Below are 288358 nucleotides of genomic sequence, written 5' to 3'. Positions count from 1 at the left end.
AAGTTGAAGAAGAAAAGTATAGTTATGACCAAGCATAGTGAAGAATGAGCAAGCCAGTGGAAGTTGAGTGAGACAGAATAGTAGAGAGTGAGGTACATAGTGTTGACTGAGTAGAAGAACTTTGTGATGATCGAGTGTCAACCAAATAACAATTTGTGAAAGAATCAAGTTTAGGCCAACATAGTTGAATTTTTGGATTAGTCAAAATGTGTGGATGATAAGGATTGATGAGTTGGCATATTTAATGCACAAATAGAGTTTTTTTATATGATCAAAGGCAAGGATTTAAAGTGAAGTTTCTAGAAGTATCAAGAACAGAGTAGAAGGACAAAATGATGGATAGATTCATTAAATCTAACCAAACCCTAAGATCTATAGTGATGTTTAAGAAGAAAAGATCAACGTTACCTATTTAAGGAGGTAAAAGAGATGTTTTCTAAGTTTGGTTCATTGTTGATTGGCAATTTTGTGGAGAACCTATGAAGAAAAGAGTAGCAGAGGAAAAATGAGAAGATTGGTGAAGGGTGATTGCTTGAAGGGTTTCCAAGAAGATTATAGATGGAAATGTTAATGAAGTCAAGTCAATGAACCATCAAATGAGTTAGATGGAGATCTAAATTTACAAAGTGATTTGTATCTTTACAAATCAAACCTATTATTACTTTCTAACCATTGTGGTAGTGAAAATCCTTTAATCAATGTTGACCTAAAAGTTATTTTGTAAATCTTTTAATCAAGGTGACATTCTAATGGAATCATCCAAATTCCTTTAATAGGTTCATACCTAACAATGTGTTTTGTAACCTTTAATAGCATTGGCTCTTAACTGAGATCACTTCAGAGGAGTAAAAAGTGGTAGCATGTTAGTTGGTGGTTTTTCCCAAATTGGATTTCCACGTTAATTCTTGGTGTCATATATGCATGAATGTTATATGTGTGATACATTCTTTTTACTATTGTTTTATTTACTCTTAATCGACATATATAGAACAAAGATTTGCATAATGAACACAATGTTAAGGTGTTGATAAATTACTATATGGACTGAGTGGTTTTATGATTTTGTTTAAGTTGTTTGAAGTTATTGAAAGTTGAATGGTACATCTTGACCTGAGGATAACAGTCACCCTCCCTCAACTCTTTTAAATATTCTAACACTGGGTTTCAATCACATTCTTATTCTTTGGCCTAGGTACCAATGTCCATGTTTTTTTCTTTTTTGTTTTATCAATTTCCTCATTTATTACTCTAATACAATCTTCATTCTCCAATGCATCTTTAACTGTTCTTGGTTCAAACTCACATAGTAAACATGTACCATTATTCAACTTGTTTCTTTTCATGACTCCTGAATGTTTGTCTCCAATGATTTGATAAGGTGTGTGGTGTCTTCTCACATATGTTGATAAAACATGTTTAAATATTTCTTCTCCTTGTTCTAGTTTACTTAGTCCAACTTTCTCATTTTCTCTAGGTATTTTTTGTTGTAACTTAGCTTCCTCTATCTGATGTTCAGTCTCCTATGTCTATGACTCAACCTCTATAGCTTGATGCTCAATAGCTTGCTGATGCTTGACAAAGATTCTCCACTATAACTTGACAATGTCTATCTGCTAAAGCTCGACAACCTCTTTCTCTTGTTTAGGTAAAGTATTTGGTTCTATTTCATAGATGTATACAAAATTTTGTAATCTTCAAGCTCCTTATTGCATTCTTCTTCATTCTTTTCTACAAATTCATCAACTCTAACATTTGCACTTTCTATAGTTTTGTTAATGTTAGTATTCAAACACTTATATGCCTTAATTTTAGTGGAATATCCTAAGAATATACCTTCACCACTCTTTGCATCAAATTTTCTATTCCTTGAATCTTTCAATATATAACACTTGCTTCCAAATATTTTTAAATGTTTGACATTAGGTGCATAGCCATAATACAGTTCAAAGGGGTTTTTATTTGTACCTTTCTTGACTTGAACTCAGTTAAGTGTATAAACAAAAATATTGATGGCTTCTCTCCAATACTTTTGTGAAATATTCTTTTCCATCATCAATGTTCTTGCATCATCCATAATTGATCTATTTCTTCCTTTAGCTATCCCATTTTATGGTGGAGTCCTTGGTGCTAACATTTTTCTTTTGATACCTTTGTCATTGCAAAATGTATTGAATCCACCTCCTCTATTTGATCTCAAGCATTTTATACCTTTATATATTTCCTTTTCAATAGAGAAAGCAAAACAAAGAGGGAGAAAAACCAAAGGGGGAGTAAGTGAACAGAGCAATAAAAGACCAAAATATCAGCTCGCATAGAAAGAGAGACAAAGTATCAGTTTATGCAAATCTATTCAGTAGGAGAAATATTTTGTTACAAACTATAGAATAGAACTGAACAATCAACTCAGGGGGAGTTCTAAAATTTTAAGGTTTGACTAATAAGTCATGTGTTGCAAAATTTTGTATAGAAGCCAAATAGATATCTATGTTATGCTCGTAAGGATAAGATCATTAATGCATGAACAAGTGTTTTTGACACTCATGTTGAAGGGGGAGATTCTTAATCTCATATTAGTTTTGATGAGTGAGTGTCTATACACTTAAGTTATTTACTTAGTTCATGCCGAACAAGTAACATATGCAAAGTACAATATATAAGTTAGAGCATGCCGAGTAAATAGTGAGTGCCAAGTCACTCATGTGCTAAGTCATTCAAGTGTTGAGCAAATAGTATGTGGCAAATGATTTAGGTGCCGAGCAAGCAGTGCATGTCGAGTCATTCAGATGCTGAGTGATAGCATTGAAGTTATAGTTAGTGCCAAGCATTAAGGACTTTAGATGTCAAGTAATAGAGTTTTGACATAGTTATTTGTATTGACACAAACTACTATGTAAACCATTTTAAAGTTGACTTAAGGATTGATTTATGCTCTTTTGTTGATAAGGATGAATCTTAAGTGTGACTCCCTATGTATTACATGCATTCGATCAGTAAAAGCGAAGGTTTAAGCGGCAATATGGGTGAATCACAACCATTGATTCATACCTAATCCTAAGTCACCTAGGTCTTCTTAAGGAAGAAAAATCCTAAAATATTAAAAGTGTAGAGAAGGAGAGTTTGCATGCGTAAACAAGACATTCATGGTGAATAAGGTATTATGATTTGAGTTCCATTATAGAATCAATTAAAGGAGAATAGAGGAAACGAAATAGTGGATAGCAAAGAGACATCTGATAAAAAAGGATCAAGTACACATCAGTATAGAGGTGATCTGACATCAAACAACAAAGTGCTAATCATAGGATTACTGTTGAGACATTCTAACAGGTGAATCTAGTTAATTCTCTAAACAAAATAGTCCTAATAGGTTGTATTGAAATCCTCTAACAAGGTGCTTACTTAATTATGAGTTAAAGTCCTTTAATTAGACACACTTCTAACAGGGTGTTGAAATCCTTTAACATGGTAAGACCTAATAGTCTTTGTAAGCTTTTAATAGGGCAGACCTTTCATAGGGTAGATCATGTTTCATGATCAAACATCATAACTTTCATTGGATAAACTTTATTACTATAGTAGTGAAGATTTGTGGGTGTCATCCCCACCGCAATTTTACCTTCTCATTAGAGGGTTTCTAAGTAATCATATCTTGTGTCATACATGTGTGAATGCTTACTTGTTTACATACTTTAGATGTATATGCTTTATATGGTATTTTAGTTTACTTGTTGAATTGTGAGATGGATGTATGGTGAATGTTTTTATGGGTAAAATTTTATAGGGTTTACCTTTCCAATTGTAATTCCAATAAAATGACACTTGCTATATCCATGCTCATGCATAAAATTGTCAAATTTTAGATACCATTGTCAAGGTGCTTGCTTCAAGCTATACAATTTTTTTAGAATCTGTACACTAAGTTCTCCTTAACTTTAACCTCAAATCCCTATAACTGTGCCATATATATCTCTTCATCCAAATCACCATGAAGAAAGGTTGTTTTAACATCAAGGTGCTCCAAATGCAAATCTTCAGTAGCCATAATACTTAAAATAATATGAATAGAAGTCATTTAAATAATAGGAGAGAACATCTCATCAAAATCAATGCCCTTTTTCTATTCAAATCGTTTTACAACTAACCTAGCTTTATATCTTTTCTTACCTCCATCTTCTTCTTTCAACCTATAAACCCATTTATTTAGTAAAGAACTTTTACTTGCAAGAAAATTACATAAATCCCAAGTCTTATTTTTTAGCGTGGAGTCCATTTCTTCTATCATCACAGACTTCCATTGAGTCTTAGTATCCATCTACACAACTTCATTATAACATTTAGGTTCACCGGCACCAGTTAGTAAAATAGAGTACAAAGGGGAAGAAAATATTTATAGAGGTTTACTTAGCCTTGTTCACCATCCAACATCCACTTAACATGAGGGACTTATAGAATATGTTCCTTTTGAGTATCATCCAACACTATATTATCATTTTCTTTCTTCTCATGTTGTTGCAACATATCTTTGTAAAATTCTTTCTCATTGAATATGACATCCCTACTTTCTACAATTTTACGATTTTCAAAATCCCAAAGCTTATAACGAAATTAATCAATGCCATATCCAATAGATATAAATTTCTTTGACTTAGCTTTCAACTTGGTTGTATTTTCAAAATCTATATGTGCAAAAGCTTCTGATATAGGAGCATTTAGTAGTGTAAGGGCAATCTTGTATCACCCAAAAAAATTCTTAGTGTTAGTTTCTATTTAATGTGTTTGTATTTTTGGATACCCATTTGGGCCAAATAGAGATTCCAACTCTCATAGTTCAACTATTGGTTTTCTAGGTTAGTATTTTTGAGCACTTCAGGATATGTGCTAGTGTAGAAATTAGGTTATCTTTTAATTGAGCCATAAAAAGAATTAGTAATTTAAAATATCCCATAAAAAGAATTAGGTCAAAAGACTTTATGGTTTGAAAGTTATTGCAGTTTTAATTTGCCTAGAGACCTACTAAGAATGCTTCAAAGTCAAAGTTGAAGCACTAAACGATTGTGTACAAGGCCAAAAAATGGGAGAAAATAAAAAATGGTCCATAGAGCTATAGAGCATTTGAATAACTTTCCAAAAATATAAATGGTTCGTCAATCAGAGTCTCGGATAAAATGTTATGGCTCTCGAGAATTGGACTACCATTTCTAGATTCTTCTAATTTTGCACCGACTTTTCACGTGTCTTCTAGAACCTTCTACTTTGGTAGTAGATACCAAATGGAATATTCTAAAATGTATTCATAACCCTAAACATAATTTAGGTTACTTAAGGTTATTTCTTACATTGTAAAGGCAATTTTGGTGGAGTTTGGGAGAACGTACTATGAGAAGGGTTTTTCTCCAGAATTTAATAATGTTGTAAGCTCATAGGGCATGTAGTTGAGTCTATTTTCAGTGTACAAAATGTAATAGCATATCATATTTAATAATAAAATTCTCTATTTCCTATTGTGTTCATTTTGGTCTTGGGTTGTGCCCTCATTAGCTTCACAACCAAAGGTTTTGAGAAATGAATAACTCACCCAAAGGAGTATAGCGACCTCTATTAATAAAATATACAACAATATTGACACCCTCCACCAACATGTTTAAGGGAATCCCAACATGCAACCTCATGCTCTTGGCAAACTCCATTATTGTCATGTTTATGCATTCAACCACTCCATTTTCCCATGAAGTCCTTGGAATAGTTTTATGTCTCTGAATACCATTAGTGGAGCAATAATCTTTAAATTCATAACTGCAATACTCACCACCATTATCAAATCTAAGGCATTTTAGCCTTTTAATAGTATTATTTTCAACCAAGCATTTCCATTTCTTAAAAGTTTGAAATACATCAGATTTTTGTCTAAGGAAATAAACCCATACTTTTCTAGTTGCATCATCAATAAATGTGACATAATAATAAGAGCTACCAAGGGAAGATACTTGAGCTGGTCCCCATACATCTTTATGCACAAGCTCTAATTTATCATTTATTTTTTCCTTCCCACTCTTCACAAAACTCATTCTCTTCTATTTATCATACTCACAACTTTTATAGAAATTAATATTGACACATTTAAGACTTGGTAAAAATTTCTTTGAATGAAGTAATTTCATACCTTACTCACTCATGTGCCCAAGTCTATAATTTCATAGCACTATATCAAAATCTACATCAACTATTTGTTCTCCCTGCTCAACTATAGAAAATGTTCCTGAACATTCATTTTTCTCTAGAACAATTAAAGTAGGAGTTGTATGACTTATACAAAGATATAAGGTGCCTACTTTCACACCTATTGCTACTACAAGGGAATATTTTGAAACCTTCCAATTTTTTTCATTAAAAGTAACTACGCAACCCTCATCACCCAATTGCCTTGCTGAAATTAAATTCCTACTTAGCCTTGGAACACATCTTACCTCTTGCAATAGCCAATGATTCTCATTCTCCAACTTAATCTTAATTTTTTTCTTTTCAACAATCTGACAAGGTTCATTATCCCCCAAATAAACAAGCCCAAAATCCCCTTAGTCATAATCAATAAAATAACCTATATGGGGTGTAGCATGAAATGAAGCCCCATAATCTAAAACCTAAGAATCGTCAACACTTTCTAAAGAAAGAATCAAAGCATGCTCTTTGGATTTTCTACTTACCACATTTTCCTCCTTGTTCCCTTCTAGTTTATCTCCTTCATTGTTCTTTCGAGTCCAACAATCTTTCTTCTTATGTCCTAGTTTCTCAAACCCCACCAAGAAATTATGGAGTATGTACAATACTTATGTTGGTAGTGGGCCAACATCCCTCATAGGGTTTACAACATGGCTTAACCACCTCTTATGGTTCTATAAGACTATTGGTTGTATCAGGCATTGATAGTTTGATCTTTTGGTGCAATGACAACCTTGGCCTTTCTAACAATTGGTATCAGAGCTTGGCTATAGGTCTAAATCCTGCAAGCCACATTGAGTGACACTAGGAGGGGGATTGTTGGCAATGGACAAATGTCCCTCATAGGGTTTTCAATATGGCTTAGTCACCTCCTATGGTTCTATAAGACTATTGGTTGTATTAGGCATTGATAGGTCGATCTTTTGGTGCAACAACCCTGGCTAACAACTTCCTTGATCAATCACCACAAACTAACACCACACCTTAAGAGACCTAGACCCAAACTCACAAGACCAACTCACCTCATCAAAAACAAAGATGTTCACAATGTTAGGATTAAGGAGTCAAAAATAACAATTATATTAAAATATACAAATATTGGAATAATAAATCACATAGCAGAGAATACAAGACATAAAGATTTAATGTGGTTCACCTAATCCCTAGGCTACGTCCACCAAAATAATGAGTCCAAAATTCATATTATTCAATGATTACAACCTGATTAGAATCCATAATCTCTTACACCTCAATACTACCACAAGAAGCTGCAATCTCATCATACATTATGAAATCCCTAACCCTAAGCCATTTTATACACGCTTTTTGTCACTTACAAAATTAGGGCTAGAATAAGTTGTCTGATAGAAAAAATGGTAGCCAATGCCTTTTAAAATAATAAATTTGGTTGAGTATGCAGGGGTCCTATTGGAAACTACAATTGGAACAATTTTTATAATATCATTGATGTCAAACCTACTAGAGAGACATATACTAACAATGTATAGTACCATATCAATTGATTGATGAAGAGGATTTAAAAAGTGAGATAACTAGATGAACTAGTGAAGTTGTTGAGTGAAGAGGAGAAAGTATGTTGGAATTAAAATGGGCACTTGATCAGTTAGTCTTTAACAAGATGTTTTATTGTTTTATGAGTGTATGAATTATGGAAGTGTTGAGTTAAGCACAAGAAAGTCATAGTGAAATGTAGTTGGCCAATGAAGGAGTTGAAACATAAGATTAAGAAAGATAAGAGCTAGCTAAGTAAACAATATTAGCCAAGTGATATTTATGGCCGAGCAAATTGAAGAAGGGAAATATAGTAGCAACCAAGCATAGTAAAGACCAAGTGAGCTAGTGTAAGCCAAGTAGAAGAACATAATGATAACCGAGTGTTAATAAAATAATAGTTTTGGAATGAATCAAGTTTAAGGATAACATAGTTGAATTTTTAGATTAGTGAAAATGCTAGGATGAAAAGGATTGATGAGTTGTCATATTTATTGGATGAATTGAGTTTGGTATGTGATCAAAGACAAGGATTTGAGGAGAAGTTTCTAAAAGAATCAAGAAAGGAGTAGTAGGACAAAATAATGGATAAATTCCAATGAATATAACATAACCCTAAGATCTTTAGTGATGTTTAAGTGGAAAATGATCAAAGCTACCTATTTAAGGAGGCATAAGAGATGTTTTATAAGGTTAGTTTGTTATTGATTGACAATTTTATGGAGAACCTGTGAAGAACAAAGTAGCGGGGGAAAAGTGAGAAGATTGGTGAAGGGTGATTGCTTGAAGGGTTACCAAGTAGATAAGAGAAGGACATGTTAATGAAGTCCAGTCAATGAACTAGCAAGTGAACTAGGTGGAGATCTAAATTTGCAAAGTGATTTGTATCTTAAAAGATCAAACCTATTGTTACTTTCTAACCATTGTGGAAGTGAAAATTCTTTAATCAAGGTTGACCTAACAATAATTTTCTAAATCCTTTAACCAAGGTGACATTCTAATAGAATGATCCAAAGACCTCTTACTAGACCACTCCTAACAGGGTAATTAAATCCTTTAATAGGGTTGGTTCTTAATTGAGCTCACTTCAAAAGAGTGAAAAGTGGTAGCATGTTACTTGGTGGTTTTTTTCCAAATTGGGTTTCCACATTAAATTCTGGTGTTAAACATATGTAAATGTTATGTGTGATACATTCTATTTACTATTGTTTTATTTATTGTTAGTTGACATATACTAAAAAAAGAGTTAAGTAATGAACATAATGTTGATTTATTGATGAGTTTCTATATGGATCAAGTGGTTTAATGAGTTTGTTTGAGTTGTTTTAATTTAGATAAAGTAAATTGGTACACCTAGAACTAAGGATAACTGATTCACCCCCAACTCAATTATTCTAAATATTCTAACAATTGGTATCAGAGCATTTGGTGCTTGTAAAGAAAGTGTGAATGACTTAAGTTAAAGATCAAAATGTACAAGAGAGAGGTACCTAAGTTGAACAAGGAGAACTTTCCAGCTTGACAACTACAAATGAAATTGCATCTATATGGAGTTGGAGATTTTGCATCGTACTACCTAGAAAATAAATACATTGAAGTTATTAGACCCATGAGTGTTGAACAAATGAAGGAGAAGAAGAAGCATACTTAAATGATGATAGATTTGGAATCTTCCCCGAGTTATGCTGAATTTGATGATGTAAAGGAATGCACTACTATAAATAAAATGTGGGATAAGTTGGCTCAAATCCATGGAGGAGACAAAAATGTGTTAAGGGATAAAGCATTAAATATTGAGATAAAAGTTTGATGACATGAGAATGAAAGAAGGTGAAACTGTTGGACAATATTGTGGCTAAATCAAGGAGGTTGTGAAAGCTATTAGATGATATGGAGGAATCATATATGTGTTAGAACATATAGTCCACCAATATAACTGAGAAGGGGGGGGGGGGGATCAATTATCCAACTAATGTCACAATTATCAACCTTATTAAACTTCAACCGTATGAGAAATATAATTAGAAACTACAACAAGAAACTCATATAAAATAACACCAGATATGTTAACTAGGGAAACCCTTGATCAGAGGGAAAACTATGGTGAGGATGGTACTCACAAGATGATGTACTAATATAAATATTCCTTCTTAGGAGTCTATAAATATATTTAGTACATATGAGTCTTAGTTAGGAGACTTTGAATCCTTGTTAGGAGATTTCAACTATATTAGGAGTTGTGCCAACCCTGTTAGGAGTTGTGGAAGATAGTTGGACCCACTACCCAAATAATTTCAAGGATAAGACCAATGAACCCACTGTCCAAATGATCTCTGTATTATTCCTTGCAGAATAATAGAATTGAACTATACTGCTCCTTCCTCTTTCTTTGTCTTGTCTACCAAACTTCTCCTTCTGAGCTTGTAACTAGATCACCAAGCTCACATCCAATAATCCCTTGGATCACTTACTCACATTCTCCAAATACTCTGCTCCTTTTCTCACTTCGCACTTCATACAATGATCACTCCATACCATGCCATATTACAAAAAAGAAAAACATATTTCCTTTATACCATATCTTCAAAATAATTCCTTGAGTTAGCCTTGAGGCTTTCCCAATTAATTATAATAAGATAATTAATTAATTACAATTACAATAGCACTATCATCTCATATTCTATATAAAACTACACACATGCAATACTAGGGTTTGTGCACTTGCTGACGTCACCAAAAGATTGTCCTCTATTACTAACTAATTGCACATCTTCTCATTACATCTCAGATGTAAGATTACAAACAAACATCAAGAACTAATTTCCTAATACTCTATCTTTGAACTACTCTCTATAAATCAGGTACAACTTCCATACGACTTTGACTTAGAATTTGTGCACTTGACTACGTCATTAGGTCATAGTGTAGAACATGTCTACGATTGCACATCACCAGACAATCAAATCATTATCTATATGGCTAAGATCTCTATCTGCTACTTAGCTAGTCTCTACAAAAACCATACTATGTTGACATCAATGAAAAATACAATCATGAATGCAACATGTCAATACTCTCTAATACTTGGGATACTCCCCCAAAGTAGTATCATCATCATTCATGCTAACAATCTCCCTTTGGCATTGATTGCAACATAGATGAAAAACATCTAAGTTCCAAGTGTACCAAAAAGTACTCTATTGTTGCTACTGTTCTCATCTTCTCAAATCCTCTTCATCAATCAAATCTTCTGGAACATTGCACTATTCTTCTTCTTCTTCAGGATCAACAAAAGTTGTTCACTTCACACTAAATAACTCACAACATATTAGGTGTATATCTCTTAGAGATATTCCTATTTCTTTACATGAAACTTTCTAAATCTCCCTAATGAGATATTTCTCCCCCATTTAGGTACAACTTCTCCTTGATTACTTAGGAGATCTTTTTCATGCATATTCTCTCCCCCATTGACATCAATGTCAAAGGCCTCAATATTACAAATACCAATTGCTAATACACTATTCCAAGTCTTCAATCAACTTGAGTGTCCAAATACACTATTCAAGACCAAATACCAAGAGTCCTTAATGACTCAGCTCATCATAGACACACCCCCATATGGGAAGCATCAACATTCAGTCCAGTCTAACAATAGTGCTTTGTACCATTGGACTGATGCACTTACTACATCATCTACTCAAAATTAGGTAGGGGCATAACCCCAAGCATACCTCTCAAGTACTCAAATGTATCTTTAGGTAAAGGGTTTGTAAAGATATTTGCAATCTGATCTTTAGTACTTACATATTCTAATTTGATCTCTTTTTTTGTTGCTTTCTCTCTTAGTACATAATACTTAATAGATATATGCTTAGTTTTATAATGCAATACTAGATTCTTAGACATACTCAATGTACCTGTGTTATCACAGTAAATGATAACAGGTTCTTCAAACTCAATTATGATATCCTTCAACATTTGCTTCATCCACATAACTTGATTACAATTATTTGCTACTGCAACATACTCTACCTCAGGTGTACTCTATGAAATACAATCTTGCTTCTTGCTTAGCCAAGAAACCAATCTTCCTCCAACAAAAAATGCTCCACCACTGGTGCTCTTTCTATCATCCATACTACCTACCCAATCCACATCAGTATATGCACATAGAGTGAAATCAATCGATCTATCATACAAAATACCATACTTAGATGTTCCTTTCAAATATTTGAATATCCTCTTTACTACTACATAATGATACTCCTTAGGATCAACTTGAAATCTAGCTACAATCCCAACTGCATTTGCTATATTTGGTCTGGGGCGATTCAAATACTGCAAACCTACAATCATGGATTTGTAGTTCTTCTGCTCAATTGTAGGTGTCTCATACTTGTTAGATAACTTGTGACTAGTTATCATAGGTGTACCAATAGGCTTATAACTTTCTAATCCAAACCTTTTCAATAAATCTTTCAAATACTTAGCTTGTGAAATGAAAATACCATCACTATTCAACACAATCTGCAATCCTAGGAAAAACTTCATTTCTTCCATCATGCTCATTTTAAAATCATTCTTCATTTCTTCAGCAAACTTATCACTTGCCTCATCATTACTTCCAAATATGATGTCAACAACAAATATTACTATTATCAACAAACCATTTTCAATTTCTTTTAAATAAAAGTTACTATCTATCGTACCTTTAGCAAATCCAAGCTTTGCCAAATAGTTGTCCAACCTTGCATACTGGGTTCTAGGTGCTTGCTTCAGACCATATAGAGATTTATTTAGTCTACATACCATATCCTTTTATTGTTTCAGACAGAATCCTTTAGGCTACTCAATATATACCTCTTCTTCAAGTTCTCCATTCAAGAAGGCTGATATAACATCCATCTAATAAACCTTAAACTTATTATTTGTTGCATAAGCTAGAAACATTCTCACTACTTCCATTCTAGCTACAGGTGCATATGTTTCCTCATATTCTATTCCTTCTTGCTATGAATATCCCTTGCATACAAGTATATCCTTGCTTCTCACAACTTCACCTTGCTCATTCATCTTGTTTTTGAATACCCATTTGTTTCCTATCACATTCTTATCTTTAGGTCTACGAACTAACTTCTATGTTTAATTCTTCACAATCTGATCTAATTCTTCCTTCATTGCCTGAATCCAATTATCATCTTCACATGCTTCATCTGTGCTCTAAGGTTCAACTTGAGAAATCAAACATATCTCTTCATTAACTCTATTTCTTGTCATCACACCTTTGTCTTTGCTTCCAATTATCTACTCTAGAGGGTGATTCTTTGTTAGATTCCTGCTAGAGTTAGGAGTTTCCATCTCAACTCTTACCTCATTTCTTGGTTCATAATTCTATTCCCCTTTTTTCTCAATAGTTAACACATCATTCTACAAATCATTGTTAGTCTCAAAGAAAACTTCTGCATTTTGTATAACAATTCCATAATTATCTTCTTCATCATCTAAATTATAAATCTACCATCTTTTCCTTAGTTCCAAACTTTTCATCAATCCTATCATTTGCGCATTCAACTATTGTCTTAGTTCTATAGTTGAAAAATGTGTATGCCTTTCTTTTCAATGAATAGCCAAGAAACATACCTTCATCACTTCTTGGATCAAACTTACCGATGTCATCATCTCTCTTAATGTAACATTTTCTTCTAAATATTCTGAAATACTTAACTGATGGTAAATGACCAAACCATAGTTCACAAGGTGTCTTGCTCATACCTTTTTTGATCTGTACTATATTCAGAGTGTACACTATTGTATTGATTGCTTCTCTCCAAAATATTTTAGAAACATGATTATCATACAACATCGCTCTTGCTCCCTCTGCTACTTATTTATTTCTTCTTTCAACAATCACATTTTGTTCAGGTGTTCTAGGTGAGGATAGCTATCTTTTGATTCCATTTTCTTCACAAAATATGTTAAACTCTCTAGAGATGAATTCTACTCCTCTGTCTAATCTTAAACATTTTATCTTAACACTAGATTCATTCTCAACTCTATTCTTAAATAACTTAAACTTCTCAAAAGCTTCAGATTTCTCTTTAAGAAATGATACCCACATCATTCTAGTGAAATCATCAACAAAAAACATAAAATACCTTTCACCATAGAATCTCATCTAATCTCATCTTTCTCAATATCTTTGAATGCCTTGGGCTGAAAAGACTCTTCATTCATTTCAATGTGATCAAACAAAAACAATTCATAATCAACTTCAATCTTTTCATGTGTATGTTGATCTTTCATACCCTCCTGAATAACATCATTTGATGAAATATCAATAACAGTCCCAAATATAAAAGAATCAAACTCTGCATTTGAAACATCCTCTGATAGGTTTTCATTTGATCTTCCACGTTGCAAACCCTTGTTCATTATGAGGTACATCTAGGCTAATCATTGAGTCAGATGATTGAGAGACATATTCATCCTTAAACTCAACATGTAGATGGTAGGCTCCAACTACACTACAGGAAGTACTTTCACTCACTGGAGGGATTTGAAGATCTTTATCATTGAAAACTATTAGACTTTGATAAATAGAAGGCACTGCTTTAATTGCTTTGAGAATGAGCCTTTTTTGTTTAGGCTTTACCTCTAGACAATTCTATTTTTCACAGAGATAAACTCCTTCTTGTGCAAAGTATTTACACTTCATTCCACTTAGAATCATATCATCATCTAAACTAATAGCCTCCCTTTTTGCATCTTGCAATGTTTGCACTTTTAAACAAAGAAGCAAGAATTTAATTTTTGTTTGCATGGTAGCAATGAAAACAAACAACTGATTATTTTCAGTTGGTTGGCTGGTTAGGGGTATCTTACCAATAGTTCTATTAAATCTATCAATAAAATCTCTCATGACTTCCCCTTCTTTGATCTTGATTTGAAAGAAATTAAATAATATCTTAGCAACATCAACCACATGCATAAACCTTTGTAGAAATTTTACCTCAAGATCATTCCAGCAAGTGATGCAACTATCAGGTAAATTTTGGAACCAATCTGTTGCACTTCCAATGAGGCTTCCAACAAATAATCTAACAAATACATTCTCCTCCTGTACACCAAGATTCCCGCAGGCAACTGCAGTTGCTTTAATGTGATCATCAAGGTCTTGATTTGCATCACCAAAAAACTTTGGGAGATATTCTAATGAATTCTTAGGTAAGGCTGAGTATTGAGATAAAGAAAATGGCCCAATCTGAGCCCCCCATGGTTGGGATGCAACCAAAGCCATAACACCAAAATTCTTTCAGCACAATCAATTAGAGTCGCCAACCTCCATCCTCAGGGAGGTAACCTTCAGATTTCCAAGAAAAAAAAAGCACTGGAACTTGCTTTCTTTTCCCAGTAAAGTCGCCAAAAAACTGTTAGTAAATAGTTTTTTCCTTTAGATAGAAATGCAAACAATGACTCAATAGGTTTCAAAAGAAGAACAAAACAAACTAACAAATGGATAGATTATCATTCTATTGATAATCTTCCTCTGAATTGAGAGGTATAGCTCCCTCATAAAAGATATACAATGAATGCAATAAATTGATTATGTCTTTAACTTGAAGACACAAAGGGTTTTCTAACATTCATCCATAAATATGGAACAAATGCGATTATCAAATTAATAAGCTAATTATGAGAGAAAAACCAGCAAACAACCATAGGACTATTCACCAAGTCTTTCACAATACTAGAAGAGAATAGAGAGAATCAAACATATCATTTTTGCAAAAGATAGCAACATAGGACTGTATTTGAAACATGATAGAAAAGACCACGAGATCTTTCTCCATCTGAAAATAAATATTCAGACCTTAAGATCTGACATACAAACATTCCTTTCCATTATTAACACATAACAAAATAACAGTAGTATTATTTCATCCCTTCTATTATCATCAAATACAAAGAACAAAAGAAATCAACTCTCTACATTTCCCTCTACAAAATAGAAAATATTCTTCTCCCTGTAGCAGCAGCTGTAGAACTCCAACCCTTGGAAAAAGAACCCTGTTACGATAGAACTTCCCCTTTTTAAAGACTTCAACCTCCCCTTGCTAACTGCCCTAACTTCCTTTTATTTTGAAACTACTCCCCAAAGATTTCTTCCCGTGCAATTTTCACAAATGCCTTAGGTTACAATAATAATTAATTCTTTAAAAGAATTAATTATTTTAAATTCTTCCACATTTATCTTACCCCCTTCAGCTTACCAATTCACTTGTTTAATCTTGTCCTTTGTATTTTCTCATTTTCACCCTCACATCATAAAAATAATTAACTCTTTTTTTAGAATTGACTATGTGAGAGATTGACGTTGGTTTAATTTAAATAAATTATTTAATTGTTTTGCATTTAATCTTGATAATATTTAATTCTTAAAAGAATTAAATAATATCCAGTGCAAAATAATTTTTAAATAATAATTTCTTTTTAAAACTTACCTTGTTTTTGCTTCTCACATAGTTGAATGAAGAGGGGAAATACTTAGGGTTTCAAAACCCTAGGTAACACATACAAACAATTTCTATCTCTTCTAGGCTTAAACTTTCCCTTATATTTTTTTTCTCTCTTTTAGGACATTTATGTGCATAATGATTGAATTCATCACAACTCCAAAATTTAAAGATTTCCTTACCATCTTTTTCTCTTCTCACCAAAAGGGCTATACCTTCCTCAATCTTCTTGTCTTCCTAAAATTTGTTGCTACCAACAAAATCTCCACGTGTGCTTGCACTCCTTGTCAAATTAGGTCAAATGTTAAGGGCATTGAAAGCTGTTTCCATTCTTGCTAGATCTCTAGATTATCTCAGATCTACTTTTGTAGCTTCTAATCTTCCAAGCAATGTTTCCTTGGTAAAATCCTTAATGTAGGGTATCAATAGTTGAATCATTTGAGCTACTTGCTTGAATGGTGGTATCAATTTTTTAAAGATCTTTCATACTACCTCATCTTCTTCCTTGGTTCCACAATGAGACCAAATTCCTACAACAATTTTTGATATTCTACCAATATAGCTTCTTATAGATTCATCTTCCATCATTTTAGCATCTTGAAAAGCACATATCCAATTCTGTAATCTAATTCTCTTTGCATGTGTATCACCTTCAAAAGTAGATTCTAATGCTTTCCAAATTTTATGAGATGTTTGAAGTGACTTTACCTGATTATATTCATTCTTTGAAAAATTTGATAGTAATGCCTCTCTTTCTCTCATGTTACACATGAATAGATCTCTCTCTACTTGAAGAATGTAGTGAAGTAGAGAGAGATCTATTCATGTGTGACATGAGAGAAAGAGAGGCATTACTATCAGCTTTTCTAGAGAATGAATACAATCAGGTAAAGTGACTAGAATCTAAAAAGGATTAGAATCTACTTTGGAAAGCAGCCGAGGCAACAAAGATTACAAAGGAAAAGATATGAAATCATGTTACATTGTTGAAGAAGATGGTTCTAATATTGATACTGATGAAAATGATGAAGAAAATATTTATGTTGCAATGAAAGATGAGTCTAATGAAGATGAGAAAACTACATGATTTCACATGTTAATGAGAATGACAAATGGATAATTTATAGTGGTTGTTCACATGATATGACTGGTGATACAAGTAATTTTGAAAAGTTAGAAGATTATAAAGGAAGTAGTGTTAAGTTTGGAAATGATAGACCATGTTATGTGAAAGGTAAATGATCAATTATACTAAATGACAATATCAAATGTGAAAATGCATATTGGGTTCATGGTTTAAAATATAACTTGTTGAATGTGCCACAGTTAATCAGTTTAGGCTACTGAGTTGAATTTCAAAACAAAAGGCAAAGATTTATGATGCTACTAGTTAACTAATTGGAAGTTGTGATCAAACAAGAAGTAAATTGTTCTAACTAGACCTATCTAAAGATACTTGTCTATTTTCACAATTTGAAGAAATTTGGTTATGAAATAAGAGGCTCTGTCACATGAATTTAATAATTTGGTTAGCATTAGCAATATGAAAAGAGTAAGAGGGCTTCCAATATTGAGAAAACCTGATAAGGTGATGTGCAAACAATGTCAAATGGAAAAAATGATAAAGTCTAGTTTCAAGAGAAAGACTTATTAGTCTAATGATATTTTGGAGTTAGTTCATACTAATATATGTGGTCCTATTCGACTATATAGTTACTATGGTGAAAAATATTTCATTCTATTTGTTGATGACTTATTTGGAATGATGATTGTGATGTTTCTTAAAGAAAAATCTAATACATTTCAAATTTTTAAGTGGTACTTGGCTAGAGTTGAAAAATAAATAAGAAAGTGTCGAAAGTGCTTAAGATTAGATAGAGGAGGTGAATTCTTATTAGGTGAGCTAAACATATTATGCAATAACAAAGGAATCAAGAGCCAAATGAGTGCACCTAGAACTCCACTATGGAATGGAATAGTTGAAAGAAGGAATATAATAATTATGAACTATGCAAGGACACTGATGATAGAGAAGAATGTTTCAAAAAAGCACTAGAGAGAAACTATAAGTGTTGTAGTCTATACACTAAACTGAGTTCAAGTGAAGTAAGGTACAAACAAAATATATTTTAAACTTTGGTATGACTATGAACCTAATGTGAATTATTTAAGAGTTTTTGGAAGCAAGTATTACATATTGAAAGATGAAAGAAAAGGAAAACTTGATGCAAAAAGTGATTAAGGTATATTCCTAGGATATTTCACTAAAAGAAAGACATACAAGTCTTTGAATTCTAACACTAACAAAATTGTGGAATGTGCAATTGTTAGAGTTGATGAATTTGGAGAAAAGAATAAGGAGGAATGAAAGAAAGAACCTAAAGACTACAAAAACTTCATCTACATATGTGAAGGAGAACCTAGTACTTTACCTAAAACATAGAAAGAGGTTGCTGAGCATCAATAGTCAGGCACTGTCAAGTTTCAACAGAAAAGATTTTTCGAGCATCAACATGATGTCAAGCGTCAGGCTATAGGAGCTAAGTCACAAATAGAAGAAGCCAAATATCAGAGAAAGGAAACTAAACATCAAACACATAATGTTGAGTTGAAACTAGAGATAAATGATAAAGAAGAATACACTTGATAAGTAGGAGATAATTTCCACAAGTCAAATTGTAATATTGCTATCAGGATTTAATTGTGTGATTTTGAGTCAAACTCATTTACCCATGAGTTTGAATCAAAATCAAACAAATCCTAATATCAATATCACAAGAATACACCTAACTAAATTATTGGAATCAAAGACTTAGGAGTCATGACAAGAAGTTGTAGAAATACTCTATCATCGCTTATTACAACTATCTATTTCTTAGGAGCATATGTTTGATATTTTTATTTTCTCTTGATCTATCTTCTTTGATAGGTGTTAGCATTCTTCTTAAATTCTAACATTGTCTTTTTCCTAATGTTTAGTACTAGTGCTATCAGGTTGTACATTCATGATTTGCTATCTCTTTCTATATTTCATTCTTTAGAATTAGATATCTATATCTATCGCTGCCTACTTGGCTTCTGTTTTCTTTGACGTAATGTATTCCTAGATCGATCACACATTAGTCAAAGAGGGGCAAATGTAATCACCTAAAAATGGTCATCTAGACTATTAGCCCCCTTCTCAGCATTTTGACTAAATTAATTAATCATTACCTAGACCAAATTGCTAATAATCAATTAATTTGATTATAACCTATAGTTTGATTATGCTATCCTAAGTTCATTATTTGGTTAAAAGAACATGTCCCCTTTTCAATTAAATAAAAGACCCCATTCTTCTAACCCACTTAAAGTGCACACATAAAGTCCTTTTCTAATTTTCAAATTAAAAGAAAAAGGCTTTGTGACTTTTGTCTTATATGAAAAGTCAACTTATATTATATTAGTTGACTTGTGTGTGCACATGGATCACTCCTCTTTTTGAATTCCACCATTGATCATCCACCATCTTCATCTTGATCTCTACTATCCATACGACTTCAAAAGGGAGAGAGCTTTCCCCCTCAAAGGATCCACACTCTTATGTATTGTTATGCTATAGGTTTACTATTTGAATTCTTGAGGGCTCTTGGTGTAGAACTTCTATTCCTTGTCTACATTCTCTCATCCATGACATTGTTAGCATATGGAATTCTAGCATAGTTGTATGTTAATCTAGTTTCTTTACAATAGCTTAGCTCACATAGTAATTAGTCAGATTTGTAACACTTGCATATTGTTTAGAATAGTTGCATCTTGCATTCTACTTTTAGCTTAGCTTCATCTTGCATTGCATCATTGAGAAACTCCTTGTGGAAATTTGCACTCTTGCATCTTGTCTTTGGAACCTCCCACTGCATGGTTTACTAGCAAGAAGAGTATTCTTAAGGCTCATCTGAGAGCTCTTGTACTTGTAACACTCTCTTTTGCACTTTGTGGATAGGGAGCTCCAAGCTGGCATCCAAGCATTTTGAATTCAATGGAATCCCTCTGATAGAAGGGCTTAGAGAGGGACACTTTCTCAGTGTACATTTTTGGCACTCACTGTGGGGTAGAAGATCAAGTTTTGTCCTCTGCTCTATTGTTTTCATTTCCATTTTTCACTTACTATCTACACTTTTTTTTTGTAGTCACAGTTTTAAGCGACATTTTTCTAGTTTTGTATGACAGTTTTCATAACTATTGGGTGATACTTTTTTGGAAATAGTGTCACATGACTATACTATACTCTATCACCCTAGTATAGAAAATTCTATCATCTGGCTTAGGAAGAAATATCACAGAGGAAGGTTCTGTCACAAACTCATATTGAGAAGTATCATACAATAATCTTCTAGCGGAAACTATCACTAGACTTGAATTTCTTTACCATTTAAGGTGATTTTGTCAGTTTTTTAGTGGCTACTTGCTATTTACTAGTTCTTATAGGTTCTCAAATATTTTACAAAGGTTCTTATTTATAGATTAAGTATGTTTTTGAAGCTAACTTGTGGGTCTAATGGTTGTGATTGTAGGGTTTTGTCTTGAAGCATTAACATTACCTAAATTTCCTAAAAGAATTCATGTCAAAGCTTCAAATGCACAAGGGCTATTAACACTTGTTTGCAAGGTTGTCCAATGCATTAAAACCTAATTTTCTTTCTTTTTAAATTTTGTGTGGCATCTACTAGTTGTTCATTTGTTTAGGCACATTAAACTTGCAATTGGGATTCCTTGGTGATAGGAGAGTATGCTCTTCAACCTTGTGGTGAATCAAAAATCTTGACCTGCCTTTGGATTTTGAAAGCAAGAAGATAATTGGAGCTTCTTGGCATGTTTGGGGGAAGCAATCAAGGTAGGAGAGTATGCTCTTCACCCTTGAGGTAAATCAAAAATCTTGACCCTTGAGAGCGGATCCATTTTGTGGTAGTTAGGATCCTTTAGATGACCTGCTCTTGGACAACCTAAGAGGAATGACCCAAGTGGGGACAAGCTAATACCTAGCTCTTCCAAGTCACTATAAACTCAAGGCTATCAAGGACTCAAAACTCTGCCATGTCAATAACAAGAAAGGGACTCAAAACTTAGCGGGTATCCTTTTAAACTCTATCAGACATCTATGTTCAATCTAAACCTCATACTCATCAAATACCCTTCTCATGAAATTCACAACCCTACCAAGATATATCAAGCATTTACATGATTCTTTGAATCAAAAGCAAAACACATCAAGACATACAACCTGAAATGAGATGCAACTAGATTTATGTTCTTTGCCCATAAATCACAAAAGATTGTAAAAATAGAGACATTAGACAAGAATCAAAATCCAACTAAGTAACTTTCTACTCTTTGTATTCATTCCTTTGAAATAAGTACATTAAAGATGTATGAAAAGTCTCATAAAACACACAATAGAACATAAATATACACTAAAACTCCATTAATAGTGTTTATACAAAGACAAATGCTGAGTAGAATGGTGGAAACAAAGCCAAAGCTCTGCTCAATAGTTTGGAACCAACAACATCCAACCCTAGAGAAAGAAAAGAGAGGAGAATAAGTAGTAGAATAAGAATCCCCAGATCTGATTTGATGATGCCATTTGTCCACTTGAAATTTTTTCATCTATTGAAACCAAGCCTCGCTCTTCTCTCTACTATTGAAATCCACATCAGATCTCATCATTGTGCATAACCAACTCTGAAAATATCTCTAAGAATGACAAGAATACCATTCCTGATAAAATATATGATTTGCTACCAAAAATCTACTAAAAGTTCCACCAAACTAATTTGGAGGCAAAATAACATTGACAAAAGGATCCTTTCCAATTTTGGTGAATAATCACTTCACCGTTTGGCCACAAACTAAATTTGAACTACCCATACCAAAATGCAGTTGAAAATGAAGCACCTCAGACAAATCTACAAATATCTTCTACACTAATACCTATGCAAAAATTAATGGAAAATATGGAAAATAGACTCCAAGAAATTTCTAATGAATTATAATAATCCTACCTTCGATGAACAATCAAATAGGTAACCATCCATTTGAAAACTAGGCAAAGTAGGAGATTGAATGTGCAGACATTTCTTCAAAAATCTAATCTTATTATAAAGTCTAAACTTTATAATATGAATCATGTTTTATTTAAAACATTTGATGTTCACAATTGAGGAAAAATAATTTAAAAACTTGAATTTTGGAAATCTTTAATTTTTCTCCTTTTTGGATTTGGGTCAAACCTAGTCAACTAATGGATGACATGTGTCAACACCTGATTGGGTGCTCCAATCATCAATACTATCACATCAAAATCTAGTAGGCACCTTTAAATGGCTTACTACATCAGTTTCACATGGCACTTTTTGATTGGTCCTCAACATTCAGTCAGCACTCCACCTGAGCATCCCTACCATGTGATAGCATCTTGCTACATCTCATCTCTATGGCTTGGGCCTACAAATCCATGAGATTTTTCCATGTGTTAGTTGATGAAGTCACTACTTTTTCCCTCAACCACAATGTGTCATCACCTAATTCATTAACACTACCATGTCACTGGCCACCTAGATGCCACCTAAGTGCCATATCATTGGCTCCTTGCCGAACACTTGGGCTCATAGTTCCATATGTCATGATCGTGCTTTCTCTCAACTTTGACAACTTCCTTTGGTGGGCACACAAGATCACGCCACGTGGTTTCTTTGTCTCTGTCACTACTGTGGATCTCCCCGCTACAAGGTGACACCATGCTTCTTCTCAAGTTTGGCACCTTTGGCTCATGATGAAACATGATTCTAACACCTATCAACTCCATCGCATGAGCTACCTCAAACTATGTGCCACTTGGCATGTTGTGATTGGCCATTGAGTTATCTACATCATTTCCTATCATGCATTACATTTTCCAAAATTATGTTTATTTTGTAAAGCTAGTTGGGTCCTACACAAGTGTGCATCTCTCTGTCCTTAAGCCAAGCGCTCAAGATGGGCACATTTCTTTATAAAAAACAAGCTAATAGAACCAAACATAATGAATGCAGGATAAACATCCTTATCCATTCCAGAGAGAAAAACTTATGAAATCCATCTATGATGGGTAACATGGCTTAGTTTGATTCGGATAAATCTATCCCATATCCACATTTCATCTCATGGAGGGAAGTTTCAAATCATAGTTGCAAGGGGTTTGTTGTTCATAATCTTTTCCATTGTTGGCCACTGACACAAGACATGATACATCCTTCATTTTAGGCTTGGAAATGGTTTCAAACAAATTGCAATGGTTGAAACAAAATTTTACTTTCCTATGCATTGTGAATAAGATGGAAGAAACTTTAGTCATAGATGTTCCTTCCATTGTGGCCCTTCCTTGTTACCTTTGAGCATTTAGAATGAAATATGCATCATATTTCATTCAATTAGTGTTTGGCAACAATTTCAAGCCTCTGATAGATACAGTTTAAAAATTTGATGCAGTCCCCCAAACATGAATTTATTATCACCTCAAACATTGAGTGAAATCAAAGTTCAATCTTAGCACCATCCTCACAACTTTATTTTCTACCAGATATCCCTATTCATTTTTATATGGTGCATCTACATACTCCATTGATCTAAGAGATCAATGAAACACATTCCTAAACCACACATCAATCTTTGCGAAATGAAACTGAAAACTATACCAACATGCCCTTGTGACATTCCATTCTAAACCTCTTGCTTTCTTGCATGAACTGATGCATATATCAGATTGAGGGGCAACAATTTTAGGCTAAAAATTGAAGAACCCACATTAAAAATGTTTATACATATCTCCTCTTATTTGACTTGGATGTTCATTTCAATTCATCCTTCTAACTACAACTTCCCATACTAGTGGAAAATATAGATTTTGAACATTTCCTCTTAAAGCATCCTTACAATCCATTGAGAGTAGGTCATTCATATGCAATTCACGTCATTGGTTTGATTCATCATAGAAATTTCGTGTAATCTACATATAAATTCTGATAGAATTCAATAATGGGGGCTTTTAGCTTTGGTGTTATTTGCTCCTCCAAATGACTAGGTGCTACCTATGCCATTGTGGCATTTTTCACTTTTAAAATCTTAAACAATTGAAGGCACTAGTTACGCCATCATGGCAAAGATCACATGCATTAACATTTGATAGTGGAACAATGATTTTTTGGAAGATATTATTAAAGTTTGCCTTCCTCAAATATGAGTCTTGGGATCTTATTTTGAAAATACTAGTAACTGTTGAACACATTTTTTATTGAATGCATGAGAAAACTAGAGCTTCTTGCATTTTCCAAATCAACTCTAAGTACTCTATCAAAGGAAATCAATAAGGTTTTTGCATGTATTTTATAATCATCTCTTCTCACTTCTTTGACATGGAAAGACTTTTTGATGCATATCACTACTTTATATATTCTTTGGTAAGAGTTATGTATCGAAGGATAATAGTCACATAGAGAAAGGTTGATCAAAAACACACAAGTGAGTGGATGTAAAGCTAAAAGAGAAAGATTGCACATGTGATGTTGTTGTTGATAAGTGAATTTGAGAAAAAGGCTTAAGTGTTGATGAGAAGAGTGGATTCATTTCTTGAAGGGTATCCAAGAAGATCAAGATCAGAGATGACAATGAAATACTTATCAGTGAACTAGCATAAGGACTGAACAAAGCTATGAATCAGAAAAAGTGAGTTGTAAACACAAAAATCAAAACCTGTTGTTTTCTTTCTTATCATTGTAAATAGTTTTTATTGAAATACTTTCAAGAGAGGTTGACCTAACATTCATTTCAAGACTTAACATTCTGTGTAAATCCTTTAACTAGGCGACATTCTAAATGGAATGATCAAAGTTCTCTTACAAGGCCACTCCTAATAGGGCATTCAAATCCTCTAACAAGATCACATTTAACAGTGTGTATTGTAACCTTTAATAGGGTTGGCTCTTAAAAGAGTTCACATCAAAATAGTGCAAAAGAGTGACATGTTGCTGGTGGTTTTTCCCAAATTGGGTTTCCACACAAAATTCTAGTGTCAAACTGTGATGAATGTCTTATGAATGTTTTACATGTGATGATGTTTTCATTATGCAATGCAAGTTAATTTTATGATATTTTTACAGTAGAGATTAAGAAATAACAGGATATGTAGGATACACAAAATAGTGATGTGTTTCATATTTAATTATTCAAGTGGTACATATAGACCTTGAGTAACTAATTCACCCCCACATATTTATGTTGTTTAACTTTCAAAAAAAAAATCAGCAAACTTAGTAGCATTATAGATTTATTTCTCTTGGGTTCCCTAATGAGGTGTTACACCTGGTGTCAAAGTCTAGTTTCAACATTAGGAGCTCTGTGAGTGCCCACTAGATGACATATTGTCAAGTTATAACAAGACTTAAACAAGAATGCTTATTAATTTCAAAATTGAACAACTTGAACAAAAAACTTGCATATGCAAACTTATAAAAGGAAAAACATGAAATTTAATCCTTTAACAATCTTTTCAAACATATATTCATGTGATTATGTTGTATGATGTCACATCTTTGTTTGATTTTAGTATATTTTTGTACTTGCTTGGATTTTGTAGGAAGATGTTTATCGAAATTAGATCAATTGTAAGGGGTCGTAGCTTAGGATGTGGTAGAGGTTATGGGATATATAGACATATTAGACCTCCTTTGACTAATAAAGAGATTCTTGTTTAGGAATAAAGGAAAACATGTTGATTTGGTGGAAACTAGCACTAGGTAGTTACTACATACTATCTTAGAGCATAAGTACTTGAACAAGAGAGAGTTGATCTAGAGGGATCACATCATCTTGGGAAGGATGAGAGACTTACATCAAGGATCCTTAGGAGGGGTTATCTAGAGGATGACAAGGGTTTATCAAGGCTACTCAGCTGAAGGACCTATTAAGGGTCAAGCTTACTCTTTTTAAAGGAGATGGAATAGGATATGATGTTGAAAACTAGTTGACCACACTAGACAAGTGTTTTCTATGCAATACTCTAACACTAATTTCAAATCAAGGTGTGACATCACTCACTTAGATATTTCTATGACAAACTAATGGGAGATAGAGGATAAGAAACTAGAATTGGACATGAAGAATGTCATGTAGGATTTGTTTCTTGAAAACCTCTGTGAGTGTTTCCTATTGAACTAGTTGAATTAGAAGAGAGCATATGAGTTTCACAACCTAAGATAGTATACCATAACTATAATAGAGTATGAGCACAAATTCTTTGATTTCACACCTTATGTGGGGATTGGTGACAATTCACCATTAATGGTTCAATACTTCATATGTGGCTTGAACAACCGTATTATTGGGGGTGTAAAGATATTTCATCCTACATTCCTCAAAAATGTGGTTTGTCAGGATAAAATTCTAGAGGATAATGTTGCTAAGGGACATGGTAGTATTGTGGAAGTTCCTTCTAGTGGAGACATAGCTCTGGGGTCCAAAGGTACACACAACTAGGCAATAGATAGTGGTAGAAAGCCTTCTTTCTCCAGTGGAAGTATCAGTAGTAGAGGAGATCATTCCCTCCATCTTAGAGTGGTGGTAGTGGTTCCAAATCTAAGAAATTTTGTAACATTTAGTGCAGTAAGTACAATTAGTACAAATAGCTTGTGTAGAGTACCCACTCATTTTCTAGGAGGGGCAGCCATCAATAGTCCAGTGCACCTCATTTTAGGAGAGGTTCATGTAGAGGTACAGGTTGTTTCTCTCATGGAAATTTTTGGCACATTGTAGCCAACTTCACATAGTCTGCTTCTAAGTATTCTAGATAGAGTTCTACAACATCTAAGCCTACAATGGGTGATGTTGGTAGATCACATAAAGTCTTTGTAGTGGTAGAGCACTATCATGCTAAGTACTAGGTTATTGTGATTGATACTTCAAGTGCTATTAGAGGAACATCTCTTTCTATTTGATTTGATTCCAATGCCAAATACTTATTTGTATATCATTTTATAGTAGAGAAATGTGAGATAGTGGTGGTAAAAATATAGGACATAGGTTGGCAAGTGGAACTAGCTTTAGGAGCTAAGGTATTCACATATTCTCTAGTACACCAATGTGAGTTTAACCTAGGGAAATTCACCACTACATTTGACCTTTGCATTATTCCCCATAGATCATATGATATTGTTGTGGGCATCGATTGACTAGGCCTTCATGGAGCTTCCATTGATAGTTGAAGAAGATCATTAAGTGTAAGGATGATGAGGCTAAAGAATTTAATATTGTAAGCATTCAAAGGTCTATATCCCTCTATAAAATTTCCACGATACAACTTGAGAAAAAAATCTAAAAGGATTATTAGGTGTTTTCCAAAACTATGAGTGAACTTCAAGAAGAATAACCTAAGGATAAGGCCCTAGATTATTGTACACTTCAGAATTTTATTGATTTTTTTCCTATCAAGATTCTAGGTATGTCACCAAAGAGGTACATAGACTTTAAAATTGATCTCATTCTATAGTGGAGTCCATTTCAAGAGCTCCTTATTAGATGACCACTCAAGAGTTGAGTTAATTGCGACTACAACTGGAGTAACTTTTATCTAAAGGTTGCACTAGACCAAGTGTTTCTCCTCGGGGAGAAATTTTTCTCTTTATGAAGAATTAGGATGGATTGTTACAATTTTTTATTGATTAAAAGAAGTTGAACAAGGTAATGGTTAAAAATTGATATCCCTTGTAAACTATCTATTACTTATTTGATTAGATCAATGAATCTAAATTGTTCTCTAAGATTGATCTTAAGTTAGGATACCATCATCTATGCATTCATGATGTAGATATTCATAAGATAACTTTATGCACTCAATAGAGTAATTACGAGTTTACAATGGTTCCTTTTTGATTGATGAATTATCCATCAGTCTTCATGTGCTTGATGAATATAGTATTATATTCTTACCTTGACCAATTGGTACTTGTTATCTATGATAACATTATGATATATTCTAGATCCCTAGAGGAACATGAGGAACATATGTGGTTAGTCATGTAGTACCTTAGAGATAATTAGTTGTATGCCAAAGTGGAAAAGTATGAATTCTTTCAATCAAAGGTGAAATATTTGGGTCATGTGATTTTAGGAGAGGGTATCTCAATAGATGCTTCAAAGATCCAGGCTATGGTGGAGTGGTCAACACCCACTAGTGTGTCTAAGATTCATAATTTCATGGGTTTGGTTGGAAACTACAATAGGTTTGTTCATAACTTCTGTAGAGTTGCATTTCCTATCACTTCTCTTCAGCAAAAAATGAAGAAGTATATTTGGACAGAGAAGTATGAAGTGGTATTCCAGAAACTCAAGGAGCTTCTAACTAGTTCACCTATTTAGAAATATATTTAACCCATTAGATGATTTCATGGTGTATATTGATGCTTCCCTAGAAAGGATCAGAGCAGTCCTTATGTAGGAAGGATGTGTGATTGTGTATGAGTCTCACAAGATCAAGGATCATAAGGCAAACTATCCCACACATAATCTTGAGTTAGAAGTAGTTGTTCATGCCTTAGTGATATGGGACATTTCCTAATGTTGCATCATTTTGAGATTTCTAGTGATCACTTCAACATATAGTATATCTTTACTCAACCTAATCAAGATGCTAGGAAGAGGTGAAGGATGAATTTCCTATGTGAGTATGAATTTGAGGTGAATTATATTTAGGGAAAGGATAACATAGTAGCTAATGCTTTGAGTCATAAGGGACATGATATATCAACATTGAATCTTAGTGTGGATTTTAGGAATCATATACTCCAAACATTTCCTATAGATACTTGGTATCAAGAAGTCAGTGTAGAGATTGCTTCAGGTAGACCTTTGGAGGGTATGTTTAAAGGATTTTTTTAAAGAAACATAGGGTGGATTTATGTACCACCATTGAATGACCTTCATATATTAGTCTTATCTAAGGCTCATCATGCACCTTAACACATCTAGGTGTCAAGAAGATACATGCAGACTTGCAATGGTAGTATTATTGGTCTGATATGAAGTGCAACATTTCATATTCTGTGGCTAGGTGTCTTGAGTATCGAAGAGTTAAGGTAGAATGCCAGTACCCAATAGGGATTTTACATCCTAATTGCATTCCTTCATGGAAATTTAATATTATTTATAAGGACTTCATTATGGAACTACCCATGAATCCCCGTAGACATAATGCTATGATGGTCACCATTGAATGGTTGGCCAAGGTGGCACACTTCTCACAGATGAAGTCATCCTACATTACCGCTTCAATATTCAAGTCTTTATGCAATACATTGTGATATTACATGGTATTCCATGAAATATCATTTTGGATAGTGATCATTTATTCACATCCACATTTTTTACTTCCTTAGCATGATCTTGGAGCATAGTTGAACTCCAGCTCAACATATCACCCTAAGATTGATGATCAGATACACAGATTTAATCAAGTTTTGGAGGATATGTTGAGGATCTATATATGGACCAAAAGATTCATTGGGAGGACTATCTATACCTGGTTGAGTTTTCTTATAATAATGGCTATCATATTTCAATTAGGATGACACATTTTTTGGCATTATATGGTTGTCCTTGTCATACACCTATGAGTTAAGAAAGATTTTAGGACTACATCATGTTGGGTCCTGAGGTGTTTCGAGATATGGAGCAAAAGGTTGTATGAATTTGAGAGCATGTAGCTAAATCACATGATAGATAGAAGAAGTATGCATATTCTCATAGGAATGATAAGAAGTTTGAATTTGGTGAGAAGGTTTTCTTAAGAATGTGTTCAAGGAAGATTTTGATCCATTATGGAAAGGGTTCAAATCTATCACCTCAGTTTGTGGGTTTGTTTGAAATTCTTGAGAGGATAGGTCTAGTTGCATATTTTCTTGCATTGAGACCTAGCTTAACTCAAGTTTACGATGCTTTCCATATTTATGTTCTTAGATGATATTTTACTAATGTGATGCATATTCTTGATTGGAATGCATTATAGGTAGAGGATGGGCAACTAGCTTTGGAGCCCATTCCCATTCTTTAGTAGTGAGATTAGACCCTCAGGGGTCAAATCATAGAGTAGGTAAGGATCTAATGGGACCTTATAAATGAATCATTAATGAATTGGGAGGATGTATCTAGATGAAGGGATTTATATGCTTACTTTTTTATAAGCTTCCAAGAGTAATCCTATCTCTAGGAGGAGGATGTAGTACCTACCCTTAGTTTGCTTTCAATTATATTGCCAAACTCTTTTAGGTCAATTTTCATGCATATGTTATTTGATTCAATGATACTTGGTTGCTTAGTTAGTTGACACTATTTCATGATGGATTCATATATATTATAAGCTACTTTGTAATTGAGACATTACATGTGTTTAGTGTGGGTCATGGTTATTTACTTCGATGAGGATATTTTATATGTTTTCACATATTGATTGTAGTTATGTTCATGTAGATTGTTATATGGATTTCTAGTTACTTACCTCATACGTTCATGTGTATGGTTTACATTTTTGTTCTACCTTTTTTATTGACATGTCCGATGTGGTTAAGGGACACAATCATTTTTATTGGTGAGTTAGGATCTACATGATGCACCACTCCCCACCATTTCCTATTAAGTTTAGGTCATAGGTACTAGGCATTAACTTCTCTAAATTAATAGGATAAGCATGCCCTATCACATTATCATAATGGTAAAAGAGGGGAGATAGTTCTCAAGTCCAAATCCCAAACCTAGGCCTGTTTTGTATTGATACAAAGGAAAAGTATATGATTTTTCCACCCATTTAAATTCGTCAAGATGACATGAATTTAAAAGCTTAACCCTTTAGTGTGATTCTTAAAATTTATTTATAGTCAAGATTCTTGCTAGAGTATGTTGTGTATTTATTCGATCAAGAGAATTAATCAAATAAATTGGATAATGAGAATTTAGAAAAGAGAATATAAGAATTTTATGATATTTAATTAATTGAAAAAGTTAATTAAATAAGAGTACTTAAATTAAAATATTTAATTAAAAGTCTAAACTTAAGAATTGGAAAATTGATTTAAAATATCAAAGATTACAATTTTTTTAATCATAATTATTTAATTAATAAATAATAAATTTAAAGTTGTGTTTAAATCACGAACTTTAATATTTATAAATAATTAAAATAATAATTATGTTTTCAAAAAGTATCATGCTAAATTAAATAAAGTGGGAAAAATAAATAAAACAACATTCTAATTTAAAAGTGATTTAAATGTACATGAGAAGATTAAAAAAGTAAAAATAATTATTAATTAATAAAGTAAACGAATTTTGGGAAATTAGATAATAGAGACCCTAAGTAGGGATAGAGCTCTTTATTAGAGAATATTAGTTCATTTCTCCACACACAAGTTTTGGGAGGAGCAATTTTGAAATTGATTGAAAGGGATTTATTGACAACTTAGGGAGAATTTGGAATTGAAAGCACACACATATTGATCAGATTATTTAACATTGGATCAAGGTAGGGTTTGTGAAATCATTATGGAACCTATTCTAGATATCTATCTATTTTGTGCCTACCATGATTGGATCTAGTGTTGAAGTCTATGGAATCAAACTCTCGAATAAATGGATTCATGTTAAGAAAATGGAATTGAAAGACTTGTTTATACTAAAACTTCCATGATTTAAATATTAGATCTATATTATTGGAAACCCTATTGAAAAACTAGAACATAACTACACTAGAAATTAGGAAAAGAAAAATATCTACCAACTAGGGTTTGAGAGAAAATGAAAGAAAAATTCAATAGTAAAACTTACATTGGAATTTATCAAAGAAACATTTTCATGCAATTGTTTCAAATCAAAATCTTTGTTAAAATCTTGTTGGAAATCCATAAGAAAAACTATTGTTAAATTTGTATTTGGCTGGAAAAGATTTCCCTATTCGGGTGTTGATTCTAAAAATTAGTTAAAAAATAATAATATAAATATAGTAATTAAGATATATGTTTCTAATAGGTAAAAGGTCATTAGGCCCAAGAAACCATCTCAATTGGGCTCCAAAGATCAGAGATGGATAGGTATCCTAGGTGCAGCTCTTACATAAATGTCTCGAAGTAATTTCACCAATTTTAGCATCTATCTTTTATTTGTAAAATTATAAATTTGCTCTTGATAGTTCCTTGTGAATATAACTTGAAAATTAAACTTGGCTACAATCAAGTTGTTAGGATGAAAAAAAGTTTTCTTCAAAAACAAAACTCATCTTCTTTTAACATTTTATTCAAAATCAAATAGTATATAAGGAAAAGTTTTGAATAGCCAAAAATATGTCACTTATTAACATTGAACTTCATGATATCAGCTAAATTTAACATATTTATTTTGATAGAAAAAATTCTAAATCAATTTTTCTTAAAGAACAAATGTCTATCTTATACTTATCATATTAACTTATCTTATAAGAATATCTTTCTCCATCTGCTCCTTTGTCAGTGAGATTATCTAGTTCTTTATTACCTTCCCAATAAATATGTTTTATGATTATTTCTTCAAATTGGTCAACAATGGTTAGGGAACATTCAAGTTTAGAATTAAGGATCCAGTTTGGAATCTCTCTCTCTTTCTTATTGTATTTAGAATAATTTATGAGTCTCCTCTAATAACTAATTTGTTAATAGATATCTCTCTACTTAGAGTTAAGCCTTCTATCAAGGCCTCTAATTCGGCTAAGTTATTAGGCATTACTTTTAAAGGTTTGACATGTTTAGTTAGAGATGATCTGTTATCAAAATAAAATGTACATCCTAAGTCTGTAGGTCCTTGATTACCTCTAGAGGCCCCATCAAAATTTAACTTTGACCATCCCGTAGGAGGAGGTTCCCATTTGCATCTCTTCCTAGTAATCTTGTTGGATTTTGCGTATGTCATTGGTGGATTAATTAGTTTAAACCAATTTTTATGCATATCTACATTCGAGTCCGAAAAGGAACCTTCCTCCTAATATGAGTTTCTGAGATTATTGTTAGATACCTCAACAATACAAGCCTCCAATTTATTTTTAAAAAGATGTTATATCCATCTTTTCATTACAAAAAAAATTTATATTCCTTTCTTTTCATAATTCCTATAGGAGTATGGAAGGGGATATTTTCCATAAATTACTATAAACCTTAGAAAAAACATATTTTGGCCAAAAAAATTTAAAAATTAATAGGTTATCAAGGAATGTGGTTTGCAAATTTAATTTCGTACATAACCAATACCAACAGTTCTTAACAAAGGGACAAACATAAAGCAAGTGTTTAGATGTTTCAAATTATTTTTTTGTAAAGTGGGCATCTAGATGGTCCTTCAAAATCCATCTTGGTAAATCTATATGATGTTAGAATTCTCTTTTCAAGAGAAGACCAAAGGAAGATACCTTCTTTTGGAAGACATTTCATATCCTAAAATAGATTTAGAGGGATGTCAATCTTATCTCGTTGTTGAGAATTTATTATCTTTTCATACCCTAGTTTGACTTTATAATTCCTATCCTTCTGTTGGCTTCTGAATTAATAATTTTTGAATAACCTAGTGATAAGAACACATACAACTAGGGTCAGCTAATTCCCATGTTCAATGCACCTATTCAAACACTAGGGACAACTATAAGGCTACACTGTCCTTCTTCTTCAGGCTCTGCAAGACCTAGGGAGGTGGACCTCAGATTCTTTATATGGTACTAGTGTCAAAGCATATAATTGAATCTATATAACAGATGAAAACCCTTGAATCTTCTATGCTTATGCAAACAATCATGGACATGAAATAGCTAAAGACATAACCCATGAATTTGATAAACTAATTGAGGGAACTTCTTTTCAACTCTTAAACATAAATGGGAAAAGATATTTGATTAATGATGTTTAATCTCAGCATAACCCAGGTATCCAACAACAAGAACATGTAATCTATAAGTTGATCAATCCCTTATCCATTGGGCATAAACTAAGTCAAAAAATACACATGGATACCCAAAATATATGCGTATACTCAGATATCTGATCGATCTATCTACCTTGTAAATAGATATCAATCTTCAAATGAAATTTGTACTTATCAGATTCTCCTATGATCCCTACAATTCTGTTAATGCATATTAGGAAAATTACTCCAGTCCTTGATCCAATAGCAAGATACACAGTGGCATACAACTTCTAAAAACAAGTTGCAACTAGATAATATGCGCTTTGTACATAGTCAATAGAAAAATACAAACCCAACAAAGGAGACAAATTTCAAAATGAACCTTTTAGTGAAGCTCTATATTCATTTCCTTAAAATCAATACATCAAGTGTATGCAAAAATCAAAGGATACACAACATATGATTGTATAACTAATTCTTAGAAGAAACTACACTACTATTCATAACGGAGGAATATGCTAAGAATGGTGGAATGACAGTTATGGAAGAAATTTCAATCAAACTAGAACCAATAGAGTGGTCACACAACAGTGAAAAATGTCCAAGACTAGAACCTTATTGGTATCACAGTAGCATCAAATGGAACTAGAATTGGAACCATTACAATGAGAAGAGAAAAGGAATATATAGACAAGAAGAGGCTTATATTAGAATCTGATACTCCCAAGTGTCCTTCTGAAAACTCTTCCTTTTGCTGCTATAGAAACCAATCTACTTTCTCCTCTACCGACAATCAAAACTCATCAATTTTGTTTGAAAAATATGATATATCTTCTTAACATAATGAGGAAACCCCCCTTTGAAGGAATTTCAAATATGTAATAAGATGTGCAGAAATCCCAATCTAATTTGGTTTGTCTTCATCTACCCTTGGCATGAAAATCTTCAACTAATTTTGCCAACATAACCTTATCACTTGTATCTGCTTTTAAAACATTCAATTCATCCTTTATGGTCACCAGTAAATTTGATCTGATCAAAATCTGATTGTATCCCATCTAAAACAACAAATCTACATTATCACTGAGAATGCCCCGAAATTATAAATCTACCTATAGCTTCTTCCATTGAAGACCTGTGTAAAATCTAATTGCAGAAACAAAAAGTTTAGGTTCTCCCAATTCTTGTGGTATATTATACTCTATGTTTCTGATAGGAATGATGCCTCTGAAGTTTATTTGATAAACTAGGCCTTGGGCCATGAACTAAGCAATTAAATTTATTTTTATTTTTTTTAACTATATGGTTAAACTATATAATATCTCAAATTTAATTCAAATATTTCAACTTTCTAAGAGTATGCATTCAATTTGGAAGACAAATAAATGAATATTCCATTTATTTTATTTTTATCCTTTTCCCCTACCACCTGTCAATTTTCCATTGGCCAAATCAACCAGGCGGGCCCCACATTTCCTTATGCATCATTTGAATTTGAACTCACGATCATACGATATTACAATTTTACGATAAAGCATATTATCTTACCTCCATAAACTTCCTTTCATGATCTCATGATTCTCCTTTGATTTTCATAGCATCTTACCCCTTAATATTTCTCTTTATGATCTTACGATGACTCCATAGTGTTTTCATAACATCTTAATATCTTAGCATCTTAACTATTTAAACATCCTCTCCTAACACTACGAACAGTCAATCTTACGTCTTGGTCATAGCATCTTAGGCTTTCAAATTCCTTCACTCGATCTCATGAAAATCAGTTTCTTCATAGCATCGTAAGCTTTCAAATTGCATCTCCTGACCACACAGTTCATCGTGACATCGTAGCCATCAATGTTTCTCCTTTTGATTATATGTTTTTTCATGAGATTGTATCTCTATCTTCTTCATGTCCTAACCTCACAAAATGCCTTTGGACGTGCCACATCACCATCAACTCTCAGTCTAGGTCATAAATTTATTGACTATGCTGCCCACTTGGCCACGGTGAGCCCCTCTACATATGCTTGCGCTTCAAAACACACATTTTCCTTAATACATTAACCATAGTGTGTGCTAGTGCATTTAAAAATGTAAAATCTCCCCAACCTTCTTAGTGTGGGATTAAACATGTGCATTCTCCCTGCTACCAGACATTCAAATAGAAAACATGGTGCACATGAACCTTTGGCGGCCCTTCAACCTTCTCTTTCACCTCCTCTAGACTGACATACTCAACAATCAATTATCATCCTCCAGTTGAAAACGACTGTGTCTCCACCAATTCTTAAAATGCAAGGCATTGGGCCACCCTCGTGGAGCTCTACACTTCATCCTTAATGTGGGTGCTCATGCATTTCCTTCTTGCATGGATGAGGGTATCCTGCTCTTGTCGTGGATGTGGATGTGGGTATCCTATCTTTTAACATGGATTGCTCCCTTCTCTTGTCGTGGATGCTCCTTCTGTGGATCCCAAGCATCTATTGTTGTGGATGGTTCCTTCCATCATGCCATGGAGCTCTTCCCACTGTGGACATTGCTCCAGCTCTGAAATTATTTTAACATGGGTGGAACTCTTCTCGCTCTTTGTCGTGGACTTTCTTCACCTCCTTCTTGTAGATCTCATCATGTCATTGATGATCAAAATGTTATGGAGTGCCAAAGGGTCAAAGGAATCTCCGCATTTTCTTTCTTCTTTAGCTTCTTTCTTGACCATTATCTTCTATTTTTTATCAACCGAGGATGTAGGCAAAGCTCCATCTAAAAATGGCCATAAGAAAGATTGTGCCATAGCTGTAAATGTACTGGCTTGAGCATTGTTCCTCATACCACTTCATCCTCCAAGCTCTTATTGTAGACCACATCCTTAAGTTCCTTCAAGTATCTATTGTTGGTATTATTTTGGGCATCACTATATGATCTAGGATATTATGGAGTGCCAAAGTCGGCAACCCTTTCATCCTTATACGTCTCCACAAGGCAACAATCAAACACTTTATATAACTTTACAAATGTCACTTAAAACTTATCCATCTTTGAAATAATTTGGATGCCATTCCCTTTGAACCTTAGATCTAATGATGATAGCATCGAGGGGAGAAATCATGCATGGATGATTTCTTGCTAAAAAATATATCTTCACACAACAATAGCTATCATTATAGATGATGGGAAACTAGAATGGTGTGAGCCTTACATTACACTCTCATCGCTATAATCACATTCGATCCTCAAAATGCCATATAAACTTGGTGAGATTAGTCGAGGCCTAGAATGGGTCCAGCTAAAAAAAAATTCAAACTGAAACAATTGATAACCCAAACTAATCAAATGAACATTTGACACTGACTGGAATAAAATTTGAGCATTGAATCACCATTTAAAACTTGTTTACCCTACTTTCACAAACTGTGATTTGTCTGATAAGAGGACCTATAGGTTGGCTTTAAAAATTGACTGAAATAGATAACTATGTTTTGAAAACTGACATAATGATTCTTTATTCTACATCCCTTCACCCTGTCAAATCTCATTTCATGAAAACTTCAAGGTCAAAATATATTGACCATCAAAGTTGCCTTCTAAAAACTTCCTGTAAACATGTCAGAAAAACATAAAATGTGTTTGGTTTTGGCTTTGGAAATAGATCAAGCAGACATTTGAGGGCACAAAAACTGGGCACTAGTTCACTGCATGAGGAGAATATAATTATGTGATTAGGGATCATGAAGAATAACAGGGCCCATTTGGAGAGTGTTTGAAGTTAGGTACTCAGAATTACAAAACTGGAAACATCAATAGAAATGTGGTTTTTGCAAATAGAATGGACCTAGGAAGGTGTGCAAATGGATTGGTCAAGACATGAAAACTGGCACACTTAAAGAAATTTCAAAGTAGAAAATAGTGGTACAAACCATTCGGTCTCATCTATCACAGATTTAGTGTCATGACATCCCAAACATGGAAACTGATCAATCTGAATTTCTTAACACTAGCAAAACTTCACAAGTTGCATTCGGAATTGCATTTGAAAACTAATAAAATGGATTCGTCATAGTCTCAAATTTGAAACGTATCATCTATCTAAACTCTAGAATGAAATGAAAAAGGAATTTTCTTAGTATGGTCAACTGGATCAAAGTTATAATCTGTCAAATAGGGCCTCCTAGAATTCTAAGAAATATGCATTAGTATGACAACAGTAAATGACCAACTTTAGGGAATTCAAAACCTATCCAAAACATATCAAAATGACTCAAAAATTGAAACATAGGTTCTTTGATATTCTTACTAAGCACTCTCAAAGTGTTGAGCTATTAAACATAACTAGGTGTAATATTTTCAAATGCAAACTAGGTTGTTTGTCGCTATTTGACACTTAAGCAAAAATGTGGGATTGAACACTCCTCAAAACAAAACTTCACAAAATGACTCAGAATAGAAATTTATCATCATAGGATGCATGGACATGCTGAGTGGAAGGTGTTAGAAACATAAAACACCTCATAATCCTCAAAACAATAGTCAGGTACACATGCAAGAAAAGCACTTATATGGCTCAAAAAGACTAAATTTTTTTTGAATGGTACCCAAAACAAGAATGCAATTTTGAGTCCGATCACCTTTGAGGCTACCCAAATTAATTTATCTTTCTTATCTTTATGACTTGTCTATCTTCTTTTTTAAAATTGATTAAAATTTTACATTTCCTATGATGAAAGTGGAGTTTCATCTAGGTTTTTCCATTACCATCCTTCATACTGATTATCATTGATTATAATTTTATTTTCACTCATATTCTTACCCCACAGAGACGAAAATATATTTCTAATGTTTATAGAACTAGATTTACGCTAGGAGAAGGAAGCTCATGCCATGAATCTTCCCAAAATAAATCATCGTGCTCTAAATCGATATCCCAAGTTCAGTTATTAGCTATTAATGGGCAACAGTTAAACATAAAGTTCTAAATTCTTGAGCCTTTCAGAGGATTATTAATTCTCAACAAAGGCAAAGGATTATTAGTGTTTAAATATTTATAGTATAAAATTTTGGCCCATTTACTATTATGCCCTTTAAACATTCTCCAAGTAATTTCTTCCCCTAGCACCTCATTTTGCCAACTCAATTTTTTTATGCATAGGCCTCTAAATTCTTTAGGTCTGTAATGAACCCTTTTTGGGGGTCCATCATTTATGTACAACTTTCCTTTTATTTATATTCTTTTTGCCATATTTTTTCGATAATGCCTTTTGTAGATGCTAAATTTCAACACTCACACCATTGAAACTAAGAAAGAAAGCTACTCCATTTTCCATGGGCTGCTGTAATGACCTGTTTAGGGAAAATTTCTTATTCGCTTCTCCTTTCTTATTGATAATCTTTCTTGGTGCTAATGGTAGATTTTCAAATTTATTCTTCAATGGCAATTGCTGATAATGTGTATTCTGAACCTGCCGGTTAAAACGATTTTGGGACTTATATGTCTGTATGCATGTTAATAAATCAAATCTATGACCAGACTGTCATGGTGATGGCTATTTGCAGATTTGAGGAATTATGATCTATATATTTCGCTTACAGGAATCAAAGTGGAATGGATATAACTAAAATCAATACTAAAAATGGTTGCCAAGTCTAATTATAATTTGATCACTGGTCTAAAGTCCCAATCTAAAGAGACAAAATAATTTGTATATTTCGATGATCTAATCTCTTGAATCAGTTCATAAATATACTCATACCAATAGCCAAGACATAGGTTGACATGTCTATTCGTTAATGAAAGACATGACTCTATATTTAGGAAATCTCTAAAGTCCCAAACCTTAATCGGGTGCATTAATAAACAAATTCCAATATGATCTCCAATTTGTATAAGGCAGTTGATAATTTGCCCAATCTAATACATGATCCATATTATAGCAAGAGTATAATGCTTGATACAAGAGAAATATAATCGGATCGCTCAGATTTTCATACTTAGTTTGCTAATGATAATATCAGTTCGATACAAGGAGTACCTTGGCAATATAAATTTAATGTCTATCCATATATGTCCGGCTATCTATCCCATATATACTTGGATGATAGAATGGACGAGACTTTATACATGAAATGGTTATTTGAATATAATTATGTTTAGTATATATTTTAATCCTTCTATACAATTATTCTTACATTTAATATTTTAAATGTTCGTATTTAATATTTGTTGTACTTTGGAAAACACACTTTGATGGTATATATTATAATATATATCATAATTATATTATAATTCACATTATAATAAATAAGTGGTAATATTAGTTTAACTTATTAAAATTTATATCTTTCATTATAAATGATTTTAATTTGGATAATAATACTCTATAAGGTATTATTATTATTTATTTAACTTCATCAATATAATTATTATAATTACATAATATTAGACTATTTACTTTTATATTTGTATATTTATATTGTACTATCATTTTATATTAATGGTTGTACCATATTTATTAATAGATATAATATTATATTGATTAATTAATCAATTCATTACCTTTAGTTATCAATAGTATTTATATTCAAATGTGATAATAGTTAGATATATCCTCATCTCATTGATTTATAATGTAATTATAACATATTATATATTATATTAATAATAATATTAGTAATATCATTATTCTTAATACTATTACGTAGTATATTTTCTTTATATATTATTTATAATAATATTTAATTCTCAATCATAATATAATATTATCCTTGAATATGTCCATTCATAATATAACCCATGTAGGTACATTATAAAATTATTATTAGTATTCGATATCATTTATAATGAAAGTATTTATTTGTTATTTAATTTATTTAACTCATTAATATTATAATTATAATATAATATTTTACATTACAATAATGCTATAATCTTATATATTATTTTATTTTCATATTATCAAATATATCACTATTACATAATAGATTATATTATTATTATTATTAATTATTATCATTGTATAATATGTTATTTGAATATTCATATATCCTTTTAATTTGGGCTCATGACAAGGTCTAAATATTTTTTCTCATTTTATCAAAGCTTATTTTTTCTTATCTATGGTACCTTGCTAGAAGAATTTTTTAAGTTTAGAGTCTAATTTCCTTATTACACCTTTGAGTAGGAGAAGACATGACATATGATATGTGAGTATCGCTAAAAGTATCACTTTGATCATAGTCATTCTACAAGCTTTAGATAACCATTTCCCTTTCCAACTTCCCATTTTATATCATATCTCAAGCTTTGTTTTCTCTTATGTCTATTTCAAGTTGAATACCAAGGCATTTGCATGGAAAGATTCATTTTTTGAATTAACAATTATTCTACAAATTTCTCTCTCCACTTCATCTTTGGTATTAATTAAAAAAAAAATTATTTGTAGACATTTACTTTTTGACATTATGCTTCCATATAATTATTCCTCTAATTTTCCTTCAATTTGAGCCTTTATTATAGTTCTACCAAAAGCTTCTGCCATAATAAAGAGAAAAGATGGTATAGGATCCCCTTGTCTTATTTCTCTAGATATGTTTAAAAAACCTTCAGAGGTACCATTAATGAGAAGGGATATTTTTGATGTCAAGATGTATTTATATATTAAGAGTATTCATTGTTGAGAGAATCCAAAAGCTTTGATTGTTTTACATTAAAATCTACAATCCACTTTATCATAGGCTTTTTGGATATCTAACTTCATTAGCATACAAGATTCTTTATTAATTTGTACAGAATAAATTTTATTGGATTATGACAATACCATCGAGAATTGACTTATTAGGAACAAAACATGTATGTTCCTCTAAAATGAGCTTTGGTAGTAATTTTTTGAGTCTATTGGCTAGTGCTTTTGAGAGTATTTTGTAGATTGTATTACATAAGGCTATGGACCTAAAATCTCTTGGTTTCGTGTGTTAGTTTTTCTTAGGAACCAAAGCTAAGAATGTATTGTTAATCTCAGTTAGAAGGGATCCAAAGTTCCCAATTGTCTTTAAAGGTCGACTCCCTGAATATCCCAACATTTTTGAAAGAAAAAGGCTTGAAAGTCATCAGGGCCCAAAGATTTGTCAAGATTGAATTGGAAAAGGTCATCTTTAATTTCTTTAGTAAATTTATTATTTAAGTTTTTATTATCTTCTAAATTTATTATTGTTGGAATATATTCTAACATATTATTCTGGACAATTCAATTTGATGATTCAAAATTATCAAAGATATATGTATAATAATTCACAAAGGTTTCTGCTATCTCATTTGGGTTTTCAATTACCCTTTCTAAATTATCCTTCATATTATTATTCTATTAATATTTCTCCTATTAATAGAAAATATATTAAAAAAATTTGTATTTCTATCACCTTTTAATAACCATGTTTCTCTTGATTATTTTTCTAGAATATTTTTCCTTTTGCTAGAATATTTTCCTCTTTAGTTAGAAGCTCTTTTCCTTTGATAAATTTTTCATTATCCATTCCTACCGTAATGATTTATTTGTTTAAGTTTTTCAATTATTCTTCCTTCTCTATTTTTTCTTTAAATGTCATATTAAAATATTCTTTATTCAATTATTTTATTTTTTCATTTAATGATTTCAATTTGGCTATGAAAAAAAATATCCTTGATCCTTCAAGTTTCTCTTCATTCTACCATTGATATATATTACTAAGATTTTTTATCAAGAAGCCACATTTTTTCACACTTAAATGGATTTCTTGATGATTTTTGTGATTCGCCTATTTCTAGTCTAATTGGATAATGATCAGATCATGCATTAGGGAGAATGGTTGTATTGGAAGGATGATTAAAAGACATTTAATTTCCTTTAAATATAAATTTCTTCAATATTTATGCACAATATTTAAAGTTAGCTCATCTATTATTCCATGTGAAGACTATGTTAGATGTTGGATTGTCAATAAGGTTATGATCCTTTCAGAACCATGCTTTGAAATCTAACATAACCTAGTTAATGGTCGAGAATCCACCTTATTTTTCTCCTAAATCTAGAGTTCCATTAAAATCTCCCCCAAATTAAATATTCTCTTGTGGATTTAACTCTAAATAATTTCATATCACATTCCAAATTTCTTTCTTATTTGTTGTTGGTGTTGGTTCATACACATTAATAAGTAGGAATTGAATTTCTCTTTTGAAGCTTTTTACTCTCCCTCCCATCTAATTATTATTAGATACATATGGAGTGAAATACACTCTTCTTGGGTCACATATAATACTAATCCCACTTGAGGCCCCTACCGAATCAACTAGTTCTATTTTCCAAGAACCTAGTTTTCTACTAAATTTTCCTCCTCCTTTGTTAAGTTTCAATTCTTGTATTAATACTATATCATATTCAAATAATGTTGAATTGTGCTTGAATAAGCACTTTTTGTTAAGGGCATTTAGGCCCCTAACATTCCATTTTGTTAGATTCATGGCTCCATGAGAAGGAACTTTCCCTTCTCTACATTCAGAAGATCGTTAATATTTTTCTGGTTACCAACCAGGCCTGTAGCTTCTCTAAGTTTGGCTAAAGGATTTTTTTCCTCTTTTTTTGCTTTGTTTTCCACATTTTGGATGTTTAAAGTCCTAAAAATTTGCTATGATACCAAGCTTGTCTATATTTTTACCAGTGTTCTACACACTTGTAGCAATAGACTCATCTTCCTCTTTATCTGAATAATCTTTTTCTAATTCTTTCATAATTTTGTTACCAATTCCTCTATCTTCCTTTTCTGCATCTCTGTCGACTATTTTCTTAATTTGATTATGTACTCCATTTATTCAATCTATTATTTTTTGAAATTCTTCTAATTCTTGGATCCCGAACTCCTCCCAATTTTGGATTTTTTCTACTTTGTCCCTATCTAGATTATCCAAGCTCGATTTATCTCATATTTATTCTTGATTTATCTATTCACATTCCCTTAGAAATATCTCCACCTCCATAGGAATATATCTACAACCACCTTCTCTTTTCTCTGGGGAAGATGGATTAGATTTCATTTCCTTTTCTTTTGTATTATTATACTCTTTTATCATTACTATATTTGATTGTTTATCTTTCCCCATTCCTACTGATGTGCATAAGAATATGTTTTTATCTAATATTGATTCAATGTTTCCCTTGGTATCTGTTAAATTGGATTTTTCTATGTTGTCCTCTAAATCCTCATCTTCAAATTCTTCCTTTGTTATTTTCATGATTCTTTCAATTAGTTTTATTGGTCCCTAATGATACTCTAATCTGTTGCTCCATGTTTACTTGAGATTGATCTCTTATATGGTTCTCATTCCTTTTCAGTGATCATAGTCAAAACTTCATTTAAATTAGAACTTCTTTCATAATATTCAAATTTAACCATATTAGAATACTTGGGCAAATCTAATATGATTATATCGTGGGTGTGCCCTTCATATTTTGAGTAGTTAATATTGTAGATTGATCTGTTTGTTATGATTTTAATTGGCTTGAATTCATGCAAGTTTGGTTCCATATTAATTAGAAGCTTAATATCATTTTATTTTTATAATCAACTTTAATATATATTAGGTCTCTTATAGCCAAACTAATACATTTTAATATTTTGATATGTATAGGTATGTTGGTAATGTTTCTATTTCTGCCCAAATAGGTATACATAGATTTTTAGCATTGTATTAGCTAAAGTTTGGGGTTCATTTGATATACCTAACATAGTATCCTTTGTAAAAACAAACAAAGCTAGAAAGAAGTTAATCTCTAATTTTTTTTCTTTACCATGAATATATACTAATCAATTGGATAAGGAAGATATACTTAACTATTGGATACAAAAGTCTTTCAATGATTTTGAAAATTTTGGATTCTTTATTTCTAGATCACACTAGTAAGAAAAAATCCCTAGCTCTTGTTTGACATTAAAACCATCTACTCTCACTATCCTTATCACTAATAATGATAATATTCTCACAATTTTTGTTGTTGGCCAGAGTAGGCATTGAGTGGTCATTGACTCATGCTATTATTCTCTGAGCTTCGAGGTATCCTTCCAGCATACCATCATTTGGGGGATTTATCCTCATTGTATTTATTACTCTATTGTATGGTTGTGTTGGATAAGGTTTTTGACTGTCATTCAATGATTTAGAATTTTGTCTCTAAGGCAGAATGCAAACATTATCTATTTTTCTCCTCTTCAAGGTTGAAGGGAATGTCTTGTTTCTCTTGAAAGGGTCAACTATCTAAATTTTTTATGAGGTTTCCATAATCCATTTTTTACATGTAATTGCTTATTGAATTACCATTGAGTCATTCGGGGTCTTGCGGTGTAATCCCTTATTGGCCTCAACCTCAATCATCTTTCTTTCCAACTCAATATTAACAAAACCTTTCTACTGTGATGGAGCAAGCTCAAAAGGCTCCATTTTCCTTGTCTGCTGCAATCTATAGGGTGTGATCATCTCAACCTTCTTAGACATGGGTGTACGGTTGAATGTCTTCACCAAATTGTGGATAATAATCCACAAAATGGACCATTGAGCAATTATAGTCTTAGTTGTGCCAAATAAAGATGGTTTCCATTGGTGAGTGAATTCTATAGGTGAGATTTAGGAATAGTTTTATTTCATATTAGTTACTAACTTGCACTCACCATAATTACTTAGATTTTGATGTGAAATACTTGGAACTTAGATTTCATTCAAATCATTGACTACCTTTAATTGCAAACATAGGAGATTTATTCCACCATTTCCTTGGTGGTTTTGAGTGTCAAGTTGTTATTTATTTAAAAAGTGCTCCTTACTCATTAACCAAGTCAAGACAAAATTTACTATGATTGATCATAAAAATCTGAACATTATTGAACATGTGATGTTCTTGACCACTTGATTGGACTGAATTTAGTTTTGTCTTGAAACGTAATAACCATTCTTCCAAATTTTCTTTTTCTTGAGTGGTTACCCTGCTGTTGTATAATCTTGAACCAATACTTTAATTGTTTATTTGTGAATGTTTAGACATATACTATACCAAATTAGTGAGATGTCATCAAGATAAAGATGCATTTATCTGATAACTTAATTTTGGGCATATTGTATCCTATTGTATTAAGTTTAAGTTGATGAATAGTAAATGTCTATGACTATAATTTTGGTTAATGCTTAAATGTTGCATATGGTTTTACTTTGGAATAATGTTGTTCAAAATGGATGAAAATTCCTAGTGATTAGGAAATTGAAAGTATGCTTCCATCTGATAAATCAGGAAAGAATGATATGAATCCTTCTCATTATTGTCCAAGACTTTTATGAGAAGCTTGAGATTTATGTTGGGATAATACATAGGAATTTGTCATACAACTCAAATATTTCACATGCTATGAATGTAGTATTATGATAACTCTTATAGAATGCATATTTTATTGAAATAACTTATGGAAATGCCTATGTGTAGATAGTGCATTTTGAGAAACTGTGAATGTGTTCATTTTCTTTTTCTGTTGCATGAGTGCATTATGTTACCTTTTGGAATGAATGGAGATTTTATGAATATGTTATAAATAATGTATTGCACAATTCCATTACTTCTCTTGGTTTTACCGAGTTAGTCTTCCTCGTTGTCGGGCTAGGTATCTTTCATTTTAAGAAAGATTTCGGGGAAGCTTAACAACTTCATGGTAGGGTGGTAAAGCACTCCTACAATATTCTTGCCCTTGTGATCTTAGATAGGTTATGGAGCTCATTTCAACTTGGTCGTCGTGGTTAGACTACCTGGTATTTGGTATCTGGTATTGGTACTCTGGTAACAAAATTTTGGTTTCTTTAAACTTGAGCATATATGTAGATGTATCATTTTAGATAAGGTTAATGATAGTTTATGTAAATCAACTAATGTTGACTGGTCAATATTCAAAGGACTTTGACTTCTGTTGAAATTTTTGCATTTTATGGAGATTGTTGATGTGGCATTGGTTTTGCAGGGGTAGTCCTTACAATTCATAATTGTGATTTAAAGCCAAATCAAAATGTCATTTTCTATGGAAGTTAGGTGAGAAGCAAAGAAAATGTGGAGAGGATTGGAATCGAGTCATCGGTCTTATGTGTTTAGGGTTAGAACTTCAAAAGGATTAGATGTCTTCAGAGCATGTTCCATTTCGTAATAATGTGATTTATCACTTATTAAATCATCATTTTGTATTTATGATCTCTAGCAAGTGGGTTTTTTAATTAAAGTATGGCCACTGGAAGAGATCATTCAGTGTCTTATTCACAAAATCATGTAAAATCTCCAAACAATTCTCTTCTAGAAATTGTAATCGCCTATAGCAAGTCATAATCCACCTTCACAGATATTTGTTGTTTCTTTCTGCTGATAAAAATTGTTAGTCTCAAAGGTTTTGATCTATGATTGAGGAAATGGAGAAGAGAAAATTCCAATAAACATTTTTTGTTTGCAGAAAGATACCTTTCTTTTAGATAAGTTGTATCAATTTCCTATTGAATATTACACTAGAACGGAAAGTGGATCAACGATCAATAATTAATAATCGGCAATGGAAGTTGACTGTGTAATATACACCTTTTATTGCATATCTTATTTTAACAAAATATTTAATTCTCTTTTTATTGTATATCCCTATTTGTTTCTTATGTTTAATGTAGACACTCACTAATTTTCCTTGGTTTGTTGTGATTTTAATGTATGAACTATTTTTGGATTTGATTGTGTTGTGATTTTTCCAATATTTTATTTTGGAAAAATTACTATCTGTATTTTAGGGCGCTACTTATAATCAAGCCTTCCTTTAAATATTTGATTATCTAATTCTAAAGTTTCACTTCCAACACTAATTTTTCTCCAATCTTCTCAACTTTGCCTTTCACTACTGCACATAATGGGGCTTGCTCTCGAATTTGCTCCTCTCTTTGAATTCGTTATGTATCTACGAAGAACTACATTGCTTAGTTTGTCATTCCTATTATAAAAATAGTAATTAAAACATTACTATTTTGGTCTCTTTCAAATAAATTTTATTAAATTAAAAAAACATAATAATAAATTCCCCAAACCCTCCTATAGTGACCTTTGGAGTTGTCGTAGCAGCCTACACTGCCATGGGCAATCCTTGATTATCATGGCAACCAAAGTTGTTGTTTATACTCAGGCCTGCCGCAACGATATATTCTCCTACATGGGTTAATAAAATAAAATTAATCTAGCAATTGCACACTTTTGTACTTGCAATGAGCTTGATAGGTGCTCAATAATATAATTATTTTGTAAGATATAATCTTATATGAATTAGATTATTAATAATTTTCAATTTAAATAAAATAATATTTACTAAAATATTTTAAATAGATTAATAAATATTATTTATTTAAATTCAATTTATCAAATATGAAAGAAAAAATTATTTTAAAAAACCCCATCAAAAAATCTTTTATGAAAAATTAATAAGAGAAATAAATAATAATATGAAAAAACATGTAAGAGCCTACAACACAATGGTAACTTGTGAGCCTCTCATCGGGGAGGTCTTGGGTTTGAAACTACTCAAGCTTAACGAAGGATAATAATTAATCTTCACAAATAATAATAAATAAAGGATAAATAATCAAGGCTTCAACCAATTACCTATCAAATATATATATATATGAAAAAATAACGATGTCTCTAACAAATATTATATTTGACTAAATAAATTATAGAAACTAAAATATATATATAAACTAATATAAAAAATTAATTTAAATAATTTAAAAACTAAGACCTAAATCAATTTAAAAAATGAAAAGTTAAATAAATACAAATCACAACATGAACTAATGTGGAGATTACAAATAATTATTTTTTTAAATAAATAGGAAAAGAAAAATAATAGCTAAAAGTGAAAATTTAAAATATAATCTTATGTGAACAAATTAGATTATTAATAATTTTCAATTTAAATAATATAATATTTACTAAAATATTTTAAATAGATTAATAAATATTATTTGTTTAAATTCAATTTATCAAATATGAAAAAAATAATCATTTAAAAAATTCTATCAAAAAATCTATTATGAAAAATTAATAAGAGAAATATTAAAAAGAAGTCACGTCTCTAACAAATATTCTATTGACTAAATAAGTTATAAAAACTTTTTTTAAAAATTGAAATAAAAGAGGAGTGAAAATTTATTCAAGCTAAAAGAGAACCAAGAAAAAACAGAAAAAGGGCATCAGACAGCCCTATCAAGATCAACCAAGTGATCAAGTTGATGAGACAAGCCCATCAGAAGTTGAGTCTTATCAAAAATGTTCCAATTACACATATGGTTAGAAGCCCACTTCGCCAAACAATCAGCAACACTATTCCATTCCCTAGGAATATGAATGAAAGTAACAGACTCTAAAGAAGTACACAAATTATGAATCTGGTCTGCAATTAAAGCTAACTTCCAACTAACAACTTTAGAATGTTGCTGATTCAAAAGATGTATCACCACTTGTGAGTTAGATTCACAGATAAGCCTTCTCCAACCAAGGTCACAAGCATTCTTCACAACATACAAAATAGCTATGGCCTCCTTCAGGTTGTTAGTGTGATGACCTTTATAAATAGAAAACACAAATTGGACATCCCCCTTACTATCTCTACCAACACCACCAATGTCAGCAGGGCCTAGATTTCCCTTGGAAGACCCATCCATGTTGATTTTAAGTATACCCTGCAGAGGGGCACTTCACTTCTCCACCCTATTTATCTTTCGCAAGGGATGTCTACACATCTTTCTTAGTAGTTTTCCATGTGAGGGGGGAGTATTCAAACAATTATTGAAAATATCCTCCCCTGGTTCCATGGCCTCAGAAGTGTCAGATTTTGCAGAAACAATTTCCCCCAAAGAATGGAAAATTTTCCACTATAAGTTAAGAATCTCTAAAAACTCATCCTTAAAGATACGACAGTTCCTTTCCAACCAATTATGCCAAATAATAAAGGAGGGTCCAAGAGTCTAGGCAACTTGAAGAAATGAAGTCTTGATAGGAGCCTTACCCCAGTGAGCAAAGAATTTTGCCACTGAGGAAACATGCCAATAGGATTGGTTCCACACATTCCACCAAGAGTGCCAAATATGTCTAGTGAAAGAGCATTGCAAAAAGAGATGAGAGATATTTTCTTCACTAATCCGGCATAGAACACACATTGAGGGTCCTTGGAAGCCATGCTTGCATAAATTATCCCACATAAGACATTGGCTATGGACCACCAACTACATTAAACAATTACATTTGGGCCAAGAAAACTTGTACCAAACTTGCTTCCACCAAGGCATCTGAATGTCCCCCAACGTTTGTCGAAGAAGCTCGACATATCCTGCAGACACTAAAAAATTTCCAAACAAATCTTCGCTATCCCAAGCAAGAACATCAGTACCCACCAAAGTAGTACACTCACAAGACTGCAAAATCTGAAACAACTCTGTCCTATCCTCCTCAGATCCTCCTGGAGGCCATTTAGAAGGGTGTTTCCAACATAAGGAAGGAGCCAAACCTCTAACACACCCTATCTTATAAAAAGCAACTATGTCCCAACTAGCAGCACTAAAATTTTGATAGAGGGCATGTAGCTGAGGATGAGTGGTAAGAATAGGAGGGTGCCCATCCCAAGAGTCAAGCCAAAATAAAGCTTTTGAACCTGAATGACAAATCCAAAAATGATCATCTTTAACCAACTGAGCTCCAAACTTTAGCATATTCCAAATCATGGATCCTCTCCCTTCCAGAGGAAAGCAGTGAACCTCAACCACATCAATATCTGAAAAATACTTATGGATGAGAATACGAGCCCAAAGTTGATGTTGGTTAGTACACCAATGCCAATAAAGTTTTGCAGCGAGAACCTGTCCATTTAAAATAGCTAATCGTAAGCTAAGGCCACCCTGCTTTTAAGGTCTACACACTGTTTCCCATTTAACCAGACTCCATTTAGAAGTTGAAAGGTTCCCACTCCAAAGGAATTGACGAGATAGAGCATCAAATTCCTGAAGAAAATACATAGGAGCAAAAATGAACAAAACACCTGTAAATTTGAAGGGCTTGAATAACCGATTTTAATAGAGTCAAGCAAGTAGTAGTTGATAGCCATCGATGAGTCCAATGATTAACCTTTTGTCGTAGTTTATCAAGAAAAACTTGCTAGGAAGATCTAGGATGTCTACCAATAGTAAGAGGAATACCCAAATAAACAAAGGGAAGAGACCCAATCTAAAACCTCAAAATAGCAGTAATACGCCTCTGAATAGCCTGGAAAGTATTGAAGAAAAAAATGGAGGATTTGTTCTCATTAACTTTCTGTCCTGAAGCTGCAAGATACACATCCAAAGCATGCCTAAAAGAAGTAGCTTCCTAGACGAGCCTGTCCCATAAATAAAGTATCATCCACAAACTGAAGATGCAAAATAGGAGGCAAGCCAGCACCCCATTTCCATCCATGAATCAAACCTTGGTGAGCATGAAGCTTAAGAAAGCGGCCCAAACCCTTAGCTAGAATGATAAAGAGATAAGGTGAAATAGGATCCCCTTGGGGAAGTCCTCTAGCAGCACCAAAGGGCTCTAAAGGGACACCATTCACCAGAACAAGAAAAGAAGTTGAAGTAACATAACTCATAATCCAGTTCACCCACTGTTGGCAGAAACCAAAAGCTAAGAGGATCTTTTGGAGAAAACTTCATTTGGCTCTCTCATAAGCCTTAGTCGTATGCAACTTAATAAACATAGCTCACTTTTTTTATGTATGCATAGAATGAATAACTTCAAAATCAATAACAATTCCATCAAGAATTTGCTTGCCAGCCACAAAACCACCTTGTTCCTCTGAAATCACAACTGGAAGGCATATCTTGAGTCTGTCAGCAATCAATTTGGTGATAATTTTGTACAAAACATTACAAAGAGCAATGGGATAAAAGGAGTCAAGATTGTCAACACCTTCTTTCTTAGGGATAAGAGTCAGTAAAGTACAGTTCAATGCATGAAGCATTTTCTTATTCCAAGGGATTCCTTAACCATCTCCAAGAGATCCATATTAATAATTTCCCAAAATTCCTGAAAGAATTCCACAAGGAAGCCATCTAGGCCTGGAGCTTTACCTTTATTCATCCCAAACACAACCTCTTCAAGTTCAGATATCAAAATTGGACGAAGAAGAGAATCATTCATAGCATTAGTGATAAGAGAAGGAATGCATGAAAGAATTAAGTTCTCCTCCTCAGCTACAGGCTGAGAATCCTCAATAAAAAGGTTAGAATAAAATTGAAGGGCTTCTTTGGTCATAGCAGATTGAGAAGAAATCTTAAATCCTTTAGTAGTAACAAGAGAAGAAATATACCCTTTATTATGACGAGCCTGAACCAAATGATGGAAAAAAGTAGTATTTCTATCCCCTTCCTGCAGCCAATCAATGCGAGCCTTTTGTTTCTAGTAAATCTCTTCCCGAAGTTCCCATTCTTCCACATCCCGCATAGCCTGGGATTCAGCCCTGCCAAGAGCCTCTGTAAGCCCAGAGCCCCTGATTTGGCGAGTAATCACTACAAGATGATCTAGAGCATTCCTCTTTCTAGATTGAAGGTTCCCAAAGCAAGAAGTATTCCATCTCTTAAGATGATATTTGACATATTTCAGTTTCTGCTCAAAGAAAAACATAGTCGTGCCATAAGTTGGGCCACCCTCTCTCCACCACTTAGCCACCAAATCATAAAGGGATGAGTCTCGGAGCCACATAAGTTAGAATCTAAAAGAAGGGTTCTTAGGGAGTGCAACAAGAGAAGAAGAGAACTTAATCGGCCAATGATCAGAACCTCTCCAATCAAGAATTTTAGAATTTGTAATTAGGCCACCGCCAACCCAATAACATGAAACAAGAAATATATCAAACGTTCTGCGATATCTTCCTAACCACTCTGTCTATTGTTCCAAGCGAAAACCGCATTTTAAAGCTTAATATCAATAACATAAAGAACATCTACCTAGGCTTGAAAAAGATCGAAAGCACGGCTAAGCCTAGGCCAACCTCCTCTTTTCTCCTCAAGACTTAAAATACAATTAAAATCGCCTCATAAAATCCAAGGAAAATAAGGAGCACAAGAACACACATACCTAATGTGATCCCAGAGATGAATCTTCCCACGAATGTCAATAGGGGCATAAACATTTGTTACAAGAATAGTCTCACCAGACTCCAAGACAATAGCCACCATAGAGATTGAGTAAAGACTAGAAATCCACCAAAGAGGAGAAATCTTTCGAGGGTCCCAAAACAGAGCCAACCCTCCAGAATTCCCTTGTGAACCAATACTTGACAATGACCAATTACCAAATGAGTGGAGCATGCTGATGCATAACCTGAACAGAAACCTTAGTCTCTTGAACACAAAAGACATCCAGAGAATGAATTGCAATCAAATCATGAATAGCTTTTTGAAGATAGGTGCTATTCAAACCCCTATATTCCAAACTAATAATAAATAAAAAATTTAAAAAATTTAAAAACTAAAATCTAATTCAACTTGAAAAATCAAAAGTTAAATAGATAGAAATCACAACATGCTCTAATTGGAGATCACAAGTAATTAATTTTTTTAAATAAATAGAAAAAGAGAAAACAATAGTTAAAATTGGAGATAACAACTAATAAATATCAAAACAAGAGTTAAAAGTGGAGTAAGATAAAAACTGGCGGTAAACAATTAAGGGGAAGGATTTACAATTTTCCAGTCAAACTGGACAACTTTTTCGGCCAACTAACAACTTTTCCGTCAAAATTTCAATTTCTAATAACAAAGTTCCCACAAATAGCCTATCAACTAAATTATTTAAATTCTTTTTAGTTTTTTAAAATTTGTTTAATGTTATTAAAAAATTAATTAATTTTTTTAAATTTTAGCCTATCCTTGTTCTACTTTTATATTTTATTATATTACACGCCTCATGCTTTTCATGGAACATAAATAAATAATCCATTATTTCCTACAATTTATCCTTATAAAAAAAAACTATATTATTTCACGAGTTCATTGGTCTTGAGGCATGTCTTGATTTTTTATAAACCACTACAAAAAAGTAACAATTTGTGGATTTTACTAATCTTGGGGCATTACCTCTTTTTTATACCTTACTGCAAAAAGCAAAACATTGAAATATTACCAAGATTAATTATTGGCAATAGCAAAGGAGTGAAGCCTCATTGAGTAAGAGATATAAAAGATCTATCCATAAGGATATGAATTTAACTAAAACAATAAAGAACATTCCCAAGGTTTATCTTAAAGACTTAAGTGACATAAAATTAAAAATTACAACACTAGTTTAGTGGGTTGTTTGTGATTGGATATCTCTCCAATAACATTTCTTGAGCAATTATGATTGCATGTGAGTGTCCTCAATTGTAGTTGTTGTAAACAAAATTGTGTCCTTAATACGTCAAGATTATTACATCATTCGTTGTAGTTCTTGGTAAATAATTATTATTAATTGTGGATTGTTTGTTTGAATTATAAAAATATATCATATGTTAAGGAGTTATTACAATAGGCAAAACGATTCTCCTATAATGGAGGAGATGGAATGTAAATGTCCCCATCTTTTTAGCCTCTCAGTGGAGTTCTTAGCCTTTACATTCTCTGAAGGCTAAGTGGAGAAATAAAGAGAAATTGATTAAATTAATTTTTTATAAAGTCATTAAATAAATTAAAATTAAAATGTGACTTTATATTTAATTAATTTAATTAAAAATGACTAAAATAAATAAATTAAAAGAATCTTCTAGGAGGAATTAAATATTATTTCTTCTAGAAGGAGATCCATCTATTGGAGGAAAAGAATAAATAAGGAGGGTAGCCTCATTGTTGAGCATGGAATGTGTTGTCATCTACTCTTCTACATAACTTGTAGAGCCAAAGGTTTCTGTAGTTGCTACGTTAATCGTTGGGAACAAACAATCCCATTGATTTGCATAACTGACGTGGTGAAATATCTTCTAAAGGGTTGCGACTTTAAGAGAAGACAAATCGGTCTTTTCGTTGTGCCAAATTTGTGACCTAAGACCAGATTTGTAGAGTAAGGAATAAGTTGGATATTGCTACAGTATTGCTACTGCGATATCGCTGCTACAATAACTTTGTTGCATTACCATTGCTACAATGTCGTCACTACAATGATTTGCTACAGGAAAATTCATATTTTTGGACCAATTCTAGGTTTTTATCTATACTACATTTTGCATTGTTGGAGAGTAGATATTTAGGGCATTGATACGGTTTGTAAAATTTGTTGTAATCGGATTTGTATCAAAGTTTTATATCATAATTTGTTGCCCTAATTTCTCATTGATGTAGATGCATATTTTCCTATTTGTAATCAGTGTTATACAAAAACAATTACATCTTCATTGTTAGATGTTTGGTGTGTTCCTTGCAAGCATAATTATTTAAGTTTCGCATTTAGAAAGCAATGAGAATTTAGATATGCAATATATCTCTTGCTTGCAAAGTGTTTGATGAAATGTCAAACAAGTGAATTAGAGAAGACTGTGTGTTTGACAAAGTTATAACCAGTTGAAGTTATTAGATGGAACTCCCATAAATATGTAAGATATTATTGAATGAAATAAGAGAATAGAAGCACACCATTATTTGTGTGAATAGAGGTATTTAGATAGAGGTATTCAGACTTCCATTTGTCACTGCCCAAATTTTCAAATATATACTTGTATGAAACATAAAAATCCATTTGCTTCCCCTTAGGGGCCTTGAAGGGAAAACGTTAAAAATATATAGAGAAATAAATTGGTTAACGTATAAAAAATCTCTCCTCTTTATTAGCACAAAGCACATGCAACAATGAACATTCGATGACGTATCATCCGAGTGAGCAATATAAGGTAGAAATATTTGATATAATTGCAACTTTATGCAAATGGCAGCTTGCAACGTATTCTCAAATAATCAACCAAAGTAAAAGTTGGGAAAGGTTGTTGAAAATGGTCTTGTGAGGCTTAGTCAATGATTTGGCGGCAAAGGCCAATCACCAAGGTTTGCTATATTCACCAAAATCATTGCAGTGGTTTTCAGAGCAGGTACTTTTATTATGCTTCTAGGGTCATAATTGTTGATTTCCCATAGATTTGCGATTAGTATCTAGTTTCATCCAGTGACATACGTATGGGATATATTAGATCATCTAGGATACCAACCATAAATGTTTTAATGACCATTGACTTTTAAATGCTGTTGTTCCTTTCACTAAATTACCAAAAAAATATTTTTGCCAATGTACATAAGCCCATGGAAACTCAACAATCAAATATTTGTAGAGCTCGCAACTTTTTGCCAACCTTATATAACTAAGCTTATTTTGGATTTTGACGGCTTTAAGAAACCATGAATAACATTATAGTTAAAGATGTCAATTTGGTCTTACATCTTTAGTTACAGTGTAACCAGCTATGGAGATCCACGGTTTAATAGACCAGTAAGCAAGTCCACAGGATATTTAGTCGCACTCTCTTGGGATATCCTTATGTACAGAGCATGACTAAGCTGTATGACAATTACATTTCAATTTCTCTTAATCATCTTTGAAATTCTCTCAAAACACCCTCATTGGCCTAACAGAGCCGCAAGACTAGAAGAGTTGCTTGTTCTTATTGGTTGGCCCACACTACATGCACAGTTTGATCACAAATCATGCCTGATTGCCTCGTCCAACTTGTTCCCCAGGGTTAGTTTTCAATGTGTGTCCTCTGAAATTGCAAGGTCTGGCTTGGAGCACCAACACGTTGAAAGCCACACCAAGTGTAGAGCTTTACATCTTGAGCAACTAGAAGCTTTAAAGAAGAAAAGTAAATCTATGGCATTGAGTAAGAATTTGACTTGGAGGGTACTTGTGCTTGAAGATGAAATTCTCTTCATAAGTGAAGAAAAATTTAATTGTTAATCTCTATTTCTCTCAACATTAAATAAAGTTGTACAACATATTTTAGTTACAACTGAAACATGATTCGCTTGAAATACTCGAATATGGATCTTTCAAAATTTCAAGTCCCCAGATCAATATCCAAGGAGAGCTCTTCAATATCTCCGCATAACATTATATAAATGAATTTAGTGAAAAACCATGACCTAGAGCTACACTGCAAATTAAAACCTCATGTTATCTTTGAACAGGCTTGACATAAATTAGTGAAAGCTAGAATGACCATTAACAAAGACACAAATGTTCAGCCTGAAGCTGCCAGATTGAGTTATGATTTTGTTCATTCAACTCTAATGCCCGTGCAAACACAGAAGACAATAGCACCTCTGAACTAAACAGAAATGTCTATCCTGTAGTTACCATGTCACCTGTAGTACGATCCAAGGAGGAAAAGTGTGGTTGCAGAACATAAGGTTATAAATAGTTCCTGCAAATTTGTTCATACAAAATTAAATTTCTTCCAAAGTAGCCATTTACATATAACAAGTAACGTATCTACGAACATGTACATAAATTGCTTAAAGTCGAAACAAAATTCAAAAATCTTACCTGGCTTTTAATAAGAACTTGTGGAATGTAAAAATTGAGATATTCAATTACATTGAGGATACCTGTGTAAGCCTAAACAAAGAAAAGAAGCATGAGAAGTCCATTATTCATACAAGATACTATTTATGCAAAGAGAATTGCCCAGAAGAACAAAATACTGAAAGGAAGCTAGTTAAATAAATTATTGAATATTGAGAGTTGTTTATGATAGTCATGCACATGCTTGGTAGAAAGAATAGAATGAAAATTTATGATATCCACATAATATTGGTGAACAACTTCCAGAAGCATGATCATGACAAATACAAGAAAATCCAAATAATATGTATTATTCCAACTATGATGAAATCTAAAAAAGAACAATTACTACTTTTCCTCAAGGCAACAAGAGGGAGAACTCATATCAAGAATCTGGTTCTAATTTAAGAGGAAGAGGACAACATTGAGGCCACGATTTCTCATAAGGTAGAGGCAGATTTAATCCAAAAGGGCAGCTAGTATGGAGTTACTGTGGCAGGAACTTCGGTCATATCAAGAAAAATTGCAAATCAAAGAAACCAAATGAAGAAAGAAAACTGAACTATGCACAAGAAGACACAAGGAATTAAAAAGGTGGTCCAAATCAAGGTAAAGATGAAGATTGCCACACTCTATCTTTCTAACAGTGAAAGTGGAAACACAAGTAATGATGTATGGTCTCTAGATACAAATTGTTCCAATCATATGACAGATTGTTAAGAAGCATTTTTCAAAGACTGATGAAAATTGAGTGGAAAAGTTTCTCAAGTATGTAGGGAAGGTAGGTTGCATGGGGACACGTACCAACACCCCTGATACGCGTACTCAAGTATCGGATACATCAACCCCAAGTACCGGGTACTCAGTGTAGAGAATCATAGCTAAGGACCTTGATTATGATTTCTGATTTTTTTTTGGTTTTTGTTTGCGCATCAGCTTCTTGTTTATCAAGCTTTATCCAATACGTATTCAGTTTGAAACTTTGATTCAATACTGATTAACAGTAAACTTTATCACTGTTCAAATCAGAAGTTTATTATTTGCAGTATGTCATTGTTATACAATTTATGATCTTCTTGTTCATGTTTAAAGTCTGCCCTCTCTATTACGCATCTAAACATTTTATCATATATTATTATTACAAACATATAGCAGATCTAAAACTGAAAACAATACATTACATTTGCAAACTTTGTCACTGCTCTTGTTTGGAAAAATCATTGTCATGGCTCATAATTTCATAGTTTCTATAAATATTAAATTATAATTTACAAAAAAGTTTAACATGCCTAAGTATCCCCATTCCCTGTTTTTAAAAAATACTCGTACCTGTACCCGTACCAGAACCCCCTAAGCTACCTTAGTACCCCTGTCCCCATGCAACCTTGGGTAAATACAATGTAGATACGAGACAAGGGAAAACAAAAATTGTTTATGAATACCACTGACCACAATTATAACATAATTCTTACAAGATTCAAGAATTGGCAGATTAACGGATTTCCAGATGATTGATTTATTAACAAAGGAACAAATGTGTTCCTTATAAAGAATTACAAGGACGTAGACTGAAGACGAAATTAGAAACAAAATTGAAGACAAAAGAGATAGGATAGGAAACATTCCTATCTAGACTGAGAGACGGACTACAGACAAGTAGTTGACCATTATAGAAAGTATTTAACTAAGGAGATAATATCTTAATAAAGATACTAAAGATATTATCTTAATACCCTCCCTTAATGGTCAACGTACGGATGTCAGAACATTCTATGATAACTGAGAGCCGTTAGACAACAACAACAACGATATTGGACCTCCAAAAAGGGGCAGATATTGCTATTGCAGGTGGTTGTAAAAACACAGAGCCATCTAAAAAAGGGTAACAAAAAACGCAAACCTTTTTTCTATTCCGCAATTTTGCAGACGAATCCGGCCTAGAAGTCGGTCGACTCCAGTCACAAATCTGGTGGCCAAAGAAAAATTCGTGATTGGCAGAAATCGTGAAGAGCCGAATGAAGTAGTTTAAAAAACGGGAGCAGTATTACGTGTTTGGAAGTCACTTTTTTTTTTTTAAGGGTAGATTGGTCGAAATCTCAAACAAAAAAAACCCTCAGACAAAAAACCTCAGATAGAAACCCTAGCCGTGATTGGGTGTACGAACAAAAACCCTAACCGGGTTGTTTGTGAAAAACCAAAAGTAATTTTGAAAAAAAAACTTAACAAATAATTTCAATAGAAATTATTAAATTTTTTTCCGAAAAAATTTGAAGTATTTGCTCTGATACCATGTTACAAGATTCAAGAATTGGCAGATTAATGGAGGATGATTGATTTATTAACAAAGGAACAAATGTGTTCCTTATAAAGAATTACAAGGACGTTGTTTCTTTTTAGAAACAACATAGACTGAAGACAAAATTAGAAACAAAACTGAAGACATGATAAGAAACATTCCTATCTAGACTGAAAGATGGACTATAGACAAGTAGTTGACCATTATAGAAGGTATTTAACTAAGGAGATAATATCTTAATAAAGATATTAAAGATATTATCTTAATAATAATTTGGTGAGTGTCAACTTGCTTGTTGAGAAAAATCTTAAACTGAAAACAATACATTACATTTGAAAACTTAGTCACTGCTCTTGTTTTGAAAAACCATTGTCATGGCTCATAATTTCATATTTTCTATAAATATTAAATTATAATTTAAAAAAAAGTTTAACATGCCTAAGTATCCCTGTCCCCTGTTTTGAAAAATACTCATACCTGTACCCATACTGGAACCCACTAAGGTACCCTAGTACCCGTCCCCATGCAACCTTGGGTAAATACAATGTAGACACTACACAAGGGAAAACAGAAATTGTTTATGAATACCGCTGACCGCAATTATAGCATAATTTGGTGAGTGTCAAATTGCTTGTTGAGAAAAATCTTAAACATTTAAAGATAAAGTTTGTAGTTTATACCATCTACGATATGAGAGAAGGAAACATGATTGCTATTGAAGAGATGACGAAGAACAGGATACTCTTGTTGAGAAACAAAGCCAAATGTTTGTTGTACTGCTATTAAGAATGCAAGTTGGTTAAGGCACCAAAGACATGGACATATATTCAGGGAATGTATATGATAGATCAAAGAAATTGACACATTACTATCAAAAAATTTAAAAAAGAGAAATGGAACCGTCCAAGGGTTGTGAACTTGGCAACCACACAAGTAGCTTACAGGCATGAGGAAAGCAAATTAACCATTGATACTTATTCAGATTTATGTGCTGCGAAGTCCATGGCAAACATAGATATGAATTACCACATGTGCACATGCATACACACATGTGACTGCACGCATGCACACACACAAAGAGCATTAAATATGTTTCAGGCTCTGATAGAAAATAAAAGTGGGAGACAACATTAAGTGTTTAAAAATTAATAAAATGGGTGAATTTTATTTTGGAGAGTTCAATGAATTGGAATCAAGCGAAAGTTAACAGAGGCAGCAAAATCAAAGGCAAAAAGGAAAAACATAATACAAATAAAATCAGCAAGAAGCATGCTAGAAAACGAGTATGAACAAAATATTAAGTGCTGAAGCAATTGAAACTGTTGTTTATACCATGAAGAGGAGCCCAACTATTACTTTAATAAATACAAAACTATGATGTAGAAGAAATCCCACAACAGCACACTAGAAAGAATTTGGCTGGTTATCTTATTTTCCCATAGGTTATGACAAGAGATAAAATTTGGATGCAAAGATTCAAGCATGTATATTTACCGTTTACAATGTGAAAGACAATACCGACAAGCCTTCTTCCCCGAAAGGAAGGATGAGCATTATTTTAAGTGTTGCAATATTTGATGGGGGAATATGTGCAAATCATTAAAGGAATGAAAAAGATTTAGAAGTCAAATTATAACTTGGGATCAAGAAAGAGCCAAAGGTTCAAGAACTACATCAAGTTCAAGCAATCTTTATTTTAAGAGTAAAAGGTACATAAACTTGTCCTCCAAATCTAATGATAGATCATTGCTTTTGAGATAATATTAGCAAGAAGTCAAGTTGGAGAAGGCAAGCAGGATGAAGTTGATGAACTGGTTAATTGCTGTAATGTCTCTTCCTTAGGCAGTTTAGATTATAGCAATTAACAATTCCTAAGTTTGAGTCAGAAATATCCTTACAAATATCGAAATATCGTGTCTTTGTAATTCTATATAAGGAATCTTATCTCCTTTTAATACAACTACAACAACATTGATTTACCATAACATAAGGGGGGAAGTTTTACTTTCAGTTCATACAGTCCCATTGGCTAACCATGCAATCTTCGAGAATGCAATGGGTAAGCTTTTTGTTATTGGTTGACACATGAAGACGAGCCTTGCAATCAATGGACAATCATTCCATCAAAATTTTAAATGGAACAGTGATTACAACCTCTGAATTATTGTAAACGAATGCATGAGTAACTGAATTGAAGAATTCTATCATTAAATGCTAAAGGTTTGTGTGAGTTTATAATAAATTGATGGCATCCACAAATAAATAACATATGAATTCAATCAGAATTGCTTACCAATGATGAAACAGCAACACACCCAAAGACAAGTGCAAGACTACGCAATAAACGCTTTCCTGTCCGAATGCTTTGGCTTTCATCTTCTGCATCCTCCTGAAACTCAGATTTGCATGTATATATAGATATATGAAATATTTTGAATGAAATTCACTGATAACAACATGCCAGAAAGCATACATGCTAACACACAGGCGATTTAAATTAACAAGGAAAAGCACATAAGCACGATGCCCATCTTGTTTGTCATTCAGTACATGAAAAAAGGAACCAAAAAAATGCAAATTCAAGAAGATCTCTGTCTGTATAACTTAAATGAGCCATAATTATGAATACAATAAAGAAATATTTTTGCATCAACCCAAATAAGCAGATGGTAGAAAAATTCCTTTGTAAAAAGAAAGATACATAAAATGTCATCTCTACAACCAAGATATACATACAGTGGATGATGGAATTGACGGTTGCTCGAAAGATTTTAATTTCTCGAACATCCTAAAGATGTATCCAAATGTTAAAAGCTGTAATGGCTTGTACTCTGCTGAACGAGCATAGATTATCCAACCTGTCTGTAGATAACAAAAAATACTACATATTAGCGTCTATAATTGAAAAAAAATTGTTTAAGTTTGGTTGCACAACACCTGCATAGTATTAATTATTGAGATGTATGGCTTTATTATCCTATTTATGAAGATCAACCAGTAATCAAAGTTAAAGATGCTAAACATCATACCTTCACTATAATACCACCTTCTAAATGAGTAAATTGAAATTATTAAGTTCAGAAGGGAAAAGGACTGGCAGAATCAAAAATCAAATTAAAGGAGGTGATATAACCTACATTCCATAGCATTTCGAGGATGACAATGGGGATGGGCAATGGCAAGGTATACTCTTCCACAACGTTTCCTAGAGGACCATTTTTAGGCTAAGTTACCATATTCGCTGCCGAAGGGGCAAAATCGAAATTCAATTCACATTAAATCGAAGTCGGTCCTAGTTTGATCCAAATTCACCAAATGTCTACTAAATTTCCTGTGGATTCTTCATTTCGCACCCTGGACGAATGTTAGTGAATTTCGAGCGAATTTGGGAGTCAACAAAAGAGCTCAGATGGAATGACAACAAATTTCAAGCAAATCTGGGTATACGAACAAAAAAAGGTTCGACTTTTTTATGGTTTGGAAAGGTGTTTGTTACTTTATTATAGTCGTTTTTATCTCATATTCGCACCCAACCCTAAAACGACGCCCTCAACCATATTCACACTTCTTATTACGGCAGTTTGCTTTTGTGTTTCAACTTTCTGCTTGCGGTTTGTTTTTTCATTTGTTTTTGTGCGGTTGACTCACCTTCAACTGTGTGTGTTTGTTCTTGAACCAAAGGTCCAAAATGTTGACTCCAAAGGCAGCGATTGCAGAGGTAACGGTTTGTATTTGATAGCTTCAATGGTTACTCCTGAGGTTGAGGTAGTGGTTTGTATTTGATAGCTTCATAGCAGATAACAAAGGCAGCAATTTCTACTCCAACTCTAGAAATTAAAAAAGAGGTAGGGAAATATCAAAAATTGCATGCAACTTGTTAGATTTGAGTTGTTCTAATTTCTTCCAAATTGTTCTTAGTTTTTAAATTTTCATTATGAACTTACTGATATATGCTAAGAATCCATTACAGTTTAGTTTGCATACATAAGTGAGCTTTTTTCATATTTAATTTTTTGTTTTATTTATTGTGTAATTTTAAATTTTTTTGTAGATTCTATCATGGCCGCAAGTGATTCTGTTGGCAATAATCCCCACTTCAAAATCGACAGATGTTCCCCACTTTGGAAACATGTGCAAGTGATTCGACCAATGCCGGGTGGAGGAGGTTGTGTGGATTTGTAGCCATTGCAAGGAGGAATTTAGTAGCTCTTACAATAGAGTAAAAGCACATTTGCGCTTTATTCCTCAAAAAGGCATCAAATTTTGCACCGGTAAGCCAAGAGTAAACGGAATGCTACCTAAAACATTTCTTCCGAATCACATCGTAAACAAATATATTCAAGAACAAAAGCAATTAGAGAAAGTTGCTGGGAGGGCAAATTCTTCACATCCATTGGAAAGTGGTAGGCCTCTAAAGAAAGGAAAAACATCATCTATGTCTTCAACTACCTCTCATAGTGAACCACCTGTAGAGGGCCATCCATTCTTGCATCCTCCTCAACAACAGATTGTAAATAAAAGAGTAGTGAGACCCTTGGAATCATCATTCCAAAATGAAGCTAGAGACATTGCTAATCAAGCCATAAGCAGATGCGTTTATGCAAATGGATTGTCATTTAATATTGTTCGCTCACTGTATTGGCAATACATGGTGAGGGCAATTAATGTGGCTCCAAACGGGTTCAAGGGCCCTGGGTATGAGAAGGTACACACCACTTTATTGGATGATGAGGTGGCCCGTGTAGAGAATGCCATGTTGCCCATCACAGGTGCATGGGTCGAAACAAGCATGACAATAGCATCAAATGGATGGAATGATGCAAAGAACCGTCCTTTGGTGAATGTTCTTGTGGTGTCTACAAGAGGTGCAATGTTTGTGAAGGAGAGGTAAAGGATGGTCCTTTCATTGCAAACATTCTCATCCAAGCTATTGAGTAAGTTGGCCCTCAAAATGTTGTTCAAGTAATAACTGACAATGCGAAGAATTGTAGGACTGCTGACTTATTGATTGAGTAGTACGAACACATTTTTTGGACACCTTGTGCAGTGTACTCACTCAACCTAATGCTGAAAAAAATTGGCACTAAGGTTGAGTGGATAAAAAAAATGTATAAAAAGGCACAAGAGATCCAAATGTTTGTCACGAACCACCATATGACGCAAGCCATATTCAGACAATTCTCTAAATTGGAGCTCTTGAAAGTAAGTTGAATTGTTTAAAATTTAAACATGTTTAAGGAAACCAAGCCACTTTAGTAAACTTTCTATGTTTTCAAATTTTTAATATATTACTGTTTTCATTTTAAAATAGGTTGTTGAGACCCGCTTTGCCTCCAACACCATTGTTTTGAGGCACCTTATCAAGGTTAAAGACGCATTAAGTAGAATGGTAACTAGTGCTAATTAGAGTGTATGGAGGCAACCTAATAGTGATAAAGCAACTGCCATAAGGGGATTGATACTAAATGAATCTTGGTGGGATCGTGTTGAGTACCTTCTCAAGATCACCGAGCCTATACTGAGCATGATCCAATACACTAACATGGATAGGCCTTGCTTGGGTGAGGTATATGATGGCATTGACTCCATGATTGAGGACATTAGAAATATCATAAATGAGAAAGAGCAAGATCCTAACGAAAAGTTCTTTAAGGAGCTACAGTTAATCATGATAGAGAGATGGAACAAAATGACTACCCCTTTGCATCTACTTGTCTTTGCATTGAGCCCCAAGTTCTATAGCCAATCAGTCCTCAAGGGGAGTACCACTAGAGTTCCCCCATACAGAGATCCTGAAGTTGCTCAAGGGTACTGTTGGTTCCCAAAACCATAGATTGGAATCCTACGAGCCTTGCCTACTCGATGCTGGGATATCCAACCGGTTAAGGCCAACTTGACAAGATTGATCAATGTGATCCAAATCCCTTGCGCTTCTGGCTCTGCAAAACCGAGGCGAGTGTAACTAATCCTAGACGAAACACTTAGATCCAAGACGCTTAAAACAGATCAATTAGAACGCAAATGCGGTGAAAGCTTTCAAAATGGCAAGAACTATAGAAAACTTTAAGATTGCAAATTACGAATTAAAACAAAAGTAAATAATTGTATGAATGTTTTTTAAATAGAAGTGATTATTATAGATGATTGCAACAAATGAATATATTAATTCTTCAAAGGAAAGAAATGAGACATTTGCCAGCATATGGATTATGAATCAAGAGTAAAAGACCAGTGCTTAATTAAATGAGCAATAGAGTCAATATTATTAGTTGAAACGTACAACTTTATAGAGTTCAATATATTAAACTATAAACAATAAAAATTCGGATGCAACAGATCAATTACATAAACGCAATTTTAAATTAGTCTAAAATGCACTTTAACTCCTGCAGAGACAAATTAGACATAAATACGGAAACAATAAAATATTTTACAATATTTACGTTTATCAAATTTAAAATGTAATAATGATCCAGTCCACTTATCCGAATATTAAAATATTTACAGAAAATAATAAAAAACACTTATAAAGGACACAACTTAATAAAAAATTAAAACTCTAATGCAAATAAATTAAATAAAAACTTCTTACTGATCCGGAAATAAAATCGTACTGGAGACACTCCTTACGGATGATTCATCCAATACAATTCGACTCCAGACTCGCACAAGAATTCAATCGAAAATCCACCATCCACAGGCTTAGTTCAAAAATTTATTTGTTCGACAATAAAAAGAATATAATACATCATAAAGCATGGGCTAGGCAAAAATTAAAAATATGAATAATAAATCTCTATATATCCTCTCCCTTTTACATCTTATATTTATAAATATCCAAAGGATATCAGTTGCTTTTCTAACCATCACAACTTTTCATAGGCAACTAATCAATGCTTAATATATTTCTTAATATAACCGGTGCTATAATTGGCGGTTATATCATTGCTTCATTTAAACAATGTTAAATTGATTTGTAAAATAATTCATTTTCTAGCCAACTATTATATTTCTCCGATCATGTGATTCTGCTCGTTTCCTGTGAGCGCCTTCAAAAAAGGCAATCGCATTCTCTTTCCACCCGCATAGAATCGCATCAACAGTCAGAACTAACAATGTCCATAAGCGTGAGCCCCTTCAAACATTGAAGTGATTTAAATCTGCATAATGGTAGCCCATGCGGAATCCTCCCAACACGTACGTCAATAACTCCTGCAAAAAAAATCAAATCGCATGTTAGAACCCGCATGGAACAAAAGATAGTCTGTATTATTTAAATCTTTGCCTTAACCCAAACGTGGCACTTGTATGTATGATGTGGTCAATATCTGCTTCATGTGAGGACATCCTTGAATTCCTATGCTCCACATCACACAAGCACCTACTGCGCCAAAAAGACAGAGTTAGACAGATGTAAATTATCAAAACGTGACAAAGATATATAAAGATATTCCTCATTTGATATTACAGATAAAGGGGACTGTTGCCATGACCAATTGACCCAAGCTTTCCTGCAACAAGCACACATGGAGATGAGCTCAAGCGTTTTGATATTTGAACTTTCCTTACTTTCTACCCCATTTGTTGCTTCATCCAATCACAAAGGACTACATATTTCCTTTGATCTTCTCTATCCTTCAGTTCATCTTTGTCACCCAGGTCTAAATCTTCTTTACCGATATCAACAAATTTCTTTTCCTTGTAACTCCAGATTTATTACGGTTCTTCCTTCTTCTGCAACCGTCCACAATAACTCTCGAAAGGTTTCCGGATGCAGGGATTGCGTCACTCCTGGACAAGGTTATTCCGAGTGTAAACTTATGAAGCTGTGACTCTCCATACATCTCAAACATGGCCTTCAGTACAGAATCTATTTTAACGTGAATGATGAGTTCCACTTTCAATCTGACATGGATGATCGCTATGTATAACTTGTCATCTTCATATTTATTGAATACGCGATCATCCATGTATCATTGGCATGCAATCTACTTCATTCCAAGTTACAAGAGTAACATCAGTTGACATAGGGACAAAGTATTGGGTATTGTTCAGTTGGAATTTCATAAGTTTCCTTTAAAACTTTATATCCGTGATGGTATCATTCAAAGACACTTCTTTCTTATTGTTGTGCGATGAACTGACACTTGTAGCACAATGTTTGCCAAAAAATGCTCCTTGGATCTCACTGAAAGAAATCCACTTTGCACTATCATTAGAGGCATGAAAGAATTTCAAAGTTGCAAGCAACTGAGATTTTCTCCTTCAATTTATGCTCTCGTATTTGTATCAAATTCTTGTGCTCCTATTGGCAAATTATGGAACAATGGATGTTGTGGATCCAAAATATTTAATCTATTTTTAAATTAAAGGCCATAACTGCTGCTAAAACTGGAAATTGATAGATTCTACTTCAAGATAGATACAGTTCAATTTCCTGACAACTCGGAAGATTCAGAATTTTAACTAAGACCCTACAGCCTCTTCTCCATTTGATGCAGTAGTCAGCATCCATCTCTAGATGCATAGAACTGAGGAGCAAGCTCTAGAAGCCAAGGCACATCTATTCGTGTAATATTGCGAATATAGTTCCTATTAGTGCAAAACGCAATTGCATCCAATCCTCTTCACAAGAGATTATAGGCAATCCCATCTGTTGCACATATCCTTTAAATTGCCTGTAGATATTCATGGCATGACTGAAAGGATGACCATTCACAAAGCTTGACCAGCACCACTTCTGAATATTTTTGTTGAGAGTACTAACTTCAAATGCCCCAACATCTGATCATACTCTCCACAACAATGGTGGCATTAATCTTTCTCTACTCCATGTGTTCATCTGTCTACAACAGGTTCACCACTTATAGTAGATTTTCATTTCTTTCATTTTCCTGCCTGATACCTGAATATCGTCTGTTACACACGTCCCAGATTGGAGTATTTTTCATTCTACTATTAAGTTTGGTATTTTCAGTTCTGAAGGCATCAAGAATGCAATAGAACAACCTCCAATTATAAAACATGCTGTATGCCCAACATGATGAAGATAGGATGGCACATCTTTTGGGCAATCCTCCTAAATAATCCAATCAATAGTTGGGAAGTCCAAGCCTCTTGAAGCAATATCAGTTGCAAAAATATTGTTCCATTTGTAGAGTACCAATAATCCTTGACTCTTTCAACCTGTATTGATTATGTCTAAGTCACCGAGAACATTGAAGTTGTGATAGGATTACAATTCAATGATGCTGAGAACCCCATACCAAAATGCGGTCTGCCTTGTCAGATATCCGCACCTAGAATTATGACTAGTTAAAGAGAGGAGTCTCATAGTGAACAAATATTTGTGGTGTGCATAACATATGTGCAATTAACATATAGAGCTATGATCTAAATCCTTAGCATGAAATGGTTGCAAAAAATTAAGCTCCATCAGTGGCTCTTGTTGGGGATGTACGCTCCTTGTGAGCATAGCGAGATCTCAGTTATCTCTCGAAGAGTAGACCGTGTACCCATGCTTAGCATGATGCACATGAAATTGTGTGAGCCCCCGACCCCAAAAAAAAAAAGTAAACATCACTTCTTTCCTCGATCAAATATCCGATTCTGATCTTGCAACAATTTGGATCTCATGAATATGATAACAAATCGCCCATTAGTAAAATCTGATCCGTTAGTACATATAAATCGATTATCATACGACACATGCATCTCCTGTTCAAGATTAGAATTTGCATTTACCTTATCAATAAGATCACTTGAGAGAAAATAAATTTCAATATTATTCAATCCAAACATCTGATCTCTTACTTCATTGATTTGGTTAGTATACACAAAAGAAAAATCTTCAAAAGATGGATGATGAAAACTTGAAAGCAATTCTTTAAGCATATTATTAACAAATGTTATCATAGAGTCTTCAGGGATACTTACCTCAGTATGCCATTCATATTTCATACCTGTATCAAATGCATTATTCTTATGAGCAATACGTACTGTTTGTGCTTCATCGATGCAGTCCTTAGTATCAGACTCTTATTTAGCCTTTGACAAATCTTCGGGTACATTGTAATCCATGTTGAATAGAACCCCCTTATGTTTTTGATATTCTAAATGCAAATATTGATTGTAAAATGGATTGGAAAATGGCTCTTCCTCTGAATACATTGCTCCACATAAGCTATGATTTTTATTATTTTTAGAATCATCCTTAGGCATTTCATCATTGTGCTGATATATTTGATCTAAAAACTCTTCTTCAAACACTGGACTCAAGAAGGCATCCTCTGGAATATCCTCAAAAGAAACTTCATCTGAAACTTCTTCATGCTGTCCTACTTCACTTTCACAAAATATTATGTCCGGATTCTCCATTATTTCATTGCGTAAGAGATCTGAAGTGATTTTGTAATCCTTCCTAGATGCATCTTCTTTTTCATGTATGCTCACATTGTCTTCAAAATCTAAAAATGTAAAAGGGCTATATTCTTCATTCATTTCTGCTAGTTCATCATGTAAAGGATCATAACATTTTTTGAAATTGTATCTAAACACATTTCTCTCTATACTTGGACTACAATACTCATTTTCAACAAACATGTCATTCTCCTCAGAAGTGTAAGTGTGTGATTCTTCTGATTCATTGGTTTCCTCATTACAAAAGTCATATGGATTTGTCAAAATGAATAACTTTTCTTGTTCATTGAATGTTTCATATGACATATCTATTATCTCATTAATCTGATTTTCTTTGTATACAAGAAGAAAAATTTGACCACCCTTTTCAACATACTTTTGATATTCCACATCTAACAAGTTTGAAATCTCATCCACAATAAGAGAGTCTTCTTCATTATTTCCATTTTCTTTACAATCTAATTCCTTACCAGTCTCATCATGATCGGATTTTTCTTGGATTTCTTCTACAATAGGATCTAAAACATCATTATGTTCTTGCATTTCTTTAGTACATTTTGCTTCATCTTCAATACCTTGATCCCATATCTGAAGAAGAAGTTTCACATCAGGCTCCTTCGGCGAAATTTGCAACTTGACAATTTTGTTTAGAAACTCCTTGTAAGGAGGTTTGACGCTTGATGGAATCTCATGATAATTGTTCATCACCCTCAAAAACAAATGTGCTAAAGTCTCGCCTTCATATCTTTCCAAATTGTAAAAGGCGTCAAGTAGAGACATGTCAGGATCCTCCTCCATGTTGCAGCTCTGATCGTTATACTGCTCATAGCACATCTCTTCTTCGTGGCTTGCATCATCAAATTCATATAGGAACCATCCTTCAAATTGTTTCCAAGAGGAGATACACTGTGTGGGTAATGATTCATATGCCTGTCTTGCATTGTACTTCAAAGTCTTGGCAAACAATTTCATTACTTGATCTTCTGCACAAATCTCATAGACTTCTATAAATGTATAGAATGCATCCAAATGTCGAATTGCCGATTCATCCCATTCTCCATGAAATTTTGGTACCAATTGTGAAAACTTTGGAGATAACCTGCTAATTTCATAATCAAAATTGTTGAAATCCAATGGCCTGATGCCATATGGAACAAAAGGCTTTCTCTGAAACGATCGATGCATTTGAAAGACCATCTACAATTTCCTTCTGAGTTTGCTCCCTTAGCAGAGTCACTAATGATCCGGGCACTCCTTTTGTTAAAGTACCAATCACAATACAATAGAGTCGCCACCTCCAAATGGAGGACATGAATAAGCTTCAAGAATTTGAGTTCTTCCTTCTAGCAGAGTGTATCTCACCTGTGTCAAGGATTTAAAGAAGACACACAATGCTCTACAAGTTACAATCTCCACAAAGCAAATAGATTCATAAAATGATTACGAGATCAAAATCTTCATAGAAATTAAAATGCACAATATTAAATGTAAAAACTTATTAATCCAAAATTTCAAATATATCAAATTATTTTAACAAATTAAATAAAATCTAACTCTTACTAATCTGCAATCAGAAACTCTTAGGGTTTATTCTGCAACTTCCCCAATAGAGTCGCCAATCTATTGATTCCCAAAATTGCAAATTGGAAATCCAAGAGCCTACCACTTCTCCAATAGGACTTCTCAATCAATTCTGGCCAACGAACAGGAATACCTCTAGATTCCCCTGCACTTCAGGCTCCGCTACACCCAGGCGGGTAAGTCTTCACCTCAAACGCTGACTGTCTGGTTCAAGGCTTTTCTATAGCGAATTTAAGCTTTGGAGTTCTTCGGTTGGCAAGGTCCTCAAACTCGATCAAAATGAAATTGAATATTGGATAATGGTTGAATGTACTGTTAAATTGAATAATAATTAATTTGATGCTTGCAAGAAGGAAATTATAGATTTTCTGACTTTAATAATAAAAAGACCAGTGCCTTTGTTCATCCGGGCGATAGAGTCAACTTCAGAGAATTTTTACATACAACTTCATAATGTTCAATGCACTTATACTACCAATAATTTTAATAATCCAAATGCGACAGATCAATTATAATCAAGGTTGCATGGGTACTCGTACCCACACCCCTGGTACTCGTACCCACGTACCCAAGTACCGGGTACACGTATCCCACGTACCGGGTACTTGGTGGAGAGCATCATAGCTAAGGACCTTGATTAAGATTCTGATTTTTTTTTTGGTTTTTGGTTTTTGTATTAGCTTGTTGTTTATCAAACTTAATTCAATACCAAATCAGTTTGAAACTTTGATACTCATTAACAATAAACTTTATCACTGTTCAAGTTAAAAGTTTATCATTTGCAATATGTCATTGTCATATGGTTTAGGATCTTCTTGTTCATGTTTAAAGTCTGCCTTCTTTGTTATGCATCTAAGCATTTATCATGTATTATTATTTCAAACATATAGCAAATCTGAAACTGAAAACAGTACATTACATTTGCAAACTTTATCACTGTTCTTGTTTTGAAAAACCATTGTCATGACTCATAAAATCAGATTTTTTATAAATATAAAAGTGTAATTTTTAAGTAAGTTTGACATACCCAAGTACCTCCGTCCCCAATTATGAAAAATACTTTAAACATTTAGCAATAGCATATATATATATATATATATATATATATATATATATATATATATATTTGACTTATGGCTTATATTTTCAAATTTCTTGTTTTGAATGCTCAATGTCATGACTCATGACAGATATTTTGATTTTTATATTTTCTATAAAATATTAATTATATAGAAAAAAATTAGGCTTACACACGTACCCCCGTCCCCTATTTTGAAAAATATGCGTACCCGTACCCGCTCCCGTACCCGTTCCCGTTCCCGTACCCACGTACCCATGCAACCTTGATTATAATGCAATCTTAAATTAGTCTAGATTGAATTTTAACTCCTCTAGCTGAGAGACAAACTGGACAAAGGTACGGAAACAATTTACTATTTCACAACAGCAATGATGATCAAATCTAAAATGTTAATTGACCATGTCCACTTATCCAATATCAAAATCATATACAGAATACTAAAATATAATTACGAAGGATGATTCGCCTGCAGTTTAAATCTCCATGCCATTAAAGATAAACAAAAGACATTTTATTTTATTTAAAAATAAAATAATAGACTTTATATTACAAAATCATAATAAACCCCTTATTCCTCCATACAATAATAAAATAAAAATATTTTTTTCCTAAGTGAATAAAATGTGTTCCGATGATGCATTGTTTTATTTTCATATGAATATCTCCCTATTTATATTTTAATGAGATAGGGATGTGACTTTTCAAAGTGAAAAGTCATACTATTAAAATAAATGATTGCACCCTTTTAATAATAATTATTTTTAATCCTTTGGTTAACAAAAACCTTTGGGGAACAATTATTATTAATTCATTGGCGATCACTTTGTAAAATTTAACTCCTGCGATGAGACTCATTTCTTTATAAATTTAACTCCGATAGATATAAGCATTCTGAGCACTTGCGGTTAGCATTCTTGGACGCACACCTATGCCTCATCATTTGCCCCTAACCATGTCGGAATTGCACTGGGCATAGATAGGATAAATTTGCGATCATTGACCCTTTTACATATTCATTCTAGGCATAGCCTTGGTGAATAACTCATTCACCAGTATTGAGTGTGGGAGCTTGAATTGGTGCCGCAATAGAGACTGCAGCTCCTTTTAACTTACGGCTCCTCCAGATTGTTAAAGCCCTCTCCATCGTTTGAATATTATTTTAGCTATCGTCGATGTTCTAGCCCATGCATTTAATCTTCATATCCCTCAACATATTACTTGAATTCTGACGTCTCCTGTAACTTTGTAATTCAAAGAGATATAACTCGAGGATAACATATTTCTGAATATTTGTTGCGGAAGACCTTGACACCTGTAGACATCGGGCTGCTAAGGAATGTGTATGTCTCCATATTATAGACGATATCAAACAATACATATTTAGTTCTTAAATGTTTATATTCTCTGTTGATTTTAAGCCTGACGTGAGTGCTATTTGTCACCATACATCCAGGACTTATCAATGGAAAACTGGAAAAATCGTTTTTCATAGTTCCTTCCAATACTCGCGGCAACAATATAATATATCTGGTATTTCAGGGAATTTCGGATGAGTTTCTCCATTCTTATCAAGGCTCTTCACTTTGTTCCCAAATCTCCTATCTGCATAACTGTCTGCAGTGATTAGAATACGATGGAACTCCTTGAACGCACTTATCAGGATACATATTTGTTTCTCATGTTGCAATTAAATCTGTGGTTTGGCAAGCTTATTACTTTCTGAGTATTACTGGAAATATCATCTGCTGAACATCTATATTTTCATTCTTTTCTCTGTACATAATGACAGACTTCACAGTGGTATGGGCTTATTTTGGTTCTAGCAATATGAATATAAACTCTCAGACCATTCTACAAATCTGTGCATACAAGTTTGATTTTGAACCTGTACATGTTCAACACAAACATCCATGTTATGAGAACTGCTATTTTATTTCCAGTCTCATTGGCTGTCGTCAATAACACTCTCAACCTGTAGGCAGAATTAATTTGTATTTTTGAGCAGATCGTGTACAATGTTAATATCTCAATGATTTACTTTTAAATAAGAGATAGCCATGTACTAATTGCTTCTATTGAATACTTATACTGAAGATTAGCTGCATCTATTTTTTATAGCTATCCATATTGTTTGAAGATCAGTGGCATCATCTGCTCTTCATTAATATGCCAAAACAACATTCTTTTATCTCTGCAGTACAACTTGTTAACGGCTTTGAGCTTGTTTAGAGCTCCAACTCCTTTTGACTGAGATATTTGACCACTTATAGGAATGGCTTCCACATTTGCCCACTCCTTGCAATAAAAATTGGAGACTTTAAATTTAGGCGCTATCAGGTACAAGGCAGCCCTTTGAAGACTCTTTCCTGAGCACCTACGACCTGTAGTGAGGTCTGAATTTATAAGTTTTGCAAGCACCTATGATTGTGGTCTTGACGCACTTGAAGACAAAAACAATGCTGATGCTCATAAATGGTGGTACTTCCATGGCCAAAAATACCAACACTTGCAATCCATTGGCATCAAAATTTTATCACAGGTTAGTTTTTTAATCTTAAGATTCTAATTACTAGTTTCTTGTTGGTAAATATTCAAAACTCTAATTTCTAGTTTATTATTGGAAAATTTGCAAATCTTGATAGGTTGCTAATTCATCATCATCTAAGAGGAATTGGAGCACATACTCCTTCATCCACTCGATAAAACGCAACCGACTAAACTCCAAGAAAGAAGATAACTTGGTGTTTGTGCATTCAAACTTGAGGCTCACAACTCACAAAGAGAATATCTACAAAAAGGGGGAGGCAAAACAATGGAATGTCGAACCAGAGGCCGTGGAGTTGGAAGTCTACTTTGATGCACTTGCAATTGAAGATGGTGATCCTGAGATACATAGTACTGATGGAGCTCATCTTGAGGCTACGGCTGAGACTACGGTTGAGACTGCTGACACTAGTGGCACTAATTGTGCTTCTAATCAGCAACTGCCTAATGACGATGACTCTAATGATTTTTGATGATACATTGATATTTGTCATTTGATCACATATGAGTCTATGACTGATTACTGATTACTGATTCAGTGATTAGTAATTTTGACACTGTTGTTTTAAAGACTAAAGTTTAAAACTGAAACATTCATATGGTATTATGGTGGTATATTTTGACATTTTGTCATGCCATTCGAACAAATCATTAATATATGTGGTGGTTGAATTTGCTAAATTGTTTTCGATTAGCATAGTGGTGTATGAACTGGTATGTTGCAGCACACGCACACACACACACACACATATATATTTTTAAATCTTGTACAGACGAACCCAAAACAAACCCGAACCCAGCCCAAAAATCTTTTGATCAAATTTTGAACCCGAATGTCGAACCCGCATCTGAACCAAAATCCGAACCGGCAACTTAGTTTTAGGGGACAGCAGGGGGTGGCAGAATAAAAAAAATTATATATATATATATATATGAATTGTTCAAAATATATTAATATATTATACGGCCAGCCAAGGCTGACTATGAGATGAAATTCAGGCAGGGCCTTGGGCACCATCTAGAGATCCACATGCTCCTCATTAGGTTCCATAAAGACTCTGTCCTTTGCAATCTATCTCCACACTCGCTATAACCCATAAGAGGCTTTGTGTTGCATTAATGGTCTTCTTATCCTTCAAATCAAGCTTAGGCTTATGTAAAGTTGGAAAATGTCTCTTGATATAACCTAAATTCTTATAGTTAAAATTAGAAATACGTCAAGCAAAGCTCCTCTACTGCAATTTGTTGCTTTTTTTCTAAAGTAGATGACTTCAAACATATGTGAGGTAGTTGCATCTTATTAATGTCAGTCTAACACAAAAATTCTAGCATAAATATTACAATTTCCATCTGTTACATTTTCATCCACCAAAACTATTCCCCAAACTTCTAAATAATTGGCAATACCCGAATTCTATTTACAAATTGTAGAGTTTGATGGCTAACCCAAACCCAAGATCTTGTTACTCCCATCATCAACAAATCAAAGTTTGCAATTCAGTTCTATATGAATAATCTAGCCCCTTCCACAATCCAAGGTCCCCATTGAAGACCTTGTCCCTCAATTTCGCTTTCAAAACACAAACATGAAAATACCTACAAGCAAAGTCCTAATCTTGATTTGGCCCCACAACTCATCTTCATCCAACTCTACTGCTACTCCCTAGCTAAACAAAGCTTCGAGAATTTCCCAAGTAGGGCTCATGAAGCCAAAGCCATTAACAATGCCTCGAACCTAAAATTAGTATATATTGATTTCCTCAAACATCTCCTTATTGCCATTATGATGCTTGTTGTTTCATTGACCAATAAAAAATGTAATATCCCTAAAGGTGCCTCTAGGGTTCCACCTTTCCATATCAACCTCTACCTAATCACCAAATTCCCCAAATTAAGGGTGGTTTTTCTTCTTCCCTCCACTCTTCCTTCCACATGTTAGAAAGTGAGCATCTATGCTTAGGAGGGCCAATATCCTCAAAACGGCTCAAATGGCTCCATTCTTAATGATGCCAAAGCCAATCATGCCTACTTTCAAACTTGTCAAGGGTCCTAACCTACCATTGATCACCACTTGTCCTATTCTTACTATGCCCACCTTTATTCTAATGAATATCCTAGCACCTCCAATGTATATCCTTGCCATTTGAATTTCAAATTTCATGCCATTGTCCACCTACTCTCCCATACTCTCTTTTGCTTACTATCACTTTCTACCAATATCCCATATGCCACCATCTTCCCCCCTATACAATTTTTATTTATTTATAATATATATATTTATATAAGTGATTTTCACTAATTGAATAAAAAATATATAAAATTATATAATAGATAATTTAATGTGAATTTATCAATTATAAAATGATGAATTATTTACTTTATGTCAACTTATTTTCCTTTTTCTTTTTTATATTATGTATTGATGGCCAAATCCAAGCATTCCAAACCCAAGGTGAAAATGCATTATATTGGCAAACACGAATTCTCAGCCCATATTGAAAAATATGAAATCTGCAATATCTATCTGAGCAAGAACACCTTAATGCAGCCAGCTAAAGATCATCTTGTTAACAATGAGCACCCAAAAATAGATAGCGGGCATATACACGAATCCATTTGGATCAAACAAGATAATCATGTTCCGAGGAGAAGTCCATGTCCTTGAATATACACATCAAATGAATATGCAAGACTATCATAACATGACATAATTTTGCAGGTAGGATATTAACTATTGTGTATAATCAATAATTTATGTAAATATGAGTGGTTTTCTGAAGCAATTAAATACAAATCATCTATACTCTTGATATATGAAATTCAATTCAAAGAACATTTTATCTCAATGTAATCTATGTAATTACTTCTATGGCACATTGATACACTTTTTAATCATTCATAAATAGAGTCAATAATTTATGTAGATATGAGTGGTTTTATAAAACAATTAAGAACAAATCATCTATAGTCTCCATCTATGGAAATTCAAACCAAAGAACATTTTTTCTCTTTTTGACCTATGTAATAACTTCTATTGTAAATTGTTTATTTTTATTCTTGATGCAAATTAATTTTATCTAGATGCAACACCTACGTGCCTTTGGCTAGCATGTTAGTAAAAACTCCATTTATGCCATATTGTCATGTGAATCTATAAAACCCCATACTCTTCCAACGATCTATACCCTACAAATCAGAAAACAGAAAATGCATTTCTAACTATGAGGCAATTCTTCCTGGTGTGCTCTATATAAGGAATAATGTGAATTTGACCATAAAGAACCACCTATAGTATCTCTCTAAAAGTTCCATTTAACCCACAATGTGATCATGTTGGCCACCATGATACTCAATCGGTATATTAAAGCCAACATTAAGGGTCTGTGTTGTCCTCTGGAGCCCTACTATGGCTTCTTGGCCTTGCTGCTGATGGTTTCTCAGATCTCTATCATGGATATTAAATCGCATCTAATCATGACTCCAAAATTCAATCAGCCTTTTGTAGTCAATTACTTCATATATTAACCATCATATTTGGTTCCCCTGGTCCTGTAATCCTTTACCTAGCCGCCCAACACAGATTCCGAATAAACCTATGATCGTGTCCCACAATAATCTGTTTGGGGGCACACCCGCACTACAGCTCAAGCATTGGCCTTCAGTCACTTAATTATTTGCAGTTTACGGCAAACTTGCCCTCTTGATAATGCAAACTAGAATTGTAAATGATGGTAAATGCAAACATGCTGCATTTTAGTTTTCGTCACCATATGCAACTCAACATTCTGAGCTTAACAAATTGATATGACTTCATACATAGAATATTTATACTAATATATGTGCTAACAGAGAGATATAATTTCTGTCACTAGAGAAATTAAAATGAGCACAGCCATTTCAATAACCCATCATATACTTCATATTAGAAAGAAAGCATCCCAGACCATCTCTGGCCTAATAAAACATTTGATAAAATAAATAAATTTACAATTGTGTTTCCCAAAAAATCACATGCAACAACTGATGGATAGCATACAATGTTAGTGGACTAAGAAGTATGGGATAAAACTCCCAGCTTACACAGAATAAAGATACTGCGAGGTTAATCAGTATGTCCTTTTTCTCAGAGCGTGCATACCTGCATATCAAGCCAAGAAAGAAGATCCATAAGAAAACTAACTGATGATGCTCAGTTAAATTAAATATTTCATTAGTGCATAGCCTACTCCTGTACTGACATCGCAGACATTTGAACTGATACCATAGGCAATGGCATACTAAACTTCCAGTAGCCATAATATTTAAGCACATCTGAAAAAATGGACATAGTCTATGCAATGGAGAAATAAGAAAGCTTACAATATATTTCCTACCTAGTGAACACATTAGACATTCATTGGTTTCCAAATCCTTTTACATTAACAGCTATGTTTTGAAGCTATAATTAGAAAATGGAAAATCAAGCTAGTACCCTAGTTGATTCTAATTCTTGATAATTTCTCCTCAGAGTTCAAGAACTTCAAAGAAACAAGCCGAATTATTTCAATCTCCATTTCAAAGAAATATGATAGCTTGAAAAATCATGTTTTGTGGTACACAAACCCACTCCACAATCATTTAGTTCTTATTCCAATCTTATAAAACTATATTTGCATTTCTTCCATGTTTTATGCAAATGCAGAATGATTTTCACTCTTTTTTAACCCTTGAGAATTGAGAAAAGCTTAGAAAGGATGACCTTGGGCCCCAAGGTACAATTGGTTGCTTGTCAGCATATCTTATATCCTTTGAAACCTGTAGAAATCAAAACTATATAAATCTATGCTCTTCAAAAAATATTATGCAAGCAAACCAAACTTGAACATGTTTTCAAAATTTTAAATAGTTCCAAGATTAACATTCGGTGTCGGCAAAAACTTATTCATGTTTTATCAAGATAATGCATATTTTAAAGGTAATTGGTTCAAAAACTCACATGCTTATATCATTACATGTCATGTACCAGCAATAGATAAGAGTAGGATAGATAAATGATAGCTTAAATATTAAAAGAAATTTTATTCTCAACAAATAAGAGTAGGATAGATAAATGATAGCTTAAATATTAAAAGAAATTTTCTCTTAATGTGTATAACATGTTGATTTTATATGATATATTGAGGTGGTATAAATTATTCAAACGTGAATTACACAAGAAGAAATGACTTCAATCATTTCCTACTTAAGTCACTAGAAAAAAATCTCTATACCAAAAATCAACCACCTAGACCTATCAAAAAGGATAAAACTGGTATCAAACAGCATCAAAAGAAAATAAACCCACTTATACCAGTCTTCCTGAACATATCCAGCATTAAAAACATCCTGCACATACCAAAGATTTAGAAGAACTGCAGCCAGCATGCAATTAAAATTTGGATCTGCCAGATCAGTTCCTAAAGTAGTCATGCAGAAACAAATAGCTGACATAAACTTTTAGAATCTTTCCTATACTAAGTGCTACTGCAAGAGTGTCTAAGACATGATGGTGGGTCCTTTTGAATCTTAGGTGTACATGATTTCACCAGGAAGGGCACTCTTAAAATACACCTATAGCGTTGGTTCCTCTGGAGTCATCACAGCTGCCTCATTATCAGTTCTGATCACCTCTATTGAATACTGTTTCCTGGCTGGAACTCCTTATGAAAAGCAAGAAAGGGTTGCTCATTCAGAAATTGAAGTCCTTCACAAGTAAAATAGCAAAATCATATTTTTAATACATTTATGATGTTTCAGAACTTAGTAGTCCGAGATCAAAAAGATCACGAAAGTTGTATTGTGTGTATTCATATATATATAAATGTTAGATGGGATGATGGTTGCAATATGTATGGGCATCAGATAAATTAACACCAAAAATATATCAGCTACAGGAAATATCCATACAAATACATCGAAACCCCTGAGCTTTATGAAGAAAATTCATAAATGACATTATAGAGTCATCAACATCATTTTATTCTTTTTACAAGTTACCGATTCGGATGCGGATTCTGGAAGCGGATACGGGATGAGGGTAATTTTTTTTGGATACAAATGCAAGAAAAAATGTGTGTGTGTGTGTGTGTGTGTGTGTGTGTAATATGCAAACAAATGCAAGAAATATACAAAAACAAATCATTTGATAGTATGACTATGATACTTAACCCTATATCAAAATTCAAGATATTTCTAAATTCATATGATATATCAATATATGCTTGTCAAACATTACAGTTTAGTCTTAGACAATAAGTTCAAATAGGTCATGTTCAAGATTCCAACAAAACAAAAACTTAGTTAATGATTGAAGATTCAATCAACTAATATGCATCAAAGTCTGAATCATAGGGATTCACAAGAAAATCCACATTCTCATCATCATCTCCAACTGCTGAAAGATCATTTGAACCAAACATAGTTCCACTTATGCTAGATGCACCATGTGCCAAGCTATCATCATTGTTAGTAAACAGATTTGTCTTTCAAAAATAATGAAATAAATTGACTCTTAAATGCCTAGAAAGAAGAACAAACAAAACTATCAATTGGATGAGTTATCATAGGCTGATAACTCTCCTCTGAATTGAGAGGTACAGCTCCCTCGTTGAAAGGTTTACAATGAATTGAATAATAGGATGTATCTTTAACCTAAAGATACTAAGGATTTCTGACATTCATTCATAGACATGAAATGAATGCAATTGCTAGATTTATAGATTAGAATATATGAGAGAAAGATCAGAAAATAGCCACATGACCATTTATTCAATCCTTCTTTACATTGTAGAGAAAATGAAAGAAAATGTTTTTTTTCTACAAACTATAAGTGACCACAGGACTGCATCCAAAACACGAAAGATGTGACACACGATTAGTATCAATCCAAGAAAGATATATTCAGACCACAAGATCTGATAAATATAAACTTCTCTTCGTTTTATGCACAAAACAAAATAAACCACACGATTTCCCTGTCCTTGTGATTAAAATCAACTTTTGCAGAAAAATAAATAATCTTCCCCTATTTCCTTGTTACAAACAGAACATATATTCCTCTCATGGCAGCCTCACAACATGCAAAAAAAGAACCCTTTTCTTGAGAAAAGATTTTCAATAAATAATCCTCCATGGCCTCCTTTTGGTTCCTGACATAACTGATTCTTAAAAGCAACTGACTCTTGATTAATAATATTATTGGGTCCTTGATTTCTTTTTGTAATCACCTCCCTCCTTAAATTAATTTGTGACAAGCAGATGGACACGGTATTTGATTCATTTTCACTTCTTTAATATTAAACATATTTGTCTCCTTTACCTTCAAACATATCATCTGAATAAATAATAAGACCAAGACCGATTCCAAAGTGACATATACCCTCTCTTAGACAGGTGTCACTTGTTGGTATAAGAGTCAGGTTACTAGGGTTCGTGGTTATGTAGCTTCTTCAGAGACATTTCGTTGAACACTTCTCTATCTTCTAAGTTGCCAAGTGTACCATGGAATTTGAAAATTTCTTGTTTCAACATAAGTTCTCCATTGTATACCAATGAATCAACTCCAAAATGTTGACATATGTCTCTCAGTTTGCAATCTTCATTTCCCCTATTAAAACCTGTACCACCATGATTAACCACATGCACTTCGTGTGATGCTTTTATATCTCAAAGCCCCTTTTTAACCCGATATTGTGAAGAAGTCACTGCTACAATTTTATAAACAATGGTAGTTTCCTCTTTGCACCTGCACATGTTCGAATAGATTATCTCTACCTCCCAATCATTAGCATATTTTGGGAAAATTTGAATGACTAAGCTTCATCATATTGGCAAAGGTCATGCTTTTTGGAGTCCCGTGATCTAATGATATCCGTCATTTCTTCAAACACCTTGTTAGACAATTGGTGCTCCTCCATGCAGATTTGAAACTTAGATACTCAATGTAACCTAGCCATCCGATGAGGATATTTGGTGCATTGCTACTTGGTATTTGGTCAAACAGTTTGCGTGCATTGTCTGTGCTCCTCTTGATTCGCGAATCACTTCTTCAAACATCATATGGCTTTCATAGTGATTTGAAACCATGACACTGCAAGCTCTTACCCGAGCACATGATCATCAGTTATCATTGTCAATGGGCAGCATCCTATCAAACATTTCACTACTATTCCCACACTCTATACATTAGCTCACAAACTCAAATGATTCTTTCTTTGGGGATTTCATATGCCGACCATGTGTTTGGTGTTCAACTCATGGTGTCACTGAGAATTACTTTAATCTATAAAGGGGAAAAAATTAGATGCTTGATAAAATGTATATCTACACCACTCCTCCAAATCACATGGCGTCTTTCTATTTTCTGTATTGACATTTTGTCGGGTATTTGACCAACAATCTCATGCTTTTTTGTGACCTATCTTGTCCTTGGAGACCTGAACCGAAGATATAATGGTTATTGGTATCAAGTTTGAATTTGTATCATGATGATCTTGATTCATGTATCCTCTTGTTTGTGGCTTTACCCTGATGTGCATTTACTTTTTATTAACACTTGGGCTTGTATTGTGAATGTTGAGCTACTAACACCATTCTCTAAAAATGATTTCTCCTCCAAAGAGATATCACGCCTTCCATTCACACAAAGTTATCATAACCCTTTGAAAAACTACTATATTTCTCGATTGTCAAGGTTACTTAAATATATAGACCCACTAGTTCTCAAGCATCCAGGCTTATGCACTTTTACATGCTATTAAATTCCACCGAGAGCAATGTAGATGAAGTAAGATGTTTGCAAACTTGAACTCCTAAGCCTATACACCTCAACATCAGACATGCAACTAAGAAGACTAGCATTTGATCCTTCGAAATTAAAATCTGGACCACCGAGTTTGTATTTTGAACCTTGGGATTTTGAGAATTTTTTTAAAAAACTATGCATCTGAACCTATATTTTGGATCACTGAATTCAAATTGCAGAACTATGCCAAAACTAGAACTCTGAACATGAGCCTTACATATTTGAACTACATTTCAAGCTTTGAACATTGAATCATAAAATTGAACCTCCGATTCTGAACTTTGAATATGTTACATCCCAATTTTTGACCTAATTTAAAATATAGCTGTTGAGGTTCACATGGAGTTAGTTGGCAGTTTAATTTGTTATGATCCTATGAAAATGGTAAGATAGTTAGTCGTTATAATTTCAAGTGAAGATAACATGCTAGTTGATCATTAATCACAAATTCATGGAATTGAGAAGATGGTTAACCGTTGTGATTATTTATAACTAAATAATTTATTATGATAAATCAATTGTGGAGGAATTTCCTTGTAGGAAGCATGTCTAAGGGGTGGAAGCATTGTCAAAAAAGAATTGGGCAAGAGCATCGCCATCTGGGCAAATGGGTTGAGGACCTAGTGACTTGAAATAGGATACATCTATAGGACCCGCATGAGCTATTAAGGAAACAATATAATAAAAACATAAAATAATCTAAATTAAAATATAATTCATACCTTTAGAGATTTATTATTAAATTTTCTTATTTTATCATTATAATAAACACTTAAATACGAACATAAATATAAAAATGAAATGGCACCAATAAATTATAATAATATAATCTAATGATGTCACTTCATCAATATAATTATGTGAACGTATATAAGAGCATATCATAATAATAAAATAAAGTTTAAACTCTTTAATTCCTCCTTACTTCTTTTCCCTCTTTAATTCTCTCATTTCCAAATTTGAATTTATGATGTAGTCAAATAGTCTTTCTTGATAACAGATATAAGTCGAGAAGTCTCGGCTAGTCTTTAAGAGAGCTGTGTATTGACCAAGCAACGACATTCTCTCCTTGATTGATACATTTTCCTTTTTGCCGTGATAATCATACTAAGCTGTGATACACATTTTCCAGCCGAGCCATTACAATCCATTTTGCACAGTCAGTATTACACTGATCTTTCCTTATTCCGCCATCGCTGAATACTTAAGCCAAGAGTCCAAGCTAGCAGGTGAAAAGAATTTCCCTACAAGAGTTCTGGCCAAGGACGGAAGGAGCCACATCCTGACAGACTTCAGGCCAATCTCTGGTCAGGGTTTTATGCATTGCAATTCATATAATTCCTTTCTTACATGAATATAAGACTGATAGCTGCCGGCTTTTACAATGCCAGAAATATGTATAGTAAAACATATGTATTCGAATTTCCTTCTTTTCTGAAGCATAAGTCTGACTACAACTGAACATTATTGCTAGGACTGTGAATGATACTTTTCATGCATTTGAATATCATACTCATCCTTTTTCAAGTAGCAGACCGAATGCAGCCAAACATATTTGGTTTGACACAAATACCTAGCTGATGGTCTCTTACATTTCGCTGAGCCATTGAGATCTTTTAGTTCTATCTTTGTAAAATCAAAGCATCATTATGAAATCGATTTGAAGCTGTAGTGAGTATTTTTTTTAATCAATATCAATAAACATGCTATTATATTTTCCGAAACAAAGAATAGATCGCTCTTAGAATCTTTAACACCTAGGATTCACCAGGCAATGAAGCCATGAAATGGTGAAGAGGTGTAAATAAAAACAGAATGATCATTATCTTTCAGGCACCTAGGATTCACTGACAAAGAAGCCATGAAATGGTGAAGAGGTGGAGTTCACCTGCAAAGAACCAAGAATGAAATCAAATATGATTATCTAAGTAATGATCAATTAATAGCTCATGCATGATCCTGTTAATGGTATCTTCCTGTTGTCAAGTTGAATGGTATGGTTAGATACCAAGATGCTCAGTAGATGACAGTTGTTCCAAGTCCAATTCCGGGTAGGGAGGGCCTTTCTTGTTGGATATTGTGTGGGGAAATAAAGTTTGATCCGAGGTTGGGTGGTTAAGCCCCTGGCAATATTTCATCTCTCCCCAAGTTGTCGGATGTACAACAAACAAAGATAAGCCATACATTCAATTGTTTGTCGGAAATAGGTATTATCACTTTTATGATGTATATGCAAGAAGGTAAGATTAATTGAGTTATTTCATCGTTACAGATATTTTACACCTAGATGCGAGAGATAGATTGATGGATTGTTTTTCATTTATATGAATATCGAATATGAGCATATTTTCTAATCTTGAGTTATTGCCACAGTTAAGAAATCGGAAGGAAAGGAATGATACAATGGTATCTGAAGCCCTAATTGATTCAATGGTAACTAGAACCCTCAATGATACAGTGGTATTGGAAGCTCTAATTGAATCAGTGGTATTGGAAGCCCTAATTGAATCAGTGGTATCGAAAGCCCTAAGTGATACAATGGTATCAAAAGTCCTAAATGATCCAATGGTAATTGATGCCCTAATTGATACAGTGGTTTGTGATGCCCTAATTTTATATAGTGGTTTTTAATAGTAATCGTCATTTGATTTTGATATAGCAGTATTGGATGGTAGTCATTATATGATTTTGTTATAGTGGTATTTGTAGACTAATCTGGGTGATTGTAGAAGCCTTCTTACATTGATGGTGTTTTAAGTTCTTAGTTAAGAAAATTTTCTCTAACTAATTTTAACGGCAAATCTCATTCACATGAACATGACTGATATAACTGTCTTCCTATGAAATTGAAGTAATAATTGTATTCTATGAGCATATTAGTTGTTAATTTAGACCCGAGAAACCGGGATGTTACATAACCAATCATTAACGCTTTTGAACTTTAACTTTGAAACTTGAAACAAAATCTGAACCTAGTTTTGATTTTTGAGCCACCGATCCTCTGAATTTGCATTTCAAAACCTGGCAAGGTGGACCTCTGAACTTGAAGCTTGAACTTTGATTCTACAAACTCGGACTTGAACTCTAAATCAATGAACTCAATTTTGAACTTTGAACTTTAACCTCTGAACTTGAAGTTCAAGTTCGGGTTCGACATTTCTTCATAACATTGTCTTCTTCACAAGTCATAGTCTACAAAACTATCATTAGCAATAAAAACCAATCAAAACACTAGGATGATTTAGAGATTCTTCCCATGGGGCAAATTTTCAAAGTTAAAAAAGCGTGTGCTAAAAGTATGCTTACAATCATCACCATCTCCAATTGTAGTAAGATCATGAAGTGCTGCATCCAAATCTGCACACTCAGGGGCTACATCCCAAAGCTTTGTTGCCCCTTCCTTGTAATGATCATTCTTACGTAACAAAAGACGCAAGTTGGTGTGGACAAAGACCAAGCCCTCAGCTTTCTTGGAGCCCAACCGGATGCACTTCACTAAATGGATAAAGGAATATTACTCCAATTCCTTTCAGCAGCAAAAGAACTAGCAACCTAGATAGTTGTCACAAAACATACAAATGAAAAGCAAATTAATTTTAAAGAATGTGTGAAACACTAAATCTACAATGCAAGTGTAAACATAAAAGTTTTTTTATAAAAAATTAAAAACTTACTTGTGATAGGACCTTGATTGCAAGAGGTTGAAGATGCTTGAAAGGTTGACCATACATGTACCACCATATGATAGCTGTCATTCCATTTTAGTCCTTTAGTGCAAATGGAGAATGCTTTAACCCCGAAGCAAACAGCCCAAATTCTACCCTTTCTTTTTCATGCATTTCTTCTAGTGGGAAGGGTCTTGTAAGAGCTTTGTAGCACCCCTCAGCAACCTCCTCATTCGCAAACGGTGCAACTCTACCCGACATACCAAGTACCTCCTCACTATAGTACCTAGGAGACAAGGCATATGCAAGGAGGTGCAATGGGGTAGTCATCTTATTCTAGTGATGGTGGATAATTGCTTGCACTTGTTTGCATAAGGCTTCGCTTTGTGTGGGGTCACTCTCATGTGCTTGTATAGAATGTTTTACCTTCTCAACCATGGTGTCCATACCATCATACACATCCCCCGAGCAAGGTGTATTTGTATCAGCAAAACAAAGCATAGTCATGATGGGCTCGGTGAAAACTAATACATATGCCACACAAGCACCAACTCTCATTCAAGACCAAATCCCTAACCCTTTGTGCTCTTTCTGAATTTGAGGCCTTCCATATGCCCCATTAATTGTCAATGACCATTTGGCCCAATGCATCTTCTACCTTGAGGAGTTGTCTCATAACAATTGTATGAGATGCAAAACAGGTCTCAACAACCTAAGCAAGTTAACAATATGTCAATTGACAATAAAATTATAAATTTTAATTTTTAACTAAATTACAAATCCATGAAACTTAGTAATTTTAAAAAATCAATTTACCTTTAGCAACTCCAATTTAGAGTATGTTCTAAAAATGTATTGTGACATGTGGTGATTTGTCACAAACATTTGTATCTCCTCCCCCTCTTGATATATTTTCTTCACCCAATCTATTTGAGTGCCAATCTTCTGCATGATCAAGTTAAGGGAATGAACAGTGCATAGGGTCCAAAAAATATGGTCATACCGACTCTCAACCAAAGCACCTACACCCCTGCAATTTTTGGCATTGTTTGTGACCGCCTGTACCACATTTTCACTACCTGCCATCTCAATGGCCTCAATGAGAATTCTAGAAATAAATTCGGAATCCTTCACTTGCCCCTCACAATCAACAGCCTTAAAAAACATTGCCCCTTTGGGGGAAATTGCAATCACATTAATTAGTGGTCGATTTCTTGCATCCTTCCAACCATCTAACACAATAGTTAGACCCAAAGTTTTCCAAGATTTTTTGATTGGTTGAAGGTCTTTCTCTATATGTGTCTTCTCTTGTTGCAATAGTTGTACGCACCTTTTCATACCCCAGGCTTGTGTAATCAGCTGGTGATTCCTTGATTGCTGGCACCATTTCCTTCCAATATGGTGATCTCACCAAGTTGAAATGCAGAGTGCAATGGGCCTCTTTTGCAAGTTGAAATTTGCACTTCGTCCTCATCCTCTCCTAGCATAGGTACTTGCAAGAATGGGTGTTGGGAGAATGCAATTGGTTCGGTGGGTGCATGCATCTTGCTCTTTGAGGATGGACCTTGATAGTAACTCTATTTATCTATTGATCAATGCATCAGCAGCTTCGTGTTCTCTTACAAATGAAAGTATTTCTGCACTAGTCATCCTAGTACCATTTTTTGCCTTTGCACATTGCAAATCCTTTGCCAGCAAGGCCCATAAAATGAAGCTTTGCCCAGGAATATAAGCTATTGAAAGGTTTTCTTTTGTTACTTTGACAACAATTGCACTTCCAATAGTATGAGCCACCTCTTGCAACCTGTGATATCAATGTTGTATGTCTCCACAAAGGAGAACCTATATCAGTTTTGAAATTATCGGCCCCTTGCCATCCTTGGCCCCCCACTGAACTTTCACTAGCACAACCACCGGTATCCATTCTTGCCTAGTTATTTGAAACCTATTCTATAAGAAAATAAATAAATTTTAATTAGGTCGTAACAACTATGAACATCATGCATAAAAGTGGAAACAAGTAAGAAAAAACTACTAAAATAGATACCCAAACTTGCTTCTATACATCTTTCAAACAAAAAACTTGAAAATTATCTTCAAGAACTTGACAAAATTCATCAAAAACTCAAAAAAAATCATCAAAATACTCAAAAATGGGATTGATCAATTACCTTGAATGATTTAAACTCCTTTGAGAAAGCTATCTCTCGCCCTTCAATCACTCCTCTTTGAAAATGTTGAACTTGGCTTCACAATGGCAATCCAAACTAGAGACCAAGAGAGAAGTGGTTGTAGGTGCAAACAAAGTTCAAAAATGAGTTGTGAATTCTTCAACATTCACCTTTAAGGTCATTTTAGGGTTTCATAGCAAAAAAAACCTAAAAAATCAATTACAACATGTGCATATTGGGCAACTTAAGTTGTTTTTGGATTTTTTATATTTGTTTTGGCTATTCGGCTTGCGTCCAAAAGCCCTGTGGAAGCTGGTCGGAAGCTAGCCATAGGCTTCTAGATGTGTTTGGAAGCCAAGCCCTATGGAAGCTGGCCGAAAGCCAACCACAGGCTTCTAGATGCGTTTGGAAGCCAGCCACAAGCTTCCGGATGCATTTGGAAGCTAGAACTTCCAAACGAATCCAAAAACCTATGGCTAGCTTCCAACCAGTTTCCACAGGGCTTCCGAATGCATCCAGAACCTGTCTGCAACAGCATCGGCACTCGGGGGCTTCCCTGAAGAATCAGTAACTTCGTTTTTACACCTTGCCAAAAGTAAGGCATGGAATGTCTTCTGAAATATGTAATATTGCATAGTCAATTGGAGCTTCTAATATTACTGCTCAACGCATACTTGTAGGCTTGATTGAAATCTATTTTGCAGGCTCTAGCACTGAAGCTATAGAAGATGGAGGCTTCCCTTCAATCACTAGGAGGAAGCCTTTTGAGATCTCTGCAGTAACATAACTGAATTTCTGTTGAATAACCCACCACTGTTATGTGGTGGAGAAGAGTGCCCCAACACCAAAATAGTTGTAAGGGTAGAGCAGCCTATAGTAGCGTGACTTGTGGCAAAGCACGTGTGGCAGAATGAGTCCTTTATATACAAATGTTGCTTCCATGAGTGCCCTGCGATTTTCAAAGCAGCATCAACAATAAGGTTTCCAGGAATGTCCAACTCAACCGAGATATGAGTCAAAGCAGTATGAGAAAAAGGAGAAATCATAGTATCTGTAAACAAAAGCTTCCTCAAAGTGCTTCCAATTGCTAAAAGTAAAGAAGCAGTCAAAAACTATATGGGAAGATTAGGAACCCTTAGTCACAGGCATCACTCGAAAAAATTCGATCAAGTGAATGAATCCAAAAAAGCAAGGCTTTGTAAGCAATGGAGTCGCAAGATGCACACTAGAAGCAAATGTGCTTCGGGCCAGATGCATGAGCATCAATGCACTCATATGCACACAGGGTGCGAACCATGAACTGTGGATGTGCAATGTATGCATTTGAGTGTATCCACACAAAAGTCACAAAAAGTGACCTAAAAACACATTAAAAACTTTTATTTTCGTTTTATTTGCTCAAAACCCTAAAACAGCCCTCTATGAGGCCAATCAACCTTAAAACCAGTGTTACACAGGCGTAGGGGTGCGGTGATGCAAGGAGACGTCGCGATGAGTTTCAGGTGTGAGAAAAAAGTGCCTCAATTTAGGGACTGCGAGAGTGCGGTGGTGGATGGGGGGTGAATGGGGGGACGTTGCATAGTATACATATATGACTTGAAATACTATTATGAAATGATTCTTCAATATAACATACCAAATATAGTTGAATAATGGATATAGAAAATTGAAATGTGATTCTAGAACCGTAAGTACAAATTTCAAACTTGAAACTTCATAACCAATGACCATTGAACTTAGTAACATACTCATAGTAAGTTGTAACATTAATAACATTAAAGTTTTAAACATAATGATAATGATCAATACAAAATATAATTCATACATAGTACCATGTAATTCAACCATTAACTATCAAATGACAAAGATTAAAGATTCAAAATTCATTGTTCAAATTATAAATATGATATGTCGTAAAGATCAAGATGCTCATGATTATAACGAGCAGAGTAGCATGAAACAATGAAATGAACTAATGTGTCATGGCCTCATTTGGGAGATAACTGATTGGAAATGGCATAACCAACTTCACAAGCAAATCCATCTAGCAACTTATTCCTCAATCTAGCATGCATTTCCACAATGATTTGAGGGTGGATAAGGAGGTTCTTAGTGGCCTATATACAATGGTACAAAAGATGTCTAATGATTGCACAACTACATTGCACAAGATGCTCGCATTTGATAATGCAAAGACGTTCGAACAGAATTGCAAGAAAGTAGAAATATATGTTGAGATTCTTAAGCATATGCATTTTGTTTCTATAATCCAGCCTTGAAGTTGGAAATGAGACCAATTTTTTCTTCTCCTTATTTTAGGTAGATGGTGGCAAATGTTTGGGCCTACAACCCCATACCTTCAAAATATCGGCATATGTATATTGAGTCAGTCATGTAGCGCATCTAGATGTGAGCACAATTGGCCCATGTTTGAGTACATCCACTCGAAGAGGTGTAGCAGACTATCTGAGGAGAGGTTGAATACTCTAGTCTTTGTGCATTACAACCTTTGTCTTAGGACCAGGCTAATTTTGGACACTAACTCCTCCGATTGCTCTAGAGGAGGTTGATCCAAAGTCCAAGTGGCTTGTTCAGTCTACCAATCTTGTCTTCATTGATGAGGACCTTGGTTTGACTGGGAAGACGGAGAGGTTGTGGTTGTGGCCATGGAAGAGGAGGATAGAGCACAATCAAGCACATCTCATGTTGGTTAGAGTGGCACCTTTAGGCACAGAGCATGGCTGCTCAGCCATCCAAGACCAACCTTAGATGCCTTTGTCAAAGGGAGATAGGCTACCATAAAGCTGAGGCTTAACTTAAGCCTGAGCCTCATCTTGAGCCATAGACATGGTTTTGTTTACTGTTACAAATATGTTTGGGAACATTTGATGTCATGGATTTCATGGATTTTATATAAATTTGACAAAATTTATATTTCTATGTATCTATGTTTTCTATTTCCTTCAGCTAGAATTTACATTTGCACTTACGCAATAGATGTATGTGATCAAATTAGCTTTTGTTTGATGATGTCATAGTGTGTCTAAGCTTAATTCAATAATGGGTGCATGAAACAAGTTTTAAATCATTAAAAATCTCTAAATTCACAATTCACCACATAACCATTTCACTTGTAGGTAATTAGAATGCTACATATAAAGGTGTCGAAGTCCTAACCATCGACAACTATCAACCCCTCGACAACAACTAACAAGTAATTATCTTGACAATATCATCCCACCCCCCAAAAAAAAGGTCTTAGGACAATAAACGACAAAATGAGGAATACAACTATATATAAATGAAGTCAAGGAGTTGGGGGCCTGAAGAGCATCCCTAATGAGGAAAGCGAAGGTGTTCACAATGTTGGACTTGTTCAGTCTATCATTGCAAATCCCTCTAGGCTAACCGTTGTCTCTCCCTAGTAGTCCTTACCAAACACTTCCTCCATAACCTCCCTGTGTTTCTTATCTACCGCCTCCAATAAAGTTGGTCTACAATGTTCCTTGCTCAACCCTCTCATGGTCCAACCGGTTCATACAACAAATCTCCACAACTGCCCACACACCGCTCTCATTATCCAACTGCCCTCCAAGCCTTCCATCTAAGTATTCTAAAGCACTAGCTCATCCTCTACCATTCTGAGTTGAGTAGCTATCTCCTCCCAAGCTACAATATGTGCCACCCACTTAGCCTCATCCGTAGATGTTGAATGATGGGTCCTGTTGGTTCCCAAAACCGTAGATTGGAATCCTACGAGCCTTGCCTACTCGATGCTGAGATATCCAACCGGTTAAGGCCAACTTGACGGGATCGATCAATGTGATCCAAATCCCCTGCGCTTCCGGCTTTGCAAAACCGAGGCAGGTGTACCTAATCCTGGATGAAACACTTAGATCCAAGACGCTTAAAACAGATCAATTTGAACACAAATGCGGTGAAAGCTTTCAAAATGGTAAGAATTATAGAAAACTTTAAGATTGCAAATTACGAATTAAAACAAAACTAAATAATTGTATGAATGTTTTTTAAATAGAAGTGATTATTACAAATGATTGCAACAAATGAATATATTAATTCTTCAAAGGAAAGAAATGAAACATTTGCCAGCATATGGATTATGAATCAAGAGTAAAAGACCAGTGCTTAATTAAATGGGCAATAGAGTCAATATTATTAGTTGAAACGTACAACTTTATAAAGTTCAATATATTAAACTATAAACAATTTTAAAAAATTCGAATGCGACGGATCAATTACATAAACGCAATTTTAAATTAGTCTAAAATGCACTTTAACTCCTGCGGAGACAAATTAGACATAAATACGGAAACAATAAAATATTTCACAATATTTATGTTTATCAAATTTAAAATGTAATAATGATCCAGTCCACTTATCCGAATATTAAAATATTTATAGAAAATAATTAAAAACACTTATAAAGGACACAACTTAATAAAAAATTAAAACTCTAATGCAAATAAATTAAATGAATACTTCTTACTGATCCGGAAATAAAATCGTACTGGAGACACTCCTTACGGATGATCCATCCAATACAATTCGACTCCAGACTTGCACAAGAATTCAATCGAAAATCCACCATCCACAGGCTTAGTTCAAAAATTTATTTCTCCACCAATAAAAAGAATATAATACATCATAAAGCGTGGGCTAGGCAAAAATTAAAAATATGAATAATGAATCTCTACATATCCTCTCCCTTTTACATCTTATATTTATAAATATCCAAAGGATATCAGTTGCTTTTCTAACCATCGCAACTTTTCATAGGTAACTAATCAATGCTTAATATATTTCTTAATATAACCGGTGCTATAATTGGCAGTTATATCATTGCTTCATTTAAACAATGTTAAATTGATTTGTAATATGATTCGTTTTCCAGCCAACTATTATATTTCTCCGGTTATGTGATTTTGCTCGTTTCCTGTGAGCGCCTTCAAAAAAGGCAATCACATTCTCTTTCCACCCGCATAGAATCGCATCAACAATCAGAACTAACAATGTCCATAAGCGCGAGCCCCTTCAAACGTTGAAGTGATTTAAATCTGCATAATGGTAGCCCATGCGAAATCCTCCCAACGCGTACGTCAATAATTTCTGCAAAAAAAATCAAATCGCATGTTAGAACCTGCATGGAACAAAAGATAGTTTGTATTATCTAAATCTCTGCCTTAACCCAAATGTGGCACTTGTATGTATGATGTGGTCAATATCTGCTTCATGTGAGGACATCCTTGAATTCCTACGCTCCACATCACACAAGCACCTTCTACACCAAAAAGACAGAGTTAGACAGATGTAAATTATCAAAACGTGACAAAGATATATAAAGACATTCCTCGTTTGATATTTAAGATAAAGGGGACTGTTGCCGTGACCAATTGACCCAAGCTTTCCTGCAACAAGCACACATGGAGATGAGCTCAAGTGTTTTGATATTTGAACTTTCCTTACTTTCTACCCCATTTGCTGCTTCATCCAATCACAAAGGACTACATATTTCCTTTGATCTTCTCTATCCTTCAGTTCATCTTTGTCACCCAGGTCTAAATCTTCTTTACCGATATCAACAAATTTCTTTTCCTTGTAACTCCTGATTTATTACGGTTCTTCCTTCTTCTGCAACTGTCCACGATAACTCCCGAAAGGTTTCTAGATGAAGGGATTGCGTCACTCCTGGACAAGGTTATTCCGAGTGTAAACTTATGAAGCTGTGACTCTCCATACATCTCAAACATGGCCTTCAGTACAGAATCTATTTTAACGTGAATGATGAGTTCCACTTTCAATCTGACATGGATGATCGCTATGTATAACTTGTCATCTTCATATTTTTTGAATACGTGATCATCCACGTATCATTGGCATGCAATCTGCTTCATTCCAAGTTACAAGAGTAACATCAGTTGACATAGGGACAAAGTATTGGGTATTGTTCAGTTGGAATTTCATAAGTTTCCTTTAAAACTTTATCTCCATGACGGTATCATTCAAAGACACTTCTTTCTTATTGTTGTGCGATGAACTGACACTTGTAGCACCATCTTTGCCAAAAAATGCTCCTTGGATCTCACTGAAAGAAATCCACTTTGCACTGTCATAAGAGGCATGAAAGAATTTCAAAGTTGCAAGCAACTGAGATTTTCTCCTTCAATTTATGCTCTCGCATTTGTATCAAATTCTTGTGCTCCTATTGGCAAATTATGAAACGATGGATGTTGTGGATCCAAAATATTTAATCTATTTTTAAATTAAAGGCCATAACTGCTGCAGAAACTGGAAATTGATAGATTTTGCTTCAAGATAGATACAGTTCAATTCCCTGACAACTCGGAAGATTCAGAATTTTAACTAAGACCCTGCAGCCTCTTCTCCATTCGATGCAGTAGTCAGCATCCATCTCTAGATGCATAGAACTGAGGAGCAAGCTCTGGCAGCCAAGGCGCATCTATTCGTGTAGTATTGCGAATATAGTTCCTATTAGTGCAAAACGCAATTGCATCCAATCCTCTTCACAAGAGATTATAGGCAATCCCATCTGTTGCACATATCCTTTAAATTGCCTGTAGATATTCATGGCATGACTGAAAGGATGACCATTCACAAAGCTTGACCAGCACCACTTCTGAATATTTTTGTTGAGGGTACTAACTTCGAATGCCCCAACATCTGATCATACTCTCCACAACAGTGGTGGCATTAATCTTTCTCTACTCCATGTGTTCATCTGTCTACAACAGGTTCACCACTTATAGTAGATTTTCATTTCTTTCATTTTCCTGTCTGATACTTGAATATCGTCTGTTACACACATCCCAAGTTGGAGTATTTTTCATTCTACTGTTAAGTTTGGTATTTTCAGTTCTGAAGGCATCAGGAATGCAATAGAACAACCTCTAGTTATAAAACATGCTATATGCCCAACATGATGAAGATAGGATGGCACATCTTTTGGGCAATCCTCCTAAATAATCCAATCAATAGTTGGGAAGTCCAAGCCTCTTGAAGCAATATCAGTTGCAAAAATATTGTTCCATTTGTAGAGTACCAATAATCCTTGACTCTTTTAACCTGTATTGATTATGACCGAGTCACAGAGAACATTGAAGTTATGATAGGATTACAATTCAAAGATGCTAAGAACCCCATACCAAAATGCGGTCTGCCTTATCAGATATCCGCACCTAGAATTATGACTAGTTAAAGAGAGGAGTCTCATCCATGTGCTGAAGTGAACAAATATTTGTGGTGTGCATAACATATGTGCAACTAACATATAGAACTATGATCTAAATCCTTAGCATGAAATGGTTGCAAAAAATTAAGCTCCATCAGGTCCTAAGCTCATAATACCCATCTAGAAATGGTTGGTCAACCCTCTTGAGCAAGGAGTAGGCCCTACTCTCCCACACTAGCTCCTGAAGCTTCCAATCCTCGAAGATGGCAGGTGTCTTTGTAGCAGGCCATCCTCAAGACTCAAAACATCACAGAAACTCCTCAACCGAAATAGATTGGGTGAAAAGGATATATGAGGAAGCTGAAGAGATTCAAATGTTTGTGACAAATCACTACATGTCACAAGCAATTTTTAGGAGTTTCTCGAACTTGGAGTTATTGAAGGTAAATTTGTATATTTAATATATAATTGAATATTATTGGATTCCATAATTATTAATTTTTTTTGTTGTTTACATTAACATGTTTTAATTTTTAAATGTATTACTAACTTGAGTTTAACATGTTCTTAGGTTGCTGAAACCTGCTTTGCCTTTCACACAATCGTCTTGAGATGACTTGTGAAGGTAAAAGAAGCATTGAAACATATGGTCATTAGCCCCCAATGAGGCGTTTGGAAGAATTCCAATACAGCAAGGACCTTAAATGTGAGAAGAATGATACTAGATGAGGATTGGTGGGGTCTTGTGAGTTATGTGTTGGAAATCACCGATCCAATAATGGCAATGCTTCACTTCACAGACAGTGATGAGCCATGCCTTGGGGATATTTATGATTCCATGGATAGTATGCTGGAAAAAATTAAAATGGTAAGTTTTACGCTCTTTTACAACAATTTTTTATTTGAGAGATATCTAGATTCTAAAGTTTAAATTGACATATTCACTAATTATAATTATTATTCATATTTCATATCCTAGGTCATACAGAGGAGCGAGAATGATCCTAAGGACACCCTTTACAAGAAGGTGGGAAAAATTGTTCATCATCAATGGAACAAGATGACCACACCTTTGCACTTCCTTACGTATGCTCTATCCCCGAGGTACTGTAGTTCTTATCAAATGCTTGTGCTTATTTTATCCAATGTTTGTGCTATTGATATTTGATAGTGTTCAATTGTCTTTTATTATCCCCAGGTACTATAGTGCAGAGGTACTTCACCTTCCAGGTAGAGTGCCACCATTTAGAAATGCAGAGGTTGCAGATGGGTATAAGAGGGCACTAGCTAAGATATTCCAAGATCCAGAGATTGGGGCAATGGTGAGGAGTGAATTTGTTGCCTTCAACTCAGGTGAGGATTTCCACCCTATTGCCATAGCAGACCGAAGCAGGATGGGTGCCATCAAATGGTGGTACCTTCATGGGCAAGCCTTCATGTACCTCCAACCTCTTGCCATAAAAGTCCTATCCCAAGTAAGTTTGTAAAATTAAGCTTAAGGTTAACACTCTCAATTCCTTGAATTTATTATTTAATTTATTTCTCTTGATTGTTGTGTTGATAATTTTTAATTTCTCTTTAGGTTGCCAGCTCTTTTGTAGCTGAGCGGAATTGGAGTACTTACTCCTTTATCCACTCAGTCAAACGCAACCGATTGGCTCCAAAAAAATCAGAAGACCTTGTGTTCATTCACAACAATTTGCACTTGTTGTCACAGAAGGATCCTAAGTACAAGAAGGGGCCCGAAAAGCTTTGGGATGTCGCACCCGAGACTCTTGATTAGATATGACCATCCGGGATCTTGCTAGATCCACTTTGATTGATGTGGATGATGAGGAGAAGAATTATTAGTTAACAATCCCCTCTACTACTAGTGGTTTGGGTTCCTCTACTGATACAGATGCAGCACTTGCAGCTCATCAGTACCCCTATGATGCGGATTTTCTTGAAAATCCATTTGATGATTAAATCAAAAACTTTAGTCTTGACTCTTGACTCTTTTATGAGTAAATCATGTTACAAACTTTAAGTTTAATGATCTATATTTTGAATGTTACAAACTTTCACTTTCAGTAATTCAATGTGAATGTGTTGATTTTCTTTATAATCATGAAAATAGATTAATTATCAATGTCATTGATCAAGTATACTAGATTCATAGATGCATACTATGAAATGATTTAGTTTTAGAATTATGTATATTTCTCTAATTTTTTAGTATATATATATATATGCACGAATCATAATTGGGGAAAAAAAAAAATCTCGAATCCACGGATCTGATTCACGTGCCCGAATTGGATTCGTTATCATCGCAAATATTGTGAAATATTTAATTGTTTCTGAATTTGTGTCCAGTCTATCTCTCCGACCTTGGTACTTAAAGCACAATCTAGACTAGTTTAGAATCATGTATATATATATATTTGATTTGTCGCATCTTGATTATTAAACTGTTTATAGTTTATGTGCATAGAACATTATAAAGTTATAACAACCACTTTTCCCGAGTCTTAACTAACAACTAACATATTAAAGAAATACAACTATTACTTCATTTTCATAGGAAGACAATTATATCAGTTACGTTCAAGTGAATGAGATTAACGGTTAAGTTAAACAGAAATTTCATAACTAATAATTGAAAACACCATCAATGAATTTACTATGAAAAATTAAAATCTAGATACTATGGAATTCAAAACCGAAATCAATCTAAGTATGCTTCTGCAAACACTCAGGTTAGTCAACAAATACCACTTAAGATCAAATGACGATTACCATCAAATACCACTATATCAATTAGGGCATCGATTACCATTGGATCATTTAGGATATCACATACCATTGTATCAATTAGGGAATCTATTATCATTGGATCATTTAGGGCATCACATACCACTGTATCAATTAGGGCATCTATTATCATTGGATCATTTAGGGCATCACATACCATTGCGTTAATTGGGGCATCAATTACCATCGGATCATTTAGGGTATTAGATACCACTGTATCATTTAGGACATTAGATATCACTGTATCATTTGGGGTATCAAGTACCACTATATCATTTAGGACATCAGATATCACTGTATCGTTTGGGGCATCAGGTACCACTATATCATTTAGGACATCAAATACCACTGTATCATTTGGGGCATCAGATACCTTTGTTTCATTCCTTTTCTTCCTATTCTAACTGTGGCAATAACATAAGATTAGAAGATATGCTCATAATCATTATTCTTATAAATGAAAGACTAAAATAACAATCCTATAGATATATTTCATATTCAGTTGAAAGGTCAACCGATCTAAATGGTTACCAATTACAATGACAAAAAAGGTTGTTTTCATCAAAGGAAATAACTGAATTCAACGATATAAATTAATCCATCATATCTTCTACTTGTATAAATATCATAAAAGTAAAAATACCTATTACCAATAAATGTTTGAATGCTCAACTTATCCTTATCCAATGCATGTTCTCACATCTCGTGGAGAGGGGAAACATTGTCAGGGGTTTAACCCCCCAACCACGGACCTCAAACTTATCCCCCACACTTTCTCTAATTAGAAAGGCCCTCCCTACCCAGAATAGACATGGAACACTTTGTTAGCCACTGAGCATCCTGGTACTTCAACACACCACTTGACTTGACAACAAAGAATGAATTGAACATGCATGAGCTATTAAATGTTCCTTTTAAGAATAATATATATTGTTATGTCACATCTGATTCTTATTTCCATGTTATTGTAGATTTTTTTCTCACCTCTTCACCTCTTCCTTGGCTATACAATCGGGTGAGTCCCAGGTGTTTGAATCTCAGAGCAATCAACTTTGTCTGTTGATCCTCAACTTGATCTAAGAATATTAAATGTTTTCAGCATATCACATTTTTGTGACCTAAAAAATTTAATCTTAAGACTTGCAAAATAAATACCATTTGATTCTGACATTCAGCAGCAAAATAAAGATGTGAAATCATATCATAAACAATCGGTCTTGACTTATCATGAGAAGTTCAAACTTAAAGAGGAACCATCTGAAGATATCAAACAAGGATGTTGCACAGCATTTCAAGAATCTGTAGTTTACTGTTGTAAATACAATGCAGTGGTATCTGATAAAAACATATTATAAATCGATTGGATATGGTAAGTCAAACCACATAACCTAGTAAGTTTAGACATATTGGAGCCTTGGCTAGACGCTATGATACAGTTCCTTCACGGAAATAACTTCAAACACAGATCTCAATGTGATTACTAATCACGTCTTTCAGCAAGTATTCAATGTAATGGTCAAATCGTGGCAAGGAAATATGTAGAGAGATATCGTGAATAATGAGACCCTATGGTCTCTCACGGCTTCATAAATTTAATGGAAGTATTCAAAAAAAATCTTTTGGCTTCCAAGAAGCCGTAACTTTAAAAAGAAAAGACTTGGCTTCTTGAACGCCAATATGCCAAATGTGCATTTCAATTCTAGTAAGATATTTAATAAATATGGAAAAAGATTTAAAGGTTATAAATCAAGGATAATTTTCAATATATTTATCTACTTGCACGTAGATGTATTTACGAGGTGGCATCATATTATTTATTTTATCCAAAGTCGTATCTATTATTAAGTATATTTAAATACATGCTCTATTTGGAAGATTATTTTATCTTCTTGTAAATGTATTTAAATGTACATACTAGATAAAATCTTGTATAAAAATAATATTATGGTGTCACCTTTATTCCTATATCAATGTGCACGTACATAAATGTACGTAATAATGATGTGGTGGAAAAGTCAACCAAAAGCCACTTGAGGTATGCATTAATTAAGTTAATATTTTAAATGTTTATTTAATAGCTCATGCGTGTCTAATGTGTGCATCCTATTATGCAGTTGCTAGGTCCTCAACCATGGTGATTCATGATTCATACCCATTTGCCTAGTGATGGTGATGCTCTTGTGCCCAATTCTTTTCTGACAATGCTTCCACCCCTTTGAAGTGCTCCCTACAAGGAAATTCTCCGCAGTTAAATCATATTACCATAACAAGTTAATAATCATAAATAATCATAACGGCTAACCACCTTTTTAATTCCATGAATTCATGATAAATAATCAACTAGCATGTTATCTTCATATGAAATCATAATGACTAACCATCTTACCATTTCGCAAGATTATAACAAATTTAACTGTCAACTAACTTCATGTGAACCTCAACGACTATATGAACATTTTAAATTGGGTCAAAAATTGGGATGTAACAAAAGTTGTACGTTATAATCTTCATTGAAGTTGACTCTGTTGTCCAAATACGCTAAAGCACTGGTCTTTTTACCATTGAAGTATTGGATTTATATTTGAAGTCAGAAAATCTATAACTTCCTTCTTACAAACCTCAAATCCACTGTTAAAAAAAACCTTATACAAAACATTCATTTCAAACTATCACATAACTCCATATTAATTGAGTTCAAAGACCTTGCCAACCAGAGAACTCCAAAGCTTAAATTCCCTATAAAAAAGCCTTGAACAAAGCAATCAGCGTTTGAGGTGAAGGTTTACCCACCTAGGTGTAGCAAAGCCTAAAGTGTAGGGGAATCAAAGTATTCTCGTTCATTGACCAGAATTGATTGCAGAATCCTGTTGGAGAATTGCAAGCTCTTGGATTTCCAATTTGCAGTTTTGGCAACCAACACTACCTTCCAATATCTGTGTATTCTTACCCCTGTCTTATTATACCTTGTTTCGTAGAGTGTTGGATAGAACTAAAGGAATGTTTATCTAGTCCTTTTTGCAATGGAGAATGAGCTGATTTTAAAAAGTTCTTTGACTTGTTATTCCTATATCTTTGAATGAAATCTTAAACAAATAGCTCATCAAACCTACTAGAAGAATAAGAAATGGTAATGTCCAAATACAAATAGATACAACAATAAGGTTCAATAGAAACCATGCCATAAATCTTCCAGAATCGTATTATGTTTACTTCATTAGACTGAGCATTTATTATTTATATTTTACTAATTGTTTGCCTTGATGACTTTGCTCTAAAACCTCCAAGAAGTATCTTAGAGCATTAAATTCTGAGAATTTGATTAATTAACTTAGCGTATTTTCTAATAGAGATTGATTGTTTTTTGAAAGATCGATGTTTGTTTTTCTAAAACTATCATTATTTCTTCCTATTCATGTTATCTCATTATTGTTCTAATTAGTTTGTGTCTTGCTACGTAAAAGGACAATTGTCTGTCTAGCTCTTTCTTGCATTATTTCATATATTTGATGTTATATCTTTGTAATGAGCTCAACCAAAGTGTAATCTCTTTTCAACTATAATTAAATATTGAACAGTTTATTGGATTTTCTAGAAAATGCTATGTAGTCTTGACTTTTAGATTTTTTTTCCCTTGAGAATAGTCAACTTTGTTATTTACATCTTCATAGAGCAACATTTCTTAGAAATTAACCTTGTACGACTGTAATCTACTGAAAACTTGTCTATTCCAAGAAATTTTTATCCACATTGATTCAACATTTCCATGGGAGATAAAATCCATAATCACCCTAGTTTATATAGAACTTATATCACTTATATTGAAATTTACATATAAAATCTCTTATTTCTGAATATACCTATTCAACAAACTGATGATGCATGGGTACATTAGGCCTTAACTAGATAGTTTTGGGCCTAGCCTTCAAAGGAAAATGCTAATACCTAATACACCACCAAAATTTGCACAATTTGTGAAATATACTTTAATTACAATTGCTAAGTATAGCCAAACGAGTCAAGGTAAACACTATGGAGCATATGCTAAGTTTCAAACTATTAATAATGCTTATACACACATCTATAGAATCCAAATATTAGATTTCAAATGCCTTGCCTGAGAAAGGTGATCACCGTAAGTTCAGATCCTAAGATCTTCAAGGTTTGACAATTATGATATCTTCATCTGAGTCAAAGTCCAAGTAAAGGATTATTGACTCTTCAACTGCCGCTAATTTCTTAACCTTTTTGAGTGTGGTTGCCCTGCAAAGAAAGGGAAGATACACTTCAATTTGCTCTCTATACCTACAATCTACTTCCAGAGGGACCTTTGCACCAGATTCCTTAAAGAAGACTTCTAGCTAATTGTTGTAATTCTCAATTATGTTGCGCCATCGGAAAAGAAATTGCATATACCTTTCCATTTCAAGTCATGCTCGTCAAAAGCATCTTTATCTTTGATATACAAAATCGGTCTTTTGAGGATATTCACGTACTTCAAACTGCCTATTGACCATGTCATATAATCTTCTGGATGAAGAAATTCCAGTCGGTGGTTGATATTGTCTGCTACATTGTTTAATCCCTTCATCCATGTTTCTTCAAAAAGCTCTAGACATAGCAATTTAATGTTCTAGATTTTTATATTGGCTTTGAAAGCACAAGCAATAAAAAGTCCTCTGACGTCATTGTTTGTCCTCCAGCTATGACTATAACTAAGGGCTTTTTCCCCAATGGCCTCCTTGACTGCTAGCCAGGTACTATCATATGCTTTCTTAAGCAGTCTACCTCACCTTTCAAGTTTGACACAACCAATGAATGCCATAGTCCTCTCCTCCTGAGAATGAAAGAGGGAGACGTCAGTTTCCATAACAGAGAGAGGAGATCAAGTGCAGGGTAAATGCTACGATAACACAAGACTGGTAGATAGAACGATTGATGAAAGAAGCCAATTAAATGGAAGCAATTATAATACTAGCACAATTGAGAAAGGTTAAGAGACTTCATGAATCTTCTACCAAATCATATTAGATTTAGGCTATGCAACGCATAAAGGAAATGATGTGGGAAGTACATGCTAACAAATAATGACTGAGAGGAAAATCAAAGGGAAATCATCAAAGCAACAAACAACTATCTAAACTAGATCCTAAGGCAATAAGGCAAAAAAGATAAGCTAAAAGGAACACATGGGAAGCTAGAGCTAAAGCTAAAACAGCACACGGAGGAAAGTGGATGAAGCTTTGGTTACTAAGAGAAGGAAGAGAAGACAAAGCCTAAATCTACGACCAAAAATAAGCCTGAGCCTAATAGTCTTAGAAAATAGTTTAAATTTGAGGAAAATAACTGAAGAAGATCGAATAGCTTACCCAACCACTATAAGATAAGCCAAAGCTTAAAACTTATGTTTGACGGATTCGCTTTGTAAGTATATAACCGAGAGATCCTAAGGAATTTAAGAACTTGTACGCTAAAAGTGGATAGTTGTAAGCGTAGTTCATTCATCGATATCCAAATATAAATATATCTCGATCACCGCTATCCATATAATTTGGGCACACTTTTCCTTATGTGTTTCAAATATTATGTTTATATCAAATTAATTCTAGGATTGTCTAAAAGTCATTTGAGGCCTTAAAGAGTGGATTACCAAACCTAATATTGTGCTGCCCCAATTAGTAAGAGATTAGGCTATGCAATAAGGATTCTTATCTAAAAAGTGTAGCTAAAAAACTAATAGGATTCAATCATATTTCGATTAGAGTAACTTATTTCCGTAAAAGGAAATAAAAGGGTAGATTTGTGGCATGTGGTTCTCTTGAAAAGGAGGAGTAGACTATGAAGAAAATTTTGTTCCAGTTGCTCACTATACTTCCATTAGGACCATCGTTACTATTGCAACAACTAAGGGGTGCAAGTTACATCAAATGGATGTAAAGACAACTTTTTATGTATGGTGTTATTGAAGAATTCTACATTGAGAAACTCCAAGGCTTTGTAATTCATGAGAAAGAGTCTCATGCATGCAAATTAAAGAAATCCTTATATGGTCTTAAGCAAGCTACTCGAGCATGGTATGAAAAGACTGACCAATACTTGATGAGTTGGGGTTTCTGCAAGAATTATGCCAATCCACATCTTTACTTCAAGGCAATAAGGAGTGAGGCTTTAGTCCTACTCCTATATGTTGATGACTTATTCATGCAGGAGCACCCAAAGTAAACGAACACAAGGAGGCTAAGAGGTCTTATATGAGATATTGAAATTAATTTGAGTCATTTATGATGTATTTGAGTTCATTAAGTCAAGATGTAAAGGCTAGAGAAGCCATTTGTCATAAGTTGTCAAAAATGTGCAAGGAGGTCTTAATGTGATCAATAATGTCAGAATGGTTATTTTATAGGTTCATAGACCTATTTTATCCATATAAAGTCATTGGAGTCATAATTTTGGTCTAGGTTGGGGTTAAATAAAAGTTGTAATGCAAAAATGCATAAACTGTTGTCAAAAAAATGCATAATGTTGTAAAGGGAAGGATTATTGGTATAAAAGGTGGTTGGGAAGTTATAAACCACTATAAAAACATTGTAATGGTCATTCCAAACAAGGAATGAGAAGCAAGAAACATTTTGGATTTATTTTGGAGATTTTGTATATTGTTGTTTTGATTGGTTTTTCAATTTTTCTGTTGTTTCCAGGCCTTATACAACCATGTACTTCCTAGAAACCATGTATAATCTATATATTTAGATATTAGGATGAATAAGATATTAAGATGAATAAGCTTCCTTCTTTTTTTTGGTTTGGAGTAATTTCATGAAGTTGTGAAGAAGTTATAAGCATTTTGGTGACTGTGGTCGTTTGCATATTTGAGAATCCTTGACAACAGTCATATTGCAAGGTTTGGTACGAACACATTTGGGAAAATCAGGCCTCTAAGTATATTCATTGGAAAGATATGTGAATCAGTTTTCATTTCCTTTTTGTTTGAGTCGGTTTTATGGAGAATTGTGGAAGTTATAAATCTTTTAGTGAAAACTAGTTTTTAGATTACGTCAATGGAGTTGCAAGAAATGATTCGTGCTCATATAATGATTTATGCATTTAAACAATTAATGGCCTACATGTTCAGAAACTAGATTCATATAAGGTTACTTTGAAGTTGGTTTGGTGACATTTGGATTAGTATTGAGAAAGATATTGGATGCCCTGGGTAGGGTTGCAAGTTTTGTTTCTGGTTTATGACAGCGAAAATGGGTCTCGATACAAAGACCATAACGTGTAATTGATTTATTGGTATTACAAAGTAATTGGTAAAATACTTGCTTGTTATTAACAAAGACCGAAAGGTCAATATATACAAAAGAATAAAACGATGTTTCCTTAGGAAACGATTGTAAAGAATAGAAACATTCTATTCTAACAGAGAAAGCTAAAAAAGCTGAAGCTAACTAGATATTTACAATAGATTACCATTAACTAATAATAGACAAATATCTATTACCGTCATACCCTCCCTTAATGGTTAATTTATCTAGAACACCAATTTGTCCTCTGAATTTGACAAACTTATCAAGACCAAGAGGTTTGGTGAGAATGCCTGTAGTCTGTTCTGTGGTAGGAACATACTGCAAATCTATTGTCCCGTCTTCAACCAGTTGTCTTATGTAATGATAGTGAACATCCACATGCTTGGTTCGTTCATGGAAGACTAGATTTCGTGCTAACTTGATAACACCTTCATTATCAACAAACAGAGTAGTTGTTCCTCTTGGTGACACATGCATAGCATCCGACAAACCCAAACAACTTCACACCTTGCCTTAACAATCCCTCTGTATTCGGCCTCTGTAAAGGAGAAAGAAACTGCCTGTTGCTTCTTACTAGTCCATGTGACTGCACCGGATCCCAAAATGAACACATATCCAAAAGTTGACTTTTTATCATCAACAAAGCCTGCCCTCTCTGAATCTGTGAACCCACTGAGTTTAGGATTAGAACTTTGAGAGTACAGAAGTCCATAATCTAAAGTGCCCTCCACATAACGAAGCACACGCTTTGCTGCCATCCAATGATCAGCCTTAGGAGTTGTCATAAAGTGTGAAATATAGCTGACTATGAAGCTGATATCAGGCCTAGTAGTAGAGAGGTAGATGAGGTTGCCTACTAATTGTTTATATGCAGTATCATCAACGGAAGGGAAATCAGACTTTGCAAATAACTTGAGACCTTTCTCCATAGGTGTATATGCAGGCTTGCAATCCTGCGTACGGAATTTGGTTGACAAGGCCCTAGCATATTTGGACTGAGAGATGAATATACTAGAAGACTGTTGTCAAATCTCAACACCTAGGCAATAATGCATGAGCCCAAGGTCAGTCATATCAAAAGACTGGCATAAATTTTGTTTGATTCCCTAAATCAAAGATGTCGAACTGCCAATGATGATCAAATCATCGACAAATAACTAAAAGGATGATGTCACTGTTAGTAGTCTTGATGTACAAATTTGAGTCTGAAGAACTCCTCTTGAAGCCTTGATGACTGAGGTACTTATCAATTTTTATGTACCATGCCCGAGGGGCCTACTTCAAGCTATTGAGAGCTTTTACCAATCTGAAAACCTGATGGTCTTTACCAACAACCTTGAAACTAGAAGGTTGCGTCATGTAGACCTCTTCATGGAGATCACTATTCAGGAAAGCACTCTTGACGTCCATTTGATAGACCTTCCAGCCAAATTGTGTCGCCATGGCTAGGACTAATCTGATCATGCTCATCTTTGAAGTAGGAGCAAAGGTCTCTTCATAATCAATGCCCTAACGTTGAGAGAAGCCCTTCGCAACTAAACGAGCTTTGTACTTATCCAAAGTACCATCCGATTGGTATTTGATTTTGTAAACCCATTTGCAACCAATGGGTTTCTTCCCTGGTGGAAGATCCAAAAGGACCTAGTTGTTGTTCTTCAGCAGGCTCTAGTGTTTAGTTGTCATGGCCTATTCCCACTCTAGAATTCCTCTAGCCTCGGAATATGTTTGAGGTTCAAACACACTATGAATGTTGGCCATGTGAGCAAAGTTGACAGACTCTGTAGATTTGCTCTTTTTTCGAGCAGTTCTCCCATCAATGAGCTCATCATCACGAAGATCAGCAAGTGTCTTAGCCCACCACTTAGGCTGGATAGGAGAATGACCAACATTAGTATTAGGAGATGCATGATGATCAGGTTCCTCATTAGAAGAATTTGGATCAAACTCAGGTGAAGCATTTACAAAGTGAAGTGATCCTGCAAGAGAAGTTGGAGGTGTCTGTACAGGCATCACTAGTATAACTGTAGCTATTGGAGCCCTCCCATCAGGTGGACCTAATGGAAGCCTAACTCCCAAATTATGAGCCATCATAGGCTGGTCTGTTGGATTTAGAACAGGAGAAACAGACATGAATGGTCCTCTATGCTCATCAAAGACTACATCACAACTGTAGATGAGACAAGATGTCTCAACATTGACCAAGCGGTAGGCTTTGTAAAGACTGTTGTATCCAGCAAGCATGAGTTTCTAACTCTTGGCATCCAACTTGGTGTGTGACAAATTAGGGATCCAAACAAAAGCAAAGGAGCCAGAAACCTTCTGGTGACTGATTCTGGGCTTGTGACCTGACTAGGCCTCTTTCGGAGTTTTAACTTTGACTGCCACTGTAGGTGACCGGTTCAACAGATAAACTATGATGTTAACTGCTTCTGCCCAAAACTTCTTCGGAAGATGTTTGTGTTCGAGCGTGGATCAAGCCATCTCAGTGATTGTTATGTTCCGACGTTCAACTACATTGTTCTATTGTGGTGTGTTGGGTGTGGTTAACTAGCATTTGATGCCATGAGTATCCAAGAAGCTAAAGAAAGCAATAGAACAAAATTCCCCCCCATTATTTGATCTAAGAGTGATAATAGATTTCCCAGATTCTTTTTCAACTAAAGGTTTAAACTTCTGAAATACAGGAAATGCATCTCTAATTTCTTTTGGAAATACACCCACATTTTTCTACTAAAATTATCAACAAAGAATAGAAAATACCTAGACCCAAGAACAAAAGAAGTGGCCATAGGGCCACAAATATCAGCATGAACAAGCTGAAGTACCTAAGAAGCTCACTATGAATCGCCACTGGTGAAAGGTGTGCGATGTTGCTTCCCATCTTAGCATGCATCACAAACTCCAAGCTGTTGAGTCTAAATCTCTGGCAATCCAAGAACAAGCTCATCCTGAGCAAGCTATTAGAGATAATGTACATTTAAGTGCCCATATCATTGATGCCAAAGTGTGCTAACAGAAGACCGTCGAGCAACCATAGCTAAGTCTCAAAAATCACCAAAATCAATAAGTCTGAAAAGATCGTGATTCTCAAGACCCGCTGCAACAGTAGACTAAGTCGCCCGATCAGTGATGGTGCACTGATGTGAATTAAAGGTGGCATCCAAGTGTGGAGAATGTTGCAGAAGCTGACTAATTGAGAGTAGATTTAGTTCCATCCCTAGAACATAGTACACATCGAGGAATATGAGATTCCTCCCAGTGGTTTGAATCTGAATGTTGCCTTGGCCGACAACCATGTACTCTTCTTTGCCACCAAAAATAACATAATCGAAATAAGGCTGGCAGTCAGTAAACCAGTCTCTGCAGTGAGTGAAATTATGAGAGGCACCTGAATCAATGTACCAAGCAGACAACTTCACATGATCTACAAATCTTTTAGCCATGAAGGCGTAAAAGGCAGACTCCATCTGCTCAATGTGCTCTGCACTGTTCGCTTTGGGCTGCGAACCTGATTGCTTAGACTGTGTAACATTCAACCTTCATGTGTCCAAACTTGTCGCAGTAGTTGCATTGAATGTTCTTTCGGGAACCATCTGATGTTGGAGCAGAAGACTTCTGTTGAGATGGCTGGGGAAACTTGCCCTTATCCTTCTGAAAGGATTTCGTAGCAAAGGCTTGCTCTGTGGAGTTGGAGTTGCTACTGAACTATTGTTTCCACCGATCTTGCTAAAGCAAAAGTGTGCAGAGATTAGTAAACTTCAAATCAACACCAGAAGACGTGATGTTGAGAGTCTCAATAAAATGCTCATAGGACTTTGGTAAACTCCGAAGAGTGATAACCACAATATCCTCTTCCTCCATCTTGCGACCGATGACAAGTAACTAATCATGGATTTCTTGAATCCGATTCAAGTGTGCTTGGAGCAAGGTGCACTCATTCATGACAATAGAAAACAGTGTTCTTCAGAAAGAAACCTTTACTTTTGTCAGAAGTTTCATGAAGACCTTTGAGATGTGTCTAGATCTCAGCAGCTGTCTTGCCGGATGGAATCTGAGAAACTTGATCATCAGCCACAGATAATTTGATAAGCATCACCGCCTTTCGATTATTCAGATCCCATGTATCTTAATCAAGACCAGGAGAAGTTGGACGCTTCGTAACACCCAAAACAAGTTGATTAGTGTTCCGATATTCAAAAATTGCGATGACCCACTGCTTCCTATTAGAATAATCTTTATGTTTCTTTTTTAATGCTCACTATTGTATCTTATTGTATCTCTGTAAATATTAGAATGTTTCTAATATTTAGGTATAGTCTAGAATAGAATGTTTCTATTCTATTCGACTCTCTTCTTTGTATATATAGATTGTTTGATCTCTGATTAATATATCACTTATTCTGCCATTTACGTTTGTAACATGGTATCAGAGCCTAATACATTATTATTTCAAAAATTTATAATTTCTTTTGAAATTATCAGTGCATTTCTTTGTGCTCGTTCTGAGAAACCCGCCTAGGGTTTTCGGCATAAAGGAAAAATCCCGAATTCAGGTCTGTTTGCAAATCCCGAATTTGGGCTTGTCTGAAAATCATCTCCCAAAATCACGTCCATTTTTGGTGATCTCTCTGCTCACTCCAAATTAGTAAAATCGACTGTAAAGATCACGTTTTCAGCTGCTGTATCTGGGTTGTCTGGTTACTTTTCTTCAACGCGCGACTGAGAAAACAAATCGCGCCTGCACTTGTGCGGTTTTTTTTTCAACTCGTGTTTGACAGCTCTAGTTTTTTAAAAGACAAATCTACCATTATTTGGAGGTCACAGATTGTTTTTAAGCAACGTCTCAATCTATAATCGTGCACTGGGAAGCAAAATCGGACATTTTTTCAAGCAATCCGCCATTTTTTTTTGCAAATATTGACCTCCATAACTACCAACTAGGGTTTTCTTCGAAACCCTAGTTTTTGACCTCAGGAAAAACTTCTAATCAAATATTCTTGGTGGGTTTTTCGAGATCTCAAATGGGTCTTCATCAGATTTTTGTGGGTGCCTCGATTCTTGTGCCTCGATTTTCAAGCCAGCGGACCCAAATTTCGACAGCATTTTATTTTTGGGTTTTTCAAGCTCTCTTTTGGGTACTCTGTTTTTTTTGGGTCTTTCATTTTCTCACCTCGAAGTTTGTGCCATTTAAGATATTCACATATTATGAGCATCTTAATCAGCAGCATCAGAAGCAAGCCAATGCTGCCCAACACTCAGAGCAGAAAGAATCTATCTACCATACCTTTATGGCCAGCATACCTGCAAATCATGTGAAATCTTCTGCCTGGTACATAGATTCTGGTGCCTCCCGACATTTCACTCATGAATCACCGCCTTTCGATTATTCAAATCCCATGTATCTTAATCAGAACCAGGAGAAGTTGGACACTTCGTAACACCCAAAACAAGTGGATCAGTGTTCCGATATTCAAAAATTGCGATGATCCACTGCTTCCAAGTGCCATAATTTCGACCATTAAATTTGGAGTTGTGCTCAAGCAAAATGTTTGTCAGAGATGTCATGACACGTTTTCCAATGAAAAAACATGAAAATCGTAAAGGCACGCTCTTCGAGGCAAAAAATAAAAGACCCAAAAAATTCGAAAAGTGATCCAGAAGAGATCTCGAAAAACCCAAAAAGAATATGTTGTCATTTTTTGAATCTGCTAGCTCGAAAAATGAGGCACCCAGGAAAAACGAACAACCCAATTGAGCTCTCGAAAACCCACCAAGAATCTATGATCACAAATTTTTTTCAAGGTCAAAAATAAAGGTTCCGAAAAAAACACAATCACCAGCCATGAAATCTCAGATTTGCTGAAAAAAATGGAGTTTGGAAGCAAAAAAAAGTCAATTTTTAGTAGCTAGCAGCAGATCTCTGGTCGTTCCTGGCTTTGGGGAGCAGAAACGACACCAAAGATGGTGTCAAAAGTGTGCTGAAAGAAGAAAACGGCAGCCAAAAAATAGGACAAACAGCTCTCAATTCGCCGCACACTTGATCAGACGCAATTTGGAAAAAAATCTCACACGATTTGATCAAGAAATCGCACGAGATGCATGCAAATGATCGAATCTTTGCATTCACAAACCACGAAACAAAGATCAAATGATTTGCAAACGAATTAGTTGATTTGTTTCGCTGAAAAACCCTAGCCAAGTGTATTATTGGTATGATTTTTGTTGGTTGTAATTCTTCAAAATTCGAAGAGAACAAAGTCTATTGAAAAACAGAAATCCTAGCCGAGTTTATGTGAAAAAATCTATGAAATAATTTCTAAATAAATTTAACAAATAATTTTAAAAGAAACAAATTTGAAGTATTGGCTTTGATACCATGTTATGAAGCAATTGGTAAAATGCTTGTAATTAATAGAGACTGAAAGGTCAATATATACAAAAGAATAAAACAATGTTTCCTTAGGAAACGATCGTAAAGAATAAAAACATTCTATTCTAACTAAGAAAGCTAAAAAAGCTAAAGCTAACTAAAGCTAACTAGATATTTACAATAGATTACCATTAACTAATAATAGACGGTTATCTATTATCGTAATAATTGGATTGGGTTCAGATTTAGATATGTCTTAGAAGTACTAATTTTAACTAATTTCTCCAAAGAGTTTGGCAAGATGTGACGAACAAAAGTTATGAATAATATACTCAGGAATAGAAATCAGGCTATGTAAATGGAGTAATATTAAACTTGTGTTGAAAAGTGTTTTGTTTACCTCATGAGATGCCTCTAACAATGGAATTATTCAATGGATGTTGAAGGCATTAGAATGGATCCTATTTATTGGTTGGTTCGTAGGATGCTCTGCATCACTTATTTCTTGTTGGGGAAGAGCAACTCATCTCTAGATGCAAGGAGATGACTTCAGAATTTGAGATGGACCAAGGACTCATGCTTTTCTTTATAGGTTTGGAAGTAAGGTAGAGGTCGAATAGAGGTCGAATGAGAATATCCTGAGTCAAGGAAAATGCACCATTGACATCTTGAAGAGATTTGAGATGTTTAGATTGCATGTCTATGACCACACATGTGGAAACTAACTTGAAAAAATTAAGTGAACCTATAGGTAGTTCAGATCTTGTCGATCCAATCTTGTACAAATAGCTGATTGGATCCTTGACATATCTAGTTAACACTAGATTTGCTATGAAGTGAGTGCGCTTAGTCAATTCATGAGTGAATCCAGACAGATACATCTAGTTGCAGCCAGGCATATCTTGAGATAATATCATAATTGTGCAGAACAATTAGACGTATTCTACCAGTGTGGACTTAAGCTTGTCAGGGTATACTGATTCTAATAAGACAAGGAGTGTTACTAATCGGAAAAGCATCTCTAGTTGTTGCTTCAGTTTGCAATTGCTATGATTTCCTAGTGCAGCAGGAAACAATTATGTGTGGGGCAAAGTACAGCAAAAGCTAAATACATTGCAGCTAGTGTGGTAGAACGAGAATTAGTGTGGCTTCGAAAGCTTCTATTGGGATTGTCTAGACAATCTTTGGATCCCATGATTATTCATTGTGATAACCAAAGTTGTTAAAGCTCTCTGTCAATCCTATGTTTCATGATAGAACAAAGCATGCTGAGATAAAACATCACTATATTAGAGATATGGTGCAAAGGAATGCTACTCAGTTGAAGTATATTAGCACTGAAGAACAGACACCTGACATTCTCACCAAACCTCTTGCCAAAGTAAAGTTTCTGCATTTCTGAGAAAAGCTTGGAGTCTTGAAGAAAGAAGCCCTTGCTGAGAGTGAGTCTCAGCATCAGTGATTTCTTTATATGTACTTTAATGCATTATTCTTTGTGAGGGAGAAGTTTGAGGTCCAAGCCCTTGTTAATGCATTCTTCTCTGTGAGGGAGAAGTTTGAGGTGAAATCCCTTGTTAACGAGTTCTCCCTAAGAGAGAAGTTTGAGAACAAATCCCTTGTTAATGAATTCTTCTTTGAGAGGGAGAAGTCTGAGGTGCAATCACTTGTTAATGCATTCTTCTCCGTGAAGGAAAAGTTTGTGGTGTATTTTGTTTCGGATGCTGTCATGATAGATCTCTCTACATATCTCGAGAAGGACTCCTCTCTAGCTAATAGGGAGTGCTAATGGTCAGCTTCAGTCAGAACCTTCATATGCCTGGTCAGCCTCAAAAAAGTGTATGTGGCGGCTTCATTAGAAGAAACAAAATACAATAAAATTGCTACAAGCTAGTCGGCCAACTAAGAGGCATGTCTTTTAGAGGTTTAAGGAACATATTATGAAGGATCAAATGCTTCATTCAATCATCGAATTCAAGAGATAATTACAACAAGGAGCAGCAGATCAAATTACAATAAGGGGCAGCAGATCAATTGGATATAGGAGATCAGCAGATCTATATTGTAGATCTACATTATATCATACAGATCAGATCTGTATATAGCTATTGGGTATATTCTGATAATTTGCAGTCATTCTTCTGCCTCGTGATTGAGCAAGGTTGCAATCAGACTCCTATCATTTAATCAATAAAATTAAAGATTTATTGCTGGGTTTTCACCTTCAAGAATGAAGGTTTTCCCAGGATATATGCAGTGAGATCTTGATGTTTTACTTTACTTCTGCAATTTTGTTTACTCTGATACTAAATTTAACACATATGACATATGAAAAGGCTATGCTTTCCCAAGCAAAAGATTGAATTGAGGTTAGAACAAAATGAAAGAGGAAGAAGCACCTTTTGAGGAACAATCCTCATAAAAGTTTGAAGAAACAATTATTATTACCGGATGTGGAATCAGTACAGAATTGGCATGCTGATATTCGACTTGGACTTGGCACAAATTAGAAAATAAACATAGTTGATTCTTAAAAAGTAAATTTACTAAATATCTAAGAGATTTCTATAAGGATCAATGTTACCAGACTCAGACTCAGCAGGGCTCATGTGGGTCTGACTCCCTGTAAGGATCGATGGTACCAAACTCAGACTTGGCAGGGCTCATTTGGGCCTGACCAGACACAGGCTTGGAGGCTTCGTGAGGTATTGTGACAATCTTGTAAAGCTGATCATTACATCTAATACACCCACTTCATTTTTTACAAGAACTCCAAAACCTACGTATTACATAATTGACAATTGAGTAACCCAGTGATTGAGTATCCGGCTTTAAATGTTAATATATTTTTAAAATGTTGACTAAATATGACTACTCAAGGAGGAGCAATCAGTACTATGTTTACTATTACTATATGACTATCCATCAAGCAAAGCAATGGCTCATTAACTGTTCAAAAATAGTATAAATGAAAACAATGTCAATCACAAAGATGAATCAATCGGGAAGGTACATTCTTGAGCTTTCTTACATAAAAAAAGCATGCAAAAGAATGGAATGGTTTTGCTTGTTATTAAAGAATTGAATACACATACAATCCGACATCCAACTCAAATGCTTCTCCTTATCAGAATACTATCCATATATGCTAATCATTGCCATTACATAAATATAAAACTGTTTCATTGTTTACGTAAAAAGAGGCATTAACCAAAAGCGCTGATCATAAAAATAAAAAAACATACCTTAACAGAACCAAAAGTTAGGCCTTGTTTACGATTTGAAAGTTGAGCCATCATTATCTTGTCATATGCTCTCTCCAGCTGTAAAAAAAAATGTACTAGAGGAAATTAAATATTTCAACTCTACAAGACACAAGCCTAACGGAGGTCAAGAATTGGGAGAAGCATGCCAGCTATAATCAAAGAAAATTAAATTTCAAACAAAGCTATAATACACTAGAAGAAAACCCATTACAAGAATGTCATTTAGCAAGTTTTAAAAACAGTGCATTTTGAAGCCAGCAATCACAGCTACACTTCTCAGATTTCCTTTTTCAATCCTCTCTTTTCATGACTGGTAACCACTTAGTATGAATGATAAACTTGACAGACAATCTGCTTCATATGTGAAAGCAACAAACTACTTTCACAATTATTACAAGTACGAGAGTAAATAACATTAATGATGTCAAGCGGATCAAAGTTTAGCAATAAGGCTAGGCAGTTGCCATGATTATACTCTGGTTCAAGCCCCATCACAAATTGGCTGAGCTAATTTATTTACAATCGTATATGTCAGAACAGAGGAGGCTGATGGCAAGTAAAAGGGAATTTTGACATAAATTAAAGCCATTGACTATGGCTTCTTAGAAGAGATGTAAAAATTGATGGCACATTCCCTTTTGCATTACAACCAATGGAATGTAAGATATGATTTGCACCGAAACAGAATATTTAATAGTGAATCAATATGATGGCATGGTTGAGAGCCAAATGAAAATCTATCAACCATAAAGTTGACTCCGGATCTACACAAGCAAACTGAAGTTGTTTTGCACATAGAAATCCTCGCCTATTTAATGCTAGAAAGTTAAAAACACTCCATGGATTTAAAATGCTAACCTAGATCTAGAAACTCACACAAACTTGGCTTTGCTAACCTGCTTTGGCCTTCAAAGTTCTTCAACTATCTTGAACTCTCCAAAGAGTCCAGCCCTTTCTCTGCTATTTCTTAACCTACTTTATGCATCACAAGAGACTCCCTTTAAAGCGAAGAGGAAAAGACTCATCTTCTGACCATTTTAGGTTTGTTTATGCTTGCTTGTGTTCAGAATGCTCTCATTTTTCATGATACATAAGGACCAAACATGATATCTCAGCTGTGATAAATTATGATAGTACCTTCATTGAATCACCTTATATAGCGATTGCAGTGAAAAACTGTTGACAAAGCAGTTGAAAAATATTTTTTCGAGAAACCCCAAAGTTTGGATCCCACATTGGTATCTCCACCATGGTTTGAAAAATTGGACTCAGCAAGCCCAAAAAATGTGACTCGATAACTTAAACATTGCTTAAATTTCATAAGAAAGGCATTCTTTGCAAAATTCAATGACAACATGTATCCAATGAGTACAGAAATGTTTGTTGACGTCGCATCCTTGTGTGGAACTCTAATATAATAGTTAGTTGACAACTATAATGAATTTATGATCATTGGCTTTGAACATCATGATTCAGCATAATTCATAAATTGCATATTACACAATATTATGTCTTCCTCTTCCCTGGTCTACTTAAAGCTTTGGAAGATGTTCTAAAATTCTAATAATCACATTTGAATCTTGGATACTGATAGCATGATATTATGATGGTGACAAAATTAGTTGTCTAAGTTTTCTATTTGAAATCTACTCCTGAACCCCCCATTGTATTTTATTATTCTTGAAAAAGGTTTATAAAGCAGAGAATTGAGAAGGATATTTAATCTTGGCAATTTAATTTTTAAACACCAACTTTGGAAGAGAGCAACTGTTCATCTTCTTGCTGAAAGATTGTCATTAGAGTGAATGATGAAAGAAATCATCTTTATGAATGTAGTCAGGCTGACCAGCATTTGAATCAATTTAAACAAATAAATATTTATTTATAATGATATTAAAAGATATTATAAAGAAATTCAAATGAAACAGCAATTATATTTAGTGGAAGAGATGGATACAGGAGTAGTTAAACTCGAGTAGACATTGGTCTTGCAAACAGCAGTCAATTTTATCTTATTAAATAGTCAGCATTTGGTATAAAGGAAAGGCAGAGCTTGAATAAGAAAAAAGAAGAATGGGACAAAATAAGAATAAAAATAAATGAATAAGACAAAAAAAGAAAAGCGATATATTCTACGAGGCATCGACCATTGTTAACAAAGGAAATAAAGGAGGAAGCGCCCAAAATCAAAAGCTAACTAATAAAGCATTAAAGAGTTGTTTGAGTTTCTACTCAAAGGGATGCCTCTCTTTATGAAAAATACAAGGATATAAAAGGACATTAAGATTTGGTGAAGATGTGAGTGAGTGAAAGATAAAGAAATACATCGTTAATGCACTAGCAAAATAAAGCATATGAAGGGAAGACCTTTAGGAGTATATTTGCAGATTTTATGAAGGAATTGTGAGGTAGAGTAATTTTAAAGACAGACATTATGGCAGATTTATGGGCAAGATTATTAGCAGATTTATGAACACACTTATAGCAGAATTTTAAGAAGTTTATGCAAGAGATTGGTGCCTCATATTGAAATACGTTGGTGTGGGACTTATATTGTTCGTGATCAAGTATTGAGGATTGGTGTGTCTTATAGGGTGGTGTCATAAGCCTTACATAGCCATTACACCTACACTCCTATATATTTTACCTCTGTGCTATAACATAAGACGATAGTATTATCAGGCTGGAAATTGTCATTAAATTATGATTAGTAGTATAATCTGCTGGCAGTTGTTAATGATAATCTTTCGTGATTAAGTTCACCAAATAATCATGAATGATTATTCGGTGAATGATGTAATTATTATCAATTGTTATGAGGGGTGACATCTTTCCACCCACACTATCTTGTGGTTTGATGCACATATATATATACAAACCAATTGGCTCACCAAGAGGCAATAAAAATTTGATATTTGATTACATATATATTCCCTTGTGGAAAGCACTCAATTAAGAGCATAAAACGTGTTGTGACAGCAATGAAGTCTATTCATTCGGTGGCAACCTCTATAGAGAAAGCTATGCTTATTAAGCTTGACTAGGCCAAAGCTTATAATGTGGTGAACTGAGATTTCTTGCAGAAAACCTTATTGGCCTTCGGTTTTGGAGAAGAGTGAATAAATTGGGTTCTTAGTTGTGTGACTCATACCTCCTCCTCAACTGTTATTAATGGTGAGACCTCGGATTTGTTTACTGCCTCTCGGGACTTACAGCAAGGGGACCCCTTATACCCCAACCTTTTCATTATTATGGCTGAGGGACTTGGTAAATTTATTACTTCCTAGGTGAGACAGAGTTTTATTCAAGGATGGAGTTGGAGCAATTCTCTACCTCCTTCAGTTTGTGGACACAGGTTTAATGGACAGGGCCAGAGTTAATGAGGCACTGAATTTCAGGAGAGACTTGGACATCTACTTGAAAGCCTTGGGTCAGAAAATTACTGAAGATAAATTATCCATATATTTCTTTAAAACTTCTTAGCTTATTCAAAATAGGATTGCCAGGATTCTGCCTCGGGAATCCTTTGATTCTGAGGACCCAGCATGGATACTTTTGGCAGGGTATTTTGGAGACATTCAGAAGCAAGATTAGTCATGGGACTTATAGGTGCTTATCCTCTGTTGGGGGAGTGATTCTTCTAAAGATGGTGGTGCAGGCTCTTCCCATATATAGGTGTTTTCTGCAGATTCCCCCCTCTAGCTTTGTGAGAGAGATTGATGCTCTTTCTTATCAATTTCTCTGGTCTGGCAATTTTCTTGCTTCTAAGTGGAGTTTAGTTACATGGGAGTCAATCTGTAGACCGAAGCATGCTAGGGGCCTTGGTCTTTGATCTATTGCTTTGGTTAGCCAGGCCTTGGCGGCCAAGTTGTATTGGAGGTGGTGAAATCGTCAGGATCAGGAGTGGGACAAAATTGTAACCTATGAGTATCTCCCTGGTGTTGATTACCACGAGGTGCCACATTATGGTTTGGCGAATAGGGGATCTTGTATCAAGCACCCTCTTAAAAAAGGAGCCCAACTTGTTAAAGATGGCATTTTCTAAATTTGTAATAGAGGATTTGGAGCTCTCTTTTGGCAGGACTCTTGGGACAGTCACCCTCCTATTCTTTCTAGCTATCTGCAACTTCAATCTCTTTGTAACATTTCCACTGAATTTGGATGGATTAAGGTAGAGAATTTTAAAACAATTAGGCATACAGGTCAGGTGGAGATGACTTGTTAGAAGGACCCTCTTGACTGGCCCTTGGATGGGTCAGATGCATTGTTACACCAGTACGGGGGTACTTCGGGACGGCGGGACACCGGGGCAAGTTTTCGGGACATGGGGAAAATGGGCCTCATTTTTGGGACGGTGGGGGGACGGCCAGGGGACAGCGGCAAGGGGAGGACGGGCCAGAGAGGGATGTTGTATAGTATACATATAGAACTTGAAATGCTAGTTATGAAATGATGTTTTAGTAGTTCACTAGAACATACCAAATTAAAATACTTGAACATAGCAAAATTGCAACGTAGTAACGTATTACATACCCAATAGTAACATTCAAAAATCAAAATCAAAATCAAATAGAAATTCAAGTACACATCACAACGGCGGCACGGTTGCGGAATGGTGGAGGTGGGGGGTGCTTGGGTACTCAAGTACCCGGTGCAGCGACGTCTCGGGGACAGGTACTTCAAGGTTTGGAAGGGGGGTGCAAGTTTCCGGGTTACACTGGTCAGATGTGGACCATACTATGTTGGCTAAAATCTTGGAGGGTAGGTTATGCAACTCTCTTAGATACTTTTAGCTTGGGATCCCAACCCAATAGAAAAATTTACTGTTGCAGAAGGTTATGCTAAGTTGGTTAGATAATTGCATGATTTGACAGATGTACCCTGGTGGAAGAAGGTATGGAATAGCTTCTCTTGGCCTAAATGTAACTTTTCCCTATGCCTGGTGGCTCATAGAAAATGTCTCGAATGGGAGAATCTTCACAAGACAGGTTTCCAAGGACCCTCTATCTGTTCTCTTTATATCATAGTGAGGAATGTTGCTCCCACTTGTTTTTCCTTTATCATTTCTCTAGAGAGATCTGGCACAGGTGGTGGGAGGCTTGGCAACATGCATGTATTCATGCTACCTCCTTAATTGATTTTTGGGAGAGCTCAGGCAGACCTCCAGTGAAGACATATTTTCTTCAAGCGGCTTGGGCTATTGGGCCTTCCTTTATTATCTGGAACCTGTAGCTAGAAAGGAACTGTAGGCTTTTTTGTGATTCACAACTTGGGAGCTTTAACAAGCTATGGGAGACTATCTTTGCAAGGTGGGATATGTCTGAAAATGTTGATCATGGTGATTATGCTATTGTCTGGAATCTGCAAATGGGGAACAGTAAAGTGAGTTATGTTGCTGGTAAAAGTCACCGACATGCTAAGCAGCGAATCAACAGAGATGGAAGGTGGATACCTCCTTCTATGGGGCTCTTAAAAATTAACACAAATGTCTCTTCTCATGGGAATCCAGGGCATGCAATTATTGGAGTTATAGGTAGAGGTGACAGTGGTTATGTTGTTCTTTTCATCTCTATTTATAAAGGACAACACTCTAACAATTTGATGGAGGCTCTAGCTATTAGGGGGGTTGTTGAGCATGGTTATTCTTTAGGGTGTAAAAGGATTATTTGTGAGTCGTACTCTTAAATTGTTCTGGATACGTTGAACAAACAGAGCTTGGAGGATGTGAGTTGGCAATTAGCTTCTATGGTTAGACATATTTCACATCTGGGCAGCTCTTTGGAATTTGTCTCTTTCATTATATACCCAGAGAGTGGAATAGAGTGGTTCACTACTTGGTGAAGTGGGCCTTCGAGAATGTTGAGGGTTCAGATATTGGAGGGAGAGATGGTTTACCTCCTGATTATCTTGGGATCTTAGATAGGTTAGTATTGGAGGCAGGAATATGCAGGAGGCTTGTTGGTGGTGTCTTTTGGGAGCTTAGTTTTGTTTTCTTCTTGATATTCACAACTTGGGAGCTTTAACAAGCTATGGGAGACTATCTTTGCAAGGTGGGATATGTCTGAAAATGTTGATCGTGGTGATTATGCTATTGTCTGGAATCTGCAAATGGGGAACAGTAAAGTGAGTTATGTTGCTGGTAAAAGTCACCGACATGCTAAGTAGCGAATCAACAGAGATGGAAGGTGGATACCTCCTTCTATGGGGCTCTTAAAAATTAACACAAATGTCTCTTCTCATGGGAATCCAGGGCATGCAATTATTGGAGTTATAGGTAGAGGTGACAGTGGTTATGTTGTTCTTTTCATCTCTATTTATAAAGGACAACACTCTAACAATTTGATGGAGGCTCTAGCTATTAGGGGGGTTGTTGAGCGTGGTTATTCTTTAGGGTGTAAAAGGATTATTTGTGAGTCGTACTCTTAAATTGTTCTGGATATGTTGAACAAACAGAGCTTGGAGGATGTGAGTTGGCAATTAGCTTCTATGGTTAGACATATTTCACATCTGGGCAGCTCTTTGGAATTTGTCTCTTTCATTATATACCCAGAGAGTGGAATAGAGTGGTTCACTACTTGGTGAAGTGGGCCTTCGAGAATGTTGAGGGTTCGGATATTGGAGGGAGAGATGGTTTACCTCCTGATTATCTTGGGATCTTAGATAGGTTAGTATTGGAGGCAGGAATATGCAGGAGGCTTGTTGGTGGTGTCTTTTGGGAGCTTAGTTTTGTTTTCTTCTTGATGGACCTCAGGCCTTTGCTTTGTACCAATGCTTTGATTGAATATATCTTTACCCCTTTTTCAAATATATATATATATAGATTTGTTATTATATTTATTATTATTAAACTGGATATATTTATATATAGTTATATATATAATAAAGTTTATATAAAGTTTATCAAATTTATAATTATGTATGTTTTATTATTATAATTATATTTTATTATTTATTTATTTATTTACTTATTTAATCTTACAATTTTAACCTTATTATTATTGCTTACTATGCTAGAAAAGGGACCATCACAAGCCCGCCCTTCCCTAAGATTGCTTGTCCTCAAGCAACTGATTTGAGTGGCTTTTGTGATGCGATTTTGATATTGATGTGAGTGCCCTTTCCCTAGAACTATTTGTCTTCACACAGGAAGTACACTCCTCTTCTGGTTAATACTACCCTATCTGTTCTTATTAGAATTAGTAGTTTTTCTTAATCAAATTGCACCCATTTAATAATTAATTCCACTTTACGGATTAACAATAGTAATGCCATGAAAAGTGATATCGACTAGTTATCTATTCTTATCTATCACACTAATCTTAATTGCTACAGCATCACACATGTTATTGACCAATATTAATGATATCATTTATTTGAATGGATTGCTTCTTCTTTTATGGTCATTACTTATCTCCCAAACCAAACAATACTTGTAATCATTGCTTGTATCATCCATACAGTTCCCGCCTTCTACCCTGACATCAGGTCTTCTCCATAACATTCTTTATTGACACTTTCATAAATCGATAATGATTATTGTTAGTAGTGCGAAGTTAATAATATCTTTAAATGCTTATGATGATCAAAGCTGATCATCGACATTATAATTCCTTTGATGTCAGAGCTATTATTAATCAATGTTGAGAAAATCCTCTACAATACGTGTCTTTCTGTATTGGATTATTATTATAATGTTATCCTTCTATCACTTGTCTGGATGATATGGAATGCCTTCATGTGGTTCCCTAATATGCTGCATTAAAATTGTTGTGCCCAATGCAGATTATAATCCTTAATAATTATCTGCCTTAGCCATCGACACTTATTTTACAAAATAAGGATGTTTTCATCAACTTAATTCTTTATCTAATTATTAACATTTAATATATTTACTTATTAATATATTTGTATATTAGTCTATTTAAATTAATGTATGTATATATTAATATATTCATATTTATTGATATAAATTAATATATTTATATATTATTAACATAATAATAAATCTATTTAAAATTTTAATTAATAATGATTTATTATTATATATATCTGATATATTTATATAAACTATATCATATATTTTATTATATTTAATTACTATTATATTTATTATTATTAAAATAATACTTATACATAGTTATATTCATCAAAATGTATATAATAAAGCTTATATCAAGTTCATCAAATTAATTATAATTGTGTATATTTTAAAATTATTAGAATAATTATATTTCATCATTTACTTATTTAGTCTTCTATTTTTAACCTTATAATTATTGCTCACAATCCTGGAAAAGGGACCATCACAAACTGTTGGCTAGAATCACTCAAAACAGGATATTATCTCATGGAATGCAATGATTGCACAATATGCACGAAATATATTCAGTGATAAGGCTTTAGAAACTTTCGAGCCAATACAATCTGCAGGTGTAAACCAAATTCCAAAACCATTCCCAGTTTCTCACCCAAAAATCAGACGAGCCCAAACCCCGGGCCCTTGGGACTAGGCTAGGATCACACTGCTTGGAACTCGCCAGTCCTAGCAAGTCTTGGTGAGTCTAGGACCTACGATTCAAAGAGATGCCTCTTCTTACAACAGTTTAAGGATATAAAAAGACAAGATTTAGTGGAGAGGAGAATGAGTGGACGATAAAGAAGAATAGCATTAATAGTAATATACTAGCAGATTCAAGTGTATCAAGAGCAGATTTTAAGATTATAAAGGAACTGGAAAAAGTGTTAAAAGTGAATTTAAAGGCAAACATTATAGCAGATTTATGGGCATAATTATAGCAGATTTGTGAACGGACTTTAGCAGAATTCTGAGAAACTTATGCAAGAGGTTGGTGCCTTGTATTGAAAGACATTGGTGTGTGTCTTATTCAGTTGGTACTAATGTATTGTGGAATGGTATCTCACGTAGATTGGTGCCTACAGAGTTTGTAGAGAGAAGTGTATACAAGCAATATTTTTGCAGTTATTTTCTCCTGCAAGGGTTTCCACATAAATTGTTCTTTTATTGTCTTTCTTACTATTAGACCTTGCATATGTGCTAATGTTGATTAAGTTTCGAAGTGATAAGTTTTTCGAAAATTATAATAATGTCATTGTACTATCAAGACCTTTTGGTCAAATCCACAACTCTGTTATTTAGAAACTAGGAAATAAGTGGGTCAACCTACATCCTCCATAAAAGCAATGGCAGGAAACCACAAGTAGTTGTTCTAAAAGAAGATGGCCAAATTTTGTTTCTTCTAGCAGTCAATCATAAAATAACAAAATATTTGACGAAGAGCTTCCACGGTGTATTTCTTAAGTTCCATGATACGTAAAACTCCAAATAGATGGATATGAACAATCAATACTCTAAATGCACAATTAATTATATATGTGTATGTTGACCATGTCCTTATCTATCAAGAACACATCTCAGCCATCGTAATCTCTAATAGTTTAGATGATAAACCAAAATTATAGAAATTGTGAAAATATAAAGAATTCAAGTATTCCCCTTTAAATTACCCTCATCCCACCTCATCTAACTTTTTATATCACCCTTCCTGCAGCTTTCCCTCATTTTTTCATAATTTTCACAGTCAAGAAGCAATGCCTCGAAAATGTACCTACTTGTGTCATAGCTGCATCATCCCCTCTTCTTTCTGCATCTTTATATTTTCTGGTATAAGAAGCCTTGATTTTCTCAAATTTTTCTAATGGACTAACACCAAGGACCTACAAATAAGTCCAACAATTGATATAAAGACCTCAACAATATATGCTTTAAGATATTAGGTAGGATACACATAAAATGATTGATACCACACAATTTTGATTCATGAAACCCACGGAATCCAAGCATTAACTTATATTGGAGCTACCTGATAAGGATTGTCATCACCACTTGCACTCGATTCCCCACCTACAGATGCAGCGGTACATGCAACTCTATTATTCCTCAACACTTGCCTAGCATATCTGCAACAATCAAACTCACAATTAAGTGTTGCTAAACATTGTTATGAAGCTTCTACACTTCCAACTTTATATCTATATATATATATTGCATTAATCAAACAATAAAATTACAAGGACAACTGTAGAAGCCTATGCAACAATTCATTACCAATATGCAAATACATCTCCTACAGAAACAAACAAGTCCCCATACAAGAACCTTAATATAATTTGCAGAATCTGTGATAGGACTATCATCCCTAATAATTATTCATTGTAAATATGCCAGTATTTCTCCAAGAGATGTCTCAAATGGTATCAGAACTCTTGCGTCTCTACCCTTTCAGTGTACACTCAATTCCATTCTTCCTCATACTTTTTTATAATAATTGAATGCGATTTACCTACTTTCAGTTTCCCTACATTTTAAAGTTTCTCATTTAGAGCCATATTGTCCACATGATTAATCCAACCCAAATCTCACCATCTTCAATGTCCTTTAGCTTTAGTGTGAGCTCTGCCTTTATCCATACTAACTACTTTGCTTCCTTTGTATTTAGTTTCCTCCATATTCTATTAGTCTTGCCCAGAAATTACTAACAACCCAACATAAGAATCAAGTTCTCACCAAAGCCAACAACAACAACATTTTCACCCACCTTAAGAAGGTGTAAACGCATGGCACTACCAATGTCAGCTCAACTATCTTCCCTTTTATAAAGAATATTATATTCTAATAAACATCAAGAGAATTCTAGCTACCTCTCACAATTTGATTAGCAAAGCAAGGAACTTGTATCATTGCTCAAAGTTTTGAAACTTGCAACTTGGCAAAACTTGTCAGTTTCAATTTCAACTATGATTTAGCAACTGGGTAGGAACCAATTTGACACAATCTTGACAATGACATGAAAGCTTGGACATTTAAAAAATAAAGAAATTAATTAACTTGGAAAAACTCGAAATCAAATGAATTTTCAATAAGGACTCACCAAGTACTCACCCAATGTTCCAACCCACAACTCATCAACACTTGCCCATTAGTGCCTATCAATGAGAATGTGATTGGATGAGAATTAATAACAATGACTGTCTAGACATGAGGGTTTTACCTCTTTAGAACTGTCATCTCATGATATGGAAAACGACTGTGGTAGATGATGCCCCTCACTACAAAGTTTCAAACCATGTTCAAAGGAAGCCATGATTCACTTGATTCTGAGCAGTTTTCCTTCACCTTTCTTGTTTCAAAGCAATAATTCAACCAAGAGAATACCCCAAATAATTTACCATAAACAAGCATTTATGATTGTATTCACAAAAAAATGAGGAGATTTCTTAGTACCAATCCTCATCTGCCCCCTATCAATGTTATTAAACAAATTTGGATTCTGACCAAAAAATTAATATGATTCCAACCCATTTTTTACCATGAGGAGAATCATGAAGAAAATGTGGCTAAGATACATAACCAAAAATAAGTCTATCGGTTTCGACATGGTTCCTAAAACATTCGCTACAAAAAAGTGAATGCATAAAATAGAATATAGGCAAATTAAAGCATGTAGAGGAAGGGAGTTTGATCCATAAAAGCAAGGATATATTCCCCTTAAGCTCACCATAAACAGATTTCTGATGTGTCAACAAATCAAACATCAAGCATTGTCTTCACGCCTTAGATGCATTTGAATACAGAAAATCCACAGACAATATGAACTAAACAACATGAAATATCAAAAGCAATGCATATACAAGAAAGGAAGCATTCCCACAAAACCAAAATTAATTGAAGAAATACTAAATGAGTGAAAAATTCAGCAAGATAAGATAAGACAATTTATTAATGTCCAACTATAGACCACCAAAAGGGTCCAAGGGACTGACAGTTACAACAAAGAGGCAATCAACAACAAGAGCACCAAACCTGCCCAAGGAAAGAACAAGCAACAAAAGAAAGAACAACCAAATAACCACCAAGGAGCTTGAAGCAAAGGAGAATGAGGACAACTGACTAAGGGCACCCAAATATAGAGAAGTACCCCAGAACAGAAGGGTAACCACCAAGGGGAGAGGGAGTTTGCGTCCACCCCCAAAAACTACTACGAGTGGAGGATATGCAAGGTGTGAGTCTGGCAACTCTCCACATAAGAAGGGCACACAATGGTCACATCTTGGATGTCAATGCCGTGCTCAGCATAGAAGGCCATCCTTGGACAGAGTCCCCTGGGAGATCGATCCAGGTCGTGTGAATATATCTCTTGTATATGTCCATCCTAATGTGACCATTCAGCTCTAAATGGGTAGGAAGGAGATGGGCGAGAGCATACACCAAGTACTAGAAGGGAGGGAGATGATCAATATCAACGTCCACCGAACCTAAGAAAGCAGAACCTAAGAAAGCAGAGGCCTAGGCATACCAACACCTAGCCCGACCAAAGGGATCCGTAGTCATGATCACCTTCGTGGAGCGATAAGCCAAGTAAGAATATCTATGACGGCCCTCCCAAGAGTCAACAAACTCCCAAAGCCAGTGAAGAGACCAAGTTAGGCCAAATATGGCACCGAGTTTAAAGGGGTGAGCCTCGAGCTTGGCCAAAATGAGGCTAATAGGGGTTTACTAGTTACACTTAATAATACACTGAAGGAGAAGAGTTTGAACCCGCTCAACCGAAGCCCAATCAAAGGCCAAGAGGGAGGGCCTCCAAACCACAAAGCCACAAAGAACAGTCAATCTAATTAGGGTCCATACGAGGCATCTTGGACATGGTGTCCTCGAAGTGGCGTCAAAAGCACTATCACTCAAGCAGAGCAAGGGATCCCAAGCCCTTGTTGACCCAAGACTGCATAGTCGATCTCATACTGAAACGGAGTCTTTAGAATCTAACGTCTAGATAAGTGCAAGTAGATGAGATCTCAATCTCCTTGCCCTAAAATAATTAGTGCAGATGGAAGGTTTTCAAACAGTTGAAGACCATAACCTGGGTCTTACCCAAGTTAACAGTAAGCTATCTCGAGTCACAAAAGGAGGCCAACCCATCCAAGAGACGTTTAAGGCCCTCAGGGGAGGAGGCTAAGAGAACCACATCATCAACAAATAGAAGAATGGAGATCAGGACCTGGTATAGATAGTAGCCATCCACGAGTAGCGAGTCCTGAAGGAAAGCCTTGAGCTCATTGATGTAGATACCAAATAAGGAATGGTGTTAGAGAAGCCCTGAGAAGTCCTAACTGACCAACTGTGCTCTCATAGAACCTCATAATAGTTGTCAAAATAATCTTTGAGATCCGAATATCTGTCTCTGAAACAAAGCCAACCAAGGAACACAATTGAAAGCTTTGTGAAAGTCCACAAAGCAACCGTAGACTTTTGTCGACCAATGTGAAGCCTCCTCAATGATAGCATTAATAGGCAAAATGTAATATTTAGTCTGAAAGTTTGTCCTAAACCTTCCTTGAAACCTCGCACAGTGATGTCATCTATCGAGCTCCCTAGAGATGATGGTGTGGAAAATTATAGCATAAAATTTGGCAAAGTTATGCCTGACCATATTGGTCCTATAGTTGTTGCGGACTGAAGATGGCCTGACTTTATGTATCGGGTGGATAATGTGCCATGACCAAGAAGGGAGTAAACCCGTGCAGACCACTCTATTGAAGTGCACAGTGAAGAAAGAACCCAAAACTAAGATACCTAGCTTGAAGAGTTCTACCTAGAACCCTTCCTCATCAGTCACTCTACGACTACTCATTGATCTAACAGCCTCACAAATGTTGGTAAAGGTGAAGAGATGGAAATGGGAGGGGAGGTGAGGTGGATGGGGGGCTGACTAGGGATGTCATAAAGAGTGGAGGTGTGAGAGACCAACATGCAGAGATCTAAAGTGGAGGGGGTGGATAGTGTTGGGGGAAACGAGTACACCAAAGAGCTTAGGGGACTACTAGAGAGGGAAACTGAGGGATATGCACTATGAGAGGAAAAGCAAGCGCTTCTCATGGTGAAGAAGGCGGAGATAGGAGAGCCTCGCTTAAGGAAACTAAGGGGCTTAGGCAGAGAAGGCAGAGCGGACCAAGTGGTAGGACTTAAAATCCTCATCGACCATTGGTTCAAGGATCAGGATCTTGAGCGGAGGGGGTTGCGGGAGACAAGGGTGATATGTTAGGGGAAGGAGAGAACAACAGACTCTTGGATCGCAGTAGCAGAGAGATCAAACATAGTAGAGGCATTGCAGGTGTGAGTGAAGTGCATCTACAAAAGCGACTGTTTGAGTTGGAAGCTGAAGCAGTCACAGTCGACATTAGCAACGAAAAAGAGAGTGCAAGTAGGTGGCGACATCAAGGGGTGCAAAGAGGGGAGAGGGGGATGGGAGAAAGCACAAAGGGTGAGGTTGAGGAGGGAGTGATCGATCATGGGGAGACAAGAGAAGGAGAATCGACTAATGGAGGGGATGAAGGAGGTGCAAGAGATGGTGTAGTCCACAACGCTTGCACCCCAACAATGGGGCCAACAAGTGAAGACCCCGGAGTGAGGAAAGCAAGAGAGCCCGTTCACGATCACGAGGTTAGAAGACTCGCACAATTACAATAAGTGATGACCACACTAAGCCAGGGGGCCATCACTATCACTGGAGGAGCATTGAAGACCCAAAGAACCCAAGTCTAACTTTGAAGTACGAATAGATTTCGCAGCCCTATCATGGAGAGGGGTCCGAAGGTCTCTGGTGCAGACATTAAAGTCCCCCAAAATGATGATGTTACCCATAGTCTTGTAACATCCCGTTTTCCCGGGTCTTAATTAACAAATAACACACTCAAAGAATTACAGTTATCACTTCGTTTCATAGGAAGATAGTTATATCATTCATGTTCATGTGAATAAGATTCACCGTTAAAATCAATTAGACAAAATTTCTTAACTAAAAACTTGAAACACCATCAAATGAAATTACTACAGAAATTAAAAACCACATACCTTGGAAACTAAGATTGAAATCAAACCTAGGGATGCTTCTACAACCACTCGGGTTAGTCCACAAATACCACTATAACAATATCACATGACGACTATCATCTAAAAACCACCATCTCAAAATCAAATGATGATTAAAATTAAATACCACTATATTTAAAATTAGGGCATCACATACCACTGTATCAATTAAAGCATCGTTTACCATCAGATCATTTAAGGCTTTTGATACCGCTGTATCACTTAGGGCTTCTGATACTACTGATTCAATAGAGCTTCCGATACCACAGATTCAATTAGAGATCCCAATACCACTATATCATTTAAGGTTCTAGTCATCACTCAATCAATTTCAGATTCTTTTCCTTCCGATTACTTAACTATGACAGTAACTCAAGATTAGAAAATATACTTATATTCGATATTCATATAAATGAAAAACAATCCATAAATCTATCTCTTGCATCTAGATGTAACAATGAAATAACTCAATTAATCTTACCTTCTTGCATATTAATCATAAAAGTGATAAACTTGTTTCCGACAACCAATCGAATGTATGACTTATCTTTGTCACATCTGATAACTTATGGAGAGGTGAAACATTGTCAGGGGCTTAAGCACCCAACCTCGGACCAAACCTTATCCCGCATGATCTCTAACGAGAAAGGCCCTCCCTACCTGAAATAGACAGTGGTCATCATGCCATCCACTGAACATCCTGGTAATTATCACCATACAACTTGGCAGCAAGAGATTACAATAACAGGATTAGGCATGAACTATTATGTATTTTTCTATTATTTGGTTAACTGACTTCGTTTTTCATTCTTGCAGATTATCTTCACCTCTTCTCCATTCATGGCTCCTGGCTGGTGAGAAATTATATCGGTTTCCTCTTATTTACACCTCTTCACCTTTAATGGCATCTTTGCCTGTGAATTTCCTCAGTGTTTGATCATTGGGACATCTTAACTAAAATATCTAGGAAAGAAGTTAACTGATATAAGAAATCTTCACAAGCTGCAATACTTATAAAAATAATTGCAGGACACATTTGTCATGCACTTGCCAAGAATAATATTATTAAAACAAATTACAATTTACAAACAATAATTGTCAGGTTTCAAATGAATTTGCAAGGTGAATTTTAATTTTGAACAATAAATATGTTCATTTCTAAACTAACAAGATAATTTTACTATATTCACAAACTAAGAATCTACAATGGAAGACAAATGACTGTTGTTACCAGGACAACTCATGGGTTGCTGAAAAATCACCCAGCTAAGGCTATATTCTCTCAACCACGGGATGTAAGACCCTATCAAATGAGAAAGGAAAAGGGACATTCCTTACCAGTCTTGTGTGTTCCTAACAAGCAAGATATGGCAAATGGATGACTAGTCATAAAAGCAATACCAAATTATAATATTTCCCTCCAAACAGCAGATCCAGATTATATGAGCAGTTACTATTGCTTTAAAGAGACCCCCACCAAAAATTTATGTAGAAAAGGGCTCAACCTTTTGTGTCAAATGAAGATTTTATTTTCCAACAAGACCAGTAGACTACCAATAAATTTTAGTTTCAGAAAGCACAAACTTCTAAGACTCAAAATACCATGAACACCATTGAAAACCCTCGTTATGAACATTCCATGGTTATCACTGGTATTATATACACCAGATAGGCACCCAATATAAAATCGTACCCTTTGATTTCCCATTGCATGTAATTTTACACGTGGAATGAAAAACTTACAATAAGACACTAAAAAATTCCGACTGCAGTAATATCATCAATACGGAAGAGGCACAAAAATGTATCACAGACTCAATGTAACAATGCGGATAGAAAGAAAGACAAAGCAGACAGTCTACGTTATGGACTTAGCATAACTCACGTGACCCAAAGCAATTCTTTTCTTCCTCCCACGGCCAGAAATGAAGAACTTCCTCGTTTTCCTTTGCTTGGTGCTTGTTGTCAGATGAATGAGAGAAGATAGATAGAAAAGATCTGGAACGGAATGGTATGATTGAATCAGAGATCGTTCTGATATTTACTCAGCTGACTGAGCATCAAACGGATGTAAGAGTGAGTGTAATGCAGTACCAAGAAGAGAGTTACGGGTTTGCAAATAGGAAAAAGTTATCTCAAAAACGATCAATGAGATTCTATTAAATGACCGACCTAGGCTCTATGGCTTCCTTCGGTTATCAAGATGGCCATACGAATGCATCACAAATACAAAATATATGAGAAAGAAATAAAGAGGGAAAAGAATAAGGAGTTGAAGAGAAGTTGGAAAGATTAAGACAATTTGAATTGCCAAATGTAAAATCAATCAATCATGCCAAGTGTTAATCGATTAAAAGCAAGAATACTAAAATAAAAAGCTTCGAAAGAGAGTCAGAAGATTATAATTCGAAAATTATAATAATTCAAATGTTATTAGAATTCGAAAAATTATTATAATTTTATATGTACATATAAACATCACTCTATTAAATTATTAATTTATAATGGTGCCAAATCATTTTTATATTATATTAATATGCACGTATATAAATACTTATTAAAATAATATGATGAAAGATAATTTAAAATCCTTTGAGATATGTTTTATATTTTAATTAAATTAATTAATTTAGATAACTCATGCGGGTCTCGCAGATTTATCATGTTTCAAGTCACCAGGTCCTCAACCCATTTGCTCAGTCATGGTGATGCTCCTGCCTAATTCTTTTCTGACAATGCTTCCACCCCATTCACATGCTCCGTACAAGGAAATTCTCCACCGTTAAATTATATTATCATAATAAATTATTTAAATAATCACAACGGTTAACCATCTTCTTAATTCCATGAATTCATGATTAACGATCAACTAGCATGTCATCTTCACTTGAAATCATAACGACTATCTTACCATTTCGCCAAATTATAACAAATTAAACTACCAACTGACTTCATGCGAACCTCAATGGCTATATTTCAAATTAGGTCAAAATTTGGGATGTAACAAGTCTACAAAGGGATCCCCCTCCTCAGAACTATGGATAGCATACGAAGAAGTGGTCAGTTGGAAATGGAAAACAACAATGATGATATCCCTGGCAAAACATTCTCTCAACCAAATACAATTCCACAAGAATATAGCAAAATTGTTCGAGTACACAATAGAAGTCATACTGAAAAGGTGATCCCTGACAAGGCACACGAACCCCCAGAACCCTAGACCCCGCCAAAAAACTTGACCTCGTCTCTAAAGGTAGACAACTTGTTATATCCCAATTTTTGACCTAATTTAAAATGTTCATATAGTCGTTGAGGTGTCACACGAAGTCAGTTGACCGTAAAATTTGTTATAATCCTACGAAATGGTAAGATGGTTAATCATTATAATTTCCTATGAAGATGACATGCTAGTTAATTGTTATGATGCTATTATATTGTTATCTTGAAATCTTAGAAAATTGGTTATTCATCATGGGAAGTGGGATGGTGGTTTGCCATTATGGTGGTTTATCAATAATAATTTGTTATGGTCAATTGTTATTATATTGAGGAATATAATATAATTGTGGAGAATTCCCTTGTAAGAGCACGTTGAAGGGGGGAAGCATTGCCAGAAAAGAATTAAGCATGGAGGGGCACCACCATCACTAAGCAAATAGGTACAAGCCTTGAACCACCAAGGCTAAGGATAACGACTAGGCAGGCAAGAGTATACGTTGGATGACCATGAGCTAACTTGTTAAATCACATATCATTTAATAGTAAAAGAGATTACTAAGCATGAATTAGAAAATGAAAGTGTTCGTACCTTTGTAATTGTGTTGTTGGTTGATACCTTCTAATGTATAATCATGTCTTATCGTATCGACATCAAGATATCTACATATCTATACATGTACATGCATGTATATGTGTACATACATAAACCAATTTTATATATATAAGGACGTATACACATACTTAATATTTGGCATATACGTAAGAAATATATGGTTGGGTTTACACATGTACACGTATATGCATACATACATACATAGGTATCTATAGATACCATGATGTTAAATACTAAGACAATATTATTCTTTCACCTCGGTTATGGCCTAATATTATTTCATGCGTGTTAGCCTTTCATATTCTATTTTATTTTTTCATCAAGCCTTATAATTTGAGATGGCCATTTTAAATATTGGGGCCGATGACTTCTTGTTTACATTTGTAACTCTCACCGCCACCCTCTTCTTGTAATTAACATGCATATGACTTTTCTTTATCATTCTCCCCACTGCCTCGGAAGCAAGTCTCTTCCTCTCGAAATTGTCTGAGTTTACATTTGTTCTACAAGGCACAAACCCTCGGCAGCATGGATTACCTTCTCTTTTTGCATCATAAATTCTCAGAACTATAGCCGGATTTCTTACATCTGCTAAATACAAATTCTTCCTACATTTTGAGTTCATATAGACCCCGAGTTGAGTCATTGGAAAGTGATGCTTGTCGTGCACCTTGGATTGACAGAACACGACAACTAATTGTATGAATCGACTCCAAGCAGAGCAAAGTCCAGGCAACCACCCGATAGGTGAGTATGTAAGAGAATGAGACTTCTTTTCTTAAAGCTTTGATAGTGAATCAGATTGCCAATTCAATGGCAAATCCTGATTCATATCTGATTGATATCCACAGTAGAGTACATCCAACAGTTTGAATAATGCATTACAATTGTTGCTAGTGATTCCCATTTAGAAAATTAATCGCGTATTGATATATGATTTTGCTTAGTCAACTCTGTGATATACACTCAAAATAAGAACATCTACTCTTTAGTCCATGAATTAAGGACAACAAGCAAAAGAAGATGCAAGTATAGTATACTTAATAATTCTGTGATAAATCCAAAAAGGACATAAGAAATTGACTATGACTATAATACAGAAAGAACACTTAAGCATACACCCAAAAATTCATCCTGGAGGACCATCTTGGCAGAGATGAAGGGGGAGTTGAAAATCATTGTACAATAGAATTATCTCCTGCATGAAAAGAAATGAACCATGATTAATAATAATTGTAAGCTCAAAAGAAAAGAGATATTAATTAACAAGAGTTGGCTCATGATAGTCCAATATTCAAATCCTTATTGCTTAGTTGAGCAGTGGGAATGATACCCTAGTACCAGGATGCTCAGTGACTGGTTAAGTTGTTCATGTCTACTTCCGGATAGGGAGAGTCTTTCTCATTAGAGATTGCATGGGGATAAGTTATGGTCCGAGGTTAGGTGGTTAAGCCCCGGACAATGTTTTCCCTCTCCACAAGATGTCGGCACGTGCATCAAACAAAGATAAGCTATGCATTCAAATGTTTGTCGGAAACAGGTATTTTACATTTATGATGTTTATACGAGTAGAAGATATGATGGATTAATTTATATCGTTGAATTCAATTATTTCCTTTACTAAAAGCAATCTTTCTCGTCAATGTAAGTGGTAAACAGTTAGATCAGTTGACCTTCCAACTGAATATGGAATATATCTGTAGGATTGTTGTTTCAGTCTTTCATTTATAAGAATAATGATTATGAGCATATCTTCTAATCTTATGTTATTGTCATAGTTAGCAATAGGAAGAAAAGGAATGAAATAGAGGTATCTGAAGCCCCAAATGATACAGTGGTATCTGATGTCCTAAATGATACAGTGATACCTGATGCCCCAAATGATACAGTGGTATCTGATGTACTAAATGATACAGTGGTACCTGATGCCCCAAATGATACAGTGGTATCTGATGTCCTAAATGATATAGTGGTATCTGATACCCTAAATGATACGGTAGTATCTGACGCCCCACATGATACAGTGGTATTTGATGCCCTAAATGATCCAATCGTAATTGATGCCCTAATTAACACAGTGGTATGTGATGCCCTAAATGATCCAAGATAATAGATGCCCTAATTGATACGGTGGTATGTGATGCCCTAAATGAACCAATGGTAATCGATGCCCTAATTGATATATTGGTATTTGATCGTAATCGTCATTTGATTTTGATATAGAGGTATTGGATGATAATCGTCATTTGATCCTAAGTGGTATTTGTGGACTAACCTGGGTGTTTGCAAAAGCATCCCTAGATTGATTTCGGTTTCGAATTCCATGGTATGTAGATTTTAATTTCCATAGTAAATTCATTGATGGTGTTTTCAATTGTTAGTTATAAAATTTCCACCTAACTGATTATAACAGTTAATCTCATTCACATAAACATAACTGATATAACTGTATTCGTATGAAAATGAAGTAATAACTGTATTTCTTTGATATGTTAGTTGTTAGTTAAGAGCTAGAAAAAAGCGGTTGTTACATATGGTATCAGAGCCTAGTTTAAACGTTAAAACCTTGGGCCCAACATTGTTTTAGAAAAACTAAGAATGTGATGTTGAAAAAAATTTATTTTACCTAACTAGATATTTTTACAATCAAGCTGGAAAAAAAAAATCACAACGGGGAATCATTCAGAATAGCCAAGAAAGGGCTAAGTGATGATGTGGTCCATATGAAATGGACAGATGGATAAACTGCAATATCATAAAAGGTTGTTCATTTGTCCATCTAAATCCTTGGCCAAGGTCGTTTAGAGGCATGCTTGCCTAATTTGATCACAAGATGTCGGTAGTGCCAGTTAATCAAGCATGCCTGCCTATTACTGAGCGAACATTCTAAACACCAGTATGCTCAAGTGGCAAGATCAGAATGGTACATGTGCCTTATCCCAAGAGGGAGGGCCATTCTCAGTAGAGAATGAGAAGATTAAACCAGGTCCAAATGCCAAGTCTTGCACAATGCAAACCTGTAGCCATAACCTTGATGAGATGTTATCTAAACCTTGATGGTGATTAAATATTTCTTTTCAATTGAATGTTCCTAGTATTTACTTTATGCAATTATATTCCTGTTCATATGAAATGGTAGTAATATTTTGTTATCTATTTTGGACTTGAACTGAAGGAAAAACAAAAATTGTGAACCATGATTTTAAGAATGATAATCCTTTCTGGTGTTGATTAAACGACAAGAAGGTCATTTTGTGCTCCAATATGGAGAAAACACACTTGCATAATTGAAACTATCAATGCTTATTTATAAATGTAACTTTTGCTTGGCTTAAGTTTTTCCTTGAAACAATTACACTGACAAGATGGGCATGAAACCCTAGGTCACACAAATGGAAAAGATAAACTTTCCAATATTTACAGGTGAATGATGAGCATGCTCAGATGAGCTACTCGATAAGAACCCAATGTAAATTTGTTTATGATACTTATGGTCAGTCCATGACCCAAGGATGGGTTGAGCAAAATATATATATATATATATATATTCAGCATGAAAGGTAGAGTTTCGTGGAAATTTAAGAGTTTTGTGGACTCGAAGTCTAAGCCACAATCAAAATATGGTAGACAAAACATTCAAGCATCATGTTGCACCTTGTCTCAGGAATTGCGTGCGGGCATGTAGTCCAAGTGTTAAGAGATTGGGACACATATAGTGTGGTACTTTGTTAAACATAACCTCTATGATTTTGATTGATGATCTTTCATAAAATATCGTGTTTCTACCTTTTGACATACTACTATACATGTATAATACACATGCGATGTTGACTTTACATATTGAGCTGTTGTTTATTGTTTTGGAGATGAAGTGTATATTCTATCATGAGATGATTATTCTAATGAAATGTTATTATGATAAGATGGGCATGAAGGCCGAGGTTACATAAATGGAAAAACATGGATTCACTAATTTTATTTTATTTTCAAATGATTTGTGAAGAATGATTTACTCATTAATGAGTACCATATGCCAGATGGTATGTATGAGTGATTTAAATTATATGATCAAGTTATGATCTAGAATATATTAGTTGAGGAATTACAAATTTTGAATACTTATCTTACTCTTAATTATTGAACGCTGAAAATTACATATTAGTTGAGGAATTACAAATTTTGAATATTTATCTTACTCTTAATTATTGAACGCTGAAAATTCTCTTATGAAAGAATTGAACTAACCATATGGTCAGTGTCTACATGAGTAAGACAGGAATATGAAAGAGAATACCCTAAAAACATGATCAACTCAAGTGATGCTGATATACCACAAGTACGATACAATAAACTTAGGTGAGTGTGTGTTTCATTTTTTATTTTATGATATCATGGAGCCGTTTTTCTAGAAGCATTGAGGTAAAGGAATAATAGACCTTGAATTTTGATCATGACTTAGGTTTTGGTTCAATTTTGAAAAGAAATGATATCATGATGCTATATATACATTTTGTATTTGGAATATTCTTTGTGTCTAAAAATTTCAGAGTTCATCGAGGACAATGAAACACAAAGGGGAATGGTACGTTACATTCCAAATTTTTGGCCCAATTTTAAATGTTCATTTATAATGTTCGTTACAATTTCAAGTTCATTGAGGACAATGAAACACAAGGGGAATGGTATGTTACATCCCAATTTTGACCTAATTTAAAATGTTCATATAGTCGTTGAGGTGTCACACGAAGTCAATTGATAGTTAAATTTGTTATAATCTTGCAAAATGGTAAGATGGTTAATCGTTATAATTTCATATGAAGATGACATGCTAGTTAATCATTATGATGTTATTATATTGTTATCTTGAAATCTTAGAAAATTGGTTATTCATCATGGGAAGTGGGATGGTGGTTTGCCATTATGGTGATTTATGAATAATAATTTGTTATGGTAAATTGTTATTATATTGAGAAATATAATATAATCGTGGAGAATTCCCTTGCAGGAGCACGTCGAAGGGGGGAAGCATTGCAGAAAGGAATTGGGCATGGAGGGGCACCACCATCACTGAGCAAATAGGTACAAGCCCTAAACCACCAGGGCTAAGGATAACGACTAAGTAGGCAAGAGTATATGTTGGACGACCATGAGCTAACTTGTCAAATCACATATCATTTAATAGTAGAAGAGATTACTAAGCATGAATTGAAAATTGAACGAGTTTGTACCTTTTTAATTGTGTTGTTGGTTGAAGCCTTCTAACGTATAATCATGTCTTATCATATCAACATCATGATACCTACATATCTATACATGTACATACATGTATATGTGTACATACATAAACCAATTATATATATATATATATATATATATATATATATATATATATATATATACATATATATATATATATATATAAGGACGTATACGCATACTTAATATTTGGCGTATACGTAAGAAATATATGGTTGGGGTTTACACATGTACACATATATGCATACATACATACATATCTATAGATACCATGATGCTAAATACTAAGGCAATATGATTCTTTCACCTCGGTTATGGCCTAATATTATTTCGTGCGTGTCAACCTTTCATATTCTATTTTATTTTTTCATCGGGCCTTATAATTTGAGATGGTCATTTTAAATATTGGAGCCGATGACTTCTTGTTTACATTTGTAACTCTCACCGCCACCCTCTTCTTGTAATTAATGTGCATATGACTTTTCTTTATCATTCTCCCCGCTGCCTGGGATGCGGGTCTCTTCCTCTCGAAATTGTATGAGTTTACATTTGTTCTGCAAGGCACAAACCCTCGGCAGCATGGATTACCTTCTCTTTTTGCATCGTAAATTCTCATAACCATAGCCGAAGTTCTTACATCTGCTAAATACAAATTCTTCCTACATTCTGAGTTCACATAGACCCCGAGTTGAGTCATTGGAAAGTGATGCTTGTCATGCACCTTGGATTGACAGAACACGACAACTAATTGTATAAATCGACTCCAAGCGGAGCACAATCCAAGCAGCTACCCGATGGGTGAGTATGTAAGAGAATAAGACTTATTTTCTTAAAGCTCTGATAGTGAATCAAATTGCCAATTCGACGGCAAATCCTAATTCATATCTAACTGATATCCACAGTAGGGTACATCCAACAGTTTGAATAATGGATTACAATTGTTGCTAGTGATTCCCATTTAGAATTTTATCACATATTGATATATGATTTTGCCTAGTCAAATTTGTGATATAAACTCAAAATAAGAACATCTACTCTTTAGTCCGTGAGTTAAGGACAACACGTAAAAGAAGATGCAAGTATAGTATACTTTATAATTCTACGATAAGTTTGGAAAGGACATAAGAAATTGACTATGACTATAATACAAAAAGAATACTTAAGCATACACCTAGAAATTCGTCCAAGAGGGCCATCTTGGCTGAGATGAAGGGCGAGTTGAAAATCATTGTACCATGAATTATGTCCTACGTGAAATGAAATGAACTGTGATTAATAATAATTGTAAGCTCAAAAGAAAAGAGATATTAATTAACAAGAGTCGGCTCATGGTAGTCCAATATTCAAATCCTTATTGCTTAGTCGAGCGATGGGAATGATACCCTAGTACCAGGATGCTCAGTGGTTGGTTAAGTTGTTCCATGTCTACTTCCGGATAGGGATGGCCTTTTTCGTTAGAGATTGCGTGGGGATAAGTTATGGTCCAAGGTTGGGTGGTTAAGCTCATAATAATGTTTCCCCTCTCCACAAGATGTCGGCACGTGCATCAAACAAAGATAAGCTATGCATTCAAACGTTTGTCAAAAACAAGTATTTTACATTTATGATGTTATACAAATAGAAGATATGATGGATTAATTTATATCATTGAATTCAGTTATTTCCTTTAATGAAAGCAATCTTTCTCGTCAATGTAATTGGTAAACAGTTAGATCGGTTAACCCTCCAACTAAACATGGAATATATCTATAGGATTGTTGTTTCAGTCTTTCATTTATAAGAATAATGATTATGAGCATATCTTCTAATCTTATGTTTATTGCCACAGTTAGCAATAGGAAGAAAATGAATGAAACAGAGGTCTCTGATGCCCCAAATGACATAGTGGTATCTAATGTGCTAAATGATACAATGGTACCTAATGCCCCAAATGATACAGTGGTATCTGATGTCCCAAATGATATAGTGGTATCTGATGCCCTAAATGATACAATGGTATCTGACGCTCTAAATGATACAGTGGTATCTGATGCCCTAAATGATTCAATAGTAATTGATGCCCTAATTAACACCATGGTATGTGATGCCCTAAATGATCCAATGATAATAGATGCCCTAATTGATACAGTGGTATGTGATGATACAATGGTATCTAACGCCCCAAATGATACAGTGGTATCTGATGCCCTAGATGATCCAATGGTAATTGATGCCCTAATTAACATAGTGGTATGTAATGCCCTAAATGATCCAATGATAATAGATGCCCTAAATGATCCAATGATAATAGATGCCCTAATTGATACAGTGGTATGTGATGCCCTAAATGATCCAATGGTAATCGATGCCCTAATTAATATAGTGGTATTTGATGGTAATCGTCATTTGATTTTGATATAGAGGTCTTGGATGATAATCGTCACTTGATCCTAAATGGTATTTGTGGACTAACCTAAGTGTTTGTAGAAGCATCACTAGATTGATTTCGGTTTTGAATTCCATGGTATGTACATTTTAATTTCCATAGTAAATTCATTGATGGTGTTTTCAATTGTTTGTTATGAAATTTCCATTTAACTGATTATAACCATTAATCTCATTCACATGAACACAACTGATATAACTATATTTTAATGAAAATGAAGTAATAACTATATTTCTTTGATATGTTAGTTGTTAGTTAACACCTGGAAAAAAGCAGTTGTTACACAACCACTGAAACCCTGAGATACCAAGAAGAGGGCAAACAAGACTCTCGTGAGTCTCTATAACCAAAACAATGTCGACAAAACTAATGACATCTTGAAATAGACCAGGATAAGGATATAGGGTATTATTATCATTCCAGCAGTTAACATGAAGAGAGCCCCAAGGAGTCACTCGCGTAACCAACTGCTCCCGTGGACGTCACTTGGAGGCCACTCTCGACTCCCAACCAGGGGAATGAGACTCACAAATGACAGTACAAAGACTCCGGATGACAGCCCACTTACGTGCACATCAAGTCTCTACAACTAAACTCTATGAATGTTTTAATTTTGTTACTCGTGATTTGGTGAGATCCTTGTCAAGATAAATCTTAGTGGGAAAAGGAAAGCACTTCCTACTCACCCTAAAAACCCGCAAACGATCAGCAAGGGTGATAAACCAAAGGAAAAGTGTACCATTATACCCAAGCCATGCTTTGTCAAGTGTAATATCAAGTTGATCACTGAGGAAGGGGTAGCCATTAGGGAGAGGATCGCTAGAGGAAGGAGGGAGGCGGTGAACCCACAAGTTGAGCTTGCAAGCTCGCCTAACACATTCATCAACCAACCTGGCCTAAACAAGTTCCTCAACCCCTAAAAGTGGCATTGGACTAGGGTTGTTGCTAACCAAGGCCCAAGATTTTAATTGTTGTTCAATTTTGGAGGCAAGGGAAGATTGCTTGCTAACTCGCACAGTCTGCTTCTCTTGGATTTCCCGAACTTGCTCATTATCAGAATCAACAAGTTGTCTAAGATTAGCTGAGGCACCATCTAGAGTGGAAGAAAACCTAGCATATTGCGATTTCAACTTTGAGGCAGTAGTGGATAATGATTGTGTTCGTTCCAAAACCATAGATTGGAATCCTACAAGTCTTGCCAACTTGATGTTGGGATACCCAAGCAGTTATGGCCAACTTGACAAGATCAATCGGTTTGATCTTTTGCACTTCTAGCTCTGCAAGGCCATGGCAGGTATACCTAATCATGAAATAATCACTCAAGTACAAGATACTTATAGTGTATCGATTAAAATTTGAATGTAATGAAAGTTTCCCAAACGGCAAGGATTGTAGAAAATTTTTAATTTAAAATAATGAATTAAGAACAAAAGAAAATGATTATATAAATGTGAAAGTGTTTTAAATTATTATGGATTGTTGCAACAAGTGAATATATTAATTCTTCAAACAAGAAATATGAAATAATTGCCAGCTATGGATTATGAATCATAAATAATATAAAGACCAGTGCCAAAATGTAAAGTGCAAATAGAGTAAATACGATAAGTTGTTACATAACACTTTATAAAATTTTGTGCACCTTAACCATAAACAATTTAGTAATCAAGACGCGACAAATCAAATATATAGACACAATTTTAAACTAGTCTAGAATGCATTTTAACTCCTATGGCTGGGAGACAAACTAGACACATATATGGAAACAGTTAAATATTTCATGATATCTGCAATAATCGAGTTTAAAATGCTATAATTGACCCTAGCCACATATCTATCATATAAATTATTTATAGAATTTTAAAAAATAATTATAAAGAACACAACTTAATAATATTGACTCTATTTTCCCTTTAAATTTTGGCATTGGTCTTTATATTATTCATGATTCATAATCTATATGCTGGCAATTATTTCATATTTCTCCTTTAAAAAAATTAATATATTTATCTGTTGCAATAATCCATAATTATTTAGAACACTTTCACATTTATATAATCATTTTCTTTTGTTTTTAATTCATTACTTTCAAGTTTAAAGTTTTCTAGCATCAAGTTGGTAAGACTCTTAGGATTCCAATCTATGGTTTTGGGAACCAATAGATTGGCGACTTTGTTAGGGAGAGTTGCTTGCAATTCCTATTGTGAAGTTACCTAGAATTACTAAGTTCGTAGATCAATATCCAAAAGAAGTTGTATCAGTTTGTTTGGAAGTGTAATCTATTGTATCAGAAGGTAATCTTCAATAAAATCCCATCCCACCAGCACCTTAGCTCGTCTCTTCATCTTGTCCTTCATGGCACTCCATAGCAAAATAGGTCTCAATGATGAGGAAACCTCAAAGACATGCATCCAATCATTGTGTTTTGGAATGAACACTTCTCCTAGTTTGACCATCGCAATGCAGGCACCCAACCCATATCACCACTAATCCCTAACACATTCATGCAATACTTAATGTGCATTGTCCTTTCTATCGAGCTCCAAGCACCGCACCAAAAATCTAGAGGTGATGTCCATGTCTGTGTGGCAGAGAAATTCAGATTTTGTATACTTTTATGTTAGCATTAATGTTGATGATAGTCCTTTGGAGTGTATCCTAGCACTGTTGGAGCATTGGAGAGATTGACAACATGACTGTGTGTTGCATTCATGACTATGTTTGTCATTGATGTCAACATACTATGAAGATTGGCAGAGTAGTAGACAAAGGTTGAGGTCGTACAAATTGAGTATTGAAGACAAGGTCAAGTGCAGTTGGGGACATGTTCTATAGTGTGTCCTGATGACGTGGCGAAGCATGCAGAAATTCGAAGACTGGTAGCAATTATTTGTGATTTAGAGAAGATAGTTTATAGGCAGAGTTCCTAAGAAGTGGTTTTTGGTAATTGGATTATATCTCCTAACAAGGATAGAATCTGGTTAAGCGCAATTAGACAAAGATAGAAGACAACCTGATGATGACATCAATGAGTGCACAAAGTCCAAGGTCGCATGTGTGAAAAGTTGTGAAGATTGTGAGTTGACACTATTATGTAATTATGAAAAGATGTAATATATTGCATTATTTTAATGAGTTCCTATTGTAATTTTAGTTGGGAAATCCTCAAGGCCGACTCAATGAATTATTTTGAGGACATGGTATAAAGGAGAGTTATTTTCCTTGTGATGAGCACGTGGCTAATGGATGTAAGTGAATTATGAAAGTGATATGCGAATTTGGTAAATGCGAGTCAGGGATCATTGTGATGCAAGTTTGCAGATCAAGTATCGAGATCTGAGAAGTGTTTTGGTGCGGAAGAGGCACAGTAAGAGGACAGAACAAGTATTTGAGTTGCTCAAATCAGTTGCATTTCTATTATTCTGAAAGGAATAATACAAAGGCTAGTTGGACAATGAGTTCGGTGGTCTTGCCCGTGAAGCTGTTTGGACAGTAAGTCCATCTTCCTTCTACAACTCCTAACAGGCTTGGAATCTCCTCATAGGGATTCAAAGTCTCCTAACAGGGACTGATATGTACTGAATATATTTCATTGGCTCCTAACAAAGTCCATCATCTTACAAGGAACTTATATAGTAGTGCATCATTTTGTGGGTACCATTCCCACCAGGGTTTTCCCTCTAATCAAGGGTTTCCCTAGTTAACATATCTAGTGTTATTGTATATGTGCATCTTCTTATAGTTATTATTGATATTAATCACATGTTTAAGATTTAATATAGTTGATAAAAATTGTATTGATATCAACTCGGTTATCTCAGCGGACTTTACTTTCTAACAATTGGCATCAAAGCATCAAGTCCTTGAAGAAAAAGTTTAACAACTTAAGGAGATCAATGGCGAGATCTTTCAAAATAGAAAGCCCTAAGATTGATGGAGTTAACTATGACAGCTGGAAAGAGATGTGAAGACACATCTACTATGCATGGGTCCAGGATATCACATCTACTATGCATGGGTCCAACATATTGGCTGATTACAAAGAATGAAAAGACTATGGTGGATGATAACAAGCTTGAAGAATGTACTGAAGCTGAAAGAGATTTTTTCATGTGTAACATGCTTGCTAGAGAAGCACTTTTGTCAGCTCTTCTTGAAAATGAAAAACAGTCAAGTAAAATCTTTGGCATTATCTCATGAAATTTAGAAAGCTTTGGCATCTACTTTTGAAGGTGATAAACATGCTAAGAGGGTTAGATTGCAAAATTGGATGTCTATTTCAGGAGGCTAAAATAATAGAAGATGAATCTGTAAGAAGTTATATTGGCAGAATATCAGAAATTGTTGCAGGAATCAAGGCTTGTGAAGGAACTAAAGATGAGGATGAGATCAAATGGAAAATCTTGAAGAATTTTACACCACCATTTAAGCAGACAATGCAAATGATTGAGCAAGTAATACCTTGTACTGAAATTTTTTCTAGAGAGACTCTTCTTAGAAGATTGGAAGCAGCAGAAATAAGTTTGAAACAATCTAAAATTTGCCTAGAGTAGAGACTACCTTTAGCGCATTAAGTGTTCGTCCCTCCTTATCAAGGAGTGCAAGCACCAATGGAGATTATGGTAGCAGTACTAGATCAAGATCTAAAGAAGACAGGAAGATTGAAGAAGGAATTGCCTTGCGTGTGAAAAGAGAACCAGATGGTAAGAAAAAAATTTAATGTTGGACTTGTAATGAATTTGGTCATTATGCTTCTAAATGTCCTAAAAGAGTGAAGAAGTACAAAAAGAATTTCAAGTCTAGAAGGCCTAGAGAATGTTTGTATACAAATGATGATGATGAATCAAAGAAAAAGAGTGAAAGTGATGATGAGTTAAGATTTGTTGCTATAAAAGAAGAATATCTTGAAAAAGAAGTCAAAGAAGGGAAAGCACTAGTATCACAAGTTGAGAAGAAAGTTGATTGATTAATAGACAGTGGTTGTTCACATCATAAGACTAATGATATGAATAAATTTGTTGGGTTCAACAGTTGTGATGGAGGAATTGTTAGAGTTGGTAGCAATGCGACTTGTCATATCAAAGGAATAGGATTTATTACTCTTCATGGTAAAACTAACACTGATGATGTTTACTTTGTTGATGGATTGAAACATAACCTTTTGAGTGTTGGACAGCTAGTTGATAAGGAATATGAATTGCAGTTCATAGCAAAGACATGCATTATCAAGGATAAGAATGGTAAGATGATTGGTACTGGCACAAGATCCAGAGGTAATGTTTTCCAGTTGGATCCTACAAAGATGACATGTTTGGTTGCTAAGGTTGACAATAGTTGGTTATGGCATAAAAGGTTTTGTCATATAAACTTTGATAATATTGTGAAAGCAAGTAGTACATTTGCAGTGAGAGATTTGCCTAAAATTGTGAAGCTAACTAATGTTGTGTGTAAGGAATGTCTTATGGCTAAGCAGAAGAAAAAGTTCTTTTCATAGCAAGAAGTAAGCTACAACAGCAAAGTTGGAAACTATTCACACAGATTTGAGTGGTTCTACAAAGGCAAGAGGATTCTATGGCGAAAGATACTTTATGATTCTTGTTGATGACTTTACTAGGATGATGTGAGTAGCATTTCTTAGACAAAAATCTTAAGTATTTGAGAAGTTTAAGTTGTTCAAGAATAGAGTTAAGAATGAATCTGGATTGAAGATTAAGTGTTTGAGACCTAATAGAGGTGGAGAATTTACTTCAAATGAGTTCAACACTTTTTGTGAAGTAAATGGGATTAAGAGACAGCTTTCAGCCCCTAAGACAAATGAGCAAAAATGGTATAGCTGAGAGAAGAAACAGGTATGTAACAAAAGCAGCAAGAGCTGTGATGTTTGAAAATAATATATCAAAGACGTTTTGGAGAGAAGCAGTTAATACAGCAGTGCATACAATGAACAAAATGCAGATCAGAAAAGGTACGAACAAGACTCCTTATGAATTATGGTTTGGACATGCACCATCAGTAAAGTATTTCATAGTTTTTGGAACTAAATGTTATATTAAGAGAGATGGTGACATTGGTAAGTTTGATGGAAGAAGTGATGAAGGTATGTTCATTGGTTATTCATTGCCAATCAAAGTTCATAGATGTTTTAATCAGAGGATTAAGACTATTGTTGAGAGCGCAAATGTGAAAATGGATGAGAAGTTTGGAATTCAAGAAAGAATACTTGATTGTAAATTTGATGAAAAAGTTAATCCTAAGACTAATCATGAGAAAGTTGAGTTGTTTTATGAAACTAACAATGATTTGCAGAATGACATTTCTTCTTCCACTGTCACGGTTTTCTGGGGGGGCCCACAGAGGGTGAAAAAGAACTCTTTAGCTTCCCCTTACCCTACTATTCTAAGGCCATAGAATTTTAGGGGAGATTAGAGGCCATAAAATTTTAGCACCCTTCAAATTCTACAGGGCAAGGGCCTCCATCCTTCCAAGTTATGAAACAAAGAGAAGAACCAAGATTTGAACCTAGACCAGAAGTAAGATTTGAGACAATAACACCAACACCAAATAAGAATTTGACACAGAATCATTCTGCTGATCAGGTTAATGGAAGCAAAGACAAAGGAGTTATGACAAGAAACAGAGAACATGAAGAGTTGCGTTTGATTTCTCAAGTTGAACCAAAGAGTGCAAATGAAGCATACAAAGATGATCATTGGATTCAAGCAATGAAGGAAGAACTAGATCAGATTGTGAAGAATGATACATGGGAATTGGTTCCTAGACCTAAGAACAAAAATTTTATAGGAACTATATGGGTTTCCAGAAATAAGATGAATGAATAAGGTGAAGTTGTGAGAAACAAAGCAAGATTGGTATGCAAAAGATATTGATAGCAAGAAGATATAAACTATGAAGAGACATTTGCAACTGTTGCCAGAATTGAAGCAGTAAGAATGTTCTTGGCTTATGCAGTAAATAAGAAGTTCAAAGTGTATCATCAGATGGATGTAAAGTCAACATTTCTGGATGGAGAACTTAAAGAAGAAGTCTACATTGAGAAGCCTGAAGATGTCCTTTGACAGAAGGAGATATGGTATGTAAGCTGAAAAAGCATTGTATGGATTGAACTAAGCACCTAGAACCTAGTATGTGAGGTTGGATAAGTATTTGACAAAACTGGGATTTGCTAAAGGTATTGCAGATAGTAATCTGTATTTGAAAGAAATTGAGAAAGGTTTGTTGATTACTGTGATATTTGTGGATGATATAATTTTTGGAGGCGACAATGAAGCAAGTGACAAATTTGTTGATGACGTGAAGAATGAATGTGAGATGAACATGATTGGTGAGAGGAAATATTTCTTGGGTTTGCATATTGTGCAAAACGGTGATGGTATTTTTGTATCACAGACTAAGTTATTGAAAGACTTGTTGAAAAGATTTGGCTTGGAGAGTTGTAAGCCTATTGGTACACCTATGATAATTGGTCACAAGTTATCTAGCAAAGATGAGACACCTACAGTTGAGTAGAAGAAGTACAGATCCATCATTGGAGGTTTGCAATATCTGACTCATACAAGACCAGATATAGCAAATGCAGTTGGTATAGAAGCAAGATTTCAAGTTGATCCTAAGGAATCACATTATGTAGCAGTAAAGAGGATATTCAAATATTTGAAGGGTATACCTGATTTTGAGTTGTGGTATGACAAATCAAATGACTTTATGTGCATATACTGATGCAAACTAAGCAAGAAATATGGTTGATAGAAAGAGTACAAGTGGTGAAGCATTTTTCCTTGGAGGAAGATTCGTTTCTTGGCTAAGCAAGAAACAAGATTGTATTTCATTGAGTACAGTAGAAGCAGAGTATGTAGCAGCAACAAACAATTGCAATCAGATCATGTGGATGAAATAGATGCCGAAAGATATTGGGATAGAGTTTTCGAAACCTGTTATCATACATCGTGATAACACAAGTACAATAGGTATGTCTGATAATCCTGTGTTAAATTCTAAGACAAAGCACACATCAATTAAGTATCATGTTTTGAGAGAGAAAGTTGCAGATAAAAAGATAAGATTGGAGTATGTTAATACAAAGGAGCAGATTGCAAATATATTTATGAAGCCTTTGCCTAAGGATACATTTGAGTATTTGTGAGGTATGCTTGGGGTTATGCCCCTGCCTACTTCTGAGTAGATGATGCATAGATTGCATCAATCCAATGGTACGGAGCACTAATTGTTTATCCGGACTAAATGTTGATGCTTCCTTTATGTGGGAGTATCTGTGTTTGAGCTGAGTCATAAAGGACTCTTGGTAGTTAGTATTGAACAATGTCTTTGGACACTTGAGTTGGTTAAAGACATTGAGTAGCAGATTGACATAATGATGCATTTGTCATTGATGTCAATGGGAGAGAGAATGCATGAAAAACATCTCCTATGAATGGGGGAGAAGCGAGTGCATATGGGAGAATCTCTTGTGAATGGGGGAGAGTTATGACAAAAAGATTGAGGAGAAACATGTCAATGCGGGAGCAGCAGTAGATCCTAAGAGTTTCAGATTTGATTGATAAAAAGGATTTGAAAAGATAAGAGCAGCAGCAACAGCAGTTGTATGTTTGGTATTCGTAGAGCTTAGATGTTTTTCATCTATGTTGTCATCAATGCCAAAGGGGGAGATTGTTAGCATAAACGCTGATAATAGTCCTTTGGGGAGTATTCTAACATTGCTGGAGCATTGGAGAGATTGACAGCATCACTGTGTGTTGCATTCATGACTATGTTTGTCATTGCTGTCAACATACTGTAAAGACTGGCAGAGTAGCAAACAGAGATTGAGGTCATACCGATCGAGGATTAAAGACAAGGTCAAGCGTAGTTGGAGGCATGTTCTACAGTGTGTCCTGATGACGTGTCTAAGAGCGTGTGCAAAAAGTCAAAGACTAGTAGCAGTTATTTGTGATTTAGTTTATAAAGGACAGTTTGCAAACAAAGTTCCTAAGAAGTGGTTTTGGCAATTGAATTATATTTCCTAATAGGGATAGAATATGGTTAAGTGCAGTTAGACAAAGACAGAAGACAGCCTAATGGTGGCATCAACGAGTGCACGAAGTCAAAAGTTGCACGTGTGAAAAGTTGTGAAGACAATGAGCTAGCAATATTACGTAATTATGAAAAGATGTAATGAATTTTATTATCTTAATGAGGTCCTATTGTAATTTTAATTGGGAAAGCCTCAAGGCTGACTCAATGAATTATTTTGAGGACATGGTATAATGGAGTTATTTTCCTTGAGATGAACATGTGGTTAATGGATGTAAGCAAATTGTGAAAGTGGTATGCGAATTTGATAAATGCGAGTAAGCGATCAAAGGGATCATTATGATGCAAGTTTGCAGATCTAGTATTGAGATCTGAGAAGTATTTTGGTGCAAAAAAGGCACGATAAGAAGATAGAGCAAGTATTTGAGTTGTTAAGATCAGTTGCATTTCTATTATTCTGAAAGGAATAATACAGAGGCCAGTTGAATAGTGCGTTCGGTGGTCTTGCCCCTAAAGCTGTTTGGACAGTGGGTCCATCTACTTTCTACAACTCCTAACAGTGTTGGCACAACTCCTAACATGATTGAAATCTCCTCACGGGGATTCAAAGTCTCCTAACAGGGATTGATATGCATTGGATGTATTTCACTGGCTCCTAACAAAGTCTCCTAATAGGGACTGATATGTATTGGATGTATTTCATTGACTTATATATTAGTACATCAAATTATGGGTACCATCCCCACTGGGATTTTCCCTCTAATCATGGGTTTCCTTCGTTAACATATCTGGTGTTATTGTTTATGTGCATCTTCTCATAGTTGTTGATATTGATCACATGTTTAAGATTCAATAAGGTTGATAAAAGTTGTATTGATCTGATAATTGATTCGCAACCCCCCCCCCCCAAGTTATCTCAGTGGACTTTACTTTCTAACATCTTCCCCCAATATTATTTCCAACACTTGAAAAGACATGGGATCTCCAAATTTAAAAACATTAAGCATGGGATCTTCAAATTTAAAAACATCCTCCAGTCGGCTTTCTAAGATCCCGCCCAAAAATGCATCCATTGATGAGAAAGCTCATTTTGCCACCACACCAACCACTGGTATTTTATCTTCAATTTACAGAGATCAAAAATGACCACCTCAAAAGTCCCTGCCAACTCGAAATGCATTAAAAAAAGACTTTGCCACCTTTAGAGTGGAAATCACATGAACCCCATAAAGCCCAAACCTTGACATTAATGTGTCATTATTGAATTTAGTGAGAGGTGGCATCGAAAAACCTCCACTCTTCAAAATTGATGAATCAAAGGTCATCAAACATCTCATCGTCCCAAAAAAGATTTATGATACCCACCCACTTAGACAACTTGTCTGCCACATTATTGCATTCGCAATTTATGTGGATTATTTTAAAATATTTTAAGTGACTTTCTAATTAAAATAATAAATTTATTAGTTTTCAAAGACCATGCCTCTCCTTGTTTGATCGCATTGATGATCATCATCAAGGAGCCTTCTAAATGCAGATTCGGGATTTGTAACTGCCTTGCCATTCTAACAATTGATAAAGCAAGCGGCTTAAACTTCTACTTCATTATTAGTTCCTTCCAATGGTTTTTCAGCTCCACATGCAATGATCTGTCCATAGTGATCTCAAGCAACCAATCCCACCCCAATTGGACCAAGTTTGCTTATCAAGACCCATCAAAACTAACTTTTATCCAACCATCCTCTAGCTTAGACCACACAAAATTCTCCTGCTTGTGAGAAATTGGATAAACCTAGGAAGGCCCAAATAGGAGGAAATTTTTAAAAACTAAGTATTCAAAGAGACAGACCACCGAGGAGCTATTTGCCAAAATTCAATTCCCACAACACAATTTTTTATTGGAGTATTCTCTTATATGACCTACACAGATTAATGCCATATAAGAGCTCAAACATTACTTGTGCATTGTGAAAGAATTGAAATACATGTGGGTATATGTTATGCTTATTAAGTTAATCATACCATATAAAAACAGAGTTCAAACATTTTTGAATAATTCATGGGGAAGGAGTTATAGGGACAGCAAAATATTTGTCAAATTTTGGGGTGGCATATGGTTAGCTACTAAAATAATTTTAAAAAGGTAAAACAGCATTCTCTCATATGACCTTCAAAAATTAATGGAATATAGGAGTTCAAACGTTACTTGTGCATTGTGATAGTTCTTGATAAGAGTGAATATGTTATGCTTATGATAAATTAATCATACCACGCATAAACAGAGTTCAAACATTTTTCATAACTGTTTATCCAAGATTTCGAAATATAGGGATGGAAAATTAGAGACAGCAAAATATTTGTTGATTTTAGGGTGTGGAATACGGATGGCTATAAAACAACTTAAACAAGGTATAACGGCATTATCTTCTGTGACCTACACAGATTAATGATATATAAGAGTTCAAATGTCACTTGTGCATTGTGAGGGTTGAACTACGAGGAGGTGTATGTTATACCTATAATTAGCTAATTGTACCATGCAAAAACAGAGTTCAAACATTTTATTTATCCGATTTTTTGGAACATGGGGATGGAGTTTTAGAGACAGCAAAATATTTGTCGAATTTTGGGTGTAGCATAGGATGGCTATTAAAACAACTTAAACAAGGTAAAGCCAACTTGAATTTTAAATAATTAGAACAGAGAGTTAAATTTGCAGCGACGGTACTTCCCCTTTACAGATTCTCTGCATGTTTCTATTTCACTTTTTATTTAAATTTCTGTATATCAATAGATGTAGTCTATACAGTCCTGAAGAAAGAAAATGTCCCCTCAAGGTCTCCATGTCCCTGATACATCCACTGCGAACGCGTCTCCCAGGAACACTGTTAAGGGGCAACCAATTCAAAATCGATCTACGAACCCTGCTTTGAATAACATAATGATAACACTATTTCAAGTAGCTACCAGATATTTACACAATGAAAAACCTCAGAACCGCACTTCCGTATTGTAGATCGATCTGGGCACTGTTTACTGATTAAATGATACTATTAATGACAGTCAATCTTTATGCGGTATAGAAGTGGTGATGGAGCGTCATCGTGGGAATAACCGGATTAAAGACTACGACGTGTAATAGTGTGCGTCTTTAATGCAGTCCAGAAAGAACTAAGAACAATTAATAATAAACAAAAATGCAAGGGCAACATCGGAGACATGATATTCCACTGAGCTTTCAAAAATGCAAACTTTGTTTAAAAAATCAATCTTGGCATTCCTTATTACCTGGTTGGTGAAGAGAGTGTAGGATATGATGAGTTGAGAATGTGAAATGATAGACTTTTGGGAAGCTTGTGTATTTGACCGAGTGTATGGAATCCCCTTCCTCCTTTAACCCCTGAAACTGTGTTTTGACAGGCCGATGTCATTGTGAATGCCGTGGCCATATTTTCCTGCTCGCTTCTGCAGAAACAGATACACTTCTGAAATTTTCTCTAAGCTGCAATTATAGTACTTAAAAACTCCTCCTTCAGAGGAACCCTGGAAAGATAAACCCTCTATATATCCCCAAGTCCGGAGTTTTTCTATGGTAGGCTCAATAAAATTCAGAGCCAGAATTTCGAAATATAACTGGGGAAAGGGTATCAAGGGAATCGTGTTTTCAGCAAATTTGATGGAATAAAAATTTGATGTTTTATTTTTATTATTTATTTCTCAAGCTATTTTAAGGTTGAGTCTAGAGCTTTTATATATGCTAAAAATTATAAAATCAAAATCATTAGTAAATTTTGATAGTTATAAATTTAAATTAAAATATCATATAAATAAAATGAAAAAAAATAAAATTGATATTTTGAAATATGATTTTTTTTTTAAATAAAGATGAACTTAATTATTAATCGTAATCTTGCTACTAATCTTTATAATGTTGAAGTTGCTATTCAAGACAATCCTGATGATCCCTCCCTTATCCAACACCTTGTCTGTGCTAAAAGTCCTCTCAGAAATCATCGACACCAAAAAGCTCTTGGAGCTAGAATTCGATCCAGAGCTCACTAGTTACAATTCGAAGATAGAGGAAGTAAATTCTTCTTTAATCTTATCAAGCAGGAGCAGGCCAATGAAACCATTGAAAATTTATATATTGATAATCAAGAGACTACAGATATTGAAATTATTAAGAGGGAATTTGCTCATTTTTATGAGAATTTATTCACTTCGAAAGACTCCCATGAAGCTAGTTCCCTTAGGGATCAATGCAGGAATTTTATCCCCAAGAGGATTTCGAATAATGATGCCTCCCTTCTTAGCCAACCTATATCTTTGGAAGAGATTGAAAAGTCCATCAATTCCCTCAATAATGATAAAGCTCCTACCCCTAACGGTTTGTCAGTGGAGTTTTATAAGGCTAATAGCAAATGGATATGCAAGGATTTGCTTAATATATACAATGAAGTTATTAACATCGGCTCTCTGGGTAGATCCATTAATACTAGCATTATCAAGCTTATTCCTAAGGATGGGGACAAAACCCTTATCAAGAATTGGAGACCCATTACTATTTTGAATGTTTCATATAAAATTCTTGCTAAGATTTTGTCTCGTAGACTTGAAACCATCCTCCCAATATTGTTTATCCTATCCAAACTGGTTTTGTTAAGGGTAGATACATTTTGGAGAATCTGATTACTATTTGGGAAGCTCTTGATTGGGCCAAGTGTAATCACCTAAAAATGGTCATCTAGACTATTAGCCCCCTTCTCAGCATTTTGGCTAAATTAATTTAATCATTTACCTAGACCAAATTGCTAATAATCAATTTATTTGATTATAACCTATAGTTTGACTATGCTATCCTAAGTTCATTATTTGATTAAAAGAACATGTCCCTTTTAATTAAATAAAACACCCCATTCTTCTAACCCACTTAAAGTGCACACATAAAGTCCTTTTTCTATTTTACAATTAAAAGAAAAGGCTTGTGAGACTTTTGTCTTATATGACAAGTCAACTTATATTCTATTGGTTGACTTGTGTGTGCACATGGATCACTCCTATTTTCGAATTCAACTATTGATCATCCACCATCTTCATCTTGATCTCCACTGTCCGTACATCTTTAAAAGGGAGAGAGCTTTCCCCCTCAAAGGGAATCCATCATCTTTTGAATATTGTCATGCTGTAGGTTTTCTAACAGGTTTCTTTGGAGCTTTGTGGAGAACTTCTCTTTCTTATCTACATTCTCTCATTCATGGCATTCTAGCTTAGCTTAGCTTTCATTTTTATATGTAGCTTAATCTCACATAGATTAGTAATGGTATTGTAACACTCTCATCCATGCTTAGAATAGCTGCACTTTTTCATATTCATTCTAGTTTAATCTTTAGTTGTATTGCATCCTTGAGGAACTCATTGGGACATTTGCATTCTTGCATCTTGTCTTTGGAACCTCCCATTGCATGGTTTACTAGCAAGAAGAGTATCTCTAAGACTCATCTGAGAGCCTTCTTATTCTTGAAATATACTCTCTTGCACTCCATGACTAGGGAGCTCTAAGTCGGCATTCGAGCTTTCCAATCTATGGAGAACCTCGGATAGAATGATTTAGAGAAGTGCACCTTTTCGAGTGTACATTTTTGGTTCCCTCCCTAATAGTCTTTCAAGGATGTCATTGACTAGAAGACTGGGGGCATGGGGCATGTCTTCTTGATTTCTGCTTGTGGGTATACTTTGTTTGTCTATAGTGTTCTAAGCATTCGTGCTTGTCCTATTCAACACTTTGACTTATAAATGTATCATCCTTGACTGTTTTGCAAGACCGCACTCAAGGTTTATCCTGGCGCTTATGCCTTGATACAAGTGTAATATTGCTAAATTAAACTTAGGGAATCTAATTGTGTAGTTATCTTGACTTAAATGTCTCTAATGCTTAGATTAGATTTCCACATACCTATTTGATATCGATCATATTCATATCCTCATAGTTATACTAGTGATGGTTGTATGATCTCATGAGGTCCCTAATAAATGCTCGATGATGAAATTAAGAGTCTAAATGTTATGCACTTCTTGCTGGTAAACCACTTTGCATATTAGCTTGCATTTTAGGTTCATTTTCTAGCTTAGTCTTGCATTCTTGCATGTGGGAAGAGCTCTCTCTCTTCATCTTTTTCATGGACATATCAGTTAACTGATTTTATCTTTTGCTTCTACTTGTCTTTTCACCTTCTTAATCTTTCGCTACATTTCTTTGCTAACCTATCATCACAAGGGGTTAATCCAAAAAAATCATCACATACGATCTATCCAAGTATCACATTTTTACAAAAACATTTAAATCTATACCACCCATATGAGAGATCAAAAACAATACACATAAGCATATACACATACATGAGCTGAAAACAAAAACTGAAACATCACATGAAAGCTGAAACATACATTTTTGAGACAAGTACACAAGAATATCGATAAACCCAGTATCTCATATATATATCAAATGTGTCATGGTACATATATAAATGTGAGATCCAAAATCTGGATATATGTCTCAAAAATACATAAGGTACAAATCAAAACACAATGTCATGTCTGACTGCCACCCTCTACGGCTGGTGCTGGCCCTGGTGGAGGAGCATGTCTCCTATCTAGTGCCTGCACTGCACCCTCTGATCTGCCCGCTCGCTCTGAATAATCAGGAAGACCCTGTCTTGGTGGTACCACACTCCTATAGGCGGCATAATAGTAGGCAGCTCGGGCACCATGATGCTCTGCCTCTCGTCTCGCAGCATCCCACTCTCGGCGCAGCTCATCTGCTCGCGCTCGCTCGTCCATCAGCTGCTAATCCTATACTGCAATAGTCACTCAAAGTGCCTGCATCTCTGCCTCCAAGGCACGGATCCTCGCACCCTGCTCCTCTCCTCCTGCTGGCTGCTCTGCAGGTGCCTCTACCCCTACCGCTCGCTGCCTCCTCAAGGGCACCTCCTTCTCTCCTCCTGTCGGCTGCTCTGCAGGTGCCTCTACCCTCACTGCTTGTCGTCTCCTCAAGGGCACCTCCTCCTCCTCAGACTCTGAGGACTCCTCTGCCACATGCCTCGCCTGCGCTCGCATCCTCCTCCGCCCTGCTCGGGAACTCTCCCCCTCCATCTGCCTCCCCCCTCTCCCTCCTCCTTCGCATCCTCCTCCTCCGTCGCCACCTCCACCTCCCACTCCTGCAGGTGCTGCATCTGGATGTGTGAATCGGGGGAACGGGTGTCTCTGCATCTCATAAAGATACCCTGGATCAGCCCCTACATCTGCCACATCTGGGCAATAATCCCAGGGAGTCGCCACTAGTGCTGCGGTATCTCGAACTGCTATATGATAGTCCAGCATCGGCAACCATCCCAATCCCTCATCTATGCGCATCCGGGCATAGGTAGTAGTCTCCACTGACACCACCTGTCGCTCTACAAACTGCCGCCATACGCGATTGATCACAAATCGCTCCACAATGTCTGTGCCCCGACCCACCAGTGGTCTGCTATACCGCATGTAATCTAACTCCCATGAATCTGACCACCGCTGACACTCCCGGTATGGTCGCCATGTGAATGCTGTCAATTCATCAAACATGCGTCGGTAATAGGTCACATCTCCACTATGCCTCTATGGGATGAAACCTCTATAACAAAAAATGTACAGCTGGCTGGGCTCTCGTGGCTACACCCGTGGTCGGATCATAGCAATGTGCTCCCAAGCCCAGATCTGTGCTAACACTGCTCCGCATGCCCATGATCCACCCTCATGATATACTATCTCATGAAGCTCGTGGTACATCTCTGCCAATATCGCAGGCCCCCATGCCATCCTACGTGGTCGAGAGATTAGATCATATACCAGTTGACCCCATCCTAGTGGAAAGCCCTTCTGGCCTCGGTCTGTCACCAGGGCCTGGGCTACCAAAGAACATAATAAGTTGGGAAAAGGATAATCATATCCATACTCAGTCATCAATCTCTCCCAACTCAGGTGACGATCCAAAATGGTCACATCCTGGAAAAGCTCCTACACTCGCGCTCGCCCCTCTGTCGGGGTCGTATCATAGTACACCTGTGCCATCATGAAAACTTAACATCAGTACACCTAGCATCCAACATTGAAATGGCTAAATCAACAAACTACTAACCAAGTAACTTACCGGCTCGCCATGGCATGGCACTCGCAGAATGCGATATACGTCCTCCAAGGTAATTGACGCCTCGTTGGTCGATAAGTGAAAGGTGTTATGCTCGCTATGCCACCTCTCTACCAACGCAAACAGCAAACCGTGGTTTGCCCGAATATGGGGCATCCGTACAACCCAGCGCAAGCCCATAGCCACTAGCGCAATCTGCTCCTCATCGCTCAAATGCTGCACAACACGCAAACCAACCACCCTAGGAGCTCTAATCTGTAATGCCGCAAATACCTCCTGTCCAGGTAAAACAAGCAATCATCAATAATAGTCACATGACGAAAAAAAGCATTCAGAAAAACAACAAAAATCTCTATACGACACTTTTTACAAAGATAGTGCGACACTTTTTTCAAACAGTGTCGCGCGACACTTTTTTAAATAGTAGTGCGACATTTCGCACCATGTCATGTGACATTTGGGTGTGGCTCGTGCGACACATTTTCCTGAACGGTGCGACACTTTTTTTGAAAAAAAGTGTCGCACGATAATATTTCTGAAGCCGTACGATACTTTAAAAAGTATCGCACGACTTTTTTTCAAAAAGCTTGAAAACGTGCGAAAAACTCACAAAAAGCTCGAAAAAGTAACAAAAAGATAGTCACTTACCGGCGCCCCATATCGCTCTGGCCGGTTGTGCAACCGGCTGCGCTCGAAATGATGTCGATGAAGAGGAATGTTCGCCTGAGCCATGATGCTATGTGGACCACACAAAATCTCTCAAATCACAAAAAGACAAATGAATAGTGAAAATGACACTTGGACCCCTTTTATAGCCTCCAACCTCATTTTGACCTAATTTTTAAAAACTCCTCGGAATTGCGCGAAAATTGCACCCCTAGCTAATTTCGACGTCCTGGATCCATTTTTGGGATCGAAATCGAAATTCAAGTTCATCTTAATGGTCAAAATCACATTTTAAAATTTTACCTTCTTTTGAGCAGTTAGCTAACCGTTTTGAGGTCTAATCTTTGAATCATCGCTGGGGCATCTTCATTTCTTCATATCTTCATCATTTCTATACTTCATATCTCCTTCTATTCACCTTTTTACATCTAAATCATATCTCTACTAGATTTGACCTAATTTTTATGCTATATCCTTCAAGGTCAACTCTAGTCAAACTAGGGGCATTTTATCAATTTCTTATAGTCATTCTTGGGTTCTAATCATCTATCTGTCATCTTGGAAATTGTTCTATTCTAATTTTCTCATGTCTAGCTAGTTTCTGCATCCCCTTACCTCATTTCCATTTCGATCCCGAGGGGGCAAAAATACTCTATTGCTGATTGTTACAGCTATCTATTTCTTAGGAGCATTTGTTTGACCTTATCACTTGCTCTCGATCTATTCGCTTTGCTAGATGTTAGAATTCTTTTCGGATCCTAACATCATCTTCCTAATGTTCAGTACTACCGCTATCAGGCTGTGCATTTAGGACTTGCTATCTATTTCTGCATTTCATTCTTTGGAATTAGATATCTATATCTATCATCGCCTACTTGGCTTCGATTTTCTTTGACATAATGTGTTCCCAGATCGATCACGCATTAGTTAAAGAGGGGCAAATGTAATCACCTAAAAATGGTCATCTAGACTATTAGCCTCCTTCTCAGCATTTTGGCTAAATTAATTTAATCATTTACCTAGACCAAATTGCTAATAATCAATTTATTTGATTATAACCTATAGTTTGACTATGCTATCCTAAGTTCATTATTTGATTAAAAGAACATGTCCCTTTTAATTAAATAAAACACCCCATTCTTCTAACCCACTTAAAGTGCACACATAAAGTCCTTTTTCTATTTTACAATTAAAAGAAAAGGCTTGTGAGACTTTTGTCTTATATGACAAGTCAACTTATATTCTATTGGTTGACTTGTGTGTGCACATGGATCACTCCTATTTTCGAATTCAACCGTTGATCATCCACCATCTTCATCTTGATCTCCACCGCCCATACATCTTTAAAAGGAGAGAGCTTTCCCCCTCAAAGGGAATCCATCATCTTTTGAATATTGTCATGCTGCAGGTTTTCTAACAGGTTTCTTTGGAGCTTTGTTGAGAACTTCTCATTTCTTGTCTCATTCTCTCATTCCATCATATTAGTCTTAAGATCATATTACATGTTAGTGTAGTTTTTTCTTTGCAAATAATTAGATCACATAGCTTAATAGTTGGATTTGTAACATTCTCATCTCATTTTAGTATAGCTTGCATTGTGCATCTCATCCTAATATAGTTTCATTTTTTGCATTGCATGATCCAAGAGTTCTTTGACACTAGCACTCTTGCTCTTGTCTAAAGAATCTCCCATTTTGTGGTTTACTAGCAAGGGTTGCGTTTCTAAAGCTCAGCTGAGAGCTCTTATTTGTTCATTTGTATGCCCCTTGCACTCCATGACTAGGGAGCTCTAAGTCAGCATTCGAGCTTTCCAATCTATGGAGAACCTTGGATAGAATGATTTAGAGAAGTGCACCTTTTCGAGTGTACACCAAGCACTCCCATCAAAATGTCTCTATGTTCTTACTGGACTTTGAAAAGGCTTATGAAAGAGTGGAGTGGAGTTTTATGACTATGATGCTTGAGGCTTTTGGTTTCCTACCTTTCTTTTGTAAAATTGTTCAAATGCTTCTTAAAGATGATCATGCCCAGATCGACTTTAATGGTTTGCTTTTATACTCCTTTCCCTTGGGCAGATCCATTAGATAAGGTTGTCCACTTACCCCTACCCTCTTTGTGATTACTTCCGACTCTCTCTTTTACATTCTTAGGGATAATTCTTTATCCCCTGCGGTCAAAGGTATCAACCTCCCTACTAATAAGGAAATTATTAATTATTAGTTTGTTGATGATACTTTATTTCATGAAGCTTCAGAAGCTAATTTTGAAGCCATGATTAATAAACTTAATTTCTTTTGTAAAATTTTGGGAGCCTATTTATGTCAGTCTAAATCTATCTGTCTTGGATGGAAAGATCAACCTCTGGACTGGTTTGATAAATTCGGGTTCCAATGGGTAGGCCCCTATAAAATTGTTAAATACCTGGGTATTCCTTTCTCCATAGAGCCTTCTTTGAAAGAAACATGGAGTTGGGTCAAGGAAAAAATCCATAATTAACTTAATAAATGGCACAATAGTTTTCTATCTCTTGCTGGTAGAATCCAAGTGTGCTAGAAAAATCTTTCTTCATACAATATTTATTATGCTTCTACCTAGATGTTCAATGACTACCAAGCATTGGAAATTCAAAAATCCATCTGCAATTACCTTTGGTCTGATGGAAAAGGGAACAAAAAGATTCATTTGGTTAAATGGGAGTGGTGCCATGTTGACAAACTCCTTAGGGGATTAGGGCTTAAGGACATCAAACTTAGTGGTCTTGCTTTGGCCTCCAAATGGATCTTTCATGCCTTGGAGGAAGATGATCCATGGAAAATTTTGATTAGAAATAATATTGAAAGGGGTTACCCCAAGAAAGCCAAATTCTGGAAAAATCATCCTATAAGTGATCTGATTTGTGGTGATTTTCCTATCATGGTTCAAGTTTTGTTATATTCAAGTCTATTTGGAAAGCTTGGAACAATGTTAGGAAATTCATTAAGAACAAAAATTTTCATAATGACAAGACTCTCCATGGCCAAAATTCCATTTGGTGGAACCTTAAGCTGGGTAATAAACCCCTTGCTCTTACCCAAGGATGCTCTGCCAAGCACTAAGCCACTTGTGGGATCAAACAATTTATTGATATTTTTGAAAATGATAAACTTATCCTATGGGAGGAGTAAAAAAGGAAATTTAACCTTCCTAACTCTCGGAAGAAAACTTATGATATGATTATCAAAGCTAGTAAGGACATTTCCACTAATTGCCATGTTAATTCCAACAGCTATTTGAAAATTAAATGGTCAAATGGGACCATCATCACCAAGCTGAAAGCTAAGAATATTTATTCTATTATATAATCATAGTAAATCTATTATCAATCATGTTAATAAAATATGTTACATTGATCTGGATGTTTCCTCCTAGAAGAAATTATTTGATAAGCTATGGAAAAGTTCAATTGATCCTAAAATTAAATGTTTTAAATGACTTCTTATTTTGGATAAGCTTCCTTTATGAACAATTTCTCTGATACTAATTATTGCAGCGTTTGCAAAACCTCAAAAATGGGAAGACATGTATTCTTTGATTGAAGCTCTACTAAAGAGGTTTGGTTGATGTTTGGTATCTCTATCGCTTCTAATGTCAACATTTTTGAAATTATTATTGGTTTTATTATGAATGCTAAAAAGGATATTGACATGTTTTGGAGCATTCTCTCATCTAACATTTTGTAGCAAATTTGGAAATGCAAAAATGAGTAAAGGTTTCAAAACATTCCCAGATTGCTTACTGAGTCTTTTCGAAGTCTCACCCATTTTAAAATTTTCTCATAGGTTCTAAATACTATGAAAGTTGACAAAGCTAAATTCAAAAGACTCCTTAAAGATGGTTATGCTACTTTTTTCACCAACGAGGTGAAGAATGAGTACTTTTGGAAACTGCACATGGACAACATTCAGATTTTCAATCACACTATTAACCTTCTTAGCAAGGAAATCAAAAGAAATAACCATGGTACTATGAAATAAATGATCTATATGCTTAAACAGATTCAGTAACAGAAAAGCATAGTCTAGATGGAAGGCTCTTTGGGTTGGACTGCCTAGGTTGATACTTTTGAAGATGTTCTCCACTAGCTATTAGGATTGTCTCTCTTTTTTTGGTTCTTTGTATTTATTAGTCGGTTATCTCTGGTGTGAGGCTAGGCCTCTTGTGATTATGTTTTGATACTCTGCGATTCCTTTTTGTAATTTTGAACTCCTTATATTTAATATAAAAAACTTCATTATTAATATTGAAATTTTTAAAAAAATGTAATTTTTGTCATCTCAAAAAGAAACATGACGAAAATTGCATTTTTTTTTAAATTTCAATATTAATAATTAAGTTCATTTTTAAAAAAAATTCATATTTCAAAATATCATTTTTTTTTCTCATTTTATTTATATGATATTTAAATTTAAATTTATAACTATCAAAATTTATAATGATTTTGATCTTATAATTTTTTAAAATTTGAAATATAAATTTGAATTCTTTTAACTCTCTCTAACTAATCTTATGTCTCAACTTTGAGCATCAAATTTGTTAATGTGTGCACTACAATGTAATTAAGGACAAACTAGTGTTGTATTAAAGGACTACATCTAAGAGCTCTTATTCAAATTCACATTGTCAAGTATCATCAACTTACATCTTATTTTGGTTACAATCGCATGTTTATATGTTGTCTTTAATCATTTTTTTGTGCCACTAACTTTGCTAACAAGGGTTTTACTATAATGCTAATAGTCTAGCAAGTGCAAGGCCTTGTCTTACATGTTATTTTATGCTTTACATTATGAGGATATTTGTGCTTAGATTACTTATTTATTAGATTAATTGGTTAGGAGATTCTATTAGTTAACAATTTATCATTAGAGGATAGAACAAACATAGTTGACTATAGTAATGGTGCAATATGCGTACCTATGTCAATTTCCATTTAGTTTTGGCTTCATTTTAATGGAATGACTTAATACAATTACATATCAACAAATTGTATGGTCTTGTGCAAATATGGTTTATTTTATAATCCTTCACACATCTATTCCACTCCCACGTATTTGATCTTGTCTCTTTAATTTATATGTAGATTTATAAATATTTTACTTCTATTTTGTCCCAACATCTAAACGTGCATTCTATGCCTTAGAATTAGCTTTTATCTATCCAAGGTCAATCTTGAATCCATGATACATGGAACCAAACCCCCAATTTCAAATTTTAAATTCAAATAGTGCACTTGCACCCATCTTGTCTACATCAAGAGTTGTATTCATTTCATGTGATTTATCTCTTTTTGTTGGTGTTCAAAAAATTCAATGTGTGTTTCTCTACCATTATATCACATAAAAATATATTATGCATAAAGCTTCAAAGAATCTTTGTGAGAACATTTCACTTTGTAGCACCTCCAACAAATAGTTCTTGAGTAAATTTTTTAATTATTAATTAAATAAACATGAACTCCAATCATTTATATAAATGAACTAGTACAAGAATAATATTGTGATGCCAAGGTGGCTTGTTAGTATGTTTCAAATGGTTAATCTTTTTCCACAAAAGGTTAAAGTGGTGAAATGGATGTTGTCTAATAAAGGATGGATTAAAATCAATTTGGATTGGACCTCAAAAGGTAGGCTTAGGGCTTTGTGTGTTGGGTTTGTAGTTTGTGATTGCACATGTAACATGTGGTGATTCGAACAAGAAGTTTAGTGTGTGAAAAAAACAATGAAGTTGAGGTTCAGGTAGCCTTTATAGAAAGAAAAACAACAAAGGCCCTTAAAGTGTCAAAACTCCATTTGGGAGGTGATTCCTTAATAATCATAAACATTGTAATAAAAGGGGAATCAAGTGTATAGTATTTGAACATGTATATACAAAGGATTAAATCCCTATTGAAATTTTTTGAAGAATACAAAATTATGTTAGCATGAATGTCGATGATATTCCTATAAGGGAGTATATTAGCATTGTTGGAGACATGATTCAGTGGTTGTGTTTTGCATTCATGACAATGTTTATCATTTATGACAACATACTTGTTATTCTGTGAAGACTCGCAAAGTTATAGACAAATATGTGTTTAGCATGGTTTAAGAAGTAAAGATCAACTTATGCATACTCAAGGATATGTTCACCTATATGTCTAAATGGTACAACTATGAGTGCATACATAAATATGAAGACTGGTTTGAGTTATGAGGATTTTAGTATAGGTATCTTTCAGACAACATTTCTAGAAAGTGGGTACTGCTATTTTGATTATATCTCCTCACACTCATGGAATTGACTTAAGCAGACTAAGACAGAGGTTTAAGACATGATAGTTATGCCTTGATTAAGAGGGAATAATCACAAGACCATCGTGTGAAAATTTATGAAGACTATGAGCCAGTAATTTGTTGGTAATCTTAAAAAGTGTAAAATTATAATGTAATGTGTATTGTAATATCTCAAGATTGTCTTATTTTATTATTGTAAATTGGGAAAGTCTCAAGACCGAATCAATTATTTACTTTAGGATTTGGTATAAAGAAAAGGTTGTTTCCTTGGTTGTAATCATCAATGAGATCATATGGGGTATCCAATGCAGATAGTTATTGAACGAGTAAACTTGAACGTGAATATCTTTTGATTAGAGAAGAGATTGATGAGGACAGATGTGTTGTGAGCTCCAAAGGAACTATACTGGCAAAGGAGTTGCTGTTTAGCCAGTTTAGAAATCTTGGATATGCTTATCCAGAAGATTGGCTAGTAAAGACTATTTATGAGGCTATTTGGACAGTGGGTTTAGTTGTCCTCCTTTTAAATCATAATAGGATTGGAATCTCCTAATAGGGATTAGAAGTCTCCTAATAGGGACTAATATGTATTGATTGTATTTCATTGGCTCCCAACAGGGTCTATCCTTTTGCAACGAACTTTTGTATTAGTACATCATGTTGTGGGCATCATTCCCATAGAGTTTTTTCATCTAATCAAGGGTTTCCCTAGTTAACATATCTGGTGTTATTGTGCATGGTTATCTTTCTATACTTGTTGCATCTACTATTTACATTTTCAAAATAAATAAAGATATTAGGAGTTGTTTTAAATGCATGGTGGATTCACACCCCCTCCCCTTACCCAATTATCTTGGTGGACTTTTCTCTCTAACAATTGGTATCAAAGTATCAAGTCCTTGAAATAAATATTTAACAACTTGAGGAGACCCATGGTGTATTTCTAGAAAAGAAAGTTTGAAGTTTGATGGAGTTGACTATGATAGTTGGAAAGAAAATATGAAGACATGTCTACTATGCATGGATATGGAATTTTGGTTCGTTACAATGAAAAAGAAGAATGTAATTGAACAAGACAAGCTTGAGTCTAGTGAAGAAGCTTAGAAAGATCTATTCATGCAAAATATTCTTATTAGAGAAGCACTTCTGATAGCCCTTCTTAAAGCATAATATGGACAAGTAAAAACTTTAAGACTAGCTAATGGGATTGGGTTGTTTTACAAATAATGTTTGTGGGTGATCAACATGCTAAGAAGACTAGATTGCAAAGTTGGATATTTTTATTTCAAGGTATTAATATGTTGGAAGATGAAACTATAAGATGTTATTTTGCTAGAATATCAAAGATTGTTATAGGAAAAGAGTTGTGGAGGTACAAAGACAAAAGATGAAGTTGTGTGGAAAATCTTGAAGATCTTATCACCTACTTATCATCAGATAGCACAAATGATTGAAAAAGTTATTCCATGCACACTTAATTTTACAGTAAAGACTCTTCTTGTGAGATTACAAACATCTAAAATGTGGATGAAACAAAATGGATAATTGCCTAGAGTAGAGATTGCTTACAAGACTTGCATTATCAAGGGTAAAGATGGTAAATTGATCGATACTGGTACAAGGACAAGCAGTAATGTATTTAACTTGAACCCCTTTCAAATGGCATGTTTAGTTGCTAAAGTGGATGATACTTGGTTATGGCATAAGAGATTTTGTCATGTCAACTTTGATAACATTATGAAGGTCAGCATTACATTTGCAATTAGAGATTTGACTAAGATTATGAAACCTACTAACATGATATTCAAAGAATGTATATTGGCAAAGTAGAAGAAAAGTTCATTTACAAGCAAGACATTTACTACTTCAGTGAAATTAGAGATTGTACACACAGATCTGAGTGGTCCAACAAGAATAAGAGCATTCTACGGTGAAATATATTTCATGCTTCTTATTAACAATTTCAGTTAAATGATGTGGGTTACATGCCTTATAGATAAATCTTAATCTTTTATGAAATTTAAGAGTAGAGTTGAGAATGAATATGGTCTAAAAATTAAATACTTGAGATTTGATAAAGGAGGAGAATTTATTTCAAATGAGTTTACATTTTTGTGAAGATAATGGCATAGAGAGACAACTTTCAGCCCCTAAGACACCATGACAAAATTGAGTAGCAAAATGAAGGAATAGATTAGCGATAGAGCCAACAAGAGAAATAATGTTTAAGAACAATATATCACACATATTTTGGAGAGAAGCAATGAACACAACAATATACATTATGAATAAAGTACAAATTAGACAAGGCATTGATAAAGAATATATGATTTGTAGATTGAAAAAGACATTGTATGGGCTTAAACAAGCACCTAGAGCTTGGTATGCAAGATTGGACAAATATTTGACAAGTTTGGTATTTGTGAAAGGTAATGTTGATAGCATCTTGTATCTAAGAAAGAATAATAGTGGCCTATTGATTGTTGAAGTATTTGTGGATGACATTATTTTTGGAGGTAAAGATGAAACAAGTAAGATATTTTTAGAATAATTGAAGGAGGAATTTGAGATGTGTATGATTGGAGAGATGAAATACTTCTTGGGATTACAAATTGTACAAAACAAAGATGGAATTTATTTAGCACAAGCTAAGTATCTTAAAGATTTGTTGAAAATATTTGGATTGGAAAGTTGTAAACTTGTTGGAAAACCTATGGTAACTGGTTGTAAACAATCTACCAAAGATGAATCCCTTAAGGTTGAATAAAAAAAGTACATATCTATGATTGGTGGATTGAAATATTTGACACATAGTAGACTTGATATAGCTAATGAAGTTGGAATTGTGACGAGATTTCAAGAAGATCCTAAAGAGACACACAATGCGGCAGTAAAAAGAATTTTTCAGATATTTGAAAGTCACACCTAATTATAGTTTATGGTATGATGGATCACATGATTTTACTTTATGTGTGTATACTGGTGTTGATTGGGTTTGAAGTGTAGATGACAGAAAAAGCATCAATGGTGGAGCATTCTTCTTGGGAGGAAGATTGGTTTCTTGGCCAAGCAAGAAACATGATTACACTTCATAAAGTATAGCAGAAGCAGAGTATATAGCAACAAAAAATAGTTGTAACTAGATTATTTGGATGAACAGATGCTAAAGGATATTAAAATAGACTTTATTGAACCTATTATCATACATTGTAATAATACAAGTACAATCAGTATGTCAAAGAATTTAGTTTACATTCAAAGATAAAGCATAAATCTATTACGCATTACTTTTTGAGAGAGAAAGTTGCAAAGAAAGAAATCATATTGGAATATGTCATCACAAAGGAGTGGATAGCATATATATTTACAAAACCTTTGGCTAAGGACACATTTGAGTACTTGAAAGGTATACTTTGGGTTATGCCCTAACCTACTTCAGAGTAGTTAATGTAGAGATTGCATTAGTACAAATAGTAGCAAAGCACTATTACTTTATCTGGACTGTATGCTTGATGATTATCCTATAGGGGAGTATTTGTGTTAACGTTGAGTCATTAAGGACTCTAGATATTGGAATTTAACAATGTCTTTGGACACTTGAGCTTGAACAAATTGTTTTAGAAATGGTTGAAGTTAAAATTGATATAATGATACCTTTTCCATTGATGTCAATGGGGGAGAGTGTTGATTTATGTCAATGAATATTAAGAGATGCTTATGTATAGGGGAGATTAACACCTTCCTTATGCATGTTGATTGATGTATGGTTTTGATTTAAGCATGAAAAGATCTTTACAACCTGTTTGAGACTGAGATGTATGTTTATATTCATAAACAACATGAATGAGGAAGTAAAAGCATATGACAAAGAGATAGATTTGGTATTCATAGTACTTAGATGTTTTTCATCTATGTTGTCGTCAATGCCAAAGGGGAGATTATTAGCATGAATGTTGATGATATTCCTATGGGGGAGTATGTTAGCATTGTTGAAGACATGATTTAGTGGTTATGTTGCAATCATGACAATGTTTGTCATTCAAGAGAACATACTTGTTATTATATGAAGATTGGAAGAGTTATAGAGGAAGAAGTGTTTAGAGCGGTTTAAGAAGTGAAGATCAACTTATGCACATTTGATAATATGTTCACTTGTATGTCTAGATGTTGAAACTATGAGCGTATATGGAAATATGAATATCGGCTTGAGTTATGAGAATTTTAGTGAAGGTAGCTTTTAGATAACATTTCAAGAAAGCACGTGTTGTTGCTTTGATTCTATCTCCTCGCATGGATGAAATTGGCTTAAGCGGACTTGGAAAGAGGTTTGAGAAAGGAAAAAGATGCCTTGGTTAAGATGGCATAATCAAAATATCATAGTCAAAAAAGTTGTGAAGAATTTGAGTTGATAGTTTGTTAGTAATATGGAAAAGTGTAAAATCATAATATAATGTGTATTGTAATATCTTAACATTATCCTATATTGTTATTGTAATTTGGGAAAGACTCAAGGTTGATTCAATTATTTACTTTAGAACTTGGTATAAAGGAAAGGTTATAATCATAAGTGAGATCAGATGTAGTATCCAATGCAGATAGTTATTGTATGAGCAAACTTAAATGCAAATATCTTTTGATCAAAGAAGAGATTGACAAGAAGTGATGTGTTGTGAGATTCAAAGGAATAATATTGGAAATGGAGTTTGTATTTAGTTAGTTGAGAAATATTGGATATGCTTATCCAGAAGATTGTCTCATGATGACTGTTTATGAGACTATTTGGACGGTGGGTTCAATTGTCCTCCTTTCAACTCCTAGTAGGATTAACACAACTCCTAACAGGGTTGGAATATGCTAATAAGGATTCAAAGTATCTTAATAGGGACTCATATGTACTGATTGTATTTATTTGAATTCTAACAGGGTCTATCCTTTCACAAGGAACTTTTATATTAGTACATCATCTTGTGGGCTTCATTCCCACTAAGGTTTTCTTTATCAAGGGGTTCCCTATTTAATATATCTACTATCATTATGCATGGTTATCTTTCTATGTTTGTTACATATATTTATTTTTGAAATGGAAGCACTTTAAATAAGATGTAGACTTCTACTTTATATGGACACTAAGTCATTCAATTGCAAAGTGAAAAACAAAGAGGGTAATTTCCAAATATGATTCCACTTCTAACCTAAACTAGATTCCCGAGGACCTAAAAGAGGAAGGGTTATGGTGAAAGAGAACCCCAATAAATGTTCATGAAATTAAATGGAAATACTAATTTTTAAGTCTTGTGAATCATTAGGATTGTTTAGGAATATTAGCTATTTCATTGGACCCATTTGTGAGAACTAGTTCCAAGATTGTTGTACTATAAGCCCTTCATCAACTATGTTCAAAGGTGTCAAATAGCCTATAATCTTAGGATAGATTATTTTTTCATGTTTCAACATGTTTTTCTCCATATTGGATCAGTTAAAATCCAATTTGGTTAACTTAGGCAAAAATGCACTAAAATTGCGAAGTTGCTAAAAGTTGTCAAGCAACTTTTTAGCAACTTTTTCCAAAATGTTGTAAATTGAACCTCAATGGTTATATATGGTTAAAATAGTTATTATAACCATTGGGAAGGCCTACATTATCCCTTTTAGGTATGTGGTAGGAAGAGATATGTAATTTTGCCTTCAAATCAATAAAAATGTCAAGTTTTCCTATAAAATCTACTGTTGAAATGTGTTGTACGGATGGCCTTTGACATATAAGTATAAATATTTGATATGATTGAATATCTTTGTGAATCTTCTTTCTGTTGCACTTGGAATGAGGTTCACATTTTCTCTACAACTCAAGGTATTCCTATTTTACTAACTTTTGTCCCCATTTTGTGCCATTACATAGGGTTTCATCTATTTTCTCTTGTATCTTGAGATTCCACCATTGGAATTTAATGGACTTAGGTGGAATCCAAGTTAGGAAAATTTATTTTATGTTCCTTTTGGTTTTAGGTCAAAAGAATGAAGCTAGAGAGAGAAACTTGATGCCCTAGGCATGCATGATCCATGTGCATACTAGAAATCCATAACAACATCTTCCATGACTCGTTATAGAGAAGGTTTCAAGGCTTGAAAATTGGTTTGTGATCATATTACATGATCCCAATCATGTTACAATTTCTAGATTGAATTTGTGCTCAAGGGATAGGGTACTTCCTTTGTTAATGGGCCTAATTGCCAACATTCCTAAGTGAGCCTTAAAAAAAAACTTAGTCGCTGCATACTTATCTTGAGATTCCAAGGCTTTAGCATGCTGTATAAACCCAAAATTTTTATTCAAATTAGTGATTCTTTTCTTTGGGTTGTGAGGAGATGTTTGTGATTTTCCATGTTCAAGGCTACAAGCCTAGTCTTGAGTTTGTGAAGCAATTAGCCAATGAAAGTTGCATAGTTTGAATCTAATGTTGGATTAATCTTAGTTTGTACCTAAATATATCATTTCCATGCTTGGAAGTCACCCTTGTTATTTGTGTTTGAGGGGGTTTTGTGTCAAATAAGCCTTGTGATGCCCTTAAGAGAAACTAGTGATTAGTTGTCTTTGTGATAGGTTTTCCTTGTGATTGGGGATTCCTAGGAGTGGTTGGGTTGTGATAACCATTACCATCTTATCAAGCACTTGTGATAGGTGTTTTGGAGCTGATTGGCTTAACAAAAACACTCATTGTTCCTTAACCTTCAGTGAAGAGATTGTAGGAACCTTGTCTATTCCCACTATTGGTTCCATTACATCAAAGTGGTGTCAGAGACATGTCTCTTACTGAAGAGGAAGAAATACCTTTAAGCGTAACAAATGCAAAACTTGCAAAGATAGTGAGATAACGAAGGGCAACCAATGTTGTATTGGCAAAATGGTTGCAAGAACTTGAAGCCAAGTTTGATAAGGAGGAGTAATCTGAGAATGAAAGGGAAGATGAGCTAGTAGACCTTGATCTAGTTGAAGAAGCCCCTACAGATCACAGACCACTCCTAAATGCTCTCAAATCCATGGAGGAGAAGTTAGATTTACCAAATTTCAATGGCAAGATGAATTTTGATGTGGCCTTAGATTGGATAGAGGCCTTAACTAGTTTCTTTGAGTGTGAGGACATTCCAGAGGAGCAAAGGGTAAATATGGAAAAGTCCAAGTAGAAGGGAGAAGCCCTAACTTGGTGGAACTTCATCCAAATAGAGAGGGTGAAGAAAGGAAGAAGCATGATCTCTTTTTGGGATAGGATGGTGGTGCTAATAAGAGAAACATATGTGCCAGAAGACTATGGTGTACAACTTCATAGAAGAAAACAAAGTCTTAAAAATAAAGACATGGATGTTAGTACCTATACTGAAGAGTTTGTTAGATTGTGTATGAAAACCAATACAATGGAAGATGAAGAGGAGAAACTTGCTAGATATATGAATGGTTTGAAAGCACCCATTCAAGAAGAGTTGAGTTTGCATACCCCTTCATCAATAAATACATGTTATCAATTGGCAATAAAAGTGGAGGAGAAATGGAAAAGGAAACAAGAACATAACAGAGGCAAAGGGAATGACAAAAAATCCTTCAAAGGAAAAAGGTAACTCATGGAACAAGGAGTAGTATAGCAGCAAAAAGACTACTATTTAAAATTCAAAGGACAAGGATTAGATTGAGTCAAGTTCCAAAGGAAAGTACAGAGGAGGCAAGACCTTTAACAGAGGTAAAGGTGGTAGAGACAATGGACCTCTCAAATGCAATAATTGTAACCAATTGGGACATCATGCAGGCAGGTATCCTAAGAAAAGAAATAATAACCAAGGTGAAAGAAGAACATAATTGGTCCAAGAAGACACATTAAAACTTGAGGTTGAAGAAGGAACAACCCTTATGTTGAGGCAAACCTTCTTACAAGTTCCACATACTCAATAACCATCCCAAAGAATGAACCTATTCTGAAAAAGGGTTAAGTTCCAAGGAAAGGTATGTAATTTGCTTATAGATTTTAGTTCTACAGAGAATTTGGTTTCTAAAGAGATGGTTGAAATTAGAATTAAAGAAAACACCACATCCTTTCCCTTATAATTTTTCATGGCTTATTAAAGGGCAACAAACCTTAGTTACTGAACAATCTATTATAGAAATCTCTCTTGGGGACTATAAAGACAAAGTCTTCCATGACATTGTTGACATGGATGCTAGCCATCTCCTTTTAGGGAGACCATGACAATATGATGTGGATGTCACTTATAGTGGTCGGAAGAATACATACACCATTATCAAAGATAGAAAAACCTTCACTATGAAGCCATTGCCAAATCAAAAATCAGAAAAGAAAACCATAGGAGTTCTGATAGGGGAAAAAGAAATTATTAAAATAATTTAAGAATCAGAAGAGGGAGGTTTTATACTGATCATAAAGCCTAAGGATGGTGAAAAATCTGATAAAACACCTATACTAGCAGAAGTAAAAGGTTGCTAGGAAAATACAGTGATGTCATGGAAAGTGACATGCCCTCTTCCCTCCCTCCCTTTAGAGATATCACACATCAGATTGATCTAATACCAGGTTCTTCTTTACCAACTAAGGCACCATACAAAATGACTCCAAGACAAAATGCAGAGATTGCAAAATAAATCAAGGAAATGCTTGCTAAAGGTCTAATTCACAAAATTTTAAGCCCTTGTGCAATACCTTTGGTCCTTGCACCTAAAAAGGATGGCATGTGGGAGTTATGCACTGACAGTAGAGCCATAAACAAAATAACTATCAGGTATAGATTTCCTATGCCAAGGATTGAAGACCTACTTGATCAACTTGGAAATGATTCCTATTTCTCTAAAATATATTTGAAATCAAGATATCATCAAATAAGGATCAAACCTAGAGATGAATGGAATGCAGCATTTAAAACAACAGAAAGGCTATTTGAATGGCTTATAATGCCCTTTGGGCTCAGTAATGCTCCAAGTACATTCATGAGACTCATGAATGAAATATTTATTGATTTTAATGGTAAATTTGTTGTTGTTTATCTTGATGACATTTTGATTTTTAACAGCAGCATGGAAGAACACTTAATACATTTGGAGCAAGTCTTCAAAAGACTTCATGAACACAAACTAATCATCAACTTGGAGAAGTGCACATTTATGCAGGAGTAACTTACCTTTTTGGGATGTGTCATATCTAAAGGGACCCTAAAGATGGACCCAAGTAAAGTGGTAGCAATTATCAATTGGCCAACCCTTGAAAATCAAGGTGATGTAAATAATTTCCATGGTTTGGCTACATTTTATAGGAAATTCATAAAGAACTTAAGTCATATATGTGCCCCTATGCTTGACACAATCAAAGGAGGTAAGAAGACTAAATTCCATTAGACTAATGAGGCTAATAATGCTTTTGAGTATTTGAAGAATAGAGTGGCTCAATATCCTATTCTAACCTTGCATGATTTTAGTAAGGTGTTCACTGTTGAAATAGATGCTAGTAATCTAGCCATTGGTGTTGTTCTAAGTCAAGAAGGGAAGCCTATTGCTTTCTTTTTTGAAAAATTAAATGATGCTAAGAAAAGATACTCAACATATGATCTTGAATTGTGTGTTGCAGTGTAGGCTCTCAAAAAGTGAAGGCATTACCTTTTTCAGAGGAGTTTGTTTGCTAATATTGTGGAAGGAACACTCACTTGACAAAGGAAGATGGAAAATATGGCCAACATGAAACCCCCCAAGGCACTTTATAATGTAGTGTGAGTACAACAAAATACAAAGATGTGCAAGATTATGAAATGCAATAGAGTGGCACTTTATCTTAGTGCATTTGCAAAAATACTAAAAAACAATATCAACAAAAATCAAAAGAGATATCAGACTAATACAAGAGACAGTACAACCCATGAAAAATCATCTAAAGCAAAAAAATTAATCCTCGAACCTAAAACAACCAAGATATCCACCAAAGTGCAAAAAAGGCAAAAAACTGAATGGGATGTGCCTGGAGTAGAATTTGGAAAATAGAATGTCTCAAGATATGTGTTTCGAAGTGCAAAATAGAACCTCTAACTTTGACTACATAAAATGACAACCAAACAACATCAAAATTCCAAATAAACTACACCATCACGATGAGCTCATAATCAACTTTTTGACAATATCTCATTTGCAAAAAATGGAGTCTAGATGAGCAAGTTATGTCCAAAAAACCATAGGTAGGTCAAAAAAGAGTCAAAAGGGCAAGTAGAGGTGAATCACCTCAATTTTTGTGCCAACATAACTTGGTTTCCATACCAAAATACCTCGATTTGCATGCCAAAATCTCAATTTGTGTACCAAAAATCTTTGATTACATGTAAAAATCTCAATTCAAGCACCAAAAAAATTTCTATGTGCATGCCAAAAATCTCAGTTTTTGCACCAAAAATATTGTTTTTTGAGAAAAAAAAATATATCGATCTCAGTGCTAAAAAACCTCGACTTTCAAGCCAAAAAATTCTTTAAAATCACAAAATCACTACCTCAGGAAACATGCCAAATCTCATAGCAATATATTTTTTTGCCTCAGATTCCAACTATCCAAATTGGACAAATTTTATATAGAAATAGGGTTCTTTGGGCGCTCTAAGCTCAATAATGAGGTCCATTTGGGCTCAAAGTGCACCAAGAAAGGTGACCCCTCAAATCCAATATAAAAAAAATTTGAAAAAGGAAACCCTCTAAAAGAAACAACACATATCTGAAAGCCAAGCCAACCCTCTCATAAATAGAATAGGGGCATGAAGATTTGGAGCTCTGATACCATGTTGAAGTTTATGAAAGATCAACTCCACAATTCCCAAGAATCACTTGCCATAGAAAGAGAGAAGAAAAACCTATAAAGGCTAGAATTCCCAAATCCATAGATGAGACATTCTTGATGAGCAAAAAGAGAAATTGCTATAATCAAAACTGAATGAATAAACTACAAAGAGATCAATCCTTATAAAAGGAGATCAAAACCCTAATAGGTAACTAACCTAGGTTACATGATAATAATTAATAAAAGAATTAATTATTATATGCCCAAAGTTTAGCTTAACTAAACTATACATAATAAGTGATTTAATAATTAAATCGATATGATTTAATTAATAATAAAATACTTTATTACTCTAACTGATATAAATGTGCACCAATGAAGAAGAAGAAGATGAATGGTTTAATGCAAATCTCCTCCCTTGATGGCCAACAATACGTTAAATCTTGAAGAGGAAGTGCTCACAAGGGATTCCTTAATGCTAGATAGAAATCTCCTTGCTTAAATGCTTAGAAAAGGATTGAATGCTTGAACTCCTTGAATGCAAAAGGCAAAAATCTTTACTGGAGAGCAAGAGATTGAGTGCATGAATGGATGAGATGTTTGAGCTTGATGAGATAGAAATGAGATATGAAAATGAAGCCTCCAAGTCTCATTATATATATATATATATATATATATGAGTTTTTGGGTGGGAAAATAATATAGGTTGACTGGGTGACGATCATAAACTAATTAAACCCTTGAGGACTTTTGAGCTCTGAGATCTGGAATTTCTAGGGACTAGGTTGACCTGGGAGGACTAGGTCGACCTCATCTAGACTAGGTTAACCTGGGTCAACCTGGTCCAAGAGGATAGGTCCTGGGTGCCACAGAAAGCTAGGGCAAATGCCAGAAGGATAGGGTAGAAAGATGGAAGAGAAAAGGAAAGGAGGAACAAGCACAAACATATCCATGGTCCAAAGAAGTAATTATGAAGAGGAGGGATATAAAAGGTCTTAAAAGAAAAGTGCATCCATTTTAAGATGGTACAACATCTACTCTTTACATGTTTCAAAATAAATAAAGATATTAAGAGTTGACCTGGGAGGACTAGGTCGACCTCATCTAGACTAGGTTAACCTGGATCAACCTGGTCCAAGAGGATAGGTCCTGGGTGCCACAGAAAGCTAGGGCAAATGCCAGAAGGATAGGGTAGAAAGATGGAAGAGAAAAGGAAAGGAGGAACAAGCACAAACATATCCATGGTCCAAAGAAGTAATTATGAAGAGGAGGGATATAAAAGGTCTTAAAAGAAAAGTGCATCCATTTTAAGATGGTACAACATCTACTCTTTACATGTTTCAAAATAAATAAAGATATTAAGAGTTGTTTTAAATTCATAATTGATTCACCCCCTAGTTATGGGGCAACAACTATGTTTCATTACATCATACCATGGACTGCAATTTCTAACAAAGTACTCATGTAAGGAGACAAGGGATTGAAGTAGTTGATGTAATGTCTAAAGTAGGGGATTTATTGAAGAAGAAAAGAAAACTAGAAGTAATTGGGGATTTCTAAAGTATTGATGGGAGAAAATCAATCATTTGGTTGAAGTAGAAACAATTTCGAGAACAAATTTGTTGTCCAAGGAAGGAGTTGTAGAAAAAGGTTGAGATGAGAATCATTGTAGTCTTGTAATGCACCACGCAGAGATCCTTGGAAACAAGGATAATTATATACCAATATAGATTTTTGTTGTTGTTAAGATATAAGGTAAAACATGCATACAATCAAACAAGAGATTTCAACAAAAGACTAAACACACATCCACCAAAGATCCTGAAGCATCACTACTTACTAATATGTTCATTTCTATCTACGTGAATTAAGCATAAAAACTAATTTCCAACTAAAACATAAGAAATAATATAAATCATAAAGAATAATTAAATGATGGTATAGATATACAATCTATTATGGATTAGGAAGGTAAAAGACCAAAAAGGGTACCTAAAAAACTAATTTTCACCTTTCATAAGTGCAAAAAAATGCCCACTATTTCCCATACAAGAATTCACATTACCAAAGTTGATGGGAGACCCCTTAAACATGGCCAATCATGGCAAGAGTTTGTAATAATGGAGAAATTTTGAATCTCTGGGAACCATGGGTTAGACATGGTTTAGAAAATTGAAGTTATATGTTTTAATGGTTATGTATAGAATTAAGATGCATTTTAAAAGCATTTCCATTAGAATAGGAAAGTGATCTCCATGAGGAGACAATAATGCATTAAAATAGGAGATATGGTTTTAATAACCAACCTTGTATAACCACCGGCAACTCTTTAAAAAGAAAGAGTGGGAACCAAATGGGAAAGTTGGAATTAAGAGACTGAGAGTGAAGCTATGAGATTTAGAAGTTGAGAAAAGTTTAGGAAGAGAAGTTGGCTGAGCCGCATGTTATGTAAAAAATTTTGAGTTTTAAATATAGAGCTTGTTGAAACATTGTTTTGGTCTCATAATTCTATTGTTAATTCCATTAATTTGAAATATCAGTAGTAAGAAGAGTTTATTGTTTTGCGTCGAGTTTCCAAGTTGGAGTGTAGCCAAGTGGAAGGAAATTGATTTGTGTTAGTTACGAGTGCTTTGAGTTTGTAAAAGGGAGTTGATATTGGGTTAAATAATTTGAGCCTTTAAACAATGTCTTAAAAAGACAAGGGAGTTGCAACGGTGTGAATGGATATCATGAGCCTAAGAGCAATCTCAAGAACCCGATAAGGAGGGTCTGATAGAAATGGTGGTAGCTTTGTTCATCGTGGTCGTTGCACCCGTGTGGAGGCCAAGGGCAATGTAAAAGGTGACAGCTTTAATTTATAAGTCGATAATAGCAAGGAAGAAATCAATAGGAGTGAGGATCGATTTCAAGTAAGAAATAGTTATGAGGATCGGTTCTTTGGATAGTTAAGAAAGTTCAAATTCTATAGATTATTCATAGTTGGAGTGATCGAATGATATTAAAGATCATTCATTCATAACAGTCGAAGACTATCAAGTTGGGTATTTGGCCTTGACAAATGGAAAAGTGGTAAGTGTATGTCTATATGCATGATCGAGGTTGAACCCACATAGTGATGGAGTATGATCTCAGCGCAATAAAGACCCAAAAGGTATGGAAACTTAATGAATGTAAATCATTGTTGGTGATTATGTTTATATGATAAAGAAAATGTGGTCAACATTTGAAATAAGATATGGAAGTGTTTAATGATCACAAGTTGTGGGTTGGCAAAGGTGATATCAAAGTTGGTATTGTTATTATTAGGCGACGAGTATGTTTTCAGAATTATAGGCAAGTGGTGAACATCTGTTTTAGATGGTATTGAGATGAATCAAGATTAAATTGTGCTAGATAATAGTCAATATTACAATGTAAGGGTGTTCATTATTATTAGGCTGATGGTGGGTATGACAACCTGAGAGCAATGCCAATTAGATTAAAGAATCACTTATAAAACTGATTTAAGTCTGAAGATTGAAGCACCGAACAAACATTTAGGTGGTCTTTTCAATCAACACGGGGTAGAAGCATTTTTTGATTACATCAAAAGTCTTGCCGAAATATTCTCACATAACTAGATGATTAAATATTGGTCTCATATGCGAAATACAAAGTAGGGTGTTTTCTTGTACGAGATTTTAGTAGCAACAAAATTACCTTTATTTGAGAGGCCATAACTTTTGCATCCAGACTCTGATTGACTCCATTTAAAATGCATCAGAAAGCTCTTAGTGATCTCTATGACATGGAGAAGATTAATTTTCTACACCATGCAAAGGAATCCAACATAGGCTAAACATGTGATCCTAGTTACCAAAACATGAAATTGGATGGTGTCTTGAACAATAAATGAAAGGAGCATATCAATATCAATGTATGACATAAAATGAAAGATATCTCCATATAGAGGAGTACCTATTCCATAAATATCAAACAATCAATATGAAATAATGACTCTAACATACTAAACCATGAAGTACATTGCTACTCTAATCCATGAAACATACATGACCATAATAAATGATTGAATCAAGTAAACATAAGTACATCACCTTAAGATAAGATATCTTAAGCATCAAGGAATAACATAAATCACAATGAAACATTCTCTAGACAATAGAAGAATCCAAGTGAAGCATCAAGCTCCAGTTCTGAACTGGTAATATATTTTCTCTATACATCGACCCCCAACACTGGTATAGGTAGTTATGCCTCCCAACCATGTGGTACACATAGGCTTAGTCCTGCGTTGATGGAGATAGTGACCCAATCACAAATAAAAAATATAGTCATCCAAGGCCAACACTCACACTAGTTAGTACATGAAATCAACACCATGATCATGAGAACAATGCATTACAACAACTCACTACTCAAAGACTCTATTGTATAACTATGTAGGGACTCTAGTGGACTATAATCACTTGGAATTGGAAATCCCAAGCTATATGAGTTAGAACTCAATTCCTACCAAAGGCCATAATGGCGTGCCCTCACATTAGCCTTTGTAGAAGACTAGATACTGCCCAGACACACCACCCTCACACTAGTTCCCTCGGGATGCTTATGTACCCACCTAGATAGGTAGATCACAAATCTTATATTATATTTTATTAACCCTCTAGATCATTTAATTTTCAATTGTTAAAACCTATTCATTTTTCCTCATCGACCACTTACAGGTCAGGGTATGTAACACCCCTCTAGCTATGAAAACTCTAAGTAGAGTTTGGTGATAGTATAAGTATACTTGGTCTATGTTGGGAGATAAGGTTGGTTCTTGTACTTCTTGATTTCACAACTTGATGAATTCATTCATAGGTGAAACTATTAGATAACATCTAACATTCTTAACACAAAAGAATGATACCCTTCTACTTGAAAATTAGTAATCAACTAGGTGCTTAGGTTATAAGATGTTTTGAAACATTTCTATACTTATTGTGTGCACCCTTTCTTGTGTTGAAAATAATTGATTAATTGTGTATTGTCTTTGATGTTACACAAAATTTCATATCATTGCTAGTCAGTGTATGCCGAGCTCACTTGGGCGAAGAAGATAGTTTCCTGTATCTACCGAGCATTCTAGAATTCACCTAGTTCAGAAGACAGTGTCTATCGAGTTCACTCTGTTGCTAAAGGAAATTTCATAGAAGTTGAGTGTTAACTGAGCTCACTTGGTTACTAAAGGAACTTTGTGAATATGTAGTGTTAATTGAGTTCACTTAGTTAACACAAGAAAATAGTTGATGAGTTAGTGTCTACCAAGTATGGTTGGCTAACAAAGGATTTTCTTGTTTTAGCATATCAAGTTCAATTGATTTAATTGTTGGTTCTAGTGGATTGAGGAAATGAATATTAAGTATTCTAAGTTGTATTCAAGCTAACTTGATAATGTGTAAGATATAAATATAAGGTCAAGTTGAGAATTGAATGTGTGGAACATAAAAGAAGATTTGAAGATGCTTAAAGGAAGTGAATTAGAAGGATAAGTAGAATATCCTTGTTGAGATACAAAGATACATTCAATTAGGAAGGATCAAGTATTCAAGCTATAATTGAGATCTGTAATAAGCAATTTAGTTGCATTAGAAATTAGGTCATTTTATTGTTACTCTAACCATTGTAGCAGTGATCAAAATCTCTTTACAGAGTTGGCTTAACAGTTATTTTCAAATCCTCTAACAAGGTAGAATTTCTATTTAAAGTGTCTAAAGACCTCTAATAAGGCCACTCCTAATATGGTGATTAAATCCTCTAACAGGGTCACACCTAATAGTGTGTTTTGTAACCTTTAACATAGTTGGCTCCTAATAGGGTTCGCTTTGGAAGAGCAAAAATCGGTAACTAGCTGCAATTGGTGGTTTTCCCAAGTTGGGTTTCCATGTTAAATCTTGGTGTCACTTGTGTTCATGCTATTTCTTTTATGTGTATGCAACTAAGTTAAACTTAAGGTTAATCACATATTCAAGTTACAACATTTTCTAGTGTAAAATGAGTGTATGTGTATTTGTCAAGTTATAATTGAATACAATTTAATAGAGTTTTGATTTGCATTGACATCTAAGGGATCTAGGATTTATTTTTGTAGTAACTAATTCACCCCTCCCCTCTTAGTTAATCCTCTTATATTTCCAAAAATTGGTATTAGAGCTTCTTGGTGCTTGCAGAAAAGGTTTCAAGGACCTAAGCTAAAGATGAGGATGTCTTATAGAAGGGAGATCCCAAAGCTGAACAGAGATAACTTCAAGGCATGGCAAGAACTCATGAGGCTACACTTGGTAGCAATTGGAGATTCAGGGCTAAAGTATCTAGATGCCAAATATAAGGCTCTTGCTAGAACTATGAATATTGAAGAAATTGTAGAGAAGAAGAGTTATAATATCATGATGATTGATATTGCTTCATCTCTCAACTATGTCAAATTTGATGAGGTCAAAGATTTTGGAATTTCTTATGAAAGGTGGACCAAGTTAAAAGCCATTTATGGAGGAGATGACAATGTAAGAAGAGCCAAAGTAGAAAGTCTTAGAGGATAGTTTGATCAGATGAAAATGAGAGAGGATGAAAATGTAATTGGCACAAAATGGGTCTTCAAAAATAAGTTGAATAAAGATGAAAAAGTTTCAAGAAACAAAGCAAGGTTAGTTTGTAAAGGTTATTCTCAAGAAGAAGGTATTGATTATGGTGAAACTTTTGCTCCTGTTGCTAGATTAAAAGGTGTTAGAACTTTATTTGCTTATGCAAAACACAAAGAACTTAAAGTTTATCAAATGGATGTAAAATCTGCATTCTTGAACAGAATTCTTGACAAAGAAGTCTACATAGAACAACTTGAAGGTTTTGTGGATCCTAGCAAAATAGATATGGTCTGTAAATTACATAAAGCATTGTATGGTCTCAAGCAAGCTCCCAGATCTTAGTATGAGAGACATCATAACTACTTGATAAAGATTGGTTTTCAAAGAACAAATAATAACAATAGTCTATATATCAAAGAAGGAGTAGACAAGAAGATTGTGTTGGTAGAAATGTTTATGGATGACACTTTATTATGCAAGGCATGTGCAAAAGAGATGAGTAAAGAATTTGAGATGTCCATGTTTGGAGAGATAAAATTCTTTGTTGGATTGCAGATCCAGTAGAAGAAAGATGGTGTCTACATTACTCAATCCAAATATATCAAGGAGATACTAAAGAAGTTTGGAATGGAAGATTCAAGACCAATTGGAACACCTATGTCTACTAGACACAAGCTTTCCAAAAATGATGATTCCAAAGAGGTAGATCAAATCATATACATATCAATGATTGGAAAAATGTAGTATGTAGTGCACACAAGGCTTGATATTGCATTAACAGTTGGTATGGTGGAAATTTTTGGGATTAAAGATAGAGTAACTGGGGGGGGGGGGCGTTGAATCAATTACTAACAAAATTAATCCATAAATCCCTTAGATGTCCTAAAGATCTAGTTACTGCTTATACTCGATAAAAAAATGTTGTAACTCGGTAAATTGAACTATTACTTTCTTTTCAAGCATTCATGCATGTAACTGAAACTAAAGTGAACACAAGAGACACTAGATCTAACGTGGAAACCCAATATGGGAAAACCACAAAGTAACTAGTCACCAATTTTTCACTTTTTTGAAGTGAGCCCTGTTAGGAGCCAACCCTGTTAAAGGTTGCAATACACACTGTTAGGTGTGACCTTGTTAGAGGATTTAATCACCCTGTTAGGAGTGGCCTTGCTAGAGGTCTTTAGAACAATTCAACTAAACCGTCACCTTGTTAGAGGATTTACAAAATGGCTGTTAAACCAACTCTATTAAGAGATTTGAAATCACTGCTACAATGGTTAGAAAGCAACAATGAATTGACCTAAACAAGATGCAACTAAATTTTCTGGTTATAGGTATCTATTCAACATCATTAGATCCTCCTTGATCAAATATGGCTCTGCTGCTCCTCAATGATCTCTGATCATCCTTCAAATCTGCTTCCACAATAATCAGTCTTCATATCACATTAATTCCACATTTTTATACATACATTTTAGAATTCGCAACTTGACCTCTTATTTATACCATTCAGATTGTCAAGTCGGCCCATTTACATGTTACATTTACCAATAGACCGTACATCAGTCGACTACAAATATTACTCTAAACAAATAAACGTTATCTCATAAAATAATGAAATCCTTTACTGGCTGACCTTGCTCAATAAATACTACTTCTGGAAATTTTCTAAGTTAACCATCTTGACTCAGTTAACATTGCAATATCCTTAAAATCCTTTGGCTGCCAAGTTTTCTCTGTAAGAACTGCTTCTTCCAAATTACCTTTGATGACTGAGTGAGCTCGGTAAGAACTAATTCTTCCAAATTACCTTTGATGACCAAGTGAGCTTGGTAAGAACTACTTCTTCCAAATTACCTTTGATGACCAAGTGAGCTCGGTAAGAACTGCTTCTTCCAAATTACCTTTGATGATCGAGTGAACTCGGTAAGAACTGTTTCTGTCACATTTTCTTCGATTACTGAGTGAGCTCTATAAGAACTAAATTTCTTTGATTACCTTGAAAGCTCGGTAAACATTGTCCTTTGCCTTGTTGACCTTCTGAACTCAATAGACACTATCTGATGACTGATATGACATTTGTGTGACATCAAAGACAACACACAATTGAACAATTGTATCCAACACGAAATATTCTTAACAAATCCTAAAGAAAATCACATGATGGCTCAAGAGAATCATGAGATATCTGAAAGTTACTGAAGACTATGGATTATGGTACAAAAAGGAAGAAATTTGGATATAAAAGCATTCACAAATGTTGATTGGGCAGGAAGTGTTGATGAAAGAAAGAGCACAAGTGGTGAAGCATTCTTTCTTGGTAAAAGACTAGTGTCTTGGACAAGCAAGAAGTAGAATTGTATTTCTCAGTCCACAACAGTGGCAAAATATGTGGCAACGGTAGTTAATTATCCCAATATTGTTTTGTTTACGCAACTGTTGGCAGGTATGAAGATAGATATCAAGGATCCTGTGGTAATATTTTGTGATAACACTAGTGCAATTAATATATCAAAGAATCTTGTGATGCATACCAAAACCAAGCACATTGCTATAAAATATTATTTTTTTAGAGAATTCGTACAAGATAAAGAGGTGAGATTGGAATATTTGAATACTAAAGAACAAATTGTAGATATATTCACTACGCCATTACCTAAGGATGCATTTTTGTATCTAAGAGGTAAGTTAGGGGTGCTTCCCCTATCTAAAGCTCATAAACTAAAGTTTAGTGATGCATCAATTAGAGCATATTGAAAATTAGACAATTGATGTAGTATTAACAAGGCACATTACATATGAATCAATACATAAGGTACATTAATATTCATTAAATATTGTCTTTGACATGAGATGTTAAAGAGGGAGAAGTTTGCTATCATGTCTCATAGAAAATTTTATTACTTCTAGTGATGTCAAAGAGGGAGAACTTGTTCTGATATCAAAGAAGGAAAGTTTTCTATCAAAAGAATATGTTGAAGATAGAGTTTTGTTGACAGGGGGAGAAACTGAAGGTAGAGGGAGTTCACATTGATAGAGGGAGTTCTCATGGATGAGAATTAGAATAAAACTAAGGATATGTTCCTTAATTTATTCTTGCTCTAAAATTTTCATTGTATTATGACATGTTGTGTTGCCATCAATTCCAAAGAGGGAGATTGTTGAAAACAATTGATTAATTGTGTATTGTCTTTGATGTTACACAAAATGCCATATCATTTCCAATCAATGCATGCTGAGTTCACTTGGTGAGAAGATAGTTTCCTATGTCTGCCTTGCATTCCATAGTTTGCCTAATCAAGAAGACAATGTCTACCAAGTTCACTCAGTCATCAAAGGAAAGTTTGTAGAAGTTGAGTGTTAACTGAGCTCACTTGGTTAATGAAGAAAATGTTGGATGGAAGCAATGTTGACCAAGCTCACTCGATTACCAAAGGAACTTTGTGAATATGCAATGTTAACTGAGTTCACTTGATTAATATAGGAAAATAGTTTTGGAGTTAGTATATACTGAGCATGGCCGGCTAATGAAGGATTTTCTTGTTTTGACATATTGAGTTCAATTGACTTAATTGTTGGTTCTAGCCATCTGAGGAACTAAATATTAAGTATTCTAAGTTGTATTCAAGTTGACTTGATAATGTGTAAGATATAAATATAAGGTCAAGTTGAGAATTAAATGTGTGGAACATAAAAGAAGATTTGGAGATGCTTAGAGGAAGTGAATTAGAAGGATAAGCAAAATATCCTTATTGAGCTACAAAGATACATTCAATCAGGAAGGATCAAGTATATAAGCCATAATTGGGATCTATAATCAACAATTTAATTGCATCAAAAGTCAAGTCATTTTATTGTTACTCCCTAACCATTGTAGCAATGATCAAAATCTCTTAATAGAGTTGGCTTAACAACTATTTGTAAATCCTCTAACAAGGCGAAATTTCTATTTGAAGTGTCTAAAGACCTCTAAAAAGGCTACTCCTAATAGGGTGATTAAATCCTCAAACAGGTTCACACCTAACAATGTGTTTTGTAACCTTTAACATGGCTAGCTCCTAACAAGGCTCACTTCAAAAGAGTGAAAATTAGTAACTAGCTGCAATTGGTGGTTTTTCATAAATTGAGTTTCCACGTTAAATCTTGGTGTCACTTGCATTAATGCTATTTCTTTTATGTGTATGCAACTAAGTTAAACTTAAGGTTAATCACATATTCAGTTATTGTTGAGTTACAACATTTTCTAGTGTAAACCGAGTGCATGTGTGTTTGCCAAGTTACAACAGAATATAGTTTAATAGAGTTTTGATTTGTATTGACATCTAAGGGATCTAGGATTTATTTTTGTAGTAAATGATTCACCCTTCCCCTCTCAGTTACTCCTCTTATATTTCTAACATCTTATTTATGATGTTAGATATTGCTTTGTATCTGACACTTCATCATGTTCTATATAATTTACTTAGGAGATTATGTATATGGTTGATTTGTATTTAATATTTTGTATACTATTAGGAATTCATTATTATGTTTTGACCACCTTGCTTATAATATTCTAATATTTTGGTTTTAAGATAACCTAGCTAACCCATTGTGTCCTATATGTGTGTGTGTGTGTGTGTGTGTGTGTTTACTCTTCTTGGCATGTCTTCAGGATGGGGAGGCAGTCATAGTCACTTCTTCCCAAGATTTTCACGATGTTGTACTCCTCCTTCCTTGTCACTGTTTGTATATATATGCCTATGTTTTGCATCTTGTCATTTAGCGATGCTGGTGTGTAAAGGTACTAGGCATCAAATCCGCCTAGCTACATAGGTCTAAGTGCACCTCAAAATCCTTGAACCAATTATTGTTAAAAGGGATATGGAACCATGATCCATACAAGTACCCTAAGCCTAGAATAACTTATTAGGGAGTTATCTACCTTTTGGGATTTTTCCTCTAATTTGATATTGCTATACTTGATTTTGTAATGGTGATTTTATGCATGGATGTGATCTAAGTTGATAGCTTGATGCATTGAAATTTTACATGTGATTTATGTGCTCTTGATTTCATGATCTATGTATGTGATAATTAGGTATATTAATCCAAGTATATATGGGTGCACACATATATATTTTAATAAATATATTAACTATTATTTGCATTTGTGGCTTTCACTAGGATACATTGTGAGTCTTAGTTTAAATTTGTAGTTTTGTGACTTAATAGAGTAAAATTAATAGACAAAATTAATAATAAGAATTGACATGAACTAAAAGATAAATTTTTAGAAAAAGAACAAAATAATTACTCTAAAATGTTCTTCAGATTTGAACACTTGGCCTCCCACCTAGTAAACCCACTATGCACCATTTCACCACTCACACCCTTTCATAATTATAGTAAGAGAAATATGATATAAGTTGTTAAAAAAGAGATAAGATGACATATAAGGAGTAGAAACAGGGCACAAGAGTTGAACCCTTGATCCCTTATACGAGATTGTAAAGACTTGACCATTGTGTTATAGGACATCTTTGAGTAAGGAATCCTCAATAACCTAGAAAACCTATCAACTAGTTAGAGAATAAAACAAATATATATAATAATAAAATATAGTTCTATTTAATTAATCAATCCTTGGGAGAAGGTCATTTCCAATAGATGCAACCAATTGGAAATGACATCCTACTCCTTATTAAATAGGAGCCTTCATGGGGATGGAAATCAAGGAAAGATTTGGCAAAACCTATAGAAAAGTGTTTGAAGAAAAATTTAGAATTGGCAGGGAAGTCAGAGGATGATCATAACAAGTTTCTTAAGGAAATATTAGAGGAACTCACATGAAGACAAGGAGGAAAAAATAGATAATAGAAGGTCTTGGAAGACATTCCAGTGCATCTCCAAACTCTCTCAACCTTAAAAAAACCAAGTGGGGAAACTTTAATCCTTCTCTCTCTTTCCTAGATAAAAGGAATCTTAATTATAGAGAAACAATGATGTAGATACTAAATAATTAATTTGTGTCCATGTATACACTTACTTCCTATAACTTGAAATGTATTTTGTATAATGATATCTTGTTTCTCCTAGAAGGCCTTAGGGGATTCTTCTCTATGATTGTAAGAGTTAATGTGATGAATTTAACTCATAGGATTAAGGAATACTTGCTAGATATAATATAGAAATTCAATTCCTCACATTCCTTAATTTTTTTGAGTCTTTCAAACATATGCAAATGTATACTTTATATATGCTCGGGTATGTTGAACATATGTACAACCTTGCACCTGACCACTTGTCTTCCTGTTGCTACTCACTTTGTACAAATATGAAACTTTAGAGTACAAAAGCACAACTATAAAAAATAAATGTGCAACTATAGAAAACAAAAGTGCAACTATAATAAATAGATGCACAGATCTACTTAATCGATGCACAAATTTGGTGAAGTTAATAAATGTGCAATTTTGGACACAAAATACGTATGTATATTGGATATATGCACAAGAATAAGGCATAAAAGTGAAACTTTGTTAAAAAAATGTGCATGAATAATAAATGGGCAGGCAACAACAAGAAAAATTGGCCATTTTGACCTCCAGAGCCTATTTTCAACACCAGGGTATAACATAAAATGAACATTTAAGTATAAGAAAGGAATAATTTTGCTTTCTTATACTTTAAGTTACATTTTATGTTATACATACTACATCTTTTGGGATAGGTTTCAACATCATAGGATTTAAAATAAAGATTTTTTTTTTTGAGGTTTTAAAAAAATTTAGACTTAACCAGATTTCATGAATTAAGAATTCAACTTTTCCTTTTGTGTTTTGTGACCTTGTATCTACATCAGAGGCATTTTAATTTCTATAGATGTGATATTATATCTTACAAAGTGTTTTATATGTGTTTGTTGCATATTATTACTTATGTGGTGAATTAGGGTTTAGTATATTACCTTAGGGGTATGAGACCCTAGAAATGTTCCCTAAAATAGTTTTTCTTTTGATTGATTGAATTAAATTTTGATGGTTTTGTTTTGGTCACCAGAGGCTTGTGGCTTTTCTAACTAATAATATTTTGATTTTGTTATGTTGTTTCATATGAATAATTTTTTATGTATGAGTTATGTGGACCCTGTGTTATTATGCCCTATAACTCTTTATGCTTTTGGACTTTTTTGGTGAGTAGGGAAATGTTGGAAATATAAATGGGAAAGCAAGTTATGAGAGCAGGGGTAGGGGGTGAATTAGTACTTAAAACTTTTACCATAAAAACATTTCACCATTCATCCATCTCATAATTTATCTAATAAATTGAAATACCTAACCATGCATGACATCCTTATCATAATGTAAATCAACATATAACACAAAAATTTTTGGTTACCTAGAAACCCTCCAAGGTGAAGGTAAAACAGAGGTGGGTATGACACTCACAAATCTTCACTACTGCAACAATAAAGTGTGGCTAATTATGGCTACAAAGTTTTGATCATAAACTATGATCTACCCTATGAAAGGCTTGACCTTTTATAGGCTTACAAGATTGTTAGGTCTTACCTTGATTAAAGTATTTAAACTCACAACTAAGTAAACACTTTGTTAGGAGATTTACAAAAGTCTATTAGGACTACTCTGTTAAGAGATTTACCCTATATCACTTGTCAAAATGATCTAGTACCTGATCTTGCAATTAGCACTTTCTGCTAGATAATAAATCTCCTCTTTACTAGTTGTATTTTGATCCTTCTAATCTAATTTCTCTTCTTTGACCCTTCACTGCTTGTCTTCTCAACTGACTTGGTTCTTATCAACTAGTTCTGCATCTCTAATCCTTCACTTAAACATCTTCTCCATTATGAATGTCTTCTCTCCTTCACATATAATACTTCTCTTTGCTTCATGATTACTCCCCCTTCGGATTTACCTCTTTGAATAGGCATACGAAGACAATCTTAGGTCATAATCAATAGCTCTTGTTGATTACTATTGTTGCTGTAAGCTTCCATTTTTCTTATTGGTTGTTTGGGTAATCCAGGGTGTGTGATATGACTTGATCCTTATCTCTTAATAACAAAAATAAAAGATTATATGGGAAAAAAATGATTTACATACAAGTTTGTGTCATTAAAAACTTGCACTTCCAAAACTAGCTACTCAACATAAATAGGCTTCTGATGCTCAACCTTAATTGTGCTCTTTCTGTTATTACTCAGCTTTTGAATGGCTTGACACATGTTGTTGCTTGACTCCTGAATCACTTGGCACTGTAGACACCTAAATCCTTTAGAAAATATAGTATTCTTATTTTTCGAAAAAATTCCTGATGACATCATCATTAATTAATTAATTAATTATTTAATTAATTCATTTATTTTTATGCCATTAAATCCCTTTATCTTAATTAAAAATATTTAATTAAGGAATCCCTCCCAAAAATGTTTAAATCTTATTTAAACATTATTTCCTTATTTATTAATTATTTAATTAATAAATTGACCAAAAAACCCAAAATAAATAAAAAATTTATTTTTTGCCCAAAACTTGGCCAATTTCCTTAAGATCACTAACCTCTTCCAAAATCTTCTAATCCTTCTTTAATTTTGATTAAAGGTTAATCCCATCATTTTCTACCCTTGATCCCAACTCAAAATATTTAATTAAGATTAAATATTAATCCTCATGTTTATTAAAAAAGTTTTAATAAATATCTCCTCAACCCAAACCCTTGAAATAAATAAAATTTTATTTATTTCCTAAAAATCTAATTTATCCTCATCCTAAGAAGTTCTAGACTCTTCTAGAAAGTCTTCATCCTCATCCTAGGAAGCTCTAGACTATTCTAGAAAGTCTTTATCCTCATCCAAAGTCTAGACTCTTCTAGAAGATGTCTTTAAATCTAATCCTAATCCCCTCCTAACCTTGTCACATTCCCTAAACATGGGTTAAGACTTACTAACCCAAGCCAAAGTTAAAAAATATCTCCTTCTTCACCCACCCTCATTAAATGCCATCCACTTACCTATCCCTAAGCTAATCCTAAACCATCCTAATCGATCATCTAATCATTTGCACAATCCTAAGCAAGCTTAAAACCTTCCTAATCAAGCCGAAGTCAAAATTTCTCTCATCTCCCTCAAAATATCCCAACCATAAAACTTTATGAAGCCTACTAGGCCATAAATGACTCTTCCAAGCCCTTTCATTGCTCTTACAAGCCATTATGAAGGTCTTTATGAATATTTTATCCCTTGAGCCTCCTTTGTTGACTCATCCTTCCCCTTTCCTCCATCCTCTCACCCTGTGACATGTGTCACTCCCTGATTGGTTGTAAGGAAGCACAATCCATGTGCTCTCCTCTCATGCAATCTGAGCCCTCTATGAGTTTTTTCCCATCCTTGCATCTTAGCCCTCAATCCCTCAAGCCTCTTCCTATAAATTGGATCCTCCCCCTTTGCAAAAGAACACAATCTAGAAAGTAAAGCCATAATGCCATTTTGAGAAGCCATTTTTACATCAAATCCATTCACCAAAATCTATCAAAAATTTTCCATTGAAGCCCATTCGAACATTTGAGCATACATACATAATCAAGCCATCTTAGCTATTAGACACACCTCTACATCAAGTGATCATCCTCATTGAGAGAGCCTATCCATGACTCATATTCTCATTTGAGGACTTCACTTTGTCTCTCATGAAGTTATGTTAAATTAGTATGCAAATGCTTTTTGATTGTTTTAATTTGGTGTTTCTAACATACTAAAGTAGCATATACATTTTGGCACGCCCGGTGGGACCCCGCATGGGTCATCTTCATTAGCTTTTTTAGTGAATTTTTGTATGTCATTTGCTGATTTTGGCTAATTTTGCTTGTTTTTGTGATTGGTAGGATTTGTATAAATTGGTTTTGTAGGTCCACATGAGCATGAAGAAGACAAAGGAACTCATAGTCTATCTCATAGTGTTTGCAGATTTTTCAAGCTTATAGGTGGACGAAGCACTTGGAATTCTTCTTCCTCTCCTTGTCTATATTCTTCTTCTATTCCATCTACTTCTTCTTCTTCTTCTTGAGGGATCTTGGCCTTTTTTTTTAAGGAAGCAAAATCATACACACTTTTTTTTAAGTGCTTAAAATGAACCTCCAAATCATACTTAAATCCATTAAAAAATTAAAAATTTGCAAAAAAAAATAAAATCTTTTAACAAGTGAAACTAAACCAATCCAATCATTTGCATCCTTGCAACATCAAGGTTTTAGATGCATTCATGCAAAGTTAGGAACACTTCATTTTTGGGAGTTTAAAAATAACTTCAAGTTTCCATTTCAAAAGGTTCAAAATCAACACTAAGTGCACACTAAAATCTAAATCAAACTCAAAGCATCAATCAAGAATAAAATGAATCTCATTTCCAAATATTTTAAAGTTCTTTTAAAAATCTCATGAAAACTAAGAGTCCTAAATGGTTGCCAAAATTGTCCTAAAAAGCTTTGTTATTTGTTCCAAACAAATGTCTTGTTGCAAAATCTTGAATGTTTCTTAGGTTTTTCATGCATCAAAACAATCTAGGAATATCATTTTTGGGCTTAAAACATACAAACTAGAACACAAAATCTTGAATGAAAACCAGAGTTCAAAGAGTCATTTTCACTTTTGAGTCCAAAATGATCTTGAATGATCTAAGGTTAAAACAAAGCACTTCAAAGTTCTTAAAACAACACACAAAATCTCAATCTTGAATGCTCACAGGAAAAAACTTGAATGTTTAATCACTTGTCTTTGAATGCATGTTGCTAAAATCACTCTTGAGTGCCATGGATTAAAATCAAGTTTTTTATTTTTATTTTTTATGAATGCATGATTAAAACAAAAAATCTAATCTTGAATGCAAAAGGTCAATTAATCATTACAATATCTCACACTTCATCTTTTGGGGCATAAAAAGAATCTACATTTTAGAAACTTTCTAAGTTATAAAAATAAATAAAGACACTTTGAGTGAATTTGTTGTTGGACTCACCCTCTTTAATCACCCATCATTCTAACCATTGGTTGCAATATCAGTTCCATATATGGGGATAGGTCTATCTAAGAAGGTGTTAAGTGCTCCACAAAAAATCAAATTCCACTCACTTGAGTTTTTATTGGTTTTTCTAAGATAGAAAATTTTTTGAATGCACATTAGTCTCGCTAACACTTCATTTGGGCATAAAAATTGAACAAATCTTGACGTGGAGGGCCTCTAGGTGCGCGCTTGAAATCGAGCTTTATACACATCTTTGTTTTGGGCTTAAAACAAACTCACACTCAATCTTGAATGCCTTAAAGAAAATCAATCGATACTTGACGTGGAGGGCCTCCGGGCATGCAAGTTTACTTTTTGTTGACCCTAAATCTTCTTGGTGCATTCATTCTTTGATCACTTCTCTTTTGTTGGTGCATTTCAAATTGGAATTGAATCTTTGCATCTTAAATCACGTGTGTTTTCAAAAGGTCTAGATCAGAAAACTTAAAGCGTCAGTTGGAAAAGAACTCTGTCTTTTAGCCCAAGATCATCCAAGTCTTCTCTCCCCTTGTCGTCTTTCGAGGCCATCTTGGGTGCATAAGATTAGTATCCAAAATCTTGTCTTAGCTTTTAGGAGGCCTGCTTGAGGATTTCATCATCCCTTGGGATGACCTCAACTCTAGCATTCCAGCGGAGTATAAACATCGGGAGGTGAATCCAAAGACACCTCTCTTGGGATCAAAATTTTGTCACTCGGGATAAGCCTCAAGGAACTTTATACCCTTGAGAAGTGAAAGAGGAGAAGTGGGTTACCACTCCTCTCAGCTGTGTGACATTGTTTTGGTTTCATCTACGGATTTGGGCCTCACGTACCTTGGGTATATCGAGGACTCCCTAGCTAAACCAAATTTCATCCTTGTAGAAAGCTTCCTAGGATGTTGGTGTGTTTGACGTGCTTGCTCCAAACTTTTGTCTACTTGTTTGTTCATAGCTTTTGAATGAATGTTTGCCAACTTTGGTCAAATTCCCAAGAAAGCAAAAATCTCCCAGCTCAAGGCATACTTAGCGTAGTCACTGCCTCATCAGAAAATCATCCAAGCTCCCCTGCCGCAATCGAATCTATCTAGTTCTTTGCTTTAGAGCAATCTCAAATCCAAAGTCCATCCAAATCATCCCCCAGCCAACTAGCAATGCAATCCAAAATCACCCAAGCCTTTAAGGAATTGTTGTTACTCTGCCAGAGTTTGCTATCCAATCAATCTATCCAAATCCCTCAATATCCCCAAGGTTATCCCTTTGACAGAGCTTTGTCTAGGGTAATCTAGCCTATCACTTGTCATCCCTCATCACCTTAAGCTAAAGGTTGGCATCCACAAGTGGTCAATCTCATGTCATGCCCATAGGATCATTTGTCTGACCTCAAGTTGACACCAAAAGCCACCAATCTTGCACATAGGAAAACAAAACTCTCACTTTTTGACAACATACCCTTGAAGTCTTCCATCCACAGGAAAGCCAAAAATCTCCAGCCAATCCTCCTTAGGTCTATCATGTAGCTTGGAATCTCCCTAGGAAATCTTTCATTAGCCAATCCAAAATCTGCACTTAATCCAAATCCAACCATAAGCTTCTGTGTTCATCCATATGCAAGACCCCATCCCCATCCAACTCATCATCAAAACATGAAATCCCAACCCTATCATGATGAGTTTGGTCACATTGTCCTTTCTCCCACTACATATTATTCCAATGATGATGAAAATCTTGTTGACTATGACGGGTATCTTGAGAGTCTTAGATGCCTTCCACCAACCATCCCCCAAAATCCAAGCATTCCTCCAAACTATCTAGTCATGCCATCTCATATCCTAGCTTCTCCTCCATCACCCAATCAACCAAGCTTCCAATCTTCCACTCCCATCACACCAGCTATTCCTGTCAATCCACCACCTCCACCTCCGACACACAAGTCTCCCAGGAATCTCCTAGAGGAAATACAAGAAAAGTCGCCTCCAATAGTCGATAAGCCATGTCATCTAATCCAACCATGTGAAGTAGTCAGTGGTGAAGCTTCCCCATCTATGATATCACCTCCATCTCCCATAGCTATCATCCCCATACCATCCATCAAATTGCTTAAAATCCTTCCACTTCCCGCAAGCATCAAAATCCCACCACTTGTCAAATCCCTCCAAATCCTATCCACATCACCTCCAAGCATTTCCCAAATCTCTTGTAATGACCCTTATGCATCCATCTTCTACTCACCCATCTCCACTACCGAATCTCCCATCTATCCATCTGCTACCTTTGAAGAATCCATCCCTTCACCTCCTATCACACCATCCACTCCAATCCAATCCTATCAAGATCCTACCCAAAAACATGTTGACATCCCCCAAAGCATAAATGAAGATATCATCGTACCATGTCTTCCATCCATAGTGCAGTCACCATCCCCTCCATCTCCAAAACCTCAAGCCATACCTCCTCTACTGCAAGATATCTTTTCATCCCATCAGCTAAATCAAGATCCTATCCTACCATCTCCTCCGCTCCATGCTTTCGTCTTATCACCTATCCAAGTATTCCACCATCTATAATCTACCCTCTTGGTTCACTTACATTCATCCATGGTGGCCCCCTCTCAGTAGAAGAATTAAGAATAATATCTCCCCATTGCAGTACATCTAATAAAGCACTTCTACCATTTTCTACAAGCAAAAAGTTTCCTCAGCTCATTCAAATGCTCAATCGATGGCATTATCAAGGTCAAGGTTTAGGACCACAAGAGTAAGGAATCTAAAAGCCTATTATTGCACAAAAGAATCCAAGATTTCATGGTCTTGGATATGTATCCAAAGGCTCACCATCTAAAAGTGTTGGTACACACCATCCCCAAACCAAGCCTATCTCCAGGCCCACCATGCCAGCCTCCCATCACTCCTTCAAGAAATCTTATGGCATCCCCCCTCCACCATCTTTGCAACCCAAAACAACCTACCATATCCCCCCTTCATCTGCTAAATCCATTTTTGGTCCCCATGTCCCAAAATATACCATCCTCCATCCTCCTATTAGCATTCATAAAAATCCTATTCCCTCCATTCCTACGCAAGATCAACAAAGGCACATATCAGGGCACATCATCCATCATCATCCCCCTACACGCTCTTCCCTATACTCTCCATCTCACAAAGCTTCTCGTAACCATCTTCCCAAAGCTTACCACAACAATGTGAATGCCAACTTCAAAATGCATAAAGCTAAAAATCCACATCCTAGGCAATCATATGTCTATTCTAAAAGACATACTCCAAAAAGGCAAAATCCAATCAAAGAATGCAAAACAATGCAAAAGCCTATGAAAAGAAAATCCAAAACCATGTGGATCCCAAAGAAAAAAGTTGAAACCCAATGCATAATGGCATCCACCATTGCTAATCCCCCACCCAGTGACTCATGTCCCCCATCTCCTAACTCCATCTTGGGTGCCTATATCTCCAAGCATGCTTCCACAAATCCTCCATCAAGCCCACATCTACCATCTATCCCCCATATGCTCTTTTCGCGCTCGTCCCAACATGTGCCAATGTTGATCCTTCAAGCATCCCCATGTCATGCTCCTTTCCAGCTTTTTCATCCCTCCATATCCTACCATCAATCTCATCTAATCTGATCTATTGCATAAATCACACATCCGGTGTACCAATAGCTAGCAACAAAATTGAACATTCCAACAGCCAGTGAAACATCCCAAAAAAGAAAAGGAAAGCCAAAAATAGCTGAAGAAAGACAAAATCATTCCAGCTAAGTCCAAATTCAAAAAAGTCAAAAAAGAAAAGAAAAAGAAAAATAAAGTGTCCACTGGTGAAAACTTGGCAATTCAAGTGCCTTGGACAAGTACCATGATGAATACTTGGCAAACAAGCGTCATGCGTAATCCAACCATCTTTAGCTTAGCCTATCATCCTCATGCTTTTGGTCACATCTTGCCATCCAACTCCATCTTCCAATTTATCCACCTATCTTTCATCCTCCAGCTTTTATCTATCACTATCCACTTATCTTCTGCGACCTCACCCCATCATCCCAGCTATCATCCATCTCCCTAGCGCCTTCAGCTTTTCCATCCTAGCTTCAATCCTATCACATCCATCATAAGACCTCCTTCTTCATGTCATCTTCTGACTGGGGGCACTGTATTCCTTGGAGATCTTGTCTTGTCCATCCTCCCTTGTCATTGGTATCTCGCTCTAGGCTATCCTCATGCAAATCCAACGTCATCCTCTCATTAGCCATTCACTCTAGCGCCATCTATCAGCTCAACTACCACCAACCTTAGCATTGTCCCCATCCTTGGTCGCATATCTATCATCATCATTGGATGCATCCTGCCAAATCCATATCTTTTGCTATCACCTCATCCTTGGCTTCTGCATCTTGCACCAACTTGAGCCATCCCGCTATCTTATCATCCGGAGCTCCTGTACAGCTTGTAAGTAATCTTATATCCAACGCTTGTATCATACCTTGTATCGTAGCTTGTATATCCAATCTTGTCCAAAATAACTTGTACATTTGTACCATATCTTGGTCCGTCAGCTTGTACATCCTCTTTAGCTTAGTACCATTGTATCTATCCAGCTTTCGTGTCCTTGATCAGCATCTTGCACACATCGCACAACCCTTGGTTAGCTATTCCAATGCATCCTTTAGCTAGATCTCTTGTCACCAAAGTGTTATCCTTCTTAGTTCAGCTTGCCAGACACATCACTCATCTAGATCCATCAGCTTAGGTGCTCTCCGATAGATCCTTACAGGATATAGCTTTCCATATGTCTGATCTTGGTTCGTTAGTACCTCATCCTACCCATCTCGTTGGCAAATGATTCTCTTTTGGATTTTCTCTTTCTTTTGATTTGGAATCTTCCCTTTTGGGTCTTGAATTATCTTTTCCAAGAAATCTCCTTGTTCCCTCCTCAAGGTTGCCACGATCTTCCATATCATGGTATACTGTGAATGGGGCAATTTGAGCATAAGGTCTTGATCAGGTCTTTTGTTTGTTTTTTTTTTTTCTTGTGGGTTACCCAGTGTCGATTCCACTCTGCTTCCTCTGGGATTCATGTGTGATGCTAGGGCAATCCTTGCGTGTTTGTTTTGAGTCAGTCCGTCAATCCTCTAGACAGTTGGTGAAAAGGCCTTGATGTTCTTGGTAACCTTGGAAATTAACCAATAGTCCTATAGCAAATCTAGTGCTCAACTACATGGTAGTACTTCTCTTTGAAGTATCCCCTGCTCAAAAAAGCTTCAATGGTTTCCCTTCATCTCCATTATCCCCCATCCATATCTAGCATATGTCTCTCCTACCCTAGCTTATGCATCAGTATCTCTTTGAATCAATCTACACTTTTAGCTTTAGGGATCCACAATCCTAGTCTTAGGGATCCACCAATCCAATCAATCCACCAAGCCTCATCTTTCGAGCTCCACAATCCTAGTCCTAGGGATCTCCGAAACCCATCTTCTGCCAATCTGACTCTTTGAAATCCTGTTGCATCAACTTTATCATCCCATCATCCATCTCCCTATCCTGGATTCCTTTTTATAGCGCTCTGCTCCTTCATCCTCTGCAATCCCTGAGATCTTAAGCTTGCTTCCTCTTGTGCCTCTAATTCTCCCTTTATCATTCTCCAATAGTGAGAGTTTGAGCTAACTACACCTCTTCTCTTAATCCAATCTGAGTCTCCTTGCTCATCTCAGATTCTTGTACTTTTCAAGAAGCCGTCGAGCCTCGCTTTCTCTCCCCGCTGCCTTCTTTAGGGGGCATCTCGCAGTCCATTCTCTCCTCTTCTGCTCTAGCCTTGGGCATCTTATTTTCTTATCTTTGATGCCATGCCACTTGCGACATCACATCAAAGAGGGCCATGCCCTTTGCAAAAGAACACAATCTACAAAGTAAAGCCATAATGCTATTTTGAGAAGCCATTTTAACATCAAATCCATTCACCAAAATCTATCAAAAATTTTCCATTGAAGCCCATTTGAGCATTTGAACATACATACATAATCAAGCCATCTTAGCTATTAGACACACCTGTACATCAAGTGATCATCCTCATTGAGAGATCCTATCCATGGCTCATATTCTCATTTGAGGACTTCACTTTGTCTCTCATGAAGTTATGTTAAATTAGTATGCAAATACTTTTTGATTGTTTTAATTTGGTGTTTCTAACATACTAAAGTAGCATATATAGGCACATACTATTTTCTCGGCACCTAAGTGACTCAGCAAATATTGTTGTCATATCACTTAACATGTATTGTCTGAACACATGCTTGGCATGCTCTATTCACTCGGCTTGCTTTGTTTACTCAGCTTGCTCTATTTACTCAGCCTAAGTAGTAGCTTAGTTGCAGTGATGACCAACTAACTTTGCTAGATAATAACTAAGTGTTTTGTCACTAACTTTGTCAAAAGCACAATGAGATCAACAACCTCCCCCTTTAACATGAGTGACAAAAATACTTTGTCATGGCATATGTTATCTTGTAACATTCATAAGTCAGACAATCTAGAATTTCTACTCAGTTGCTATACGAAATTTCAAAATCGTCAAAATACTATCTCATTACCTAGTTATCCCCTTGAGTAAATACTTCATGTTGGTTCTGTAGCGCTTGCTTCAAAATTATAATACTTTGTTGTTTGCTTTGACAAAATTTTACAAAATTTACAAAATCCCCCTTTTTTGACACTTATGTCTTTGAGGGTGGTACACTTAAAGTGTATTTATCTAAAAATGGTTCTTGTACTTACATAATGATTCCTAATGTAGAATCCCAATTAACTTTGGCTACATCTAAAAATTGGATCTAAATTGCTAAATTAGCTACCATCTCCACTAGTCCTTCTTGAGTTGAAAGATGGGAATCTTTCTTCAATAGTGTTTATGCAAATACTAGTTCTTTTTTCAAAAATCCCATGTGTGGGGTCAACATGGACTAAATACTGATAAATTTTGACCTAATGTTTGTATCTTTGGCTTGCAACTCGGCAATTATACTCCATGTAAGGAGTAATCTCTAAAAATGCGATTGATTGGTTCCAAGAGATGATTTCAATGTAGCTCCAGTAAACTATAAATCTCCTTGCAATAGATCAATAGTATGTTGAGTTTCTTGCATAAAGTAATCAACATTGCATAGTTTGGTATACAGAGAATATATGTTATCCAAAACTTTCTTCACACTCTCCATCTTTGTTGATAAATTAACTTGTCTAAGTTTAATAGCACTGGATATTTTATCCATGATCTTAGTGTGAAACTTCCTTTTAGACCATTCTAATAATTTGACATTAATCTCCATGTCCCCATCTTTTATCCTATCAACTATATGTACAAGTTGTTCAATGGTAGGCTTGTTGGATAATGAATCTGAACCATCAAAAGCATCTACAAAAATATCTTTAATCTCATGTAAAACTTGTTTCTATTTGTGCTCCCTCTTGAGCTTCCTAGAGTATTTTCATTTCTTCAAGTGTGATTTTGCAGGATTGAACTATAGTAATACAATCATCTCATCCAAACTAACATCCTCCAGTGATGTAGTGTCAGCACTCTTGGGTTTGCTGGTACTTAGTCTAGATACTTGCCAATTGCTGGAAATATAAATACGAAAGTAAATTCTAAGGGGGGGGTGGTTGTGAATTAGTACTTAAAACTTTTATCATAAAAAATTTCACCATTCATCCATCTCATAACTTTTCTAATAAATTGAAATTCCTAACCATGCATCACATCCATAGCATAATGTAAATCAACACATAACACAAAAGATTTTGGTTACCTAGAAACCCTCCAAGGTTAAGGTAAAATTGGGATGGGGATGACACCCACAAATCTTTACTATTGCAGCAATAAAGTGTGGCCAATTATGGCTACAAAGTTTTGATCATAAACTACGATCTACCCTATTAAAGGCTTACAAGATTGTTAGGTTTTACCTTGATTAAAGGATTTAAACTCACAACTAAGTAAGCACTCTGTTAGGAGATTTACAAAAGTCTATTAGGACTACTCTGTTTAGAGATTTACCATGTATCACCTATCAAAATGATTTAGTACCTGATCCTTCAGTTAGCACTTTCTGCTAGATAACATATCTCCTCTTTATTGGTTGCATTCTAATCAATATGATATAATTTCTCTTCTTTGACCCTTCACTACTTGTCTTCTTAACTAACCTAGTTCTGTATCTCTGATCCTTCACTAAAAGCATATTCTCCATCATGAATGCCTTTTCTCCTTCGCATATAATACTTCTCTTCACTTCATGATTACTCCCCCTTAGGGTTTACTTATTTAAATAAGCATATAGAGATGATCTTAGGTCATAATCAATGGTTCTGGTTGATTACTGTTATCGCCTCAAGCTTCCATTTTTCTTATTGGTTGCTTAGGTAATCCAGGGATGTATGGCATGACTTGGTCCTTATCTCTTAATATAGAAATAAAAGATTATGTTGGCCGAAAATGGTTTACATAAAAGTTTGTGCCATTACAAACTTGCATGTCTAAAATGGTTACTCGACATTAACAGGTGTTTGATGCTCAACCTTAACTATGCTCTTTTTGCTATTACTCAGCTTCTGAATGGCTTAACACATACTATTACTCAGCTCCTAAATCACTCGACACATAATATTTGCTCGGCACCAAAGTGACTTAACACATACTATTGTCATATCACTTGACATGTATTGTCTGAACACTTATGCTCGACATGCTCTATTGACTCGGCTTGCTCTATTTAATCAGGTTGCTCTATTTACTTAGCCTAAGTAGTAGCTCAGTCATAGTGATGACCAACTAACTTTTCTAGATAATGACTAATTGTTTTTCACTAACTTTGTTAAAACCACAATGAGATCAATAAGAAGAGACCCCATGTGAGTGGCTCACCATAGGTGTTGGGGCCCAAAAGTGGCTTCTAGGGGATCCTATCTATTGGAGATCAGAGCCCTATGTAGGCTGGTTCTATATGTGAGTTGGTTAATAAGTGATAATATTAATTAAACTAGTGGGTTATGGGGGTTTGAGAATTTACATTAATTAAGATAATTGGATATCATGCATGTTGGAGTACTTAGGCAGAAGACATTCTATATGCTAGGATGATCTTTGGCCCAAGAGGTTGATCCCAATATAACAAGAATGTACTATAACATGCCATAAATGTCCCCATTGGAGTACTTGGAGTAAAGGAATTTTGAGTTGAAGGATGGTCCTTAGCTCAAGTGGTTGATCCTAACATATGAGAATGTATGATGACACTCACCTAGATGTAGTCGAACCTCTCATGCATGTATTTTTCCTCTTATCATCCATTTTCTTTATTGACTTCATTTTGGCACTATGCTTTAATGTGACTTTTTCTATCTTTGTACTTTGATTTTGGGGTAAGCCTTAGATTACTTTAGAATTCATGTGGATCATGGTCTTATCTCCTAGGTCTAGGGAGTGGACCATTAATGGCTCCACATGGTTGGGTGGTAAATATATTTGAGGCATTGTACAAGTTTTAATGTATCAATGATTATGGATCCTTATTGAGTAGTTGTCAAAGATTGATTTTTTGAAGTCAATGTGTTATGTTTCCTTAGAATAAATCTATGTAACTTTCTAATGTAAAATCTTGAAGAAAGTACAAGTCATTTATATACATATCATGAAATGAAAAGCTATGTAAAAGGGTAAATGTTATCTCTAGGAGAAACAAGAGCTCTGGGAGGGCTTGAGTTCTTGCCCTGTGCAAGGGTTAGAATGTAGGTTAGACATATGGCAATTGTCATTTAGTAATGAAAAGGCTATTTTTGGATATTATAGGCTCCGATGTAGATTATGCTGAAAGAGTCCAAAAAACCTTTGAAAAATGTCAAATAAATTTTGAAAATTACATTAATAAAGATAAAATCCATAAAATTTTAAATATATGGTCTAATTTTGGCATTCTATTCTAATTTTATTGTAGAATAACTCAATTTTGTGGATAAATTATTTTATTAGAATAAGATAAAGATATTGAATTTATACTATGTCATTGAAATTTAAACTCCCAAAAGATAGCATTAACAACATAAAACTAAATCTATTAGGTGCCTTCTCTGTATGGAAATGCTTTTAAAGACTATTAGGTGCCTTGGTGGGCTAAATATTGGTTTAAAGGCTTGACTCCCAAAGTTAACATATTTTTTTGGATTCTTCTACAGGATAAAATTCTTACCGCTGACAATTTAATGAAGAAAGGTATGTGTCTAGTCAGTAGATGTTATCTTTGCAAGGAAGAGGAAGAGTTGGTTAATCATTTGACTATTCATTGCTCTTATACTAGAAGGTTACAGGGGAGGATCTATGGAATGCTGGATATGGATTGGGTTTTCCTCCTTGGTATTCAAGAGTTATTCCTAGCTTGGAAGTCTCCTTGTCGTAATACATTTATTATGAAGTTATGGGAGTTCATCCTCCTATTTCTTTGTTGGGGTGTGTCAAAGGAAAGAAATGATAGGGTTTTCAAGGGTAAGGAAACTAATTATGTTCAGTTATTTCAAAAGATTAAGCATATGGTGATTGAGAATATTAGGATTATCAGGAAAGGTCAAGAGCCTTAGAATGAATGGGAACACAAAGTGATTCATAATTGGAATTTGGAAGGGTTAAGATTTTCTCAGAATGGTAGTAACCTTAGGAATTTGGCTAGGTGGGATTGTCCACCATAGGGTTGGTGTAAGATTAATTTTGATGGGGCCTCGAAGGGCAACCCATGGATTGTGGGTTGTGATGTCATTGTTAGAAATATGAATGGGAATAGTTTGGGTGTCATGGCTATTCCTATTGGGGAACAAACTAACCATGTTGCAAAAGCTAGTTGTGGCTCTCTATGGTCTTGTATTTTCCAAGAGTATGAATTTGGAGAAAATTTGGGTTGAGGGGGATTCCGTTAATATTATTAATTGTCTTAATAAAATTAATAACCTCTCTTGGACCATCCATAATATTATTTGCAAGGCTATTAATTTTATTAATTCCTTTGGGGAATGTGTTATCACTCATAACTATAGAGAAATAAGCCAAGTTGTGGCATGCAAAAGTCATGTAAAGATTATTTGGAATCATGGTGACAACATCCCTATTGATGGGCTATCCTTGATAGGGTATGAAAAAGGTTAGAATTTTGCAAAAAAAACTTTGATAATAATGAAAATGACATTTAGGAATAATTATGAATTGGGCAAGAATGGGGAGTTGCGAGCTATGAGTAGTTTTGAAGAGATAACTCATTCATTGCCATACAAATTTTTGGTATTTATGCATAAGAAAAAAATTTGCTGCTATATCGACACCAAGTTTTCCATATTGTCTATTTTTGTCATGACTATGACAATTTGCTACAATTTGAGGAAGATGAGAGGTAAGAGAAAGAGGGTTGAGCCAACAAGTTGCAAGGAATGGAAGTAGAAGATTGATATTTGGGATATATTGGAATAGGGTCAATTTACGAGCTTCATGGAGAAATTAAAGGGTAGAAATCCTTCCATTACTCACTAGTTTATTAAGACTTGGAAGGATGGAAGTATTTTGGTGGGAAACTAGATAATGGAGATCACAAAGGACATTATAGCTGAAGCTAATAGTCTTGATACAAAGGGTATCAACTTCTACAGGGATAAGAAGCTGTCTGATTGTCTTGTTGAAGAGTTTGTAGATATGACTAAGGAGCAAAATAGGTTGGTCAAAATTGCCAATTCCTATTTTAGCCCTAACTCCATTTCTCATCCTTGGAGGTTTGTTATGTTTGTTGTGATTGAATACCTAACCCTAGATGGTAATTTTATTAATATTTTTGGGCACCACTTGATGCTAGTTAACCATTTTAGGCATATGGTTAAAATTAATCTCCCATTCTACCTCAGATAGTTGTTGGGTAACACCATTTTAGCTATTTAGAATGACCCCAAGGGAAATCATGCTTGCCATAAGGGCTTGATGGTTGTGGTCATGAATCTTCTTAAAGAAAAAAAGTGGATAGACCCCATTTTAGTTAAAAAATGTTGGAGTGTGATACTGAGGGGAGTGAGTAGGATGAGGGTTATGATGAGGATATAGAGGAGGAAGAAGATGAGATGGGGGATAAGCACTTGGGAGCTTGTTTGCTAAGAAAAGGGAGACTAAGGAGGTGGATTTTGAGATGGACATAGAATCTGAGGAGGAGCGAGAGGAGGTTATAGAGAAGAAAACCAAAGGCAGTTCTAGTATTTCTATCAGAACCAAGGGGAAGAAGACTAATAAGTTTTAAATATTCCCTTAGCTAACAAACCTTTGATTAAGAGGATGGAGCGGAAAGGTAAGAATGTGATTTCTCAAGGGAAGGCTATTTACAAAGGTCTTAAGGAGGTGGATATTCAAAAAGGACTATGATGAACAAGGGTATTTGAAGGGAATCATTAGTAACCCAAGTTTGATGAAAAAGGATATCAGTAGAATGATGGAGCATATGTAGGATATTAGGAGGGAGTTTGATCAGCTAACCAGGACCACCAAAGGTGAGAGAACACTTGGTCAACATCTTAATAGACTTTCTGATGTGATCGGCAATGTAGATTAGGTTAAGAATCTTATGAAGAGAGTCCCACCCATGGAAGGCAAGAATAGAGCTATGTAAACAAATGATGAAGGATTTTCAAAAAAGGATGGATGACGTGGATAGTAGAGTTGTTAACATTGAGAATGCAATTAAGAAACTTGCTGACCAGAGTTCCTCCATCTTGAAGACTATGGTAGATAACATTAACACTTTATTGGACAAACTAGAATAGGGGAGAATTCAAGGTTTAAAGGACTTGAAAGAGGACCATAGCCCCAAAAAATGTACCAGGGCTAACTCAAAGAAGACTGAGGTCATGGAAGTCAAAGAAATTGATGAAATGAAGGCCTCTACAGTTAACATGAATATCTTTGCAGATCATGATGCTGGTTTATTAAAGACCCTATAGTTGTCCTAGTGCTGTCTTTTTGCTATCTTTTTGTTGTCTTTTCTTGTTGTTTGTATTAAGGCTTCTTGTCTTAGTTAGTTCTATTTTTTGGTGTTGATGCATAGTTCTTCTAGTCTTCTTTGCTCTTGTTGTTTGTTACTTTGTAAAAGGTTTTGGTTCCTTTAAGACCTATTTTCACTTAATCAAAACATAAAGCTAAGTCTAAACAACCATATTCCAACCCACTAAAAAAAATGTCCTCAAACTCATGAATGTATTTTTAATAGGTTATGCTAAAATATTGATATTTGTATTTTCTCTTTAATTAAAATTGTAATTTTTATTATTAAATGCATTATAATGGATAATTCCAAATTAATAGTAAAAATAATTTTAAAAATAAATATTTAACATTCACTCATTCATTTTTACAGAATAAAAAAGATATAGATTTAAAGAAGTAAAAATATAATTTACACTAATTTATTTTTATATATTAAAAATATATTATTAGATATTTTATTATTATAATTTTAAATTAAATATATCATAAAAACATTTAAAATTTAATATATAGTTAGAATATTCTATAAAATCATACATTTAAAGTTAATAAATAAATTCATATTGCAAAAATAATAATATACTGAAATATGCATTTAAGTCTGTATATAATTTCACAATAACAATAATATTTATCTATTCAAAGACAATAATAAATATATTAAAATATATTACAAAGTTATTAAAAAATATATTTAAAAAAATATACTAAAATTAAAGATACCTATAACTCGTTCTTATTTGTCATCCTCTGAATAAAATATGTTTAAAATGTTGGTTCTCAATCATAATTAAATAATAATAATAATAATTATTAATAGTGTATAAAAGAAGAGCTAATTTGAGGGCACATTTTAAATTATTCTTTACACAAATCTAGATGAGCTATATTACTTTAATGGTATTGCAATTCGTCCAATACTATTGGTCAAGTCAACAAATGGGAGAGATATGCTAAGGTTAGTTTGTTATTTTTAAGATACATTCTTTTACCTCTAAACTTGGCGGCATTGTGGCCACGCTTGATTTAGTGACATGCCTTATGGAAATGATGGGAGAGTAAATGGTTTATGGAAAAACTAGCCAATGCTCCAGTCACTACATCTAGTCACTGACTACAATGTTAAATGACCCTCTTGCTAAGATCATTAAATTTGTCTTTATCTTTTCACTATCCTTGCCCAGTACATTAAATATGTACCCATTTATAGCTATCATTGGATGACATTTTTCCTTTTTAAATTTCATTTATCAATGTTCAAAACCCCATTAAAATTTCCATCCACCAATCATAAAATTAGAAAATTTATAGAAAAAAAATTATTAAGTAATTACTATGCACACCTTAGATGTGAGAATTATTTCGATTCCTAAAATTAATTGTAGTGGGAATCCGGGAACATTATTTTCGACCTTATAGATAAGGCAAGGACTAATAAAGGGAATTATTAACATATTATATTATTTCAAAAGATAAATGAAGTTATGATGATGCCATGACATTGTATATTTCCTTGTATTTAGACAAATGTATGATGAATAAATGAACCGTGTACTCTTCATAATGTTATCAAATGATCACTCTAAGTAATTAACGAATAAAAGATGATTTGGTTTACATGTAGGGTTGATTTTAAATTTATTTCATGCATCTTTATTGCACATTAAGTGGATGCATTTGATTACATGGATTTGGACAATAGTTCCTAATTTGGAAATGGATGTTAGGATGGACAATGTATCAAATCATATGTAGATGTAAAACTAATAGATGGACTAACTTAAGTAGTAAGGGTAAAATGTTAGAAAGGAAACTAAGTAAGTTTTAAATGAGGAATACTTATTGAGTCGATTGCATGACAAAAGCTAACTCTTGAGTTTGGAAATTAAGTAATATTGTTATAGGTAACATTAGGAAACCTGTTAGGACTCCTACATCTATGATCAAAGTGAACTTATCATGAAAAATTAATTCAAAAATTATTATTCACCAAACTTAGTAACATGTACACTTATCCTTTCAGGTTCTCTAACGAGGCATTACATTTGGTATTAGATCCCTGGGTTGCTACACTAGGATCTCCAAGGCCTATTATACTTGGAAAATGAGAGAGCAAGGAAATTATGAAATAATATAGACCTTGGTTCCTATCCTAAGGCATTAAGGTTAGTAACAAGTAGATCTCTCCATAAGTTCCCACCAAGGGAGTTTACAAGAAGAGCATAAAGAAAAAATTAGAATCACAAAGGCCTAACTCTCAGAAAAGGATAAAACACTAAGGATAGGTATGTAATAAAATACTTAAGTACTAGATCTTGGTCATGACAAGAAGAGGAGAGCTTGCAAGGAACTCTATAAAAATACATACTTTACTAGTGTATATCCTGAGTTTTGGGAAAAACTCACTTTATTAATGAATATCTCACCTTTCGCTAGTCAAGGTGAACTTATATTTTCAAAAAATTAATGTTTGGAATCGTAGGACATGAAAACTTAGTTAAAAGATCTCTAGCATTGTTCAAACATTACTAAAAATAACCAAAAGTCTAAACACCTTTCTAAACTCATTTTGGAACATAGGACATCTAGGTTTGGAACTCATGGGATACTATACCTTCTTGGGTAATGATTACAAAACACAGATGCCTAGTTTACTTAATTAAGAAAACATGGTGATACTATTTATTAGATAACCCTCCCTTATTATTACATAAAGGTCAAGAGTTTTAGAATAAATAATTATTATTTATGCTTTTACTTAAGTTTACTTAGGTTAATGTATTTAGTTAATAGTTGTAGTTTAGGAGTTGTTGACAACACGGGAGTTTGTTCCTATCTAAGTCATACTTATCTTCTCACCTTGATCAAAGATATTCCACCTTTTGTGGACGTGCTTAGTTGTCAACTTTATCTCCTAGCACTTTCTAGCTTATTCTACAAGCTTCCTAGAGGCCTTTATATTCGGGCTCTCCTATTGTAATTTCATATATCTTTTCATATCAATATTGTATAGCAATACATTTTCATTATTGCAATATTTTTTCTCTCTTAGTTCATTTAGTTTCTCCAAGCTCCACCCTTCCTTCTTTGGTTTCCCTTCAACAAGTTATTTGCATGTAGGTGATCTTGGCAAGCTGTGAATTTAGCTTTCATCAAATTATACATGGTATCAAAGCCTCCCTGCTACTTCGTGGTTGAAGGATTTTTGAAGCTGTGATTTAGAGACACAAACCCTAGTTTGTGTGTGATTTTTTCTTCAATCGGGGGAAGAGCATTTTTTCAGAGCACTTTGGGCCTAGATAGAAACTGCCATTGAGTTCAAAAGTTTTTTATAGTCAGGATCCATATAAAATTTGTCCATTTTGGAAAAACTTGATCCAAGAGGCAAAAAAGATTTTGTCCGAGAGGCCGTACGTATGAAAAAATAAAAAAATAAATTTTGGCCATCGAGGGCCACAGTGCCATTGCCACGCCTCCTACGCTCAGCTCGGTGATCGCTATAATGGGCCGTGCCACCACAGTGACACCTGGCAACAGGCCACTAGCCCAACACCCCCACCAGCAGAGACACCCAAATCGTTGTCCCTGCGGCCACCAACATGCTACCCACCTATGACCACCTGTACAGTTAGAGTTTCTAGCACACGTGGTGTAATTCGAGCATGCCACATGGCATGAGTTCCATGTTGGCACTTGTCACGTGGCTGCCTAGTCATCAGTGCCACCTCAATAGACCTGCCATGTGGATGCTATGTGGCAATTTTTTTTGCTATGACAACCCCTTGGCCATCAATTTTAGCATCGTGAAATGCTAATGTCAACACTGCATTAGTACTCCTGCCTCTCCTTTAGGTCCCTTTTGACCTACTCACAATTTTTTGGCCATAACTTGAGCTTACAGAGGTATTTTCTAATCCAAAAGAAGTGCCAAAAAGTTGGTTCCGAGATGGAGACATTGGTGTAGGTATTTTGTGGTTTTGATGTAGTTTTATTGCCTATTTTTGTAGTAAAAGTTGGATATTCTATTCTTCACTCCGGTGAGCATATCTTTTGCATCCCATCTTCATTTTTTGAAAACATTATATTTTTGGAAAGATGGTTTTGTCATCTTTTCAAAAATGCTATCATTTGCTTTAGATTTTTCCCCATGCTCTTTATATCATGTTTTTGGCATTTTTTTTCTCTATGGTGGAACTCGTGGGTGTTCCAAGTTCGAGGATCATTTTCATGGCTTGGGATCTTTTCTTTTGGGTTGTACTATCTTTTGTATCAACTTTTTTCCTTTTGTAATCATTGTTGATATCATTTGTAAGGATCTTTATGCAAACACACTGAGATAAAGTGCCACTCTTGCATTTCAGGTTCATGAACGTTGTTTTGAGACAGTTATACTTGCACTATTTTATAAAGCACCATAGAGGGGTTAGTTGTTGCCATTTTTGTTCCCTCTTTCTTTTTCAAGCGAGTTTCCCTTCCATGACATTAGCCCCATGATGTGTTGGTGACACGTGCCTTTATAGGTGTTTGTACCTCTTCCTCTCTCTCATTTTTCTTAGTTCCTTCTGTAAAGGATTTTGGCCCACTTTTTTAGTTGCTTGTCATCTCACCCCGTCTGCATTAATGGGGGTCATTTTGTTGTTCTAATGCTTCCTTGGTTTGATGGTTTGATAGTGTGAGCTATGTATTTAGTATTTGATCCTATATACTAGGAAATTGTAGTGGCTGACTACCTATGCATTTTGGTGAGATGGATCATCTACCATATAGACACTCTCAGTTTGTGCCTTCTATTTCCATGGAGGTTCTTTAGATCAACAATTTCTTTCTGATAGAGTTTGCGGCTTCTTCATGCTTCAATGATGTTCTTCATGATCTTCTTTGTTCCTATTTTCTAGGACATTCCTCTAGTTGGAGGCTTCTTTAGTCCTTCACTAGGTTTTCTTCTACCTCTTTTTGGGGGAGGGTTTTTCCCATGTGGTTTTCCCTCTTTCCTTGTTTTCAAAGGTTGCATTTCTTTGTATTTGTACATGGGTACCTAACATAGCCTAGTTGTCAGGACCCATTATGCATTTCATCTTAGCTGTTGTGAGCTTAAGTGCATTCCCCTAAGTTGCACTTAAGGAGGGGGGGGGGGAGGGGGGTGTTAGAGTAAATAATAATAATTTATGCTTTTACTTAAGTTTACTTAGGTTAATGCATTTAGTTAATACTTGTAGTTTAGGAGTTGTTGACAACACATGAGTTTGTTTCTATCTAAGTCATACTTATCTTCTCACCTTGATTGAGGATATTCCAACTTTTGTGGACGTATGCTTAGTTGTCAACCTTATCTCCTAGCACTTTCTAGCTTGTTATACAAGCTTCCTAGAGGCCTTTATATTCAGGCTCTCCTATTCTAATTTCATATATCTTTTCATATCAATATTGTATAACAATATATTTTTATTGTTGCAATATTTTTCTCTCTCTTAGTCCATTTAGTTTCTCCAAGCTCTACCCTTCCTTCTTTGGTTTCCCTTCAACAGGTTATTTGCATGCAGGCGATCTTGGCAAGCTGTGAATTTGGCTTTCATCAACTTCTACAAAGAAATGATAAAAATATGATTCTCAGAAAATCAGATATTACAAGGTCAATGGTTGTTGAGTTTAGAAAAAGGTGTGCATATGTTTTTATCCCTATTTCAACTTTTATTGAAAATATGCTTATACAAATTATAGACAAAAAAAAGATGTAGATAGATTATATCCTTTTTGGGCCAAGAAGATTGACAAACCATTAGGCTAGATACATATTTTTGTTCTTTCCCAAAACTCAATAAAGGATAAAAAATTGGAGTAATATAGAACAAGAAGTTATTGAGCCCCTCTCTTCCTATTATATAGAAAATAATTTCTAATCTTTAGAAGGGTTGAATATTTGAATAACTTTAATATATTATCCTTGTTAATAGAACTAGCAGTAAGAAATGATGCTTAAGAACTAACAAAGTCTTGTATACAAGTAACAAATTAGTTATGAGAAAACAATTGAATATTTTGGTAAAATTACATGTTGAGGATAAGGTAAAAATTCTATAGAATATTAGGGTCCAAATCTATCAAGGAAAAACTTGGGACAACATGAGAAGCAATTCTAATTGGGGTAATATTTTGATATTAGAAGCTGATAAGACAAATAACCATGAACATAGATTAGCAAGATTTATTGCACCAAGGGATTTGTGATATGTAATGAATAGAAAAAAGATAAAAGAAAGAACTCCTTCTCGACCAACCAAACACCTACGAGAATTATAAAAGTAAAAACTTTCTAAAATGGTTGTAACTTTTGATTTAAGTAGAAATAAGTAACCTCTAACCTAATAGATTTGTATTTTCTATAATATTGATTGTAGAAGTACACGATTATTATATTTTGTAGTGTAGGTAAATAGCTACACTTTAAGGCTATCCTCTTTACCTTTGAGAGATAAGGGTTTTGCAATTCATTAAAGGAAATTGTAAACAAAGAAGGTATCTTAGAGAAAAAAATTAGATGTTCTAACTTGTGATCCATTTAGGCATACTTACAATTTTTTTCAACATATATTTTCTAAAAGATGGAAGATCTCTAGATTAAATACATAGTAGAATAGTATTCTTCCCTAAGGCCTAGTGAAGAAAGTTATAATGCTAGAATATAATTAGGTAACTTCAGACAACTAACTCATGGAAACAAACATGGTTATAAATATGCATTTGAGAACTCCTTATAATAAAATTGAATACTAATACATAATTGCATTAAATTATGATCAAGTGATTTACTCGAGGTAGGTTGCCATGAAATTTGATAAAATGATCACGATGACTTCCAAGAGTGAGTCAAATCTTAGGGGTGAAGGATGCAATACACATCTAACCCTGACAACTATAAGTAAATTTTGTAGATAGTACAAGTACACTTGGACTATGTTAGGAGATAAGGTTACTTTTGGTACTCCTTGATTTCACAACTTGACAAATTCATGCATAGGTAAAACTATAAGACAACATCCAATATTCTTAACACAAATGATGGTATATTTCTACTCAATTTTTTTTAATCAAATAGGTACTTATAATTTATTTATAAATATTTCTATAATTATCATACACATCCTTTCTTACTTATGATGTTAGATATTGCTTTGCATTTGTCACTTGATCATGTTATATATAATGTAGTTAGGAGATTACGTATGTGGTTGATTTGTTTAATGATTTGTATTCTATTTTGATTTCATTATTATGCTCTCACTACCTTGCTTCTATTTTTCTAATTATTTAGTTTTAATCTAACTTGGCTAACCCATTGTGCCCTACATATATGTGTATTTACTTTGCTTGATGTGTCTTCATGATGAGGGGAGAGTCATAGTCACTTCTTCAAGAGATCTACATAATGTGTCACTCCTCCTTCCTTGCATATCACTATTTTTATATATATGCATATGTATTATATCTTATTAGTTAGTGATGCAAGTGTGTGTGTGTGTAGGTACTGGGCATCAACTCCACCTATCAACACAAGTATGAGCATGCCTAGAAGTCCTTGAACCAATTATTATTAAAAGGGAGATGGAACCATGATCCATATAGGTACCCTAAGCCTATAATTCCTTATTAAGGAGTTATCTACCTTTTGGGGAACTTTTGGAATTTTCCTCTAATTTGATATTGCTTTACTTGATTTTGTAATGGTGCTTTTATGTATGGATGCGATCTTAAGCAGATACTTTTATGCATTGATATTTTGCATGTGCTTTATGCACTCTTGATTTCATGATGCATGTATGTGTTAATCAAGTATATTCATCCAATTATATATGAGTTGACATGTATATACCTGAATAAACATACATTTATAATTATTTTCATGTGTGGCTTTAACTATGATACATTGTGATTCAGTATTTGCATGTGTGACTTTAACTAAGATACATTGTGAGTCATAGTTTAATTTTGTAGTTTTGTGAATTGATAAAGTAAAATAAATAGAAATAAATAATGATAAAGATTGAAAGGAAATAAAAGAAAAATAAAATAAAGAGAAAAAATTAACTACTCTAAAATTCTCTTGACATTTGAATGCTTGAGCTCCCACCTACTAAACCCACTATGCACCATCTCACGACTCACACCCTTTGAGAACTTTAGTAAGAGAAATAAGGTATAAGTTGTAAAAAAGAGTTAACATTACATATAAAGAGTAGTAAAAGGGTATGGGAGTTGAACCCTTGATCCCTTATATGAGATTGTACAAACTTGACCATTATATCAAACCTTGGGAGGAGGTAATTTCCAATGGATACAACTAATTGGAAATGACATCATTCTACCTATTAAATAGGAGTTTTTTGGGAATGGAAATCAAGGAAAAATTTGGCAAAAACTATAGAAAAGTGTCTAGAGAAAAATTTAGATTTGGCATGGAAGTTAGAGGATGATCATAGAAAGTTGCGTAAGGACATCCTAGAGGAAATCATAGGAAGAAAAGGAGGAAGAAAGAGATAATAGGAGGTCTTGGAAGACATTTAAATGCACTTGCAAACTCTCTCAGCCTTCAGAAAAAAAAAACAAGTAGGAAAATTTAATCCTTCTCTTTCTTTCTTGTATAAAAGGACACGTAATTATGGAGAAACAATAATGCAGAGAATAAATAATTAATTTGTGTTCATGTATGCATTTTCTTCTTGTAACTTGAAATGTATTTTGTATAATGATATCATGTTTCTCCTAGAAGGTGTTTAGGGATTGTTCTCTATGATTGTAAGAGTGAATGTAATGAATTGAACTCCCAAGGATAAGGGCTACTTGCTAGATCCAATCTGGAAATTAAATTCTCACATTCCTTATATTTCTTGAGTCTTCTGGAACAAATACATAGGTATATTATATATATACACATGTATACTTAACATATGCACAACCTTGCACCTGACTAGTTGTTTGTCTATTGCTAGTCACTTTGTACAAATGTGCATCTTTAGAGTACAAAAGTGAAACTACACAAATATAGAAAAAAGTGCAAATATAATAAAAAAATACACAAATCTATGTAATGGATGTGTAGATATGGGGAAATTAAAAATTCTTAGTTTTGCATAACAAATGCACATGTATATTAGATATATGTGAAAGAATAAGGCATAAAATGAAGATCTATTAAACAAATACACAAGAATAATAAATGGATGTACAACATATGAAAAATTGCCCATTTTGACCTCTAGAGCTTGTTTTTAGCACTAAGGTATAACATAAAATAAACATTTAAGTATAATAAAGAAATAATATCCTTTCTTATACTTTAAGTTCCATTTTATCTTATACATCTTGCACCTTTTGAGATAGGTTTCAGCCTCATATGAGTTAAAATAAAGATTTTTGATTTTTGAGGTTTTAAGAAATTTTAGACTTTACCATGTTTTAGGAGTCAACAATTCAACTTTTTCTTTTATGTTTTATGACCTTGTATTTACATAGGAGGCATTTTACTTTCTAGAGATGTGGCATTCTTTTTTACAAAGTGTTTAATATGTGTTTATTTCATTTTATTGCTTGTGGTTAATTAGGGGTTAGTGGATAGTCCAAGGGGTATGTGACCATAGAAATGTTCCCTAGACTAGTTTCCCTTATGATTGATTGATTTGGATTTCAATTGTTTTATTTTGACCACTAGAGGCTTGTGGATTTTGTGACTAATTAAACAAGAAAAATTCTTATACTATTGTGATTTTGTGATGTTGTTTCATATTAATAAATATTTATGTACGATTTAGTGTTTGGGACTAGGGGTATGAGACCCTAGGTTATTATGCCCTATAACTCTTTGTGCTTTTGGATTCTTTTGGTGAGTAGGGTAGAGACCCTAGGTGAGTGGCTCAACATAGGTGCTAGGCTCTAGAAGTGGTTTCCAGGTGATCTTATGTGTTAGAGACTAGAGCCCTATGCAGGTTGGCTCTACATGCGAGTTAGTTAATAGGTGAACATTAATTAAACTAAAGGGTTATGGGGGTTTGGGGATTCACACTAATTAAGATAAGTGGAGATCGATCATGTCGGAGTGCTCATGAAGAAGACATTATTTATGGCAAGATGATATTTTCCCCAAGAGGTTGACTCCAATATTACAAGAATGTACTATGGTACACCATATATATCTCCATTAGAGTATTCAAAGTAAGGACATTATGTGTATTAGGATGGTCTTTAGCTAAGGTGGTTAATCTCGACATATGGAAATGTATGATGAAACTCACCTAGATGCAGTCAAACCTCTCACACATGTTTTTTTCTCTAGTTTTCCATTTTCTTTGTCTTTATTTTTGCACTATGCTTTCATGTGACTTTTTCTATCTTTGTACTTTGATTTTGGGGTAAGCCTTAGATTACCTAATAACCTATGTGGATCATGGTCTTATCTACTAGCTCAACGAAGTGGACCATTTATGACACCACATAGTTGGGTGGTAAATATTTTTGAGGTACTGTTTGAGTTTTCATGGATGACTGATTATGGATCCTTGTTGAGCAACATTCAAAGATTAATTTTTTGAAGTCTAGTTTTTTCATTTCCTTGGAAGAAATCTATGTAATATTGCAATGTAAAACCTTGAAGAAAGTACAAGTCATTTGTATATGTATCATAAAATGAAAATCTATGTAAAAGGGTAAAGGGTATCTCTTGGAGAAATAAAGGGAAATGTGAACATATTGTATTATTTCAAAAGATAAATGAAGTTATAATGATGCCATGAGACTGCATGTTTCCTTATAAATTTATACAAATGCATGATGAATAAAAGAATCATGTGCTCTTCATAATGTTATCAAATGAACACTCTAAGTAATTAGTAAATAGAAGATGATTTGGTTTACATGTATGGTTGATGGCTTAAATATTTTTCATGTATCTTTATTGGATATTAAGTAGATGCATTTGATTACATGGATTTGGACATTAGTTCCTAATTTGGAAATAGATATTAGGATGAACGATGTATCGAATCATAAGTGGACACAAAAATAATAGATGAATTAACTTAAGTAAAAAGGATAAAATGTTAGAAAGGAAATTAAGTAAGCTATGAATAAGGAATACTTGTTGAGTCGATTGGATGATAAAAGGTAACTTTACTATTTGGAAACTAAGCAATAGTTTTAGGGGTGACATTAGTGAATCTATTAGGACTCTTACATCTATGATCAAAGTGAACTTATCAAGAAAAAAATATTGAAAAAAAAATATTCACCAAACTTAGTAACATGTAGACTTATCCTTTTAGGTTCCCTGGCAGTGCATTACGGGGTACATGAGAGAGGCCACTCCACACATCCACCCTATATACACATGCTCATCACATAATGAGTTCCCGTAGGTAATGCAAATTTCCAACCTAACTCCCAAATGAATAATCTCCCTACCAACCTAAACCCAGGAGTTTGGGTCTTGTAAGATCCCGTCAAAATCTCTCTCACATACTCATGTGCAAGCATAACCAACTATACAAAAGGGAAGCAACCAAAACAAGGGTTGGATAAGAAATGCCTATAAAACACCAAGTGTAAAACCCACTCAACAGGCATATTGTCAGGAGTACAAATTTGGCATGAATCCCAATGCATATGGTCAAGAGTACAAATTTGGCATGAATCCCAATGCATGCAAAGTAAAACCATGGTTGGATTGGAAACCTAACTAGCATTCCAAATTCCAAACCAAAAAATGTGTCAAGAAATGGCTCTAAAAATTTGGGTGACACATTAAACTAAGAAAAACAAAAATAACTCAAAATTCAAATTGGTCAAAAAATGACAAAATCAAAATCCCACTTCCCAAATAGGGAAAACACCCAAATCTTGAAAAAAAATTGAGCTACAAGGTTACAGGCAAATTTCACCAGCATTACGCTTCCAAAACTTCAAACTAAAGCCACATAAAATATCTAAATGTTCCTTTTTATCCAACTAGGTCAAATTAAGGAATAAAAATAGAGGGGAACACCAATTCTCATCCTTCAAACAATTAGCAATAAAAATTGAAATCTCAGACTAAGTGAAAATAATAAAATGAAAAAGTTCTACTTGGTAGCCAAAATGGGAAAATGGGAAATGCAATTAGAAAATAAAGAGGTTGCTGAATTTGATAAAATATTCAACAAAGAGGGATTTTCTTGCTACAAATCCAATGACACCAACCTCACGGTGATCCATCGAGCCAATCTCCCACAATGAATGAAAAAGATTTTTCCACAAAAGGATTTCAACAATTTCCCATCCAAAATATGACATGGCAAGTGAATAATGAGCGTTTAAGTTTTGATTTACCAATATAAGTACATTTTCAAAAGTGACTTAAAAATTAGGTTATTAAAGTAACTTAATAACTCTTTGACCCCTTTTCCAAAATAAATTAGGAAATTCTAATTTCTTGGAATTCAACTCTGACATATTAGCCAATGAATAAAAATAAAAATAAATCATTATTAAAATTTCCAATATATTAAACTCATAATTAATTAATATTTCTTATGACCATTATAAAATGCTAAATGCACATCCATGTTCATGATTCTAAATACAATTGCATAATGAATCTAGATTCACCAATTTATCAGAGGATTTATTATTTTCTTAAAACAAATACATCATCCATAGAGGGATGACACCAACCTCACGGTGATCCATCGAGCCAATCTCCCACAATGAATGAAAAAGATTTTTCCATAAGAGGATTTCAACAATTTCCCATCTAAAATATGACATGGCAAGTGAATAATGAGCGTTTAAGTTTTGATTTACCAATATAAGTACATTTTCAAAAGTGACTTAAAAATTAGGTTATTAAAGTAACTTAAGAACTATTTGACCCCTTTTCCAAAATAAACTAGGAAATTCTAATTTCTTGGAATTCAACTATGACACATTAGCCAATGAATAAAAATAAAAATAAATCATTATTAAAATTTCCAATATATTAAACTCATAATTAATTAATATTTCTTGTGACCATTATAAAATGCTAAATGCACATACATGTTCTGTTGGAATATTCAAATATGGAAAGAATACTGATGAGGGGGGGGGGGGGGTGGTGAATCAGAAGTATTATACTTTATACAATAAAACTTTTATCTGAAAGTAAATTGCATGCATGTAAATACATCATGAAAATATGAAATTAAAACATGCATCAACAACACATAACACTGGAATTTGGTAACCCAGAAACCCTCCAGAAATAAGAAGGTAAAACTGGGGTGGGGATGATACCCACAAAAATTCACTTCAGTAATATGGTTCAACCGCTTCTGATGGTCTGCCCTGTTAAAGGCCTACCCTGTTAATGGCTTTACACTGTGTCAATAGTGACCTGGTTAAAGGATTTACAAATACTTAACATGAAGTGTCACCCTGTTAAAGGATTTAATCACCTTTTGATAAGGGTCTACAAATAGCTGTTAAGCCAACCTATCTACATAGGATTTCCTTTCTAATACAATGGTAAGAGAGTATTAGGTATTATAAACCTAATAGTTTGCAATCCTTGATTGCTGAATGCAGGCACTTGTTCTGCTTTCTCTGATCTTGATCCTTTGTGATCTGATAACCCTTGTTCTGAAAATAGATTTCCTTATACACCCTTGTATATCCGCTCGCATCTCTTTACAATGAAATTTTGTCTTCCTTATAAAGACATTTGAGGATTTAGGGTTAGATATGGATCTACGATCCACATTGAATCTCAATTTTCTGCTCAATACTTCCCTTTTTGCTGATTGGTTGCATGCCTTTTCAATTTTCCAATTGGCTGCATGCAGATTGTATAGGAAATGTAAAAGATTTGTTCTTATCTCTAGATCATTCGAGATTTACCTTATGTTAGCTACAAAAATGGTTTACATCATAGTTTGTGCAATTACAAACTCTTATGCTGATATCCTGAGTTACTCGGCTCCTGAAGCATTACTGATGCTTGACACATGTTGTTTCCTGGATAGCTCAGCACCTAAACAAAACTGTATCACTCGGCACCTGATATCACTCGGCACTTGAATAACTCAGCACTTGATATTACTCGGCACTGTAATGAAAAATGGTTAAGTGTATTGACACTCAACTGTCAAAATTATTCTTTAGACAAACATGTTCATGATTCTAAATACAATTGCATAATGAATCTAGATTCACCAATTTATCAGAGGATTTATTATTTTCTAAAAAAAAATACATCATCCATAGAGGGGTGACATTGGCTCAGTACGAATAACCTAATCACTAACTTAATGTGCTAGTATCAGGTGTAAGGAAACTTAGGTGCCGAAACAACTTCCTACACTAATCCCTTAAGGAAAGTATTGTGAAAATTCCTATTAAATCATTACAATTTTTAGATTCAATATTATGTAAACAATAATATTGCAGTCAACCATGAATATAGAAAATAGATAGAGAAAGAAAATACATAAACACAAAGATATGTCGGTGGGGAAAAACCTTTTGGTAAAACAATGCCACCCCTCCAAAACTTGAAAAATGTATTATCTTCAACACACAGGTTACAACACACTTGTAATGCAAGTTCTTTCAGGACACAGAAGACTAATCCAGTAGAAACCAACAATACAATTTTCACTCTCTCCAATCTACAACCCTAAAAATTCTTATATCATGTGCTTTCCATTTTAGGGCAACTTCCAAAGAACAATCATATTAGGGTTTTAGCATTCTCCAAAAAAGTAGGAACCAAAAAAATTTATGCTAGATGGAGACTTGAGTGTATAGTACTCAATGATCAATTGCCACATGTCTACCCATCATCAAATATTCCAAAGATAGCTCTTATACATCATAGGAATCTGTCATAACCATTCAGTCATGATCTCCTTACACACAATTCAAGATTCTGACACATGCAAGTGGAGTGACACATCAACATGCCAACTAGACATGTACACTCACACTTAATTACATTATTTGCAAAAAATTACATTTAAAAAACAAATAATAAAAATAGGAATTATCAAAGGTTGATACACCTTATTTCTAACATCATGGATATAAGTCTTGTATAATAAAGACACAAAATCAAGTGTAGATGCACATTACATACACATATACATGTGTGTGCATATATATGTATATATATATATATATATATATATATATATATATATATATATATATACATAGACATATATATCCATATATATAAGTATATATACACACACATACATATAAATCCATATATGTATCTATATAAGTACACACACACACATCTATACAAGTATATATACACACATACATATAAAGCCACACACACACACACACACACACACACACACACACACACACACACACACAAGTATGCAAACACACACACATAGTCAAATCAACAAGTGCACAAAATTATGTAATAAAATATTTAATTAGATCCATTAAAATAGTCTATTTAAATTATTCATTCGCATCATTGTACGAGTGCACAGTAATAACAAGATAAATATTTTTTTGGGAGGGAAATGAGTTGGTTAATGGAATGGCAGCTCTAGGTCTAAATGTGAAGGGACTACAATGTTGGAGGGAATTTAATGCCTTGCCAAACTTGGTAAGATATTTAGTGAATAAAGAAATAAAGCATGATGAAATCTAGCTGGAAGATCCTTTTAAATTATAGTGACTTTTTGCTGAGTAGGTAGATGGGACAGAGTCACTATGGACAAATGGCAAGGAGTGGTGGAAAAGGTACTTGGGTTAATAAATTCATATGGCCTAAAAAGAAAGAATTTTGAAGTTTGAGATGAATGATTTTTTTTGTGCATGTCCTTGTATGCTGTGATGAGTAAAAGTTTAAATTTTAAATGGTTTGGGAGTATTGGGAATGATGAAAAATATTGGGGAAGAGATAGAGGCAATTGACACATGACATTTATGTCTAGATGGGCTGTTGCAATTATCAACAATAAAACCCTTTATGTTTTCTCAAGGGCTATTATTTTTGTACCTAAGAGTGAATACATTCTTAGTCATTGCCTCTAGGTTTGGGATAAGGAGAGAGTTTTAGGGAAAATTGCAGAGATGGGGGGAGATCTTTTGTGAATTGAGCCATCCATGATAAAGGAGAGTGAGAAAGTCATTGGTGTGGGACATGGTGAAGGAGGGAGGATTCATCCCATTTATGGAAGCATTGAATTGGTATGATAAGAATTGTTCCTACAGTTTGTCAATTCATGGGAGAATCAAAGAGTCATAATTAATGGAATCTCATTTCATATCTCAGAGGAAGTCATCTCTTTGGTGATGGGACTTGCTATGAGGGGAAGGAAATGGAAAAAAATGACAAGGGTGGCTAACGAAGTGAGTCTACATCGCTTCTTCTTGGAAGAAGAGGAACCTATTTGACATAGAGGAGGGTCTATTTGGGAGAAGCTTCTTGAGCCATGGAATGAAGATCATCTAATGTTGATGATGTACCTAACTCTGAAAGGAAGCTATGGTGTCTGTTATTACTATCATTTTCCTCTCCTTAACCATTTTCACCACTGTGACTTTATTTCTATTCTATTCTTTCTATTACATGATTTAGTGGATATGGTTACAAATGTTAAAAAATAAATGAAGAAGGGAGTTAATTATACCATTCTGCATCAAGGATTGATGTTCTAACTTTATCAATTTCACCTTGCGTTGGTCCCCCCAGGTGTGATATTCCTACTCACCCAACCCCCATCCCCAATAGGTCCCCCTTAGGATCATAGGCCCCAGAGCCCTTGCCCCACAACCTTCGCCCAATGGGTTCCTTGTTGAGTTGAAGCCCACCCACTCGGGTAAAAAAGGGAAGTTGGATAAAGGGATAGAGAATGAACCAAAGGAATCAGAGGACAAGGGGAGAGGTGGTAGGAGGAGGTTAGGGAGGATTGTAAAATCTAATGCTAAAAGGAAGTTGAGGTCTGGGGACTCACAGAAGGAGGAGGAATTAAATTCAAAGGAGATGGGCCATCCTAAACAAAGTATTAAAGAGAAGGCTTCAAATTTTGGTGAGGGAAAAATGGAGGAGGAGGAAGTGGAGGATTTTGATTCCTTGAGGTCTAGCTTGGGAGACGGGATTAAAGGGAAGAAAGAGATGACTTATGTTTCAGCCACCATTGGGTTGGGATGTGTAGACTTAACTCATGATCAGTTCACTAAAACTAAGGATAAAGTGCCCTCCCTTATTATGATTTCCTCTCCTATGAGGGTTTCTTCCAAAGATAATGTTATACCCAACCCCTCGATTGTGCAAGATGTCACTAAGAAGTAGGTGGATGGCTACCATTGTGACAAGCAAGAGATCACTGAGGAGGTCCAAAAGATGGTTGACAATGAAATGTAGGAGATAATTTGTGCTCTGGAGGAAAGAATGCATCTCTTGACCAAATTTATTTACATTTGCTAAAAGACCAATAGGGAGATTTGATTAACAATGACTCTAGGTTGCTGTTTGACTTCCTTGCAGAAGATTGGGCTAAAATCCTCCTAGGGAGATAGGACGCCAAGAAGCTTGAGGGCTCTTTCCTTCTGGTTTTTTATGTTTTTTTGTTTGTTGTTGAACTATGATGGGTTTAAGGTGGGAGTGCCTTTTTTTTTTTTTTTTTCCGCTTTCTTGTGTTTATAAGTTCTTGTATAGGAAATAGTTGTGTTATGCCCATTGATACTTTTTTTAGTTATGTTTTTAAACAATGTTTTTGTGATTAATAGTGGTAGGGGGTAAATTTTTTTGGTGGTAATCTGTTGGTGGTTCACTAGTTTGACTATTTATGAGCCAACCCCTTGCTTTGGTTGCTTTTTAATTCAAAAACAAGATAAATATCCATCATATAATCATAAAAAAAATCCATGTCTGTATGCAAAATAACCAGATATTATCATAAGGCATCATGTTACATCTCTAGCATCATCATGAAGATATGATAAGATTAGACAGTCTAACATCTAACATCTAAGACCTATGCTACTAGTAACCAAAATAATGGAAAGTCATTGAAGCACCTCAATTGCACATATATACATGAAATCATCAAAGTGTCTCTCAAAATCAAAATAAACCATGGAACAAAATGCAAATGTGAGAGGCACTACAACTATAATTTTTATTCATTAAGGTACTAATGATTAAATTCAAATCTAAAGTAGAGGTGTTCCACCCTCTTTATAATTGATACAATGAGGAGTAGATCTCAATAATTTTTTGGCAAGCTTATAAAGAAATGATTAAAGAGGAAGGAAAGTACATAGTATCATCATGACTTGATGTAAATAGATTTAATGATGTAGTCTCCAAGGATGATATAAGAGGCAAACTGGGTGCATTTGGTAATCAGAGAGGAAGAGTATAGAAGAAGGAAATGTGGCCCATGGGTTATATATGTAAGACATTTATTTCCTTAATGGTAAGATCTACAAAACCTTGACAAGGCAAAGGGACACAGGCAAATTTCTCCTTGAAAATAGATAACCAACAACAAAAAATTCTAGGGTAAGTGAGACTAAAATGGTTGAGAGAAATTTTTTCGTTCCAACATGGACATTGCATATGTAGCTTTTGCATGGGACCTTCAACTCAAAATGAAGGATGAGGCTTTAGGTATGATGGAGTCTTGAGTGAGGCCCTAATGAACTAGTTGGATGATTCTAATTTTAGCCATGACATATCCAAGAGTGAGTTTTGGGCCAAAGAAAAAGAAACTAGAGAGTAGTAGAAGGAACAATGAAGAGTTATTAAACCTTCCTTTCCTTGAGTGACACAAAAGTAAAGAAAATCCAAGTATGGTTAGGAGTTTTTAAAGGAGTTTCTAGTGCATGTGGAGGAAGAGAGACAACAAAAGGAGAAGTAAAAAGGGGAAGCCAAGATGACTCGGGTAGAAGCTAAACATCACATGTTTATTCAAGTTAATTAAAAGGGTTTTGGTTACAAATTCAAGGTCAAAAAATAGTTTTAAAGGGTTTTTTAAATTGTTTTGCATCAAGTTTTCAATTTCAAAGTTTGTACTTGATAATTCCCAATTCTTTTAAAACCTAAACATAATTACTTTAGCTAATATAGATTCTAGTAGTCATATATGATAGTCACATAAGATAGTTTGAATTGATGATTAGAAGGTAGATTATTACCAGTCAATATGGATTCTCAAATTTGATATGTTATTCTAAATAATAAAAATGAAAAAAAACTATTATTGATCGAAGAAAATATTGTCACGTTTAAGTATATAAAATGTATAAAGAAGAATTGCATATAAAGATAAGAATAAGGAGGTGAGAAAGTAGGATTAAATATTTAGCTACAACTTTAATGACAATATGTGTGTAGTCACAATTGGGATAAATTTGAGGATATATGTTGAATACACATGATGAGATAAAGAAAAATCATTTCTCAGTGATGAAGGAGCATTTGGGTATATGTGTAATCCCCATCATAAAATAAATATTATAAAAAATGATTTCAGTTTTAATTTTGGTTTTGTTTGGTCTTCGGGATTAATCAAGAACCACATGGAGTAATTAGAATGTAGCAGGGCTATCATGAGCCATTAAGAAAGTGATAATTTAGATTTTCAGTTTGGGTTTTTCTTTGATTTAGTTGTCAAGAGTAATTATTATCCATCAAGAGCCATTAGGAGCAGTGATTTAGACACAATCTAGAGGATTTGAAAAGCTACACTATTTTCTTTGTGATCGTTTGATTTTATTTCCAAATCTACAATTTTGACTTGGAAATATTATTCACTTTTCTCCTCTTGACTATTCATTTTCCTCATTATATATATATATATATATATATATATATATAAGGGGTTTCTTTTGGAGAGTTGTTTGGTTTTTGTAATAGTTTTTAGAGGCAAAATGTTGAATTATTTTGGGAGACAAAACATCACATTTCATGGCTATGAATCAACTTTTTATGTGTTGTTAAAATTCAGAAAATTACTGCAATTTATTTGTGAGTTATTGTATGTAATTTGTTGTTACATGTTTGACATTCCCTGGGGTAGGACTACTCTACTAAGTGAATTTAAGTGTTGTTTGAATAGTAGCTAGTAAATCTAGATAAGTAGAACCCACATTAACACCCCCTTACACTTCAAAAGAAAGTTACACATTAGGAAATACAAAGATGAAAGGATGGGTCCTAACAACAAGGTTTAATGAGAAATTAATGTACAATAAATTTTATCACAAATAAGAAAGGAGAAAATCTTTAAGAGAAAAAAATCTCACTTTAAGAGAGAAAGAGAAAGACAACTAAACCACCTCAAGAAATGCACTCAAAAAAAATGAACATGAGAAAATCCTAAAGCACATAGAATATTTAAACTTGTTGTTGGGTGATTTTCTTGTGAGAATCAAAGAATATTCTGGTGAATGTACATGAAGATAAGGGAGACATTAAATAGTGTAAAATTTCTGTCAATTATGCTGCTAACCACACATGCATAAATGGAAACATTTTTTTTTAACCCCACTAACTTTATTGTACATGCATCTTGTGCCCTACATGATCATTACAGTGTCATGAATACTAGTCAACTAAAAAAATTTAAGGTTGACTCCATAAATAGGAACTCACTCGAAAGAGAGACAAAAAAAGCATTATTATATCCATTTGATGGTGGCCTCATAATTCCAACAAGAGAGAGTTATTGTTAGATCCAGTGAAATGCATCATGACTTAGTACAAGAGAATAAATCAATGACATTACGTCCAGTATGATGTACAGACAATGAAAAGGAATTACAAAAACAAGGTGCACAAGTACACAACCAAACTATAAACATTTCATTGTTGTGAAGGGAGGCTCAATGAAAAAGTCTATGATGGTAAGTAAGAAAGCATGTACACAACCCCCATTGAATTTGAAATAGTATGAGTATAAAAATTTGTAATATTATGTCATAATTCTTCAAAAAAAAAAAATTAAAATAGTGGTTGAAAGTTTTTTTGTAAAATAAAAAGTGCATGTTAGGAATTGTGATGATATCCAAAAGGAACCTTATTTTAAAAAATGAATTTTCATATAAAGTATGAGAAAATTATAGAAGCAATGTAAATGATGTACATATTACACAATTCCAAAAATTGAGTGGAAAAGGTGCTCATATAAATATGAAGTGTACAGTAAGATGTCTAACAATTTTATTTTAGAAACCACTAAAAGTCCAAAATGGAGAAAAAAATTCAGCACCATGGAGAGTATGAAAGTATACCTTTGTAATGACCTAAATTTACATCATTGTGTGAATTTCCATTTCAAATCACCCTCAACTTATCCTAAGACTCAAAGTCTTTTCCATCCATCTATATCCACTTGCATTTCCATGACAACACTCACTTTAGAATATCAGCCACATAGTATGAAAAACACTAGACACATATGCACCATAGAGACATTTATGTGACATGCTATCATTTTTGAAACTATAGACATCAAGATTATCATTGAGCATTACAAACTTCCAACCTACATTCATAGTGCCCAAATCCATCGCTCGGTTGTGTGAGTTTTGACTTTCATTTATTGCCTTCTTTCACTCTTATTCAATCTTCTTCTTAACTTATTGGCTTCTTGAAAGATTCTTCATTGATCATTCATGCTTCTTGGATAATTTGTCACTTTCTTATCATATTTTTGGCACTCTCTTTTACATCTACAAACCTTGATCATTCATTTTCATATGTTTGAAGTATCTCTTGGCTCCTTGGGTCCATTGACCTCAATATTATTATTGGGCTTCCATCTCTTTGAGGGGATCTTCTCACTTCATCTCTTGTATACTTGAGATCATATCACACTCTTTATCTACTTCTATTTATGTTATTATTTATTTAATTTATCAATACATATATATGATTACTTTATCATGCTTACTTGAAAGTTGTGGAGGTAGAAACACGAAAGAAGGGATTTGATTGAGGCAAGTTTCCAAAAACCAACCTAAAATTTTTCTTCATATCTATGCATGTATATTTTATGGAGGATAAAATTAAACACGTCAAATGTATCAAACATTAAATAAAATGTTCTCTCATCCTTCTCATTTCATTCATAATTCCATTAATTTCTTAGAAGGAGTCTTTATTATTGTAGTATTTTAATTTATATGTTTGGTACATTAATTATTATTTTAGAATTCCATATATTTTTTGTTACCTGTCTTTATACTCGGAATGTGCAATAGATGTGTGTGTCTCATTGTCATCAAATGCCTGTACTATCACCCATGACTCACATTGGTGTCTAAACTAGTGAGCTAATGAAGTCAATGTATTCTCTCTATAATTAGCTCATTCATTTCAAGTAATCTAAATATTATTGTCTATTAGCTTCTTTTGATTACTATCATATATATATATATATATATATATATATATATATATATATATATATATATATATATATATATATATATATATATATATATATATATATATATATATATATATATATATATATATATATATATATATATATATATATATATATATATATATATATATATATATATATATATATATATATATATATATATATATATATAAAATTAGGTTAATCAAAGCCTTGCTTTCATTTAAACACTTCAGGTTAATTAGAATTTTATACAAAAAACTACACTTGATCACCCTAGCTCTGAATGCTAGTAAAATTGAGGTGGCAGAATGGAAGGTACATCTGTTGAAAATTTAACTAATCTCTATGTTAGTGCACTATTTCCTTCTCCACATCTTGGTGAACCCATGTAAACTAGCAACATTTCTAAACTTGGTGACAATCCCATAATAGATATGGTGACCATTACTCTAATTTTCCTATTAGTTTAAAGGATGCTTGAAACAATGATTGCATTCACCCATTTGAATTAACCCTATAGTAGAAGTGTACTCCTTTCTATATGCTAACTTCTTTCAATGGTATCTCCATTAGAGGAGTCTTGGTTGGCCCAAATTTTTGAGTAGATGCAATTAGAGAGGATGTCCTCCACAATCAATGATTTGAAATGAGGAGAACATGATAATTATTTAACCACTATCAAGACACATTAAAAAAATGCTTTCCTCCTTTGGGGCCTTCCACTTTGAGAGTCTAGGTGGGATCCGAAGTAGTATTTTCTACATTGTGGGAAATCCTTGAGCGGAACCTCTTTAGGTTCAAACTAGGTATCCCTTCAAATTCTATGTGACTTCTCCCATCAGTTATTCACAAACTTATACCTAAATTTTTGTCATTAGGGGACCATACACACTACTCAATATACTAGATATCATCCCTTGGTGTTCTGTGGGAGGTTATCTTTTTATCATTTTTTGGCTACTCTAATAAGGCCCTTACATCCCAAGTAAGATGTTATATTTCTTGCATATTAGACATATAAGGTGGAGGAAATAAGTTCAAGATATGTAGCATGTTCTCCTTCTTCACATACTCATGAGGCTCATCATGCTCAAGGAAAATATGTGTCCCACACAAAGCCTCTTTACCTACCTCATATCATGTAGCCTTCAGTGGTGCCTTGTGTTTTGGAATTGATGTCTAACATGGATAAAAGAAAGCCACTCATGATAATGAACTTCAAGGTGTGTCTTTCTTTCCCCATCCACATTATCCTAGATATACCTCACCATGTCATTTATGGCTAAGGTAAGAGGTCTCATAAGATCTCACAATCTTCTCTAGCACCTTATCCTCATCCTTTGAGGGAAATGTATGTTCCTCCAACTATTCAAAGGGAAAAAGTAGAAAGGTCACCCATAATTGAGTTGCTAATGCCTCCATTTATTCCACGTCCTACTCCATCAATAAGGCTTTCCTCTATGCTAGTGACAAAATTGATGACCTACCCTATGGATTAGGATTATAATGTACCTTCACCAGCTTCCCATATTCCATGCATTTATGTTGGAACCATCTTGCATGTGAGGATAGGTGTCATCTACATGAAAGTTCCCTAGCTTGTGAGGCCACTACAAGGGAGGAGAGTGTATATTCTAAGATTGATTTATTTTTTCTTCTTCCTCTATAACTCCACCCCCTCTATGATAGACACTTCTTTAGCTCTTTTCCTTCTACCACTTTTTTTATTCTTCCCCTACACTAGAAGTTACCATCGATGCCTATGCTAAATTGGTCTAGGTGTTTATCTCTTCTTGTAAAAGTTGTTATTGATCACTACCTTGTCATCTATTTCTCAAGTCCACAAACATATTGCACACCCAAGTGGTCTCTAATGTGGTGATATATATAGTTAGCCTATACTATTACCATTTTAGGACTACTATGCCATCTTTTTCAATTTCTTAAAAGATGCTACAATTAAGTGGATGTCTTCTCCTTCCATATTTTAGATGGAATCTGAGTAGGGAACTATCCCAAAGTTTAGGCATCACAAATATGTTCTTATAGATCTTCTTTTTATATCCATTAGTACACTAGATCAAGCTCTATCTTCTCTTCATTTTGTCTCTTCCCCTTTCACCAAGGTCAGTAAGGAGCCTTCTTAATCTACATCTCTTCACAAGTCTCCTACAAGAATTGAGGCTTTCATTTTTGACTCATTAAAGGATATTATGACAATGGTGTTGATCTTCTTATGATGCCTCTCATTCAGGACAATCAAGATCTGAGATGATAAAGTTGGGATGTTTCATCCTTGTCTCTAGTTAATTGTGGGGTACCTAGGGTTATGTTCAATTAATGGTAAAAATAGGTTTTGAAGGGGCCTCAAAACCCTTTATAATTGCTTAAAAGATGGATATTTAGATAAAACACTAGCAATAAAAGTTACCCCATGAAAGGTAACATAGAAACAACAAACAAGAAAGACAACCACCAACAACAACTAGTAGACAAAATAGAGCTACAAACCAAACACAAAAAAATGTCTCATAACAAAAAAGACCAATGTAGGACGAAACCAACATTAAGGATGAGGAAAACCAAACTAAACAATCTACATGAGGATAGTTTCAGTCCCCTTTTCTAGTTTCTCAAGCTTTTAAAGGGACTCTGTAAGATTTATCTACTCTTTTGGATTTTCCTTCTTCTCACTCTCAATGTTCTTTCTAATGCTTTCCTGAGTTCTATTGTTAGGTCCTTCTATAACACCAATTGACGTTGCTTTATCTATTTTCACATTAATGATCTCTTTGACCTTCAAGCTTTGTAGGAAAGAATACACCTTTGAGATTGATCATTGAAGCTTTGAGAACTTCCTAGCTATGGAGGAGAATTTTGTTGTAATGTTTAGGATAACTTGTGAGGGGGGGGGGGGGGGGGGGGTGTGGTGGGGTGAATCCATTACTCAAGGTCCATATGTACCAATTCAACAAAAAATACTTAAACAATTTTTAATCTTATTACCTCACTACTCGATCTTTATTGTAATCTCAGTAACAACATTAACTAGTAGTTCACTATCCTAAAATGACATACTTGCAGAATGTAAAAATTAAACTGTAGAACACCATAATAACATTCAACACAAGTTTGACACTAGGATTTAACATGGAAACCTAATTTGGGAAAAATCACTAGCAACATGTCACTAATCTTTACTCTTATGAAGTCAACACTGTTAGGAGCCAACCCTGTTAAAGGTTACAGTACACATTGTTAAATGTGTCTTCATTAAAGGATTTAATCACCCTGTTAGGAGCAACCTTGTTAAAGGACTTAAGAACATTCCATTAGAATGTCACCCTGCTAAAAGATTGACACATGAGACTATTAGGTCCTTATGCTTGGTAGGTCAACTTTGATTAAATGATTTCAATATATTGTTTATAATGGTTAGAAAGAAACACCCAGATTTGATCTGTATGAATTTAACTCTTTTTGAAAATTCAGATCTCTATTCTATTCATGTGTTGATTCCCTGATAATCCCTCATTCTCATCACTGTCCTTGATTTTCTTGACATCCCTTGAAGAAATCATCCTTATCTTCTTTTCTTATAAACAACATCACCATCTTTGTTCTAGCTCTCTGGAACTCTTTCACATGCAAACACCTTCTCTACACTTACAATATCCACACTTGGATATTCCTTAATGTTTTTCACCCATTCACTCATCTACCTTGCACACTATGAGTTTGCACATTTTCCTCCTTAGATAGGTAGTTCTAATATTTTTCTATGTTCATAATCACCATTGATCTTAGGGTTTATGATTTGATTCATTATATTTAATGTATCTAATCACCATTTTGTTTACCTCTTCTTTACTAGAAATTTCTCTTGGAATCCATCTCTCAAGTCATTACCTAATCCCTCTTAGAATTAAATAATCTAACTCATTGATCCTTATCATCAATACACTTTCCATATCCCAAGAAATCAACTGAGTCAGTTGGAAATCAAGATTTCTTATAAATAATTAAAATGTTGTAACTTGGGCAATGTTGTGTTCTGACACTTAGTCATTGCTAGATTACTCAGTCAATACCAAATTTCTTTTGGCACATACACTTTTAATTGGGTCAGTCAACACTAAGTTTTGCTTGACTTATTTTGGCACTTAGTCAACACTAGCATCACTTGGCATGAACTTCAAGTTCCTTAACCTTCTACAATATTCCTTGGTCAAGCATATACATTATGTTAGTCTCTTCTCATATCTTCAAGTCTTGAATATTAATTGTTAAAATGAGTTTGCCATTACACCAAAAGACTGATATGTCAATGCCCAATACAACCACTCAAATTAGAGTACACAAGAGGTGGTTAAGCCCTTGTTACAAATCCCAAGGGGAGTGCTGAACAAGTTTCTAATAATCTCCCCCTCAGTGTTACCTAAGGGTCTAAGGATCCAAACCTATGACCAAGCTCTGATCTATCAATTCCTGATTTGTTAGTGCCTGATACAACCATTCAAATTATAGTACATAGGAGACAGTTAGGCCCTTATCATGAATCTTGAGGGGAGTGTTGAAAAAGTTTCTAACAATGTCCCCCTCAACATTGCCTGAGGGTCTGGGAATTCAAACCTATGACCAAGCACTGATACCACTTGTTACAAACTAGGGTTGTCATTGTACCAAAAGATCAACTTGACAATGCTTGATATAACCACTAGACTTATATAACACAAGAAGCAATTGAGCCATGTCACGAATCCTATAGGGGAATGTTGATGGTTAGTCCAATAATTCTCCCCTCAGCATTACCCAAGGAGATTCAAACCTATGACCAAGCTCTGATACCACTTGTTAGAATGGGGATTCTGTTGCACCAAAAGACCAATCTATCAAGGCTTGATACAACCACTCAAATTATAGCACATAAGAGGTGATTAAGCCGTGTCATGAATCCTGAGGGGAGCACGGAAAAAGATTCTAACATTACTATCTTATCCACTTGTAACATAATGTAAATAATCAAATTATCTTATCAAAGTCCAACTAATCAAGTGTCCATTGTAGCTTCCTTCTCATAACTTAACCTTTCCTCTAGGTGATTTTGTTATGAGAAACTTCTCAAATCCTCTTCATCAATAAAATATATATGAGATTTAGATTAGATAGAAAACTATCTCATTAGTAGATTTGACATCAATGATAATATAACAATTGTTTCAATTGTAGTTTCCAAAAATCCCCCTCCTTGGCATTGATGACAACACCTTAAATACAATCTCCCTCTAGTTATCATGTAATCTAAAATCTCATTTCACTAGAAGCACTTAGAACTCACTCTAAGTTATGACTCCCTCTGTCATGGATATTTCTATCAGCTTTCATTTCTTCTTCTTTCATATATTCTCCCTCTTCACCATTTTTCATGTATAGTCTCCTTCTTTTCTTTCATGGATATATTCTCCTCTTTGACAACAATGGAAAAGAAAACATTAGGAAAATATCTCCATTTACATCTAGATTATGTAGATATCTTTATATCATCTCTAAATTCTTCATCTATCACCTGTGTATGACTATTTCATCATTTTGGTCTTCTTCTTCATTACTACCTTAGGCATCTTCTGAAGTAGAATAGTCTGCATCAATCTATAGGGTATTTCGATCATCACATTTAATACAAAGTACCATCCTTCCTTAAGTTTATTTGTTTAGGGGAATCACCCCCAATTTGCCTCTAAGATACTCATGAGCATTTTTAGGTATATCTTTAGTAATATGTCAACAATTTTCTCTTTTGTGTTCACATATTCCAATTTCACTTCTTTGCCTTGAACTATCTCTCTAAAGTAATGGTACTTGATAGCAATGTGATTTGTCTTTGTGTGGATTACATGATTAATTGATATGTTAATAACACTCATGTTATCACAATAGATAACTTTTGGATCTATAATATCCTTCATAGCTTTCAACAATTGCTTGATCCACGTGATATTTGAATAGATCACTACAACTACTACATACTTGGCTTCAATAGTTGATTGGGAAATACAGTTTTGTTTCTTATTTGTCCATGAAATTAGTCCCTTTCCTAGAAAGAATGCAACACCACTTGTGCTTTTCTATTATCAATATTTCTTGCCCAATCAGAATCAGTGAATACCTTAAGTTCAAACCTATCATTCTTCTTGTAATACAACATAGTCTTCAGTACCTTTTAGATATCTCAGTATCCTTTTTAGTGCCATCATATGGTTCTCCTTAGGATTTGTGAAAATCATGCAACTATTTCAATGAATAATGCAATATCAAGTCTACTATGAATAATATATTATAGTTTACCAATAATTGATCTTTATTGTATTTGGTTCACATCAATAGATTCATCATTCTTGGATAACTTATGTTTGATAGACATAGTTTTGCTCACTGGTCTTGATTATTCCATTCCAAAAGTTTTTAGTATCTCCTTGATATATTCAGATTGGGTAATGAAAATACCAAACTTCATTTGATATATTTGTAAATCAACAAAGAATTTAATCTCACCGAACATTGATATTTCAAATTCCTTCATTTCATCAACAAATGATTTGTATAATGCTTCCTTACCTCCAAATATGATATCATCAATAATTTTTTTAGATAAAAGTATCTCATTGTTCTTACCAGTATTCAACTGTAGATTAGTATTGTTGTTTGTCCTTGCAAAACCAGTTTTCACCAAATAGTTATACAATCTTTCATATCATGCTCTAGGGGCTTGTTTCAATCCATATAAAGCTTATACAATTTGCATACCATATACTTCTTTTTAGGATCCAAAAATCATTTAGGCTATTCTATGTATACTTCCTCCTCAAGTATCCCATTGAAGAATGTAGATTTGACATCCATTTGATATACCTTAAAGTCTTTGTAATCTAAATATGCAAGCAATGTTCTGACTCCTTCTAGTCTTGCTACAAGGGCTAATGTTTTGCCATAGACAACTATTGATCTCTAAGCCTATGTTGTCTATTAGTGTCCAAGCACCTAGTCATTTACTAGGAAAGATTACAAGATCATCACTGCGATTGAGTTATATAGTAAAAGCTGAGCATGCAGTGCTTATATCAAGCAAGATAGTGATTGCTGAGTATTCAGTAGTGACAGAGTAGATGTAAGAGCCAAAAAAATATAGTAAGAGTCAAGCAATATAGTTAAGAACAAGCATATTGATGGGTTATCAAGTTCTGAGAAAACACGTATATAAAAGTCAAGTAAGAACATGAAGATTTATACATGACCAAGCATCAGAGCATTTAAGTGCCGAGTAGTTTAGTTTTGATATGAAAGTATGTAATTTCACAAACTCGTATGTAAACTATTTTGGCCAAATTTTCTATAATATTTAATATTTGTAGAACTAGATAAGGAGTTGATCATGCATCATTATAGAAGGTAATGATCCCAAGGTGTACAATTCAACCAATTAGAAAATGGGTTAGAAATGACAAAAGATGATGAAGTGTAAGCCATCGATCAAGATCTAGAACCTTCACAAAATGTCTATTTAAGGAAAATTCTATCCTAGAATCAGTGTGTTGACAAGTTGAGATGCATAGGAGTGTATATGCATGTGAAGGAGAAAACATAAAGTCTAAAAAATAGATCAAATAGAGAGAAATTAGAGTCATGAAGGATTGAACAGAGTTATTAGATTAGGAGATCAGATCAAAGGTATAGAAAAGAGGAGACCCAAGATCAATTTGTAGAGAAAAATGAGGGTTAGGTATTGAATTAGTTATTGATTAATTAAGACAAGTTAAATATCTTAACAAAGTGGTCTTAACAGATCTATGTAAACCTCCTAACAAAGTCCTTACTTCATTATGAGTGTAGAAATACTTTAACAAGGTGAGACCTAATAGTCTCTTCAGCTTTTAATAGGGAAAACCCCTCATAGGGTAGATCATATCTTATGATCAAACATTGTAATCCTAACAAGTTAACTTTATTTTTGCAATAGTGAAGATTTTTGGGTTACATCCCCACCCCAATTTTACCTTCATCTTGAAGTGTCTCCAGGTTACCAAATTATTGTGTTATGCGTTGAACTCTTTATGGATGTGATGTATTTCATTTATGTTTGAGCATCATAGTTTTAATGGTAGATCTAATATATGAGACAAATTAGGTATGAATTTGATTTTGAAGTCATAAGTTTAAGATCTTGATTCACCACCCCCTCTCAGAATCTTGTTTCCATATAATCATTCAAAAAATTGGTATCAGAGCTTAGTTCTTTTGTCAAGAAGCCTAAAAGCTTTAGAGGATTAGATCATGGAAATTGGTTATGACTGAGTGAGTAACCTTGACCAAGTTGAAATTGAGACCGAGCTAGCTATCACACACCAAGTACAAAGACATTAATTATAGACCTAAAATAAAATATTGAAGGTATTTATCGAATTTAAACATTTATTTTTACTCACCAAGAGATTGAAGATCTCATGAGAAGATTTCAAGGCGATCAAAGCGATCTCAGCGACCAGAGCAAAAGAATTTCAATAGATTATCAACAAATTTGTGAAGCAAAGTGAATACCACTCTCATTATCGAGTCAAATATTTAGTGAAGATATTTGTGAAAGTTTTTGTTTAAAACCCAAGTATGAAATGGTATTCGGAAGTGAAATGATGAAGGATAACAATGCACAAATGATAAGGAATGATCAAAGTCCTCCATAAAACTTTAGAAATTCAGTTAAATCGAAACCCCTATTCATGATGATGGAGCTTTGTCATCAATTCGACCCAGAGTCTTGACTATTCAAGACGTAAGATCATGCTATCAATGTAAGATTGGAGAAATTAGAGATTTTGAAATAAGGGAAACTTATGACAAGCTATGCATTGAAAAAATCCTGAAAGACAAATTCAAGACCATTGCTAAGAAAGGGCTTACCCGTGCCCTATGACTTCCAATATTTTTTCAATTCATTTGAAAAAATATTGTGCTTAGCCATGTTCATGATATGAAAATTTGGTTAGAATGTGGGTTGATCAAGATCAACAAGACAATCATTCATAGGGTAACTAGGTACCCTACATTGGATTGACAAAGGAGCTTAAGGAATGGAACAAAGAATAAAATTGAAAACTTGACCAAGGTAAAGTAGAATGGTCATGGAATGTCAATTGATGACATGCAGACCCATTAATTGAATTTGGTGTTTGTGTGATTGCACACAAGTTCTACCAATCCACCAGGTTGAACAATGTACCCTATGTAGTAGTAAATTTTGGCTACACAATTATGAAGAAAGATCATCCATATGATCTTGCTAAGCTACAACTTCACCAACTTACAGAGAACCTAGAGGCAGTAAGAAAAGCTAAGAACACCTATTGTAAGTTTGGATCCCTATTAGTTTGTATATTTTTCTATGTACAAAATTACTTTCCTACCATTGGAACAGTTGTATGGGATAGGAACAAAAATGCTATGGAGCAGCTAAGTGACTTATTAAGAAGATAAGGAGAAAATTTTGAACTAGTAATGGAAAACTACTTTGAATAATTCAAAGTTAAGATGAAAAATAGAATGAGAATTCCAAAATCAATTGTGGATAGATACTATGATGAAGTATGTTTCATTGTAGACACAAATTTTGTGTATGCACAAGTAGTATTACCAAGGGTAGCATGGCTAAGGCCAATGCCATATGAAGTGATTGCAACAATTACTACACTCCTAGTAGAAGATATAGATGCAAGTGCTGAGAAAATTGGCACATATGAGACTTTTATTTCCAAGCTAACTATTGAATTTGGCACACCTGAAGAAGGGAAGAAAAGAAAAAGAAAGGTTGCCAAGGCCAATAATAAGGAACAAGGAGAAGGGCTAGGAAAATCCATAGAGGCCAAGGAAGGCAAAGAAAAAGAGTTTATTGTTGTAAAGCCAAAGGCCACCAAACATAAAAAAGGTTGTCGTAATAGAACCTAAGGTAAAGACTGAACTCAAGAAGGACATGCAAGAAATGATGACACTACAGAGGCCAAAGGGCAAGGTGATCATCACAAGAAAAAGGTTAGCACACCCCCATGCTAAGCTATTAATAGGAAGTCCATAAAAGAAGTGGAAACCAACTAAAGAACAAGCAAAGCGAAAGAAAAAACTGATAGTTGCACAGGAGGAGGATCAAGATGATGAAAAGATCAAGTTTGATGAGACTAGAAAACTTTAAATAGTGAAGAGACTCCCTCCAATGACTATGGATTAGGTATGTGAAAAAATGATAGAATCAAAAAGTATTTTAGGATTCAAAGACATACAATATGATTCTTTGAGCAATGATGATCAAGTTAAGCTTGAAGGTATAATGATTGATATGATGATCAAGTTTAGGTGCACACCCTTGGAATTGGGAACTATATCTCCAAAGGGATTATACAAAAGAGTGGATGCTAAGTGGAAATGGGCATTATCCATTGAGAAGCAACTAAGAGAGACAACATTGGCACAAGCTATGCTAGATTAGGGAAGACTCATATGTCTACAACCCTTAAAGATTTTGTCAAGAAGTTTATGCAGAGGGACATGGCATATAAAGTTTTAGAAAATAAAGCTCATGAAGTTGAGCAAGACAACATTAGGATATGAAAGAAGCTTTTGGATTTCTTACTCTATCTGTAGAAGTGAGGGAAGGTCAAGATGGTATTGAATTTGAAGATAAATACAAATAAGAAGTGGCCAAGCTGATAGAGGAGACTCAACAACTTATTAGTAGATGTGAACAGAAAGAGAGTGTTACAATTAAAGATGACACTAACACCCTTCCATCTAATCCAAATATACTGATTGAAGAGGAAATATAAGGCTTAATAAATGACTCAAGAAAACTCTGTACTAACCCAATTCTATTACAAATAGTTGAATATCCAAAGCTTGAAGTCAAGAAGGTTGATGACGTTAATGTCACATCAGCTATATAGGATACAAGTGCTAAGCAACTTGGTAAGGCATAAATTATATATACACCATTAACTTGTATGTCAATTTTGCAAAAGGAGACAAATTTTGATAAAGACATATGTACTAAATTGGTAGAATTTGAAGTAAAATAGAAAGAGCAAGAGGCTACGCAAGCTCTTATTCAATTGGTAAGTGCAAAGGCTATAGAACCTACAAATGTGACACCTATGCAACAAGTGATTTCTACACAAGTGCAACAACCAAAGATGAGATCAAGTGAAAAGGGGAAACAATTGCAATTATCATTACCAAGTGATACACCCTCACAATCTCATGATGTGACTCATGAAAGAGAGGAATATGATGAGTCAATGAGTCTTGATGAGGTAATTACATTTCTTAAGTATGATTTGAATAATCTTACACTACTGAAAATGCAAGAATTGTAAATCTTGTTGAGTTGTAAGGCAAAACAAGAACAACTGAAAAGAGAGGAGAAGAGAAGACATGTACTACATACTGTGAAGGATATTTTTACAACTGCATTTGGGATCATAGATGTGAACAATCAACATACAATTTTGGACCAGCTAGTGTATTTAGTTGATAAGATACAAACATATGACATAGAGACCAATGAAAAGTTATTACAATGGTTTGAGAGAAGAACGAAGCACAAAGTATTACAAAAAGTCTCACAGGAACTTATAAATAGATAAGTCAATATTTTGACATCTATCACACAGTTGGAAGCAATTTTGAAAACCATCAATTCTTTATATTTGAAATTGTGTGATATAGATTTCTTTACAATAGATAATACATGTTCATTAGAGCTATTGCATGCATATGTTACAGCTAATGTTATCACATTGGGAAAGAACACAAGTTCAAGCTCATCCTCTTATAGTGAACTAACATTTAGTCAAAAGAAGCTAGCTGAGATCATAGCTAGAGATATAGAGATCATACACAAGTTGACATTGATTCAAATTTAGTTATTGGCACATATATAGATAATTTAGAAGGTAGTCTTTGTTTCAAAAGATATTTGAAGAAAGAGACAATTTTTTCACATATTGCATGATTCATTGATTTAGCTGCCAAGCTAGAAATTCAATTCCAAATTTTGGACAAAGTATAGAAAAGATAAAATAAAGGATATGCCAATATTGTGGCAAATCATCAACAATTATTTGATAAGTATCAGTCCCCAAGTTTGATCAGTGAAAAAAAAGGGGGATAAGAAACAATAAAAGGAGATACGAAAGAATAAGATATGTAAAAGAAATGTGTAGATCAAAGATGATCTTATTATGGTCTTAGGGGCAGTATACATTTTTGAATGGAATGATTTTATGACAAAGTTTTTTTACCACTAATGTCAAAGGGGGAGATTGTTAATCTCTAAGCCTATGTTGTATATTAGTGTCCAAACACTTAGTCATTTACTAGGAAATATTATAAGGTCATCACTATGATTGAGTTATTGTTGACAATTGGCTAATGAAGATATGCAATTGTTGTCATTTATGGCACCACATGATGTACATGCTTAGGAAACCTCAAAAATAAAGATACTTAGCTTTTGGTACTCAAAAAATTGTCTAAGTATGAATTTGGTATACAATAGTGTATTGTTTTGTATGTAACTTGTTACTAACATCATGTCATGACTAGAAAAGTTAGATGGAGATTGTATACATGTTGAAAATGACATGTATAACCTTAGGAGTTAGTATAGACTATATAGAAAAGAGATAATTGTGTTTTATCAATGAAATAGGACAACAAAATCAAAGGAAAGGAATTATTTTGTTTATAAAATAATTACTTGACCAATTAGGACCAGCATCCTAGATGTTTACTGTAAGTTGGAAAAGTGTATTATGGTCTTAGAAGACCTAGAAAAGACATGTATAAAGGCATGGTATTTATGAAAAGGACATCTTGCAAATTCAAGTGTGCTGCTATCTTGGAGAAGTTGTGTTAAGAAATTGTATGCAAACTTTTGTCAAAGCAATATATGCAAAGTTTGTAAAGCTATTTTGTGATTCAAGATTGAATTGAGAAAGAATCTATATTCTATAAGTCAAATTAATTGTTTGGATAGTGAGCTCTTGCAATGGGCTCATCTTGCATCTACTTAGTACAACTCCTAACAGGGTTGGAATTTCATAATAGGGATTTAAAGTCTCCTAACATAGACTCTCTATACTGAATTTTCTCATTGACTCCTAACAGGGTCCATCCTCTAACAAGTAAATTATATATTAGTATATTATCTAGTAGGTATCATCCCCATCGAGGTTTTCCCTTGGCTAGGGTTTCCCTAGTTAACAAAATATGGTGTTATGAGTTATCTTTGTGCTTGATTACTATTACTATTCAACAATACTTTATTACTTTGTTATGTATGATTTAAAGTAGCTAATAATATCCAGTTGGTGACTAAAGTTTGTAAATTATTGATTCACCCCCCTCTCAATATTTCCTATTTTTAACAGTTATATAGTAAAGCCCAAGTGTACAATTCTTATATCAAGAAGGATAGTGATTGTTGAGTATTCAGTAGCGATCGAGTAGATGTAAGAGCTGAGCAATATAGTAAGAGGCCATCAATATAGTTGAGACCGAGCATATTGACAAGTTATCAAGTGCAAAGCATACATGTATATAGAAGCCAAGTAACATCATGATATTTTATACATGACCAAGCATCTAAACATTCAAGTGCCAAGTAGTTTAGTTTTGATATGAAAGTTTGTAATTGCACAAACTCATATGTAAACCATTTTGGCCGACTTTTCTATAATATTTAATATTTGTAGAGACATATAAGGAGTTGATCACACATCATTATATAAGGTAATGATCCCAAGGTGTGAAATTTAACCAATCAAAAAATGGGATAGAAGCAAAAAAAGATGATGAAGTGTAAGTCATCGATCAAGATCTAGAACCTTCATGGAACATCTATTTAAGGAGAATTCTAACCCTAGAATTAGTGTGTCGAGGAGTTGAGATGGATAGGAGTGTATGTGATTATGGAGGAGAAAATATGGAGTCTTAAAATAGATCAAGAAGAGAGCAATCATACTAGTGAAAGATTGAATAGAGTTATCAAATTAGGAGATTAGATCAAAGGTATATCAAAGAGGAGACCCAAGATTAGCTTGGAGAGAAAACTGAGGGTCAGGTATTGAATTAGTTTTTGATTAATTTAGATAGGGTAAATCTCTTAATAGAGTGGTCTTAAGAGATCTATGTAAACCTCCTAACAAAGCCCTTACTTCATTATGAGTGTAAAATCCTTTAATGAGGTGAGATCTAACAGTCTCTTAAGATTTTAACAAGATAGACCCCCCACAGGGTATATCATATCTTATGATCAAACATTATAACCCTAGTATGTTAACTTATTGTTGCAACATTGACGATTTATGGTTTTCATCCCCATCCTAGTTTTACCTTCATCTTGAAGTGTTTCTGAGTTAAGAAATCATTGTGTTATGTGTTGAACTCTTTATGTTTGTGATGTTTCATTTATTTTTAAACATCAAAATTTTAATGGTAGACCTAATATATGGGATGAATTTATGAAATTTAATTTTAAGTCAAAATTTTAAGATCTTGATTCAACCCCCCCCCCCCCCCCCCCCCCCCCCCAATTATCTTGTTTCCCATATACGCATTCCAACATCAACTCATTCCTTTTGTGCATATTCTTTGTATACCAATCTAGCATTGTTCCTTATGACTTCACCTTTTTCATTTAGCTTTTTCCTAAAAGCCCACTTTATTCCAATAACATTCTTGTCTTTTGGTCTAGGTACTAGGTCCGTACTATGTTCTTTTCAATCTGCTCAATTTTGTCATTCATTGCTTGAATCCAATCTTCATTATCTAAAACATCTTTTACTAATTTTGGTTCCAACTCACTAAGTAAGCATGTATCACTTTCGAGTCTTCTCCTTGTCATAACATCATATTCTGTATCTCCAATAATTTTCTTAGGTTTATGATGTCTTCTTACATATTTTGGTAGCATAGGTTCTTTCCTTCTTTGTTCTCCAATAGGTTCATCTTGGAAAATAATTTCAAGGTCATTATCTCTTTCTTGTTCAGGTTCTAGTTCAATTTTTGCATGCTGAACATTGTCTTCATGATGGCCAATATCTTTTATCTATGACTTTACATCATTTCCCTATTACTTGACACCCACTATCTACTGCCTGGAAATTGATTGTTGCACCTTGGAATTCCCTGTCTGTTGGAGATCTACAACTTCATTTTCTTGTTCAAGTGGAGTGTTGGGAGCACTGTAATCCACATATATGATTGTACTATAATATTCAAGTTTTTTCTTCATCATATCTCTCTACAAATTCATCAACTTCTATATTTGCACTTTCCACAACTTTTTTAGTGTTAGAGTTTAAACACTTGTAAGCTTTTCTCTTTCTGGAGTATCCTAGGATTATGCCTTCATTAATCTTAGCATCAAGTTTTCTATTTCTATTATTTTTAAGTATGTAATATTTTATTCCAATTTTTTTGAAATACTTTACATTAGGTGCATATCTATACTGTAATTAAAAGTTGTAGCATTTGTAACTTTCTTGACTTGCACTCTATTCAAAGTATACAAAATTATAAATAAAACTTCTCTCCAATATTTCTATGACACATTCTTCTCCATCATCAATGTTTTAGCACAATCCATTTTTGATCAATTTCTCCTTTCAACTATTCCATTATGAGGAAGGGTCCTAGGCACTTACATCTATCTTTTAATTCCTTTGTCATTTTAGAATATGTTGAATTCATTGGAAATGAATTCACCACCTCTGTTTGATATCAAGCACTTTAGACTCTTCCCTATTACCTTTTAATCTCTGACCAAATGCCACTTAAATAATAGAAAAACATCAAATTTAGCTGTAAGAAACATTATAATCATCATTCTAGACTAATCATCAACAAATAGAATGAAGTAGTTATCTCTACAATAGCTTTGAACATGGATAGGTACACATAAATTAGTATGAACCAATTCCAAAATATCATTGGATGAATATGTTTTTTTCTTAAAACTAGACTCTGTCATTTTCCCTATTAACATTGTTTACACAACATTGTCAAGTTTCTTCAATTTTGACAATCCTTTTACTTTCTTCATTTTACTAATGCAAACCAATTTTCAAAGTTTACATGACATAACCTTTTGTTCTATAACCAAATTTCTTCATGTTGTGAAAATAGACATGTCTTATTAGATATATCTAGATAGAATAAGTTACCTTTTGTTTGACCACCACTTCTAATCAATTTACCATCAACATAAAAAATATTAGCCTTTCTTTGATGGAATTCAACTCTGTGTCCTAATTTATTCAACTATGAAACACTCAATAGATTATAGTTAAGTCCTTCGACCCAATAAACATTGTTAATATTGATCTTTTTAGTCAATTGAATTGATCCTTTACCTTTTACAAGACATGGAACATCATTTCCAAACTTAACAGAACTACCCTTGTATGGTCCTATTTCTCCAAATTTATTTCTATCACTAGTCATATGATTTGAGCAACCACTATCAATTATCCACCTATCACTTTTGTTCACACAAGAGATTAATGCAATTTTCTCATCTTCATCATAGTCTTCTTTCATAGAAACATAGACAACTTCATCATCATTACTTTCAGTTTTAGTGTCAGTTTCTTCATAAAAAATATAACAATATTTCTTACCTTTATCTCTGTAGTCTTAGTTCTTCTTGTAGTTTTGGTCATGTTTTCTTCCTTTGTACTTACTCTCATCCTTCTTTTCATCATTGTCTTCTCTATTAGGACATCTTGTAGCAATATGACCAACCTTGTTGCATGAAAAATAGATTATAGGTAATTTATCTTTGTATTTGCTTTTGCCTCTTTCAAATCTCCTTGCAATAAGTGCTTCGAGTTCATCAAGTTCATCATTAGAAGTATCAATATTACTCTTTACATGTTTCCTTTTCCCTTTTCTAAAAACCAATTGTGACTTAAGAGCATATTCAATAGTAGTAGGTGTGTAATTATCAAAGTTAGACATCTCAAAAGTAGCAAGTCTACCAATTAGAACTTCCAAAGTCAAAGTATTACTTAGAGTACATCTCAGTTCTTGTATTATAGAAACCCTAATAACATATATGGGAAGTAGAGTTCTCAATACCTTTCTTATCACTATTTCATCTTCAATCTTCCTTGTGCACCTTGAATAACATTGACAATCCTTGATTCTTGTACAATACTGCATTATGTTCTCACCTTCTGTCGTTTTCATTTCATCAAATTTTCATCTTAGGCTCTCTAATTTGGCTCTTAGGACATTGTCATCTCCTCCATATATGATTTTCAATTTTTCTTGCATTTTTGCACTCCTTTATGTCATCAAACTCAATGTAGCTTAAGGCCGAAGCAATCTCTAACATTGCCTAATTATGTTCTTGCTTTTCTTTCAATTGTTGAGTAGTTAAAAAAACAATTGTTATCTTCACATAGTCATTTTCCACAAAGTTTATTTCAACATCACCAATACTAGATATATCTAGCCTCATCAACATTTTCCATCTAGGAAAGTTATCTTTGTTCAATTTTGGTACCTCCCTTTTGTGAGTCATGATCTTTATCTTTGACTACCTTCAAACTTCCCTCCCTTTTGTGAGTCATGATCTTTATCTTTGAATACCTTCAAACTTCTCTTTACAAGCACCAAAACTTTGATACTAATTGTTAGAATGCGTAGAATAACTTTTTGTGGGGGGGGGGGGGTGTTGAATTAGTTACTCAAGGTCCATATGTACCAATTGAACAAACACTTAAACACTTTACGATCTTATTACCTCACTACTTGATCTTTACTCTAATGTTAGTAACAAAATTAACTAGTAGTTCACTATCCTAATATAGCAAATTTGCAGAATGTAACATTAAATTGTAAAACACCATAATAACATTCAACACAATGTTTAAAATAGGATTTAATGTGGAAACCCAATTTGGGAAAAACTACCAGCAACATGTCACTAATTTTCACTCTTTTGAAGTGAGTAATGTTAGGAATCAACCTTGTTAAAGGCTACAACACACTATTAAATATGACCCAAAGGATTTAATGACCTTGTTAGGAGTGACCTTATTAGAGGACTTTAGAATATTCCATTAGAATGTCACCTGGTTAAAGGATTTACACATGAGACTATTAGGTCCTTATGACTGGTAGGTCAACCTTGATTAAAGGATTTCAATATATTGTTTACAATGGTTAGAAAGAAACAACACGATTTTGTCTATATGAATACAACTCACTTTTAAAATTTAGATCTTAGTTTAGTTCATGTGTTGATATCTTGATAAGCTCTCATTCTCATCTATGTCCTTGATTTTCTTGGCATCCCGTTGAGAAATCACCCTTATCTTCTTCACAACTAAATTAAGCCTTTTGCTCAGATTCACTTAATTATCAACAACATCAGAAAATTATTTCCATCTCTCTAGAACTCTTTCACATGCGAACACCTTCTCTGCACTTCTAGTCTCCACACTTGGATATTCCTTTATGTTTATCACCCATTCACTCATCTACCTTCCATGCTATGAGTTCACACATTTTCCTCCTTAATTAGATAATTCTAATCATTTTCCATTTTCACAATCACTGTCAATCATAGGGTTTATGATTTGATCCATCATGTTCAATGTATCTAATCACCATTCTATTTATATCTTCTTTACTAGAAACTTCTCTTGGAATCCATCTCTTAGGTCATTACCTAATCCTCTTTTGGAATTAAATAATCCAACTCATTGATCCTTATCTTCAACATGCTTTTCATGTCTCAAAAAATAAATTGAGTTGATTAGAAATCAAGATTTCTTATAAAAAATTAATATGTTTTCACTCGACCAACACTATGTTCTGACACTCTATCATCACTAGATTACTCAATTAGTACCAAATTTATTGCTTGAAATAGAAATTGTTACTCAGTTAATATGAATGCTTGGTCAACACTAAGTTTTTCACAGCTTGTTCTAGCACTCAATCGACACTAGCATCACTCAACATGAACTTCAAGTTCCTTAATTTTCTGTAGTATTCCTTGGTCAAGCCTATACATCCTATCAATCTCTACTCATATCTTCAAGTCTTGAATATTACTATCTTCTCCACTTGTAACATAAGGTAAATAATCAAATTATCTTGTCAAACTCTAACTAATCAAGTGTCCGTTGTAGCTTCCTTTTCATAACTCAATCTTTCCTCTAGGTGCTTTTGTTATGAGCAACTTCTTACATCCTCTTCATCAATCAAATAGATATGACATTTAGATTAGATAGAAAATTATCTCATGAGTAGATTTGACATCAATGACAACATAACAATTGTCTCAATTATTTTTTCCAACAAAATTCTTCTCAACATTGCTTAATTTTATCAATTATTTCATTAATTTGATGCATCAAACCTCAATAATATCCTTATATTCATTGTCTATCTCAATCTGATTCTCTTTACTAGTAGGTCTCTTCCCATCCACATCCATTCTTTTACAAAGTTCCTACATTCTATTGTTAAGCTTCTTGACCTCTTCCACCATCCATTTGTAAAATTTGTAATAATACCTATACCTTTTCTTAACCAATTGAACAATGTCCATTGAGTTTTCCTGGTTACCTTTAGGATTATTCAGGTTCCCATTGTGAAGGGTATCCAAATTATCTTTTTCTCCAATTTGGAGAAATGAATTATCCTTTATTATGCTAGAGAGAGGGATGTTCATATGGTTATTTTCATTGGTATTCACTCCCCCCATAGTTGTCATTATGATCTATGTTATCTTATTCAATATCCTCTCTTTCTTCATTAAGCTTAGGAGCCTTGTTTTCACCAATCTCATACATAATAGATGTACCCATATTTTCTTGGGAAGTCATTTTTTTTAATGTCCTCCTGATCCCCTTTATTGATTTCCTTCTCTTCCTCTACTTCCTCCCTTTCTCATCTTCCCCTTCTTCCTCTATTTCCTTTATTTCATCTTGATTTTCTTCCCCTTCCTCCATGTTCCTATCCTCTTTAGAGATATTCGATTCATCACTTTGACCCTAATTTTTGCTGTCCGAGTTTTCTTCAAAATTGGAAACCTTCACCTTTTTATATTTATTTTTCTTGATTTTTTGGCTCTCCAGCTCCAACTCTAAAGAAGAATCCTCAGTTTCTTAGTCACTACTAGATTTATTTTTGGCTTCATTAGGTTCCATATGTTCTCATTTTATTGTCTTTTGCTAATTTCTATTTCTTTCACCCAATATTTAGGATCCATGGTTTTCCCCACCTTATGCTTCTCATAGTACTTGTTTGAGTTTCATCAAACCCTCATGAATGATAGGGTAAGCTAGATCATTACTATGCTTATTGAGACTATAAACTAGAGAACTTATTGGTAAACATATTTGCCTTCACATAAAACTTCCAAAATAACCCTTATTTTCCTGATAATGAAGACATAAAAAGCTACCAACAATTGGGTCGCTTTTTCATTGGATTGTGCAAAAGTCCTTTGAATTTTATAGGGTACATTTGTGATGTCCCCATTTTGACATATAAATTAAATGATAGAGAAGTATTATACATAAAGTATATTATATTAAAATAATTGATAATGTATAATTATACTAAGATATGAATATAAATTATATCATAATAATATCGACTCTATATATATTACTATATATCCATATATAATTAGATATTTAAATACATGCTATAGATAATTAATATACATACATACATACATACATACATACATATGTATATATATATATATACACTATTTAAGTACTATAGTATATGAAAATTATATCTTTTTTATATATACATTAAAATAATATTGTTATAAATAAATGATTTATATATAATATATAATCATATATAATTTAAGGGCGGGGACCCTAGCTCGGTTGGCTAAATCTTCCTTGTTGCAGGGGGTTGGTCACGGGTTCTAGTCTCCCCCGTCCCTATGGTACCAGTGGGCGTGTCGCACTAGCGTACCGGTCACGTTAAAAAGTTTACCCAGTGCACTGCAGTTTATAGGGGGGGGCCGTGCTGCACCCGATTCCTGCATTCTAATTAAAAAAAAAAAAAATCATATATAATTTAATAATATGTAATATAATTATCTTATTAAATATAATTAACATTTTTGAAAGGACATGTCCCTATGAAATACTATATATATATAATATCAACTTTTGAGAAAGGGGGATATGGATTATTATGAAAACTTATAGAAGGAAAAAAGCGAATTAGAAAATGTCCTAAATGGGACATTACAAGTGGTATTAAAGCATCGATCTTGCCGTCCTGTGAAATTCATGCAAAAAATGGTATGGCCTTGAGAAATTTATTAATGCTAATCTGTTACAACACTTTCTACAAACTTTACGCAAACTTTTTGTAGAGACTTTGCTGGCTTTCATGTTATCTTAAAACTTCAAGTTTCAGTTTTATCCAAGTCTGACTATAGTCTAGTTCTTTATCACCTAAGGAGGCATCAAGGCTGAAACATATGTGTGTATGTATGATGCATTTATACACTTTAAAATTGGAATAAGCCAGGTTATCCTTGCGCTGTGCTATTTCATTTGAATTTCTCAACTTTAGAATCAGAAGTGACAAACTTGACAATTTCACCCTAAAAAATGCCCCAATTTGTATACCACAAAATCCAAACGATAGTGCATTTTTGTTGTGTATCATCCATGAATATAAAATGGCATGCAACTGTGGTGATGGAATATTTCTTGCATGAGCAGTATTGCCTATTAGTATTATAAAATGCATAACCATTTATCTTATAATCATATATGTCCTACTCATTAGTCTTACAGTAAAGTATGGTACAACACCAGAATGTCGCCAACTGATTACAAAATTGTTGGTCAATCTATCCAGCACAATAGTAGGTATTATACAATAATTATAAGGAAATAATATTAAGACAAGGATATCTCAGTAATTTTAAAATGGTTATTTAAAACTAAATTCTCTATGGAAACTCCGTTATATTTTCCATAATTTGCAATTTGGGAAACCCAATTGGTGAAAATGGGCCAATTGTCAATTTTAAATTGGTAAATAAATGCCCTATCATGCTACAATGACAATAAGATAAGAGCTAATGAAACAACTCAATACCATCACTGAATCATCCATGAGAAATTTTAATTATGCATTTTCTTCCATGAGACTTGTAATTTTCTGTAGTATCTTAGGTTGGGCATCTTCAGAGATTTCAATCAGTGTTTACAAATCTTTGTTCTAAAGAAATATACCAATTTATATATTTCAATCATAGAATGGAACATACCAATTTACATGTTTCATTTAAATATACCAATTTATATGTTTCATTCAAAGGGAACAATCATCACATGCAAAAGATTTTGCTATTATGAGGAAGAGAGGTTACTCTTATTATTTGTCGCGTAGGCAACCTATTTAATCTTTGGGAAAATATTTAATATTATAGTTATGTTTGTCAGTGAACAAATTATACTGAGTGAATAGATTATGTTGTAGTAATGTTTCTAATCAAAGTGATAATATTGCACACATCATCTATATTAGCAGTAGAGTCCAACATTTCTTATGTCATGTTTTAAACACTGATTTGTTTGCGGTGTATCAGACATTGTCTATAAAATTACAACATATTGAGCTTTATATGAGTTGCACTATTGTTAGTCGATCAAGAAAACTAAAATTTTCATTAATTTCAAGGATTCCAATTACCTCAACCGTATGGCATTTTTATTGTCCTTGAAATGGACAATCCAAATATTTAGCTAAGTAATTAATTAAACGTTTTTCATCGATAGTTTTACATATTAATACAGAGGTACTTTGTGATCTACATTTTTCCATGACACCACATTTAAATGGGTTAACCTAGTTTGTGTTTAGAAAATGATTTACAAGAATGGCTTGGATTCTAACTTAACATGCTGTAAGTATATGCATTTTACAAGTTTTAATTAAAATATTTATGTTCTATTTTCTTCCTATGTGGATTTGTCTTTACATGCATCTTTGGTTTATAAATGAGAGAATGGAAGTAACATTTTTCAATCATGTTTAAGAAACCCTTATACAACTATAACTTCATGGCTAGTTAGCGACATACAAAAAAATGCAACTATTTACTATCAAGCAACTAGCTCTCACACTACCAAGGTGTAATTATATCATGTAGAAGGTGGTGTATTATATAAAATGAATTCCATAAAAGATCATTACAATTTTTGACATTAAAGCATGGAAAGAAGGATCAAAACATAAATCTCCATTCGACTTTACGTTGAGGTACAAATTGTGGTACATTAGGTGGAAATTGTTATATGTTTTAAGCTATGAATAGTATATATTCCATTTTCATTAAAGTGTACATTTATCCAATTTAATATTTAAAGGATAAATGAAATTAATAGTAATTAATATTAGTTTCTTACTAAAAGAATATATTAAGATGAAAAAGGGAATTACTATCAATTTCTAAACTAAAGGAATATATTAGGAAAATAATTGAATAATGGTGATTAATATAAATTTTCCTACCAAAGAAATGTATTGGGATAATAGTTGAATAAAACTTAAACTTAATGAGATCATAATTCTCAAAGATGAGATAAGGCTTGCGGTGGAATGGGCTAGGTGACACCACTTGGAGGTACTGGGTAAAGCCTATGAGTACTGGATAAGGCCTAAATATCCCAAGGAACATCATACAAGGGCACCATCTTGGGAATGATGATTGGAGAGAGGTAAAAATAATAATTGAATAAAAAACTTAAATTAAATAAGATCATAATTCTCCAATGATGAGATAAGGCCTACGGTGGAATGGGCTAGGTGACACCACTCCAAGGTACTGGGTAAAGGCTATGGGTAGTGGGTAAGGCCTATGGTGGAATGGGCTAGGTGACACCATTCGAAGGTAATGATAATATCCCAGGGTACATCATACAAGAGCACCATCTTGGGAATGATAATTGGAGAGAGGTAACGATAATAATCGAGAACGGTGAGGCCCACTAGTTGGGTAACAAGGCACCCTATTATAGTTTCTCCTCTTGTACACAAGAATTGATGAGTTAATATTATAATGAACAGATACTTTTGATTGACAGATTAGTAAATTGAGACTATAAACACCTTGTCAGGAGATTGATTTATATATAATGTGTACTAATAATTTTTTGGTTGCAGGTTCACAATTAAGGAAATGCATAACGTGTGTATTGTGTGTTTGCATCCTATTTGCTCTGTGTCTTCATCTGTTTGCATCATATTTTATCTATGTCTTCATCTGTTTCCATTGTGGTTGCTCTGTATCTTCATTGTGTTTGCTTCATGTTTTCATTTGTCTACATCATGTATGCTTTGTACTTTCATGCAATCATGTGAGTACTTTTGTTCACTTCATGTTTTTATTCATTAAGATGTATACCTTGTATGCAATTATGTTTTGTGCCTATGAAGGAGCTTGTGTATGAATGATTTTTCCCGAGGACAAGCAAATTCGAGAGGGGAGGACTGTGATGTCCCCATTTTGACATATAAATTAAATGATAGGTAAGTATTATACATATAGTATATTATATTAAAATAATTGATAATCTATAATAATACTAAGATACGAATATAAATTAAATCATAATAATATCGACTATATATATTATTATATATCCATATATAATTATATATTTAAATACATGCTATAGATAATTAATATACACACATACATACATACATACATACATACATACATACACACACACACAATATTTAAGTACTATAGTATATGACAATTGTATCTTTGGTATATATATATATATATATGAAAATAATATTGTTATAAATAAATGATTTATATATAATATATAATCATATATAATTTAGTAATATATAATATAATTATCTTATTAAATGTTATTAACATTTTTGAAAGGACATGTCCCCATGAAATACTATATATATATATATATATATAATATCAACTTTTGAGAAAAGGGGATATGGATTATTATGAAAACTTATAGAAGGAAAAAAACAAATTAGAAAATGTCCTAAATAGGACATTACAACATCTCCCTGATTAGCTATACAAAGAATGAGATTTAAGAAATTCTTTTAACTTGAAAGAGAAGGCTACCCTCACTATTCTTGGTTAGGGGGAAAATAAATATTACCTATTTCATATAAAAACTTCACAATCAAAGTAAAGACACCCAATTATTTACTTTGTTATGAACTAAGAACATAAAAAAAATCACGAAAATGGAATAAGGATACACTTGTAGCTCTTGAACAAAATCGATGCACAAGGAAATAAAGATCTTAAAATACTCCATGATTCACACCATAACCATGAAATAAAGAACTAACACACAATCTCAATACCCTTCAAGATATCATTTTAATTTAAAAACAAACATATCTTAGAATATCATGTACAACTTTATCATTCAGAGAAACCACAAGCAACAAAAACTATTGTTTTATCTTTCCATTTCTTTCCCTTCCTAACACACAATCCAGTAAAGTAAGAAAATGCAAAAAGACTCCTCTTGTCAAGCAACACCCCCATCTATAGAAAAGTGGAACCCCTGCAAAGGTTGATTTTCTACATTAAATAGAACTCTGAAAAGCCTCCCTTCAATTTCTGTAACTGATAAATAGTTATGGAAACTGATTCTTGGGAACAAGAAAATGAGTCATCTCTTTTCTCATATGTTTATATCATTATAAACATTTTTTTATAACCATGCGAATACAAGACTCCTATAATATAGATATTGTACACCATAAATATGTCACATTCTAAACCCTTCTATCCAAGCAATTCCATGAGTTCGGAATGCTTGGATGCCAACTTAGAGCTCCTTATCCATGAAGTGCAAGAAAGTATATTTGAATGTGTGAGGGCTCTTAGCTGAGCCTTAGAAATATGTTTATTGCTAGTAAACTATGAAATGGGAGGTTCCCTTAAAAACAAGATGCAAGAATGCAAATGTCCACAAAGAATGCCTCAAGAATGCAATGCAAACATAGACTAAACTAATATGAATATGCAAAATGCATCTATGTTAACAAGAATGAGAGTGTTACAAATCCAACTATTAAGCTATGTGAACTAGATTATAGAAAAAGAGAAACTAAGCTACATTCAAGTACACTAAAATGCCATGATATGAGAGAATGTAGACAATAAAATAAAAGTTCTCCACAAAATCTCTCAAGGATTCAAATAGTAAACTTGCAAAATAAAAATACTCAAGAGTGTGGATCCTTTGAGGGGAAAATCTATCTCTCTTTTAAAGTCATACAGACAGTGGAGATCAAGGTCAAGATGATGGAAGATCAAGGGTAGAGTTTAAAAATGAGGCTAATCCATGTGCACACACAAGTCAACCAATAAACAAAGAGTTGACTTTGCATATGAGACAAAAAGATTCTTTTCCTTTAATTTGCAAAATAGGAATAATGCTTTATGTGTGCACATTGAGTGGGTTATGTTGACATTACAGTCATGTTTGTTATTAGTGATACACACTTATTTAGATTGTAAGTTATCTACTAAGCATATTGTGCAGCTAATAGAGTTAACCAAGCATTTTAGTCTCTACCAAGTTCTATAGTTGCTACCAAGTCCAAGAAAAAATATTTAGTTTGCACTGAGCAGTTTCTACTATAATGGTGATTGGCACTGTAAACCGAGCATCTCAGTGAATGCTGAGTTTCTCAATGCAAATTAAGTTATGCTGTGCTTACCAAGTTCATAGTTACAAGCATGTAAATCTAGTGTTGATGATGAAGTACTGCTCTGATACCATTTGATGGATTACCACACCACCCTTACCAACTCATAACCAAGAATGCCACAATATGAAGACAAGATATGACAAAATGTTTCAAACAATTTTATTATACTTGAAAATCCAATATTAATTACAATAAAATTTCTACAAGATCCCTCAAGATCCAATCCAAGACCAAGCTAGTCCAGATCCACACTCTAGTAGAGACCTCCAAGATCTCAACTTGTGCTCACAAGCCACCAAGCAACCTCCTTGTTTCTAAACCGCAGTCACTAGCTCTTCTTCAACTTTATCCAAGATCCAAGTGTAAACTGCCTCACATTTGGCGCTCTGTCTACACACTCACAACTCCAACACAATCCTGCTGTAAACTGCCTCACATTCGGCACTCTATCCACAGACTCAAGAAAACTCACTCCTTACTTCCTTCTTCTCTTTCACACCTTGAAGCTTTTCCTTCCAAAGATTTCCAAGCTTCACCTTCCATAGCTTCTACTTCTCAAGCTTTTCCTTCTCAAGTTTCTCCTTCTCGAGCTTGATTAGAAATGCTCATATGTCTTGCTTAAATAGGCACTTACCACCCAATGCATGACTTATCCACAACCTTCTAGAATTCCACCTACACAATATCCACAACCTTCTACAACTTCCATAACCTTCTACAATATCTACAACTTTCTACAATATCCACAACTTTCTAGAATTTCACCAACACACCTCGATAAATGGAATGACAACCATTTTTTTAAAATTTTTATTTTATTTTTAACTTTTCTATTTTATGCCACCTATGCACCTCGAAAATAGAAAATCCTCCTTTTTTTCTTATTCTCCTTTTTTCCTTTTTATTTATTTATTTTTTCTCTAATTTTTGTCACTTTCTTTCTCCTCCAATTTTTTATTTTTATTTTTTATTTTTTACTTAAAAAAAAAATTATAAATAATTTTCCCATGCAAGATGCTCCTGCATCAGACTCCCTCGGTACATAGAAAAGTGTGTCCCACACTTTGATGCCAAAAAGAAAGATCTACCACCATCTTCATCTTCACCAAAGGTTTCAACCTCAACGGGGACAAGAAAACTAACGTGCAAATCTTCCACATTTGCATCCATATGTCAAACACTAGAATCTCAACCATCCAATCAACATGCTCACTCCTAGGAACAAACTGAACATAATGCTTCATCAACAAACCCTCAATCACATTAGTAACTAGTGAATCCACACCAGTAGCAAAAAACCCCGCATTAGCAACAACAAACTCCATATCAGCACCAACATGTAGATCTCCATCAATACATGCCAAAGCAGCAATCTCATTGCTCACAACAAGATACTTTACAATACATAACTCACCGCCAATAGCAATCGGATCATCCATGACCAAGTGCTCTGCAGTCTCCATGTTAGACTCAACCAATTGATCATAAAAACCAACCTCTCTCCTAACATCAACAAGGTTATGAATATCTTCAGCAACAACCTCTAGTTGCTCTACAAGTTCTGCATCAAGCTCCACAAACTGATCAGCAAAACCAACCTCTTCCACCTTGACCTTCTTAGCTTGATCAACCAATCTAGCATCCAACCAAGCAAACATCTTAGAAAAATTCCTCTCCACTATATCATGGATTTTCACAATCATCTTAGGGTCCAATCCTCTTTGGGCCATCTCCCAAGATCTTTGTAAACCCTTTGAAACAAATCTTTCCCATGCTTCTTGTGACAACCTTGAATTGTTTGCAAGTCAGATCGTAACCTGCCACCTCACACGAATAATTAGGAACCACATCACAAGCCTAGGACAATGGATCTGCAATCCACAAGCTCTCTATGATCATGTCTCAACAAGTTCAGTCTTCCATCTTTGCATCCATCAATCAATCTGCATGTCCTCCCAAGGTCTTGGTGCAAATTGCGTCAGCTTTGGCAATCTATTTACATGCTTAGGAACAAATGTGCTCTGATAAACTTTGCCCAACCAAGGTCTTGGTACAAACTGCCTCACACTTTGGTGATCTGCTTGTACACTCAGGAACTCCTTCTCTGATAAACTTCACCCAACCAAGGTCTTGGTACAAACTGCCTCACACTTCGATGATCTGCTTGTACACTCAGGAACTCCTACTCTGATACCACTTGATGGAGTACCACACCACCCTTACCAACTCATAACCAATAATTCCACAATATGAAGACAAGAGATGACAAAATGTTTCAAACAATTTTATTATACTTGAAAATCCAATATTAATTACAATAAAATTTCTACAAGATCCCTCAAGATCCAATCTACGCCCAAGCTAGTCCAGATCCACACTCTAGTAGAAACCTTCGAGATCTCAACTTGTGCTTGCAAGCCACCAAGAAACCTCCTTGTTTCTAAATCACAGTCACTAGCTCTTCTCCAACTTTATCCAAGATCCAAGTGTAAACTGCCTCACATTCGGCGCTCTGTCTACACACTCACAACTCCAACACAATCCTACTGTAAACTGCCTCACATTCGGCGCTCTATCCATAGACTCAGGAAAACTCACTCCTCACTTCCTTCTTCTCTTTCACACCTTGAAGCTTTTCCTTCCAAATATTTCCAAGCTTCACCTTCCATAGCTTCTACTTCTCAAGCTTTTCCTTCTTGAGCTTCTCCTTCTCGAGCTTGATTAGAAATGCTCATATGCCTTGCTTAAATAGGCACTTACCACCCAATGCATGACTTAGCCACAACCTTCTAGAATTCCACCTACACAATATCCACAACCTTCTATAACTTCCATAGCCTTCTACAATATCTACAACTTTCTACAATATCCATAACTTTTTAGAATTTTACCAACACACCTTGATAAATGGAATGACAAACATTTTTAAAAAAATTTTATTTTATTTTTAACTTTTCTATTTTATGCCACCTGTGCACCTCGAAAATAGAAATTCCTCCTTTTTTTCTTTTTCTCCTTTTTCCCTTTTTATTTATTTATTTATTCTTTAATTTTTGTCACTTTCTCTCTCCTCCAAATTTTTTTTTAAATTTAAATTATAAATAATTTTCCCATGCAAGATGCTCTTGCATCAGACTCCCCCGGTAGATAGAAAAGTGTGTCCCACACTTTGATGCCAAAAAGAAAGATCTACCATCATCTTCATCTTCACCAAAGGTTTCCACCTCAACGAGGACAAGAAAACCAAAGTGCAAATCTTCCACATCTGCATCCATATGTCAAACACCAGAATCTCAACCATCCAATCAACATACTCACTCCTAGGAACAAACTGAACATAATGCTTCATCAACAAACCCTCATTCACATTAGCAACTAGTGAATCCACACCAGTAGCAACAAACCCCACATCAGCAACAACAAACTCCATATCAGCACCAACATGTAGATCTCCATCAATACATGCCAAACCAACAATCTCATTGCTCACAACAAGATGCTTTACAATACATAACTCACCGCTAACAGCAATTGGATCATCCATGACCAAGTGATCTATAGTCTCCATGTTAGACTCAACCAAATGATCACAAAAACCAACCTCTCTCCTAGCATCAACAAGGTTATGAATATCTTCAGCAACAACCTCTAGTTTCTCTGCAAGTTCTGCATCAAGCTCCACAAACTGATCAGCAAAACCAACCTCTTCCACCTTGACCTTCTTAGCTTGATCAGCCAATCTAGCATCCAACCGAGCAAACATCTTAGAAAAATTCCTCTCCACTATATCATGGATTTTTGCAATCATTTTAGGGTCCAATCCTCTTTGGGCCATCTCCCAAGATCTTCATAAACCCTTTGCAACAAATCCTTCCCAAGCTTCTTGTGACAACCTTGAATTGTTTGCAAGTCAGATTGCAACCTGCCACCTCACACGAACAATTAGGAACCACATCACAAGTCTAGGACAACGGATCTGCAATCCACAAGCTCTCTACGATCATGTCTCAACAAGTTCAGTCTTCCATCTTTGCATCCATTGATCAATCTACATGTCCTCCCAAGGTCCTGGTGCAAACTGTCTTAGCTTTGGTGATCTATTTAGATGCTCAGGAACAACTGTGCTTTGATAAACTTCACCCAACCAAGGTCTTGGTACAAGCTGCCCCACACTTTGATGATTTTGTAACGCCCCGCCAAGGGATCCAAAAGAATTAACCTAAAGTTTTACTAAGTTTTCCAAACTTTAAAATAAAAATAAAAATTAGAAAGATAAATCATTCACATCAATCACATAGTAGCGGAAGCAATAACATATAATCATCAACAAACATACATAATAGGGTACATTCCTTAAGGATCCCAAGACATTGAGTCAAATTTAAATTTAATTAATTCTAAGTCTAACAACTACCACATCCACATGAAAGAATAATAAGAAAGTCCAATTTCCATATAATATACATTTGTTCTAAATGCCTCTTGGAAAATTAATTCGGAATGCTCAATCATCCACTGTACATGTCACAGGGTATGAAAGGCTTAAAAGAATATACATATGAAGAAATATAAAATACAACATCCTTCTCGGATCCATGATACAAGTACAATAAAATAAATGAAACTAATAACATACATGATACATCTATCAATCATAAAGATATAACATCATAAAACACAACTAATCTAAAAGCGTGGTTCCTCCCAACCGTCAATAGCATCATTAGACCATCGTGGGCCCTAGCCATCCCCCACGCATAACATCTCAAGCCACTGAAGAGATCATCGGTACTATCATAATAGGGATGTCACACCTAAACATGCTACAACATATGCATAAAGAAATCTAACATACTAGGATAAAGCATAAGTACACAACATCATCTAAACATGATAAACAAGCATACCAAGAAGATCCAGCGACAGTAGCAATGGATGGATCTCAAATGGTAACAGTGAAAAAGCACTACCACCTGACCGCATGGAACCTAAATGGTCCACTCCCACCGCGCTGAGGAGATAGTCTCAAGTCCCAAACAGGATATCAAATCACAAAACACAAATACTCTCTAAGTCTAGGAAATCCTAAAAGTATACTAACTCAAAGGTTCCAACACATAGATCGACATCTAGACCCAGAGGCATCACAAAGACACACGTAAGAAATCTACTATGCAAGCGAGAAAGTGTCATCGCAAAAGTCACGTAGAAGTTACCCGAGCAATCCCTTAGGAATCTCGGGTCCCTAGTGATCCCTGCGGCCACTAGATTCCTCTCATATTGACGAGGCATACCACGAAATGCAAGGTCATAACCAAGCGTTCTCTCTACCCCATCCTAGCCTGTACTAGCACTCAAGGCATGGGAGAGAACATACAATTATCTTGTTAGGTTCATTTTCTCTCATTTAGTGTAAATATTTTCACTTATTAAAACAACTTACAATGGGTTTCTCCAGGCAGCCTCTTAGGGCCCCGAACCCAATTGCAAGCCACTTCCCGACTCTACACATAGATAACCTACCCTAGGCTCATAAAATCACAAATCAAAGAATCATAATAAAATCACCTCAGTCCTATACAAGCGACTGAAAAACATCATAAAAGATAAGCCACAATAATTACATCAGTTCTTCATGAGCAACTGATAAGCATCAAATAATAATCATATGATCACAATAGTTCTCTATCAGCAACTGAAGGCATCAATGATAAATCACAATATCCAATGGTTCTCCAACGAGCAACCAGAAAGTATCCCAATAGTAAATCACAATACTGATTGAAGACTCCAAAATGGTTAAGTCGGGTATCTCAATACATACACCTCAACTTCACACAAGGAACTGGAAAGCAAATACAAACATGTCATAGAGCATAGCATCACATTACCATGGTTGGATTTAGAAAGATCAAGAACAAATCATCATAACGTCGCAATCGCATAACCCCCGAGCCTCTGGTAACAACCTAAACTGGTCAATGCTAGGACAACCCCAAAACACTCCAAAACATAGATAGTACCAAGAACACATAATAGGATAGTCCACAATTTGGTTAAATTAAGAAAACACATAGTTTGAGTTAAAAGTAAAGTTTCAGTTTTGTTTCCAATATATATATCAGATAGATGAAATTTCTAGTTTTTCCCACCAATTAACCCGTACAATCAACCCGGTCTCGTTCTTATAATAGAAAAAATTGCATCATGACTTAAAAGTATTAATAATCATTTATTAAAATTATTAAAGTAATAATTAATTGATTATTAAATACAAATAATCTTAATATTCAAATTTTTTTAAATAATAAATATAACTAATATTATCAATTGATAGTTATTGTTAATACAATCTTATTGTAATAATAATTTACAATATCAAAGCTATAAAATCACCATTTTCAACTAAAATAATTACGATTTTATCAAAGTCAATAATTTTTTTTATTTTTTAACATCAATAATTAAACTTCCATTAATAACTTCTATTTTTAATAAATCATATTCAAATAGATTATTTAATAATTTATTTAAATATATTGCATTCATTGTTATTATATCAATTTTTAAATTTTTAATATAATTTAATAATTGATTTTTTTAATAATTAATAACATAGATTTGATTTAATTAAAATTTATTAAAAATAATATACAATTTTTAATATTCAAAATGATCCACATATTTAAAATGAATTTTAACTTTTAAAAGGTATAAACATAAATTTTCCAAAACATATAAGAGAAAATCGAATTGCATAATAATAGAAAAAAAGTATATAATCAAGTTTGAAAACAAAACCGCATGCGTTATTAATTTGCTGCCTTAGTAGCCGTGCGGACTATTATTGTGGTAGCCCTGCACAGGTACAGTGTGAATGACATGTTGCAGACAGCCGTAGGTGGTGGAATGAGTGGGGTAGGGGTAAAACAACCCCCCACATTTAATACGAATATATATATATATATATATATATATATATATATTTTTCAATTAAAACTTTGTAAATCGATTTCCAATAATATATATATATATAATTTTGTTTAAATTTATTCAAATCTATCAAAACTTAATATAATGAAATTTCAGCATTATTATTCTTATTCTTATTATTATTATTTTATATAAATATATTTAAATTTAAATTTATGTTAAAATTAATTTCAAACATTATTTTATTTTATTTTTAATTAAATTAAACTCAAACAATTCTCTCTTGTAATATATATATGATTTCAAATTTTTCATAGTCTGATAGGAAACTTAAATTGAACTATTCAATTTAACTATTGAACTATTCAATTTAACTATTGAACTATTGAACTATAAAAAAATTGAAATCATATATATATATATATATATATATATATATATATATATATAAAATTGCAATTTTAATCTAATAGGAAAATTAAGTATAACCGATCAAATTTTCAATCTAGGATTTTTTTATTTCCTAATCTAAATTTGTCAATTCCACTTTAATTCAAACCCAAATCCCGATTTAATTCTGATTTCATTCAATTGTCGAACGAGGTTTTCTAAATTGTTTCTCAATCTAGATTTATAGATGAAATTGAATAGCAAAAGACTCAGAATGAAGGGTGGTAAAATTCATGCAACAAGATTTGAGAAGACAGTTTTCTTACAAGCACGAAGTAGACAGAATGTATTGAATTACATAAATCATTTAGTGATCAAAACACAAGACCCATGCTAATTTGCAACCCTTGAAAATTTGAAGAGAAATCCCTCTTCCCAGAACCTTCCCTTTTTTGAAAATTCCTTTCTCTTTCCAAAATTTCGCTCCCCAAAATTTGTCTCAAAAATTAGTTTTCCCCAAAAATTGTCTCCAACATTCGCTGTCCTAAAAAATGAACCCCAAAGTTGTGATAAAGAGTTTTCTCCTCAAATTAGGGCACTAATTGTACATTCACTCGAGAGGATCCCTCACTCACAAAACTCAACTCAAAATTAACTTTTTATTAATCTTTGTTTTATCTTTTAATGCACATTAAATGAATTATTAAATAACTTTATTTAATTTTCCACTTGACTTCTTTTTTTTTATTACTTTTAATCCCATGCGCACTATATGAAATTAAATAACATTTATTTTCACTTATTTTATCTTTTAATTAATTTCTCATATTTAAACTCATGCTTAGATCATGCGATCTAGAATTCTTTAATAATTTAATATCTTTTCCACTTTTAATTTATTTTAGAAACTTTAATTGATAAAATATTTAATTAACTTAAATAACAATAATATTTAGCATTTATTTAAAAATGAACTCTAAATATATTATTATTAAATTAAATAAATATTATCATGTTCTAAATTTATCCTTAAACTCTTATCTCCAAATTTAATTCTTTTATTTAATTAATTTCTCAATTAATTAAATATTCAAAAATCATAATAATTTTTCATTGAATCAAATCATTAATTAATTTTTTAATTAGACTTAATTAATAGAAAATACATTAAAGACTCATAAAGCAACATACAAAAACCCATCATAGAAAAAAACACATACCAAATCAAACAAAAAGGGTTATAATCACGAATTGACGTCATTCGATGCATTCAGAGGGTATAGACTCAAATACTTGTCCTAATTTTCAATTAGGCCAAATGGCTTAAAGGTTTGGGATTTGGACTTAAGAATTATCTCCCCTCTCTTACCATTGAGATAATGCGATAGGGTACGCTCATCTTGGCAATTAAGGGAAGTTGATACCCGGTACTTGTAACCTGCATAAATTTCACGCATGTACAGACACAATATTCTAAGTTAAACAAGCAATGGCAGGAAGTGGTGCATCATGTAGATCCCGACTAGTAGGTGACTACGACTCCCTTCCTTAACCACATCAGAAACACCATACATAAAGAAAACAAACATGCACACCATACACATGCAAGTATGGGGTAAGTATTCATAAGAAAACACGTACAATAACCATTTAACTAAGCATCATCAACAACTGTAAACACTGTGATAATCATCATACATGCATTAAATATAGAGTATCAAGTAATCTCACCATATAATCAACTAAATGTAAAACAATATATGATAATCTTAAAACAATGCTACTAATCATAAGCATAAAACTAACCTATAAGAGTTTGGTATTGATAACAGAAATGTGAACTAGGGGTAGGCACTACAGATTTGCTTGCACACTCAGGAACTCCTTTTTTGATAAACTTCACCCAACCAAGGTCCTGGTACAAATTGCCTCACACTTCAATGATCTGTTTGTACACTCAGGAACTCTTGCTCTGATACCACTGATGAAGTACTGCTCTAATACCACTTGATGGAGTACCACACCACCCTTACCAACTCATAACCAAGAATGCCACAATATGAAGACAAGAGATGACAAAATGTTTCAAACAATTTTATTATACTTGAAAATCCAATATTAATTACAATAAAATTTCTAAAAGATCCCTCAAGATCCAATCCAAGCTCAAGCTAGTCCAGATCCACACTCTAGTAGAAACCTATGAGATCTCAACTTGTGCTCGCAAGCCACCAAACAACCTCCTTGTTTCTAAACTGTAGTCACTAGCTCTTCCCCAACTTTATCCAAGATCCAAGTGTAAATTGCCTCACATTCGGCGCTCTGTCTACACACTCACAACTCCAACACAATCCTGCTGTAAACTGCCTCACATTCGGCGCTCTGTCCACAAACTTAGGAAAACTCACTCCTTACTTCCTTCTTTTCTTTCACACCTTGAAGCCTTTACACCTTGAAGCTTTTCCTTCCAAAGATTTCCAAGCTTCACCTTCCACAACTTCTAGTTCTCAAGCTTTTCCTTCTCGAGCTTCTCCTTCTCGAGCTTGATTAGAAATGCTCATATGCCTTGCTTAAATAGGCACTTACCGCCCAATGCATGACTTATCCAAAACCTTCTAGAATTCCACCTACACAATATCCACAACCTTTTACAACTTCCATAACCTTCTACAATATCTACAACTTTCTACAATATCCATAACTTTCTAGAATTTCACCAACACACCTCGATAAATGGAATGACAACCATTTTTTTTAAATTTTTATTTTATTTTTAACTTTTCTATTTTATGCTACCTATGCACCTTGAAAATAGAAATTCTTCCTTTTTTTATTTTTCTCCTTTTTCCCTTTTTATTTATTTATTTATTTCTCTAATTTTCATCACTTTCTCTCTCATCCAATTTAAAAAAAAAAAAAAAAAAATTATAAATAGCTTTCCCATGCAAGATGCTCTTGCATCAGTTGACTGAGCCACTTAGTGTTAACCAAGTGATTCAATTTATACCGAGCTATGTAGTGTTAATCAAGTGACTCAGTTTATATGCCGAGTTTCACAATATTCACCGAGTCACCAGTGTAGACCAAGTTCAAACTACTTGGAAGTGATCAGTATGGATCGAGCTTCTACGTCTACTGAGTGCATGATGATGCCAAGCTTTGGCAGTGGATGTCGAGTATCAGAACCTCATCGAGCTAGTCTTCAAAGACCAAGTTTCTATAGTTGAGCCGACTTTGTGTATTTTGTGTAAACTTGTATTGTAGTTGACTTTGTTGATTTTCAAATTGGACTGGTATATATGTAATGTATTGTATCACATCCAAAATATATAGAATGGAAGTAAGATAACAAGCAATGAAAGGAAGAAGTGTGAAATAAAAGGCTACAATAGTATAAGGAGCAATAAAGATTTATCTATCACAACAAGGTGATCATTGAAAATCAAAGGAATCTCTTTTAGCAAACCCAGTTGCAAATCAAAGATCAGCCGCTATTTCATCCTAGCAAATGGAATAATTAAATCCTTTCACAAGGTAGACCTAATAGTCTTTTTAAAATCTCTTTATTAAGTGCATTTTTCATTGTATGTTTGTAAATCCTTTTGCAAGGGGGACCTAATAGTCCTTATTGCTCCTAGTAGGGTAGATCATTAGAAGTGATCATTGTAAGCCTTAACAGACCAACTTTACACTGCCGTACTAAAGGTTGTGTGTATCATCCCCACCCCAGTTTTAATTTCTATTTGGAAGGTTTATGGATCACCAAATTGTGTGTCAAAAGTGTTATGAATGCTTTTATGTTTTTAGTTTCTCATGCATGCAATTAGATCATAATACTCATGAAGGATTAACTGCTAATTAAGGATTAAGTTTCATTAGTTATTGATTCACCCTCCCCTTTCAGTAACTTAGCCTATCACATATATTTCCAACAATTGGTATTAGAGAATTGTTGTTCTTAGAGAAAAGTCTAACACCTTGAGCAAAGATAAAAGGCTATGGAGGTATTTATAATTAATAAGGCCATTGATAATGAGAAGCTAGATTTGAAATTGGGCATTGGACAACTTAAGAAAGTAAAGGAGCAACTCTCCCAATCCATGAAAAGAAGAAAAGATCTTGCAATCTAGGTGAATGACCAATCCTACATTGAAGAAAGAATTGAAGACATTCACTCAAGTGATTTAGATGAAGCTAATGAAGCAAACAAAGAGCTATTGGAAAAGAATGGTACTCTTCAAGAAGAAGTAAGAAAATTGAGAAGAGAGCAAGAAATTTAGTCACTAAGATTGTGTAAAGTCATGGAAGATAAAAAAAATAAAAGAAGAGATAGATGGAAAGAACAATGAAATTCAACACCTATCCCTTCAGTAGATAGACTTCATTGGTTAGCTCACTAATGCAAATGAAGAAATCATGAATCTAAGATTCGAGAATGAAAGATTGTAGAATGATCTAAACACTGAAAGGCAAACCAATGAGAGGATGATGAAATCTCAAGTAGAAATGAATCAATTAAATGAGAAAAGTCATTACAGACAAAAAGGAAAAGTAGTAATTGGATATAAAAAAGAAAGTGAATCATCTAAGAAAGGAGCTCAAAAGAATCAAAGACCTACTTGCAGTCACAGTGGTAAGATTGGATATACATAAAACAAATATTGGAGCAATGAGAAAGCTAAATTCAATGGAAAGTGCTACAATTGCAATCAGCATGGTCATAGGGCTAATGAATGCAAAGAGAAAACTAAATTTGAAGGAAAATGTCATAAATTCAAGAAGCATGGGCACAAATCCTCATAATGCAAAAGTAAGATATTGAACCCAGTAGAACAAATTGTAAAAGCTATATTTAGTTGGGACTATAACACTTGATGTAGATGTCATTACTATGGAGAATTTGGACATATTGAAATGAATTGTGTAAAACATCACATAACGACAAGAGACACTACTAGAAGATGTTTCATTTGTACATAACTTGGTCATCTTGCCAAGAACTATATGAACACTGGAAGAATAGAAGATGAAAAGAAAGCCAAGGCTAATAACATCAAAAAATAGATGAGAGAACAATAGATTCCAAAATCTTCTGAGAATGCAAGTCTGAGAAATAATGATCATGTCACTCAAGAATTGAGTGACTCCAACAATTCTACTTCATCTCATGCAAGGAGTATTGGAACTAGGACTCTGAAGAAGACATCTCACATCAGTTCCAGTGAGTAGAATGGAAGATCCATATCAAAATTCAAGATGCAAAGGGATCATTGAGAAAAGATGGCATCCAATAATAAAAAATCTAAGAAAGGCTCAGATATGTTGGTTCGAGGTGTTGAATGGAAGGTGCTAGACTTTAAGTTGAGTCCTTCCATCATGGAAACCCTAGATCCGAGAGGAGCTCAATCAAAAATTCCATCAAAGGTATTGTTAATCAATGACATTTTTTCACATTTTAAGTGTGCTATTCAATATATTGGAACATTGGAAAGGGATAAATCATTGAAAGAATTATGTGTGAATGGTGATTTGAAACCAAAGCATCAACATCTTGAAGTAAAGGGTTTAACTCACATTCTGCATATACCACAAGATTTTCAAATTAAATGGATAAGATTCATTCTTAGTCATGTGCATGATGGTCAATTTTGGTTGGAACAACCTATCTTGATAACCAAGAAGATGATCCATAGGATCATTGGTCTTCCTATGTTGGCAAGAGCAAAAACAACCAAAACCCTAGGTTGGGTCTTGCTTGAAAAGAAAACCCTTGTCGAGTGGGATGGAAGGGGAATGAAGATCAATTGTTTTACATATATGAAACTAAAGTTCAGAATACATATCATCACTCACAAGATATATAGCTTAAGTAGACTCAATAGTGTGTTATGCTAAGCAATGGATCTCACATACAAAGTGGTCAAGAATAACCTGTCACTTGACCTTGCCGAGTTGATGCTGAACCAGTTCAACAAGAATATGGAGAGTATAAGAACTTCCAAGAACAATCCTTATAAGTTCAGTTCACTCCTAACTTTTCTATTTTCTTATGTACAAAAATTCTCTCCATCCAAAGGTACAATTGTATGGAGGAAGGATGTACCTATTCTTTATCAGGTTAATGAATATATAGCTGAAATGGGAGAAAAATATGTGAGTATTATGGATAATTACTTTGATGCATTCAAGGATAAGATGAATAATAGATTCAAGATTCCAAATAAACTAGTTGATGATTACAAAGATGATGTTTGTTTCATGGTTGATAGTGACAAAGTATATATACAGGTAGTTAGACCAATAATAGTATGGGTTAAACCTCTTGGTTATGAGGTAAAAATAGATGAAACCAAGGAAATTATTGAGGCACTAATTAATGAGCCTGTTGACCCTAAAGTTGCATACTTTGGCACCTATGGTGAATCTAAGGCAAGAATTGAATTGTAAATCAAACTTCAGTAGGAAATCAACAAAGGGAAGAAGAGAATTGCTAAACTGGAAACCAACACCATTCTTCTATTAACCGAAGGAAAAGGAGATGATATTGAGGATGAAGAAGAAGAAGATGAAGAAAAATCAAAGGAAGAAGAATCATTAAAGAAGAAAGGTAAGGTAATTATTACCAAGCTTGCCAAACCATCTACTATTGTGTTTACAAGGATATCATCTAGGAAGAAATTGGACAAAGAAGGAGGAGATGTAATCTTTAAAAAGCCTCCACCCACCTTCCAGGAAAGGCTGAAAGACATAGAATCAGGATCAAGCATACCAAACTTCAAAGCACTAAAGTATGATACTAAGACTATAGAGGAGCAAAAGAGAATAGAAGATGTGATAATGTCTAAAATGAGTAAGTGAAAGTATTCCCCAGACCAACTTGCTCAGTAGATTCTGAGTGAACTAATGGAGAAGGTCAAGCCAAGATGGGAGAACACCATGAAAACTACAAAAGACATATATGAGCAGACCCAGAGGCAACTTATGCTAAGCTTAAGTAATAAGGAAGTGAAAGAATCTCTTAAGAAGAATGAAGAAAAGCTTACCTTGAGATTCAACACTTGTCTTATATTATTAAATGACATTGAACATGTGGTGAAGAATGCTACAAACACATGGAAGAACATTTATCTTCTTCACAAGCCGAGTGATTTTTTTGTCAATGTAAGTGACAAGGATGATGATGAACATGAAAAAGATGAGGAAATTAATGATGAAGTTATAGATTTTGACAATGTAGATGATGAGGAAGAGGAACAAGGACATGAAGCTACTGAGGAAGACTTACCTAAAATTCTAAACATTGAGGAGATCGACCCAAAGAAAATTGCTATAGAAATCATAGCCTCACTTCCTCATTCTCTGAGCCAAACATAGAAAACATCAAGCCCTAAGAAAGCTACAACAGGATTAATTATGTCAAACACTGTAAGTACAAGAACTCAATCAATTTTTGCACCTATCCAACTCAGCACCTCATTGACAGAAGTGACAAGCACTTCATCTACCAAGCAGACAACACTTCCCTCTACATCAATTTTGGTTACACCTAGTATTTCTACAATTGGTACTTTGATAATAAGTGCAGTATCTACTTTTTTAGCTAGTCCTATATCTACCATTATTTCCATTCCTAACATGCAAATAATAAGTGCAAGGACATTTGAGACCAAGTCTTGATCGAGTACAATTTTTTTGGGTAAAGGCAAAGAGAAAGAAGAAGATATAGATCTTGATGAGGAGATTGTTATTCCAAATTGGGACATCCAATCTTAATCCTGATCAGATGCACATATTTGAAGAACTTCTTTAGAAGAAAGCTAAGAAACATAAGCTTAGATATGAAAGAAATAAGGAATTTCAAATAATTGAAGATGCCAAGAATATCCTAGCAAAGGCACTAAACACAGAGGTTGATACTTCTCAACCAATTTTGAATCAGTTAGTAGATGTAGTCCAAAAATTCAATGAAGATTTGAATGGATAGGAGAAATTATTATAGAGAGATGAGAAGAAATTTGAGAATAAAGTTTTGGAACTTATTGCTCAGTAGATTGCTATTCATCAAGTAGAATTATCTACTATTCTAGGCTCACTGGAGACCTCTTGCAACAATGTATTTTCACTAATCGATAAACTCTATGATATTTCAATTTCAGTTTTCACCAAGGAAATAAGAGATAAACTATCAAATATTGATGAAGATCTAAAGGCAAGTGCACAATAGTTGCAACTTGACCCAAGCTCCAACTCTACCCACTATAAAAAGATCAGATTCTTAACTGGTATGCAAGTAAAATTGCTAAGAGAAGAAGCCAAAATAAGGGCTACATTGATAGACATTCAGAGCATGCTTCTCCCACACATGGATGCATTATAGAAACATATTGAACATGCCAAAACTCTCATCCATGACAATAACTTCTCAATTGCAAACAACATGATAGAACTTTCAACAGAAGTTCAAGTTGCATTGCACACACGCAATGTGTTGCAAGAAAATTGGGACAAGACAATGAAACTAATTTTAAAGGTACATTCAAATTTCTTGTCACATTTTGTCATTACAGAATAGTATATAGCATACATCTTTGGTATTAATGTCAAAAAGGGGGAGAAGATGTTTATTATAGAGAAGATGTATATTGTAAAGGGGAAGTATACATAAAGGGGGAGAAAATGTATATATCAGATGTGAAAAGATGTATACTATATATTATGTATGGGGGAGCATTATAATATTATACATGTATAGATACTTAGAGATACATCTCTTACAAAACCAATTTTGAAAAATCTCAAAAATAGTATACTCTCTCAAGTTAGAGAAACAAGGAGGTGGATAAAAAGTGTTCTTGAACATTTCGAATTCAGTTTTGACTGATAAGTGTTTTTGTCGCTAATGCCAAAGGGGGAGATTTTTGACATTACAGTCTTGTTTTTTATTAGTGACACACACTTATTCATATTCTAAGTATCTACTGAGCATATTGTATAGTTAATAGAGTTAACCAAAAATTTCAATCCCTACCGAGTTCTACAGTTGCTACTGAGTCCAAGAAATAGTATCCAGTTTGTACTGAGCAGTTTCTACTATAATGGCGATCAAAATTGTAAACTGAGCATCTCAATGTATGTCGAGTTTCTTAGTGCAAGCTGAGTTATGCAATGCTTATCAAGTTCATAGTTACAATGATGTGAATCCAGTGTTGACTGAGCCACTCAATGTTAACCAAGTGATTCAGTTTATACTGAGCTATGTAGTGTTAATCAAGTGACTCAATTTATACGCTGAGTTTCATAGTATTCATTGAGTCACCATTGCAGACCAAGTTCAGACTACTTGGAAGTGATCAGTATGGACCAAGCTTCTATGTCTATCAAGTGCATGATGATGCCGAGATTTGACAGTGGATGCCGAGTATCAGAACCTCATCGAGCTAGTCTTCAAAACTCGAGTTTCTATAGTTGGACCAACTTTGTGTATTTTGTGTAAACTTGTATTATAGACAATTTTTTTGATTTGTAAATTGGATTGGTATATATGTAATTTATTGTAACACATCCAAAATATATAGTATGGAAGCAAGATAATAAGTAGAAAAAGGTAGAAGTACAAAATACAAGGCTACAACAATATAAGGAGTAGCAAAGATTTATCTATCATAGCAAGATGATCATTACACTCAAAGGAATCTCATTCAACAAACCTAGTTATAGATCAAAGATCAGCCATTGTTTCATCCTAAGAGGTGGAATCAGTTAAATCCTTTCATAAGGTAGACCTAACAGTCTTTTGTAAATCTCTTTACCAAGTGCATACTTCATTGTATGTTTGTAAGTTCTTTTGCAATGTGGACCTAGTAATCCTTATTGCTCCTAATAGGGCAGATCATCAAAAGTGATCATTGTAAGCCTTAACATGCCAACTTTATGCTATAGTACTTAAGCTTGTCAGTATCATCCCCACTCTAGCTTTATTTTCTATTTGGAAGGTTTCTGGGTCACCAAATTGTGTGTCAAAAGTGTTATGAATGCTTTTATGTTTTTAGTTTCTCATGCATGCAATTAGATCAAAATACTCATGAAGAATTAATTGCTAATTAAGGATTAAGTTTTATTGGTTACTGATTCACCCCTACCCTCTCAGTAACTTAGCCTATCACATATATTTCCAATAGGTTAGAAGAAAGGGGGATTTTATTTAATTAAAAGGAGACATGTTATTTTAATCAAATAATAAACTTATGTTAGTATAGTGAAACTATAGGTTATAATCAAATTAATTGATTTATAGCAATTTGGCCTAGGTAAATGATTAAATAATTTAGCCAAAATTCTAAGAAGGGGGCTAATAGTCTAGATGACCATTTTTAGGTCATTACATTTTCCCCTCTTTGAATAATGCACAATTGATCTGGGAACACATTACATTAAAGAAAATAGAAGCCAAGGAGGTAGCAATGGAGATATCTATTTTTTAAGAATGAAATGTAGAAAGAGATAGAAAATCTTGAATTTTCAGCTTGATAATGGTAGTATTGAACACTAGGAAAGAGATGATGTCAAAACTCAAGAAGAATTCTAACACCGAGAAAAGTAGATAGACCAAGAGAAAATGAAAAGATCAAACATATACTCCTAAGAAATAGATAGCTATAGCAAGTGATGATAGTGTATTTTTTCCCCCTTAGGATCAAAATTGGAATGAGGTAGGAGAGATGTAGAAGTGAGCTAGATATGAGTAAATTGAGATATAGAAAAGTGCATGATGACAGATATATGATTAGAACCAAAGAGTGACCATAAAAAATGATAGAGTGCCCTAGTTTGACCAGAGTTGACCATGAAGAATAAAGCATGAAATTAGGTCAAATAAAGTAGAAACGTGATTTAGAAGTGAAAGTTGTGAGTTGGAGTAGATATGAAGTGTAGAAATGATGAAGACATGAAGAAATGAAGATTCCCTAGTGAAGATTCAAAGATTAGACTCAAGAGGTCAGCTATCTACATAAAAGAAGGTAGAAATTTAAAATGCAATTTTTTTATCAAGATGAACTCATATTTTTATTTTGATCATGAAAATGGATCTAGGATGTCAAAATTATCCAGGAGTCAAAAGGTTATATAGATGTGATGATATGATAGCAAAGAGATGAAGTGAAAGATCATGAAGATGAAAAGACATGATCAAGAAGAAAGTGAAGAAGATATGAAAGTAGTTAGTCAATATGTTTGGGAAAAGATGAAGAGAGAGTTTTCCCCATATGCAGGAATGCAAGACTAAGCTAGAAAATGAACCTAAAATGCAAATTAATATACAAAGTGGTTTGCTAGCAAGAATCATGTCTTGCCCAAATTTTACAAGGAAAAACACAACCAACAATTTATTATCATTATTATTTGAATGGTGAATTAAAGGATAATACAAATAGACCTGTGTTTTGTTTTGAAAACTCTATCAAACTATGGAATGTTTGGAATAAACAACACATGATTTCTCAAGTACATAGGATGTTACATAGTCAATCATTGAGGTGGAGGTAATGCTAAATAGCATTTAGGAAAACTACAACCATGTCCTAGGATTTGTGGGTAGAATTCTAGGGTATAGTTTGGAGATAATAATTCTAGTTGGTATAGGAGGATTTGTTTCATACAAAAATTTTAGACTACAAGTTTTCAAGGGAGACCGATTTGATTTCTATCATTTGTTGAAAATGTAAGCTATAATGTGAGAACTAGATGATGTTAACATTTTGATTTCCTCATCCTAACCTTGAAATAAGATGTTGCAAATGTAACAACAATTCTTTGTCCATATAATCTTCAAGATCTTAATAATTTGAGAATGTGTACGTATGCATATTTGTCCTAATATTCTCAATTTATATTTCTTTCTAACATACATAAATTGACCTTAATTCATTACATTATCATACCAATTTTATTTCATTTCTTTTATTCCTATATAGGTATACGTATCATAGTGAATTTCTTACATTTCATCTTTTTATTAAATCCAACCATATTAATATCTTCTAACTAGGTACTGCTAACTAGATTTTTAAATCAATTATTAATTATTCATTTTCCCCAAAACTACTATAATGTATTATCATCTACTAACCCCTTTCACATTAATTAATATTTAAATCTACTAAAAACTAACTGAGCTTACATGCCTCTAATAGCTCTTACTTAACAACTAATTAAATCCTAAGTAATATTTACTTACAAAAACCTTAACACTTTCACCGTAACATAAATATTTATTACTAACTAAGCAACTTAATCCTAACTATGAAAATGCTAAACTAGGGTAAAGAGCACTATCTAATTACTAAAATATATAATACTATCCAAAGATACTTAAGTCCCTATATTACTTTACACTACAATTGATTAAACACTAACCTACATTCCTAGTCCATATCCTAACTTTACCTTTGCTGCGATTAAATCTCTTAAATATCTTAAAAATTGCTCTACACTTCCCACTTACTTCCTAACCTTCCTACTAACCTACCCAACCCTTTTCCCATAACACATACTTCATTCCCATCAAAAAAATGTGGGCCCCACTTCCTAAGATTCATGTGCCACACATGAAGGAGAATCCATTTATAACATGGCCTACTTTATGGGTGTTTTCTTTCCTTTTGTTTTAAGGAGGTCTTGTCTGCATTTTTTTTTTAAGGGAGAAGATGTTGACCAAAATTTTACCTTCCTCTTAACACTTTTTCCTTAGCTCTTTTCACCTTTCCCAAGGCTAGGTGAATTCTCTTGAGAGTGGAGACATGTTCCCACATGTGAGGGGAGAGGGCAGGTAAAAATCCAAGGGTGGGTAGTTTTGGGAAGTTTTTTCAAGGTTTAAATATATGTTTGTTTTAAAAGTTGTCAAGGCATGTCTTTCTCACCAAGGAATGCCTAGGTTAGGTGCCATGTATTTGGTTTATTATTATTATTTTGAGTCCTAACCACATTTAAATCCTTGGGACAATTGCATGTACTAATATATATAGATAGCTTCATAGGTATTATTATTATTTATTTATTTTTAGTTGTGGATTGTGACATGCAATCACATGTCTAACACTATCATAATAATGCTAAAGAAAATTTATATTCTAAATCATTATTTGATGTATCTCTTTTGTTGATAGGACATGATACTTGGGATATGCTTATGATTATTTTAATGTTTGTAATTGTGAGAGGGATTATTTCCTTCTCCCATACAATTTCTAGAGAGTAAAAATGCATCTACAACATACTCTCTCTTATAGATTTTAGAATATGTGTTACATTGAAGTTAATTTCCTCTTCACTACTATGGAATTTAGAGAGTTTCTTAAGTGATAGGTTAGCGTTAATATAGTCCATTGATGCATTTTTGGAATTAAATGAATGAAATTTAACACTCAAATGCAAAAACCCAAATTTAAAAGTTTTCTAAGGAATGAACTAAAATCATGCGCTAAGTTTCTTCTCATTTATACAAAAAATAGTCTCTCTTTTTTCAAGCATACATAAGGAAAAATACAACAACGGAACCCTCATTCTCATTACATTATTCTCAAAAGCTAAATTTTACAATGATCTTACTCATTCTACTTAAACAAATATTTCATTGACTCTTTCTCACATGAAAATTCAACAACTTCACATCGCATTAAATTTCATGATTCTACTTATGTATAAGAGCTATCTGCAACATGAATTTCAAAAAAATAATATACATCCCTTATATGAACCATTTCTTTATTCTTATACAAAAATGAAGATACTATATTCTTTTCTTCCACAATGCCAACTACATGCATTTACATCTACACATTCCCCTTTACATTTCAAAGAACATACCAATGAGGATTTGACCATCATAACTCATAAAAAAATGACATAAAAAGGATAAACTCATCATAATCCTTGATTATTCAACAATGTGAAGGGAAAACCCTAACTTCTTCATGATGTTCATTTTCGTAACTTGCACAAAACAACACAAAACTGGGAACCATGGAAGCTCACCTCCCATCCTAGGCTTCTATGAAGTCACCCACCGAGCAGGGGAAAAAAAGCCCTAATGGGATACAAACACTCAACATTTTTTCATGTATAAAATCAGACAACACAACACAACACATAAAAATCCTATCCCAATTGTATTTCACAATGGTTCACCAATAGAACCTTGAAAATAGGGTGAAGGTGTGCTTTCGAATAGGAGACTTGCCATATCAGACCATATTTGCAATAAACAATTTTCATGCCCTTTCAAGGCTTTTACAAATCAATGAATTCCATGTCCTTTTAGGGCTTCCACAAACATCCTCCAAACATACTACCATCAGCTATAACTTCCTTGAAGCCCATCCTCCATAAACTTCCTTTCTACACCATCTTTCCCTTATCACCCCCAAAGCAAGATATGAATGAATATGGCATACAATGGAGCCAATAATCTAAGGTTCTCAACTATATTTCAAGTCCAACTAACCCCTTCACCTTGGGCTTCTCTTCCATTCCCAAAGGGTGAGTGAAGCCCTCACACCCATAACAACACTCATGCACAAAATCATGGAAACTCAAAAACAAGAGAACAATGAAAATTCAAACTTCATGCTCATCCTAACACAATACAAAGATTTACGACAACAATACATGATCTCATAACAATACTACATGTTTTCAGATTCATTATGCATTGCTAAAATGGTTATGGTTTGAGCACCAACCTTGGTCCATGCAAAAAGGCAATGATATTTGATGAAGTGCTCCTTTAGCCTCCCTCCAAAACCCTAACTATCTCTAAACTTAGAGAATAGGTGAACACCCACTAGTTTGTCCAAACTATCTTAAAAAGGCTTTCCCACTATCTATTTTGGAAAAAAAACCAAGCTACTCCCTTTCACAAACTTGTCCCCCCTTAAGTTTCTATTTTTGACTTAGTGGAAACATGGGGAAGAACTCATGTGACAACTCCATTTTTGAATTGGTGCAAAAATGCACTGGTAATGGCCCCCCTAGGCTATCTAAGCACTAACACGGTCAAAATTAGGCCCCTAACATGTTATACTAACATATAGGTAGCTTATTTTCACACAAAGGACACTTTTAGACCACCTACTAGCCATTCAAAACCCTAGTCGAGTATAAATTTAAATTTCTCTTTGATAATGACTCATCCTATCCCTTGTCAAGTGGGTTTACTTAATCTTTTACAAGGTAATTAATTTAAGGGTTATATGCTACCATGACCAAAACCCTAAGTGACATGTCATTAACACAAAAAAACTACAAGCGTCAAGTGACACATTGAAGCACATTACAGATCATCATGACATGTACCCAATGCATCTTTGAGAGTAAAATTTTCCACACACACATGCAAGCTTACATTTATGAAATAAAATACATCACAATGAGGCTTTTGAATCTTTCAACAATTTTCCTTGGTTAAACTATGTTCATATGAGTTTGGACCTTGTTTCCTCGATAAATTTCCATGGTTCTACTTTCTGCACACTAAACTCGAGCATCAATAGTCCAAAGAGAAGTTATATAAAATACATGTTATAAGTGCACACAATTTCCAATGTCATGTAATCCATATTAGCACAATTTAATTAACTTTCTATTTCTTAATCATTTCAAATAAAACATTCAAAATATTAAAATATCAAAATTTGCATATCACATTTAACATTTGGGTTCCATACTTAATCCTTTCCAATTAACTTACTTTTTCTAATAATTTTCACATTAAACGTTCAGAATACTATAATATCAAACTCTGCTTATCAAGATTAAACTTTACTTAACGTGATTAAATTAATATTCTGAATAACTTAATCTATTTTCTATCATAGAGACAAAATGTTGAATCCACGACCATTGAGTCCCTAGGCATGCAAATTAGGTCCTAGTGCATAATGGAATCTATCATTTAACACTAATTTCCACTTGAACATTACATTCTTATATTACAAGCATTTCTACAATTCAGTTTCTATTAAAGCAACTAAAATAATTTAAAACATGAAATGAAATCATTAAATATATCAATTAGGTCCTAATGTGTAGACATAAGTGTGGATCATCAAAATGAAGATATCAAAATGATACAACCTTATGGTCTCAAAAATGTATCAAAACATAGAATCAAAAGTATGATAATGAAAATATGTTATCTATGCTATGACAAATTGGGTGAGGCCTCACAAAACACATAACATTTAGACTCCAATTTCATCATTGAGTGTTATTAGATACATCATGAGATCATACAACCATCACTAGTGTAACTATGAGGATACAAATATGATCAATATTAGATAGGAATGTGGAAATCCAATTTAAGCATCAAATATATGTAAGTCAAGATGGCTATGTGATCAAATTCCCTAAGTTTAATATAACAAGATTACACTTGTATCAAGGCATAAGTACTAGGATAACCCCCAAGTGTAGTCTTTCAAAAATAGTCAAGGATGATGCATTGTAAGTCAAAGTGTGAAGTAGGACAAGCATGAATGCTCTAAACACTGTAGACTAACAAAGTATACCCATAAGAAGAAAGCAAGTAAAATATGCCCCATGCCCCTAGTCTTCTAGTCCATGACATTCTTGAAAGACTATTAGGGAGGGAACACATAGCAAAGAAATTGTCATAGACAACACAAAGTAGATATAGTTCATCATAGCTCAACCAATTAAATGTTTAAGTGCTTGTGTGTTGGAGACACCTAAATCTGATTACACTGCTTTGGTAATCCTATTTAGCTATCTCTAAAGGCATCATTAATTAAAATCCTATTTAATTAATCCTTTGCCACCCCCTAGCTGATTAATTTAATTAATCATCTATAGTCCTAATTGATAAATCAAATAACCCATCATTTATCAATTAAATCCTATTCTCCTATCTAATTCCAAAACCCTCATTTATTTAATAAGTCTATTTGATAAATAAAACCCTCAAATCTAATAGCCCTTAAAACTATCCTAAATCCTCCATTTAGCCTAATCCACCCCATCCACCCATACTAATCTAGCTTAGCCACTAACTCACCCACCCTCATGAATGCCATCCACTTGCACATCTCTAACATCCTTAATCTAATCCTAACCCAAGCCTAATCCCCCCCTAACCTTGTCACATTCCCTAAGTGAGCTTAAGACTTTCCTAAGCCAAATCAAAGTCTCCTCCCTCAAAATATCCCAACCATAAAACTTTATCCCAACCAAAAAGCCTTTACTGCTCTTACATGCTCTTAAAATCTCTTACAAGCCATTATGAGGGCCATTTAAGGCCTTGAGCCTCCTTTGTTGACTCATCCTTGCCTTTTCCTCCACCAAATGACCCGTGTCCCTGATTGGTGCTAAACAAACACAATCCATGTGCTCCCCTTTTAATACATCCTAGCCCTCCCTAAAGCTTTCATCTCTCCTTGCATCTTAACCCTCCATCCCTCAAGCCCTTGGCCTATAAATTAGATCCCCTCCCAAGCCATTCTATCACAATCCTTAAGCTAAAGTTATAATGCCATTTTGAGAAGCCAAGTTCATACCATTTTCACATATCCACACCAAAAATCCCAAATCCATCTCCACCATTGAAGCCACTTTTGAAGCTTGAGCATACATCCCAAATCCATATCAAAGGACACCTCCCCAAATCAAGTGAGCATCCTCATTGAGAGAGCCCATACATGGCCCACATTCTCATTTGAGGACCTCACTTTGTCTCATCTAAAAGTTTATATTGATTTTGTTGGTTCATGCTTTAATTTCTAAATAGATTAGTGTTTCTTGCTAACATATTAGTGTACACATTTTGGCACGCCCAGTGGGACCCACCAAGGGTCATTTTAATCTCCATTTTGTTAGTTTCGCATACCTTTTCATGTTTTTACTAACCATGGGAAACTAATGTTTTGTGCTTTAAATTTTGTGTCTTTCTCTTGTGGTTTTTGCTTGCAGGGTACTATTGACCTTCGCAAGAACACACATACAACCCTATAAGTGGTTTTGACCTAGTCAACCTTAAGAAAAAAACATTTTTTTTGCATCCTCGCAGACACAGAAATGTGAACCCGCGACTACGGGAACGGGTCATACTACGGTGAGATCGTGAACCCGCAGCCCCAGGAACGCAGAAAGACTAGCGGGAACGTCAGAAAAATTAGGCCAACTAAATCGCACATGCTGATAAAACTAACCAATGAACCCACCCATAAATCTTCCAGTGAGAACATGCCTCATCAAAGCAAGATCGTCATTCTCGCTTGCGGGAACGCTGTCTTCTTCTTGTCTTAGAATTCTTAACTGTAATAAAAACTTTTGTCAGCGGGATCGTCATTCCCACTTGCGAGAATGTTGTAAAGCCACAAAGCCGCGGGATTGCTCTGTCAAAAAGAGCTCTCGAGTTTTTGGCTTGTATTTTTATTTTCTTTTTTTGTAGTTTTTCCTGTCATTCTCGCAAACATACTCCAGTGGGATCGTGAACCCGCTTGCGGGAATGCGTAACCTCGCGGGAACGCTGGTTCTCGCATTTTCTCTGCGGGAACGCGCTCTATTTTTCCTGGTCGGGTCTTAGTCATTGTCACTTGCAAATCAAAAAAATGAAATTGTATGTCTAACAACCCCACAAATCAAACACGTCATTTTGGACTTTAAAAAGAACAACAAACAAACTTTCAATTTTGCATGCAATCTAGGCACACTTCGATTTTTGGGGCATAAAAAGAATCTACATTTTAAAAAATCTCTAAGTTACAAAAACAAATAAAAACACTTTTGAGTAAGTTTGTTGTTGGATTCAACCTCTTTAATCACCCATCATTCTAACCATTGGTTGCAATATCAATGCCATATATGGGGATGGGTCTACCTAAGAGGGTGTTAATTGCTCCACAAAAATCAAACTCCACTCACTCGAGTTTTTATTAGTTTTTCTAATATAGAAAATTTCTTGAATGCGCATTAGCCTCGCTAACACTTCATTTGGGCATAAAAATTGAACAAAACTTGACGTGGAGGGCCTCCAGGTGCATGCTTGAAATCGAGCTTTACACACATCTTTGTTTTGGGGTTAAAAAAAACTCACACTCAATCTTGAATGCCTTAAAGAAAATCAATCGATACTTGACGTGGAGGGCCTCTAGGCACGCGAGTTTACTTTTTTTGACCCTAAATCTTCTTGGTGTATTCATTCTTCGATCACTTCTCTTTTGTTAGCGCTTCAAGTTGGAATTGAACATTGGCATCCTAAACATGTGTGTTTGCAAGGTCTAGACTAGACAACTTAAGCGTCAATTGGAAAAGAATTCTATCTTTTAGCTGAAGATCATCCAAGTCTTCTCTCCCCTTGTTGTCTTTCGAGGCCATCTTGGGTGCATAAGATTAGGATCCAAAATATTGTTTAAATTTTAGGAGGCCTACTTGGGGATTTCACCACCCCTTGGGACGACTTCAACTCCAGCATTCTGACAGAGTATAAAGATCAGGAGGTGAATCCAAAGACACCTCTCTTGGGATCAAAATTCTATCACTCGGGCTAAGACTTAAGGAACTTTATACCCTTGAGAAGTGAAAGAGGAGAAGTGGGTTACTGCTTCTCTCGGCTGTGTGACATCTTTTTGGTTTCATCTATGGATTTGAGCCTCACGTACCTTGCGTATATCGAGGACTCCCTAGCTAAACCAAATTTCATCCTTGTAGAAAGCTTCCTAGGATGTTGGTGTGTCTGACGTGCTTGCTCCAAACTTTTGTTTGCTTGTTTGTTCATAGCTTTTGAATGAATGTTTGCCAACTTTGGCCAAAATCCCAAAAAAGAAAAAATCTCCTAGCTCAAGGCATACTTAGCATAGTCACTGCCTCATCAAAAAATCATCCAAGCTCCCCGTCCGCAACTAAATCTATCTAGTTCTTTGCTTTAGAACAATCCCAAATCCAAAGTCCATCCAAATCATCCCCTCAGCTAGCTAGCAACCCAATCCAAAATCACCCAGGCCTTTAAGGAATTGTTGTTACTCTGCCAGAGTTTTCTATCCAATCAATCTATCCAAATTCCTCAATCTCCCCAAGGTTATCCCTTTGACAGAGCTTTGTCTAGGGTAATCTAGCCTTGTCACTTGTCATCCCTCATCACCTTATGCTAAAGGTTGGGATCCACAAGTGGTCAATTTCGTGTCATGCCCATAGGATCATTTGTCTACCCTCAAGTTGACACCAAAAGCCACCAATCCTGCACATAAGAAAGAAAAACTCTCACTTTTTGACAACATACCCTTGAAGTCCTCCATGCACAGGAAAGCCAAAAATCTCTAGCCAATCCTCCTTAGGTCTATCATGTAGCTTTGACTCTCCCTAGGAAATCTTTCATCAGCCAATCCAAAATTTGTGCTTAATCCAAACCTAACCATGAGCTTCCATGTTCATCCATATGCAAGACCCCATCCCCATCCAACTCATCATCAAAACATGAAATCCCAACCCTATCATGATGAGTTTGGTCACATTGTCCTTTCTCCCACTCCATCCTATTCCAATGATGATGATGATCTTGTCGACTATGATGGATATATTGAGAGCCTTAGAGATATTACTCCCAACATCCCCCAAAATCCAAATATTCCTCCCAACTGCTCCATCCTTCCTCCAAACATACCCACTAGTACTCCTTACCATGCCTTTGACAAGGGAAATCCATTATTATCCTCATCCTTACCTCCTCCTTATATTGTGCCCACATATTCTTCTTATACATTAGTCATATCTCCATCTTCCTCTACCTTCCTCTCCCAACCTCCACCACTCCAGAACAATTCTAGTAGCTAGATCCCTAGTCCAAATCCACCATCCCAATCTCTTCCAAATCCTCCAACCAATCCTAGTTCTACAATGCATGACCCCAATCCCCTTACTCCTCCTAGTACAAAACACTCATCTCAAAGGAATTTTAAAAGGAAGCCCAAAGCAACTCCATCGCCTACCCCTATCACTCCTCTTACCTCATCCTATCGCTAACATCCCTGTCGCATCCACCCCACTTATCAAACCCCTTCCATCTCCTACCTCCCATCCATCAAATCCCTCCAAATCCCATCCACATCTCCTCCTCCTAGCATTACCCAAATCCCATACAATGAACCTAATGAGTCCCTCCCCCATCAAACCATCCCCATTGTGGCACCTCCTACCCATCCATCTACCTCACTTAAAGAAACCATCCATACTTCTCTTATCACACCATCTACTCCCATCCATTCATGTCAAAATATTGTCCAAAAGCATGTTGAAATAGCCCCTAACACAACAGAAGATCCTGCCATCCCACTTATTCCCCTACATGATCCACTTTTACCATCCCCTCCATATCTGAATCCTACCATCACACCTACTCCATCTCAAAATCCATTTCCATCAACCCATCCCTATCAAGCTCCTCTCCTTCCATCCCCTTTGCTCTATGATCATACATCTCCCATAATCCATGATGATAGATCCATAGAAGAAGAACTAGCTATCATATATGAAGCTTCAACTCCTTTTGCTAAAAATGGACTCACATCTTGTGTTCCAAATAATGAACATAATATTGAAGAAAGAAATAAAAGTGTATCTCTAGATGTTGGTATCCCCTCTACCCTTGCATGGTCCCAAGTCCTTCCATCTCCACCCCAAAGTTCCCATCCATCTTATCCCACATCTATTTTGGGCCCTTATCCTACTCCTTATCTCCAATCCTCCATTTTGGGTCCATATATCCCTTATCTAAATCCTCCACCCTTTCCATCCATTTTGGGTCCTTATATACCTAATATGAATCCTTTATCTCCCCCATCTATTTTAGGCCCATATCCTTCATTCCCTCCATCCATTTTGGGCAATTATATCCATCCATATCCTATGTTCCAATCTATCCCTCCATCCCCTCAAATCCACCAGGTAGATCATCAAAGGCACTCCCCCTTGAATCCCTTCCAACCTTTAAATGCTATCACTCCATCCATTATCCCTCCATCTCCTCCATGCTCTTGTTCCCATCCCATGGCTAATAGAAGCATATTAGATGCCAAAATAAAAAAGCATAAATCCAAAAATCCACAAAAATCCAAGTCTTGACATGTCCCTTCTAAAATACATGTTCAAGAAGAGAAACATTTGATCCAAATCAAAGAAAAAGTCAAGAGGCCACAAAGTCCCAAGCTACAAAAGTCAAAAATCATGT

The 288358-nt window shown here is 34.4% G+C and overlaps 1 protein-coding gene across 1 annotated transcript; it reads right to left on the bottom strand.

The window, feature by feature from the left end:
* Nucleotides 1–57223: 57223 nt before the first annotated feature.
* Nucleotides 57224–156467, bottom strand: CJD1 (Chloroplast J-like domain 1). The gene is made up of 10 exons (XM_089808806.1): nucleotides 156156–156467; nucleotides 127244–127340; nucleotides 126993–127097; nucleotides 117342–117419; nucleotides 80501–80556; nucleotides 79843–79900; nucleotides 62874–62999; nucleotides 62431–62526; nucleotides 57824–57895; nucleotides 57224–57701 (listed from the first exon to the last, which is right to left on the bottom strand). The coding sequence occupies exons 1-10, from the start codon at nucleotides 156314–156316 to the stop codon at nucleotides 57639–57641; spliced, it is 912 nt and encodes a 303-aa protein (XP_089664932.1). The 5' UTR covers nucleotides 156317–156467; the 3' UTR covers nucleotides 57224–57638.
* Nucleotides 156468–288358: the final 131891 nt, after the last annotated feature.

This window comes from Cupressus sempervirens, chromosome 11 (assembly GCF_028749045.1).
Source record: "Cupressus sempervirens isolate cs-2001-9-10 chromosome 11, ASM2874904v1, whole genome shotgun sequence".
Taxonomy (NCBI): Eukaryota; Viridiplantae; Streptophyta; class Pinopsida; order Cupressales; family Cupressaceae; genus Cupressus; species Cupressus sempervirens.
This window is presented reverse-complemented; position numbering and strand designations above follow the sequence as displayed.

Excerpts from the sequence above, each read along its gene's own strand:
- CJD1 (XM_089808806.1), bottom strand. The coding sequence starts at position 156,316 with ATGGCCACGGCATTCACAATGACATCGGCCTGTCAAAACACAGTTTCA. Across the intron at positions 127,098-127,243 it reads GTGATGACAATCCTTATCAG|GTCCTTGGTGTTAGTCCATT; the intron begins GTAGCTCCAATA and ends ACTTATTTGTAG. Across the intron at positions 57,896-62,430 it reads GTGTTGCTGTTTCATCATTG|GCTTACACAGGTATCCTCAA; the intron begins GTAAGCAATTCT and ends TTCTTTGTTTAG.